The following is a 288358-nucleotide window of genomic DNA, read 5'->3' as shown; positions in this document are numbered from 1 at the left end:
ATTTTAGATATGAGGCCTTCGGCTGTTGTATGGCCAGTAAAGATCTTCTCCCAGTCTGTGGGCTTTCTATTTATTTTCCAAGCTATGTCCTTTGCCATACAGAAGCGCTGCAGTTTGATGCAATCCTATTTGTCCAACCTTTCTTTGATTTGCTGTGTTTCTGGACCTTTATTTAGAAAGTTTCTACCTTTACCAAGGAGCCCAGGGGTTTCTCCTATTCTTTTCTGCAATGTTTTCAGGGTATCTGATTTTACCTCAAGGTTTTTGATGCATTTGGAATTGATTCTGGTGCTGGGTGATATATAGGATCTATCTTTAGTTTGTTACAGGTGTTTAACCAATTTTGACAGCACCATTTGCTTAAGGGGATATCTTCTTTCCATCTTATGTTTTTTAACTCCTTTATCAAAGACTAGGTAGCCATAGGTCTGAGGGTTCATTTCTGGATTTTCAGTTCTATTATATTGGTCCTCGGGTCTATTCTTGTGCCAAAACCACACTGTTTTTATTACTATCTTTGTAATAGAATTTGAAGTTTGGTATATTAATGACAATTTTTGATGCTGGTGCTATTCATTATGACTAAGAGTGAGTGGGTCAGAAAAAAATTTAAATTGTCAAATTTCAAATGACTAGAAGAAACAACCACAGTCAGGATAAATATTAAAGGAATCATTATGATGCAAATGTACTGTTGTTGTCATTGTTTAGTTTAAATCTTGGATTTCAATTTATTTATTAAACAAGAGATAACCAAAAACATCGCTATGTGGTCATTGGTTGTTGTATTTTAAAATTCCAAGTACATCAAGCCTAGCTTCTGACATACTATTAGTGGATGAGAAATAAAGCAGTAATTCAAACCACAAAGATATTAAGAGAACATAGAAATAGTTTTTGTTGAGCTATCTAATCTTTCCAACCTCAGTATTTTAAGGATAATAAAGATGGGTAGATCATGGTAAACGTTAGTGTGTTTCCACATAAGTTCCCACTTCTGTGCACTGACAAATTAAACTTGTAATTCTCTGCCTTCTTAGAAATTAGATACGGGCATATGATTAGATTAGGCTAATGAAATGTGTCATTAGTAAGAAGGATGATAGGAGAAACAATGGAAAATTCTGTCTATATTTGTCCTTATTGCTATTGTCTAAGTCTCCGTAAAGATGGCTGCCTCTTTGAGTCTAGGTCCCTGAATATGTGTAACTCCTGCCCTGCCAAACAAAGTTGAGTAAGCAATACAAAGAATACATATCTTCATGATTGAGTAACTGAGGTTCAAATGTTGTTTATTTATAAGGATAAAATCAGATATAAAAAATCAGATATTGGTATACTATTCAGGACACACATTTAAAAAACATAGATGGGGCTTGGGAATGTGTCTTAGCAGTAGAGTACTTGCCTAGCATGCACAAAGCCCTGTGTTAAATTCCTCAGCACCAAATAAACAGAAAAAGCTGGAAGTGGTGCTGTGGCTCAAGAGGTAGAGTGCTAGATTTGAACAAAAAGAAGCCAGGGACAGTGCTCAGGCCCTGAGCCCAAGTCCCAGGACAGGCAAAAAAAAAAAAAAAAAAAAAAAAAAAGCAATAGATATGTATTATCTTTACTCTAGCTAGATCTACGGAATCACGTACCAAAACTTTATTTTACCATCTGTGAAAATGAAACAAGAATATTCATATCCCCTAATTTCAAGTGCACTAGGATGTGATTTAAATGTTACTTTTCACATAGAGACCATAAAATGGAAAGGGTTACCTTTTTGGACAGTTTTGTGCTTTTACAATTTGATTATTTCCATGAATTTGTCTGTCTTCATATTCTCTTCACCCTAAAATTTTCAGGACCAGATATACTTACTGAAAAATATTCTCTTAAGCATATGTTCGAAAACATGTGAGCTTCTTGATTTATTAAAAATTACTGACGATGTAAATAAATCACCAATTATAAGTTGGTAGCTTCTCAGGTACTGGAATGAAGCTCCATTTCCCTGGTAGATGGCATTTATCATGAAAGTAAGTCTCTACCAGTATGGCTGCCAAAAACAAGTTAAAAGGATGTAAAACGTGTAAGAAAAATAATTTATCCAGAGACAGTAGGTTTGTAACTAACAAGGAGTTGAACTAAAAGCAACTTATTCAAAGATACCAGATCCTTTGGATAAGTCATACTTTTCTAAAATCCAGGCTACATTTATTATGTGAACAATTCATATTTTTGAACCCTATTATTCCCCCTCCCTCAGCCCTTGTTTTAATATTATTGTTTCAGCTTATAGCCTTAACTTGTAAGCAATGCATTGAGCTTTTAAGATTGAATTTCTTGGCATATAAATATAATGTATTGGTAAGTACAATGTTCTTTTCTATATACAGAACTGTTGTCATCAAGAGAGGGAGCATGGAAGTTGAGAGAGTGATTTCCTAACAAGTTGGCCAGCAACAATGGTTCAGAGGATCTACTGGAATTCAAAGTAATGTTTAGTACTAGAGTTTCCCCAGTGGCAGAATGTCTTCATGTGGATTTATCTCATATTAAGTTTCTCCTATTGTAGTCAATGTAACATTAGTTTATGTTTGATGGCTACGCTTTAGGCTCCCATTCCAACATAGTTGTCCTGCATCATCTCACTGAAATTTACTGTTTCCAGGAACACAAAAAAGTTCTTTGAAATAAGAAACATTAATAATAATACAATGTAAAATACCGAAGTATGTATGCCTAGCAGCACCTGGTTGCCACACACCATTTATTCCATAAAGAAACTGTAATTCAAGACCCTTCTGAACAGCAAGCATAACTCTAAATGGTGAAAAACTAAAGCCATTCCTTTAAAATCAGGAACAAGACAAGGATGTCCACTCTCTCAGCTTCTCTTCAACATAGTACTAGAATTCCTAGCCAGAGCAGTCAGAAGAGCAGAAGAAAATATAAAAGGGATCCAAATAGGAAAAGATGAAGTTAAACTTTCTCTCTTTGCAGATGACATGATCTTATACCTAAAGAATCCCATAGACTCTACCTCCAAGCTACTAGAGCTGATCCAAAACTTTGGCACAGTTGCAGGATATAAAATAAACCCTCAAAAGTCAACAGCTTTTCTCTATGCTAATGACCAGAAGACCGAGGCTGAAATCAGGAAAGTAACTCCTTTTGCAATAGCCACAAAAAAACATAAAATAGCTAGGAATAACCTTAACCAAAGAAGTGAAAGACCTCTATGATGAGAACTTTAAAAACATGAAAAATGAAATTAAGGCAGAACTAAGGAAATGGAAAAACCTCCCATGCTCCTGGATTGGGAAGATTAATATAATCAAAATGGCAATATTGCCAAAGGTGATCTGCAAATTCAATGCAATACCCATTAATATCCCAACACCATTTTTCAATGAAATAGAGGAAGCAATCCTGAAATTCATATGGAACAATAAAAGACTTAGAATAGCAAAAACAATCCTAAGCAGAAAGAACAGGGCTGGAGGAATTACAATACCCAACTTCAAGCTGCATTATAAAGCTATAGTAATAAAAACAGCTTGGTATTGGCACCGGAACAGGCCTGAAGACCAATGGAACAGAATTGAAGACCCAGAAATGAAGCCACAGAACTATGCCTACTTAATCTTTGATAAAGGAGCTAAAACAATAGCTTGGAAGAAAGATAGCCTCTTTAACAAATGGTACTGGCAAAACAGGTTCAACACCTGCAACAAACTAAAACTAGATCCTTATATATCACCCTGCACTGAAATCAATTCCAAATGGATCAAAGACCTCAAAATCAAAACAGACACCCTGAAAACACTAAAGGAAGGAGTAGGAGAAACACTTGGGCTTCTTCGCACAGGACGGAACTTCCTTAACAAAGACCCAGAAAGGCTACAAATCAAAGAAAGATTGGAAAAATGGGACTGCATGAAACTGCAGAGCTTCTGTAGGGCAAAGAACATAGCTCGCAAGATAAACAGAAAGCCCACAGATTGGGAAAAGATCTTTACCAGCCATTCAACGGACAAAGGCCTCATATCTAGAATATATGCAGAAAAAAGAAGCCAGGGACAGTGCTCAGGCCCTAAGTCCAAGCCCCAGGACTGGCCAAAAAAAAAAACAGAAAAAAAAACATTTGAGCAGTGGAGATACGCAGGAAAACACAAAGGAGTAAAAAAGAAGAGCCGAAAACCTACATGGAGTCAGAGAATCTCCAGGGCACCCTCCCCTCACCAGCCGACCCTGGCCCAAACAGGGCCAGGCAGGGAAAGGAGAACCCAGCGATCGGCAGACAGGCTCCCGGAGCACAGAATCCAGACAGCGGGAGACCCCACGGTCACTAGGGAGGGTGCGGACCAAGACAAACGACGGCAGTGACAAGAAGTTTGGGTCCACACCGGGAACAAACATAAGTGGCTGGGGAACCCAGGGTGGCAGAAGGGGGGAACCGGCGACCCCACCATGACACTTCTCCACCCCCTGAAGGACCAAAGGCTGCGCGGGACACACACACAATCCAGGATCAGTAAGTCCCCCATTACCCCCTCCCCCAACGGGAGACCAGCTATCAGAGACCCAAACCCTACAAAGAAGCTAGATCTCCCTCCCTCCCCCTCCCCACCCCATGGGAACAAAGAACCCCCAAATCAGGTAGGAAGCTCCCATCAGGAGCTGGGAAGTCAGTTTAGCAGGGGAAGGGCGGAGCAGCCGCAAGACCACACATGATCCTGATCTGGCTGAATCGGCCCTGTCCCCTTCCCAACAGGGGCCGGGGGACAGCAGTGCAAGCCCCACCTGAGGCGCCTGGACCTCACAGACTCTTACAACTAAAATCACAGGCACTGGTGGGCAATACCAGCACAGCAGGGACACCGGGGCCTGATCACGCCCCCCCCTCGCAGCGGAGGTGAGGTCTGAGGGCACTAACCCGCACCCAGACAGTTGATCCCACTGGACCCCACACATACCGCCCCCCACAACGGAATCGTGGGAGGGCACAAACACAACCCAACAACTCAGGGCTCACTCTGGGAGGCATACCCAGCTAAAGTGGACTGGGCCACAGCACACAGGTGGGCGGGGCCCCCGGCAACAGCAACCACTCTGGTAGGCATACCCCGTACAGGTGGGCTGGGCCACAGCAGCAGCACCTGCTCTGGTAGACGCGCCTACACAGGAGGGAGGGCAGAGCTATAAACCAAACCTGAGAAGCCATCCACAGATCTCCAGATGTGTAAATCACAAAGAAACATAACACAGTTCATCAAAGAGCAAGCCAACTCGCCAGCTCCAAAAAGCAGCACCACTGAAGAGGAGATGGAGAATAAAAAAGCAAATGAGGCCATGTTAACAGGAATGTTGGAAAGCATCAGAAATGAAATCAGAAAACAATTCCAGGAGTTTACAGTGGAAATCTTGAAGGACACCCAGGAAGCCAAGAAAGAAATGGAAGCAAAAATGGATACAATGCAAGCCTCCTTTAAAGAAAATCTTAACATCCTGAGAATTTAAATGCATGAAAAAAATAGATTTAAAATACAACTCTTTAAAGGAAGAAATTTCCACGATCAGAGCTGATCTGACAACCATAAATAGCTCTCTGACATCCATAAACTCCGCAATTGAAACCATAACACAAAGAGTTGACCATATGGAATCCAGCATCTCTCACCTGGATGATGAAGCAGCCGACAACAACCAGAAAATGACCACACTCCAAGAAACGGTGAAGCTACAGGGCAGATTAATCCAGGAACTAATGGACAAGGACAAGAGATATAATCAGTGCATAACTGGAATAGAAGAAGGAGCCAAATACCAGAGTAGAGGGCTTAAACATGTTCTCAATAAAGTTATTGCAGAAAACTTCCCCAATCTCACAGGGGACCCCATCCAGGTAACCGAAGCCTATAGGACACCTGGCAGGCCAGACCCAGAAAAGCCACCCTAAGGCACATAGTATTCAAGACTTCAGACCTCAAGATTAAAGAGCAAATTCTGAATTCAACCAAAGCGAAGAAAGAAATTTTCTACAATGGGAAGAGGATTCGAATAACAGCTGACATATCCACACAAACTTACCAAGCACGAAGTGAGTTGAAGAACACCAGCCAAGTACTTCAGGCTAAAAATATGCAACCTTGGATCACATATCCAGCGAAATTGGAGTTCACATTCGAAGCGAAAACCAGATCTTTCCACACCAAAGAGGAGCTAAATGAGTATGTGAATAAAAAAAGAGCCCTACAGCGAATTCTAAGAGGGGAGCCCCACCCAACAGAAATTGTACAGGACACACAGACAGAAACAGAAAGAAACTACAAGAGCCAAAGTCAAGCAGAAAGAACAGCTCACTAAAGACCAGAAAAAAAAAAAAAGAGGAAAAAACAGCCCAACAAGAAAATGGAAGGAGAAAAAACAACCTTATTCTTAATCTCTTTAAATATAAATGGTTTAAAATCTCAGATAAAGAGGAGCAGACTGGCAGGATGGATCCGCAAACAAAAAGGTGACATCTTCAGCCTACAAGAGAACCACCTTACAGCAAGAGACAAAAACAGGCTCCAAATGAAACGATGGAGCAAGATCTACCAAGCAAACACACCAACCAAAATGGCAGATGTAGTCATCCTGATCTCAGACAAGCTGGACTTTTCATTAAAATCAACTCAAAAAGACAAAGAAGGACACTACATATTAATACAAGGAAAAATCCAAAATCAAGACATCACGGTGATAAATGTATACTCACCGAACAAAAGAGGCCCTACATATGTCAAGCAAATTCTCACAGAATTACAGAACAAGATAGACGCAAACACAATCACAGTGGGTGACCTTAATACCCCACTCTCTCCAAGAGACAGATCCAACACCCAGAGGATTAGCAAGGGAGCTGAGGACCTAAGTAACACCATATCCCAAATGGATCTGACAGACCTATACAGAATCTTCCACCCTACAGAGACCCAATACACCTTCTTCTCAGCAGCCCATGGATCATATTCCAAAATAGACCACGTCATAGCCCACACAAAGAATCTCAGCAAATACAAAATTATTGATGTCATCCCATGTATTATATCTGATCACAGTGGATTAAAGGTAACCCTCAACAACAAAGGATACCACAGAGGATATACACACTCTTGGAGGCTAAACCCCACACTGCTATCCAACACTTGGACCACAGACCAAATTAAAGATGAAATCAATGAATTCATAAGCCACAATGACAATGAAAACACATCACAAAGAAACCTATGGGACACAGATAAGGCAGTACTGAGGGGCAAGATCATTGCCCTCAGCACTCACATTTAAAGAATAGAAACAGAGCAGGTGAATAACCTCACGATGAAACTAAAACAACTGGAGAAACAAGAAATGACAGAATCTAAAACGACTAGGAGGAGAGAGATCACAAAGATTAAAGAAGAGATAAATCTGATTGAAAATAGAAAGAACATTCAACAAATAAATAAGACTAAAAGCTGGTTCTTTGAGAAAATAAATAAAATTGAAAAACCCCTCGCAAGACTTACAAAAAAAGAAGAGAAGAGGCTCATATACGTAAAATCAAGGACTCCACCAGAAAAATTACAAGTACACACGATATTCAAACAATCATAAGGAGCTATTTCCAAAACCTCTACTCAGCAAAAAACAATAATATTACAGAAATGGATCAATTATTAAAGAAGTACAAACTGCCCAAACTGAACCAAGAAGAAATAAATAAACTAAATAAACCAATAACTTACAGTGAGATACAGGAGGTAATCAAGAACCTCCCAACAAAGAAAAGCCCAGGCCCAGATGGATTCACCAACGATTTCTAGAAAACCTTTAGTGAGGAGCTAATACCAATACTCCTCAAACTCTTCCACGAAATAGAAACAGAGGGAGAAATCCCAAACTCATTCTATGAAGCTAATATCATACTCATTCCCAAACCAGGCAAAGATGCAACAAAAAAAGAGAACTACAGACCAATATCACTAATGAACACAGATGCAAAGCTCCTCAATAAAATATTAGCTAACAGGATCCAGAAACTCATCAAGAAAATCATACATCATGACCAAGTAGGCTTCATCCCACAGTCACAAGGATGGTTCAACATCCGTAAATCAATCAATGTAATTCACCACATAAACAGATCTAAAATTAAGAATTACATTGTTATCTAAGTTGATGCCAAAAAGCCTTTGACAAAATACAACATCCATACCTATTATAAGATATGGAGAGAACAGGAATAGATGGAACATTCCTCAAAACAATAAAAGCCATATACAACAGACCAACTGATGATATATTAAATGGAGAGAAATTAAAATCATTCCCCCTAAACTCAGGAAAAAGACAAGGATGCCCACTCTCCCCATTTCTTTTCAACATAGTGCTGGAATCCCTAGCCATAGCAATAAGGCAAGAGGAGGACATCAAAGGGATCCACATCGGCAAGGAAGAAATAAAGTTATCCCTATTTGCAGATGACATGATCTTATATCTGAAGGACCAAAAAAACTCAGTACCCAAACTCCTACACCTAATAAACCAATTTGGCAAAGTAGCAGGATACAAAATCAATCCACAAAAGTCAGCAGCTTTTCTGTACACCAGCAATATACAAACAGAAAAGGAAATTATGGAAACAATTCCATTTACAGTAGCCAAAAAAAGAATAACTTACCTAGGGATCAACTTAATCAAGGACATGACGGACTATTTAATGAAAACTATAAAAATGTAATAAGGGAAATCAAAGAAGACACAAGGAGATGGAAAGACCGCCCATGCTCATGGGTAGGCAGAATCAATATAGTGAAAATTGCCATATTGCCCAAATTGTTATACAAATTCAATGCAATCCCCATCAAGATCCCAGCTACCTTCTTCACTGAAATAGAGAAAGCAAGCCATAAATTCATATGGAACAGCAAAAAAACCTAGAATAGCCAAAGCAATTCTAGGCAAAAAAAAGCAGTGCAGGAGGTATCACAATACCAGACTTCAAGCTCTACTACAAGGCCATCATAAAAAAAACAGCATGATTTTGGTATAAAAGCAGATTGGAAGACCAATGGATTAGAATTGAAGATCCAGAAATAAAACCGCACTCTTACAGCCAGCTGATATTCGACAAAGGACCTAAAGACATACAATGGAATAAACATAGCCTCTTCAACTACTGGTGCTGGGAGAACTGGGCAGCCATATGCAGAAAACTCAAAGTAGACCCAAGCCTATCACCAAGCACCAAGATCAACTCAAAATGGATCAAGGACCTCAACATCAGACCTGAATCCTTGAAACTACTGAAGGACAGATTAGGAAAGACGCTAGAACTTATAGGCACAGGAAGGAACTTCCTTAATATAATCCCAGGGGCACACCAAATAGGGGAAAGACTTGACCAATGGGACTACTACAAATTAAAAAGTTTCTGCACAGCTAAGGACATAGCCACCAAAATAGAAAGACAGCCAATGATATGGGAAAGGATATTTACCAGCAGAGACAAAGGCCTGATATCTGTCATCTAAAGAGAGCTCAAAAAACTAAGCCCCTCCAAGCCCAATGGGCAAAGGAGCTAAAGAGAGACTTCACAAGAGAAGAGATAAAAATGGCAAAGAAACACATGAGGAAATGCTCAACATCCCTGGTAGTAAAGGAAATGCAAATAAAAACAACCCTGAGATACCACCTCACCCCAGTTAGAATGGCCTATACTCTGAACTCAGGAAACAACAAATGCTAGAGGGGGTGCAGGAAAAGAGGAACCCTTCTCCATTGTTGGTGGGAGTGCAAATTAGTATAACCACTTTGGAGAACAGTATGGAGGTTTCTCACAAAGCTCAATATAGACCTACCCTATGATCCAGCCATACCACTCCTAGGCATCTATCCTAAACACCAAACCCCAAGATATCAAAAAGACATTTGTTCCATGTTTATCACGGCACAATTCACAATAGCCAAAATATGGAAACAACCCAGATGCCCCTCCACAGACAAATGGATCCAAAAAATGTTGTACTTATACACAATGGAATACTATATAGGATTAGGAATGGTGAAATATTGTTATTCGCAGGGAAATGGTCAGAACTCGAACAAATAATGTTGAGCAAGACAAGCCTAGAACACAGAAAACAAAGGGGCATGATCTCCCTGATATATGACTGTTAACAAAGGGAGACGGAGAGAAAGTAGAGACCAGGTCTGTGAAACCAAAAACTGCTTGTCAAATAGTATTCCCCACAGGATTGGGGCAGAGACCCAACAGTATGTAACTAAAACCAAACAATTACTCAACATATAAAGGTCAAAAATTGACCTCTCAGGGGAATACAATAGCTCAAAAGCCATGTATGTAAGTTCATATAAGACTACTGTCGACATATGGTCTGATATCGACATTACATTTAAAGCCCTAGGCGAACTTTTTTGGGCATGGCCACGTGGCTACTGTATATGTTCTTGATACATTGTATATTGTATATATGTCTACCTGACCTAGAGAAGGGATAGAAAAACAGGGCGTAAGATATCACAAGAAATGTACACACTGCCCTACTATGTAACTGTACCCTTTTTGTACAACACCTTGTCAAAAAACTTGTGTTCAATTAATAAATAAATTAAATTAAAAATAAATAAATAAAATATATGCAGAACTAAAAAAATTACCTTCATCCAAAACAAAACTGCATAGAACCAATAGCCCCCTCATCAAGTGGGCTAGCGACTTAAAAAGAGACTTCTCTGATGAGGAAATGAGAATGGCCAAGAGACATGAAAAAGTGCTCTACATAACTGGCCATAAAAGAAATGCAAATCAAAACAACATTGAGATTCCATCTCACCCCAGTAAGAATGTCATATATCAAGAAAACTAACAATAACAACTGTTGGAAGGGATGTGGCCAAAAAGGAACCCTACTTCATTGTTGGTGGGAATGTAAACTGGATCAGACACTCTGGCAAACGGTATGGAGGTTCCTCAGAAGGCTAAACATAAGAACTCCCCTATGACCCAGCAGCCCCACTTTTGGGCATCTATCCAAAAGACCACAAACAAGAACACACTAATGCCACCAGCACAACAATGTTTATCGCAGCACAATTTGTCATCGCTGGAATTTGGAACCAACCCAGATGCCCCTCAGTAGACAAATGGATCAGGAAAATGTGGTACATATACACAATGGAATTTTATGCCTCTATCAGAAAGAATGACATTGTCCCATTTGTAAGGAAATGGAAGGACTTGGAAAAAGTTATACTAAGTGAAATGAGCCATATCCAAAGAAACATGGACTCTATGGTCTCCCTTATAGGGAATAATTAATACAGGTTTAGGCAAGTCACAGCAGAGGATCATAGGAGCCCAATAGCTATACCCTTATGAACACATAAGATGATGCTAAGTGAAATGAACTCCATGTTATGAAAATGATTGTTATATCACAGTTGTAACTACTTTCAAGGTTCCATATGTAACTGTAGCCTCTATTATTGATGATATTCCTGTATTGCCTTCCTGTGATTGTATCTACACTATCTCTGTATCTCATCTGAGTATATTGGAAACCGGGTATACTGGTATTAGAACTAGAAAATTGGAAGGGAATACCAAAATTGAGAGACACGGGGTAAAAAAAGACAAACAACTACAAAAGCAATACTTACAAACTGTTTGGTGAAAATGAACTGAACAACTGAACAACTCCTGGGTTGGGGAGAAGGGAAAGGGGGCAGGGGGAGGGGGAAATGAGGGACGAGGTAACAAACAGTACAAGAAATGTATCCAATGCTTAATGTATGAAACTGTAATCTCTCTGTAATTCTTTTTGAAAATAAAAGTATATTAAAAATAGAAAAAAAGACCCTTCTGAACTAAATAGTATCATTTTTTTATCTTACATGGCTAAACTTGGGTTTTTTGCTGATAGTTTTTCTGAAACTTGACTTAAAAAGCTGGGCTAAGTCTCTCCCAGTAAACTACTGCTGGTGTCACTGTACTAAACTGTCTGCTAGTCAGCAAAGTTCAAAGGCATGTGTCCTTCAGGCTTGTTGTAGATTTTTCTTGTTTCTCATGGATTTAAGTACTTTTGCATCATTCTTGTGGGCACTGTGCTAGATAAACGAGTTGATTGCTGTTACTCACGAGTGAATTTCACAGCTCTTCATGCTGAGGCTTGCTGACTTCTTTCATGACATTCCTCATAATGAGAATGATATAGTTCAAAGAATCACAAAGAAAAAAGGAAATAATAGTTTCCACTCAAGGTGAGACAAAGTCATAGTGTTGTAGGGAATATGTTTACAAAGGCATAGCTCTATGAATGATTTTCAACCAGTCTTCAGTGTCAACTATTGGTATACTGAGATTACTAGTATTGTTTTAAAGGTATTTTACAACCTTTTTTCCACAAATGAAAGTATTTCACAATGTTTACTTCTTTAACTTTAAAAATTTAAACACATTTTGTGTCCCACAATGTGAAAAAGAAGGCAGAGAGCAGGCATACCATTTTTCACCAAAGTTAAACCACAAAAAAACACTATCTGGGCATAAACGCAGTGACTTTAAAGCAATCTCTGCAATTTTGAGTATAAAATGGGAGAAGAGGACCATAAACCACATTGTTGTCTAATCATCTCTTCACAAAGAACTCTGCTCTTGTAGAGAAATGGAAAATTAAGAGCAAATTGGCTTTTTCACCAAGTATAAACATATATAATTGTGACTAGGGAAATAGGGATCCAAATTGTGGCTTAATTCAGCTTCTCAAGGATTTTTTTTTTCATTTTCTCTATTTTTCCTTTGTATCATCCTTACATTCAAACTGTTTAAATGGCTGTCAAGGCCCATGCCCACATGCCTCACCATCCAGAAAGATAAGATTTGCTGGTTGCAGCGAGCTTTCTTAGAGAGATCAGGAGCTTCCCAAGTGTGATAGTTCACAACTCTAATCCCAGTACTCAGCCTAGATGAGGCAGGAGAATCATGACTTAGACAAACCTAGGCCACTATGTAATAAGCTCCTGTCTCAGAAAGAAATAAAAATAAGAATCCTTCTTTCCCCAATCACTAAACAAAATCTACTCGGGTTCCTTGAGTTCAGAATCAGGCCAATTCTTCAATACATTTCATTCACATAAAAATCAGGTCTAGGGATGAACTGTATCAGTCACTATGGCAAGAGAGAAGACATTATCCAAGGGGTCAATCAGGAAACACTTCTAGATAGGGTAAAATAACAATCCCTTCCCAGCGATGCTAACATAAGGTTGTAGATACTATACAAGGAAGACTGCTGGGAGGAGAATATGAGAAATCAGAGACATATCTTACCAGTCTCTAACGGATATCTCAATCTGTGGAAGCTTATCATGGGTCTTAGCTTTAGGAGAATTTGCCTTGCCTAGAGATGATGAAAACTTCACTTGTAACAATATGCTTTCAGAACTAAGGAAACAAACATATCTGCAAATTAGAGTGTTCTTAGAATACAATTGCAATTTATTAACTTAAAATATTTTATTTTCTTTAATGTACAACACCTCCAGAAAAAAACTTACAATTCTGAAATTCTCTTTGAAGAAGTTCTTGAGTAACTATTTGGGTGGAAATATAGATATAAAGTAAAAAAATGTTATCAACTCTATGATAAAAGGAGCTGTGGTCCTGGTACTCAAAAAATTACATCTATATATACATATATACACTTTAACCATCTTACAAATGTGGATATCATTTATAAAGAGAGTGGAGAAATATCCTATTCTTTCACCACTGTGATACAAAGTACATTCTTATTTCCATTTAAGGGTATCCTAGGCTGGATGCCAGTGGCTCATGCCTGTAACTGTAATCCTAGCTACTCAGAAGGCTGAGATCTGAGGATTCAGGCCCAAAGCTATCCTGAGCAAGAAAGTCTGTGAGACTCTTGTTTCCAATTAACCACCAGGCATCCAGAAATGGTGCTGTGGCTCAAGTGGTAGAAAGCTACCCCTGAGCTGAAGAGCTCAGAGACAACAACAAGGCCCAGAGTTCAAATCCTGTGACCAACCAAAAAAAAAAAAAGAGAGAGAATATCCTAGTAGCTATTATAAACCAATCTGATATAGATATTTCTTACTTGATACTAGATGCCTGTCTAGGTTGGCCTTTCTCTCTGTCGTTTAACAAAAAGCTACAACACCTTATCTCACACCATACCTAGATCTCAAATTTAATCCTAATCCTACCATTAAAGCTGGTAGTGAACACCTAATAGAGATCTGGTCAAAGATGGTTATGGCCTGGCTAATAGGCATATAGTTACATTAATATTTACACTTATATGATTATTAGAAAAGCAAGCAGTTAGGGAATTGTGACCTATAAAACTTGCAAATGACAAGATAAGATGATAAACTAAAATCCACCTGACAATGAAATGGGGGTAATGGTCTACAAAAGAATGAGAAAGTAAGAAGGACAAAGGATGAAGAAATAAGGACCAAATATGGAATACCAAGACCTTATAGGAAACAGGAAACTCATCAATCAGAAAGCTATCTTGAAGGACTCTGGTTCCCTCTGTTTAACTCAATGTCTGTAACTAAAAAGACAGTGAACAATGGATGTTATAGGCTACCGAGTCGTCCATACAATGTTGTCCATATTTGTATATATGTATATATTCCAAAGGGGTTTCAACTCAACATGTCAGTTTGTGAGTATAATATATCTTGATCAATGGCACCCCCTCACAATGTTTTTTACAGACAAAGTCAAACAAAGTTGAATATGACATGCAATGGCTGTCCCTTGAGACCCCAGTAATGGAGATTTGCTGTTAGGTGTTCATAGATACTTCAGCTATAGGTTATTATTTTCATTCAGTCATTTCAGATATCATTGGTTTCATGACTATTGTGTCTAATTTCATTCTCAGAGGGAATCCTTAATTCCAAGAGCTAAGTATTCCTAGCTGTTACCTCCTTGGTACTAACTACAATTTTCACGATAGGTGTCAAAGTCAAGATTTTAAAATATTGGTTCAGTATCACAACATGATATTAAATGGATATTGAATTCCTTTTGCTCTTTTAAATAATTTCCCACAGAGAGTGCCTGCTCTTGTAAGATTATGTTTTCTCTTTAGATGAAGTACGATAGCACATTTTTAAAACATAGAATTTCCATACATCATGCTCCATCTGACAGCCTTGACAATAAAACTACCGGTGTTGGGGAAGATCAGTGTGTGGAAATGACAAGTCAAACCTTGCTTGCCATCCTAAGTAAAGGCACTTGATAAATTACAAACATTCACATATGTTTATAAATTAAGTGGCTGTATAAAATACAGAAGGGGTTTTTATCTTTTTTCAAGACATTGGCATATCCAGCATTCACAATACTTAGAATAACAGTTGACATGCACAAGAAACTTAATAATTATTCTGAGCTAAATTAACTCTAAAAGTTGGAAAAGAGTAAAGAGCCACCAAATTCTCCAGATAAAGTATTTAGGTAACAAGGAAGTGGGGTTTTTTCCAACCTATCATAAATAAGTCAAAAAATATAGACAAGCAAAATAACAGCCGAGTCCTCCATTAGAGCAACTTCAGTTTATAGTTACTATTTAATGTGAAATCTTTTCAAAACTACACAAATTGAAACATTTTTCCTGTGGCTTCTTGGAAATCAAAGTCAATTTTTTTTTGCTTAAGGAATCTGAAATAACTAGAAAAAAATGGTGAGCACCAAATAATATATAGTTTCTTACTAAGAGAATTGAAATGAGGAATAAAAATAACATACTGCTAGCTGGGCACCAATGGCTTGTACCTGTAATCCTAGCTACTCAGTAGGTTGAGATCTGAGGATTGAAGTTCAAAGCAGCCTGGATAGGAAAGTCTATGAGCCTCTTATCTCCAATTTAATCACAGAAAAAGTTGGAAGTGTCACTATGGTTAAAGAGGCAGAGTGCTAGTCTTGAGCAAAAGGAGCTCAGAGACAGTGCCCAGGCCCAGAGTTCAAGCCTGGCTACATACAAACACAAAAAGATCACTCTGAGTGTGGATACCAACATTAAAGTCTCACAAAAAGTATCTGTTCATTCATACTTCTGACTTATTTAGCTGAAAGGTACAGGTTTAGAAAGTATATTTTGGTTTACATCTTTTAATTATACTCAAATAAGTGGAGGAAAAGAAACAAAGACTTATTCATTATTAGCTTTTCTATTTCATTTTCTTTAAAATTTGAACTACAAAATATTGAACTAGGCACTACATGTTTATAACATGTGACAAGTCTTTTGGGAATGGTACATGTTAATTGAGTGCTTATTAGACTCTCCCATCCTCACAAATACAGAAGACAGGCCTCGACTAGGAGCCCCCGTAACTGGCCTTGGTTTAAGTAATTTAGAAGACAACTTTCTTTCGCTTATAATTTCAGCTTGAATCAAGGCATCTACTACCCCAAGCATCAATGCTCTTCAATATCTAATTTCACAGTTTTCTTAACACGTATCGCATGTTATTTATTATAGTCAGATTCATCCCAACACCTTGTCTATCCTTGCTACCTTTTAAATGGTTTATCTGGCAAACCATCAATCACAAATCATGAAACATATTTTAACTTCAGTAAGATCACTTAGGAAAGAAAACAAAGCTTGTACAACCTAATTGGAAACATTACTCACATCAATAAGTGATAAATGCTTGTTCTAAATAGAAATATTTATTCCCACATCTGTAGGCTGTGTGTAATCTGCACAAGATTAAAATCTCCAGTCACCTTTTAACTTGGGGAAATAAAGATATTGACAAAAACAACCGAAAACTTTTGTGAAAAATAAAAGTCTAGCAACAACCCAATATCAGGTTCAGAATATTGCTGATATTACCAAAGAAGTGTCCATGTGTATTTCATTTATGACATTTCCTGATTAAAACCAAAGCTTGTATCAAGATATTGTGGTATATATACACAATGGAATTCTATGCTTCTATCAGAAAGAATGATATCACACCATTTGTAAGGAAATGGAAAGACTTGGAAAAAAATCATATTAACTGACATGAAGCAGACCTAAAGAAACATAGTCTTCATGGTTTCCCTCACTGGTAATAATTAGTATCTGTCTAGAATAGTCCTAGCAGGAGATCACAATAGTTCAATAGCTATGTACATCTATCATATAAGATGATGCTAAGCAAAACGAACTCCAAGATAAGGAAACAAGTGTTTTTCATTGTTGTTGTTATTTTTAATGCACTATGTGAAATTATTTCTTTTCTTTTCATTTTTCTTTCATATGGTTTATCCCCTGTTGTTACTGTATTTGATTTTTGTACCCTGGGTATTGTATATATGTTTATCGGAATTAGGGAAGGGAAGGGAAACATCAAAATGGTGAGACAAAATCAAAGGACAAACCAATTCAACAGTGATACTCACAAGACAATATGTTTGTTGGAAATTAACTCTACAACTGAGGAAGGGGATTAGAGAGGAGGGAAAGTGGGAGAAAAATGAGGGAGGAAGGAACAAGTTTGACAAGAAATGTACTTAATACCTTCCATATGTAACTTTAACCCTTCTATATAGCACCTTGGCCATAAAATTAAATTTAAAACAAAGCAAAGCTTATAAACAACTTGAACAGAATACTTTAAAAATTTATAAAGATAATTTAGAATATTTCAAAAGCTTAGATGAATTGTCTTAAGTTTATCCTGAATGTAATGTGCTGAAAGATTTTCTTGTTCTCTTATTTAATATTTGTATTATCCAAAAAACTATGAATAACAACAGTTGATTCAGAATATATTGATGTTACATATGCTGCTTTCTTATGTCTTCTGGAAGATGTTTCAAACATATTCAATTAACATATGCATTAAGCATATCCAAGTATACGTTAGTTTGTCAAATCTTAATTTAAAGACACAAATGTATTCTCTTGTTCCATGAAGCCAATTGCACTACCACAAGCCATTAACCTGGAGATGATCTTTCACTTTACAGGTAATTTATATAGCAGCATCACTGTCTCAGGGATGGTTCACACAAATAATTTAACTTAGGTAAACACCATTTTCCAGTAATGATAGGCCAAAATAAACTTTACTACCATTTATGAACAGTGACATCCCTCTCTCAGTACACATCTGCCAATCTATCTTTATTGTTTGCATGTGAATTAACTATGGTCTGAAAATCATTAGAGCCATCTGCTTTGATGGTAAAGAAGGACTTCTATGATGGTTTTATTATATGTTTAGAGACTAAGAAACTACTCAAAATATATTTATATCATTTACCCTGTTTGACATACTACCTAAGAAGTGAATAGTATTATCTGTACTCATTCAGGCTTTCTATAAATGCATTTACTTAGAAGCCAACATTGTATGAGTAATTTTCTGCTTTTAAAGGATATTAAACACGAGAAGTACCCATTTTTTCCTTTGTTAAAATTGGTTCATAGTAAATAAGATTTCCAATATATTTCTGCCTTTTAAGTAAGAACTGAAGAAGGAAAAAAATTAATTTAGCAAATGAGCTCCTTTTAGAGGGGAGTACTTGTGGACCATGCCTATAATCCTAACTCCTCAGAAAGCTGAGATTTAAGGATTGTGGCTTGAAGCCAGCCTGGGAAGGAAAGCCTTTGAAACTCATCTATCTTCACTTTCTTCTGAGTGTTTGATTCATCCATTGGCTTATAATATGATGGTGAGTATCTCTTTAGTAGATCTAAATGAAAAGGGAGATTGACACATAAATGCACACAAACACACACGTGCAAACACAAAAATACATGCACACACATAACATACACTTATTGCTGTGTCTCAGATATGTGCACTCCTCAAAACAAAGGACAAAGAATATGAAGAAGTGTAAGGGGGAAAAAAGAGAGAGATTTTATGTGATGTTCACCTCATAAGGAAATTTTCCAATAATCACAGAGCTTAAATACTATTTTATACACAAAATTAAAACACATGCTTTATCATAAAAATCTTTTTTTCTTCTTTTCTAGAATGGAGTTCCTAAAGACATCACTACTAGGGAGGATTTGCCACTTACGTGCATATATAAATTCAGAGGATATGTGGCAACTAAGTATAAGCTGGATGAAGATGTGCATGGTAAATGGCTACACATTAAACTCAATTGTATCCAAAGTTCAATGAAAAATAAAGGGAAAATTTTACTTTCACAATAAGCATAGTCCTTTCAAATTTATGCATGTGTCTTTTCCTATCTGAATTTACAGTTTAGGAAAGGACAAATGAATTAAGAGTCTGAATCTGTGGAGTGAACAATATACTAAATGTAGCTTCCCTATAACCCCATACAAGATTATCTTTATCAGTAGGATACTAAAGAGTTTGGCAGGTAGATTTTGCAAAAGTTTATTCAGTCTCAAATGGGAACAACAAAACTTCACATACGTTTACTTGAGGCAATGAACTTAGATCCTTAAAACCTTATTGTGAAGCTGTGTGCCAGTGGCTCATGCTCGTAATCCTAGCTACTCAGGAGGCTGAGATCTGAGGATCGTAATTCAAAGCCAGCCCAGGTGGGAAAGTCCATGAGACTCTTATCTCCAAGTAAGCACCAGAAAACTGGAAGGGGAGCTGTGGTTCAAGTGGTAGAGCATTACCCTTGAGCTGAAGAGCTCGGGACAGCACCCAGGTCCAGAGTTCAAGCCCCACAACCCACCAAAAAAAAAACACAAAAAACTTATGTCTGTTTGTTCAAAATGAAACCTACAATTCAGTTGCTAACTTTTTTCTTGCATTCATTAGAAAAATAGCATGATATACCAGGAAATATTTAAGTTATTGAAGCCCAAACTGGTCACAGAACTAGCCTTTCCCTCTGATTCAGAAAGGAATCTTATGTGAGAGAGGAAGAGAGAGCTCAAGATACAAGCTCTAACAACTATTTTTGTGTACTCTATTTAAAGTCATACATCATCACTTTATAAAGGTCACTAGAAACAAGTTCTTTATTTGAAGGTGTTTAAGCAAAGCTGCAAGCACCTAGAGATGGGAATCACCAAGAATCATCCCTGAAACCATCCACCACAGCTCCTTCAACCAACACCTTCCCCCTTCTTCAGTCCATATTGCTCTTCCTAAATCTCAACAATGACTTTTCAATTTAAACCTACTGTCAATTAATTTATCTATAGATAAATAATTCTTTCTTCCTTCACATAGATCCTACAGAAACTTCTCCCTACCCTACAAGGTATTAGATAGCAGCAATTAAGATAAGGAATGCCTGGCAATCACTGTGTTCCTATGGTAATATCATAGTCACTTTAGGGAAATCTTTCTCACATTTTATTGTCTTTTACTCTCACTGTAAATCCTCTGTCCTCTGGATCTTTAGTGTTCTGCACTATCAATCACCCCTATAAGTTATAAACAACTACAATCAAAACTTAAGCCTCTACTCTTTTCTTTATTCACACATTTATTTTCTTTGTCATCAAATATTCCTCATAACTTTCAACTTCTGTAGCTAACAAATCTAGTCCCTGAAGCTAAGTTTCTCCAGGCATAATTTCTGGATCCAGGTTCTAGTGTCCCCAGGGTTTCTGGCACTCTGGTTTTTCCCTCGCCCTTCCTGGTTCCTCTTGTTAAGATCAGCAAAGATCTACCCACTGTGCAAAAGGAAGGTTCTCCAAATGCAGTACCTATGCCAGCAGCATCAAGATCCCTTGGGATTCTGTTAGAAACCTACAATTTGAAAACCTAGTAGAGATCTACTGAAAATATGGGGCTGAGGTACAATAGTCTGTTACAACAAACTTCAAGGAGAATGGCGATACCTGAAAGTTGAGAAACGCTCTCTTAAGTCATCTTAAAAGAATCACTGTCCTGAATCAGTGGGTTTTCTTCGTTTCACTCCTTATCTGACTTTGTTGCCTTGGCCTTCCTGACTCCTTGAAAGACATGTGCCCAAAACATTATCTATGTCTACTTTTTTGTAATTCATGCTTTATCTTATTCTACCAGTCTCAAAAGATTAGAGTTATGTTCACTTCCCTTTCTTTATCTATATGTGATTTCTGTGAGGATTTTACCCACTCCACAAATTTACACATGAACCTGCTAATAAATATGAACATTTATCACTAGCCTCATTGAATTCCTTGGTAGAAGTTCATATTTCAGCATCCAAATTAACATTATCAAGTTATGTTCTCCATTAGTTCCACATCAACATTTTCAAATCAGGAATCATTTTCTGTCACGTAGCTTCAAGTGTCTTTCTACTTTTATCCTTAAAAAAAAATAGTAAAAATAAAGTGAGTGCTGGTGGCTTAGGCCTGTAATCATCTATGCTCAGGAGGCTGAGATCTGAGCAATGCAGTTCAAAGCCATGAGCCTTTTATCTCCAATTAAGCCAGTAGAAAACCTCAAATGGTACTATGGCTCAAAGGGCAGAGCACTAACCTTGATAGCTTCGGGACAATGCCCAGGCTCCGAGTTCAAGGCCCATGACCAACATAAACAAACAAACAAGCAAATAAAAAAATAGTTCATGTATATGGTCATTAAATTTTGAAAACTGACATTCTATATACTGTTAATCAGGGATTTCTCCAAATTTATCTTCCTATTTTTCACCAAAGACCTGCTCTGGATCTCAATTTTTATTCCTCTGTGATAACTGTTTTATTCTCAAAATACATTTATTATTAATGTATGCTAATAAAAATATTTATTATTCTCAGGCATCTTCAGAAGAGGAAACAACATTAAATAGGATTCAACACCTTACCCAAAAGATTCACAGCAATTCTCATCTAAGCCAAGTTTTAAATTTAAATAAGTAGTTCTTCACTGTATTGCTACAGAATGCTTTCATACATCCTAAAATTATTATGGACCCCAAATCCATTGCCCTATATATGTTATAATTCTATAACATTTTATGTTTCACATATGGAAGTTCTAAAATTACTTTAATTGTTTAATTTTCTCATTTAAAAGGATATCTCATAATCTGTCAATAATTTATTTTTTATAAAATATAAACTACATTTTCTAAAACAGAAATCTTCAATGAGTAAAGTGCTATTATTCCTAAACAAATGCTGGTGGCTCACATCTGCAATTAGCTACTCTGTAAACTGAGATCTGAAGAATGAGGTTCAACATCAGCCTGGGCAGAAATGTTTTAGGGACTCATCTCCCATGAATCATCAAAAAGCAACCTTGAAGTAGAGCTCTGATTCAGATGGTGAGCTCTAGCCCTGAGTGGAAAAACTAACCCAGGCCCTGAGTTCAAGCCCTAGTATTGCCAAAAAAAAAAAAAATGTGGTGTTAACTCAAATATATATTATATTCTAATGTGTGGCTTAATAAAATAGAATTAGATCCTTATTCTATGTTTGCATTTAATCTAATATCACATTTTTATTAGATGAATTACATTTAAAAAAACACTGCCTTATTCTGAAAAAATGATAGTATCATGTTTCCAAAAAAAATGTGAATATTCTTTATTGATGTCACAACAAAACATGAGTAATAGTTTCATTTCCTACTTGTTTCTGGTATCTTTAAGTAGTTGTACAATTTTGTAGTTTTCAATTCAACAAATCCCTTTATAAGTATAATACATCTTGATCAATGTTATCCTTCCATTATAATTAAAAACTATTTTTTTCTTCTTTATTGTCAAAGTGAAATACAGACTGGTTACAGTTTCATATGGAAGTCAGTGAGTACATTTTTTGTTCAACTTGTTACCTCCTTCCTCATTTTTTCCCTGCCTACTCCCTCCCCATTTTTCTCTACCCCCCATGAGTTGTACAGTTGGTTTACACCAAATGGTTTCCTAAGTATTGCTTTTGGAATGATTTGTCTTTTTACCCCTTGTCTCTTAATTTTGGTATTCCCAGATACAGTGATAGCAGGAAAAAAAAACCATGGGAAGGGAAGGATTCAAAAGGGTACTGATTCACATGGCATTTTGAAAATAACTACAACAATGATATACCACGTGTTTCTACAACTTATAGGCCATTTCACTTAGCATCATTTTATGTGTTCATACAGGCATAGCTGTTGGGCTATTGTGATCTTCTGGTATGACCATCCTAAACATGTAATAATTATTCTCTATGGTGGAAACCATAGAGTCTATGTTTGTTTGGGTCTGACTCACTTCACATAGTATTCTTATTTCAAGGTCTTTGCATTTCTTAATGAATGGGGCAATATCATTCTTTCTGATAGAGGCATAGAATTCCATTGTGTATAAAATTAGTTCCAATGTGTTATCTGAAATAACTATGAAGGAAGGATGGCAAAACACATAGAAATTAGTACAGGTTGCTATTACCACTGCTTTCATTTGTGCTAAGGCAACAGAAATGTTGTTCAACATTGATTTTTGTACCATGAATGAAAATTTCAACACAAAGTAGACTACTTCCAAATACTATGGTAGAACTCATTAGAAGGAACTTGAGGACCACAACTATTACCTTAGGAATTTCAAATGACTTTTTCAAGCAATGCTAAGTGGAGAGAGGATACTTGTAATCCCAACTATACAGGAGGCAGAGGTGGGAGGATCGCAGTTTGAGGCCAGTCCAGCCACTCTTCAAAATAGTAGTGAGACTTCTGGGAAGACAGCGGAGGAGCAGCCAAGCCCTAGCTGAGCTCCCTCCGACATCGCAGTTTTCTCACCCCATAGAAACTTTTTTTTTTTTTTTGGCCAGTCCTGGGCCTTGGACTCAGGGCCTGAGCACTGTCCCTGGCTTCTTCCCGCTCAAGGCTAGCACTCTGCCACTTGAGCAACAGCGCCGCTTCTGGCCGTTTTCTGTATATGTGGTGCTGGGGAATCGAAACTAGGGCCTCGTGTATCCGAGGCAGGCACTCTTGCCACTAGGCTATATCCCCAGCCCCCATAGACACTTTTACTCCTAGAAAGACAGCCAGAGTAAGTTCTAACAGTACAGGGATTCTGGCCAGGAAGGAAAAATCCACTTTGCTCGTCTGAAAAACACAGATTTGAGCTCCGGGCGGCGTCCCGCCACCGCACCAGTGCTGGCGCTGGCACAGCGCCCGGCACAGCAACCTGCACTCCGCGCAGTTAAAGCACACAGTGGAGACCAGGGAGAAATCCTCCAGATGGCGGCTGAGCACGGACGACCTGAAATCGCAGAGAAAGCAGGACGCCCAAGGCCTACCTGCAAGCTGTGCGAACCACAGAGACCCAGGATTGTACCAACAGGGGAGAAGGGTCAGAACAGATCCACCCCTTGCAAACTGAAATCAAGTCAAACCAGCCAATCAGGAAAATAGACTGCAGACCATTGCAAGGAAACCAGAGACTGGGGAAAGACTCTCCAAACAAAGAGGACTCCATTTTTTTTTTCTTTTCAAACATTTTTTAAACTTTAAAAAAAAAATTTTTCTTTTTAATTTTTTCACTTCTGAAACGTCATTGGTTTTTTGTTTGTTTGTTTGTTTTCCATTTTTACCGGTGTGTTTTATCAAGTTTTTTGTTTGTTTGTTTGTTTGGATTGTTCCTTTTCTGTTTTTTTTTCTTTTTATTTTTTTTTCATTTTTAAATAATTTTTCTTTGTTTTGTGCATCTGTCTTCCAGTATTTTTACTTTATTTCTCTCTTTGAGTTCTCTTTCTTTAAAAATTACTTTCCTATGAATAACACCTCCACTCTTTTCTGCTAACTCTCCATTGTCTATCATTTTAACCTTGTTTTTTCTACTGATTCTACTCTTCTCCACATTTCCACATCACTGAAACTAAACCAAAATCACCACCCCCCACCCAATACATTTTACTCTATTCTCTTTAATACCTCCAACTTACCCTCCTGACTTACTGCCTGGACCTCCAGGTTCCATTGACTCCTGGTTATTGGATAGAGGGTATCCCAGCTTAATCCGAGTGAATCAAAGGGGCTCATAGAGAAAGCCAGTCCTAAAATAACTTAATATAAAAACAAGAATTGCATATAGGGTTGTAAGAGTAAATAAGTAACTACTGAATACAGGGCCCAGGATCGGTTGTTATATTGAATTGTATTCTTTAGGAACACCAAATCTAATCTTAGACAGGTATAAAAGGTATCTGTATATAATTGTGAACTTGTAAGATTTACACAACAGTGCTTGGTAAGGGCTGCTTTGGGTCTTAAACGGTGCTCAAAGGTGCTAGTAGACTGGCATTCCCAATCCAAATGGGCAGAAGGAACACAAGAAAGATGGAAAACATTGAAGTCTTATCCCCTACTAAAACAGGCAGGAAGCAGAGCAGTCAATCAAAGACATAAAAGAGAACCCCCAAAATGCTCTACAAAGTCTACTGATAAACATGATAAATGAAAAGTTTGAATCTCTTCAGTCAATAATTATAGAGCGTGAGGAGGCAAAGCAAAAATTAATGGAGAATCTCATGGCATCCACAAATAGAAAGATAAATGAACTTCAAGAGTCAAATGAAAAGATAGCTACCCAGCTTAAAGATTTGAGAGACAACAATCAAAACCAAAGTAATGAAGTTAATGAAGTAAAGAAGTCCATACAAGACCTAAGAAATGGCATGGAAATCATCAGGAAAGACCAGTCAGAAGGAAAAGAGATTCGAAATCAAGTAGCTAGCCTACAGTCCTGACTAACTGAAGCAGAGGATCGAATCGCAGGAGCTGAAGATTCCTTAGATTCTATGGAGAAAGATCAAAAATCAATACAAATCCAGTCCAATCAACAAAACAGATCACTACAGGAGATTCAAGACACAATCAGGAAGCCCAATTTAAGGATAATAAGTATTGAGGAAAACTTGGAGAAAGAGGTTAATGGGATAGGCAATCTATTTAACAGAATATTAGCTGAGAACTTCCCAAATATCCAGAAGGAAAGGCCTATACAGATACAAGAAGCATTTAGAACCCCAAACCGACCAGACCAGAATAGGATATCCCACCAACACATTGTGATCAAAACAGGATCCGTAGAGTACAAGGAAAGAATCCTTAAAGCTAGCTGTAAGGGAGAAGAAAACAATCACATATAATGGAAAAGCAATCAGAATTACCCTAGACATCTCAGCAGAGACCATGAAAGCAAGGAGAGCCTGGAATGAGGTATACCAAACACTAAATAAAAATAATTACCAACCAAGAATACTGTACCCAACCAAACTCTCATTCATAGCCGAAGGTCAAATAAAAGTCTTCCACAGTAAGGAAAAACTGAAACAATATATCTCCACTAAACCAGCTTTACAGAAAATCCTCAAAGATGTACTATACAGGGAAAATAATCAAGATCCCAATACAGACAGAGAAATGAACCCTAAATAGTAAACATCAGATCAAGAAATGGGAAGACACAGCTTTAAACAGGATAGTGATAATGAAAGGAACAAATGATCATCTCTCAATCCTAACTCTCAACATTAATGAACTTAATTCTCCAATCAAACGACATAGGCTGGATCAAAAATCAAGATCCATCTTTCTGCTGCCTCCAAGAGACACATCTATCCAGCAAAAGTAAACATCTTCTAAAAGTGAAAGGCTGGAATCAAATCTATCAAGCAAATGGCCCCCATAAGCAGGCTGGAGTTGCAATCCTAGTTTCAGACAAAATTGACTTCAAATTAAAAAAAGGTAAGAAGAGACAAAGAAGGCTACTACATACTAGTAAAGGGATCTCTCCTACAGGAAGATATAACCATTCTAAATATCTACACACCAAATGCAGGAGTACCCAACTTCATCAAACAAACTCTACTGACTCTAAAAACACTCATAGACCCAAACACATTGATAGTTGGGGGCTTTAACACTCCACTATCACCTCTGGACAGATCAACTCGCCAAAAACTGAACAAAGAAACCACAGATCTTAATAATTGCATAGACCAACTGGACTTAACCGACATCTACAGAATATTCCACCCAGCAACAACAGAATACACATTCTTCTCTGCAGCACATGGAACATTCTCCAAAATAGATCACATCTTAGGGCACAAAGAAAATCTGTACAAATTCAGAAGTATCAAAACCATTCCCTGCATTCTCTCAGACCACAATGGAATAAAATTAGAGCTCAACTCATTCAGCCACCACAGAAAATCCCACAATTCATGGAGACTAAAGAACACACTGCTGAGCCATCAGTGGGTCATTGAAGAAATTAAAACGGAAATTCAAATGTTTATGGACTTCAACCAAGTTGAGGACACAAAGTACCAGCTCCTTTGGGACACAGCAAAGGCAGTACTCAGAGGAAAATTTATATCTGTGAGTACATACATCAACAAACTGGAGAAACAGCAACTCAGTAATTTAAGGAAGTACCTTAATTTTCTGGAGAGAGAACAGCAAGCCAAACCCCAAGTCAATAGACAGAAGCAAATAATTAAAATCAAATCAGAATTAAATCAATTAGAGACGAAAAAAACCATCGAAAGAATCAACAAAACAAAGAGTTGGTTCTTTGAAAAAATCAACAAGATAGACAGACCCCTGGCAAACCTGACCAAAAAACGAAGGCAGCACACTCAAATAAACAAGATAAGAGATGAAACAGATAACATCAGCACAGAAATAACCGAAATTCAGAAAATAATAAGGGACTATTTTGCAAACCTTTATGCCAACAAATTCAAGAACTTGGAAGAAATGGATGATTTCCTAGAAAAAATTCATATCCCCAAACTCAACCATGAAGATTTAAACCTTCTAAACAGACCCATATCCAGTATTGAAATAGGAAAGGCAATAAATGATCTCCCATCCAAGAAAAGCCCAGGTCCAGACAGATTCACTGCAGAATTCTACAAGGCCTTCAAAACAGAACTCACACCAATATTTCTCAACCCCTTCAATGAAATTGAAAGAGAATGTTCACTACCAGACTCATTCTATGAAGCCAGTATAACCCTCATCCCAAAACCAGGCAGAGACTCAACACGGAAAGAGGACTACAGACCGATCTCCCTGATGAACATAGACGCAAAAATTTTCAACAAAATTCTGGCCAATCGACTTCAACAGGTCATCAAAAAAAATCATAAACCACGATCAAACTGGATTCATCCCAGGGATGCAAAGTTGGTTTAATATACGCAAGTCAATTAATGTAATCCACCACATCAACCGGAGCAAGGTAAAGAACCACATGGTTTTATCTCTGGATGCGGAAAAAGCGTTCAATAAAATCCAGCACCCATTTATGCTTAAAGCCCTGGAAAACCTGGGATTCCACGGAACATTCCTGAATATAATCAAGGCAGTTTATGATAAACCAACAGCTAGTATAACTCTAAATGGTGAAAAACTAAAGCCATTCCCTTTAAAATCAGGAACAAGGCAGGGATGTCCACTCTCTCCCCTGCTCTTCAACATAGTACTAGAATTCCTAGCCAGAGCAATTAGGCAAGAAGAAAATATCAAGGGGATCCAAATAGGAAAAGATGAAGTTAAACTTTCTCTCTTCGCAGATGACATGATCCTATACCTAAAGAATCCCATAGACTCTACCCCCAAGCTACTAGAGCTAATCCAAAACTTTGGCAAAGTTGCAGGATATAAAATAAGCCTTCAAAAATCAACGGCCTTTCTCTATGCTAACGACCTGAAGACCGAACCTTAACCAAAGAAGTGAAAGACCTCTTTGATGAGAACTTTAAAAGCTTGAAAAACGAAATTAAGTCAGAACTAAGGAAATGGAAAAACCCCCCATGCTTCTGGATTGGGAGGATTAATATAATCAAAATGGCAATACTGCCAAAGGCTACCTACAAATTCAATGCAATACCCATTAATATCCCGACACCATTTTTTAATGAAATAGAGGAAGCAATCCAGAAATTCATATGGAACAATAAATGACCTAGAATGGCAAAAACACTCCTAAGCAGAAAGAACAGTGCTGGAGGAATTACAATACCCAACTTCAAGCTGTATTATAAAGCTATAGTAATAAAAACAGCTTGGTATTGGCACCGGAACAGGCCTTAAGACCAATGGAACAGAATTGAAGACCCAGAAATGAACCCACAGAACTACGCCTACTTAATCTTTGATAAAGGAGCTAAAAAATAGCCTGGAAGAAAGATAGCATCTTTAAGAAATGGTGCTGGCAAAACTGGTTCAACACATGCAACAAACTAAAACTAGATCCTTATATATCACCCTGCACCAAAATCAATTTAAAATGGATTAAAGACCTTGAAATCAAAACAGACACCCTGAAAACACTAAAGGAAGGAGTAGGAGAAACACTTGGGCTCCTTGGCACAGGACAGAACTTCCTTAACAAAGACCCAGAAATGCTACAAATCAAAGAAAGGTTGGACAAATGGGACTGCATCAAACTGCAGAGCTTCTGCACGGCAAAGGACATAGCTCGCAAGATAAACAGAAAGCCCACAGACTGGGAGAAGATCTTTACCGGACATTCAACAGACAAAGGCCTCATATCTAAAATATATGCAGAACTAAAAAAATTACCTTCTTCCAAAACAAAACCATATAGAACCAATAGCCCCCTCATCAAGTGGGCTAAAGACTTACAAAGAGACTTCTCTGATGAGGAAATGAGAATGGCCAAGAGACATATGAAAAAATGCTCTACATCACTTGCCATAAAAGAAATGCAAACCAAAACAACATTGAGATTCCATCTCACCCCAGTAAGAATGTCATATAGCAAGAAAACTAACAATAACAATTGTTGGAGGGGATGTGGCCAAAAGGGAACCCTACTTCATTGTTGGTGGGAATGTAAACTGGTTCAGCCACTCTGGCAAGTAGTATGGAGATTCCTCAGAAGGGTAAATATAGAACTCCCCTATGACCCAGCAGCCCCACTTTTGGGTATCTATCCACTTTTGGGTATCTATCCAAAAGACCACAAACAAAATCACAGTAATGCCACCAGCACAACAATGTTCATCGCAGCACAATTTGTAATAGCGAGAATCTGGAACCAACCCAGATGCCCCTCAGTAGACGAATGGATCAGGAAAATGTGGTACATATACACAATGGAATTTTATGCCTCTATCAGAAAGAATGACATTGTCCCATTTGTAAGGAAATGGAAGGACTTGGAAAAAGTTATACTAAGTGAAGTGAGCCAGGCCCAAAGAAACATGGACTCTATGGTCTCCCTTATTGGGAATAATTAGTACAGGTTTAGACAAGTCATAGCAGAGCATCACAAGGCCCAGTAGCTATACCCTTATGAACACATAAGATGATGCTAAGTGAAATGAACTCCATGTTATGGAAACAATTGTTATATCACAGTTGTAACTAGTTTCAATGTCCCATGTGTATATGTAGCTTCTATTATTGATGATGTTCTTGTATCATCTTCCTGTGGTTGTACCTACACTATCTCTGTAATCTTATCTGAGTATATTGGAAACCGTGTATACTGGTATTGGATGTAGGAAATTGAAAGGGAATACTAAATTTGAGAGACACAGGGTAAAAAAAGACAAACAACTACAAAAGTAATACTTGCAAAACTGTTTGGTGGAAGTGAACTGAACACCTCCGGTGGGCAGGGAGGGAAGGGGGGAGGTGGGAGGGGGGTATGAAGGACAAGGGAACAAACAGTACAAGAAATGTATCCAATGCCTAACGTATGAAACTGTAACCTCTCTGTACATCAGTTTGATAATAAAAGTTTGGAAAAAGAAATAGTAGTGAGACTACTTTAAAAAGCTAAGATGAATATAATCATTCTTGCCTATAATTCCAGCACGCTTGGAGGCATAGGTATGAAGAGTATAGTCTCAGGCCAACCCCAGTGAGAAGAAGATCCTTATACACTGATGAAAGCTAAATTACAAGGAGCTGGATACATGACATAAGGAGTAGAGTGTATGGTAAGAACACAGCCCTGAACTCTGCTACAAGTATTACTTTAAAAATAATAACCAAAAACCTGCTAGGATGGGGTGATTAAAACTAGACATTTAAAAAAAATTCATAAAGGGCTTCAGTCACTTCATCATACTTCATTTGAGATAAGACAGATGTTCTAGTTGAAGAACCCACAAACCATTGCTCGGAAGCACATGCTTCTCATTTTACACTGATTGCCCTGTCCTCCCACTATTTGGAAAATAGACTTTGGTAAGTAGATTGTTGAGTTATTTGGGTCATAGAGTTATTGAATATGACATAGTGCTTGTGTAATCTAGGCAAAAAAGTTTAGCACTGGTTATTATTCCAGATAAAGAAACTGCAGTTGAATAAACTTATAAAATAGGATTTGAATTAAGGATTGTCTGATAACATTTATTCTTTTATGCGATACCCATAATTGGATTCTTTCTCATTCTCTCAGCTTGCTCTAGGCTCATTTTACCCCCATGCAGCCATACTCCAGCACCCTGAGTACTAAACTACTTGTGTCTTGTCACTCACATATTATCCAACCATATATCTCTCATCTCCATGACCTATGCATCCTCTCTTCTTGGTCTCTCCATCTCCAACTTGAACCACAGGACAGAAGTGCTATACATTTTTACAATGTTTTTGTCCTCTTCAATGTCAATATAGCTGTTTTCCCTTTCTCATGAAGAAGACAGATTTTTACAGAGAAATGAGTAAAATAGCTATTGTTTGGGTAACTTTCAGATATTCTAGAATGAAACACAGGCTTAGTTTGGAAAACATAAATGTATATTAAAGTATAGCTGGCTTTCAAAACAATTAAGATTGTTCTTATATAGGGTTGGAAATTTTCTCTTACCCAGGGATTAAATAACAACTGGCTGAAAGAACAATATCTAAAGCTATCAAAGAGTAAGCTTTATTACTACATATAAATTAAGATGCACTAATTGGAAAAGGAAAGGTGAGTGAAGGGACCTCAATGGAAAGATGAAGCTGCTCTAGAACTGACAAGAGCCACCCTATAAAGGATTAAGAAAATATATTATAATGTGAAAATAGAAAAGTAGATCTGATTGTTTCACTCAAGCAAGCAAGTGCCCAAAGTTTTCCAATGCAATATGCTCTTTCTCCATCTACTTAAGTAGACTTTGTTCTATCCAGAGGTCTCCTTTACTTCCCTATCAGCTGGAAAGTCCTTGTATCCTCAATGTAACTCTTCTGTCAGCCTCCCAAATTCCATATTTCCCTTTTTGCCTCCATGTATGTCTCATAGCAATTGTAACTGGTTATGAATTTGTTTTTCCCATTTGGTGATTATAACTTCATGAACATATAAACTGTGCTTTATCTCCCTGGTGACCAAAACAAAGCCAGCAGTCACCAATCAGACAACTAGTATTATGAGTTCCTTTTTTTTTTTTCAAATTTTTATTATCAAACTGATGTACAGAGAGGTTACAGTTTCATACGTTAGGCATTAGATACATTTCTTGTACTGTTTGTTACCTTGTCCCTCATACCCCCCTCCCCACTCCCCCTTACCCTTTCCCCCCCTGAGGTTGTCAGTTCACTTACACCAAACAGTTTTGCAAGTATTGCTTTTGTAGTTGTTTGTCTTTTTTTACCCTGTGTCTCTCAATTTTGGTATTCCCTTTCAATTTCCTAGTTCCAATACATTTTGTATTTATGAAAAAATGGATCAATTTCTTTTTCTCCAGCTTGGTACAGAAAAGGAAATTTGCAGCTGGATGTGGTTTGTGTGTATATGTATGTGTATATGTGTCTGTTTGTGTGTGTGTGTGTGTGTGTGTGTGTGTGTGTGAAATATGGATTGCTTTTCCCCTTGAGTTATAAAAGTATTTGCAGGCATAGAGTTGACAAGAACACCTCCTACAAGGTGAGTATTTTAGCTTTCCTTCACTTCTGTGAAATTTTTACTGTTTGGCAAAGATGATAAAATCCTTAACCCAGGACAAAGTTCTTGGAACACCACATAGTGCAGGAAAAAGGACAGAATAGTTCATATTTTTCTAAGTATAGTCAGTGTGTACAAGAATTTTCAGAAAGGTGAAATTTTTCCTGCCTTTTGTTAGTTTAACAGCCAATGAAAAATCATGATGTTTAACTCACAGCTTGACTTTGGTTTTGATTTTTGATAACATAAAGTCACAGACACTACAGCATAAATTTATTTCTTTATACATACCCAGGTATTAGTAATCTAACCAAATGAAATCACTCTTTTCTAAAGAATGGGGCTTGTGGGATATTTTCTAGGTAGTTGCTCTAACATTTGAGCCATGGCTCCAGTAACTTAAATGTTATTTATATTTGAGGTAGAGTCTTACATTTGCCTATGCTTGTCTATAGTGTTACTCATCTCTTTATGCTTCCTGACACACCTGGGATGACAGGCACATGACAATATGTAGGTTTTTGATGATGAGATAAAGTAATTCTCCTGCCCTCAGTCTCACAAATATTTAAGCCACCACATTTGGCTCTGGGACTTGTGTTTTTAAGATTACTTTTAGTATTAGATAATTACCTCTTTTTCATTAACAGAATAAGCTCTTTTTTAAAATCATTTTTAATCTCTTAAGCCTTATATTTCTTTTAGGACATGCTGTCTCTCTTTCTCTCTTTCTGATTTCTCCATAGTACTAGGGTTTGAACTCTGGGCCTTATGCTCCTTAGGCAGATGCTCTACCACTTGATTTGTGCCCCCAGCCTCAGTAAGATTTTGAATGACAGACTCTTTCTTTTCTTTATGATTCCCTTCAAAGACAAGCACAGGACCAAACGAGTCCCTACTTGATCCTTGAATTGAACTGAACCAATGTTAACATTGCCCTCCAGTGTGTTTATTTTCCACATGTGCTAATATAGGTTACGTACTAGGTGCTCCACTCTCTCTCAAATATGTAGTATTTTCAGCTGCAAGCCCATACTTCTTTTTCATTCTGGAAAGTTATAAAAATAATCAGTCTGCCATCACTTTCTAATTTACAAAATGGCTTGGTCTTTTGCTTTCTAATTCCTCTCATTTCTCCTTTATAGGCTTGCCAATAGCCCTAGCCTTCACTGACCTTATATATTTAATCAGAATAACCAGTGCTGAGAATTTTTTGCAGGGAGTTAAATTTGATTTGTTTAGAAAGGTTTATTTATAACACATGGCATTTAAAGCAACTGGATTCTTTTTGTGTTGGAATGAGTTTGCAGAAATTAGATTTGAAATTTTGGGAAAAATGTACCGGAATTTTGTAGGAAACTTACTGGGCAAAAAAAAATGAACCATACATTCATACATATCCTCATCTAAGTCAAATCACAAAGATGATTTTTGCTAAAGTTGGAGTCACCAACTGTGACTGAGTTTCTTCCATCCCGGCACAGAACTTGATGGTTCCCTTGAAGGGACACTGGCTTTCCTCTTCGTTGTGTTGTGATATGGTTCCCAGAATTTAACCAACATGAGCAGAAGACACTCGCTCATAGCTCCAGGGTAAGAGATAGAAAAGATAAAAGGCCTAAATAATTCTGTCCTCACTTTCTCAGGTCCAGGTAGTGAAGGATCAAGCCTCAGACCTGGCCTTGTCCCAGTGATTAGTTAAAAGGCTGAGCTGAAATTTAATTTTTTCAGTCAGTACAGAATAGTACTTTTCTTAAGTGGATACAGATAAAAGCTCTATTTTTCTAAATGCTACAGTTATAGGCAGCATCCTGACTGTACCACTGAGATTCTCTGACAATGACAAGCAAATGAAAAACTTGAGACACACAGGGCCCAAACTCTATCATCAAACATGGCCTAAATTCTAGTACCTGTGAACCAAATACTGCCCTGTGTATTTAAGCTAATGTGAGGAATATTTTGTGCTATTTGGTTACATTACCCGAAAATAGCCTGATATATAGTTGGGATGCAAAACAGTCCACAATAATAATAATGATATCTTTATCAGTTCTCCTACTGGAACCAATACAGTATGGCTCCCATGTTGACACTTTTCTGTTGAAGTTAGATTGTCCTTCAGTTTCTAACCATTGTTACCAGACTGTGCTGGGAATATCACTGCTTCTATTGCATGTTACAAAGTTGATGGTCATAAACATTTCAAACCAGTTGAGCACATCACTGCTGCTCCCCTTCTCTCTTGGTCAAGAGATGTAAGTCATGTTCCCAATTAAGCCAGGAACAGATACTCTAACGTTTGATTATTTGGTAAGCACAGTGGTGAGCTTCCAGTGAGCTGGAAGCAATCACCATTTATTGGGCCTCCACATACAAGAAATGCAAATAGATTTCCTATGCAGGAATATGGGCTTGTGGCTTGACTCCGTCGCTTCATAGACTTGCAGGTGGGGAGAGTTGGGGGGGGGGGGGAGAGTCGGGGGAAGGAAGTTAAACCACAAGCTTAATCCTTGACTAAATCTTGAGGCATTTTCAACCACAAATTAGCAAATTGAAACCAAAAGCTGTTCTGCCATTCCAAAACCCAAGAGCTAAGCTCTTATTTCAGAGTCTGACAAACCCATTACTCTGGAAAATTTTACTTGATTCTTACCCACTGGTATACATTTACTGGCTTACCTCTCACCACTCAAAGGCAGAGCTTTGAAACCATGAATCACAGTTATGGGACCAGAAAGTGGGTGGCAATTAGATTTGAGAACATACCAAGAGCATCAAGTCATATGCAACATCAGCCCTTCCTATCCATGGCCGTACATGCTTAGATTCAATTAACCCCTTAGATGAGAATATTTTGAAAATATATAAGTCAATAGATAAACAAAACTGTACTGACCACATAAGGTTTTTTCTTCTCATTATTCCCTAAACAAATCAGTATAACAAGTAATTACAAAGCATTTACACAGAGTTGATTATTCTAAGTAATTTAGAGATAGTTTAATGACTATAGAAAGTATCCACAGATTAAGTACAATGACTGCACCATTTTATACAAAGGATTTGAACATCTGGGGATTTTTTGAGACCTGTAGCAATCTTGGAATTTATTCCTGATGAATACTGAGGGAAAATTGTACTTGCTCAATTTCTGAGCTAATTAATTATAAACGTAAGGGTAGTTGTATCACAAAAGTAGAAAATAGGTAGAGAAGAGGAACTACTGAGTTCTCACACAATAATTGTTGATAGCAATGATGCACTTACTTTAGAAAAGCAAGAGAATTAATAGATCCTGACAGTAGCTTACAAGTATCTGATCTTATTCTACATTTGATTAAAATAGAACTTGTTAAGAAAACTGCAGAAAATTTAGCTACTGTTAAAGTAAAATTCTTTGTATTAGAAAAATAATCCTGAAAATACAGGTTGTTTATGGTCTAAAATAAATGATTTGAGCCAAGCACTAATAATGTATACCTCTAATCCTAAACTGCTTACGAGGCTGAAACTTGAGGATCGTGGTTCAAAGCCAGCCATGACAGGAAAGTCTACGAGAATTTCATTTCAAAAAATTTAAGAAGGGCTGGGGATATAGCCTAGTGGCAAGAGTGCCTGCCTCGGATACACGGGGCCCTAGGTTCGATTCCCCAGCACCACATATACAGAAAACGGCCAGAAGCGGCGCTGTGGCTCAAGTGGCAGAGTGCTAGCCTTGAGCGGGAAGAAGCCAGGGACAGTGCTCAGGCCCTGAGTCCAAGGCCCAGGACTGGCCAAAAAAAAAAAATTTAAGAAAATATCAAAATGTGCGAAGTGGTGCTGTGGCTCAAGTGATAGAGTACTAGCCTTGAGCACAAAGAGGCTCAGGGACAGTGTCCAGATCCTGAGTTCAAGCTCCAGGACTGGCACGAGCACTTGCGCGCACACACACACACACACGAATGATTTGAAAATAATTGGGTAGAAAAAGAGCAATTAGTTTTTAGAATCTTTAATCTAGAAGTTGCTTCCCAAAGTGTCACAATAAAAAAATCAAACTTCCTAATATCTCAGACTTTTAGCTCTGAAATGTATTAATTTATATTCTTCTAAAGATTCTGAAGTGTTTCAGTGGCAGAGTTTAAAGCAGTAAGTATTCATGCCTTTCATTAACCCATTCAATTAATGCTTAATAGGTACTAATGTGTTTGTGAAATATATGAGCTACTCGGCTACAAAAGTTAATGAAATGGAACAGGAAATTCTGTCTTCATGAATCTGAAGCTGTGAGCCAGCAGGAGGACATCATAGAACTGGGTACATCTCTTTAGTAGTTGGAATACAAATTGTGTGTCCCACTTGTCAAATGTGTAATTTGATTTTTTCCTACTTAAAACTAATAAGTTGACCTGTTTGTGCTTTATTCGTGTGGGCAGGAGACAGGAAATTCTTGTTTAGGGACAACAAAATTCATTAATCATGCATGGCATTGCAGGCTGCATGTTTGTTCTTCTTGCTACCCTGAAGCCTAGACCGATGGGATGATATGAAGTAATAGTACCTAGATATATGACTATAGTTTAGAGGACTGAGGTACAGGGGAGAAATACTGAATGAAAACTACCACTTATGGGGTAAGGAATAAGCTGGCCTAGTTCTTCTCATAGAAAAAAAAATACCTAACCCATAAGGTTGTTTTCCTTTTTGTTTTCTTTTTGCCAGTCCTGGGGCTTGAACTCAGGGCCTGAGCACTGTCCTGGCTTCTTTCTGCTCAAGGCTAGCACTCTACTAAAGCCACAGCACCACTTCTGGCTTTTTCCATATTTGTGGTGATGAAGAATCGAACCCAGGACTTTATGTATGCAAGGCCAGCACTCTACCACTAGGGCACATTGTCAGACCCATAAGACTGTTTTCTCTAAGCACAACTATGGGATATAACTCCTCAAAGGAGTAGTTAGTGCTTTGCATTCTTAGGATGTTGACAAGACAAATAGGACAGCAAGCAAATGGACTGATGAAGTTCATTCACATAGCACCATTTAGGATATAGACTGCAATGCTGGAAATGTCCTATGTTGCATGGAACAGGCAATTAATCCACCGCCTTTCAATATACCACTATCTTCTTTTGATATATCTAGGGATTTATATGTTCTTACGTGGGCTTCCTTCCTACAGCAAGGGAAAGTCTAGTTTGCCATTGGCACAGCTCAGGGTGCTGGTGGTAAAGTAGGGTGCTATAGGTACAAACAAAAAGAGCAAATACAATACACCTCTAGCACAAATCACAGTAGCTAAGGCCCATTTCTGTGTTCTCAGGTTAAGACAGATTAGCTCCTGTGGTCATAGATCCCAATCAGGTGTTCTCAGGGTTAAATCTACATTGAGTGTCTCACCTGGCACTACATATGGAAGTAACCTACTTGATAAATGATGAGGAGATTGACTATAGGCTGGGAGAAAGCAAGGTCCTGGAGTCAATAGGCTTTATTACTTCAATGGAATGTTTTCATTTTAATGGTTAAAGTCCAGTTAAGAAAAACAAAAGCTATTGCATGCAATGTAAAGCAGAAGAGTTTCAGTGCAGGACACTAGAGGCTCATATAATCATTGAGAAGGTTGAGGAGCTAAATTGGGTAAACTGCTATCTCCAGTCTGAAACTACGCCTCCCAGGGTGCGCCTCAAAACTCTCCTGAGTGGCAATTCACTTTATATGTCTCTGAAATGTGCTCAGTTTATATCCTCAAAGTTCAGAGATTAAATATCTAACCCCCAATGTGACATTTGTTATTTACTGGTGGAGGCTTTGGTAGATGATTAGGTTTAAATGAGGATGTAGTATTCATGATGAGAATAGTGCTGTAATATGACAGAACTTTCTCCCTCTTTGCAATGTAAAAGCAAGTAGGAAGATGGCCATCTCTGAGTTAGGAAGAGGACCCTCACCAGATCCTAACAATCCTGGCACCCTAATTTTGAGCTTCTCAGCTTCCTGAACTATGAGAAATACATTTACATTGTTTAAGCCCCCTTCGGATTATGGCACATTCTATTTTGAACAGTCAGAGTAGACAAAGATAATCAAGCTACAGCTGCAAGGCAAATCACTTCTGCTCACATGTCTAACTTTTACTGGAGGAGAATAGTACCTACTTTACTTTACATTTGAAATTGCATGCAAGTATGTCAAGTTGACAAACTCTGATTAGGAGCCTTACAGATAAACTAACTTTATTATCCCTCCTTGTCTCCTTAATAAAGGGAGATGCAGTAATGCTGTGTCGATAACAGACAATCCAACCCAGTTAATTATTCAACTAACAAGCAAATGATAATAAATGCCATCCTGATGCTGTTATGGAATAAGTTATATGAAAGTGATGGTGACATAGTCAAGGTACTTCTGATGCACCTGAGAATTGGCTGAGCTTTGATGTCCTGGAGATCTGCACATAGTTCAAATGGTGGCTGACACTACTCTGAACTCAATGCATCAGGACAGCACCTTAGGCAGAGCTAGTAAGTACAGCAGAACTGAAGAGATGAGAAACCCTGTTAGGGGACACCCAGAGACACTAAGAGATAAAGGGGAAAACTTGGGTCAGTCACTGACAGATGTTGGCAAGCAACACCAAAGCATTCATTGATTTAAGGATACATCTAATGGAATACATCTATATAAAAGGTTGGGGGTGAAAAGAAAACCAAACAGCTACAAAGGAAAGAGTAGCTCGGAAGAGGAAAGTAACAGGCACTTGCATACATGCTGCTTCACAAATTCCTTGTATATACAACTCTGATTTCCATACGTGTATTGAGCATTTCACATTAATCAGGGGAAAAAAAACCCAATAGCATGTTTTTGAATCAACATCTCTACAAACCTTTCAAAGTATTTCCATATTAGAATGTCTGTTATTTGGAGCCAATAATAATTAAACTATTGCAGAGGAGAGAAAATATTATTTTCCTATTAGTATTGTTTGGTAGTGTCTAAATATATTCCATTTGCAATGAAAAGCCATATGAAACATACTATTTTTGTGGGACACAATATAACCAACTACAATTGCTGATACTGAGAAGTAACTTAGGACTTGAAATAGTTGACGTCTTTTTCCATGAAAAACTGTGGCCTTGTCAATTTATTTCATTTCTTATGGATACTCTTTATTTCATTCTAGGATAGGAATCGTGATAATACCTCAGAATTTTTAGACATAAATAAAATAATACACTAAGATGAAAAGCTCAGAGCCAAGCATACAACAAATAGTCAGTAGGGAACTTAAAATAGTATGAGATGCAAAGGAGTTAGTGCTTTAGCTGTTACCTACTGCAGTGCAGAAATTTACAGCAATGTGTACTAAAACAAAGATGAGAAACTAGAAAGACTCCTGCATGAATTGAGAAGCTCTGGGGTGGAAACTTGCCTCAAAACAAGAACTCTCAATGACCAATTTGATTCCACACTACTATTCTAGATTCAGAAAGGAAAAGTAAGTTTGTGCAAGCTCTTTTTTTAATAAACTTTTTTCTTTATTGTCAAAGTGTTATACAGAGGGGTTACAGATTCATATGTAAGGCAGTGAGTACACTTCTTCTTCAACTTGTTACCTACTCCCTTGTTTTCTCCCCCTCTCCCCTCCCCCTTTCCCTCCCCCACCCACCAAGAGTTGTGCATTTGATTTACACCAAATGGTTTTGTAAGTATTGCTTTTGGTATGGTTTGTCTTTTTGTCCTTTGTCTCTCAATTTTGATATTCCTTCTCCCTTCCCCAGTTCTAATACCTGTATAAACAGGGTCCATGGTATTTGGATGAGTAATTTTGAATACAGTTTCATGTCAAACGATCACTGCTTCAGCCCATGGACTTCTACACGCCTTGTAAAAGAGAGAGGGAGAGAAAAACCTGAGTTAAAAACCACTAGAGCAATGTCAATAGAAAACTATAAGACTAGAGCACAACTCACACTATTTTTATGTTTCAGACAAGTTTTAAAATAAGCACATGCATAACTCACCGCATCCTACTCTAAAAATATAATAAATATCTGTGAATCTTGCTCCTTTAGGGGCCATGGCTAGAGTCTGGTGACCACAGAAGTGTCCAGTGAATTGTGATGCGAGGGACAGACACTGCAGAAGTTCCTGGAGACCACGCCATGGAAGCAAATAACAAGTAGCAAGGATGTCAACAGTAGGAACCCTAAAGCTCCGACTACTTAGACTGTTTAATTTGTACTAGTATCAACCTTACTTGAGAGATATTATTATATTCGAAGGAAACTATGAGTTGAATGAACACTGATAAATGTGGAGCTCAAGACCGCAGATAATAGATAGAAGGAAAAAAATTCTTACCTAAAGTAATAGGAGGACAGGAGTGGATAACTTTCCACAACTCATGTTAGAAGCTTTCTGGAGCAAAGCTCAATGATATTTCTCTGTGAAAGGCCAGTCAGTAAAATTTTCCAGTTTTGGGTACCATATGGCCTCTTTCATGACTACCTCATTTTGTTATTGTGGTTCAAAAAAACTATTGACATCTGTATACAAATGGGCCAGTCTGTGATACAGCCAAAGCTTATTTCCAAAATCAGAAGTCAGCTAGATTTGGCCCACAGGGCACAGTTGGCTGAACCTACCTCCTTTTAGCTGCCATGGCAAAAGATTAGTTCAGTTGTGGCTTATCAAAACAGCACTTAAGCCCTGCCTTGCCTGTTCGTCTTCCATCACTATCAAACACTCACAAAGTGCTAGATGTGAGTCATCAGCTCTGGCTCCATTTAGTAAGACCAGTTGCCTTTGGTAACAGAGTCAGAAGCAGAACCTGGGTGTGAATTTTCCATAACAGATCATGGGATTGTGCCTTGCTTCTTTGCACCTGTTCACTACCTGCTGGATACTCTCTTACATTTACCATCCTCTTTTCCTACACCTGCACTAACCTGTCTCTTCTTTTCCATTTTCTCTTTAGCTTCTTCCTCATTATTTTTTCTAAAATTTTCCTTGATTTCTGAACTTTTGCTTTTTCTTTCTTAACCTATGACTTTTGCTATGTTTTCTTTATACAGCTGTGATTACAACACATTCATTTATACTTGTTGCATCTGAGGCTGTATACATACCACATAAATTCTGTGAGCACTTTGGATGATTAGGGAGTTAGTGTTGAGTAGGTAAACTCTTTGAGTTTAATTTTATTTAAAGGTTTAGTTCCACTAATGTAGCATAAAACACTGGGGGAATAAAAAGAGATGAAATTACAAATATTCTAAAATAAAAGTAAACTGACCAGATTCCATAAAGAGCTGCTCACTAGAGCTGCAAGAAACATAACTACCAATACATTCGCAACTTCCTTTCACTACAAATGCTGAAATCGGGAAGTCTACAGTGATTTTCCCTAATTGGTTCTATTGTTCTCTGCAGTGTTGATTTAGGAATCCTACTCTGCTAATTTGCTATGTAAGGTTCTTTCTATTTCATGAGACCTGAGTATATGTAGAAAGGAAGAAAAGTAGTCTAAAATGCTTTTTCTTTTCATTGATCTACCACATTGCATCCTTATTCCTGATTCTGATTTTGCAAGCAGAGATGACTGTTTTGTCTTCTCATTTGCATCTTTCTCCTCTCCTTCTCCATCTCTGTGCTTTACAAAATGAAGGTAAGAGTTATGTTTATGGAAAAATTTAGCTTTAAATAATGCAGTTAGAGCAATAGTTTTCGTTCCTTTTTGCTAACTTTCAGATCAATAGGTTCATATGGTCACTTATGTCTTTCCTGGGTCAGTTTTCTTCATGTGGAATAAGTGATAAGTTGATTTGTCATTGATGTACAAAAAGTATGAAAACTTGTATGCAATTCTTTTTTGTAAAATTTGACATATAGTCCCTATCTTGTATGATTCAGCTGAATGTTGCTTACATTAATATATGCAACCTCCTAAACAATGATAGCTGGTATTGGTATCATATTGGTTTGTTAGTTACTACAACAACAACAGACTTATTTAAAAGGCTGCTGAGATTTCCAAAGACTTGTCAGATTTTAACATGATTGTAGGTCACAAAGAATCCTCCATAAGGAGTAAAAAAAAACTTTGTAAGCATGTTTTTAATGATGAGAAAGAAATGATGAGAAAGAACACTTTGTATTCACTAAAGGAAACAGTGAGCCTGGTCAGTATTGGTCAAGGGGAACAGAGAGAAATTGTTATCAGATAAAACTGCAGATCCAATACTGACTATTTTAAGCCATGCTACACAATTAGCCAGAAAAACCATTTTCAGATATCAAAGACAATACAAATACTATTAATATCATCATTCACCCTTCAAATTAGTGACCTTTACTTTGGCCTAGTTTCTTTGGCAAGGAAGTTTGGCATGAAGCTACTAAAATAACATGAACTGGTAAAAAAAAAAAATCTTTTCTAGTGTCTATGACATCTTTGTGACAATTTAACAAAACAACTCATTTCAGGCTCAGAAGTAAAATGCTTCAACAAACCACCTGAGATTCCCAAGTAGCATATTAATCAAAATGAGTTAAAGTCACCTTCTGAGTAATTGCTGTGGAGGTGTTTGCACACAGTGGAGAGGCAAATTTTCTGTGGGTTTTTGCGATTGATCACTAAGTTCTAGTAACAGGTGCATCTTGCTCTGGGGCCTTGAAACATGACAGCAGGTAGAAAGACTATTAAAATTGCTTTGCTAACAAAGAAAAATCAATTGTTCTCCACAAGGAGGTGCCCTCAGGCAAAATCAATATACAATAGGACAATGCTGGGTTGTGAACACATTCATGCTTTTGATGAGATAAAAGGTGGAGAGAGAGAGAGAGATGTTTTTCATCTCTCTGATGGACTCAGTCTTATTTTGCTCTAAGTTGCATCTGGTTTTCATCAGTAGATCCACTTGTTAGGAAGAATAGTTTTATTTTTCTTTTGAATGTAATCCTTTGTAAAGTTATTGTTTTACCTGTTTTCAGGTTAGAGTACATGTTAGCAAGTTGGAGTTGATCAGGGTCTACTGAGGAGACTAGTTCAAGCATCAAAGTGCAACAACATAAAGGAACAGTAACCCATCTATTGCATTGTTAAGAGGTCTGGATGAAAAATACATAATATTTGTAATTTTTCTACTAACAATATGACATATACGAATGAAGATGTCAGTAAGGTCTTGGTTTTTTGTGCATTTTTCTATGACAAATCAATAATGATCTGTCATTTGCAGAGATGTTTCAAAGGCAAAAATGACATCCTTATGGCCTTTACAACCTCCCTCTATTTTCATAAAGCTTTGCTTGCATGCCAACAATGTTGAAAGCAGGAACAAGATCTGAAATAAACCTCAGTTCTAGCTGCTCAGACAGAGGAAGGGCAACTCTCATGGTAACAAAGAGCTTTATGCTGAAAACAGAAAGATCTGTCTCACTCAAAGAAATGTTAGAACTAAATAATGTTGGTAAAACCCACCAGACAATTGTCAATGACTTTCCACACTTAACCACATTGTGTGTGTCTATTCATGTGAACAGACTTGAATTCAATGTTAAAACATGCTAAATAATTTGATTTTATAGAAAGTATCAATATAATTCAAGATTTTCATAGAAAAGTACTTACATACATTGACTGGGTATAAAAATTATAGTTTGTGATTTGCATGAATTAGTGGAATATCCACCAGTTAGGAGGTCATTTGTGTTCAATACCATTAACTCCCAAGCACTGATGACTAAAATTTCCTATCTGTGTTTTTTACCTTAACTAGATTAATCTTGTTGCTATGAGATTGTTTTGACCATAGAGGAGTCAAGAAAACTGCCAGATATAAAGCAGTTTAATTCTTAGTCCATATATCCAAAATAGAGTTCTAGAAGTTTAAACAGAAATGTTAGGAACTAAAGCCCAAACTAGGAAAAAGCAGAGCTCTATAGTTTCACAAGCCAATGGAGACCTATAAGAATATTTTTTCCAATAGATGCTTACATACTGAGCCTACTCTTCAAATATTACAGCTAGAAACAGCTCTCATTTGATTTGTATTGCCAGAAAAGGACTGTATTTATTACGGATTGGACACTCTCATAGTCCACACATTTTCTCAAAGAACTATTCATAGGAGATCTTCTGGTAGATGAAATTGACAGAAAAGAAAAGGAAGGAGCTGATAGAAAAATAATGGACGACAGAAAGGGAGCAGGCATAGGAAAAACTAAATTGATGTGGTACTGTCAAATACCAAAAATACAAAAGTAATAGATGTTTCAGATTTCATATACAGTTTTAAGCTCATTATATTGTCTAGAAAATAGTAAAGTATTAAGTATTACTTTATACTCGATTAGCAATTTTAATTGTGAAAGGAGGAAATGAATGTTTAATAATGGATGTGGAGTTTAATAATGAGCCAAAACAAAGTGTTTAGTAGAAAAACCCTGGTACCAAGACCAAAAGGAAGAAATCAAAATAGTCAAATCATAGATCTACACATGAATGTATAAATATTTAATCACAGCAAATATTAATAAACAGAGATTACAATTTAATTTCCAGGTACATGTGGGAGGCAGAGATGAAAGGATTTTAATCTGAGGCCTGTGCCAGAAAGAGATGAAAGACCCTATGGAAAGTAAACCAAAGTAAAATTTCTAAAGTTAGCTATAACAAAGGAGACAAGGGTTTGAAGGCACACCAGTGTCAGAGAAGAAAGTAAAGTAACATGGACTATAACAAGTCAAAGAAGCATTTTAAAAATGACTTCTAAAAAGTAAAAGCATAGGAAAATATTATAAGGGTTCTAAATTTACATACACCTAATAGGGTAGCTTCAAAATATATAATGCATAATTTCAGGAGAAATAGTTTTATAATTATATTCAGGGATTTACAGCTTAACAATAACCCACAGCCTTCGGACCAACTTAGAGGGATTTAAAATTAACTCTCAGTAACTAATAAGGCAGGCAGAAAAATAAGTAAGGTTACAGAAGAAGTGAACAGCATTATTTGATGAATTTTCCACACTCAAAAACTGCATAATTCAAATTAATTATAGCTGAAAGTGAGAGTAACATGCTTGAATTATTAAAACTTACAGTAGAGGGGAAGTCTGGGCTCAGACATTATGGTACCCATGCATTTGAAATTACCATATGGGATATGAATGTGTTTAATTAATTTTTATTAATTTTGTATATTTGATCTCATCACCTGTGTGAACAAACTGTTATTGTGATATTTAGATATATAGACCAAGAAAGACTGATTTTATATCATTCTAACATTGTAACTCCAAAGGCAAAAGAGAGACATTCATGGTAGCACTTGCAAATGAGATTTAGAAAGCAGGCTGAGGGATATGGTGTTCATTTCACAATGACCAATGCGTTAAAGGTTGAGAACATGAAGACTGGTCAGGTTCCTTACTTGTAAACAATTACCTTGCTCACTAAAATCACAGGAAATTAGAGAGGAGACAGGAACCTTCCGAGTAAAGATCCACTGGCTCAGCTAATCAAAGAGGGAATTGGCAAATGAAAGTGAATGAAATTCAGAAGTTTCTGCATGGCAAATGATATAGATAATAAACTATTATTTAATAAGACAGTTTTCAGAATGGGAAAAGATTTTTGCCAGGTATACATCAGACAATATCCCAATATCCAAAATATAAAAAGAACTGAAGAAACTAAACTTTCAAAGAATCAACACCCCAATTAACAAATGGGCAAAAAAGGTACAGACTTCTCAGAAAAAGAAGTAAAAATGATCAATAGACTCATGAATAAATGGTCAAAATATGGTCAAAATATTTGAGGCATAACCTATGAAATTAATAAAATATGTGAGAGGGGTTATGTTGGAAAGGATGAGGGAGAATGATGAAAGGCATGAAATCCATCAAGATGCATTGTACTTATAAACTGACTTGTAACTCCTTTGTATAACTACTTAAAGACAATAATAAATAACAATAATAAAAGAAGAAAATTGAAAAGTAAAAACAGGAAAGAAAGGAAATAAGTCGGGTTTAACAATTAATTTTATAAGAAGTCCTAAAGGTACATCTTTCAGGGCTATAAACTCAAAGGAAGTCTTTCATACTGAATGATAACAGAAAATTACAATAAGGTTTATGATTGGTCCATTTTGGACCACAATTTACTCTGAATAGCTTTAGGAAAAAGAAAGCATTTCTCTATTTTTTAATTTAAAAATATATTTATTGTGCCACAAAGATTGTAATATTACAAGAAACTCCCTTATTTTCTCCACTGAAATTCCCTAGCTATTAACATGTAGGCACATTTGTTTTTATCTATGTGTATATGATCTATGTGTGCATATTTGTAGTTTGCTCATGCCATGTGTTTCCTACCATCTTGAAGTAGGAATAGTGCAATCAGCATGGCCTTTTACCCAATTTAGCATTTATTTCTCTAATTACAGTGACTTACAGAAAAAAGGGAATGATAACATGGTCAAAATAATAAAATTAAATACCAGTGTAATACTATCATACAGTTACAATGGTGTTTAAATTCCATCCATTATTCTACAGAGTAAACTTTTTTAAAATTTGGTTTGTCATCCAGGATGTAATCCCAGACCACTATATGTAACATTAGTGATGATGACAGTTTGGATTAGCATTTATGCTTCAGCACAATGAAAAGGGTAGGCCAATGATTACCTGTGGGGTGGTGGGGGGAGATGCGCATGTGCACATACCAATACTAGGCTTGAACTCATGGCTTGACACCCTCATTTTTCAATCAAGGTTAGAGCTATATTGCTGAGACACACCTCCATAAATCTATTAGACCACGAAGATTGCAATAATATTACAACAAACTCCTTTACTTTCTTCACTGAAATTCTCTAGCCATTAACATTTAGGCACATTTGTTTTTATGGCTTTTTACTGGCCAGTTCAAAATAATTGAAAGGGAATATCAAATTTGAGAAACACAGGGTAAGAAAAGACAAACAACTACAAAAGCAATACTTGCAAAACTGTATGGTGTAAGTGAACTGAACACCTCCGGGGTGGGGGGGGGAAGGGAAAGAGGGAGGAGGGAGGGGGGTATGAGGGACAAGGTAACAAACAGTACAAGAAATGTATCCATTGCCTAACGTATGAAACTGTAACCTCTCTGTACATCAGTTTGATAATAAAAATTTGAAGAAAAAAAAAGAGTCTCTCCAATTTGTCTGACCAAGCTGGCTTTGAAACCCTGAAGCTCAGATCTCAGCCTCCTGAGTAGATAGAATTAAAGGTGTGAGGAACTGGTGCTCAAAGTCAAGTCATTTTTAAAAGGCTTCCTTGAATATATTTGTTCTATTGTCATTGTTTGATATAGGCTTTGCATTCTGGGAAGGAGCACTACAGAATGAAGATGCATCCTTCTTACAACATTCCAGTAAGAAGAGCCTGACACAAGCGTTATCATTTTTCTTAAATGGAATCTACATTACATTTTCCTACTTTTGCCTTTATTATATCATATGTAGAGAAGTACTTCAAAACTATGTAACAGTCTCATTCTTCATTCAAATTTCTTTCTCTAATTGCAGCATCATTGATACATTTTGCCTGAAACATCTGTGGCTCTGTGAAAGTTGCAAAATCTGAGATATTCTCATTTGACACAGATTTCAAAATTGAGGTATTATTGCCAATGATTGTCCTACACTTACTACAGAGACTTGAGTGACATACACCCCCCAAAAATAAAATTACCTGGGTTTATGTCCATAATCCTGGATCATCAGGACACTGAGGTCTGAGAATGTCTTTTGGAAGCCAGCCCAGACACACAAATTAATAACATTTGGTTCCAGTTAATTAGAAAAAAAAAAAAACAAGAGCCAAAAGTGGGAGATGAGTTTAAACCTTGACAGAAATATTCAAGTAAGAACTTGAAAAGTCCTGAGTCCAAGCCCCATTATCAGCACAAAAATAGAAAAAAAAGAAAATAAGATTATAGACAGAATGGGAAAAGACATCATGGAAACAGCAGATCAAAGGACGACCAATACAACAATGATTCTCACTAAACACTAGGTTGGATATCAACCTTAGAACTTGTGTGCAAGAGGAATAGAGAGGGGTAAGCATGAGACAATGAAGGAAGGGCTAACACTGTTTAAAAACGAATGTAATCATTACCTTACTCCTGTAACCATAACCATCTGCTCATCACCTTTTCAATAAAGATAAAATTAATTTAAAAAAAGAATTAAGACTTCAAAATCTTGAAGTACTAGTTTAGAATTCCATATTTTAGCAATGACAAATTTTGCTGCGATAAGCATAGTTGTGCTGGTGGCTTTAGTGTGGTCTTGCTTGTAATCTTTTGGGTGGATGCCCAAAAGTGGGGCTGCTGGGTCATAGGGGATGTCTATGTTTAGCCTTCTAAGGAATCTCCATATGCTTTCCAGAGTGGTTGAACAATTTTACGCTCCCAGCAGCAATGTAGGGTTCCCTTTTAGCCACATCCCCTCCAGCATTTGTTATTATTAGTTTTCCTGATAATGGCCATTCTTGCTGGGGTAAGGTGGAATCTCAGTGTTGTTTTGATTTGCATTTCTTTTATGGCCAGTGATGTAGAGGGCTTCTTCATGTGTCTCTTGATCATCCTCATTTCCTCTTCAGAAAAGTCTCTTTTTAGGCTTTCAGGGTATCTGACTTTACCTCAAGGTCTTTGATCTACTTGGAATTGAGTTTTGTGCAGGGTGATATATAAGGATCTAGTTTTAGTTTGTTACATGAGCTGAACCAGTTTTACCAGCACCATTTGTTGAAGGAGCTTTCTTCCATCCTATTTTTTAGCTCCTTTATTAAAGATGAAGTAGACATAGGTCTGCAGGTTTATTTCTGGGTCTTCAGTTCTAATCCATTGGTCCTCAGGCCTGTTCTTGTGCCAATACCAAGCTGTTTTTATTACTATCGTTTTGCACTACAGCTTGAAATTTGATATTGAAATTTCTCCAGCACTGTTCTTTCTGCTTAGGATAATTGGTTCTGAGAAATAGACATCACAGATTCTGTAAAAGAAATCTTGTTTTATAAATCATACAAATATATCTGGAGTGCTGTACACTTACATTAATTAATCAAATCTTCTAAAGTTTTAAAGCAAGTATTATAATTTATTTTAAAATATTTAAAATATTGAGGGGGGAAAATCCCAACATTAAAATTTACCTAAACAAAAACAACAGCACCAAAATGAATATGATTCCATGGAACCAAAGAATCCCAAGGAACCAACAAAGTGCTATCTTTCTCTCTGTGACTGCAATTCACATGAAGCATTACTTTTCAGTACATTATTATTTCAAACAGTCAAAGCCCTCCTTCATAAAAGAGAAGGGAACATTGAACTCTCAGTTCTTAAGAGGAAGAATGTCAAGGAAATCTGCTGTTGGCAGTGTTAAATTGCCATAATTGACCAAAGATTCTGACCCTCAGATCTATACTGGGTCATAAATTCTACTTTATAACTTATTCCACCTGTATCAGATGACACTGTTAGATATTAATCTCTAGTATCTCCATAGTGTCTAAGTAGAAATGTGGTTGGAGTACATAATGTGCTTGATAGTCAACATATACATCCACTAGTTCATTATGGATTGAAATAAAGTGACATCAAATGAAGTCATTCTTTTTTTAGTACGTAAAATATTTTATAAGGCTAAATATTTTCTCTTCAATCAGTACAAAATGATTATTTTTATTAAATATATTTCAAAATAATGAGTTGTTACTGCAATGGTGTGTGTGTGTGTGTGTGTGTGTGTGTGTGTGTGTGTGTATGTGTGCGCGAGCGCGCGCGCGCATGCACTTATCCTAGGACTTGAGTTCATGGCCTGGGCATTGTTCCTTAGCTTTTTCCTCTCAAAGTTAGCATTATACCACTTTGAGCTACAGCTGCATTTTTAGTTTTTTGGGGTTTTTTTTTTTGTTGTTGTTAATTGGAATCCCATGTACTTTCCACCCCTGGCTGGCTTTCAACTATGATTTTCAGATTTCAGCTTCCTAAGTAGCTAGGATTAGCATCCAGACACAATGTTTATTAATAGTGACAATTTTTTTAATTTTATGTTTTATTTTTTTCCTTTCAATCTCCCTTGTTTTTATTTATAGCCCAAAGAGCTCATGAATACACACATTTATACTTAACTGATTTACCAAAAAGAAGCAAAAATATCTGATAAGAGAGAATAATCCTTTCTACAAATTGTACAGGGTAAATGGTCTCCACTTTAAAACTTGAACTCCTGCCCTGCCATATAGGAATTAACTCACTCAAATTGGATTAAAGTTGTTAATGTAAAAGGGAAAATGATAAAAGTCAGAAGAATACATTGGGACAGATGTTTGTGACTAAACATAGGATACTAATATATAATAGAAAGGCACACATAATGAAGAAAATACACATAAAATTTAGAACTTTTATATTTGACATGACCAGGCAAATAAAAAGCAACCCACAGGATGAATATGTATATATATATATATATAATATATAAGCAATATTATATATAATATAATATATAATATGTACATAACTCATATATCACATAAGGAACCTGTATCCTGAATATACAATGAACTCTTACAACTTAATAACAGAAAAAAACCACTTTAAAAAGGACCTAGAGGGCTGGGGATATGGCCTAGTGGCAAGGGTGCTTGCCTTGAATACATGAAGCTCTGGGTTCAATTCCCCAGCACCGCATATACAGAAAACGGCCAGAAGTGGCGCTGTGGCTCAAGTGGCAGAGTGCTAGCCTTGAGCTAAAAGAAGCCAGGGACAGTGCTCAGGCCCTGAGTCCAAGGCCCAGGACTGGCAAAGAAAAAAAAAAAGACCTAGAGATTTGAACATTAAGAAAGAAATACAATTAATCAATGAGCACTTGTAAATATGCTCAGTATTGTTAATGATTAGAGAAATACAAAGCAAGCCCCAAACCCCTCTACCCATGAGGATGACTGATATTAATGCTAGATGATAACAAGCAATGCCAAAATTGTGGAGAAATTGAAGCATCACACATGATCAATGGAAATAAAAATGATGAAGATTCTTTGGAAAACATTCTGGTATTTAATCAAATGTTTGAATATGAGAATATCATATAGCCCAGCTATTCCTTTTTTATTTATATACCTTCAGGAAATTAAAATATATGCTCACACAAAAACTTTTCCATCCACGTTTATGACATTCATAAAGGTGACATATCCACGTAATGAACACAACTGCACTCAACACATGGATGGAACTTGAACACAATGCGGTAAGTAGAAAAAGCCAGTCACAATGGACCACAATTATGTGAATATGTGGAGTGTGAAAAGCAAGGAATTCTCTTGAGACAGAAGTTAGATCTAACAATCATGGAGGGATGGAGGCAGTGGAGGGATAAGGAAGATGGTTTCTTCTGTCGTGATAACTGAAATCTATTGATATAAAATCTATAAATATAAAAATATTTAACTGTATACTTCAAGTAAATTGTATATGTGAATTGCTGTCAATAGACCCTTTAAATAAATTTACTTATGAATACTAGACATGGTGCTTTATGTTATAACTACAGCTATTTGGGAGGCCGAAGTCAAGAGGATAGGTACTAACGGCCACACTGGGCAAAAGTTAGTAAGATCCCCATCAACCTCCCCTTTCTCCTGCCCCCATCCCATCTCAGTCACTTAAAGCTGGGCTTGGTGGTTCATGTCTATCATATCAGCGCTGCAGTAGCCATAATACGTAGCAGGATTTCAGTCCAAAGGATATATCTCAGGAAAAAAAAGAGAACATAAGCCCCTAACTACTCAAGCAGGAGAAAAACACTTGCCTAGCAAATAGTATGTCCTGCGTTCAAACTCCAATACTGACAAGAAATTAAAAATTAACTCATTGCTTCAAACACATTATTACTGATGCTACTCAAATTGTTCCAAACTTGGACAACAAGAAAAACTTCAAATTATTTCTTAAGTTTCAACAGCATAGCCTGTCTTTGATAGTGTTCTTGATATTTATTATGTGACTATTTTTGTAGACTTATATTTTGCATAGCCTGCAAAGATCTGGCCTCTGGTTCCTTTAAATAGAAAATAGTCATGGTTATCAGTTCTTAGTTATGAAGGATGTCTTTGCTCTTAGAGAGTTTTTACAGACAATACTAAATTTTTGTTTTAAGATAAAGTCAACTTGTAGATGAAGACTTCAGGCTTTTATCCATTTCTGTCTTTATTTGAATGTCCTTTCTCACATGATGAAAATCTTAAGTCATCAAGGATATTAGGGACAACATACTATCACAAGTACTTGTTTGCTTTACCTACTATTACATACATATTATTCTCAAAAGAGCAGTAACAATGCTATCACCAACATTATTTCCAAAAATTTTTCTTTTTAAGCTTAGATTATATTGCATGATGAATCCATGGTCTAATCAAATGCTTTTAAAGTCACATTTCAGTGGTCATATGCATAGCTCTCAGACAGAATACTTGATAGCATCAATTATACCCTGGATTTGATCTCCAGAACCATATACACTCTAATTTCCTTTGGTTAAAATGCAATTTATATAATAATAATAATAATAACAAATATATAATTTTATTCCATTGATTTAGTTCAAAATATATGTTTAAAGATTTAAATTTATTTATATAATTATGTGACATATTTAAAACTTTCCAAAATCAACTATAACTCTGGTTCCCATGAAGTTGTAGAAAACTAAATCAGAATATTATATTCACTACAGGAAGAAAGCGTCCAGATAAAGAAGCAACAATAACAACAACATAATTTCTTAGCTTGTAAGAGGGCTAAGACCGAAAGATAACCAGATGAACTAAGTTCCACAGAAAGACAAGTCCTTGCCCTAATGAGGAAGCGATAGACAACCAAAGAGGAATATAAGTGAAAACTAAAACATTCATGAATTCTTTAAGTAAAAGCTTAAAATATCAGAAGCCTCAGATTTGAGAAGGTTGTCTCCCTCCTGGTCATTCTTTTCCATTTTGGTCTCCACCAGATACTTGACTGGCAGCAAGACAAGCAATGTTCCACAATGAACTTAGCCACCTACAGATGTGGAAATTTTACCCATTTCTTTCTATTTTCAATGAGACTCTACACTCTTTACACCACTGTCCATGGCACTTGACTACTTTCTGTATCTTCTTTGGGCAATGCGTGCTCATGTTGCCCACTGCCTTTCCTCTCTCTCATATTTCTCCACTGGGCTCCTATGCTTGTGTCTAAATACACAGTTGGAGTGCTTCATTGGTCTTGCTATAGCTGCTACACTGTGTTTAGCTCCCTTTGACACCAACAACTACACTTAGGTCAGTAACTACTTCTGGATTCTAGGATTCTCTGTGCATAATATGTTATTCAGTCTAAGTACAAAAAAAAATTCTGTAGAAGTAAACAAAAGGCAATGTTCTCAGGCTTCACCAACGTCTCTACTAAGCCTACTGTATATTTACATCTCCCTCTAGCTAGAAAGAAGTCAATTACTCTAATATTCAATAAACCTCCCTGAACTTCTCCAGTCACTTACTTTAACAGAAAAGGTTGCATTGATTTGTTTTTGCATGGTTACCTTTTATGCAAGGATTGAGCTTTGTTATTTTCTCCAAAATGACCTTGGCATGGTTTGCCTACTAGTTGATTAAACTTCGCTAAAAGTTAAATGAAAGTGACCAGCACTTTCATTTCTAAGAATTTAAATTAAATAGCTATAAAAGTACAAACGTAACTCAGCTTAGTGCTTATGATGACATAAATAAATAAGAAAAACAAAATTAGAAGCAATGAAACATTTAACATTTGAAAATGGGCATAATACATTTCAGAACATATATATAATTAAGTATGATATTACCTTTATGAGTTAAAAGTACAAGAAGAGGGCTAGGAATATGGCTTAGTGGACAAGAGTGCTTGACTCATATACATGGAGCCCTGGGTTCAATTCCTCAGCACAACATATATACAAAATGGCAAGAAGTGGCACTGTGGCTCAAGTGGCAGAGTGTTAGCCTTGAGCAAAAAGAAGCCAGGGGCAGTGCTCAGGCCCTGAGTTCAAGGCCTAGGACTGGCAAAAAATAAAATAAAAAGTACAAGAAGACTTGGAAACACTAAAAGTTTTCTGAGTCAATTAATCTTGTTATCAGTAGTTCCAGAGATACTTTTAGGGCTGTGGAACAGAGTCTCAGCTGCCTACCTCTTAATGATGCATTACAGGGGTATCCTACAGTTCTTTTTCAGAACTATAAGTAGGAAACAGAAGACGGTCAGTGCAAGGGTACCTAGAGCTCTGTCCTGCTAGCACCATCTATAAATAATGGTGATTTAATTTGACTTACTTCTTTGTAAAAGTAGATCTATTCTTTTATCTTGTTAACTTCTCTGCTGATGGTATTTATAACTCATATACAGACTCATGATTACAAATAAAATTAATATCAATAGCCCATCTGGTAACTCTGGGTAGTCTTTAAAATTGTGGAAACTCTGATACTAGCTCCAGAGAGAAAAAAAACAATACCTGAGTTCTCAACATATTTTGTAAATGCATCTATCATAGGTTACTGCTCTAAAATTTTTATATCTAAATACACCAACTTCGCATGGCCCACCTAAGTTATTTAATTTCCTAGGAAATGAGCCCATTTTATTTCACATCTCCCTGTTTCTTTATTTTATTATGATTTTAAGAAAATCTGGAGTTCGAACTAAGAACCTTGCCCTTTGTCAGACAGGTATTCTGCCAACGCCACATATTCAGCTTTTCATACTCTTGTTACTTGCCCAATAAGGTGTATTATTTGTCTTTTTTGCCATCTGGTGATCTAATATGCATTTCCTGTGTAGCAAGGATTTTTGGCTCACATGATAACATTTAGCTTTTTAGTAGGTAAGATGTCCCATAATATTTTTTCCCTAGGATAGCCTTGAACTGTGATCTTCCTGACCTCAGCTTCTGAGTATCTACAATTACACGTGTGAGGCACTGCTCTGCAAGGTGACTTAGACCTCTGTGGTTTTAATCATGCCTTTTTTTTCCCCTTCTCAGAATGGAGTTTCTATTCATGACTCCATGGCCAGCCTGTTGATTCTTCCTCCTCCTGTGGATACAAAGTTATTCACATCGTTTTACTTTTTATTGATATCTTCATTATTCAGTCAGTTTGTTCTCTGCAATTTGGAGAATCCCTAATTTGGAGACCTACTTCGTATTTCCAGTCCATGGAGAGGTAGATTGAAAAAGGATCTGGACTGATATTCTCAGAATTATTGTGAACTTGATGAATGTGAATATTAATTCCACGTTAACCTACCATGCTAGACTTCTGTCTTCATTCTACATTGCAAGGTTTCCCCCTTCCATTGGCACAGAGTGAGTTCTGAATAAATATTTGATAAGAAAGTTAATGTGGCTAACCAGGAGACATCTCATGGCTGTGCACTGATAAAAGATAACATAGAGAGAGCCAGTTAGGGTTTAACAAGGATGTGATATGCATTCTACTCATTCATGTGAGAGCTCAAAATTCAATGAAAGATGCTCAGTATATCTTTCTTCTACATCCAAAGTTCTGAGTGTTAAACAAGAAGTCTTAGCACACAATTGACATAGTTGTTGATGGCTGGTACCAGAAAGAAGACAGTTATGCAAGAATTTCTTCTAGAAACAATGTTTAGGTTTCTAGGCAATGAGCCATAAAACTAAAGTGTAAGTAGGGAAAAGAAAAATATCAGCAGTGTGTATTGCCATATATACGTGTGTGTGAGTGTGTGTATGTGTGATGGGTTTCTTAATTGTTTTTAATTTTATTTAATATTTTTCATTTAGTAGTTATGCAAAGGAGTTATCATTCAACAAACAGTATATGAGTACAGTGAATTTTAATTGATGTAACTCCTTTCAACATTCTCCCTTCTCCTTCCCAACCACACTTCTTCCTTCAATATTCTTAATTTTGTATAATATGCACTGAACTTTATTACTGTATTCCCCCTTCCTCTCTTTAATATATACTTTTTATTGCCAGTCTTGGTACTTGAACTCTGGCCTAGGTTCTGTCTCTGAGCTTCTTTTGCTCAAGGCAAGTGCTTTACCACTTGAGCTACTTCTGGCTTTTCTGAGTAATTTATTAAAGAGAAAAGTCCCATGGACTTTCCTGCCTGGGCTGGTTTTGAACTGCCATCCTCAGATCTCAGCCTTCTGCCACCTAAGATTATAGGCATGAGCCCCTGGTGCTTAGCTTTGATATATACTTTTAAAAATGAGAAAGAACTACAAAGTAATTTTCTTAGGAAGAATGAGGATCAAAGAAGCAACACTTATGACTTATTTCACAATTTAAAAATGGAAAATATTTATTATAAATAAATTATCATGGATATTGATGTGAAGTATTGATGGTAACTGATATGTCTATTTGGAATGTAGCAAGTATGTTTGATGCCTTTTTCAGAATTAGTAAATCTGGAACACATGTTTATTGAGAAGAATAAAGGAGATAGCCCAAGGAAGTCATTGGTTAAGGACACAAGCATGCACAGATTGCTGCTCTTGCAAATACCACAGTATATTACTGACTCCTCAGAAAGACAATTGTATGGGTTGTCCTTTCAGAACACATAATGGTATCAGTAAGGAGTGAAATATAGCAGTGATAGGGAAACTTTAACAAGCTACATAATTTAATCAGCAGAAATGAGCCATCTGCTAAATTAAGAGCGCATAGAACAGCCCTGTTCATTTCTTTTTAACCTAGGAAAGTCTTGTTCAGTAGCTAGAGAAAGCAAGAAAGCAACACAACTCTGAATTTAATTAGAGCAGTAGTAATAGTAGCAAGCATTATTGTTGGTTGGCTTCTTGCTGCCTAGAAGGAACTCTGCTAATTCCATTTTACAATTTTTCCTTTACTACGCTTCATGTTCTCTTTCAAAACAGGCAGCTGTCAATTGTATTTTACAGATTAGGAAATGAAAGCTCAAAAAAAATGGACTAATGTAGGTAGGTTTACACAGAGCTTTGGAGCCAGACTCTGATCCCAGATGTGCCTCACCTGAAGTCTGGATCATTCACTATTATCCTTGATGGAACAAGAATAAAGGTGTCTAGTAGTGTAAAAATATAAGAAACATTTCAAAAACATTGATGTTATTATCTTGGAATGTTCTGGCCTAGGGGACACAATAAATATGTCCTTCAATGTAGAAATTCTTATTTGGAAGATGGAACGAGAAAAGAAGCAAAATCACTCAATAGACATGATCTATAGCATATCTAAATTTGGAGCTAGTAGGTGGCTCCTCTAATAGGAATAAACATACTTTAAAATAGCACAGGTCCATCTCAAGTAAATAGTCAAGTAATCACAATTTTAATTTCTAAATAAAGTGGGAGATATTACACTTAACTACACTGCAAGCACCATAGAGCCTACCTTCCTCAAAGGTTTTACAGAAAATTGACTTAATAAGAACTAACAATTATTAGTTCCAAGAAGGGAAAATACTTGGTAAAAATAAGTTCTCGCATATGCAAGTCAATCATAGTAGAGTATATTACCCAGGTCTGTCTATCCATGGGAAGCCACGGATTCTTACTTGGAGAATTTGAAAGGAATGAAGAGCTCTTTTTCCTCTGAAGAGTTCAGTGTATCACTGAGAGACCCTGAATACTGGTAGCCATTTTGCCATCATGAGAGAAGTCAACTCAAAGCTGACACAGACAAAGGCAGAGCAGGAAGAACTACAGAACAAGTATTCAAAACAGAGTCATGCTCAAGTGATGCACTTCTTATTAACTTTTTCAGTTACCTGTACAATAAAGGAGCTTTATTTAAATCAGTTAATATTACTCTTTTGTTGTTGTTGTTGTTAAATAGCCCCAAATCACCAGTCTACAATGTAATTAAATCAAGCTTAACACCATTCTACCAAGAATAAATCAAGTTTATGTCCCACAATGCCAATTCCAAAGCTCCCTTAATACTGATGTTCCTCTGTGAGCTTTTAACTAGGAAATGACCAATCACTTTCCATTATCCAAAATGTGTACTGTTTCCATCTATTTAATCAAACATTTGACTCAAGAGCATGTTTTAATCCATTTGATGTATAGAGGATTTCACCAAATCGGATATATAAAACTAAATTCCTTTTCTTCATGTGCTGCTACTGTCCCCATTCCTCAAGCTAGTTATACTGGCCACTTACTGATTTTGAACAACGTCTTACTGTCTTCCCATGGATGGCTGATTTCCTTTATCTAGAAGTCTTACCTCCTTCATGGCTGCCTGGGAACTCACACTCTTGCTTTCCATATTTTCTCAGATGTCACTTTTTCCAGGAGACTAATTCTAATCCCAATAATTAATATTTTATTTTGCACGTGCACGTGAGCATTCACACTCACATGCACATACAAACACAGGCTTTGGAAGCCCATTTCTTTCCTCAAGGGACTCAAAATATTCTAACCATGCATACATTTTATATGTGATCTTTTCTGCATACTTTCTATCTCTCCATCAGCATGCACGACTTATGAGTCATGAATCTCTTGTTTCACTGATATATTTCAAATGCTAGAACATGCCCAATAAATGAATAAATCTTTCTTGAATGAAGGAGTGAGTCACTCTGTCCTCAGCAATCTGGCAGTCAACCAGTCCTAAGAAGTGTTGGGTACAACAAGCTTTCAGTTAAAGATCTTTCTACTTACACTGATTTGTGATGTCTTTCTATAAAAATTGGACAAGATATAAAGACAATCAACTTAGATCTACAAACTCCAAAATTATGTAGGCAGACACACTGCTTCAGTTGACTGAGTGACACTCGTAGATGGTCCCTGACGGCAAGCTACCTCATAAATCCATTTTCTCTGATTCTCATGTGCTCCATGTTCATTTTGGATTTGCTCTACAAAGCACTTGTAGATCCACAGAATTTGTATCATTAGTTGTGCTAGTACTCAATGAACATTGAGTTTTTTTCTTTTTTTTCCAAATTTTTATTATCAAACTGATGTACAGAGAGGATACAGTTTCATACGTTAGACATTGGATACATTTCTTGTACTGTTAGTTACCTCGTCCCTCATTCCTCTCTCCCTCCTCCCCTTTCCCTTTCCCCCCATGAGGTGTTAAGTTCACTTACACCAAACAGTTTTGCAAGTATTGCTTTTGTAGTTGTTTGTCTTTTTTTACCCTGTGTCTCTCGATTTTGGTATTCCCTTCCAATTTCCTAGTTCTAATACCAATATACATGGTTTCTAATATATTCAGATAAGATTACAGAGATAGTGTAGATACGACCACAGGAAGGTGATAAAAGAACATCATCAATAATAAAAGCTATAGATACACATGGGACGTTGAAAATAGTTACATCTGTGATATAACAATCGTTTCCATAACATGGAGTTCATTTCACTTAGCATCATCTTATGTGATCATAAGGGTATAGCTATTGGGCTCTTGTGATCCTCTACTGTGACTTGCCTAAACCTGTGCTAATTATTCCCAATATGGGAGACCATAGAGTCCATGTTTCTTTGGGTCTGGCTCACTTCACTTAGTATAATTTTTTCCAAGTGCTTCCATTTCCTTACAAATGGGGCAATGTCATTCTTTCTAATAGAGGCATAAAATTCCATTGTGTATATGTACCACATTTTCCTGATCCATTCATCTACTGAGGGGCCTCTGGGTTAGTTCCAGATTCTAGCTATGACAAATTGTGCTGTGATGAACATCGTTGTGCTGGTGGTTTACTGTGATTTTGTTTGTGGTCTTTTGGATAGATACCCAAAATTGGGGCTGCTGGGTCATAGAGGAGCTCTATATTTAGCCTTCTGAGGAATTTCCATACTGTTTGCCAGAGTGGCTGAACCAGTTAACATTCCCACCAACAATGAAGTAGGGTTCCCTTTTGGCCACATCCCCTCCAGAAATTGTTATTGTTAATTTTCTTGATATAGGACATTCTTACTGGGGTGAGATGGAATCTCAATGTTGTTTCGATTTGCATTTCTTTTATGGGCAGTAATGTAGAGCACTTCTTCATATGTCTCTTGGCCATTCTCATTTCCTCATCAGAGAAGTCTCTTTTTAAGTCTCTAGCCCACTTGATGAGGGGGCTATTGGTTCTTTGCGGTTTTGTTTTGGAGGAAGGTAATTTTTTTAGTTGTGCATATATTTTAGATATGAGGCCTTTGTCCATTGAATGGCCGGTAAAGATCTTCTCCCAGTCTGTGGGCTTTCTGTTTATCTTGCGAGCTATGTCCTTTGCCATGCAGAAGCTCTGCAGTTTGATGCAGTCCCATTTGTCCAGCCTTTCTTTGATTTGTAGCCTTTCTGGGTCTTTGTTAAGGAAGTTCTGTCCTGTGCCAAGGAGCCCAAGTGTTTCTCCTACTCCTTCCTTTAGTGTTTTCAGGGTGTCTGTTTTGATTTCAAGGTCTTTAATCCATTTTAAATTGATTTTGGTGCAGGGTGATATATAAGGATCTAGTTTTAGTTTGTTGCACGTGTTGAACCAGTTTTGGAAGCACCATTTCTTAAAGATGCTATCTTTCTTCCAGACTATTTTTTAGCTCCTTTATCAAAGATTAAGTAGGCGCAGTTCTGTGGGTTCATTTCTGGGTCTTCAATTCTGTTCCATTGGTCTTCAGGCCTTGAACATTGAGTTTTAAAGAGATTGGTCTGACCTTTGATGATGCCAACCATGGAAAGATTGTTTTAAACACTGGAGTAGTAAGATTAAGAGCCCATTTTAGAAAAATCTTGGGAGGAAATTATAGAGATCAGACAATAGGGAAACAAACCTGCTGCCAGCAAAGGCAGCAGTGTGCATGTGCTGTCAGAGAATAAGATATCAACCTTACCTAAACCAACAGCAGTAGAAAGGGCAATGAAGGATTGTTTTGCAAATTAAGTCTCAGTAACCAACAAAATGACAAAACATGAGTTGTTCTAAAATATCACCCAGAATTCTGGATCTTGAAAGGGCTGATGGGCTACCGAGAGAAAAGTGAAGGTAAAATAAGGTAAAGAACCATCATAGTAGCAAACAAAATGCATTAGAAAACAGTTATTGGTTCCTAAAAAGAAAACAAACTTGCTTAAGGACTAAAGTAATTACCCAAAACTTGAGTCTTGTTAAAGACAGAGAACATGTTATGAACATTGTGTATCTCTCCCTAGATCCCACACTAGTCATTCAAGAGCTGAAACTTCAATAATTGCTGGAACTGTTTTCACCACTATCTACCCCTGTCTATGTGGACAAGAGGTTACTTTCTTTGTTTGGAAATATCTGATTTGTTGGCAAAAACATCCTGGTTTTCCTTTGTGTACCTTGCCTATCTTTGTTGACCCTGGCTTTCATCACATTTTAGGTTCCATTCTGATCTTTCCTGTTTCACTGGTTCCATCATCTTGCTGATGGAGCCTGGACTGCTCTTCCTCTCTGACACTTCATATGCTGTCCAACTCTCATCTACTTCTGTACATGCTTGGATGACACAGATTAGAGTTCACTACTTCTCTGATTTTGTTGAATTCTTGAGGTAGACCATTTTTTAGGTACCTGACTATTTATTGCAGCCCACATTTCTGCTGAACAATTACAAGTGTATTTTTATATGAAAGGAATTTTGAGAAATTGTGTTCCAAATGTACAATTCTTATGCTATAATGTTCCTAATAACCACTTGAAAGTTCCTCTTGATGAGTTCCAACTGCAAAGATTCAATTTCAGATTGTAGTCCTTATGAAACATTGGCCCATAGACTACACTCCCTTTCTTTAACTTGATAGTGAAAGATGTTCAAAGTCTTCTTGAAGCCTTAATCCCAGATTTTTTTCTTTCTTATTTATTGTGAAAATGATGTACAGAGAGATTACAGTTTCATATGTTAGACATTGGATACATTTCTTGTACTGTTTGTTACCTCCTCCCTCAAGTCTCATCAGTGAGAACAATTGGTCAGATGTGTGGAATTATGTAAGATTTCAATCTACAGATTTCATGTGAAAGTCATCAACTCTCTCACAAATCTTTTTCATGCTAAAACCCCAAGTGACTAATGTTAGAACCCAGGTCCAATAGCTCACAAACATGCATGTAAAAGTATGCACACAGGGGAATCGTACATTGGCATCACCTTAGAAATAATTGGAATTAGCATACTCAGCTAATCTTTCTAATGTCATTGGGGTTAGGAGATTAGCTATTGAGGAAAATTCCTAGAAGGACTCAGTAATCTTAGAGGTTCTCTCTCTCTCTCTCTCTCTCTCTCTCTCTCTCTCTCTCTCTCTCTCTCTCTCTCTTTCTGCGATCCACCAGTTCTCATCACCCACCTGAAATTGTCCATCAAATTTATAAGGCATAAATTTGATATATTTCAGTTATATATCAGCTCATCTATAAAGATGTCTCCATATCCACATTCAAGCAAGATTAACTGCTCTCATAACTGTACTCAGATACTTATGAGATACTTATAATACCAAATGTCCTATGTGTGAATTATAGTCAAAGGCCTCTGTGTCTTTCTTACCTGCTAGATTACATGTTCCACAGGAGAAGGTATCTTTATCATTTATTTGTTTATTTATTTATTATTTTTGAGATATTCTTATCTTATATCAAGGCAGCTTTGACCTTTCCATCTTCCAGCTTCATCGTCTAGTGTGAGTTAACTTTTCTACAATGGTGCTTGTTCAATAAAATAGATTGAAATAATTTGGAATTAGTTATTTTATAAACACAGTAAAACAACTTTCCCCATAAGAATAATAGGGAAGCAAGCCAGACACTTTCCGGTATTGCAGCTTAGATCCTCATTTCCAGAAAACTCTATAAATAAATATGGGCTAGTTCAATCTGGATTTTTTTAAATGAGTGTTACTATAGTGGCCATCATCTCATTTAAAAAGGTTGTCTCCATTAGCAGAAACAGTGAACACCAACATTATTTTCCATGGAACTCAAAAGGATTATTAAGAGCCAAAGGAAAATTCTTTCCACATATTAAATACTTCCTATTAAAAAAAAACAGGGCTGGGGATATGGCCTAGTGGCAAGAGTGCTTGCCTTGTATACATGAAGCCCTGGGTTCAATTCCCCAGCACCACATATACAGAAAATGGCCCGAAATGGCACTGTGGCTCAAGTGGCAGAGTGCTAGCCTTGAGCAAAAAGAAGCCAGGGACAGTGCTCAGGCCCTGAGTCCAAGGCCCAGGACTGGCCAGAAAAAAAATAAATTACATATTTTCATTCACTATAATTCAAGCAGAGCCTGTGATGTTTTATGGCCAATCACTATGAACAAATAGTTGAGATCAGAAGCCAGTAATTGGTACCATCTATCCTGTCACAAGACTTAGTCTTCTGGCCTGAGATTCAACCATGAGAACAAAGGCAGAAACAGGACTGAAATTGATTAATGATGGGCGTTTACACAAAGAACAAAATAACCTTTGTTTTTCAAGCAATTTGGCATAGTTGGTATAGCCTCACTGATAAAAGACTGTAACTTTGGTCCCTGGAACAACCATAGGTATAGCTATCTGTACCCCTATAACAATGAACCTGAACTTAGACACTTTAAGTTCTGGGATTCTAATGGTGAATGTGTTTAAAAATTTTTTTGAATTCTGCTCAGAGTATAGAGCTCTTAGAGGCACTCTAAATGTACCCACATAACACCCAGGGTCTACAGGTGCTGCATGTTTTACTTTGTGAGAGAGAATCTTGTTCAACAAGCATCATTCAATTCATTGCTCTAGTGGACAGGTACTAACTCACATAAATTAGTGACAAAATAAACCAATTCACCAATTCAACTCTGTGGTACATAGTGAATTTATGAAATGTGTCACTGGAATTTGAGTATTTTTTCAACTAAATTATTTAACTCATCAGTTTGTCAAAAATATCCTCATGTTCTTAGCAAAGCCTTGTTCAGAAATTCAATGCATTTCTACTTTTTTTTTTTTTTTTTTTTTGGCCAGTCCTGGGCCTTGGACTCAGGGCCTGAGCAAGGTTCCCTGGCTTCTTCCGGCTCAAGGCTAGCACTCTGCCACCTGAGCCACAGCGCCCCTTCTGGCCGTTTTCCATATATGTGGTGCTGGGGAATCGAACCGAGAGCTTCATGTGTAGGAGGAAAGCGCTCTTGCCACTAGGCCATATTCCCAGCCCCGCATTTCTACTTTTATGACACATTCCCAAGACAATTCTTTAATCAAAGAGTGATATTTGAAGATTATGTTTTAGAAATACAGTGCTTTCTCCCTCACTAAGATTTCAGTTGTGATTAATGTGGACATAAATTTATTTGTTCCCAATTTTTCTAATTGTACGTTTTCTCCTGTTTTAGAAAATATGGGTGTTCTTTTTTTTTACAGTAGTTAACTACCTATTTTATATATATCTTATATCTATCTTATATCTTATATCTATCTATATATTATATCTTATATATATCTTATATCTATCTATTTCTATCTATGTATCTATCTATGTATCTATGTATCTATGTATCTATCTATCTATCTATCTATCTATCTATCTATGGTAAACAAGAGGTAACAGCGGCTTCTACAAACTGGTTTTCTTCAACGTCCTGTGTGGTAGGCACCTGAAATACTGTAGAAAAGTGTTTTGTGTGGTGACCTCATCTCCCTGCTGCTAGTTGGGTTGTTTTGCATGACCTGGAATGGTGCTGGAGACCCAGGGGCCCGGGGCAGGGGATGGAGGGGGGGCTGCCCCAGGTCCCTACTTTCTGTCCCCACTTGTGCTCCTATCTGATCAGGCTAGAGCCAACAAAAAGATATATAGTAAAAACAAAACAAAACTATATATATATATATATATATATATATATATACACACACATTTCTATAGAATTTCCATTTCTCTCTCCTGCCTTTCCTCTGCAAAGTATTTACTATTTTTGTTACTGATTTTTGCTGTGATAAACCCTATTTCAATCACAGCAAGAAACAAAAGCCCAAACAAACAGGAAGCCCCTCTAAAAAGAGTAGCGAACAAAAGGGTTGACCCCCCCCCCAAAAAAAAAAGAGGAGGAAGCGGGGCGGGGGGGCTTGGGCTTGGTGTTGCTTTTTTTTGTTTTGTTTTTGTTTTGTTTTGCCAGTCCTGGGCCTTGGACTCAGGGCCTGAGCACTGTCCCTGGCTTCTTCCCGCTCAAGGCTAGCACTCTGCCACTTGAGCCACAGCGCCGCTTCGGGCCGTTTTCTGTATATGTGGTGCTGGGGAATCGAACCTAGGGCCTCGTGTATCCGAGGCAGGCACTCTTGCCACTAGGCTATATCCCCAGCCCCGGTGTTGCTTTTTAAATAGTACTGCAGATTAACATTGAAAAATCAAGAGATGATGTCCAACCCTTTTCACAATGCAAAACCCTCTGGTATTTCCGCCTCTTGTAGTTTTTGTTTTAAGTTCCTTTTTCTCTTCTGGGTGCTGATACTTCTCTCCATCCTCACATTCTTGGTGTTTTATGTTAATATGGGTGTTCTTTTGCTACTTACCCTAACAGATGTTACACATCTGCAAACTGACTGTATAGTTCTATTCCTTTGTGTAACAATACCATACTTATTTTGATCTTCCATGATAAGTCAGTGCTGACACTTTGTCGGGGCTCTCGTCCTGCGTGCTTCCCCTGACATGCGGGAGAGGCGTGAGGGTGTGCCCCTAGGGGCAAGCCAAGAAAAAGTATGTGAGTCGACAGAACACCCACCCAGCCCCCCTTTAGGTTTAAAGGACTCAGGATACACAGACAACTTGGGGCAAAGTCATGCAAACATCCAATGCTTTAATTCCCGGGTGGGGTTTATATAGCAATGATGACCAGCAGGAAGGGGAGGGATTTGGAGTGGCTAGCTAGCCATGGTGATAGGCTGATCAGGCTGTCCTTCACAGGTGACATCACAGGATTTCCCCTAAGGGTGAAGATCACAGCCCCCAGGATAGCCTCTGGGTTCATCACCCGCCGCCATCTTGGCGCACATCTTGGCGTGAGGCGGGGCTGGTTAGAGCTGCCTTTCGGTTCTGGACCAGAGAAGGCAAGGGGGGCTAGCAGCCATGCAGCCCCAGGGCTGGAGAAGAGACTGGCCTATTAGGACCGCCTCTTAAAGCTGCAAGCCAGTGCCCCATAACACCTGATAATCATCCTTGTTACTATGCTATGATCTGCCTCTGAACTTTATTGTTAAGTCAGGAAGAAATGCTTTAAAAAAGAATTGTTTCTTCCAGAAATAAACTTCAGTAATATATTCAAAAATTGATTAATTGTGTTCAACCATATCTAATAGATCAAACATTATATCTCTTGAGTGATTACTGAGATCCTAAACACATCAGTAAGTTTAGTTTTGAATCAAGTCATAGAATCGTCTGGCATTACTCCTGCATTGCTTTCCATCCAAGATATTCTTATGTTTTACATTTAATCTACGTATTTCTCACTTGTGTCAGGGTATTGCTATAATGTCACTGACCTCCTTGCTTTTAGCAGCACCTACTAATTTAGAATCAACTGTGAATTTCACTGGAATATGTCTACTATTTATTTAATTAGGTCTCATATTTAGCTTACACCTTGAGAATGGTAACACGAAGTATATACATCCTATAACATCGAAGAACACAATTCCCAACACTAAAAAGCCAGGAGGCCAAGAGGACCTACATTCTCTTCTCTATCTCATTTGGTAGCTTAAAGAAGTGTCTTGTCCTGAGACTCACAAATAGACCATACAGATACATACATAAGAGAAAGACTATGAAGCCAGTTAAATGCTCTAGTGGTACAAGTAACTGTTTTCAAAATCAGCAAGTATCTATAAACCCAAATATGCTTTCTCCTTTCTCTAATATGGATTGGTTATACACATTGTCTGAAGTAAAGGAGTACATTCTTAGTAGCATATTCAATTTTTAACCCAAACTAATGAAAGCTACATGTATGTTACTATGTAGTAAATGAATCTTTAGATCACTGACGAACATAATACTGATCTGCTTACAAATTCCCGTACCACATCTGATTATGATTTTTTTGTCTTGATAATCTTTTATTTAATATCCATTCTTTTCACTGATGTTAATATGCCTGGCTATTCAAATTTATCTTAGAGTTCATGAGATTCCATATCAAATTTTTTATTAAAAAGTAAAGGTATTATATCGCCTACATTGCATACATCTGTTAATCTTATAAGTTAATAAAAAAAAAGCCATCACATTTGGTTGGCATGACTTGTTCTGTGTAAACTCATGTTACTTATTGCTCAATGATGATTAAATGCTAAGTAGTACTCAATACAAATTTCATCATCCAACTTCTTATTTTAGCTTGTTGTTGTTGTTCATAGATTTTTTTGTTCCTGGCACGTAACTAGTTTCTATGTCCTAACACCAAGAGAACAGCAAAGTAGCTTTATGGCAGTTCCATTGTTTTTTTTTTGCTTTTATATCACTCCTTTGTCAATTATTATCCCAATATTTTCTTAATGAATTTATCTTTTGTGTAAACCTTTATTCAAATTTTCCTATAGCATTTTAGGAAAAGTGTTTATTAATGAAGCTATATGAAGACTGAAAATGGATTTTATCTCAAGCATCTGTTTTACAAGGCAATAGATATATGCAGTCCTTGCCAATCACTATTTTTCTGCATATGTACCACATCAGTTGGTTTTCAGATTTTATAGAAATCAAAACACTCACAAAGGAAATGGAAGGATGAAAAAGATGTGCTATATTCATTAGCTTTTCAGTTCTCAAAATGTATGATGAAATTATTTGTAGTGTCTTTGAGAAAGAGTGGACATTCAGTAAATAGTGGTACTTAATTTATAGTTGTTAGTTACATTGAGAAATGACTTCTTTTTATTAGTGCAAGAGCTTGATAAAACTGTAAGGAATGTCTGTATATCTTTTTACAGACCACAGGTGTGGAAAGAAAGCCAGAGTAATTTCTTAGGTTCTCTCCCATGGTCTCTGAATTTTTGGCAAAATTACATAAAAATGGAAAGACAAGCTGCAATCAGTAGATGGCTAATTATTTTCTGCAAGTAGATTATTTTGCTGTTGTTTGTAGAAGTCCTGGATCCTGAACTCAGGGCCTCAGAACAACGTTGAGCTATTTTGCCAAGGCTAGCATTTTATCATTTCAGCAACAGCTTCACTTCCAGCCTTGTGGTACTTCACTGGAGATTAGAATCTCATAGATTTTCTGCCCAAGGTTGGTTTGAAACTGTGACCTTCAGATCACAGCCTCCTGAATAAATAGGATTACACCCAGCTTAAGTATATTTTTAAAAGATAATATTCACTTCATTTCTGCCAATTGAGTCACATACTGTCATTTGGCTTCTTTTCCTACTTAAAATGATCAGAATAGTTCTGAATTTGACCAACTCCAAATCGACAATTCTTAACACCATTTCAAACAGACAAACTCAGATGCAAATGTCTTTAGTTCCTATCTGTTTCTACCATTTCTTGACTGATGATAATATAAAAAGCAAAATTCGTGGTAACTGTCAAAGGCCATCATATTTAGACAAAGGATGGAAGATTAATCTTACCAGGTCTAGGAAAGATTTTCTGTCTTGGAATTGGCACTGGAACAGGCCTGAAGACCAACTGAACAGAATTGAAGACCCAGAAATGAGTCCACAGAACTATGCCTACTTAATCTTTGATAAAGAAGCTAAAAAAAATAGGATGGAAGAAAGATGGCCTCTTTAACAAATAGTGCTGGAAAAACTGGCTCAACGCATGAAACAAACTAAAACTAGACCCTTATATATCACCCGGCACCAAAATAAACTCCAAATGGATCAAAGACATTGAAATTGAAACAGATACCCTGAAAACACTAAAAAAAAGAGTAGGAGAAACACTTGGGCTCCTTGGCACAGGACAGAACTTCCTTAACAAAGACCCAGAAATGCTAGAAATCAAAGAAAGGATGGACAAATGGAACTGCATCAAATTGCAGAGCTTCTGCAGGGAAAAGGACATAGCTCACAAGATAAACAGAAAGTCCACAGATTGGGAGAAGATCTTTACTGGCCATACAATGGACAAAGGCCTCATATCTAAAATTTATGCAGAACTAAAAAAAAACTAAATTCCTCCAAAACAAAACCACAAAAAACCAATAGCCCTCTCATCAAGTGGGCTAGAGACTTAAAAAGAGACTTCTCTGATGAGGAAATGAGCATGACCAAGAGACATATGAAAAAGTGCTCTACATTACTGCCCATAAAAGAAATGCAAATCAAAACAACACTGAGATTCCATCTCACCCCAGTAAGAATGTCCTTTATCAAGAAAACTAACAATAATAAATGTTGGAGGGGATGTGGCCAAAAGGGAACCCTACTTCATTGTTGGTGGGAATGTAAATTGGTTCAGCCACTCTGGAAAGCGGTATGGCAATTCCTCAGAAGGCTAAACATAGAGCTTCCCTATGACCCAGCAGCCCCACTTTTGGGTATCTACCTAAAAGACCACAAACAAGAACACACTAAAGCCACCAGTACAACAATGTTCATCGCAGCACAATTTGTCATTGCTAAAATATGGAACCAACCCAGATGCCCCTCAGTAGACAAATGGATCAGGAAAACGTGGTACATATAGACACGGAATTTTATGCCTCTATCAGAAAGAATGGCATTGCCCCATTCATAAGGAAATGGAAGGACTTGGAAAAAATTATACTAAGTGAAATGAGCCAGACCCAAAGAAACATGGACTCTATGGTCTCCCTCATAGGGAATAATTAGCACAGGTTTAGGCTAGTCACAGCAGAGGATCACAAGAACCCAATAGCCCTTATGAACACATAAGATGATGCTAAGTAAAATGAACTCCATGTTATGGAAACAACTGTTATATCATTGTTGTAATTACTTTCAACATGCCATGTGAAACCGTAGCTTCTATTATTGATGATCCTCTTGTATCTCCTTCCTGTGGTTGTACCTGCACTATCACTGTGTCTTATCTGAGTACATTGGAAACTGTATATACTGGTATTAGAAGTAGGGAAGTGATAGGGAATATCAAAATCAAGAGACAAAGGATAAAAAGACAAATGACTCCAAAAGCAGTACTTGCAAAACCATTTGATGTAAATCAACTGAACAACTCATGGGGGGAGAGGTAAAGGGGAGGGGGGAGGGGAGAATGAGGGAGGAGGTAACAAACAGTACAAGAAATGTACCCAAGGCCTAATAACATATGATACTATAACCTCTCTGTATATCACTTTGACAATAAATAAAAAAATAAATATATATAAACAAATTTAATTTTAAATAAAGCAAAGAATGGTATAAAGTAAAAAAAAATTGTCATGGCTGGGGATAAGGCCTAGTGGCAAGAGTGCTTGCCTCGTATACATGAAGCCCTGGGTTTACTTCCTTGGCACCACATATATAGAAAAGGCTAGAAATGGCACCATGGCTCAAATGGCAGAGTGCTAGCTTTGAGCAAAAAGAAGCCAGGGACAGTGCTCAGGCCCTGAGGCCAAGCTCTAGGAGTGGTTAAAAAGAAAAGAAAAAGAAATTTGTCTTAGGAGGACAATATATTGAGTCTGTGTAAATGTTCTCTACAGATAACTCAAGAATATTTTATTAATCAACTTTTTTACCTCTACTGTAGGTGAGGAATTAATTTAATTTTCAAATATTGAGTGTAAAAGTGGGCACTATTAATAATATTCTTAGTTAACGGGTATATATGGAGCATGAACAAGTTCAACTGAAACACTCTCAGACTGGAGTGCTTTGGAAAATAACTGCTATAAAATATTCACTCTAGTGGACAAGGAGATCTACAGCTGGATTTCTTCAGTGTCAGGAGAATCCTGTTACAAATATTTCTGTCTCTTTTCAAGCATCAGCAGTAGGAACAGGGTGGGAGGCTAGTTGTTAGGTCTGTACCAAAAGTACCCACAGCATTGATAAAATGTGGCTACTGTTGCTTGGCAACACCAGCTGCTACAATGATGCCCTTACAACCTAGTGAGGAGTTAGTTTTATTTAGTATCAGAACACAGATCAATTTTAACAAATCTATTTTATCTTCCGCAGAATCTACTTTCCATGGGCAACATTTCATTTGGACTCAGAAAATACACAAGCAGCCGACTATATAGCATTTTTTAATATGAATCGTTATATTTAAAATTGAGAATGTTAAGCATTTGAATAAATGGATTTCTCAACATAAAACAGATTAAAATGAGTATTCCAAACTTATTATAATGAGTGGGTTAATATCCAGTCAGTGAATGAATCAATGCCCAACTTTTTTTCTTCTTTATGAATCTAAATTCTCTAAATATTTATTTTCATATTTCTCTTTGTTTTGGTTGCAGAAATGCTGCCTTGGGGTTACTCCATAGTCACATATTTTGTGAAAAATATGTAAACTGAAAATTGTGTGAAGCCTTTTATTTTTCATTTTATTTTCTCCCTATCCCCTTTCTCTTTTACTTTCCTTCTGGAGATTGAACTCAGGACTTCAACCTTGGCCACCATTTTTTAGATATTTCATTTGTTTTAAGATTAGATCTCCTATTTTAACTTTGCCCAACAAGAGTGGCCAGATATAGGGATCCTCCTGTCTCTACCTCCTGAACTGTTGGAATGGTATCTGTACAACCAAACCCAGTATTCATAATTTTCTTCTTTTGGGCTTTTAAAAAATTATCTTTAAGTAGTCAGTCATACAAAGCAGTTTAACAAAGCAATTTATGAATACAATACACTAAATTTCAGAGGCAACCATGTAAATTCATTTGGATGGCAACTTTTAGATTTGTAATATTTACTACTAACACTTCAAAACAAGCTCTACATGAAACAAATAAGCCAAAAAGAAAGAATAAAGTGGAATGCATCATATCTGGGCCTAGCGTTACAGATTTAGGGAAAAAATTAAACAATCTTATGTCCTTAAATCTACCCTTTCACTAATAATCCTAAAAGTTAGTGCATGCTGAATACTTTTGAATAAAGCACCTTATTCTACCACAATATAATATTTACAGGAACTTATTTATAAAGGAATCTTTAAAGTGGAGCTGTAGCTCAAGTGGTAGAGTGCTAATCTTGAATCAAGCCCCATGACTGACCAAAAAATAAATCTTTAAGATATTTGGAAAGTTAAAAAAAAATGTGTTTTTTTTCTATTTTACTTTAAGAAGTACTCAGGATTTAAACAGAATTTATGGTAAAGGAATGGTAGAGAAAGGCCCGCTATATCTTCGTAGTCTAATTTCATATTCACCAAATATATAACTATGGCAGCACATGTTTCTTTTTTTCTGAATAATTACTTATATATTGTCAAAGTGATGTACAGAGGGGTTACAATTTCATACCTAAAGCAGTGGGTACATTCTTGTACAATTTGTTACTTCCTCCCTCAGAGGGAGCATATGTTTCTTTTTGGTTTTTTTTTTCATACAAAAATGTTATCTAAGATTGTCCCTGTGTTAAAAATGTTTAATCATAATCTATAGCTTCAATGTAGTGTGTGCATAATAGCAAATAAAACCTGCCAACTTAAAGTAAAAAAGAAAGAAAACTAGTTATTTAAATGTACTTTTTTCTCTAGCCACAATTCTCAGGCTATGAAGCAGTGGTTATATAGAAGTCTTTAATATGAATCCTTATATTTAAAATTGACAATGTTAAGCAGTTTAATGTTAAGAGTTTAGCTTGTTTTCTTAATGAAGCTTTACTCTACAGACAAAAGTGAAGCCAATCTGTAAATATATACACTACAATAAAATTAAATTATTTTAAACAAAATGGTACTTTGTTTACATTTCTGATTCTGATATGTAACAGTTTCCTAGAGTATTTTAAATGATATTTTAATTAAAAAAATGAGTCTTACCATTTTGGAAATAAGCAGTGATGGGTGCACAAAACTATGAACATAATTGATGCCTTGTCACTGAATGATTTAGAAAACTTCATATTACATACTTCTGATTAAAAGATTTTTCACAAAGAATAGATAATGTAAGTTAAAACAATTTAATTTCTAAGGCTATTTATTCTTGCCAGTCCTAGAGCTTGAACTCAGGGCCTGAGCACTGTCCCTGACTTCTTTTTGCTCAAGCCTAGAACTCTACCTCTTGAGCCACAACACCACTTTTGGTTCTTTCTGTTTATGGTGCTGAGTAATCAAACCCAGGGTTTCATGCATGCAAGGCAAGTACTCTATCCCTAACCCACATTCCCAATCCTCTAAGGCTATTTTTAAGAAAAACGAAAATGTGTCTCTGGTTCATCAGAAATAAGAATATTTCGGGCTGGAATGTGGCTTAGTGGTAGAGTGCTCACCTAGCATGCATGAAGCCCTGGGTTCAATTCCTCAGTACCACATTAACAGAAAAGGCCGGAGTGGCTCTGTGACTGAAGTGGTAGAGTTCTAGCCTTGAGCAAAAGAAGCTCAGGGACAGTGCACAGGCCCTGAGTTCAAGCCCCAGGAGAGAGAGAGAGAGAGAGAGAGAGAGAGAGAGAGAGAGAGAGAGAGAGAGAGAGAGAGAGAGAGAGAGAGAGAGAGAGAGAGAGAGAGAGAGAGGAGAGAGAGAGAAAGAGAGAATATTTTGCAGTTACATGCATGATAGCACTTTCAATCCCCATTTCTCCCAGCTACATTCTCATTTTAACTTTATAATTACTTGTGACAATAAACTATATATAAGTATACTAGTAACTAGTGATGATAAACTATACATAATAATGCTGTTGTTACCTGCGATGATGTAAGTGCTGTTGTTGGCAGAGATATGGCATTAAAAGTCAAGATATAAGTTTCTGTTTTCAATTGCACCTTTTAAAGCATTGTTTTTCTTACCTCTAAGACACATTACTTTGAAAATTCTGTGCATCAAAAGATTTCTGAGAACTTCAACATTTGCAAGAAGCCATGACTTACATTATAATTCATAGGGTAGCCTGGATAGCTCTCTGGAGTGGATGAGTGTAGCTGTACCCTCCTCTAAAAGAAAACACCAAAGTGATGCATGTTAATTTGATTTCTAAAGGTTTGTTGCTGCTGTTTATTTTGCTATTTATAGACTTTTCTGTAAATAGTGCTCAACTTGTGAAAAAAATTAAAAACATTTCTGCCAAACATGAGTCACTGTGAGAGATGTTTTTGTTATAGGAGATAAATCAAGAGAAGCTGGGAGTTCCAAGTTATGTATTTTCCTGTGATGGTGACATGTCACAATGATCTTTTGCATTTGCAATGAGATTCAGTTTCTTATTAGACATACCATGATAGAATGGAAGTAATAATATGTCATGTACTCATGGTGCCTGGTTTATGGGAGATGTGAAAATAATTTAGGTTATTTCCTTCCTAAGACTTCTTCCTGACTTATTTACTAAAAGGAATTAAGAAGTTGGGTGTTCATGGTCCGTGCCTTAATCCTAGCTACTCAGGAGGCTGAGATCTGAGGGTCAAGGTTGAAAACCAGACTGTGAAGCAAAATCCATGAGACTCATCTCCAATTAACTACTAAGAAAGCCAGAAGTAGAGCTGTGGCTCAAGTGGTAGAACACTAACTTTCAGCAAAAAAAAAAAAAAAAAAAAAAAAAAAAGGTAAGGGAGAGTGCCCAGGCCCTGAGTTCAAGCCACAGGACTGGCACAAAAATTAATAAATAAATAAGTAAGTAAATGAAATAAAATAATAGTTAAGAGAGCAAGCAAAGAACCAGAAAAAAATTATTAAATGTTCTTGCTCAGTTATCCAGAAAATGAATGAACAAGGAAATGAAGGTAGTAGAAAGATGTTACCTGAGTGATTAAGTCATAAATTATTAAAGTGACTAAGATGATTAAATGTCAGTCAACAATTTAGATGATATTCCTTTCAGATGTGTCACTATTCGGAGTGTGACCCAGTGTTTTGAATTAGTGGATTTTCATTTTAGAGTTAAATATTGAGTATATTAATATGCTATTATCACATGAATTTCATATCATGTTTTCTCAAATCATAAGTATAATTTTAATACAACCAATTGAATCAAAGTAATTGTCACAGAAACATAAATATATTTTTAGAATGGAATTAAATAATAATGGACTCTATGCAAAAAGAAAAGCTACCTAGTATATGAATAAACTGTAACTATTATATATACACACTTTTAAATTAACATTCTAAAATCATCCATGAAGGCATGCACTAGTCTAATTGAATTCTCCTGTTAAACTATTCTTCTCCATAAACCATTTTTAAATGCACCATTTAAAAAATAACAATAATCCAGCCTTGAAAGCACTAGCAGAGTTCTCAATAAATTAATTTAGGACTCCAAGAACCCCAGGAAGCAGCCATATGGACACCACTATATGAGCAGGGCTCCAAGGATGAAGTTCTTCAGTGTTACATACAATGCAAATGCTTCTGTGTGTGTGTGTGTGTGTGTGTGTGTGTATGCACGTGTGTGTGTGAGAGTGAGCATGCGTACCAGTCTTGGGGCTAGAACCTAGGGTTCAGGCTAGCACACTACCACTTGAAACATTTCAGGCTTTCTCATGGACTTTCCTGCCAAGGCTGGCTTCTAACCTTGATCCTCAGTTATTTGCCTCTTCAGAAGCTAGGATTATAGGCATGAGTGACTGGACACCAGCCGTAACCTGGCTTTTATGCAGTTCTTAATCACAGTTATGAAATATGTACATTTGCCTTCTAATTTTTCTATCACAATTTCTACAACACTTTTATTTTTTACTCCATTTCTTTTCTATACCACATTGCAGTTGGACAAAAAAATAACTTACTCATTCTCATATTTTACTTTGTTCACTTAATTTTTGGTGATACCGGGGTTTGAACTCAACAGCCTTGAGCTTGCTAGTCAGGTATTCTACCACTTGAGCCATGTCTTTAGCCATTGTTTAGTTTTAAATTTTAGTTATTTCTCTTTTTTATTTCCAAGAAAGAAACATCTGTACTGTTTTGTCATTATAAGCTCTAAACTGGCTTGCATGATAGACAAAGTGGCTCATTTTAGAACTTCCTATGATCTATCCAAATATGTAACATTAGACAATAAATTTATCACACAACAATGAATAGGACTTATTTGTATTGTTTCTTTAATTATCCAGAGACATATTGCATATATCGATCTTACTGTACAAGCAGTAAAATTTGGAAAGGTTATGATCATAAAGTAACAACTCATATTAACACTAAAAGATTAATTTCAAAATATAATCTGGTGTGGACAACAGATTTGAATATATTATCATGGTATTATCTCATCTTACTTCCCTCCCCCCTTTTTATTCTATAGTGCCTTTCTGAGGAAAAAAGAGGAGGATTTAACTCATGTTAAAGCTTGATATGACAACAGAAAAACTAATGGAATAGATGAACTGTAATATAACAAGTGTTCAAATTTCTTTACACAAATTAAGGAGGGGGCTGTATTAATAGTAAATAAAAAAAATTCTTCTTAGCTCCCACAATTATTTTTCCTCCAGAAAGTATGAATTGATCTTGTTTTGCTATATTGGGTACTCATGCATGGGGGTAAATAGCCACCCATACAGGCTGAATAACAGCTCCCCCAATCCCAGGCTCATATCCACATACTAATCCAAGAAACTTCCTAATTCTAGAAACCAGTTTGTATTTTACCTAGAAAAACAGAATTGGCCTAGGTGAATAACAATCTCATTGGGAAGATTATCCTGGGTTTTCTGGGTAGGCTCAAAATACAATCACGTGTTCTTACAGAAAGATAGTAGAAACTGCAGTAGAGATGAAGAGGGGACTAGGGAAGCAGAGACACACATGATCTAAATAGAAATGAAGGCATGTTAGCTGTTCTGGATGGGAAAGAAGCAAGGTTTTTTCCTTGTACTTTCAGAAGGGACCAACTCTAGTGACATCTTTGTTTCGCTCCTTAATGCTCAATTTAGAATTATATTCTCCACAATTATAATGGGATAAATTCATATTGAGTTACTTAAGTTGCAGTTTGTTATAATACCTATAGAAAACTAGACCTTTAAGATCTTTCTATGAAATAAGTAATTATTCAGAACAAAAAGATCCTTCTATGATTTGAGAAAGATGCTCTACACTGTCATCTTTGTGGATTTTTTTTTTATTTAGAACCATTTGCTTAATAGGCATTTCTTACTAAAAATCATTTTTCATTAGTTATTTGGGATATAATACTCTTGATTATAATCAATTTGTCAGATAGTAACATGTCATCAATAAGAGGCAGCAAGCAATCGTGAGATAATAGTTTAAGTTACTTTTACTAAGTCAAAGGAAACACTATTTTTACTGATCAAGTTCTATGTTTGATAAGCCAATTGAATTCAAAATTCAAAGACAGGAATCTTGCAGAAATCAGCTGCCAGATTTATTAATCTACCTGAAAATTTAAAAAAAAAACATAAAAACACAACCAAACAAAAAGTAGAATAAAGAAAAACTTTAACAATAAAATGTAGATACATTTCTCAAAAAATTATAATGCAATATTTTGAAACTTTCTCTATTGGAAATACACTTAATGCTGGCCAATTACTTGTTTTGTTCAGTGAGTTGCTACAGCAATATACATATAGTTTTTCCTTAAATATGAAATAATTAATATCATTTCTTCCTTTGATCCCTTAAGATAACTCATAGCCCGATTCTTTCTCACTGACCAACTAGACTATGATATAAAAAAGAAAGAGAGAACAAGAAAAAGGAAAACAAAGAATACCCACTAAGATTTTATTTTAGAATGTATTTTAAAGACCCACTTAAAATCTGTCCTTCAATTTCACCAAATAACCCAATCATATATTTTGTTTCTCTTTCCAATAAAAAATTTTCACTGACTATTTTTGAATCTGTTTTTATTCCAAGTGCTATAAATGGCCACATAAGTAGTATGTTTGAGATGGGGAGAGACAAGGAGAGTTCTGATTTTAAGGCATACTCATTAGCCGCAGTGGGCCAAATGATGAGTGATATGTGTGTGTATGTGTGTGTATACACATATAAGTGTGTATATATACATATAAGTGTTTGTATATGTAGAACAGTTATTGAAATCACAAGTTACACACATAGTTGGAATTAGAAATAATTTGAAGAAATGAATGTGAATTGTACTGATTTTCATAGGTAGGTTTCCCAATAACTGTTCAATTTAGAGGAACAGTTATGATCTGTCATGTAGGAAAATCAACCGTTGAGGAATTCTCTTTAAACAAACACTATAGGCATCATGAAATGCACTCAGAGGTTGTTTTAGTTTTGTGTTTAAGGATATTTTTAATCACTTTGCTATAGATTAAAATAAGCTGTTCCTCTACAATGGACTGAACAAAATTCATGTTGTTTGCTTGAGTCTTTGAAGATACTCAGTGGTACTGTCACATCATTCACATGTTGTTGTTGTTTATTTCACAGTGAATGCAACAACTCCTGCTTTCAATATTTTCCCCGAATGGAAAACAAAAACAAAGAAAGAAATCTTTGAAACTCCAGATCTTTACATCTTCTCTCAAACAACACAATCGCATTTACAGGAATGTCCCAAATGAGATGACAGATCATGGTCAGTGTCAACACTATGGCACATAGCAACTTGCTCATGTCCTTGAACACTTTGTAAAGAATTTTCTATTTTGCCAACATCAAAAACTTTTCCACAGTTTCCCTTAGCAAGCTGAAGCTTACTCTTCATTCGTCAATGTGCAGAAAAGCTGCTTTATAGCATAGCACAGCATAAGCTATTTTTTTAAGCAATAAATGGTTTGAGTCATCTATTTTGTCTTGAAATGCTATCTGTAGTTATATCTGCATTGCTTATAAACGGTCATAGTAAATTCAGCATGGAAGAGAATATTACAGAAAAGACAGCAGCAGAAGCATTAGCATTATCTAATATTTATATATGTTATCAACATAACACAGTAGTAAAACGTTTAAATGCATATCAATGGGTACCATGTCTAAAAATTACTATAGTACCTATTTAGTGTAGTGGATATTTTTCTTAAAGAGTGCTTGCTGTAAGGAGAACAGCATAATAGGTGATTTAGTACAGTTAATTCTTATTGGTTAAGTAATGTATGTATGCACTGAAGAAACTGAAAGGAGACAGGGGTTTTTTTTTCTTCATTGTGATTCCAGATTTCACATTTAACTCAAGATTACAAAGGACCATGACATATAGTACTTAACTGAAATGGGTTGCAAAATATCTAAAAGACAATATGATTTGTACATAAACAGTAAGGTGGCATTAGATCATTGTAATGCTAATATTGGCCTGTGACTCAGAAGCCACAGTCCAACTTTGTGTTGGGTCTCCCCTCATGTACAATCATGGTAAATATGCAACTTCAAAGAGAAATGAGCCATTTTAACGATTATCTTCTGCAAGTCATAGAGAAAGCAATCAAAACAAAATAAAAATGACAAATGCAGTCACTAAATACCTTTTTTTTTTTACAAGAGGTGCAAAAACAGTCATTTCTAACAATTAAACTGTCATTTACAGTAGATTTTTTTTGTACACCTGCAGAGACTCATTAATGATGGGAGAAAGAATGCCCAAGGCAAATAGTCTCCAAGTGGATATTTACATATGTGATAATTAGCTGTACCATAGGTACCCAGAGAAAATGAACATTATCTTATGTTATTATGAAATCAAATAGACATGATAGAGCTTCATCATACTTAAAACCTGTAGGACCCCCATCCCCAGCCTAAGTAAAAAGAATCACCACATCCCCTACCTATTCACCCATTGTCTTCCTGTTACCCAGAATAAATGTTTAGAATCCTCCCACCCACCCACAAATAAAGTGCGCAGTCCATAACAGACCATAGAATAATGTAACAGGAAAAGCCCCTTTTCTGTATTATTATTTTAAAAAATAAAATACAAACGACAAAAATAAAACAGAGATTAAAGAGAATTCAGTGATTCTCTGCATCTTGCAGACAGAGGAAAAGCACGAGGAGGGCCGCCCTGCTCGACTGTCACTTGTGCTAGTACACATAGCCTTCATTGTAGGGGTGCGGGTTGCAACAGCCCCCCTCCGGCATGTATGCCATGCTCTCATCAAAGTGAGACAGAGGCACGGTATCCTCCTCATTGATGTGACGTTCCATGTCTGTCTTCAGCAGTGGGCGCTGGTTATCTGGAAAGGCCATGGAGAACAGGGCTTCTGGATCACACACAAATTTGTAGACATATCTCTCTCCAGCCACCTAAGGCATAACATGGAAGAGAAAAACCCATCCTCACCATCCCCACCATGAGGAGGGACAGGGGATAGGGGTGGAAAGCACATTAAATATACCAGAAAAGATCGATCACAAAATAAAAAGTATATGCTGATACACTTACCAAAACAACTCAACAAATAAAAATTAGCTAGTCTAGTGCCAGTGGCTCACTGTCATTCTAACTACTCAGGAGTCTGAGATCTAAGGATGGCAGTTCACCATGCAAAGCCAATGAGAGGAGGAAAGTCTGTCAGATTCTTATCTCCAATTAATCACAAAAAAGCCAGAATTGAAGCTGTGGCTCAAAAGGTAGAACATAAGCCTAAAGTGAAAAGCTAAGAGACAGCACTTAGGCTCAGAATTCAAACCCCAGTACTGGTACAAAAGCAAAAATAAAACAACCAAATCAAATCTCAAGGGAAACACAAAATGTTGACCTTGAGTAATAATTTATTTATTCCTGATATATCTATAAAAGAGCTGTTTGCTTCTTTTGACATCAAGATGAACTTCGGTGTTAACTTTTTTTGGGGGAGGGGAGTGGTAGATTGATGGTTTTAATGTAATTATTCACTTAAGAAATTGTTCTTCACATTGGAAAATGTTCTTTGTTTTGAGGGCAATATCTGTATTTATAAAAATCTGTATCTTTAAGGTATGGTATTTCTCTCTTTACATTGATTACAGAGTATAAAAATCACAATATTTTTAAACTATAGAAAGAAAACATGTGTTGTTTTTTTTCCTGAAAGGACTAGACAAATGATTCAATGATTCTCAAAGTAAAATTGTTTGTCTTCCTTTTATACTTTGTACTGTGTATTTTCATATTTAAAAAAAAAGAATAGAGGTATAGCCCTATTTAAATGAAAGATAGGTCAAGAAGATAGCATTATTCCAGGAATATCACTTTAAAAAGTGAAGGCAAGAAAGATGGAACTTAAGTATGTGTATAAAGTGTCAAATTGAAGTAAGAGGTGTAAAAATAGTGAAAGAAATCTAAAATACACACTGAAAGGAAGGAAATGAGCAAAAAAAAAATGTGACAAGTGTCTGAAATAAAGGACATGTTGTGTAATTTGTAGGGAAAGACATACTCCAAATTTAAATTTTGAAGTGTAATGCTTCCATAGAAAATTAGAAAGAATCGGATGACATAAACATATCTCCCATTAATGTATAATGCTGAGAGGCTCAAAAGTCCTAGGAGAGGCAGTAGTGGACAAATAACAGTTCTTTGCATTAATTTTGGCAGAAAATTTTTTCCTCCCTCTTTTTTTCTCTCCCTCCCACCATACTCGCAGCTTCTTTCCCCCTCCTTTACTCCCTCCTCTGCCGTGTGCACGTGTGCGAGCACACACACCTTGAGATTTCAAAAACCTCAACAAAATCTGTTGTTGTAGACTCAGATTTAATACAATCTTTTGCCCTGAATTTAAGTAAAAGAAACTACCCCAGCAAGTTCAAGTAAACTGAATATTCCCAGTAGTATTCAGTGACTAATAGTGTTTATGACATGAGACATCTTTCTTAAACTAGCCCTCACTTCCCTATCTTATGAAATGGAAAGAGAAAGCTTCTCAGAAGGCAAGTTAGGAGACTGGGAAGTTTCTAGAAGAAAGTGTGGTAAACAGAGGACCCTAGCCATAATTCATTTACTTTGGCTACCTGATTCAAAGCAAATTAATTCTTAAAGGTCGGCTGCTGGAAATACAATGAGCAACATAGAGACTAAAAGGAGGAATAAACCTTACTTTCCCCCTTTTTATTCATTGTTTAAGATGAAATAAATAAATGATCTGACCATTTTATCATATTCTGTAACATACATTGTTTACTTTGGGGCTTTAGATACTGGACTTTTTTGACCAGACAGGACTACAATTAGAGTTGATTGATGTGATAAATGAACAACTATTCAGCCTGGTGAATTTAAATGCATAACATGTGATCCACATTATACAGCCTTAGGCTGGTGGTGGTGGCTCACATCTGTAATCCTAGCTACTCAGGTGGCTGAGATCTGAGAAATTTGGCTAAAAGCCTGTTTTGACAGATAAATCCACAAAATTCTTATCTCCAACCAATTAGCAAAATGTCAGGAGTAGAGGTTTGGCTCAAGTCATAATACACCAGCCTTGAGTGTAAAAAACCAAGCAAGGCCCTGAGGTCAAGCACCAGTACTAGCAAGGGAAAAACAAACATTCTCTTAAAACTGCCTTTACTCACTGGATTACCTTGTTTCTCCTTTGTATATATGCTTTTATGTATAGTTTTATATACACACAGAATATAAACTGTATTTTTTAGATTGTACAAAAATTATTTCTTTAGAGTAAGACAGTCATGCAAACAATGGGAGAAATGATGTCTTCCATTTTTATTAATGTAGCATAATGTGTAAAAGGCTATATATTAAGCATATCCAAATTGCAATAATGTCATTGAAATGTTAGGAATTTTGTGAGAATCAGATGTGAACAAGAAGATAAAAGGTTGTGGCTTTAAGAAGTAGGTATTTAAGCCATGCTTTAATTTCTAAAATTTTAAAATAACTCGAGAATATTGGCTGCTAAATTAGAAATGACCAATTAGGCAAAAAGAATAATGATAGATAATTATATCATTCGAAATGTAACCACTGTTAAAATATTGGTTTCTATCTTTTAGTTTATTTTGGGGGGTTTAATTTTTTGAGCTCTAAGTATATTTTAGATATAAGGCCCTTGTCTGATGCATCGCTCGTCAAAATCTGCTCCCATTCTGTGGGTTTTCTATTTATCTAGTTAGCTATGTCCTTTGCCATGAAGAAACTCTTCAGTTTGGTGCAATTCCATGTACCAGTTTTTTTTATTTGTTGTGATTATTGATCTTCACTTAGGAAGTTTCAGGTTGTACCTAAGAGCCCTATGTGTTCTTGTAGTGTCTGCATGGTATCTGGCCTTGCACTGGAGGGTCTTTGATCCATTTTGAATTGATTCTGGTGTAGGGTGACATACAAGCATCTTAAATTTTGGAACAGAAGCATGCACCTATTGTCTACAAGGTACAACCGGATCATCTCACTCTCCTTTAGGAGCAGTAATTGAGATTTTAAGAATGCTTCACATGTTTAGATTAAATTGATTTTTTTTTACTCTTTAGTTTTATATTTGATTGTTTTTTAATATACATTGCCTATTCCCACATGCAGTTTTAACTCAAAGACCAAATATGGTCATATGAATTTCTCCTTATGCAGTGAAATATGTAATTTTTCTACATTTTTAATGGCAGTGTGTTCCTCTTACTGACTTCTAGAATTTATCTTTCAGAATGCTTCATATATTGACAACTGGTATGAGAAGGTTTGGGCATTCGCCATACTGGGAGAATCTCAAGTATGTATTGAACCAGCATGGATGTTCACTGTGCATGTCAGGAGGGAAAATACATAAGGCTGCCAAAATTATAAGAGGCTCTGGTGGTTTTACTGGCTACAGGTAGACTTAAAACTTTGCATTTAAGCCTACTAAACAATCTATCCTTCCTTATGTCATAAAGTGACAACCCCAAAAGATCTGTCAGGCACAGCACTAATGCTCTAATTACATTGACTGGATAAATCATACATAGACAAGAAAGTATGTATCAACACTTTTGTTATGTCTCTCAAGGCTGAGCCATATTATGTCTCTCAGGACTGAGATCCATAGTAACAAACATAAAGATGTTATATTTTTATTTGTTTTTCAGCTCCTTCAAATATGTTGTGTCATTTATTCATTTATTCTACTCTTCTTTTTTATTTAAGAAAAAGGAACTTTCAAATGTGTAAAGGAAACTCATATAAAATAAAATGCATTCAATTTGTTCTACCAACTAGGGTTAAATATTTATTTTAAATGAGTGCTTTAGGATATTAAACTATGAAGTGATAAAATCAGGCAACATATAAAACAAGAAAGATTGTTTCTCCTAATAAGAGCAAGAGATGTCTGAATATTTTATAAATCCTAAGAACCAAAAAGGGGGAGGATTCCACTAATCTGTTTCTTTATTTGCATCAGATTCTTTAAATAAAAGCATTTCAAGTAAAAGCATTTCAAAATTAGGTGCAGTAGAATATTAAGTTTTCCTGGAGATGCATAAGCAACATCAAGACCAAAACAATATTTAAAAAAAACAACACCACCCCATGTGTTACATAATGGAAAGACTACTAACTTGTGTATAAAATGATTACACACTTGTCTATAATGCTCACGGATTTCTAAAAAAAAAAAAAGGCTTAGATTACCAGAATCAAGTACTCAGTATTTATTTAAATGAGTGCAAACATTGCTGCAACATTATCATAATAGGTGTCTTTTAAAGCATAGTGAACAGATTAATATGCAACATTTCAATGAATTTTAACACTAGATTAGTTGCTCACCTTTTGCATGATTCCCTTTTCATAATAATAGCGAAGTGAACGGCTAAGTTTATCATAGTTCATAGCTGGCCTGTTTTTCTGAATGCCCCAACGCCTGGCCACCTGCCACCAAAACAGAATTGCATTGTAGTGTTAGATATTAACTTTAACTTGGCATATTCCACAGAAATTAGTGCATTTATAAACTACCTCAGCCCCACCAAAACAAGTCCAACTCAAAGATAGAAATTAGGAAAACAATCATGATCTAGGTTTCCTCTGCCCTGGTTTAAAGCAGGCAGACAGTGCTTATCACAATAGAATTCTTTGTCACAATTGTTTTGGATTTAAAAAAAAAATGGAAATAAGGAGTGTGTTTACAATGGAAGTAAACAGGCTGATATTGACCAAAATGAGGCAAGTTTTCCATTCTGAGTTACATTACTTTTTCTTTCTTTGTTTTTTAGACAAAAATCTATAGATTAAGAACAGCTTAATGATGTCTTTGTAAAGGTGCTTTATTGAAGTATTGCTTAACAAAGAAAAGAGACCCTGCTCAGTACTGTGTAAGAGAATGGGGAGGAAGTGTGATTAGGAGAGCGAAAACAGTATACATATTAACAAAATGAACCACAAATGATTTCTATTGCCTAAAGCAAAATACAAATGATTTTTTTTTTCCAGCACCAGACTGGTGAATTAAGCATTTATATTGGGGACTCCAGTTGAATGCTAAAATAAGAAGGAAGTGGAAAAGGTCACTGTGGATATAAGCCCATGGACAAAAACTTTGAAAGTAGAATGTCCACTTTTGTTGTTCCGCAAAAATCCTCTGAACATATTTACTATGTGCCTTTGGTGAAGTGATGTGTCTGGCTAAGGCAAAGCTCTTTAGCAAAGCTTTAAAGACACAACTTGCTCTTCAACATATGAATCTCATTCACTCATCCCCATACTGGGCTAGGAAAGCACTGAACACAGGGTACTGCTGCCCGCTTTGGCTAAACCAGCTGGATTTATGCATTCCTTCCTTTCTACTTCTTGTTAGGCTGAACAAAAATCTCAACTATTGTGCAAATCAAGGCAAGCCCAAGACATTATCAAGTAGGATTAGTGTCTGCTCATTCACTTCTCAGAAACTCTGAGTTGTTTTACTAACAAGTTTTCCTTTTTTTAAATTTTCTTTTTTTTTTAAGTGTGTTTTTTTTTTTTTTTGGTTGGGTTTTTTTAGGGTGGTACTGGGATTTGAAGTCACAGCCTCACACTTGCTTCAATAGCAACTCTATTATTTAAGCCATATCCCATTCTCCATAAAATAGCTCTCAGAGGTCATTCTATCTCTCTCTTTATTACCAATAACCTTTCTCTAGGGTTTTCTTTTTCTTTAAATAACATAGTGTTTCTATTTTTCTCATTAATTTGAAGTGGGCTAACTGAAGCTATAATGTCCTCTAATCACATTTATCAATATACTTTCTTATGAGATAGAATGAAATAGGAAGATTTTATATCAGAGCTAATAATAACAGTGCAGACACATCTTTATCTACCAAATACACAGTTCTATTTTATTATAAATGTTCCGAGTCAAAGAAAAAAGTGGCAAGAAGAAATAAAATCTTTCAAAAATGTAGTATCAGACATCTGTGAAAAGTTTACTAGACAAAGCAACTGAAACTGCATGGAAACCTTGAAAAGATATAAAATTTAATTATTAGTGTCTCTTAAATAATAGCAATCCTGAATTCTTATTCATTAACAAATGATTATTTCTTAGAAACTCACTGGGATTCACCTAGAAAATAAAATACTCATAATAACTTTTAAAGTGATTACTGTAGTTGTCTCTGAAGAAGGAAGTATAATTTTTAAAATAACTGAAGAAAGGTAATCCTCACAGAATTTGATTGCCAATTATTATGCCAGCTTAATTTTCAATCCCATGAGTATTATTCTGTATTTAAGAAAAATAAAGTAGGTAGATAAATGAGGAAAGAAGAAACTTAAAATTAATAAATACTAAAACGGCAAGACTCAGTTATTAAAACCAAGAGTTAAAACATGAATAAAACACCAATTAGCTCACTCCTACCACACCTACTTTTAGATATTAAATTTTAAGACCAGAAAATGGAAATAGACTGTCTAAATCTTTCCTGTCCTTTGAGATGTTAAAAAAATCTATAAACATTTTAAATAAGGTGATGAGACAGAGAATTGGAAGGTATGCTTATCAAAGAAAAGTCCTAAAGTCACAGGTATTCTCTTTGTTTTGTGTAGTCTTACATCGATGCCATGTGCTAAATGGTAAACAGGACTCATAGAAAGACATTGTTTGAGGGTTTGGGAGTTTCCAGACAACAGGACCAGCTTAGGGATTATATAGGCCATGACAAAAGCCATCATTTTGAATCATTATTCCCATTTCGTATGAGGAAAACATGAAATATTTCTCCCTCCTTTTAAACTTTTTTTCTCCCTACTTTGACTTGTTATACTAAAATAAATCCTTCTTTTCTGTTTTTGTTTGCCAGTCCTGGACTCAGGGCCTGAGCACTGTCCCTGGCTTCTTTTTGCTCAAGGCTAGCACTCTGTCACTTGAGCCACAGCGCCACTTCTGGCCGTTTTCTGTATATGCAGTGCTGGGAATTTGAACCCAGGGCTTCATGTATTTGACGCAAGCACTTTTTGCCACTAGGCCATATCCCCAGCCCATAAATCCTTTTTTGAAGTTAAATTTTATAGAACACTATGCCTATGTCCATATGAAGTTTCACAATAAATGCTCACTTCCTCACCTTTTCCTTATTCTTTTGAAAGCATGCATGGTTAAAAGACAAGCACTGAATTACCATGAAAACAATATCTTCCAATATCAATGACATTTCTCCTATTCCTTAAAAATAAAATTAACTGAACACATTTACATGGTGTAAAAACTAAATTAAAATCAATCCTTTAAAAAAATTCTAAAAAAGCCAATAAAATACATGAATAACTATATCCTGGAACAATTCCCTAAAGTTATTGATTAATTTGAAAATAACTCATCATCTCACACGTCTCAACAAAGAAGGATGTTAAAGATGATACATTTGCTGAGGTTATTCAGACATACTAAGCACATAATTAGTACTGTTCTGGTGTGTCACTGAATAACATTTTAAAACTGTAAGGTGAGATACAAAGAAATGAAACCCATGAGTAAACCCAGCCAGATGGATTTACAGACTTCTTGATGGGTTGTGCTGCTATACACACCTTAAGATCAAGTCAAGGGTTGATGGGGACCAGGGGACACACAGGCTAGAAGATTTCACAAACTCTTTCCAAAGAAGAAATTTTAACAAGATATCACAGTCATTGTTTGAATGACATTGTCATTGTCCAAATGACATCACCATTGTCTGAATTTCTGATTGAAGCAATTGCCACAGGGAGCAACGCAGCCATGAGAAACGGGATGCTTCGTTTTGAACAAAAGCCTTAGGAGACATTCATGCACAGTTCCTACTGAGTTAGTTACTATTTGGAAATAGTCTGCTAGCTCCGAATTACCCACTCTTCTATTACTGTATGAGTCTGTTACTGAAAAATAGTTGAAATGTCGATTTATTGTATAGAGCAGTTGCAATTGTGGTTCTTCATTGTGTTTAAAAATAACAGAAACTCAGAATTTGATGGAATTTAATGGTCATCTGGGTTAAATCTACTTATTTGATCTAAAATAATTAGATGCTATATAAGTAACTTAATTGCTTGCATAGCAAAGACAATTCAGTAATGTCCCCCTTCTTGATAAACATACAACAAAAATTTTTAAAGTCTGTTTCTGGCCAGGTGGAGGGAAATAACTGTTTAATTGATACAAATCCCAGTTGAATATACTAAGTTCCGGTTTTTCAATGATTATTAACATCTTCCATGAGGTGAAGAGCTTACATTCCTATCATGGTAAAGGGCTTTGAAATTAATCTGTGAAGTATTTTGTTAGTGCTTCACATTTTTGTGGTTCTTGCTCTTACATCATTTAAGTATATCTACAGAAAAGCCATTTTTCATTGACAGACAAATGGAACTCTAAGCACAATGCAAAACTTAATTATCCATTGAGCCCTCTGTGTGTGTGTGTGTGTGTGTATGTGTGTGTGTGTGTGGGTGTGTGTGTGTGTGTGTGTAGGTAAGGGTAAACTAAAAAGCAATTTTTTGGTACAATTAAAGCACTGATGCAAAGTGGATGAGCAAAATTGCACTAATTGGTTCTTGTTAAATATATTAAGGCAGATCTGTCTCTTTATTTTCCTTTTCCTATCTCTCTCTCTTCCTCCTCTCCTTTCTTGTATTAGGGACCAATTGCTCTGCAATTGAGGATACGTCTTGTACTGAAGCAGACAATCTCTTTGAAATTAAGAAATTATATAATTTAGAGCACATTAACAAATTATGTTAAATATATTGATTAATGAACACATGGGATTTAAGATGTGTATCCAATACATATGAAGCCAATTACTTTGAGTTAAAAAAAATTCTGCTATTTTTTTAAACATTGCTGAAGTATTTAGATCCAATAGTCAATGCAACCAGTCATAGGCATGTTAGCTAAAAAAATTCCACTGGTTTCTTGGCTAATACAACAAGAGGTAAATTTTGGAATAGCAACAGAAGAAACTTCTTTAACAAGATATAAACATTTCATAGAACTATCACCTTTACAAGAGGTCTGAAGACCATGGATGTGTCATTCTACAGTAACAATCATAGCCTTAAATATAAACCAAATCTTGGGGAGACTGAAAATTCAACAAGGACATTTTTCATGAAAATCCTCCTTCATAGAAACATTCCATTTTTGTGTGGATTGCTGGGCAATGGAGTGAGGTTAAGGTGATGTTTGTACAGTTGGTCAAAAGTATGCCCTTACATACCCTAATCTACTACAGCTATTCTTCCCTAGACCCTCTTGTACATGACATTGGTCCCTACATATTCTTCTCCAACACTGTTGGTAAAGTAAGATTGTCAAAATAATGAATGATAATTCAAAAGAACAATATCTACATTCAAAAATTATTTAGGCTAAAGCAGACATCTCTCTTCTCCCCGTTAAGGACCATAACATCCACCATTAAAGTCTTCTCTAGCCCAGAATAGCCCTTCTGAATAAGGGCATGTGTTTTATGTTAATGTTGTGCTGGTTGATTTCCTCCCACATCAACTCTGTAGTATGACATTCAACTAAAAAGCTAACACAATACACCAGTAACTTTAAAGGTAAGAAGTGTTCCTTTTAAGCCTTCTTGGTGTGTGTATGTGTGTGTGTGTGTGTGTGTGTGTGTGTGTGTGTGTGTATGTGTATGTGTGTGCCAGTCCTCTGGCTTGAATTCAAGGCCTGAGCACTGTCATTTAGCTTCTTTTGCTCAAGCTAGTGCTCTACCACTTGAACCACAAGTCCACTTCTGGCATTTTGGTAGTTTAGTGGAGATAAGACTCCTACAGACCTTCCTGCTTAAGCTGCCCTCAAACCACTTAGTAGCTATGATTGATTATAGGTGTCAGCCACTAGGGTATAGCTTAGCTTTTTTTTTGTAATTTAAAATACATTCCTGTCTTTTAAAAATAAAGAAAAACATTTTGTATATGAATTAAATTTATCAGATTCTTATAGTTAGGTATCTTATTTTCCTAACTAAATTCTATTAAACCAACCTCTTCAGGCTCAATCAACTTAAATTCCATGCCACGACCAGTCCAGGCAATGAAATGAGAATTTGAAGGGTCATCCAGAAGAGCTACCAAAAACTGCCAGAGCTGAAGTGACCCCCGTCGCTGGTATGTGGGTCCTTCTCGATACATTCCTGGCTCTTGTTTGATGTCTCCTAAATTTAAAAAAGTGTCTATTATTAACAGCACTATTATACTATTTATATAAAATCAATTTATGCAACAAATATATACATCAATCATGGCAATGGTCAAAGACAATCTCATTACAGGCTGCCATGAAATGTAACGTTATCATTAAACAGATTTAAAATAATTAAATGAATGTAAGCCAGAAATCTGTACAATGTTAACAGCCAAATATACATAATATATTCAAGCAATACAAATGCACATCAGTGTAGAATAAATTCATAAATGTCATTTACTTACAAAAAATGTACAATTATGTTTCCTTCATTGATTTTTCTTAAGCCATAGTGCATAATCATATTTGATGCTGTTATTGTTAATGACATTACCCACTACTCTTAGCAACACAAAAGAGAGAATAATTAATTCTAAGCTCTGGGCATTTTATTTGTACAAATTAAATTTTGCAAACTATAATTTACTCTCATTTTTCTTTATCTCTTGTTTGTATTTTCCAAACAACAGTCAACTGAATTGACTTGTTCTTTTTTTTTCTTCAAATTTTTATTATCAAACTGATGTACAGAGAGGTTACAGTTTTGACTTGTTCTTTTATTGAAAGTCCAGTTTAGGAATATATACATAGGGGAGAATGATGATAAGGGTGACTTTCATCAATATGCATTGGACCCATAAACTGATATGATAAACTGAAACCGCTTCGTACAAATACTTAAAAAGTATTTTAAAAAATATATTCATGGCATTCCCAGTTTATAACATCTATGTTTTATTAGTGGTACATTTATTTGGTGATCATAGAAAAATGACAGGGTGATGAAGGAGCTAGCACTTAATACTTCTACTAACAATCTGATCATGTCAGTTATACAAAATAACATAATGTTGTGATTGCTGACTATTTATTTCCATAACCAACCAACAATCTCAAAAATATGTAGAATTGGTAACATTGTCTAGGACCATGCAAATATATGGTTGTTAATCCATGAAGCTATTCAAAGAAAGCATATTGAAACAATTCTGTTCACACTAAGTGTAAATTATTAAACACAGACACTTAATTCACAGGCTTATCAAATTTGTTAGCTCCTCCCTCATTTTTTCCCATTTTCCTTCATCCCCTGTCCCTCCTTCCCCAGTTGTATAGTACTTATGCAGCATATTGTCTTGTACGTATTGCTGTTGCATTGTTTTGCACTTTATACTTTGTCTCTCCATTTTGATGTCCCCCTTCCCTTCCATAGTTCCAATAAACGTATATACAATACCCAAGGTACCAATATCAGTTACAGTGATATCAGGAGTAAAACCATGGGGAAGGAAAACAAAAGAAGAAAAGTGTAATTTCACATGGTACATTGAAAATAACAACAACGATAAACCACTTATTTCCATAACTTGGAGTTCATTTCGCTTAGCATCATTTTATTTGAGTGTGTATCAGCTATTGAGCTATTGTGATCTTCTGCTATCCTAGACATGTACTAATTATTGGAAATGGAAAGACTTGGGAAAAACCATACTATGCGAAGTGAGCCAGAATCAAAGACTCATGGTTTTCTCATTTGTAAAAAAATAAATAAATAAATTTTAAAAAGAAATATACCTTTTTGAAGAATTACAGGAGGAACAGTACTTTAAAAATTAAGCTAAATTACAAAATGTTCTGTAGATAGCTGCTAAAAATCATTATGTCATTTAGTTCTTAACTAGCTAACACAGGAATGCATGCTCATATAGATTTCAAAGACAGTTTTATTTATCTCAGTTCTTCCTTCTGAGATTTACAAAAAAAATTTTCATGGAGGTAACTGAGCAATTATGCAGACAGAGTGAAACACTTAAATTTTATAGTTTCTACAGTGCTTTCTGCCTTTAAATGTGACAGATTTGCACTGGCCATATGCAATAAAAAGTATCCTCCTGTTTTTCTTTCTTCTAGTTTTCCATTACTTATAATAAAATGCAAAACAAATGTGTCTTTCAAAAACATGTTTTCTCAGTAAAACTTGAAGAGTATTTCACTTAGGGAATAGTAATCAAGGCTGCTAGTTCCCTTAACTTTTATATAACTTTGGCCTGTAGATTATAACATAATCGTGCCCACAGCTTCCATGTCTTTATCTATTTTAATGTTGCTAAACAATGTGAAGCTCACTATAGGTCAATGTGACTGATGAAAAAGCCATTAGAAGAAGTGGAAGTTTTGTCTCAGGAGAAAAGGCTGGGTTCTGAGTATTCTGATGCTCTACTAATTGTTCTTAACAGCACAGTTCACACCTCTGAAACAAGGATGAAAGCCTGAATTGTAGAATAAAGCCAAAAGTGACCCCCGCTGGAACCTTGGATAAATTTAGCATTGTTAATGGGGTCTAAGGAAACATTTTCCTGAGAGTTACCATCTTTTATGGAAAGTATCAGCATATTAAGAGTAGCAAAAAGCTTAGGAACATAGAAGAGTTTTCAAGAAACTAATTAGAGATTGAAAAGCAATCGGAGCATCTACTTTGCTGTTTAAATAATGACAATTAAAACCTCTGAGAGCTCCCAAGTCATTACAGCCATGATCCCTAAAGTTTGTGCAATCAGCTAATCAGAGGGCCCCTGCTCGTTTCCTGTTTAACAATCAAAGCAGGAAATATAGAGACCACTTTGAAGAACCACTAAATGAATTAACTGTTCATATTTTACCCAAGCTTCTTCATAAATGCTAACTTTTGCCACCCTTGTCAAGAAACAAGATTATATCTAATGTGATACACTTTTCAAATATCTGGGACTTTTTCTTCACAACAGTGATGCATGTTTTTTTTTAAAAAATGTAAAGTTTCTTAACTTCCTTTTAAGCAAAGACAAGGTAATGTTACATTAGTAATGTACATCTTGCGGGGGAGGGGCTTAACAATCACTACATCACTAAGTAAACCAGCAGTCATGTTCTATGCACCATAATGCATCTTTTCATGAACAATGAAAGAAAAGACTGCATTAGTCATCAGTGCATCCACAGCAACATTCACTCTGCTCTGCTTTGATAATTACAAGATCAGCTTTCAATAAATCTCCAATAACAAGCTGAAATGCGCTCAGCAAGGCAATGAAAAGACCCCCTTCCCTTATTCTCCACAAAGCTCAGCAAGAATGATGCTCTTTGGCTGTCTCTTCAAAATTGGACTCTCACAGAGAACAATGTCTAAGGGTGCTTAATGCGGAAATAGTTCTAAGTCTAGCTTAACTAAAATTGATAAATGATGTGCATAGAAATATTTATGTAGGGATGGCAACTGTTGTCAGAAACACAAAGGGTCATGTCTCTATTGTCTTACAAAAACCAAAGCTTGAAATACAATGAGAAACCTACCATCGAATTTCTCTGGGACAATACAGGTGTCATCATAAAACTGCCTGGGTCCCTTTTCAAACATACAGCCTGTGGAAGGGGGGATGGATACGTTTATTCGTGACAGAATATGAAACAAGGTTCATTAACACTTTCAATGTAACAACAATACAAAATTGTGGTAGAAAACAATTCTTGCAGTGTTCAACGCTCTGACCCTAGACACATTTGGGTAAGGTATGGAATGGTATAGAGTAACATCACCTGCTAATTCTTGTGAGAATTAAGTTAGTTCATGTGCTGGAGTATAGAATAGTATCTATCATACATTCACAGATCAGCAATACTTGTTTACAATATTATTGGCCCAGGCATAGACCTCATATGTATCGGTAAGCCTTTGTTTTATATTGCATCATCTTCTTTTCCAGTTTCATCTTAGTTTCGTTATTCACATAAGATGAAAAAACTCTTCTCTTCAGAAGAGAGGGGAATCAAAGTGAATTATTGGTACCTCCTGAATTATGCCTAAATGGTTTGCAAGTATTTACTCCCTTACTTCTTTGTGGAAATATCTAGGTAGGCTAACCTCATCATCAATAACAAAGACACTGGGAAAAATAAAGAGAAGAAAAGAAAAGGGAGAGGACAAAATAGATGGGGAATGGAAGCAAACAAAACTTTTCCCTTTTTTCTTTTTTTTGGAATAATAGGTCCACAGAAAAAGTGGGAAAATTGATATCTTTTCAAATCATTTTCTATCTCAAATATATTTCACTATGCCTTAATAAAATTGTCATCTCTCATTACCAGGAAGAAATTTCCTTCAGCTTAAAGTTTGGTCATTTTTGTTGCTGTTTTGTTTTGGCGGGGGTGGGTCTGGTCCTTGAGCTTAAACTCCACTTAGGAAATTTGCCTAAGCTTTTTTGCTCAGGGCTAGTGCTCTACCACCTGAACTATATTCTACTTCCATTTGTCGGGGAGCGGGGGGTGGGGTGGGGTGCAATGGTTTATTGGGGATAATTGGGGATAAAAATCTTGAAGAGTTTCCTGCCAAAGCTGGCTTCAAACAGTGATCCTCCATCTCAGCTTTCTGAGCAGCTAGGATTACAGGCACCCAGCTAGCTAAGTTATTTTATTTCCCAGATTTATTTGTCTCTACAGTGGTTATGTAATATTAATACTAACAGCATCAACCCCAATTATTATAATGCATTTGTACAAACATTTAGGTATCACATATTTTGGACCTATCGTTTTATATTTAACCAATATTAGTCATAATTTAAAAGGATGCATCTAAGTGAGTTTTACTGAAAAAAAGCAGAGTGTTTAGGTCAAGAATAATATATATATATATATATATTCAAAGTAGGTCATTTTTGATGATTACATTGAAGATGTCAAAGTCTCTTAGAGAATGTTTTCCCACCACAGTTACCACAAACATATCTGAAGCATCTTCTACAAAATGCCATTCTAAAATACTGATTTTTCAAAACTGTAGAATCCAACACACTTAAAAATAAAAACATTTAAATCTATGTTTTACTTCAAAATCAGGACTTAGGTTTATTAGAGGAAACCTGAAAACTCCTTGAAGATACATTTTAATAGAATGCAATAAGGCGAACTAATCTAGAAAGCACATGTTCTAGTTTAAAGGAGAGCAGTTATTGCCAAAAATTACACAGAAATCTACACTTGCCTGTTTCACTCATACAACAACCAAACACAAGCTCTTGGGACATGAAAGATTTCCTACAACTTTAAAACATGAACTTTTTCAAAGACTAATTTGTGAGGAAGGAATGGTTATTTATAAGGAATTTAGAAAAAGAGGACTTAACTTCTGTTCTGCTGGGATGAGCCAGGAAGCCTTCTTGCCTCATATAAATTGAGTGGCAGCTAGGCACTTCTGAAAGAAGAAATGACATCGGTCAGAAAACTGTGCCACAGGAAAAGCACCATTACGCATGGATAGATAGCAGGTAGGTAGAAAAGTTACAGAAATGGCATCTGTGGTTGGCATTTCAGGCAGGAACCACCTTTGAAATGGAAGAGTTTATGGTGGTAAGCACTGAGTCTCCTGACTAATCATGAGAACTCAAAGTTTTCCCAAATCAACGTGGTGAAAGTTCAGCTCTTTCTACTATACCACACAGATGTCACATTGTCCTCAAACAGTATCATGAGTCATAAATATATTTCAGGACATTTTTTGAATAAATTTATATATCTCATAGCATTCAATGTACAAAGCAAAAGAAGAAGAAGGAAGAGGAAGAGGAAGTGGAGGAGGAGAAGGGAGGAGGAGGAGGAGAAGGAGGAGGAGGAGGAGGAAGAGGAGGAGGAGGAGGAGGAGGGGGAGGAGGAGAAGGAGGGGGAGGAGGAGGGAGAGGAGGAGGAGGAGGAGGAGGGGCAGGAGAAGGAGGGGGAGAGGAGAAGAAGGGAGAGAGGAGGAGGAGTGGGAGGAGGAGGAGGAATAGGAAGAAGAAAGCCACAGAAGAATGCCTATTTGTGGTTTATTTCTTGAAGACTAAACAAATTGTGGAACCAAAAAATAACTATATTTCTAAAATTACTTTAGCCTTTTAAAGTATTGCTATGTTTTTCTCAGTTGAAAGATAACTAGTTTTCATTTTGTTACGAACGTAAGTCATATTCTGAACCAATGAAGGTATAAAACAGATATAGAACAATTTCATATGAGTTATCACCCTCAAAGTTGCTTACATGATTGAAGGGTTTCATCACTGACAAAACAAGTATGGTTAATGCCTAAACCTGAGACACTGATAACTTACATATGAATGTCTTTAATAGCTTAGATATGGAAAATAAACATGGATTAGAACAAAAAAGTAGTAAAATTCTAATTAAGCTAAATAAAATATCTTATGGAAAATCCACTAGGTGTCTGTATTTCTATGAAAAAGAAGGGTGAGTCAGATAGTTCTTCAATTTCCTTGATTCTTAATGTGGAGGTTCACTCATATAACCAGAGGTATAAGCCAGGTGCCAGTTGCTCCCATCTGTAATCCTAGCTCCTAGCTATCAGGAGACTTGGATCTGAGAATTCCAGTTCCAAGTCAACAAACAAACAAACAAATGTGAGACTATTATCTCCAAATAACCAGCAAAAGGCTGGTAGTGAAGAAGTGACTCGATTGTCAGAATATCGGCCTTGAGAGAAATGCTAAGCAAGGCTCTGTGTTCAAAACCGAGTACCAGCACAAAGAAACATACAAACAAACAATATAGTCAGAGATATATTCATTAAAAAGCCAATTAAATTTGAACCTCTGGATCCCAACTTCTTAATTTTTTTTAAATTTCGTTTTTACTTTTATTATCAAGGTGATGTACAGAGGGGGTTACAGTTTCATACATAAGGCAGTGAGTACATTTCTTGTCCAACTTGTTACCTCCTCCCTCGTTTTTCTCCCACCTTTCCTCCCTCTCCCCTCCAGTCCCCCCCTCCGGGCCAGTTGTACAGTTGGTTTACAATGTATTGTCTTGTAAATATTCCTGTTGTATTGGTTGGCCTTTTAAGAGTCCTTTCTGAAGCGTTATACCAAACTTTGTAATTACTTAAATAATTTTCTTTTAAAATATTGCACAAATTGAAATTTCCAGGTCTTATATCACCACACCCCATATATACAAGACTACAAGACTAGATAAGTATGTATCATCAACTTATTCTGTTATCTGTACAGACGACAAAGATCTTATTAGTATTAAATTAAACTTAAGTTAAATTTATTAAGTTCAATTGGAAAATGAATGTGATAAGGATACTACTGAAAACAAAAAAAGTCCCCCTTCTCATCATTTACAGCAAACACATGACCCCAAATAATTAATAAGTACTAAATAAACTGGCTGTAAATACCCTTTGCCTTCATCATTACCCATGTGCACATGCCTCAGTTACAACATACAGTGTGCCTGTATATTTCACTCAGAAAAAAGTTCTTCCTTTTTCTAGAATTGTCTATCCTTAATGTCGTTATGATTTTTTTTAATTTTTACTTAAGATGAATGTTTACTTTTCCTTTTTTGGTTCTATGATGAATATCAACTACACTATGAGGGGCTTTTGGCTTTTTTTTTTTTTTTTTTTTGTCTTTTCTTTTTTGGTACTGGGGATCTAAACCCAGAATATTGCACTTGCTAGGCAATCGCTTTCCCACTGAGCTACATCCCAGCCCTGAGGGGCTTTTTAATACCAGAAAAGGTTAATTTATGTGGGTTTAAGTTTAAATTTTAATGATGAGCCATAACATTAACAATACTTAAAGTATAATCTCTAGGGGGTTGGGTATAGCTCAGTGGTAGAATGACTGTCTCAAACATGTGTAAGTCCTTAGGTTCAGTCCCTAGCATTTGGCAGATTTAAAATGAAAGTATAGGTTAGAAAGTGAAAAATCCTGTAGGATTTATTATCAGACATTTTATTATACTACAAGATATCATTTTGTGTAAGTATTGTGTAACATAAGAATTCTGGCTTTACAAAAGGCAATGGACTGCTGATATCAACATGTATAAATCAAAATTCATAGTTGCTTAGTTATCATTGAGTTGTCAAATAGCAACCCACTTTATCCCAACTTTTTTTTAAACTATTGACCTTCAAATTTATCTTAGCATTATTCTGCTTTATTGCAAGGCACATAGCCCTCAAAGTCACTGGGTCTGGAAGGGACAGTGATAAGGACTGCCATCAGCTTAGCAGCTGCTTGGAGGCCAATATTTTGTTGCCACAATGCTGACACCCAGCCACAAAATACTTTCACTGACTGCTGCACACCTGGAAAACGGCTGTGAAAACAACTGGCTGACTCCAGAGGCAGCTTGAGGAAAACTTACAGCTAAACTCTATTACATAGAAATGTGACTAAATGCAGTCTTTCCTTTCCCAAGGGGAGAAAAATAAGAAGAGAAGCAATGCAAAACACTCTGAGAAACCCATGATTCAGTCCAGAAGGAACATCTTACAAAAGAAGTCTAACCATACAAAATCAGCCTCATCTTAGAAAACTACAGATAAAATATCACAGATTGCATACATGAATTTCACTATCATTCATGTAATCTTTGAAATAGCTGGTTTGTTCATTACTGTACTTATAATGTAATGTTTTTCAAAAATTCTAGCGATTTATTTGTGATATTTAAAATATACTGGGCTTGGAATGTGGCTTAATGGTAGAGTGCTTGCCTAGCATGCATGAAGCCCTGGGTTTGATTCATCAATACCACATAACCAGGAAAACCTGGAAGTGGCTCTGTGGCTCAAGTGGTAGAGTGCTAGCCTTGAGCAAAAGAAGCTCAGGGACAGTGGCCAAGCCCTGACCAAGTTCAGTCCCACGACTGGAAAAAAAAAAGTTTTTAAAATTAAAATAGAATGATTTTAAGATTCACAATAAATTAATGACATGTCTAACAACTAATGGTAGAAATGCTATATTTCCAAAGGCTCAAGTTGTGATCAATACTCCTAAAATAACAACAAAAAAGAAATAAAGGATAATTTAGAAAAGGTTTCATATATGAGAGTGTAGCTGTGTTTTGTCAAATCCTACTACTATTTATTATACTCTGGGGTAAATAAAATTAATATGTAGAACTTAAAACTTGAGACACTACTTGTCTACTAGCATTTACCTAAATCTAGTCTCTCCTTAACATTGGTCTTTTATACAGTCTAGAGAAAAAATATAGCCAAGAGGTTTATTCCCATAAAGTAACTAAAGTCATGTTATCCTAAAGTGATATCAGTTAATTTATGAGTATCAGAGTGGGTCAGACTCTAATCAAATTGTAGAAACATTTCCAAAGTGATTATTCAATCAAATGACTAACAGGGTTAATTAGGAGCCATAAACATTGCTCTGAAGTTCATCAAAGTAATGACTTGCCCAGAAAAATTACTGCTAATTAAATTGCCTGCTGCTTTCATTTCTACCTTATCTAATAAAAAAGAATCCAACCTATGAAGTTTGACATTACATTTTAACTTTTGCTAAATGGTCAAAGATCCATACTAGCTAAGTGGTGACTTCAAAGGAAATGTTTTGTGGCAGAGAATGGAAGCATTACATATATATCCTCTGCTGCTTCGTCATGGACTAAAACTTATAAAATTCAACAACTGAAACTTTACCTGTACTTCCCTATCATGCATCCCTAGTTATAATTTTCAAACAGATAATATTGCACAGTGTTTACAAACAAGCAACATGTCCTTTCGTAGACCTGATTTTGAGTTTCTGGCATTTCACTGATGTAGGACATTATGTTAGTTATTTAATAAGCCTAAGTCTCAGACTCCTGTAAAATCAAAGCAATGTTAATATCTTTACAGGACTGTGAGAGAGACCAAATGAAACAAACTATGTGCAATGAATTCCACAGAATCTGACAAATGGTACTTATTACTAAGAGAATATTTGTTAAGTGATTCTCACATGTGTTTAAACAGAGTGAATCATGGTACTTGAAACTAGGAATAATTACATATTGAAACAAGTTTCTCCTATATCTTAATTTGCTTCTTAAATTACATCAAATGGCTGATCTGTTGTTTATTGTTGTGCATATTCTAGAATATCTTTCACCAACCTATGGATCTGTGGTATAAAATACACTGAATTAGTATTCACTCTCTATTTGTGATTTACAACATTTAACCCAGAATCTTCATTGCAATTATTTTTTGAGCATTTTAGGGTACATCACTTAAGATTTTTTTATCTTCTAATAGTGATGTCCTATTGTTTATTCTTAAATAACATGGCCTTTAATTTTTTTAATTCCATCTATAAAGTAACTTAGGTGAATTTAATTTAAGAACAGAGGATTTTTATTCATTTAGAAACTTATGGATCAAAGAGCTCTATAACATCCTATTAGTACTGACCAAATCAACTTGCAGAAAATACACCAACTCTAATTTGTTGCAGAGGAATTGGGGGTGATGAAAGCTGACCTAATACACTGCAAAAATTCAAAGCAGCAATACACTTCTGTCATTTGAGTGCCCTAGTCAACAGTGATGGAGTTATCAAGAACTAGAATAAACTGACACTATAAACTCCCCAATTTGACAGATTTTTGCTTTAGGTAATAAGAAAGTCCTCTTCAAGTTAAGACATTCAGAAGAGACACCTCTGAGAGGGAAATCTATTTGTCTTGGTTTCTTGACTAGTACTTTAAATCTATGCTGGGAATTTGGGAATCTCTACCCAAGGACCTGACCACAAAGTGCAGCTTTGAATTTGCACATGTAATTCTTCTAGGCACTCTTTTGCATTTGCATAGTTGCTGTCCCATAGTACAGCATGAAAATTTTCTCTTGGCCATCATTTGCCTAAATTTCTAAAAGCTACACCAGACTCTCCCTCCTTCCTTTTCTCTCCTTTTCTATTTATTCTCACAGGGTTTTACTATGTAGAAGGGCCTCTATATTCCTGCCTCAGCCTTCTGGGTGCTTGTATTATGGGCATAGACCATTACACCAAGTTAAATTTAAAGGTTTTCTTGTAACACAAGCATTCAAAGGATTTCATAAGTAACATAAACCTTATAAAGATGCATTTAAACAAAAATCACTCAAAGTACCTTTATATTATGCTTTTACATTTAACATATGAATAGATTTGGCATAGCAAATCAAGAAAACTGTACTGGATAGTGTTTTACAAGAACATCCTGAAGGATATTAATAAGAAGAAAATGCTTCATCCATAATGTCATCCTATTGTGCAACAGACTTAAAAATTACTAACTTCAAAATAGTTCTCAGAAGCAGTATGTATAATCCCCATAAGAAAGAAAGAAGGAAAACATGAAGGCGAAACCAGTTTTAATGAGACCACCTCATTGTCAATTACAACCTTTCAAATATAACATCTTAATTACAGCACAACCATTGAGAAGAAGGGAGAAGAGCTAGAGTTCGATTATCTCTTAAGAAGAGAGTGACGTAACTACTGTTTCCATAACATGGAGCTCATTTTATCACTTTGTAATTACTTTCAACATGCCCTGTGAACCCATTGCTTCTATTGATGATGATCCTCTTGTATGCCCTTTCTGTGGTTGTACCCGCACTATCACTGTATCTCATCTGAATACAGTGGATACTGTATATACTGGTATTAGAACTAGGGAAGTGAAAGGGAATATCAAAATCAAAACACAAAGGATAAAAAGACAAACGACTCCAAAAGCAATACTTGCAAAACCATTTGGTGTAAACCAAGTAAACAACTCATGGGGGGAGAGGGAAAGGGGGAGACAAAGGGGAAATGAGGGAGGAGGTAACAAACAGTACAAGAAATGTACCCAAGTCCTAACATATAAAACTGTAACATCTCTGTACACCACTTTGACAACAAATAAGAAAGAAAAAAAAAAAAGAAGAGAGTGATGGATTTACTGAGAACTCATTCATACTTCGATGTTATCTTTGTCTTTAAAGCTAGAATCTGGAACCAACCCATATGCCCCTCAGTAGATGAATGGATCAGGAAAATGTGGTACATATACACAATGGAATTTTATGCCTCTATCAGAAAGAATGACATTGCCCCATTTGTAAGGAAATGGAAGCACTTGGAAAAAATTATACTAAGTGAAGTGAGCCAGACCCAAAGAAACATGGACTCTATGGTCTCCCTCATAGGGAATAATTAGCACAGGTTTAGGCTAGTCACAGCAGAGGATCACAAGAGCCCAATAGCTATACCCTTATGAACACATAAGATGATGCTGAGTGAAATGAGCTCCATGTTATGGAAACGATTGTTATATCACTGTTGTAACTACTTTCAATGTGTTATGTGTAACTGTAGCTTCTATTATTGATGATCCTCTTGTATCCCCTTCCTGTGGTTGTACCTACACTATCTCTGTATCTTATCTGAGTATATTGTAAACTATGTATGCTGGTAAACAGTGGTATATACGGTAAAAAAAAAAATACAAACAACTACAAAAGCAATAATTGCAAAACTGGTGTAAATGAACTGAACAACTCATGGGGGGAAAGGGAAAGGGGGAGAGGGGAAGGGGGAATGAGAGACGAGGTAACAAACAGTACAAGAAATGTATCCAATGCCTAACGTATGAAACTGTAACCTCTCTGTACATCAGTTTGATAATAAAAATTTGAAAAAAATAAAGCAATCAGTAATCTGTGAGTGAATATAATAATGTAAAATCTACAGAAATATTTCTTCCATTCAAGTCTAGTACTAATTCTATAGACAGATTTGAGTATGGAGGGAATACCATATTAGACTTTTTATAGCTATCATAGTGTTTGCAAATCATGAAAGAAAGAAAGGAAGGAAGAGGGAATGAAATAAAGTAGGAAGAAAGGTGGAGGCGGAGGAAGGGATATATGTAAGTGAATTAAAATAGTTTTAAAACGTAAAAGCTCCACACTGTCAAATAATAGTATAAAGTATTTTCTATGAAACAGTATCTCACACACACACAAATAAGCAAATCCAAACAATATTAGCTTATATGGTCTTTTAGCATGAGTTTTGCACAGATTTTACAAACCTATGATAATTTTACTAAACTGCGATTAAAAGTTTAAAAAGTTGAAGTGATGGAAGCCCAAATGTAATTGTGACTTGAATATTGCAAACTTGCACAGTTAACAATGGGTTAAAAGAAAATACATGAAAGAATGTATTGATGAGCTGCTACAACAGAAACAACAAAATTCTGTAGTGGAGAATTTTATGCTATGCTTCAACTCTGAATTGTTCAGTGCTAGTCTCCATATGATTTTGAAATGAACATATTACGGAGAGCTTTATCTTGCTTTCATTCTCCTTGATTATATTTTCTACCTGCTCTGAACATGAATACCAGAAATTTCATCATGATTTTCCCTGTCAAAAACAGCAACAGTACAGATTGTTTTACTAGATTTACATACTCTGATTTCATTAGAATAAGAATGTCTCTTACTACATCTTATTCTCTTAGTCCTAAACAGCATTTTTAATTACAAAAATAATATTGACATCTTATTAATGGATTAATATTTTTGAAGAAATACGTCAAGATAAAAGCATTCTGCCCCAAATCATTTATTATTATCTGAGGCTTCAACGTATTCCAGATATTGTATTAGGAAGTTTACAAATCATATTTAACAATCGTATTTCTCCTTACCAAAGCATTAAGAAATGGGTATGACTAGCCCCCTTTTCTAAACTAAAGAAACTGACAACCAAATTAGTTATAAAACTTACTCCATATGACATAGAATTTGACTCTAGATTTAGTATATTTCCAGTTTCATACATAGTGGATGCTTTTATTTTTTAATGCTAAGAGTAAACAAAACACATATCATGTAGATAAAGCCAGGAGCTGGAGGGACCCATGCACTAAAAGGAAGTCATCAGAATAAAGAGTTCAAAATAATACCTAAGTTAATAAGGACAAAGAAATAAGTCCCCAAGGATACACATGTCAGTTTTAAAGCTCTGCTTTGCTATATGATTCCTGTCCTCTTTATCATTGTAAAAATTCCCACACTATATTAGAAACATAGAAATAACTAGATAGAAACTTCACACACACCTCGAAAATAATAAGCATCTATTTTTCCTGAGATAAATTGCTGGGAAATCATTTCAAGTTATTCGGATCCTAAGTGAAAACATTTTATGAAATAAAATAGTATTCCCTTCCTCTTACTTAAGCAAAAAATACTTGAAGTATAAAAAATTCATAATCAGCTGGGTGCTGGTGACTCAAGCCTGTAATTCTAGCTACTCAGGAGGATGAGATCTGATGATCAAGGTTTGAAACCAGCCCAGGCAGAAAAGTCTGAGAGACTTTTTTTTTTTTTTTGCAATATATATATTTTAATTCAAAGTGAATCAACAGTAATACACAGTAAATTCTTATTTTGACACTCACCAAAATAGTCACCTGGAAAACTTGCTTTTTGTGACAAAGTACAGAAGGCTTGGTCACATTTAAGTCAATATTGCAAACTGTAATAGACATTACATCCATAAAAATTTTCCCAGTCTTTATTGTAATATTACACAGTGCAGTTGCTACATGGCAAACTAGTGTAGCATAAAAGTAAAAGCAAAAACAAACAAATCAAAGAAAGCCACAAGTCTAAAATTGTTAAACAGCTAACAGTTCAAACTTAGTAATCAAATCTATATCACTGGGTTCATTAATACAAATCTGAGACTCTTATCTCCAATAAACTAGTCAGAAAAATCCAGAAGTGACACTGTGGCTCAAGTGGTACAGTGCTAGCTTTGAACACAGAGTCTCAGGGATAGTGCATAGCTCCTATTTCAAGCCCAAGTACCATCAAAAAATAAAATAAAAATTAATCTTCTGACCCCAAAAGCTCAAATTCATATTTGTTTTTAAAAAGAAAGTTATAATTCTTTCCATCTTTTATTCAGATTCATGAACCACCTATACAAATATATGTCACTTTTATACTGTTTCATTTAATTCCAAATCTCAGTTCCACTTTTAAAAACACTCCTATTTTCATTTCCCTCACTGGTAGTAAGGAACTCCAGGCCTGAGAGTCCTGATTATTTTGTTTCAAAAGAAACTATAAATTGCCCCTTATAAAAGTGTACTCCACCCCTTTCTAATTCCCTTTTTCCATGGTTGAACAACTGACAGTAGATTACCCTTCTCTTCCCCCTTTCCTGCCTGGAAAATCCAAATTAGACCAACACAGAGGGGCAAAATGACATATTTGAATGGAATTTAGGCCCTTCAGTTCCTGTTTATGTTTCTGATTTGAGAATGCTGTCTTCTCATTCCCCATACATTAGGAACACTGCAAAGCCATAAATAGTCTCGAGTTACACACAAGCAGGACCAATGAGCATTAATCATTACTTCTAGTCAACTGGCAAAGGCAGCAGCTCATGGAACACTACACCCTTCAGCTCTGCATAAATGGACATTCCAGTGAGTGTGTGTGCGTGTGTGTGTGTGTGTGTGTGTGTGTGTGAATGCATGTGTGTTTCCTTTCAGTCTCCATTTTATGAATGAAACTCCAGGCTCTATAGAGCCCATTCATGTAAGAGAAATGATTACAGGGCCCTGCCCATAGGGATCAATCAGTCATGGGTAAACCTGATATGATTGGTTTAAGACAGCCTTCAGCCTTCCATTATGGACTTAAAATGCAGTCCCTGTCCATTTGACCTGTGTTAATGCATAAAGAGTAAATCCAGACTGTAGTCTCAATTCTCAAATCAAATCACTCGCCAATCCCACTTACTGTAACTGTAGATTTAGAGCATACTGAAGCATTTCTTAGAAAAACTGATATTGTGGAACCAGAGTAATGGTTTGGGAGATGTGTTATTTTTAACTTAGAAATGAATGAGGAAAACTCACATGCCACATACTAAGCAAAAAGTGAAGTCAATTGGTGAGTCTAATCCATGACCTCTATTATAATAACATCAATTAGGAAGACATCACTGTCACTTTTCACAATTGGAGCAAAATGAGATCTACTAATCCACAAATCACTAGCTGAGTAAAAGGAAACTATCTTTGGATGCTAGAGAAGCAGATAAGATTGCTAACATTTTCTAAAGGATCGATAGATCATTCTTTAAAATTCCAAAGTGATCCTCCACTTGAATTTCTTTAAGCAATAGTTTAATAGTTAAGAGGAAGAAAATGAACTGCCATGTTGCAAATAGGAAAATGAGGCCTAAACAAATGATGCTTTGTATTAAAATAGAGCCAAGCCCAGTTCTGAGTATATTAGGTATAAAAACAGCTGAAGCTTGTAGAACGATAATCATTACTACCCTAAAAATTACTAAAGATGGTAATGTTGAAAAATATGTAGCCCACGCACATACATATAATCCTAGCTATTCAGAAGGCTGAGATCTAAAGATCACAATTCACAACCAGCCCAGGCAGAAAACGCTTTGAGAGACTCTTATGTCCAATTAGATCACAGAAAAAGCCAGAGTGGTGCCGTGGCTCAAGTGGTAGAGTGCTAGTCTTGAGCAAAAGGAGCTCAGTGCCCAGACCCAGAGTTCAAGCCTCAAGACTAGCCCCCCAAAAAATCTAGAGCCAGGTGCCTGTAACCCAAACTATACAGAAATCTGAGAGCTGAAGATGCAGTTCAAAGCCAACCTGTGCAAGAAATTCTATAGGACTCTCATCTCCAAATAAGCATCAAAAAGCCAGAAGTGGAGGTGTGCCACTGTCACTGGCCATTTACATCATTGAATTATGATTCATGAAACTATAACTATAACCCTAGTGGAGATAGGTGGAAACAGTCCAGTCTCCAGTTCTAAATCTATGAAGGACTATTTAATGTGGTATTAAAATTTAATATTTGGGGTGTGTGTGTTTGTGTGTATATGTGTGTGTGTGTGTGTGTGTGTGTGTGTGTATTAGCACTGGAGGTTGAACTCAAGGCCTGTGCTCTACTTTAGCATTTTTGCTCAAGGTGATGCTCTACCACTTGAGCCACAGCTTCACTTCCAGCTTTTTCATAGTTAATTGAAAATAAGTGTCTTTGATTTATCTCCTCATGCTGGGATTGAAATGTGATCCTGAGATCTCAGCCTCCTCAGTAGCTAGGATTATAGTCATGAGCCACCACTATTGGCCTAATATTTTAATTTTTTGTAGCATTTTTATTGTCAAAGTAATGTACAGAGAGGTTATAGTTACATACATACGGTAGTGAGTACATTTCTTATCAAACCTCCTCCTTCATTTTCCCCCAACTTCCTCCCTCCCCGATCCCTCTCCATCCTCCCACGAGTTGTACAGTTAGTTTACAGCACATTGTCTTGTAAGTGTTGCTGTTGCATTGTTTCACCTTTTACCCTTTGTCTCTCCATTTTGGTGTTCCCCTTCCCTAGTTCCAATAAATGTACATACAATACCCAGTGTAACAAAGTCAGTTGCAGTGACATCAGGGGTAAACCATGGGGAAGAAAGAGAAAATAAAAAGGCATAATTTCACATGGTAAGTTGGAAATAACAACAACAAAGATAAACCACTTATTTCCAAATCTTGTAGTTCATTTTGCTTAGGATCATTTTATGAGATCATATGTACATTGCTATTGAGCTATTGTGCTCCTCTGTTAGGACTATCCTAGACATGTACTGTTTCTAATGAGTGAAACCATAGAGTTTGTCTCTTTGGGTCTGGCTCACTTCACTTAGTATGATTGTTTTTTTCCAAATCTTTCCATTTCCAATTCACTCCAAATAGATGTGTAGAATTCTACTGTGTATATGTACCACATTCTTGCTCTATTAATCTACTGATGGGCATCTGAGTTGGTTCTATATTTTAGTGATGGTAAATTGTGCTGTGATGAACATAGTTGTGCTGGTAACTTTAGTGTGGTCTTGTTTGTAATCTTTTGGGTAAATGCCCAAAATCAGAGTTGCTGGGACATAGGGGAGCTCTGTGTTTAGCCTTTTGAGGAACCTCGATACTGCTTTCCAGAGTGGTTGAACAAGTTTACACTCGCACAGTATAGTAGGGTTCCCTTTTGGCCACATCCTGGCCAACATCTGTTGTTAGTTTTCTTGATAATGGCCATTCTTACTGAGGTCAGGTGGAATCTCAATGTTGTTTTGATTTGCATTTCTTTTATGGCCAGGAATGCTGAGCCTTCTTCATATGCCTTTTGGCCATTTTCATTTCCTCATCAGAGAAGTCTCTCTTTAAGTCTTCAGCCCATGTATTGAGGGGGCAGTTATTTCTTTCAGAATTTGGTTTTTTTAAGGGGGTGGCATATAGATCATTATCCAACACCTTTGTCCACTTTGACAATCTAAATAGGACCCAATATGTTATTTAATTTCTTAAAAAATATCAAAATGTCATTAAAGTATGAGCTCAGTCTCACATAAATATCAAATCATTTCTACTAGCTGTAAATTAAACATAATCTAGTTTTAACATATTTAAAATGAGGTAAATATTTTTAGTATCTATTTTATCATTTCTCTGCCTATACATAATTTTCTTCAAGTTAAAACAAAAGTAAAAGTTTCTCTACTGCCTTTCTTAAAGCTCTGAGGTGGTAAAATAGTTAACAGTAAGCTTGGAAACAGTTTCTGAGATACATTTAACTATGAATTTTAAGTTTTCTTTGTATCTATTTTATTTGGGGAGGTTTTCTTTTGTTTTTGTTTTTTGTATAAATGCTATATTTATTACTTTTTATTTAATGAGAAAACTGCTCTCACTTCTCTTTTATATTCTGCAGTACCTCATAAGCTTTCTTGTGAAAAGTGGAAACTGTGGACAAATGTTTGAAACCTATTAGAAGTATTGTGTTACGAAAGGCTGTAAAATTCAAGTAAGAAGCCTCAAACTCAGAAGTTTACCTATGGGTTATTGACTTGAGTCTGTCATCTTTATTATGCAGCCATTTGTAGAACTGCTTTAAAAGGCTCCTTCTTTGAACAGCTCAATTCTTAGAGGTGTTTGTGGTATCTTTTCATTCCTTTGAAAGGGTTTCATGTTACTGGGAATTGAACTCAGGACCTCCCTTTTGTGAGGTAAATCACACCCTAGTCCTTTTGGGTTTAGTTTTGCAGGTAAGGTCTTGTACTTCTGCTCAGGTTCACCTGATATCTTAATCCTTCTAACTCAGATTTTTGCGTAGCTAGGATTGTAGGTAGCCACTATATATAATATGCCCAGTGACAGGTATATTTAAAAAAAAAAAAAGAAATAACTCATTTTAATCATTCATACTGTTTGAGATTTTCTATTTTCCCACTTCACAACAGTGAACCTAAGAAGGATTGTATCTCTGTAATATATTATATGTTCCTCACCAAATTAGGACAAAGCACAGTTTCCAATTCTTAAAGCAGGTGACCTATCCTCCAGATCATTTCAGATAGCCTTTTAAAAACATACAAAACTAGTTCATCTATTCGGTCATGACAATGAATGCCTATAAACATTTAGAAAGGCAAGGGAGAAGAAATAAGAGTTGGATCCCAGCTTAGGCTATCTAGTAAGAACCTGTTTCAAAGGAAAACAGAACACATAACAAATTTCATCCAGATTAAGATAAATGATCAATAATGTACATAACAAAGTGTTTCTCTTTAAAAACAAGATTGGGGGCTGGGAATATGGACTAGTGGCAAGAGTGCTTGCTTCATATACATGAAGCCCTGGGTTCAATTCCCTAGCACCACATGAAAACGGCCAAAAGTGGCACTGTGGCTCAAGTGGCAGAGTGCTAGCCTTGAGCAAAAAGAAGCCAGGGACAGTGCTCAGGCCGCGAGTTCAAGGCCCAGGACTGGCAAAAAACAAAAACAAACAACCAAGATTGTTTGATTTTTAGTTTAATCCACAGTTAATGTTTTTTCTTTAAAGATCAGAGAATCTTGATTTTAGTGGGATTGGCCTGCTACAATGACTGTGTAACTGCTGGAAGTTACTTAACTTAGATGATCTTCCATGATGAATCTCTAAAACTTGGTTATGAAGAAAGAACATATAATAGGTGATCTCTAAGAGCTTCATGTGTTTAAAGATGCATAATTCTGTCAAAAATTTGTTTATGTCAATTTTCCAATTTAAAACAGAACTAACATTTACCTGCCACCAGGTAAATGTTACATGCTTCTATGTAGAAAGAAAGCCTCTTTAGTAAGATCAGAAGTGGCCCTAAAATATACTATTTAAAAATGAAAAATGGTTCTCTTAAGCAAATCTTATTCAGTGTTTCCCCAGTCCTCTGCTTCTACTTCCTCCTCTATCTACACTCAATGTAGGTGTTATTAGAAGAGAATTGTGAGTGGCTGAAGTGCTAGAGTGCCAGCCATGGCTGGCACTAAAAGATAATACCATGGCCCTGAGTTAAAGCTAAGCAACACTAACCCCATGTTCTGATTCCAGCAATCCTCCTCTTGCTCCTGAAGGTACTTTCCTTATTTATTCTTATGAACTCTCCCTCTCTGTGTCTCTCTCCTTCTCCTCCTCTTCCTCCCCCACTCTGTTTGTGTGTGACCCAAATATTCACTAGGCTTTTCACACTCTTTTTATTTTCGGGTAAATTTCTGACAGTGAAATTGCCTGAACAAAGTATATGAACATTGGTGATATTCTCTTTAGTGAACTTCTGATAACAATGCACCCAATAATCCCCTGAAAATACTATCCTAAAATTAAAAAAATATATAGCATAATAACAACCTATACGTACAATTCTAGTGAAATATATTGATACAAATATCTTAATACAACTTCCTCACCTGCATTTTGAACCTAAAAACCACATATACGGGCACAAAAATAAGCAAATAGCCATAAGCCTGTGGAAACTGGATATTATATAAGGGTCTCTGAATAATAAAGACTCTACACAACATAGTGGAAACATAATTGACTCTTTTATGTGATCACTTGGCCATAAGATAAGAAATACAACATATTTTGTATTGGAGAAAACCAACCAACAAAGGAAGAAAAAACAATCTGTATACTGTTGAATGAAGCCGTTTTAGGATACAGATGAATAACACTAGGGAAATAATGCATTTCACTTTCCAGCAAAGCCCAATAGCATTATTATCATACTGTACTCCTTTACCACATTGGCTCTTTGAATGCCTACTATGTATCTCCTCTCTGCCTTCTGATCCAAGTGTTCACTCAACTCTTGAATAAATCTTTCTACTTTGCTAAGATAATATTTTGAACTTTTTTATCTTAAATATTCGGCAGATGAAATTGCATTCCTGTAATTATAATTATCACTAATAGAGCTTCCATTTCCCATGTCATAATTAATGTCAGGCTTTATTAGCGCACAATCATGCTGCCTTTCCTCTTATAAGACATCTTTTATTGTCACAACATTTATGATACACTGAATTAAATGATAAAGAGACCCATAGGCCTTGTGGAAGGATAACCTTTGGATCAAACATGCTGGATTATGTGACTTCAAAAGTGGAGGGTTTATTTTTCTTATTGTTTCTAAAACACATAGAAAATAGTTCCTAATGTGATTTGTTCAAAATCAATAGGTAAAGAAACAAATCAAGATTCAGTGATGAATATGTTGGATTTCCTAAAAGGTTTTTTAATATGTTTTCAGCAAGAATGAAAGAACTAATGATACAAATTAAGTATCTAGGAATCATACTTATTAGTTGTAATATATGACAGACACAGAGGTGTCTACTTCACAACAGCAATCTGTTGGCCAGAAATATATATTTTGATGTTCATAGATTAATTTTTATAGGACCCTGTTAGACTTTCTTACATTTCTTTAAAATCATATCCCAAAACCACATCTGTAGCATTTAACTATTCAAATAAGGCAAACCTGTATTGTACTGGCAATAATGAAATTATTAATTCAAAGGTAGTGTACAACATTCATAATTTAAAATATAATTAGATGGGGCTAGGAATGTGGCCTAATGGTAGAGTGCTTGCCTAGCACGCATGAAGCCCTGGAAAAATTATACTAAGTGAAGTGAGCCAGACCCAAAGAAACACAGACTGTATGATTTTTCTCATTGGTAATAATTAGTAGACATCTAGGATAGTCATAGCAGAAGATCACAATAGCTCAATAGCTATGTGATAGCTTATGATCACATAAGATGATGCTAAGTGAAATGAACTCCAAGTTATGGAAAACAGTGGTTTACCATTGTCATTATTTTCAATGTACCTTCTGAAATTATGCCACTTTCTTTTGTCTTTTCCCCAAGGTTTTACCCCTGATGTCACTGTTACTGATTTTGGTACCCTGGGTATTGTATATATGTCTATTGGAAATGGGGAAGGGAAGAAGAACATCAAAATGGAGAGACAAAGGCTAAAAGGTGAACCAATGCAACAGCAATACTTAGAAAACTATATGCCACAATCCAACTGTACAACTTATGGGGAGGAGAGGGAATTGGGGAGGGGGAAGGAGGAAGAAAAATGAAAAAATATATATATACACACACACACATGTATACACACACATACACACAGAGACAGAGACAGGGACAGAGACAGTGGCAAAGTAGCAAAGATCAATAGCTTCTCAAATATCGAATAGTACGTCATGAATGAGTATAAGATACGTAACATACGTAGGAAGATAGGCTACAACATAACTTTAAAATAGAATGCTGAACCATGTTTTTGAAGCTTATGAATGACACAGCTGTGCTTTTGAGGGTCACACAGTCACTAGGTAAGAGTCCATGATGAATGTAGTCCACAAATAATGCATTTAACTCTTTCAGAGCCAGCTCCCATACTTTGGCTGTCACTGGAATCCTTAAATGTCACCCTTATTTTGTCAACATATTCTAAATACATGCTCAATATCGTAGTACACATGAATAAAACACAAGCATAATGATAAGATATATATGCAACAAATTACAGAATCAATAAAGTGTTAACGTCAAATATATAAAAATATTTTAGAAAGATTTCAAAATGCCGTTTTACACAATATTACTAGGACTAATTTATATGATGTCCTTACATGGGTTTTTGAAATAACTAAATCCGAAAACTTTAGCAAATTGTATATATTGTATATAAAATAAAAATATCAGTTATTGAGATTTTAAATTTACAGAGAAGAAGGCATGCTATTTATAATAAAGGTATTTTACATAAAGTGTATAAAATTGTAGCATTACTAATTATGGACATCATTGGACAGACTTTTTGAAGTTCTGAATGGAAACCAATATGAGTCCTTTAAAGATAATCACCAAATTACAGGCCTTGAGGCAACAATTCAAATACAGGAATTCATAGCATTGTTTTAAATATTTAAATGAAAACCAGTGGCATTGACTCTCACTTGTAATCTAGCTACTCAGGAGAGGGAGATATAAGGGTCAATATTTGAAGCCAGCCCAGGATGAAGAGTCTGTAAGATTATTATCTCCAATTAACTAGCAAAAAGAGCAAGAATTGGAGGTGTGGCACACATGATAGAGTGCCAGCCTTTAGTGAAAATGCTGAGAGCTCATCTTAATCCTGAGTCCAAGCCCCAGTACCAGCAAAATATATATATAATAATTTATCTTAATTTAAATTAAATTTAAATTATAAATCAGCCCAAGTATATCTTATCAGAAAATAAGTCATGGGATGATATCCCAGAAGTCCCACATTCATCATTTAAGAAAATTTCTCAGGATTGATCCTGAAGTAGGATCCAACCCAACTCAGTGCCACACTGAAGAGGCCTCAATGCCAAGGTCGGAGACACATCCAGACTCTGCCCTCACATCCTCTCATTAAGCTGCCCCCTTGGCTACTATCTTATACTTAAGGTGGTACACGGGAGCTGTGTACTCTGTTATCAGAAAATAAGGCCTAAGTTGAACCAACTCAGGCTCTCGTTGTGTACTCACAGTTTGATAAGAAATCCATGGGTCATGGGGAGTTGGGGAGCTCTCTAAGAGTTGAGGCATGCTTTAAACTACTTAGCCCACCAAATTTGCCTAGTGAGGAAGGGTGCATCCAAAGGATGGTCAGAGGGCAACTCTCAGTCTCAGAGTTCCCTCTGGTCAAGCTTTAGAAAGAAGTTCATAACAAAGTAGGTATTTTTATTTGAAGCTGGAAACTCAGGGTATGAAACAGTTTATTTTTCCTCAAGCAAAGTTGATATAAAACCTGAACAATTATTATGAAGGAAATCCTTTCATACAAAAATAAAAAATGTCCTTACCTTTGCATCTAGACAAAAGGAAATTATAATTTTTCTGAAAAATTCTCATTCTATGACTACCTATTGGCCACAGATACAACAATGCTAGCAATAATATTTTATAAGTGCATAGTGACCTTAAACATTAACTTTTATTGAGTGAATCTTTTCGAAATGTGTAAAAACAAATGTGTAAAAACAAATAAATATATGCCCTGCTTTCCCATATCATCAAGAGTTAAGTATTTCTTATAAAGTCTTAATTTTTAATGTTCTTATTCTCAGAAAAGTCTTTCTCTCTCTCAACATACAGTATCTTACAGTCCTTTATAGCTCACTGAGCCAAAGCTAAGCTATATGAATGAGCCACACATTGCTATTCCAGTCCTGTTGTATCAGTTCTTGTGTATGAGCTCTTGGAATCTTTGGCATTGATATATTTTAAAGTTATATACAAGAAATGTCCAATATTGAAGAATATTGTTTTATGTAAGCATTGTTTTCAAACAGGACTTAAATAGAAAAATAGAAGGAAAGAAAAAAAAAAGAAAGGAAGGAGTGATAGAAGGAAGAAAAGAGGATAAAAGGAAAAAAAGAAGGGAGCAAGGGAAAAAAAAAAGAAAACAGCAGCTATGCAGCCTATTATGGGCCTATAATTCCAGCTACTCGAGAGATAGTGACAGGAGGATTGTGAATTCCAGGCTAGCCTGAACAAAAAGATAGTATGTGGTTCAATTGGTAGAGCACCAATTTAATGAGAGAGATGCTGAGAGTTCAATCCCAAAATAAAGGAGGGGGGGGGGATTAAAGGAAGAAAGAAAAGAGAGAGAGATAAGAAAAGAAAGCTAAATAGGAAGAAGGAAGGAAGGAGGGAAGGAAGGAAGGAAGGAAGGAAGGAAGGAAGGAAGGAAGGAAGGAAGGAAGGAAGGAAGGAAGGAAGGGATGAGATGCTAAATTGCCATGTACCCTTTTGAGCTGAAAATACATAATTTTATAATTTTCACTTCTCTTTGAAATGATTTTATTTCTAGACACTATTTTGATTATCAGTATATGCCAAAATGGTTTGATAGTTCAATTTTTCACTTGTAGAGAAAGTTTCAAATACAGGATCAAATCAGAAAGACCTCACTTTATGAATGATCATGAGTCAACCAGTCTGACAATACTATCCAAATTGACAAGGGAGGTGAAATATACTTTCCATGCAATTGCATGGAAGTATAGGCCTACCTGAATCATATGCAAAATCTCTGGGTTCCTGTTTAATCATCAGAGGAGGGGGAAAGCTTTGGCTGGACGCACCGCCAACCATGGTGTTATGTTCATATACTGGGTCGTGGTACTCCTGCTTAAAGCCTTGTGGTGGGAAGGGAATGTTTGGCTCAGACATCTGGCGTTGGTACATAGGACGTCCTTCCCTTGGCATTGTCGGCAAAGGAGGAAAGGAGTTACAAGGTTCAGAAAGCTGGCGGCGAAATCTGGGGGATAAGAGAATATGTTTCAGGCAGATAGTAAACTCAGACTATTCTTTTAAATTACACCAATAACTTTTAAGTGCTGGTAAACAAAACAGTGAAAACAATATTTTGAAAACAAAATATTGAAACAATATGGTATTTCTTTTCCTTAGGTTAGTAGCATTATGATTTTTGTTTTGTTTTTGTTGTTGGTTGTGGGGCTTGCACTCAGACCCTGGGCGCTGCCCCTGAGCTCTTGCGCTCAAGGCTAGCATTCTACCACTTTGAGTCACAGCACCACTTCCAGTTTTCTGATAGGTAATTAGAGATAAGAGTCTCACAGACTTCCCTGCCCAAGGTGGCTTTGAACTGCAATCCTCAGATCTTAACCACCTGAATAGCCAGGATTATAGGTGTGAGCCACCAGTGTTTGGCTGCATTATGATTTTTAATCATATGGTGACATGTTTCTCTTCTAATCTATCCCTTACCATTATTTCAGTACAATACATAAATTAAAGGTATGTTTGGATTAGAGATAGGAGAGTAATAAACTACTTTGAGTAAAAATTAACCTTAATAGCTAATAAGTACAATTCTAAGCCAACTAGTTTATATATGTAACTTCTACATGAAAATATTCTGAAATAACTACTTAAAAGGAAAGAAATCAGACCTCCAACTTCATCCTTTCCTTTAATTCTGTTACCATACTTATCAGCAAACAAAACTCTCCTTATATTATTTTTCCCCATAACCATCAGTTATGAATGAAATAATAAAGCAGTAACTCTTTTGTCAAACCAGAAGAACTTTTAGTTCTTCAAAAATGCCCCAATTAATATCAGGTTCAAGTAAGAAATAGAATTTAGTATTATGGGGATTTAAATTTAAGCTTTGTGTTGATTTTTTTAAGGCTTCAATATACAGCAACCCACAGAAGGAAGATAAAAGGAATTGCATAGATTTGAGGCAAGGCTGTTGAGAGGTCAGAAGCAAGTTCTTAGGCTTCAGCAGAAGGCTAAAGGTGAGTCCTGTGTTCCTTCATTCTTCTTTTCCTTCTCAGTTTCTCATCCATAATATTATTGACCCACCACAAAGATATGGATTAATTAAAGATTCAAAAGTGCTCTAAAAATGCCCCAAGAGTAGTTAAAAATAACCTATAAAACATCTATAAGCAAAAATTAGCCTATTAGCCACCACTACACACACACTAACAGCATTCTGAGACTTTAATTTAGGAAAGATACCATTTAATTTTGGTAATGTCAAATAAAAATAAGGTAGAAGCTAAACAATGGCAAGGCAATTGCTTTAGCATTTCTAAGAGGACTCCATCCTGTGATTTAACTCTAGGCTAAGTGGTTGCTGTGGAAAGCACTGAAATTCTACCTACACCTGCAGAAAATAAACTTAGAACCTCGGATATTGAAAAAAAAAAAAAAAGAAAGAAAGAAACAGGCTGACTGGCACTGCATTCATTTCCCTTCTCTTGCTTATTTCATTAGCCAAAAAAAGAAACAGAAATTATCATTAAGAACTGTCAAGGAGTGAATCAGAAAATTGTAACTTGAAGATAAAATAAGAAACTAGCTCACTTGTGAAGCCTTAAAAGGAAGTTAATAATGCTTGTGCAGAAAGCTTTGTAGGGAATCAAACCATTTGTTTTTACAAAGTCGACCCAATACCAGTTGGGTTCTTGCTGGGGACATACACACATCAAACACATGCTCCACAGGAGAACACGGGGTGGCATTCTTGTCTGCCACTGACCAGTAGTAAAGAGAGAGTGGCTAAAGAAGCTTCTGGAAGAAAATTGATGGGTAAGAAAGGCATCCTGGTGAAATCAAGGGTAAAGAAGTGCAAGGTGGAGGGGACAGACAGACAGACAGGGAGGGGGTGTGGGGGAGAGAGAGACAGGGAGGGGGAGAGAGACAGGGAGAGGGAGAGAGAGAGACAGGGAAGGGGAGAGAGAGAGACAGGGAAGGGGAGAGAGAGGGAGGAAGGGGGGGAGAGAGAGAGAGAGAGTGAGAGAGTGAGAGAGAGAGAGAGAGAGAGAGAGAGAGAGAGCGCAAGAGAGAGAGCTCCTTTTGCTCAGTAGGTTCAGAAAGGAGTGCCAAAGGGCTGGCCTGAGGCTGAGAAAAGGAAGCAGAGCACAGGCCAATTGGCCACAGAGTGTTCCCAGAGTGAGGCAGGGTGCCTGGGCTAGATGGGGTTATCTGGGAAAAGAATCTGTTCCCCAGAGCAATTTTGCCATTTGTAACTGAGCGACTGTCATTTGTTTGGCTAGAGCCCTCTAAGAAATCCTCAGCAGAAACATAAGGCTTGGGAGATTTTCCTGTGATTGACCAGCTGGTACTGTCCTCAAAACGCAGTTGGGGGACAGTGGGAAAAGACCCTGAGCTTCCATCTTGTAGTTCCGGGCCGGCTGTTCTGAGTCTCACATATTTGACTTCAAGTTGAGAAACTAAAATGGATTTGGCTAAAGCAATTCCAGTTAGGTCATCTAAAAACAGACACACTGCTTATTCGGCAATCACCTTCCCAAAGAAATAACTAGTCTGCATAGATGGAACCTGTGATTTTTGGCAGCCATTTGAAACATGAGAGGTTGGGTTATGAAGCTCTGGGAAATCACCAGAAGTGGACAAAATAAAACTTGATTCTATTTTTGTGCTCTTTTTTTCCTTTTAGCCCCACACAATGCACATCTGTTTAATGGCCCACCCAGCAATACATTCTTTCTTCTGTTTACAAAGCTGTTTACACAGATGCACATACCACTTCACTCTTCTAAAGTCTCAGGACTAAGGGGTAAAAAGGGAAAGATAATAGGACCCATTTTTAAAGCACAAGAGGACCAGAGGATAGAAACAAATGTAGAAGATGTGGCTCAGTCTCACACTGGGAAAAAAGTGCCTTGGTATTATTTCTCCATACCCAAGAGTTTTGGAATGTGAAATTGTGCCCATCAAATAAGCCCTAAAGAGGAGGTCTGAGTGTTGCTTTTGAATTTAGAAAGTTGCCTGCACTAGCTCTCCTGCTTTCCTAGGCTTATCTGGAAGGTTCCTTTAGCTGAGTTACTTTTACAATGGTGTCACAGTCAGACAGCTTTCTGGCTTATGGATATAGTATTCATAAATTCTGGTTGCTAGTTGTTAAACAGTATTAAGAATTGCAACCGTGTCATTTGAGGAGATGAGTGAGATTGGGAGAGAAAGAGCTGACAAGGAAGGGTTGACATTGACCAAGATTCATTATACTCATAAACTGACATGGTGATTTGAAACCTCTTTGTACAACTATGTAAATTTTTAAAAAAAGAATCACATTGCATAACTTCACCAATAAAATATATTAAAAAGGCAACAGAAACCCAAAATTTGCTTCTTTCTAATTTTACTACATTTCACTACTTGATATGCTCATAGGGTTATGCCTACTGCATCTGTAAGAATACAATACTAAATAATTATTTTTCCAGCTAGCATTCAGAGTTGTAGCATACCCAATAAATTCTACACATATAATCTTTATTCTGACAGTGGTTATATACAAGTGCAAAGTAGAAAGAAGGAAGATGGAAATCTGTTGTATATTTTAAGTTATGTATTTAGGCAATTTTCCAATATTTTATTTCGATGTCTTTGTCAAGAATTTTCCACCAGAGCCTTCTGACTAGTTTAGTGTTTGAGTGCTTGCCTTTCCCCTTTCTCACACTAATTCAGTCTCTGTCTCTTTAATTCAGTGCTCTTCAATGTCCATGGTCATGGATCTATTGATATTAAAATTCACCCTTTGACAAGGATGGCAAACACTTTTAATGAAATAAATTATATTATGTACAACTATGTATAGCTAAATCATTCAATCTAAGGTAAAGAACCTAATTCCATAAGCCACCTGCTAAAATTAGCCTCTTAACTTTAGAGAAGAACAGACATATACTCATAGAATTGGGATGATCTGATTTAAAGTTTAAGTAAAGCAATATAATTCAAGCAGAGTGAAAGGAAAATGTTCAAATGTCAGAATATAGATTGTTTTCCATTTTAGCTACCAATTTAAATGTTTATAAAAGGCATGTTATAAATGACCTTCTCTACAAATTACATTTAAACATATAGTGAGCAAGGTCTTTCAAATACTATGTACCCATGTGCAAAATGAATATGCTAACCTTTAAACTTAGATAGGTCTTCAGAATTAGTCATAAGAATCCTCTCTGAGAAAGAAAGTACAGTTCTAGTAATGAATGGCCTTGTGCAGTTTTACCTGTGGTCCATGGGGTAGCTGCTGTCTGGAATAGACTGCGATGGAGGGAGGTGAGCTGGAAAGGCCCGGTCAGGTTTCGGAGTGTGTGTTGAGTTTGGAGATGCATGATGTAGGGGGGACACTGGAGTACTGGATGGTGTTGGGGGGTTGGAGGGCCTCATTCCCACTTGTGGCTTCTGATCATAGGCACTATCCAGGGCACATGAGGAAAAGAGAACATTTGTTGCTTTAAGCAATATATATTTTTTAAGTTCCTAGTCCTGAAGAAAAAGTTTTAGACTTAAATCATAAGGGAGCTAAAATCTTTTCAAAACCACCATCCCTTTAAACAGAAAATGGAATAATTTTTATGAAGCCTTATAATGATGTCATATATAAAATGTATATGTTTTGTATATACACAGTTTGTAAAAGGAAAATCTTTCAATGGAAAAATGGTATTTTTTCTATCTATTCTTTTCTTTTAATTGTTTTTTTGTGGTTTTTTTTTTTTAACAAGTACTGAGGCTTGAACTGAGACTGAGCACTGTTTTTGAGCTTTTTCATTCAAGGTTGGCACTCTACCAATTGAGTCACACTTCCACTACAGGTTTTTTGGTGAATAATTGGAGATAAGTATCTCAGGGATTTTCCTGTCCAGGATAGCTTTGAAATGAGATCCTCAGATCTCAGCCTCCTGAGTAGCTAGGAGTCTATCTATGCATCCTTTTGAGTGAATGTGATGGAGCTCTCCTATGTTATTACATAATTCTTATAACAATTCATCATCTATATTGCATTTTCAAACAAGAACAAACATTACCTTAATAAGATGGAGGCTATGTTGGTTTTGCCTTTATCTTTGTGGTTGAATTTTAAGACAATATTTTTGCCTTTTTCAATGTTTTTGTACATTAAACGAATGATGGTTGGATTAACTTTCTCACATAGGATAATAAAGATTAATGAGAAAAAATAAAGTGTCTGATGTAGTTAAACTTTCTTAGAGCATGAGAATGAGTATAAAATAATATTATTAAGAATAAAATTCTATTACGATAGCCTAACTTCCACTCACAATTACAGCAGAATAAAATGAGCAAGCTTGATCTTAGGTTATAAATGTAAATCACTTTCTTATGTGTGGCTTTGGGGAATATGATTTCACTAATTACTGTAATCTATAAAATGTTTTGTTAATGGCTGATTTTACTGAACAAGAAGATATTTCCAGTTTGAATCACTATATTTTCTTTCGAAATAAAAAAATCAAATAGTTTTTTTCTTTAAAAGGAAATGTTCTAATTGACATATTTAATAATTTATTATCATTCCATCGATACAATTGAATTATATCCAACAGCAAAAATACTTTACAGAAAGGTAGTATATGCTGTGTAGATCCACTTATAAAGATAACGATACTCAAATAAAGAACCAGTTGTTTGATTCTACCTAGGGTCTTTATTTGAATTTCTAAATGAAAACCTGTTTCTTTTGAAATGTGGCTCATCTGACTCATTTCCATGAAAGAAGAAACAAACGACTTATTCTCTATCCTAAAATATTACTTTTTCCCTATGATCTGTTACATTAAATATTATCTGTAGAGAGATAGAAGTACCAAAATTCATTTCACATGTTATATATCACTGAGAATTATTGGTCCTAAAAAAGGCTTTCAAATATTCAAGCAATTCCTCTACTGTTAATTTATGGATGTGAGATATGTTATATAGAACACAAGTGATTTCAGTCACAGTTCTGATCAATGCTGAGCAGCAGTGATAATTCTTTATCTCACTGCTTCGTTGATAGCAAATTCCTCAATATATTAAATAACTATGTTGTGGATATTCAGCATCTTACAGGGAAAATGCAAGAAATAAAACTAAACAATGAATACATTCTAACATGAACTCAGTATGCTTTCATATTTAGCTTCTATAAGAGAATTTTTTTATATGAAAGCTTTGCAGTTTCAACTGAGCTGGCTCATAATTTCAGGCTCTAGTGAACCTCTTAGAAAAGCAGATATAAAAGATAAGTTTTTGAGGACAAATAGTAATAAAATGCCATAATAGTAAGCCAGGGGCAAGTGGCTCACACCTGTAATCCTAGCTACTCAGAAGTATGAGATCTGACGGTCACAGTTGGTTCAAAGCCCAGGCAGAATAGTCAGTGAGACTCTTTGTCGGAGAGTCAGTGAGACACAAAAACTATAGCTCAAGTAAGTAGTAGAGTGGCAACCTTGGGTGAAAAAGCTAGGTGACTGCTCCCAGCACCAGTACCTGTAACCAAAAACAAAAACAAAACAAACAAAAAACCTAGCATTGGCTAGGAACTATGAGAGACCAACAAAAGTTTCTTGAATCTTAGATGCTTTAGATAAGAGGATATATAGCAAACATGAAGAAAAAAGGAACCTTTTAAATCATAATGGATGAGCCTGACCTATCATAACTTATAAAACCATATAAGTATTTGGAACCATTTTAAGAAGTTTCCAAACTACTCCTCTCAACAAGTAAGTTTCTACTGCAATTGCGGTAGTATTCAGAAGTCAGAGCCAACCTGTACTTTATACAATTAGAGGCTAATATGAAAAGTAAAAGCATGCAATTCACTATTAGGACTTTTCAATGAACATATATGTTATCAAAATTTCTACCAAATGAACAATGTACTTTTATGGCACCACTCTTTATTATCATTAGAAGAACAACTGGCTTTTTAATAGATAATAACCTCTTCCAAGCCTTACAAACTTCTAGTTTTATTGCAAGTGTCCGTGAATGTACCAGATATATCATCTGCAGTGCCTGTCAGATAACTAATGTACTGCTTAGACTTGCCAAATGTTTCTTCTTCTTTTTTTTTCTATAAACTCTCTATCTAAAGTGCATAATGCATTCATGCTAATGGGAACCTTCACAAGCTGCTGTGCCAAACATGACCCTCTCTTCCACCCCAAGATGCATCACTACAGTAGAAAAATAACTAATGATTGAAATGAAAATAATTCCTTTAAAATGATTACAAAAGTGTCTGAGTGTAGGGTAAATGGTTCTTGAAAAGTTCTGCTAAATGTATTACCTGATTAGCTTGTTATATAAATGAAGACAACTCATGAAATTGACTTGAGATTTTATATTTTTCCAAATTATTTGTTTCCATAAGAACCACCACACTAGATGCATGCACTGGGTTGCTTTACCTGACATTGTACAGGCACTTTTCTCCATAGCTGAATTTAAAGGGCTGCTCTTGACTGCAGGCAGAGCTGAGTTCTGAACACGGACTGTGGGGTTCTTTCTTGATTTTCAGTGGCAGGCCATGAAAAGCCACTAAAATAAAATAATTTTAAAAACTCATAAAAATTAAATACATTTTAAAATTAAGTCTACAAATATTTGACTTCTCTTCTTTAAAATATCGTTAACATTTCATAATAAATCTATATACATATATAATATAAAGACTGAAGAATCTCTATATAATTCTTTCTTTTGTGTGGCCAATAAACATGCTTGAATTTTCAATTCTCTCCCTTTACTTAAACTAAATCAAATCACTAGTAATTTGCTTAACAAATATTAACAATTCCAGAAGCTCAGTTTCAGTAGGGAAGCTTTGAAAACATTTCAGAACAATTTCCAATGACTAAAACTGAAAATAACACAAGGGATTGGCCCAGAATCAACTGAAGCCTCAAATATAATTTTAAGCACCATTGAAATGAAAATATCTCAAGTGCATCAATAGTAATGGCTTAATGGAATGACAACTAAAATATGACAAAGGAAATCCATGGGTGGGTCACAGGAAATAAAAACGATACTTTAGGCAACATTTCAACATCTTTAAGAACAATGGTTATTTACAAAGTAGAGATGAAAAATATCTGCTTACAGAATTATAATACTTACATACCAGAATTGTCTATATGTCACAAATAACAAAATAATTCTTCTATACCATGATATATTATGCTATTTATATTACTTAATAGATGGCTATTATGTTTTACCTATGTTTGTAGTTAATGTATATTCACTAATACTGAAAATAATAATGATAAAAATGTAAAAAACGGAATGATAGACAGGTAAGGGTTCATTACATTCTGTTTACATTTTTTCTTAGACAAAGTTTTCTTTCCTTGACAAATTTGTTTCCTAGTATATTTCTAATAATTTAAGTATAACTAATATTTGTTGCAATTGTGCACACATATGAATCCAGTGTTTTCACATAAACTTCTATGAAGATTTGTGACACATTCATATTATTACAAAAGAAAATCTCCCATGTACATGATGTATTTGTATATATGTGGGTACAATAGTTCTTCAAATAGCAAATACTATATGATAAAGCAAAATACGTAGTTTTTACACTTTAGATTAAGTATTGGGTTTCCCATTTTTCCCAGAAAAGAGAGTAGCAGTGTATAACTAGGCATGTGGGCTCTCAAAGAAGTGACAAAAATATTATTATAGAGCCAGGGGCTGTGGCTCACACATGTAATCCTAGCTACTCAGGAAGCTGAGATCTGAGGATCAAAATTTGAAGCCAGTCTGGACAGGAGAGTTTTTGAGACTCTTATCTCTAATAAATTACTCAGAAAAATGCCCAAAGTGGCACTGTTGCACTAGCCTTAAGCCAAAGAAGCTCAGGAACTGTGCCCTGCTTCTCAGTTCAAGCTCCAAAACTGACAAAAAAATATATATAATAACAATAGCAATGTTCTACTTGAAAACTCAGACCTATTTAGATTAATAAAACATGATAAGACCTAACAAATACATTAGTAAGATATAATGTTTATAAAAGGATATTGGCAGGTATAACCAATACTGCTATATTTTCTTGTACTCTATTTCATGTTCTTAATTTATTTGGCAATATTGGGTTTGAACACAGGAATTCTTGCTTGTTAGGTAGTTACTCAACCACTTGGGCCATGCCCCAGCTCTTATTTACTCTAGTGATTTTTAAGACTATATCATATTCACCCAAAATAAAAAATAACAAAGGATAAGTTACCTACTAATGAAATCAAAAACATAAGCGATGTCAGAAAAAGGAAGTTAAAGAAACCAAGCACAGAAGAATATACAATAGATTACTTCAGTAACACAAAAAACTAATTGAGAGTGGTTGTGTGTGACTTTGTTTGGAAGACTAATTAAAATGAAGTCATTGGATACAGATACCAGTGACTCATGCCTGTGACCCTCTCTATTCAGGAAGCTGACATGTCAGCCTGGGTGGACAAATCAAAGGGATTCTTATCTTTGAATAACCAAAAAAATGCACAAATGGTAGCATGTCTTGAAATAAAAAGCCAAGTAGGAACAAGAGGGCCTGAGTTCAAGGCCCAGTATTGAAATGTGTGTGCACATGGGCATACACACAAAGACACACACACACACACACACACACACACACACACACACGATGAAGTCAGTTGATGAGTGAATTCTCATACAACTAGTGTCCTATAAAGGAGAAATTTAGACACAGAAACAAGAACACAAGGATAACATTATGTGAAGAAAAGATAAATCAATTTGACATTTCTATATGCTAAGGGATATGAACGATTCCAGCAATTGCAGAAACTGGGGAAGAGGCATAGGGCAGTCTCTCTCCTGTCCCTGAAATCTCCATCTAGGATTTCTGGCCTGGAGAATTCTGAGGCCATCCCTTTCCACTTTTTAAGCTACCCAGTGTGTGCTTTACTCTGTCATGGAAGCACTAGCATACTAATCTACCACTCACAGAAGCTCTGGTTCATTAAACTAGGTATATCATGATTTTGTATATTATCAAAGCTATTACTATACAGGGGACAAATTTGAAGTATGCATGTATGCAAATCTCATAATAAAACTCTATTGTATAATTCATACATACTAATTTAAAAATAGGATTAAAGGTTCTAGGTGATTCTTAAAATTTTGTTGTGTGTGCTTGTACTGGGGCTTGAACTCAAGGCCTGGACACTGTCACTTAGCTTTTTATACTCAAGGCTGGTGCTGAACCACTTGAACCACACCTGCACCTATGGTTTTTTGCTAGTTAATCGGAGATAAAAATCTCATGGATTTTCCTGTCTACACTGGCTTGAAACCATACTCCTCAGATCTCAGCCTGCTGAATATCTAAGATGACAGGTGTGAGCCACCAGCACCCAGCAAAATTGGGTACATTTTTTTAAAACTGGGAGGCCTAATGGCCACATTTAGACCCAGTGTAAGCTGCATTCCAATAGGTTTAGCACTTGAAAATGATTTTTTTTTTTTTTTTTTTGGCCAGTCCTGGGCCTTGGACTCAGGGCCGGAGCACTGTTCCTGGCCTCTTCTTGCTCAAGGCGAGCTCTCTGCCACTTGAGCCACAGCGCCCCCTCTGGCCGTTTTCCAAATATGTGGTGCTGGGGAATCGAACCGAGAGCTTCATGTGTAGGAGGCAAGCACTCTTGCCACTAGGCCATACTCCCAGCGAAAATGATTTTTTTTTAAGTCTTAGTATATCTTGCTTTTCTTCAGATGCCAATAGTCAAGTATGCTTAGACATTGTCCAACTCCTCTAGCTGAGGGATCCTGCATCCTCCCAGTACATCTGATGTGTGGGGATATTTTTAATTGTTGCATGTGAAGAAAGAACAGGAAGCCACACTGAAAGCCTTTAATGTTACACAAGGAACCTTGGGCTATTTTATTTTTCTTATCGGTATTTCCTTGTTTTCCTAAAGATTCTCTCTCACAAAAGCAACTTCTCTTATTCATCCTGGCATAAGGGTAGCATGGACTCCACTGCACAGGGCTGAATTGGAAACGTTTTGGGTATTTCATCATAGGGCTGAGAGTTTGAACGTCTGCTAACAGGCGGTTTTCCAGCTCATTGGCATGAGCACAAGAGAAAGCAGTACATTCATTTTGTGCAATTTGCTTTACCTTCCCACATGGAGTTGGTGCATGTAAAAGGCTGTTAAGTACTAAATTATTCCTTATCAAATCCCCATCATCTGGAGTCATGATCAACACTAATTAAATTACTTACACTGAACACGGCTCCAGCCTGCTGCTGAGGCTTCCTTAGGTACATTTCATTTCGCTTTCAGTCCTGTCCTTACTTGGGTCTGAAACAGACAGAGCTACAAGCATCTGCATTGTGTGTAGTTTTAATTAAAGTGAATCTTGCCTTCTTCAAGTGTGTCAGATCAAAGTGAGTTAACTCCCTCATTTCATTTGTGAAGGAATGATGATTTTTAAAATGATATTATATCTTTATCTCTGACTTCAGCAGTTTAGATCATTTGATCTAGGAAATCTACAGTCTTGGGAGGGGTATTTTTTAAAGACCTTTTCCAGGCAAAATTATTTATGATCCACAATTCCTCCAGACAATCACAGAGCTGAGAGGAGAAGTGAACTCCAGAGATAAGTCCTTGCATTTGTTTTCTTTGATGGACGCTTGACCTATAAGACCACATCTTAGGGCTGATTAACAATGACTGACTTCTTCTAATGGCTAAATGTAAGAGTTCCAAAATACCAGGACTTAAAAAACATGTACTTCCAAAATAAACTTAACCACTTCTTAATTCAAGGGTTAACTTGGGGTCATGGCATTTATCATTGAGGGTTCTGTTAAAATTTGCAATTGTTTTCATTTAGAACTCTGAACTAATCTTGCTTCTTTTTATTTTCCTATCTCCTTTTTTGTTAGGCACAAATTTTGTCCTGGTTCCACTGGAACACAGAAATACCCTTGTCTTTCCAAGAGCAACTAAGCTAGGATACAAATACATATTTGGTTAAACATAGATGTAATAGAAAATCACATTTGACCATGAGACATATAGATGAAGAGAATGAATTTAAATATGTTCATACCAGAATTCCCTAAACAATCATGACAGTAGAACATTCTTTTGTATCCTTACATTGAAAATAGACCCTGTTTGTTTTAACTGTCCAGTGAATGGCCACTCTGGAGACCAAACAGAATAAAGTTCTGTGTATTTTTCTACAGAAAGTTCATGGTACCTCATACCTTTAGGAAATAACAATATTTTAAAGTATCAGTTTAGTACTAATTGAAAACTATAGCCAGAAAATGCTTTGAAATGTTCAAGACTTCAGGTCTCAAGAATAAAGAGCAAATTCTGAATGAAGCTAAAGAGAAGAAAGGAATTTTCTACAATAGGAAGAGGATCCGAATAACAGCAGACCTCTCCACACAAACATAACAAACGCGAAATGAGTGGAAGAACACCATCCAACAGGCCGACAATATACAACCTAGGATTAAATATCCAGCGAAATTGGAGTTCACATTTCAAGGGAAAACCAGATCTTTCCATAGCAAAGAGGATCCAAAGGAGTATGTGAATAAAAAACCAGCCCTACAGCAAAATCTAAGAGGGGAGTCCTACCCAACAGAGATCATACAGGGCACACAGACAGAAACAGAAAGAAACTACAATAGCCGGAGCCCAACAGAAAGAGCAGCTCACTAAAGAAAAGAAGAAAAGAAAAAAAAAAAAAAAAACAGAGGAAAAAACAGCCCAACAAGAAAATGGAAGGAGAAAAAACACTCTTATCCTTGATCTCTTTGAATATAAATGGTATAAACTCTCCGATAAAGAGGAGCAGACTGGCAGAATGGATCCACAAACAAAAAGTTGGCATCTGTTGTCTACAAGAGACCCATCTTACAGCAAGGGACAAAAACAGGCTCCAAATGAAACGATGGAGCAAGATCTTCCAAGCAAACGCACCTACCAAAACGGCAGGTGTAGCCATTCTGATCTCAGACAAGCTGGACTTTTCATTAAAATCAACTCAAAAAGACAAAGAAGGACACTACATTTTAATACAAAGAAAAATCCAGAATCAAGATATCACGGTGATAAATGTATACTCACCGAACAAAAGAGGCCCTACATATGTCAAGCAAATTCTCTCAGAATTACAGAACAAGATAGACCCAAACACAATCATAGTGGGAGACTTTAATACCCCACTCTCTCCAAGAGACAGATCCAACACCCAGAGGATCAGGAAGGGAGCTGAGGACCTAAGTAACACCATATCCCAAATGGATCTGACAGATCTATACAGAATCTTCCACCCTACAGAGACCCAATACACCTTCTTCTCAGCAGCCCATGGATCATACTCCAAAATAGACCATGTCATAGCCCACACAAAGAACCTCAGCAAATACAAAAGTATTGACATCATCCCATGTATTATATCTAATATCAGTGGATTAAAGGTAACCCTCAATAACAACGGTTACCACAGAGGCTATAAACATTCTTGGAGGCTAAACCCCAACACTTGGGCCACAGACCAAATTAAAGATGAAATCAATGAATTCATAAGCCACAATGACAATGAAAATGCATCACAAAGAAACTTATGGGACACAGCTAAGGCAGTACTGAGGGGCAAGATCATTGCCCTCAGCACTCATATTAAAAGAATGGAAGCAGAGCAGGTAAATAACCTCACGATGAAACTAAAACAACTGGAGAAACAAGAAAAGACAGAATCTAAAATGACTAGGAGGAGAGAGATCACAAAGATTAAAGAAGAGATAAATCTGATTGAAAATAGAAAGACCATTCAAGAAATAAATAAGACTAAAAGCTGGTTCTTTGAGAAAATAAATAAAATTGACAGACCCCTCACAAGACTTACAAAAAAAAAAAAAAGAAGAGACTCATATACATAAAATCAGGTACTCCACCTGAAAAACTACAACAAGAACGCACGATATTCAAACAATCATAAGGAGCTATTTCCAGAACCTCTATTCAGTAAAAAACAATAATTTTACAGAAATGGATCAATTCTTAGAGAAGTATAAACTGCCAAAACTGAACCAAGAAGAAATAAATCAACTAAGTAAGCCAATAACTTAGAGTGAGATACAGGAGGTAATCAAGAACTTCCCAACAAAGAAAAGCCCAGGCCCAGATGGATTCACCAACGAATTCTACAAAACCTTTAGTGAGGAGCTAATACCAATACTCCTCAAACTCTTCCGCGAAATAGAAACAGGGAGAAATCCCAATATCACTAATGAACTAATGAACTAATGAACTAATGAACACAGATGCAAAGCTTCTCAATAAAATATTAGCTAACAGGATCCAGAAACTGATCAAGAAAATTATACATCATGACAAAGTAGGCTTCATCCCACAGCCACAAGGATGGTTCAACATCCATAAATCAATCAAGGTAATTCACCACATAAACAGAACTAAAATCAAGAATCACATTGTTGGGGGCTGGGAATATGGCCTAGTGGCAAGGGTGCTTGCCTCATATACATGAAGCCCTGGGTTCGATTCCCACCACCACATATATAGAAAATGGCCAGAAGTGGCACTGTGGCTCAAGTGGCAGAGTGCTAGCCTTGAGCAAAAAGAAGCCAGGGACCCTGCTCAGACCCTGAGTCCAAGGCCCAGGACTGGCAAATAAATAAATAAATAAATAAATAAATAAATAAATAAATTTATTTCATGCATTTAAAAAAAAAAAAAGAATCACATTGTTATCTCAGTCAATGCCCAAAAAGCCTTTGGCAAAATACAACATCCATACTTATTAAAAGCTTTGGAGAGTAGGGCTGGGGATATGGCCTAGTGGCAAGAGTGCCTGCCTCGGATACACGAGGCCCAAGATTCGATTCCCCAGCACCACATATACAGAAAACTGCCAGAAGCGGCGCTGTGGCTCAAGCAGCAGAGTGCTAGCCTTGAGCGAGAAGAAGCCAGGGACAGTGCTCAGGCCCTGAGTCCAAGGCCCAGGACTGGCAAAAAAAAAAAAAAAAAAAAAAAAAAAGCTTTGGAGAGAACAGGAATAGATGGAACCTTCCCCAAACCAAAAAAAGCCATATTCAACATACCAACTGCTAATATATTAAATGGAGAGAAACTTAAATCATTCTCCCTAAACTCAGGAACAAGACAAAGATGCCCACTCTCCCCCCTTCTTTTCAACATAGTGCTGGAATCCCTAGCCATAGCAATAAGGCAAGAGGAGGACATCAAAGGGATCCACATCGGCAAGGAAGAAATAAAGTTATCCCTATTCGCAGGCAACATGATCTTACATCTGAAGGACCCAAGAAACTCAGTCCCCAAACTCCTACACCTAATAAACCATTTTGGCAAAGTAGCAGGATACAAAATCAATCCACAAAAGTCAGCAGCTTTTCTGTACACCAGCAATATACAAACAGAAAAGGAAATTATGGAAACAATTCCATTTACAGTAGCCAAAAAAAGAATAAAGTACCTAGGGATCAACTTAACTAAGGACGTGACGGAACTATTTAATGAAAACTATAAAAATCTATATAAGAGAAATCAAAGAAGACACAAGGAGATGGAAAGACCTCCCATGCTCATGGGTAAGCAGTATCAATATAGTGAAAATGGCCATATTGCCCAAATTGTTATACAAATTCAATGCAATCCCTATCAAAATCCCAGTCACATTCTTCACTGAAATAGAGAAAGTAATCCATAAATTCATATAGAACAGCAAAAGACCTAGAATAGCCAAAGCAATTCTAGGCAAAAAAAGCAGTGTAGGAGGTATCACAATACTAGACGTCAAGCTCTACTACAGGGCCATCATAACGAAAACAGTCTGGTACTGGTATAAAAACAGATCAGAAGACCAATGGATTAGAATTGAAGATCCAGAAATAAAACGGCACTCTTACAGTCAGCTGATATTCGACAAAGGAGCTAAAGACATACAATGGAATAAACATAGCCTCTTCAACTACTGGTGCTGGGAGAACTGGGCAGCTATATGCAGAAAACTCAAAGTAGACCCAAGCCTATCACCATGCACCAAGAGCAACTCAAAATGGATCAAGGACCTCAATATCAGACCTGAATCCTTGAAACTACTGAAGGACAGATTAGGAAAGACGCTAGAACTTATAGGCACAGGAAGGAACTTCCTGAATATAGTCCCAGGGGCACAACAAATAGGGGAGAGAATCGACAAATGGGACTACTACAAATTAAAAAAATTTCTGTACAGCTAAGGACATAGCCACCAAAACAGAAAGACAGCCAACCATATGGGAAAGGATCTTTACCAGCACAGCAACAGACAAAGGCCTAATATCTGTCATCTACAGAGAACTCAAAAAACTAAGCCCCTCCAAGCCCAATAAACCTATTAGGAAATGGGCAAAGGAGCTAAAGAGAGACTTCACAAGAGAAGAAATAAAAATGGCAAAGAAACATATGAGGAAATGTTCAACATCCCTGGTAGTAAAGGAAATGCAAATAAAAACAACCCTGAGATACCACCTCACTCCAGTTAGAATGGCCTATACCCTGAACTCAGGCAACAACAAATGCTGGAGGGGCTGTGGGGAAAGAGGAACCCTTCTCCATTGTTGGTGGAAGTGCAAATTAGTACAACCACTTTGGAGAACAGTATGGAGGTTTCTCAAAAAGCTCAATATACACTTACCCTATGACCCAGCCATACCACTCCCAGGCATCTATCCTAAACAGGAAGTCCCAAGATATCAAAAAAACATTTGTACTTCCATGTTTATCATGGCACAATTCACAATAGCCTAAATATGGAAACAACCCAGATGCCCCTCCACAGACGAATGGATCCAAAAAATATGGTACCTATACACAATGGAATACTACATAGCGATTAGGAATGGTAAAATATTGGTATTCGCAGGGAAATGGTCAGAACTTGAACAAATAATGTTGAGTGAGAAAAGCCTAGAACACAGAAAACAAAGGGGCATGATCTCCCTGATATATGACTGTTAAGAAAGGGAGATGGAGAGACAGTAGAGACCAGGTCTGTGAAACCAAAAACTGCTTGTCAAATGGTATTTCCCACAGGATTGGGGCAGCGACCCAACAGTATGTAACTAAAACCATACAACTACTCAACATATAAATGTCAAAAATTGACCTCTCAGTGGAATACAATAGCTCAAAAGCTATGTATGTACGTTCATATAAGACTACTGTCGACATATTGTCTAATAACGACATTACATATAAAACCCTAGGGGAGGGGCTGGGGATTTGGCCTAGTGGCAAGAGTGCTTGCCTCGTATACATGAGGCCCTGGGTTCGATTCCCCAGCACCACATATACAGAAAATGGCCGGAAGGGGCGCTGTGGCTCAAGTGGCAGAGTATACTGTATATGTTCTTGATACACTGTATATTGTATATATGTCTACCTGAAGTAGAGAAGGGAAAGAAAAACAGGGTGTAAGATATCACAAGAAATGTACACACTGCCCTACTATGTAACTGTACCCTTTTTGGACAACACCTTGTCAAAAAATTTGTGTTCAATTAATAAATAAATTAAATTAATAAAAAAAAGAAAATGCTTTGAAAAAGAACAATGCAAATTTGCATAGTATTTTATAATTTTCAAAGAACTGTCACATTGTCTATATCTAATTCCCATTATTCAAATCAGAGACATTGAGTAACATTTGCATTTTATAGACCTGCCTCCCTTCCCTTCCCTTCCCTTCCCTTCCCTTCCCTTCCCTTCCCTTCCCTTCCCTTCCCTTCCCTTCCCTTCCCTTCCCCTCCCTTCCCTTCCCCTCCCTTCTCCTCCCCTCCCCTCCCCTCCCTTACCCTCCCTTCCTTCCTTCCTTTCTCTCTTCCTTCCTTCTTTTTTTTCCATTCTGGGGGTTTGAACTGAAGGTCTATCTCTTTTATTATTGGCTGAAACTTGCCACACTATCACTTTAGTCACTCTTACACTTCCAACATTTTGGTGGTTAATTGTAAAAATAAACTCATACATAGGCTTTCCTTCTCCAGCTAGCTTTAAACCATGATCCTCAAATATCAGTCTCCTGAGTAGCTAGGATTATGTAGGTCTGAACCACTCTGAATAAACGTGTTTTGTTTTGTTTTGTTTTTTAAGGCCTTGCTCCTTAATGTCCTCCAAATGCATTCAAAGCTTAGTTCCCCTGTTTGTGAAAAGTGATTAGTTTCTAGGAGGGAGAGCCTAGTGGAAGGAAGTTATTGAGATTATGTTCTTGAAGGAGATAGTGGGACCTTGGCCTCTCCAATTCCTATCTCTTGCTTCTCAGCTGGCTTGACATGAATAGTCTCCTTCATTAGGAGATGCTCAGCAGCACAGGCCCAAAGCAACAGGGGCAAGCAACCAGGAGCTGCAACCTTGAGATTTTAAGTTGATTTTCTCAGGTATTTTTTTCACACTAATGAAAAACTTGCTAATATGTGCATAAAGAAGCAAAGTCTAAATTTTAACAGATTAACAGAGCACTGGGGTTTTGGCTGCAACACAAATTTATTTTTATTTATACATACATTTACAATTTCTCTCATGCCTGAACACCACTAAGAAATTTTATGAGTTGTTTATCCATTCATTTCTTTAGTAATTAATTAATTCAGCTACTATGGCTCAGATACTATGCTAGGTGTTTGTGAATGGGGAATGAGTGTGTCACTGTAGACTGGAAATGAAGTGTAGGACACTCTCCATACCATCAAGAATTTTATTTAGGCTTTAAAAACAATGTTGTTGCTTTTTTCCCCCCTAATAAAGATACTAGCTAGCACTATCTTCTTTATGTTTAATTAATTCATGTCTGTGAGCTACAATATAGCTATACACATGACCTTACTAATATATTCCTGGCACTTGTAGCTAAATGCAAACACTTCTGAGAGCCTTCGTGCTTGCTTTTAGGCATTCTGCCTTCTTTCAATTTATTACTGTGACCAGAGGCATTTAAAATTTCATACTACTCATATTCCAATGAAGGAAAAAATGTTGCTATCCAGCATCATAAGATTCTGCTATTTCCTGATAACCTAAATGTCATAAGCGACACAGAGGTCTCTTTCTATATGTGGACAGTGAACGTAAACACAGTATTAAGTAGTCTTGGCTCTAACCTTTCACTTTGTTTTCCTTCTTAACTCTCATCCTGAGAGAAAAACAGAATACAGATTATCTGAATACAAAACAATTACCCTAGGGGGAAAAAAAAAGCCTCATATGTTCTATGTGTACCTGTAATAGACTTGAACTCAGAGCCTTAAGCTAATAGCTTATGCCCTATCTTTTGAGCCATGCTTGCAATCTGGCACTTTTTTTGGTTAATTGGAGACAGAGCCAGATGGACTTTTCTATCACTGCTGGCTTTAAATTATGATCCTCCAGGCCTCAGTTTACTGAGAAGTTGTAATTAGTCATGAGCCAGTGATACTTAACTAATATCATTTTTTTTCTCAAATTTTTATTATCAAACTGATGTACAGAGAGGTTACAGTATCATACATTGGGCATTGGATACTTTTCTTGTACTGTTTGTTGCCTTGTCCCTCATGCCCCCCTCCCTCCCCCCCTTTCCCCCCCCCCCAGGTGTTCAGTTCACTTACACCAAACAGTTTTGCAAGTATTGCTTTTGTAGTTATTTCTCTTTTTTTATCGCAGCACAATTTGTCATAGCGAGAATCTGGAACCAACCCAGATGCCCCTCCATAGATGAATGGATCAGGAAAATGTGATACATATACACAATGGAATTTTATGCCTCTATCAGAAAGAATGACATTGTTCCATTTGTAAGGAAATGGAAGGACTTGGAAAAAGTTATACTAAGTGAAGTGAGCCAGACCCAAAGAAACATGGACTCTATGGCCTCCCTTATTGGGAATAATTAGTACAGGTTTAGGCAAGCCATAGCAGAGCATCACAAGGCCCAATAGCTATACCCTTAGGAACACATAAGATGATGCTAAGTGAAATGAACTCCATGTTATGGAAACAATTGATATATCACAGTTGTAACTACTTTCAACGTCCTATGTGTATGTGTAGTTTCTATTATTGATGATGTTCTTGTATCACCTTCCTATGGTTGTACCTACACTATCTCTGTAATCTTATCTGAGTATATTGGAAACCGTGTTTACTGGTATTGGAAGTAGGAAATTCAAAGGGAATACTAATATCATATTTTTAATTATTCTCTTGACAGAGCAAAATCATTGAATCAAATCTATAGTTTTTGCAGGAAATCTAGCTAGGATAAGAGACTTGATGACAGTTTCCTTAATTTGATATTGCAATTTCAGTTGTGTTAAGGAAAAACAAACTACCATTTTTAGAACTGTGCATGGTAGGACATATCTGTAATCCTGGCTAGATAGGAGGAAGGAGGAAGATTGTAAAGATTTCATTCCCAGGTCAGCATGACAATAAGGTATGAAGACCTTATCTGAAAAGAATAACTAGAGCAAGCTGGTGACCGTGGCTTATGCCTGCAATCCTTGGTACTCAGGAGGGTGAGATCTGAAGAAAGAAAGAAAGAAAGAAAGAAAGAAAGAAAGAGAAGAAAGAAAGAAAGAAAGAAAGAAAGAAAGAAAGAAAGAAAGAAAGAAAGAAAGAAAGAAAGAAGAGAAGAGAGAGAGAGAGAAAGAAAGAGAGAGAGAAAGAAAGAAAGAAAGGAAGGAAGGAAGGAAGGAAGGAAGGAAGGAAGGAAGGAAGGAAGGAAGGAAGGAAGGAAGGAGACAGAGAAAAAGAGAAAGAGAGACAAAGAGAGAGAAAGAAAGAAAGAAAAAAGAAAGAAAGGAAGGAAGGAAAGAGAGAAAGAATGAAGGAAAGAAAGAGAAGGAGGAAGAAAGAAAAAAGAAAAGAAAGAAAGAAAGGGAGGAAGAAAGAAAGAAAAGACTGAAGTGGAGTTCTGGCTTAAGTAGTAGAGTACTTGTTAGCAAATGCAAGGCCCTGAGTCCAAACCCCAGAATCACAGTAAGTTAATTAATTAATTGATTAAAAATTTTAAAAGGTGGGCTGGGGATATGGCCTAGTGGCAAGATTGCCTGCCTCGGATACACGAGGCCCTAGGTTCGATTCCCCAGCACCACATATACAGAAAACGGCCAGAAGTGGCGCTGTGGCTCAAGTGGCAGAGTGCTAGCCTTGAGCGGGAAGAAGCCAGGGACAGTGCTCAGGCCCTGAGTCCAAGGCCCAGGACTGGCAAAAAAAAAAAAATTAAAAAAATAAAAAAAAAATTTTTAAAGATCTATTCTAAAATAGTCTACCATATGGTGTTTAGAAGAGAGTTTGTCCAAATTACAGCCAATGGGTCTCCTTCAGCCTTTCACAAAATATAAGAATAGTCTCATAAACCATTTACTAGTACAGTCTAAGGGTACTCGGGGCTACAAGGACTGAGTAGCATAGTCGTGACCTGCAAAGCCTAAGATACTTTTCATTTGTCTCTTCACAGAGAACAGTTGGCTGATCCTTATTCCTCAGTGTGGTACATAGGAAAAAAAGGAGAAAAAGATATGAAAAAGGCTGGAACACTGGCATCTACTCATGCTAGGTTACTAGCCAACCACGGACCTCTAATCTTCATTTACTAACTGCTTATAAGCAATGCCCCAAATCTGCATCCTTCTGTAGAGTTAATCCACAGGGATATATCTAAACTGACTGATGAAAAATGACCCCAAATGGAGACTCTAAAACACTGCAAATTTATGAGCTGTAAGAAATTTCAAGCATTTATTTAGACCAAAGTGACACAGAACGTGGATAAGTTCTTAACACCCCCCCACTCTCTCTCTCTCTATATATATGTAATATATAATATATGTATATATCAAAAATAAATCATTCTTTAGACACCAAAGTACTTAGGAAAGAAAGAGAAAGATTTCACTTGGCTATAGCAAGGTCTAAAAAAAAAGAAACAAAAAAATTTGTATAAAGAAAAAGTAAATGGTATCCATAAATTATATTATTTAAGATCAGACACAAGCATGGCATGAAAAATGCATACAGCCTTTGATATAAATATATGTTGTTAGTATTACTCTCCATAAATGAAAAGCATTTGCTTTCAGTTAATATCACTTCAATTTCAGGTGATAAATGCATGGCACCCACCTCAATTAGTGCTTAGTGAAATGCAAGGAACGAAGGGGAAGGTTGTGGACAAATAAAGACAACAGTGTCACACTCCTTATGAATCCATCTTCTATGGCACAGGGAAATGCAGGCCCTTAAGCTGCATCTGAGTCCGGCTCAGGTACTTTATCAGTACACTTACCCCTGGAAAGCCCTCGATGCCCCCCCCCCCCCCCCCGCCCATGTACACACCCTAACATCCATTACTGAAGAGCCTAATCTCAGCTATCAGCAGAGTGCCTTTATGGGGCCATTAAACCATTTCTCTTGTTTACAGTGCCTGAAGAAAGATGTGAATTATGTCTGTGACAAAACAAGCGATAACATTTCTAAACTGCTATCAAAATGCAAACTGAAACACATTTAAGGACAGGGACCCTCATTCGAGGTTTCATTTCTTCCATTATTCGCAGCATCTGGAAATACAGTCACCTCTATTTCAGAGAGAGGAATTTAGACCATAGCACAGCAAATTGATACCATTTTTTTTTCTTCAATAAGATTATCTAAGTAGGACAGCAATAGGAAAGAGAACACAAAGTTTTTAAAGGAATTTTTTAAGCACATGGTGATCCCATATCTACTTTGCCCCTTCTTTGTTTTAGTTTTAGAGCCACAGCTCTACTTCTGGGTTTTTTTCTGGTTAAATGGGAATAAGATTCTCACAGACTTTGTGCCCAACCTGGTTTCTACAGGCATTAGCCCCTCATCCTCTTTTGCAAATATAAAATATGTTGTTCAGTACTAGTGTCAAGGACCAAGTTGGGTCAATACTTACCTACTGTTATGGAGCTCATGATTTTTTAAATGGCATATTAGGTTCAATTGAATTGTAAAGATTGAGTCAGATTAAGCTTCAGATACTTTGTACTAAGGAATTCTCAGAGCAAAGATGAGGTATAAAACAGGTCAAAATGAAGATATAGATGTTTTGTCACCAAGATGTCCCTAGCTTGCTCCGTGGTTGATTCTTAGCACACTACAGTAACTTCCTGAGAGGTTTCCAAACCATTACAATTCTCAATGAAACTGTATATTTCCTTTATTTTTTTAATACTAATCACCTATGAGTTATGGTGCCTGCACTAAAAATTCCTCAAACTCTTCAGAGGAGCACACCTGAATGAAGAAGACCTCATACCCCCTTCAGCATCAAGTGTCTAGGATTTGTCAACTGAAGATAAAGCAGGAATAGAAGCCAGAATTCCTCATAATCTATAGAATGGACCTAAACCATGAGCCTCACGAGCCAATTATTTCTCAAAAGTTCACTTAATAATTCAACTTTCTCTACATTACAGAGTACCGTTGTAGCATCTTAACAGTCAGTCATAAGAACTGTAGGCTTAGATCCATCCTTCATCTTTTCAAAGAGCAACAGAGATGCCAACAGGCGGCTGACTCTAATCCTCAGAAAATGTCTCATCATTTCTGATGATGACCTCAATCAGAGTTTGCAAATGCTTCGGATTGCTTCGGACTAGGTTCAAAATTGATTAGTTGTGACTGCTTAAGTATCTATTTTAAAAGGGTGAATATGGTCCAATTACTTTATGTACCTGCCTGAAAATGGAATAGTGAAACTTGCTGAGTCCCTGTGGGATGTGGGAAGGGGAAAGGGGATAATGAAAGGAGTGAAGACTCAGATTAAGATGCATTGTATATGATGGGGGTTGGGGGTGGTTCGGGTGACATTGATAAAATATGCATTGTACTCATAACCTGACATGTTGAATCAAAACCCTTTTGTACAACTACTTAAAGATAAAAGAAACAATGAATCATATACAAAAGATGTGTTGTGTACATAAGTGGACATATTATAATGAAACCTTGTTCAACCAACTGATGATAATAAAAATAAAAGCATATTTCAATTTTGCTGGTTTAAAATTCTAAGCTTCTTCAAATAATAATAATAATACTCAGCAACACCAATCCACTTTTCTCCTTGAAAAATAGTTGACTGAGCCCTTATCAGCTGCATCTTTGGCCAAGACATGTGTGTATTTTCCACATTGCTCTCTGTCCCCAACAGTTAGTCCTCTCTTGTTTTCCCTTTCTTTCTTTTCTTTCTCTCTTTCTTTCTTTTTTCTTTCTTTCTTTCGTTTTTCTTTCTTTCAGTTTTTCTTTTCTTTCTTTCGTTTTTTTTTCTTTCTCTCTTTCTCTCTTTCTATCCTTCCTTCCTCTTTCTCGCTCTCTCTTTTTCTCTCTCTCTTTCCTCCTCCTCCTCCTCCTTCTCCTCCACCTCTTCTTCTTCTTTGCTCTTACTGGGGCTTGAACTTAGAGCTATGTATTTGCACTTGGCTTTTTTGCCCAAGGCTGGTAATCTACTTCTTGAGCCACACCTCCACTTTGCACTTTTTTGCTGGTAATTGGAGATAAGAGTCCTGGTTTGTGTGCATTCAGGATTACAGACTGAGCTATCAGTGCCAGGCTCTTACCCCTATTTAACATAACTATTTAACATAACTAAGTATGCAATGGATATGTGTGTCTACATGTAAACATGTATGTACATTCACTGGCACATATGCATACATGAGCACATACACACACCATCCATAATAAATATTATAAAAATCCTGATACACTTTCCTCCACTCTCAAATCAATAATAATAAAGACCCTGCCTCATGGAGTGACTGACAGGATTAAATGAGATACTGTGCATACAGAGTGAGCCTTTAATAATGTTCAATGTTAGAGTTGTTACTTTTCAAACCCAGAACCTTAGACATAATTGTTAGGTATGAAGATGTAATTCACCCAGAAGCATAAAAGCAGAGTGGTTAAGACTGTAGAGATCAAGTCTTGGCTTTGCTATTCACTACCTAGAAGTCCTCTGGAATGCAAGGTGAGCTCTGTGTGACTCAGTTTCTCCTCTTAGTGACAATCAGCCCTTTCTCATGGAGCATAGGAGAGAATATAACAAGGTAACACACAGGGGAACTCAGAATAGCACTGGACCCACAGGAAGCAAATGTTTAATACTAGAGTCATGAATCTGAGCACTTTCTTATGAGAAGCCTGAGACTTAAAGAACTACAGAGATTTTTAACAGAAGCAGAGCTTCTGGACATCAGATTGTTACTTCATTATCTTTTCTATTCCTAATGAACAACAACAAAAAAAAAGCATTAGACCAAGTGAACTTTGCTAGTAGGCCTCGAATTCAGATTCTCTGTGAAAAGTACATACTGGCCAATGAAATAGATAGCAAGAATGTACTGCAAGAATTCTGGGGACACAAAATTCACATTCATTTTTGGTCAAAAGGGCCCAGAGTTGTCTATGCCTCACTAATCATTGAGAACATGTTGCAATATTGAAAGGGTAGTAACTAACATTCATAATGATGACCCTGAAGTACCATGAAAATGAAAAACGAGGTGCAAACACTGAATTTAAGAAAGGAGGGCACATAATGTACATTAGAAAGATCTGCAGGCAGGATAGTTGACATTTTAAAATAACTTGAGGCTTTAAAAGGTATTCCGAGTCTCCTTTGAATTTTTTTACATAGACCACCTACTTTCCGGTGGATGTTAGAAAGATAGTATTGTGTCAATAAGACAAAAAGCAGCACCCAAAGACAGAAAGCCATATTCCTAATTTTAAAAGCAACATTAATTGAAAAATCACGGAGCAACTACACAATGTGTTGAATGTTTCTCCTAAATTTTAAAGCCCAAGCTTAATAGAGTGACACTTCAGCAGTAGTGGTCCTAAATGCTCCCATCTTCTTCCGCTAATTGTCAGAGGAAAAAAGCATCCTGGGAGGAAACTGGTTCTTCCATCTGGAAAAAGGTAAGAACAGGAAAAAAGCCTAATGTATGAACAATCCAAATCTAATCAGTTTTTCACTCTGCATTGGCTTCAAATCAGATCTTCCTGCCCCTACCGGTCCAGTAGATGGAAAGCAGCATGACATGATTTTTTTTTTTTGGAAACAAATTCTGTACAGTGAGCCCAAACATACAGTACTTCATATCCAACTGGCAGGGGTGAAACTGAACAACCTGCAGCTATATCTGAAAGGCAGAGCTAATAAATTGAAATGAAATCCCTGAATTGAGATGCCCATACAAATCCATACTTTGCAATATCACTTTACTCAATAAATAACTTAGGACCCCTTGGTAACTTGAAAAGTATCTGTCGCACTGAAATTGTCCCTTTTTGAATACTGAGAGTTTCTCAAAGTAACTATAATTTCACTGATTGGTCATGCTATGCTTTCTTTCAAATAAAAGTTAAGTAGGTATTTGGAAAGGGCTGGGCAGTCTCTGTTATTATTCCAGGCTGGTAGAGGCTACAAGATCCTAATACCTCCTGGTATCTTTCAGTCCAGTAGGAAGATGTCTTGAGGAATGCTGTGGTAGACTGACCTACAGAATAGCCACACCTCAAGAATGCTTTGTAGTGGCTACTGAGTGGTCGTGAGTCCTGAAGCTCCTACAGGAAGAACATGTGAAAAGATGGGCTTCTCTCCGTTCTGCACCTTCATCTCTCCCAACGTCTCAGAACAATTCCTAGGGTGTTACCCACTATCAATAAACAGTAGTGATCTCACAAATAATTCAGGAAAAAAGTAAGTATGTCATTTTATATGTCATCTTTTAAAATTCAGCACTACAAAAAAAACAGGTAATAAACAAGACTATAAGCAGGAAACGCTAACATCCAAAAATATCTTACTGAAAAGTAATACATGATAAGTAGCATCTTCCATTTTCCCTTTTTAATTAACTCAGTCTCAGAAGCTCCAACCTAAATTTAAGATAATACTGCAGACACACACACACACACACACACACACACACACACACACACACACACACAGCCTGTCATCACTGTGGAGTAAACAGTACTAAAAAGCAGTTTCTGCAATTTATAAGTTTCTTTCCAACTAAATGAATAATATTTTATAAAGTAAACTATAACCATTTTCTTTAGCAGTATTTAAATGACAATAAATAGTGACATAAATACTTACTTCAATAAATGAATTCCTGTGGTCATCAGAACAATGGTAGTATAATTCTAATTTTAGAAATACTTCATATGAGAATCAATTAGCATGACCAGGAAAGTATTTTTTATGAGCCCAGAGGTAAGAGATTGAGACACGGCCCATAGAGAGAAAACTCCTACCAAAAAAATGAAATCTCCAAATCTATATATCACTCTCATGATAGTAGCAAAATTCTATTCTTGTGTCATTTCTCCAAAAATCTTTGCACTAATTATTTCAATATTAACCCTCTGGAAAAGATCATCCAATTTCATGATCCTTTACTGCTTGAAAATTTCCATTTTCTTCTGAGACATTGAATCCTTACTGTCCAATCATAATCTCACCTACTATTTTGAATGTGTGTGAAAGGACCAAGGCTTGAACTCATGATCTGTGCACTATCCTTTAGCTTTCTTTCAAGACAAGTACTGCTACTTGAGCCACAGCTCTACTTCCAGCTTATTGGTGGTTACTTGGAAGTGCTGAGGCTCATAAACTTTCCTGGCTTGGAACTGTGATCCTTAGATCTCAGCCTCTTGAAAAGCTAGGATTGCAGTTGTGAGTCCAGCTTCACCAACATTTTTTTCACTACTTTGCATGTAAAAAAAAAAAAAGAGCTGTCAATTTGCATAGATTTAAACTGACCATGTTTGTTTGCACCAAAGTGATGAACAGATTAGTTATGAAATAACCCTCAAAGCTCTGAGTCACAGGTACTGCACTCAGCATCCTCCCACCCCCCTACTCCCAAGACAGAATTCAGATCCATTCAGACATTATTAGTCACTTGGCTTCTCCTTAAAAAGTAAATAAAAAGACCCTATCAGTCAACAGTCAAAGCCGAAAATATGTGCTTAGTACTAGAGCTAAGAAAGTTTGCCTGAAAAAAAAAACAAAAAGAAAAAGAAAGCCTTCTGGGAAAGGCCAAAAAAAGGGGGGTAGGGGTACCTTTCAGTAAATGCCAATAAAACTTTACAGGCTGCCAAAACAACAAAGATGGAGTAATTACAAAGGGAATTTCACAACTTCCCTGACAATAAACACCTAAAAAGAATCAATCTCTCACCTGTTCTCAATTGTTACAGCTAAAAGCAATTCTACCTGGAGTAGATCTTGTAAGCATAGTTTATTTAAAACAAGTAATAATTACAAAACTTTTATCATTTACATCCACAAATAATTTGGGGGAAATGTTCTTTTTAAATGCCTTATAATAGTTAATTCAATATATTATTACAGCCATTTGCAAGAGAAATCACTCATGCAAAGAGTTTTATTCCAAAATATTTTGCCTTTATAACAATTATTCTCTGAAATTTATTAGATTAAGAATTGCCCAACAGAAGCTGGTTGTGGTACTCTATGCCAAAAAAATCCCTCAGGAGGTCAGGTGATTGAGGCTAGCTTGAGCTACTTAGCTAAACCTTGTCTTAAAAATTAAAAATTAAATTAAATCCTTTTATTGTGTATTAAGCACAAACATTAATACCTATAGCATATAAGCAACACCAGAAAAATAAACTACTAAATCTGTACTGGTAAACCCAACATTATCAATAAGCCAAGAGAGGAAAGCAGGCCAAAGGCTGAAAAAGAAGATACTTAACTAAAATGATGAAATCAACAGTCACCATATAAGATAGTTACACAATGAAACACTTTAACTTTGAAAGCATTGTAACATTCTACTAATGTAAATAGTCAGTGAACACATGGATCACGTTTCCACAGATAAAGGACGTAATCCCAAGAAAATTGACTTTGTAATGAAAACTTGTGTTAACATTTTGTATGTAATTTTTGTGATTTGACACACTCCTCCTGTTTTGTTTCTATAAGAACACATCTCTAATTTTCCGCTGGAATCCACTAGAGAGTTACAAATCACAAGTGAACTAGGATGTATCACAACATTTCATAAGATGTTTAAGAGATTACATAGTCCACCTCCACAGAATGAACAATAATTGAGTAGTATTCTAACCATAAATATATATCTTGCTAAATACGATTTCAATACCCTGTCATTTATAATAAGACATATTTATACAAAGTTGTAATTATATTTGACTTAGCTGATAGTGTCTAGTGTCATACAATTGTACAGAATAGCTGAAAATATGCAATCAAGTACTATAAAGCTATTCACAAATTATTTACAATTATAACTTAAGAATATCCTTTATTTACTCTATTTACAGTAGTACAGAAGGGCTTCTAAAATGTGTAGAAAATTATCCTTCAATTTTTGTCACACTTTGGAAAGTTGTTGATATGACTTCCTAGTTGATGGTTCAAATCCCTGCTCCTATCTCTCTCTCTCTCTCTCTCTCTCTCTCTCTCTCTCTCTGTTTTCTAGAGCCTCTGTTCTGCATCCCACAAGTCTCCCTTTGAGGCTGAGTAACAGGACAAGTCCATGTATTCTGGCCAGGAGCTTATGGCTCATGCTTGTAATCCTAGTTACTCAAGAGGATGAAATTTAAAGATCAAAGTTCAAAGCCAGTAGAGAAGAAAAATCTCCTAGACTCTTACTTCCAATTAACCAGAAAAGAGCTGAAGGTAGAGATTTGGCTCCAGTGAAGCTAGAGGACAATGCCCATGTCCTGAGTTCAAGCCCCAGAACTGAAACATGTGCGCTCCGCGCGCGCGCGCGCACACACACACACACACACACACACATATATTTCTGACATTCTGATCCTCAGGCATCAAGCTTTGCCTGATGGGAATCACCTGCTACTAAATTTAACTGCACAGCAATAGTATCATGGCAATAGTCCAATGTATATTTTTATTCTAACTTGCTAACTGCAAAGAAGAAATTAGATTAGCACATTAGATATAAAATGTAAGGCATAACCAGGCAGCAGTGATGCACAGGTGTTATCAGAAATAGAAACTTGCAGCATAGATGCAATAATATTTGAACATTACAAATCTTTTTATTTCTGTCTTGGGCAAAGAGCTTTGAGCTAACATCAAAATTACATATCATCTCATAGTGATCCTGGCAATGTGCAACTTCTAATGCCATTCTTTTTTTGTTTGTTTGTTTTTGCCAGTCCTGGGCGCTGAACTCAGGGCCTGAGCACTGTCCCTGGCTTCCTTTTGCTCAAGGCTAGCACTCTACCACTGGAGCCACTGTGCCACTTCTGGCTTTTTCTATACATGTGTTGCTGGGGAATCGAACCCAGGGCTTCATGTATATGAGGCAAGCTCTCTTGCCACTAGGTCATATTCCCAGCCCCATCTAATGCCATTCTTAATGCAAAGTGGCACTAATTGGAAAGTAGCTTCTGTATTTGATTTGATTATAAGTTTCACTTAATATTAGTGACAAATCCTTGTTATATTTCTTAAATTTTAAGATGTAGTTATGATGTAAAGTCTACATAATTGGATCTCTCTTTTTAAATGAAACAGTGTTATCCAAACACTGCTTAACTCAATTCCTTAAAAAAAAATATTGGCTTAAACTGATACAATGCTACATGTTAGTTTATGAGTACAATGTATTTTGATCAATGTCATCTCTCCCACTGGTCTCTCACATCTTCCCTAACCGCACCCATCCCCTCAAGCTACCTAGTTCCTTTTTCACATATGTACAGGGTCAAATACATTCTCAAATTCTCAAAATTCTATGTAATGTTACATTGGTCTACTTAAATTTAGTGTTTTTAGAATGTTGAATATTAGTTTTCTTCCATGAAAAGGTATTATCCTGCCTGTTTGAGATCATAAATTAGTTAGAGGTAATTGTAATTTGTTTATCAAAGAGAATGATAAGACAATAATTACAAACACCACTGTGGCTTACCAATATGATGCAATGTTTAATAAGACTCATCCAAGCCCGTCAACAATGGCTCACCCTTGCAATCCTAGCTACTCAGGAGGCAGAGATCTGAGGATCACGCACTAAAGCCAACCCACGTAGGAAAGTGTATGACAGTCTTATCTCCACTAAAACTACTAAAAATCTACAAGTGGAGCTGTGGCTCAAGTGGTAGATTGCTGGCTTTGAGCAAAAGGAACTCAGCGACAACACCCAGGCCCAGAGCTTCAATGAAAGCCTACAACTGGTACATACACACACACATACATACACACACACACACACACAAACTTATCTGTAGAGAACTTTTTTCTTTTTTCTTTTATTTCTCACACTATAGTCTAATTCTTTAGAGTGAGAGTCTCCCAGTCCACCTACAATCACTCCCCAGATGTATGGTGGCTGTCAAGCATGTCAAATACTGTAGCCAGCTGTTAATGTGGCAGCTTACATGAGCAATTATACACACAAAGTAGATTTATATAGCTCTTTGTAATTTATAGTTCCAAGAAACTAAAAAATATGAAGATGAAAGGATGTTCAACTCTCCTTCCAAATATTACAAAAACAATAACAACTTTGGAGAAGCACATGGAAGCCACCTGCAAAACAACTGCATGATCCCAAACATTAGCAGCCTGAAGTAAATTCTCCTCCTCACCCCTTTGAAGTAAATAGGAGCTTTGTAAATTGAGGGTCAGCATTTGGGATGAAAGGGAAGTCACAGAAAGCCTGGTTTCCCTCTTCCCCTATCATGCTTGCAAAAATTCCTAGCCAGTGAATATTTCCTTGAACTATCACTTCAGGTTCCACTGACAAAAAATTATAACTCCCTCACAGACATTCATTATTTAGTATATATTCATTTGAAGACTACTAAGTACAAGTGTGCCTATATGCTAAAATTGTATCTATCAAGCACATGTGATAAATGTTTACAACATGGGTTAAAATCCTTACATTTCCTGTCCCTACTTTTGCTTCCTAGATATCTTTTTGTCCTAAGAACTTTCCAGGATGGCTCATTTGTTCTTTGGAGAGCCCAAAATTGTATTGATTTCTTTTGCTAATCTTCAGAATTTGGCATACTTTGAGCTATGAAGTATTCACACACTATCCAATGAACATCTGGGTATTCAGTCACTATTCACAGTCTCTCTGAAAGAGGAAAATTAATCATTGGTCTTCATCCAGTGCAACAGAACATGTCTTAATCACTGAAATGTCAACTATGTGCAGTAAGCACAAATACATTGAAAATTAGGTACCAAGGAGGATTCCCTTGCACGCCAGTCACTTTTAGGACACGATTTATCACATTGGGAAGAGTGTCCTTGACAACTTAATCTTGGGACAGGCTCTATCTTGCAAAATTGTGTAGCAAAGTAGATAATAATACAACTCCACAAGGGGGTCTCCACCAATGCCTGTGAGTCCTACATTTAACTACTTAAGTCAGTTTTTTTTTTTACCTAGACATCTTTCTTACCTGAGCATCATAATAATCTTAAGAAATAGGGTTTTTGTGAAAACTGGATGCTTAAGGAATATGCTGAAGAGTATCTAATCTACAGAGCACTGGACAAGTGTTAATTATTATCATCCACCTTACACAGAAATAATGGGTTTATAATCTCTAAACTCATGCCATTTATAAAACTTCATGATTCTGGATTTCTAATTGCAGTCATACTTTATTTTTTGTGAGGCATTTCCCAACTATTCAATCTGTATTGATCACTTACAAAAAAATACCTATAGATGGTCAAATTGTAGTTTTGTGGTGAATATATCAATAATTGTGTTGATAGTGATGTGTTCTGAATTACTTTCTCCTCAGTATATCCTTATTCTTCCAAACCTCTTGGAAAGTTGGGGGGAGGGGAGAGGAAAGCATCAGGAAGTGAAAGTGACCTATTAAGGGAGAAAGTAGTAGATGGGGTATAGAACTAAACACAGAGAATTCCTGAGTCTCAGCCCTAACCACTGCCAACATTTCCTACCAACTGTGTATGCACTACCCTCAGCAGATAGGTCCCAAACCCTCTCAAACTTTTATTCTTGGTTTCTAGAGTTTGAAGTAAATGCCTTGCCTAGTTAGGCAGATGCTCTATCATTTGAGTCATGCCCCCAACCTTTTTCCTCAGTGAGATTCTACACAGGTCCTCACATTTTTGTTCAGACTTAGACTTGGGTCATGATCCTTCAATTTACACCTCTCAAATAGCTTAGACCATGGGCATGAACCCCCATACTTATTTGTTGAGATTCAATCTTACTAACTTTCTGCCTGGGATAATCTTAAACCACAATCCTGTCCTCCATCTGCTCAGTAACTAGGATTACATACGCATGCCACTCATCCTTTCCAGTATGTTTTCTTCTGAAGGCAGAATCATGGTTTGTTTGTTTGTTTGTTTTTTTACTTAACCTATTTTGACGTCAAAGAACTATGTCTCATAAGTAAGTATTAAATATTTAGTTATGCTTTTCTTTACACTATAACTATGCAATCAATGCATATAACTTCTAAAATAGATTAACTCTAAATGAAAAGCTAGCTTACAAGTGGCTTGCTGTTTAGAACCATTTTTTTTCACTCCATTGGGAGCCACAAACATGATACTTAAAGAAAATATTAAACTCACTGTGCTTACAGAACCAACCACACCAAATAAGGGAAAAAAACCAATCGCTTTCATAAATTTCTAACATATATGTTCCTACTTATGTAGTATTTGCTCCTTTCAAGTGGGTAATGAATCCAGGTGCCAATGGCTCATCCCTGTAATCCTATCTACTCATAATGCTGAAATCGGAAGATCATGGTTCAAAGTCAGTCAAGAAGGAAAGTCTGTGGGACTCTAATTTTCATCAATAAGTGAAGCAGTTGAGTGCCATTGTTAAGTAAGAAAAATAAGTACTGAAACAATAATACTAGTAATAATAATTTTTAAAACAGTGAATAGTGGAGCTTAATGAAAAGGAGGATGATACACAATTATATGATTCTATTTGTATAGGTAAGATAACTATATGGTAGCAAGATAACATCACAAACTAACATTTTTCATTCCTAGATCAAATACAATCATATTATATTTTGTTCAGCTGCAATGTTTTTATTACTATTCTGAATCATTACTACTACTACTACTACTACTACTACTACTACTGTGGTAGCTTTTCTGGCCTGAAAACATTCCATAAGTTATGTGTATATTGGTAGTGAATTATCCAATACTCTATTTGCTAAAAATCTTTACAAGGAAATAACTGCTTCACTTTTCACTCAACCTTTTTACTTTTATCCATAAAACTAGAAGGAATTAGCTCAAAAATCACAAATATAGTTAAAAGAAGATTGGAATGTGGGTATGCTAGACCCCAACACTCACACATTGCCTTTTAGACTAATAGTTAGTTCAATGAAATCTTAATGTTAAATAATATCCTGATGCTAGTTATCCCATTCTGAGGGAAGAAAAATAAATTTAGTTTGCTTAAATTCAGCATGCAGAATCACTTGCTGAACCTTTTATTCTAAATTGCTTTTTTTTTCACTGTTAAGAATCTGTTTAAGAGTGATCGTACTAACTCTTGAGGTAAATACCTTGGGTCAAACACCTCTGGTCCTATAGAAGTAAAGTGATTTTTAATAACATTCATTGGACAAGTAGCTGTTTTATAAGGATAATCTGTGGTCATCTACAATTTAAGCAGCCAATTCTTTCTAAATGGGCTTCTAGAAGACCACATCTAAAGCTGAATACCACTTTACTGTAAGGAGTATTACAGAGTCCTGTAGGATTTTTTATTATTTAAATAGGGGTGATCATAAAATTAGCACCCTTCTAATGTAGTTCTCATCTTGATTATTGCTATTGAAGGAGTAAAATTTTTTCTTCAGGCTGAGTGAACACTGTAATTATTATTGCATTGCATTGTAAAGGTTACATCTTAATTGAAAAATCAACACTTTTTTCCCTTTCAATGAATATATCAACTTCAAAATCAACAAAAACATTGAAGATGCAAGCAGTTTTGCCAGACTCACAAATTAGAGTGTGCTTGATCAAGCAGAATCCATAACCCATAATCTTAAACATAAGATGCTAACTGATCCCATACACTAGGCTAATACTACAAGTATCAGAAGATTTTTTTTTTGCCAGTCCTGGGCCTTAGACTCAAGGCCTGAGCACTGTCCCTGGCTTCTGTTTTTACTCAAGGCTAGCACTCTGCCACTTGAGCCACAGCACCACTTCTTGCCTTTTTCTATATATGTGGTACTCGGGAATTGTTGAACCCAGGGCTTTATGTATACCATACAAGCACACTTGCCACTAGGCCATATTCCCAGCCCAAGTATCAGAAGATTTTCAGGTGAACTTTCTTATGAATTCCTATAATCAAAGCATCAATAGGCTTGAACTAACACTTACGAGTTCTTTCTGACAATATTAGTACAGATATGCATCAACATACTTAACACGATCCACAGAAAATGGTCCCATCCTCACAAACATTTTACACTAAGCATAGATACAGTCTATCGGATGGTCCATATTAAGTTTAATTCCTGAACATGATAAAAACAACATAGTGCAAAAAAGTAATTTGATCCAAAATGAATGCATTTGTAATATAGTATGCATGGTATATTTGATATATTTCATATATTATATTTTCATAAGAAATAAAAAGCTTACACAGTGTTTTTATGTGCCAATGATATACTTATAGATTTAATATAAAGAAATGTGTTATACTAACACACATAATGCAGATTTATTTACCCAAATCAATGACGATAAGGTAATATGAGTTTTTTCTTTTCATAAAGGAGGAAATTGAGTCCAAATGATCTTAAGTTGCTTGCACAAAGTCACACATCTAGTGACAAACTGAATGAAATGTAAGTGGCCAAAGTTCTTCTTTCATATAGTCTCCTAGGTGAATCTCATTATGTTTATATTAAATGGCTTTAGTGTCTACAACATTAATGCTACGAAAAAGCATAAAAGTATTCTTACAAAGTATTACCAGAAAAAAAAATGCAATGCCAAAAGGTCATGGTCAACTAATTTGAGCAAACATAAGCAGATGTTTTTGGCCTAATTATGACTTGGCCAAAGATAAACAGTGTTCAAACCAAAATTTAAAAATTCTCATTTGGGAGCATCATTGTTTTGTTAAACAAACATTTTATATTCCTGGAGCTGAATACCTATGTATACATAGGATTTAACCACCTTCCTACAATTCAAAACACAAGGGTCAACATTTTCATAGAGAAATAAGGAACTTGGGATACTGTCTGTGTATACTCTAACCCTGCCTCTCACTTTATAAATTAGAAGAATTCTGTAAATAAGGAATATCTTATAAAATTTCCATGCTTCCTTTATTGCATTCTACAAGTATACAAAGTGTATGACACAGCAATTTAATGAACAACAAACTAAACCGTCTGGTAGAAAGTAGCCAACAGAAAATGTCCCCAGGTTTTGGTGGTACTGCCATGCACTATCTATAAGACTTAGGGCGACACACTAGATTTGGACGAGCCTTGTCAATGCTGCCTACATGTCAGGCTTGTTTTGTGAGAAGCAAATGCGATGTAGAATGTCCATGAGCCATAAAATGCTTAACAGATATAAGAGATTAATGCTATTGCTGGTCTTTGGTATTTTATCTTTTTTTTCCCAGTCTCTTATAATTATTCATTGGTTTAACTTATTTCTTATTGTAAAAAAGCTATAGTAGGAAAGAAATTAAAAGGACAAGAAGGGTTTTGCCAAAGTAAAGCTGCTAAATTTTATTAACACTCTATTCACTGAGCTACACAATTAATATGAAATAAAATATTTTCCAATGTCTGTATACATTTTACTGGTTTTTTTTTTGGGGGGGGGTTTGTTGTTTTTTCTTTTTTTGGCCAGTCCTGGGCCTTGGACTCAGGGCCTGAGCACTGTCCCTGGCTTCCTTTTGCTCAAGGCTAGCACTCTGCCACTTGAGCCACAGCGCCACTTCTGGCCATTTTCTGTATATGTGGTGCTGGGGAATCGAACCCAGGGCCTCATGTATACGAGGCAAGCTCTCTTGCCACTAGGCCATATCCCCAGCCCCTACATTTTACTGTTATATTACTGAATTTTTACATCAAAGGTTTAAGACACCAGTTTTAACAATATATGTATATGTGTGTGTATGTGAGGGGGGGGAGAGTTACTATTGATTAAATTTAACAAGAAAATTTAAGGAAAGCAAAGATACAATATTCTACACAAAATTAAGATAGAGGCATTTGTATATGCAATTTGCTTATATGTAATCACACACACACACACACACACACACACACACACACACGCACTAATTCTTATGAATGTAAGAGGCGTCCGTATATGCATAAGCACATTCTCCAGACACTCTGAAATCTGCCATTAAAAGCCAAGGACCTAAACTTCCACTTTGATCAATGAGATAGCTTTATCATAAAATGGCATGATTGAGGCTTATTGACTAGCTGATAACCTTCTAATGGACAGGCCTTTAATCTGCAATAAAACTGTGAATGAGAGTAGAGCTTTCAGAAAGGAAAAGAGGGTTTGATTATCCTAGGATCAGAAAGAAAGAAAGAAAGAAAGAAAGAAAGAAAGAAAGAAAGAAAGAAAGAAAGAAAGAAAGAAAGAAAGAAAGAAAGAAAGAAAGAAAGAAAGAAAGAAAGAAAGAAAGAAAGAAAGAAAGAAAGAAAGAAAGAAAAAGACAAAGGGGGAAAGTCTTAGGAAGGCAAAAACATTCAGAAAAAATAGAGCAGCAAAACCCAGGGCACTGGCTTTTCCTTCAGGACAGAGTAGAGGCACCAGCATCACCTGACAGTCTGGCCCCATTGCCAAAGACGAGAGTCAAATCAAATCAACATAATAAGGCTGTTGTGTCCATGAGGATGGAGAAAAACAACCTCAAACAGCGGTAAAAGTTCACTTCACAGCATGACTGACATTTCAAAGGGAAAGCTAACACTACTGAGAGGTTGACTTCAGTACACTCTATACATCTTGCTGGGAGTGAACCATTTTTAACCAAGCCTGTTGTCCTAATGGAGTCTGACACAACTTTCACTGGCTCTGTACCACTGCAGTGAATTCTAAATGCAACTTATTCTCAAGGATGAAATGTGAGTGTTGAAATGTTAAGAATGAACAATGGGAAAAGAATTGAGTATTAAAAAATATATTGTGATCATTATGCATGGATGATAGATGATGATTGTAATGTGAATGCCAGAATAACAGTAAACTAAGAGCAACACACAGGTACACTAAAATACAAAACAAACAAAAGAGGGCCTAAAAATACATTGAGGTAAAATAATCCTTTCATTCAACAAATAGGTTTTTGTGATCATGAATCTCAAGTTGAAAAACGTCTCCTTTAACAAGAAAATGGGCGACAACTATGTCTTTTTTCCCACAGCACGAATAAAGAATTTATAATAAAGAAAAAATGAATATGTTAAAGTGTCTTTTTTTAATTTTTTAAAATTTTCACAGCACCCAATTAAGAACATCCAATCTAGATTTTATTGTGTGTGTGTTTTAAACCAAATAGTCCAATCACTTTGTTCGGATTTCAGTATTTCACCTTTACATTTCCTATATTGATTTGGGGGAGTACTTGCATAGCAAGGTTGATATCATATGTCTAATCCCCAGGACAGGATAGATAGATAGATAGATAGATAGATAGATAGATAGATATAGAAAAATAGGTCTATAGACAGACAGATGTAATATACATTTAATCTTCATACCATTAAATTAGAATAGCTCTCACAATTACCACCTAACATTCCCATGAATATTTACTACTATCTTTGGGACTCAGTAAAGACTACCGATACTACTACTAGCAGTATTTCTAATATGTCTGCTGCTTCAATGCCCAAATAGTTAGTTCTTCTTCCCTGGGAGAAAAATATGCTGTGCCTGAAATATTTCAGGAATCAAAGACTGTGCATAAACAACATGTGGTATCATCACAAATATCTCTCAAATTCTGAATAATGAAGAGAAAAATCTTTGAGAAAGAGAAATGCAAGCAGAGTTGCCCAGATGACAACTGGAAAAGTCTCCAAAGCACAGTTCCACCCGTCGTGTTTCATTAGAGATTTTTAGCCCAAGAGGTCACATGTCATGTTTCCTATGAAAAAAATCCTATTGCCAGATAGGATTCTCTTGGTATCTCTGTTGTGCTTTAATGAGACTTTGTTTTTCAAATCTCATCCATAGCTGTGTGAAGGACATTCTTTACTAATCACATATGTTAGCTGTTCTTTTCCTTTTTGTTTTTGGGAGTGGTGCTGGAAATTGAACTCAGAACCTCAGGTATGCTAGGCAAGCTCTGTAACACACAGCAACATGACCAGCTTTAACCATTTACTTTTGTTTTTGTTTTATTTTTTCAGAGTGGAAACAGTTATGAAATTGTGTAATTGGTCTAATTACTGGTTGTCTTAAAAGGAAAAAGATCTCCGCAGACCAAGGAACTGTGAGCTGGAGAGCTGAGCTGTGTAACTTCATTCATCACATGCTTTAGTGATTTGATTATTTTGTGCCCTGGATTTTTCTTTATAGAAAATGTGAACAATATAGAGTTCTCTCAGAGTATTTGTGTTAAAACAGAAACTGCTGAGAAATGTATTGTGAGATCAGAGTATCAAATAACATTTATTAGAGAGCTCTAATCTGATCACAGAGGTCTAGATCTAATGTTACCTAAATGCAAACAGCTTTCCATTATCTTTCAAAAAAAAATAAAATAGAGGGAAATAAACGTAGATATTTGCATTAGATTTCAAACAATGGAAGCCACCTGCATGTGAGTATGTTAAAAATAAAATAAAGATTGTAAATAACCAAGAAGCTCGTCATTCAATTCAATTCAATTCTATATCCAGCAAATAAGTCAAACATTTCAATCAAAGATAAACAGGACATGTACCATCCTTGTAGAAGCCAATCAAAAGAAGACCAAAATTTGGATACATAAAGCATTTTTGCCACATGGGAGTTAATCATTCTTATTAAGATACTCAAAGTATAAATGAAATTAGAACTGAATGTTAAAGGAATAAATATATTTGGTGTGAAGCAACAATTGATGTTGTAGTACACAGGACTGGGGCTGTAGCTCAATGCTAAAGCATCTTCTTTAGAAAAGAACATGGTTTAGAAAACCTACACAGACCAAGTTCCAGACATGAGCAAAAAATTCAAGAAAGAGCATGTGGTGCAGAGCTCAAGTTCTGATACTAAAACATACATAGGAGCATGCGTACACGGCACATGCGCACAGGCACTGCAAGCAAGAAAGGAAGATTGAAGCATATGTTGTGTAGAGTCTAATAGGAGGAACAGAATCTGAGTACTCAATCACTGAGCACAGATGCTGCTTTCCTCCCCCATGGGTAATTTCACATCACTGGGCATGGGATGACTTACATCATACTGAAATTATGTTCAAATTAAGCTCCAACCACAGTAGAAATGGTGTGTGTGTGTGTGTGTGTGTGTGTGTGTGTGTGTGTGTATGTATTTTTTTTTCTGGTTGATTCAACCATGTGCCATCACTTCCTTGCCTAGAATAGAGCTGAGCTCAAAATGTATTTTGTTTTACCAATCAACCTACAAGGGCATCAGTGTAGACGACAACCGTGTAGACATATGTACTCAGTAATACATTAAACTAAAATCTCACAAGTGACATGAGAATTTCTCACTGTTTACTTTCATACACATCATAAAATCAACAGATGAGTCTTATTTGTAAGAACACAGTCTTGCGATGTTGACTACAGAAATGTGGACAAAAATGGCACCTCAAGTTCCTGGGCTTGATCCTAGAAAACAAACAACACACACACACACACACACACAGAGTCAATACAAGACACACACACACACACAGAGTCAATACACGATTGGGCTCAATAAGAGTTAAAAAAGGAATCATCGAGATTCAAAAACCTTTTCTACAGGATATCAAAATCCCTCCTCATAAGACTAAAACACCAGTAACTATGAGTAACTGTGAAACAAATTTCTGAGTGGTCTTATTGCAGAAATTACAGGAAAAAATGGAATATCTTTGCGAAACCCTAATTTTTAAGAATATTCAAAAACTTGCATATAAAACCATTTACCAAAGTAATTTTTTTCCAATTTAAAGGCTAATCAGCCATTTTACTTTTTAATTTATCCATCCTTGATATATTATCAGTAATTGGGTTCCTGAGTCCCCATCACTCTAAGCTACTGTCAGAAAGAAGCAATGCTTGTTAGAATATAATTCATTAGATTTAAGGAAGCAACAACATCAAACTAACGTTTTTACAACCCAGATGCCCCTCCACAGACGAATGGATCCAAAAAATATGGTACTTATACACAATGGAATACTACATAGCGATTAGGAATGGTGAAATATTGTTGTTTGCATGGAAATGGTCAGAACTCGAACAAATAATGTTGAGCGAGACAAGCCTAGAACACAGAAAACAAAGGGGCATGATCTCCCTGATATATGACTGTTAACAAAGGGAGGCGGAGAGACAGTAGAGACCAAGTCTGTGAAACCAAAAACTGCTTGTCAAATAGTATTCCCCACAGGATTGGGGCAGCGACCCAACAGTATGTAACTAAAACCAAACAATTACTCAACATATAAAGGTCAAAAATTGACCTCTCAGGGGAATACAATAGCTCAAAAGCTAGGTATGTACGTTCATATAAGACTACCGTCGACATATGGTCTAATATTGACATTACATTTAAAGCCTAGGCGAACTTTCTTGGGCATGGCCACCTGGCTACTGTATATGTTCTTGATACATTATATATTGTATATATGTCTACCTGACCTAGAGAAGAGATAGAAAAACAGGACGTAAGATATCACAAGAAATGTACACACTGCCCTACTATGTAACTGTACCCTTTTTGCACAACACCTTGTCAAAAATTTGTGTTCAATTAATAAACAATAAATTAAAAAAAAAACCTAACGTTTTTACTTACTGAGATACTGCCCAAACTCTTATTAGATGAAAATTCAATAACAGACAAAAGCACATATACATTTGGAATCTTAAGCACGTATTTTTTATATGAGGGACAATGGGGAAAAAAGTCATAGCCCTTTATAAAATCTGACCATATGGTTATGACATAAAGTTTCACATGACTAATTTGTCTAATAATATTTCTTCTTTATATGTTTACATGAAGTTCATATATTCTATAAAACAGTAGCAGAGAAATATATTAATCATTGCTTTGGCCTTATTTTCAACTGCCAAGCACTGCTTCTGAATCAGATGAGATGGGGCATGTTGTAGGTGGTATTATTGCAGAATGACCACTGGCTGGCTACTTTGGTTTGAAAAATGCATTCCTTGTGAAAACATAAACCCATCACCAAAATAAATTTCTGCCTTGCTGAAATGGCACCAACCAATGGAAGAAGAAACGATCTTCTGACTAAAAGAACTTGGCACAGGGTAGGGACATCAGTGCTTTGGTTCTCTCAAATCAGCACTGGGAATATTTACAATTTACTAATTATGCATCTAAATTAGAAATGATTTTTGTATGACAGATGACTGTAATCGACAAGGACTCTCAAAGCAAAAAGGGAAAAAGAAAACATAAAAATGTCTTCAGAATTGGAAAGTATGCAAAGCTCAAGTAAAAAGACTAAAGATAAAAAATTATCTTAAAATTATCACTTTTCTAGAGACTATCTTCCGAGTCATTACTATGTTTAAACAATAAAGAGACTACATCACTTACATAAATATTTTTCAGAAACATATAATAACTTGTAGGCTATGGTGAATACCAGGGTCCATCGGCTTAATTGTAAAAGACTGATATCTCTGTCCTTGTTTTACAGTTAAATCACTGGCAGGGTAAGCAAAATATTTAATCTTATGTTTCATGAAAGGCTGCATCAGAATCACATGACTCCTAAGAGATTTGGGGTCAGAATTTCAGCTCAATAATGTGAACTCTCACAGGTTAAGAAATGTGATGCTAAATATGAGCAAAAGTCCCAAAGATTTATATTCATATCCAGGTAAGTAAGATTACTGGAATCAGGTAAAACTGTACCGCTCAATACTGTCAGTAAAATAATTAAAACCTATCAAAATGCATATCAGTTTTAAGAGAGCAAGATGTCAAATCCAATTTGATAAATCAAGATGTCACAGTGCCAGCATATTATTGAGAATATGATATAATATGATATTTTAAAAATAACAACTTTGTCTCCAGAAAAGACTAGGGGATGTGGAGCTGTAAACAAAGGGAGAAAGAAGGAGGAGGAGGTGGAGGAGGAGGAGGAGGAAGAGGAGGAGGGGAGGAAGAAGAAGAAGAAGCAGAAGAAGAAGAAGAAGCAGAGGAGGAGGAGGAGGAGGAAGAGGAGCACTAGGAGAGTATGTATGTATATATGTATGTATGTATGTATGTGTATGTGTGTGTGTGTGTGTGTGTGTGTGTGTGGAGAGAGAGAGAGATGGACAGATGGAGGGAAGGAGGGAAGGAGCGAGGGAGGAAGAGAAGAAGGGAGAATAGCATACAAAGGAAACAGACTAGATCTTAGCCATTGCCTCAATGAGGAGTGTGGTACTGTTCAACCTTGAAACAGACAGGCTAAGTCTAACTACAGGGATATGTCTAATTATGCCTTAGAACCTTATGTATTTTTTTTAAAAAAAGCAAAACTCATGGTAGCAAGTCTCAGTAGTAAGAAGTATATGTAGAAAGTAACAAAATGTATAAAACTACAAATTAGTCAAAAGACAAAGAAATCATTTTCTATTTTTTTCATATTATCTATTTGTTTTAGGTGGTTACTAGTATATAGTCAAGGTCTCATGCTTCCTAGGCAAGAACTCTACAACTTCAGTCATTCTGCTAGCCCTGTATGCTTTGATTATTTTTATCTTTCAAGTAGGATCTCATGCTTTTGCCTGATGTAGACCCCAGATGCAAATCCTCCTGTATCTTCCTGATGAGTAACTGGGATGAAAAACATGTATCTCTCCTCCACAGCTAGACTTATTATTTCAGATAGACTCAATAACTTTATTGTATTTCTTTCATTTTCTTTTGCTAAACTGGCCACAAATGTCAATCATCCTATCTCCACTTTCTAAGTAGCTAGGATTACAAGTATGGACTACTATACCATGCCTAAGAAATACAAATCTTAAATAGCTTCAATTCTGACCAAGTACATGTCATTAAAATAGAAATTGTACTCAGACCCTACATAGATCTTTCTGACTTCAATTAAAAACAAAGTAAAACAGATCTGAAAGACTTGGAGTATACTTTGGTGTTCAGTGAGAGCTTACCATATGTATGACCATGGCTCAGTTACCAGCAGCTCTCCCAAAAAAAGACAAAAGCAGATTTGCAACAATGGATTGACATTTATTTCTTTTTGTATCTCATTGCAAGAAGACAGAGACAGAGAGAAAGAGAAAGAAGAAAGGTCAAAATAATTTTTAGAGAGCCTGGGCACTGTCCCTGAACTTTTTTTTCTTTTTTTTTGAACTTTGTTCTAAATGATAACACTCTTAACAGTTGAGCCACAGCTCTACTTCAGGCTTTTGGGTGGATAATTGGAGGTAAGCCTCTATGGGACTTCCCTGCCCAGGCTCTTCAAACAGTGATCCTCCTATCTCAGCCCCCTGAGTAGTTAGGATTATAGGCGTAAGCCACCACTGGTTCCAAGCAAAATATTATCCTTTAAGATACATGCCCAAGAAAAATAAAGTATAGCTATGTCTTTCATCTGCATGAAGAAGGTATCATCATGTAATAATGATTTTTCATAGTTGAATCTTCACACAGTGTTTTGGCTTATTTTGAGACAATCCAACAGTATCACAACAGAAATATCAGGTAAATAGAGAAAGTACAGAGTATTTACTTTGATAAACATATTAGAGAGCTATGGTTAGCATTCCTTTCATGCCTTCATTCTAACTGACTTGCACCTCAATGTGTTGTTTTGAGAAAAGAATGAGCTACAGAATCCATGCTGTTGGGGACTGGGCCTACCTGAATCGTACCTGCCAGCATTCTGGGAGAGTAAGAAATGTAAATTTGAACATTAAGTATCATATGAATCACTATAGGGGACAGATTGAGATTTACTAATGTAACTAAATGTTAACAAACAATAAAAAATGCATAACTTTCTAATCAACAAAACATAGGTTTGCAAATATGAGTGACAAAATAAATTTAAAATATATGACTTAGAGAATGATTAATGATGCAATTAAAATTTAAATATATTATTTATAAAAGTTCAGCTTGGTCAGGTGCCAGTGGCTCACGCCTGTAATCTTAGCTACTCAAGAGGCTGAGATCTGAAGATTGTTCTTCAAAGATAGCCCAGGCAGGAAAGTCCATGAGACTCTTATCTTCAATTAAACACCAGAGAATCACAAGTGGTGCTGTGGCTCAAGTGGCAGACCACTAGCCTTGAGCTGAAGAGGTCAGGGATAGTGCCCAGGCCTAGAGTTCAAGCAAAAAAGTTCAGTATATTGCTAATTTGTAGATGCTTCAGAAAGACAAGGTCATCTGTGTTTTAAAGGTTCTGAATTCTTCTATGAAGGGATGTATTTTCATTTCTTCCAGCCCAAGCATATCTTGAGGTAAAACTATATTTCAGTAAAGTGTTTTAAGTTATTAAAAATATATTCATAAAAAATAAACAATTTATTGAAACCATTTGTTTCCTGGCATACATTTGTAAAAATTGTTTGTTTTTGTTGTTTGTAATGTCCAAACTTGCTTCAAAATTTAGCATTTTCAAAAGTTAGCAAGTAATAGTGTTGGATTGCAGATTTCTAATTGAAATATTTTGTCAATAAAAAATAAGAAACACTAAGGAAAGTTTTTAGAAAATTTCCAAATGTTATGATTTTATCTTCCTGTGTCATTTTTGAATACTTTGCTCTTCAGTCTTCCATACATATTCAAACATGTTCTAGTCAAATATATGTTATATTTTTTGATCCAGTGCTGAACAAAATTTTGCTATTCATTCAGCTAACTTTGGTTAACACCAAAGGACTAAAACAATAAAAGCAAAAATAGAAGCATCTTATTCCGCAGAGGTATGTAAGGAAATCTGATTATTCACATTTGAGAAAGTAATCCTGTATTATTTATAAACAGGCTGCATAGGAAGATGGAATTTCTTTCTTTGTCTAGATTTAGAAACCTTCTACCAAAGAAGACAAACAACACTGAAAAATTTATAAAAGGCATTTTGAAAACCATATCTTTTCAGTTCCAATATCTGATAACCTCCATCCCAAAACCTACCTATAATTGAAATTAGATGGGCTTCTCTTTCTTTTAAATCAATTCCCTTTTGCCCTCCTTTTAGTACAGTGATATTAGCTGATCAGCACTGCTAAGCAATAGTTTAATAACATCAACAAAAACTTGAAATACATATTTCATCTTTCCTTTTATTGGGCTATGCCAGATTGCTTAACCTTTGTTTATACTTTTCTCCCTCAGATACTAGGGCTTAAGTCCAGGCCTTTGAGATCCTGCTTGTTTTTTTGTTGTTGTTATTTTTGTTTTGGTTTGGTTTGGTTTTCTACACAAGGCTCGTGTATACCATTTGAGCCACACTCACACTTACGTCTTTCTGCTGGTTAATTGATAAGAATCTCCTGGGCTTTTCTGCCCAGGCTGGCTTTGCATCAGGATCCTCAGATCTCAGCCTCCTGAGTAGCTAGGATTATAGGAATGAACCATCAGCACCCAGCTTTACATTTCTTTCATAATAAAATGTCTCACTCACAATACACAAAACATATCTGTTAAATTATCAGTGGACACAAATTAAGTAAAATAATAACTTCTTTGGCCTAAAAACATGTACTTAAATACTCATTGTTTCAGCATGTTTTTCTCAGTTAATATTACATATGTTGTAACACAATCACTTCTCTATCTTAAAAAAGATCCATAATTCTAAAATATTTAAAATATTCTAATATGTAAAATATTCTAAAATAATTCTAAAACAATTAGAAGCTGACTATGATTATGATAATAATTTTCCTTGTTCTAGAACATTTCCTTGCTTCTAGAACATTCCAGACATGTTAAATGTACCACCTGAATCAAGTAGTTCACAGTCTTGCCAGATAGATATGTGCATCCAAACTATTCTAGAGTCCAGCTAGGGTTGAACTCTAAAGGTAGCATGAAAAGCCTGAGAAAGACTTGAGTGAAGACTAAGCTAAATATGAAAAGCAAATGGGAAATCTTACAAAGTAAAGCTAAGTCATAAACTTTGATATGCTTGAAGAATTGAAAAGGTTAGAAGAAGTGAAAATGCAGAGACTCAGAAGGGACTGGGTGCTGAAGTAGCAAGAGTTAAAACTTCAGAGGTTCCTGGTTATAGAACAATTTCCTGAACAACTCAAGAATTAGGACTTTGTCCTGTAAGAGGTTTAAGAAGAAAATTAACAAGGCCAGATGGCCGTGTGTGTGTGATGGTCATTGCAAATAGTAGATTATAAGAAAGGAAAAGAAAAGACAAGATGAAAAGAAAAGGCAAAGAAAGCAAGTAAAGACTGATTCAGCTCAGACAAGGCAGCATGTGGGTATGAATTAACACACTAGAATAAGGACAGAGTGGAGGCCAGGAAATGAAGATAAGTTTTGAAAAAGAAGAATCAACAACTTGATTTGTGATTTTAAATCATAGATTTCCTTGTGGATAGCAATACTATTAATTTAGCAAACAAACAACAAAGAATTAGAAGAGAAATTTTGTTTATGAAAAAGTGGACTTGCTGAGTGTAAGCAGACTATAGAGTACCACGTGGAAGGTTAGGGCTGGTGTTTAAAGAGTGTTTTACACTAACAACCAACTGAAGGTTGAGGAGATGAGTCTAGAGATGTCGCTTTGTTTTTCTGGCTTGCAAAGGGATAACCAAGCTGGAGGTGAGAATACAGAAAACAACTCTTCATGATTACACTGAGCAGTATAGTAACCATTATCTGCATATATTCAAAGTTAAAGTACTCAAGATTAACTAAAATTAAAAGGTCATTTCTGTAGTTCACAAGGCACATTTTGTGTGTTTAATGGTCCGTGTGACTAGAGTTTATTCCACTGGTTCACAGAAATGTTGGCCATTTCCACAAACACAGAGAGTTCTATTGGTGAGCATGGACTTAGGGCATGTATAATACAAAGGAGGATTTAGGGACCTAGCCCCAAGAAAGGAGAAATACACAAAGAAAAGGGAAGAACAATAAAATTGACTGAGGAGGACTAATCAAAGGTGGAAAAAGAGAAAAGAAAAAAATCACATCGCTGTAACTAATACAGAAAATTTCAAGCAGACAAATATTGAAGAATAAGAAAAGTTGGCAAGATATCAAATAAGAAAAGGTATAAACTGATATATAAACTGGTGCCTCAAAGTGACTTATTTTTCCCCAGCATTTGATATTGCATTGGAGATAGTAGTGCAACAATGTGAATGTGCAAAAAGCCACTGAAGACTACATTAAAAATGATCAATTCTTGTGTTAGATATGTAGAGATATATAGATAGATACAGATCTGTAGTCAGTCAAGTTGAATTAAAAGTGGGAACATAGAGCCAGGAGACAGGAGCTAACACCTATAATCCTAACTACTCATGAAGCTGAGTTCCAGAGGGTCATGCTTCAAAACTAGCCCAGGCAGAAAGGTCAGTGAGACTCTGTATCCAAAATAATCAGCAAAAAAGCCACAACGGTGGTATGGTTCAAATACTAGAGTACAGCCATGCAAGCCAACCAGAGTGAGGCTCTGAGTTCTGACTCCAGAAAGATATAAACAAACAAACAAATAAATAAATAAAAATATAAGGGTTAGGAAGAGAATGTGGCTTAGTAATAGAGTACTTGCCTAGCATGCCTGAAGCCCTGGGTTCAATTCCTTAGTACCACATAAAGAGAAAAACCTGGAAGTGGCACTGTGACTCAAGTGGAGTGCAGAGGCAGTGTCCAGGACCTGAGTTCAAGCCCCAGAACAGGAAAAAAAAAGATAAAGATAAAAAGATGTACCCTACAAAGAAAATCTACAAGAAACCTCACAACTTCTATACCACTGGGAAATTGAACATAGCAAATAAAAATGTAAAACATTTCCAGCACATATCTTCTACCTGAAGTAATGTAAGTATTGGTGACATTAAGGTAAGCAAGGTGTAAAATATGGGTTTTACACATTGTAAGGTAGCACAGATCTCTGCTGTTGGTTCGGCTTTATCTGAGAATATCAATGGCCTGGTATGCAGCACCAATAGAATAAACCACCCTCTTTATTATACCCAGTGTCACTTTCTAGTTTCAGTTCTCAGCTTTCTATCAATCTCAGTCCAAAATTATTAAATAGAAAAGTCCAGAAATGAGTTATGATATTTAAATAATGTTTATAAAGTACATTGTCATAATTGTTTTATTCTTGTTGTGTGTGTGTGTGTGCTGTACTAGTATTTGAACTCAGAGCCTCAGAGTCTCCTTTGGCTCTTTTAAGTAGGCGGGCATTCTACCACTTGAGCTTCACCTCCAGTTCTACTTTTTGCTAGTTAATTAGGCGTAAGAGTCTTACTGTATTGCTGTTCTAGATGGTTTTGAGCCTCAATTCTTAGAACACAGTCTTCTGAGTAGTGAAGATTAATACTGTGAGCTACCAGCTTCAGGTTCTTCTATTTTATTATTAATTATTTTAATAATCAGTTATTTGTACCTGATTTATAAACTAAGGATAAGAAAAAAAAAACATAGTATATGCAGTACAATGTTCTGAGCTATGCACAGATTGACACATCCACAGAATTTCTTGAATATAACCCTGCAGAGATGGCAGTACAACTGTAGCTTCTTTCTCTTCCTCTTTCTCAGGTCAGTAGCTACAGTTAGCTGGGTGACTGGCAAAATATAAATATCAGCAGTAAACCCTGGGGCAAGTATGTTTGTGCTCACTCGGCAATTAAGGGAAGGCAAGTATCCCATGAATCACTCCTCATGTATTTTCTGACAGCAAGGCTGTCATGTATACTCAGGAGCAAGGTCAGAGAAAGAACACATGAAGGACCCTGAAACAGGCCAATGGCTGCTTCCATTTGTGTTCTCACAACCTGGAAGCAGAAAATTTCATGCTAAAGATGAAATTAAAAGAGGTTACATAAAATAGTACCTTAATCCAATGAATGGTTGGTTCAGAAGCTTTTCCAAATTCTACAAAAACAAATCTCATACAAATTTTAATGCTGTCTCCCACCAGCATCCAGACTTTTCCTTGTGAATGAACTGGCAAAATGGAAGTAAACACTTTCACATTCATGGATCACACCCTGGTCTGTCTCCAAGGATATGTACCAAATATGGAGAACAGAAGAAGCATGTTAAACAACTTGGTTTTCCTTGCCTGCTTCTGGAAGCTTTGTTCAGATCGTACAGCGACTCTGCTCATGTAAGAAGCTGAAAACTAAAACTGCTTCATGACGACAAGCTAAAAAAGACACTGCCTCAATGTCCGAAGTGGAAACCAACCAAAGAGAAAGAAGGAAAGAAGAGAGAACAGTAAAAAGTAAGGAAAATACCAAGAGGCGAATCACATTACATATACTTACAACTTTCAGCTTGATAGTCTGGCACAAACTGCTCATCGTTGTCAGGTACCTGAGCTGAAGAAAGAAAAAAAAATTAAATTAAGAGAGGAACTGCCAAGGCATAAGGAATGTCAAATCAGATCTGTCAAGCAAGGTCTTTTTAAGCTGAGATCAAACCTATGATTACTTGCCAATAAGCTCCTATTTAAAATGGCCTTGACAGTCAGAACTACTTAGGAGGGAAAACAGAAGGGCCCATTGATGTCAACTAGAAAACATAAATATGTCACAAATATGGTGGCAGGTGTAGTCCCTATCAATTTCTCTTGCCAGATAGAAATAAAAGAGACACAAAATAAAAGAAGCTACAGGATTTCTATTTCCTGCAGGGTTTTATTTTTCAAGAGTTGAGCCAAAGGTATTTCAATTCACCACTGCCAGAGCTTAAGCAGCCCATCTAAATGAACAACATGATTCTTTTCAGTCATGTGCAGCTTGCACACACATCCCTTTGCATTTTTAGAAATGATGACTTTTGATATGTTCCATTCCTGGCAAACTCAACTACTATTATTTCAAAACATTTGCTCTAACTTTAACCATGGAATGATACAACTTTTAAAAATGAAAAGACCTGCCAGTAATTTGGGTCATATATGGCAAAGTAATATACTGCAATGATTATTATCATCAAAATAAAAATAACAATAAAACAAATGCCATATTTTCGTGCAAATTATTTTCCTGGCTACTCTTCCACACTAGCAAAAAGAATATCCCTAGTTCATCAGTTTTGTCAAATGACTTCCATATTTTTAGTAAAGGAAAAACACTGGATAGCATGGACCTAAGGCATTTGACAACAACCAAAACACAAGTCTACTTTTTCACTTCTAAAATGTTTTCATCACAGTTGATTTGGACACAGAAATTACCCACTCCAAACTACATTAGAAAAATGAATTTGGACAAATATACATACAAATATACAAATTACATAAAAGGGAAGTTAGGTTAGTTTGAACTTGGAAAAAATAATTATCATCTTAGTTAACTGTAAGTATGATTTAATTAGCTAGTATTACTTGACTTGTATTGTATAATTACTTTATTAGCACTGAAACTTTTTAATGCAATCAAGTTACATTAAAACAAGCATCAAACAATTTATTTAAAGTAGCCTATTCTGTATGTAAAGTGCTTTTTAGAAACAGAAATATTTGACAGAGTAAAAATTTAGGTTACATTATTAAAACGTAACTATCCAATGGTAGTCTTGTCTGTTATTAAAATATAAGCATTTTGACACTCGGTTGTTTTCTCGCAACTTCCTTCTGAACAAGTACACTTAACTTTATAGAGAAACACTATTTCCTCCAGTACATGAAGCTAAATGAAGAATAATTTCAAGATATAAGGGACACTGATTTGATCAGCATACACGGAAGAATTTTTTCTCTTCATGTGTCACTGTATCTGATCTGTGATTTGCCATCTATGTAACTTTGGGTAAGTTATTGAAACACACTAGTTTAATAGTGATACTAAAAGGTTGTGTTTTGCATTTTGGTTTTGGTAAAGATTCCATAAAACATTTCAACAAGGTAACAGATGCGTTAATATTCCTTTTCTACAGTTACAAACAGAAAAGTGTTTTAATTACATAGTTTACTATCCCAACTTCTAATGACTTATACTGAAGGCAGGAATCTAATGAATTATACCAGAGACAAGAAAAGACCTAACAGACTATCTTTTGACATTAAATAAGCTTGATTATTCCCATAGATTCATAAGTTATCAGGGAATAATATAAGCACCAAAAATAATGTAAATGTTTTTACATATAATTAGTAAATATTGGCAAGTAAGCAATCAAATTCTACTCTGTCCCAACTATATCCAGATGTTTCCGTGTCCTCTCAAAATTAAGATTTAAACATACAACCATTGAGGTGTTAAATTATCAACTATGATAATTATGGTGCTTTTAAAGAAATCAAACATTAAGTATTTCATTTGCAGGAATAATTAAAAAGAGTCAATGAGGAGGAAAAGTGTATTTGTAATTGAAAATTTTAGTATGAATAGACTAAAGGCTAGATATTTTTTCTCTTTATGTACTGAAACAAAGTTCCAACTCCATAGTTGCAAGTACAGCCTAGAAGTCCCTGATGATGGGTATGTATTGGCAAAATGGGGTGGGGGGAGATGGCTAAGGGACAGAACCTAGAAACTATGTCTCAGAGATACAGTGAAAATAGTTGCAAATTGCTAACAATTTGTCAAGAAAGAGAGAAAAAAAGAAAGAAAGAAAGAAAGAAAGAAAGAAAGAAAGAAAGAAAGAAAGAAAGAAAGAGGATTACTGTTTTAGTACAAAATCCTTTCCCTAACATACTGAATAAATACTTCACACTTACGCTTGAACATATTACAGAATTTTAACAAAAAACATATGACTCACATTTTCACAGAAGCTGATCTTAAGAAACTGAATAGACCAAATGAAGCAGTATGCTACTTAAATAGACAAAGGCTTAAGTATACCTCTAATTTCAAGCTGGAGTAAAAGGAAAGCATTTTAACTGAAAACACAAGTTGGATCTGGGCAAGGAAAATATGAAAAAGTATTGCCACACTTGTATCATTCATTTCCTTTTTTTTTTTTAACTCCCTCCCCTTTAATTCATGAGAATTTTGTGAAGAAGCAAACTACAGCTCCCTGAAAATTTGTGGTGAGCCCGACCAACTCCAAAGTTGAAAATTATCAATACAGGCCAGCCTTTAAAAAATTTTTTTTTCTGCAATTATCTATTATAAGCTATGCTTAAATGATCACCTTTGGGGAATAAAAATGTTTCTCTACCTGAGGTAATTAGAGGAAGGAAAAGAGAAGACGAGAAGAAAATTACATACCAAAAGACCAATAAAAGGCTTTCAAGAAGATTAAGCATGTAGATTGTATTGGTAATAGCTGAAGCTGCTCTATCAGTTCATTGTACATTAATAGACAAGTTGCCATCAAGTCTCAGGATCTCAGCTTTAAAAGGATAGTATCTGCATGCTCAGCTATTTGCTTTACCTAGCTTAGTATCCAAGTTGTTCTTTTTTTCCTCTATTTTTTTACTGCATAGCAATACATACTAGGGGGAAAAATCATAAAAATACTAACCCTGACCTAAATGTAACAGAAACATCAACTCTCATTTTTAACTTAAATATCCTTTTCTTAAGTAATCTTGCCTCAGGGATGGACAATTTTAAATACAGCTTGCCTTTATTTTCACTTATTTTTAACTTTTAAGTAAAACCACACTAAGAAAAAGAAACTGGCTAAAAAATTTTCAAGGTTACCTACAAGTAAATAAAAATCCTCTCTTTTCTACAAAATAACCCTTAGGTTTTCTTTTAAAACTAGGAACAAGGCAGGGAAATTAGAAATAAAACAAATGTCAAGTAGAAAAGGGGTTAATATTTAATTAAAACCAGTTCTATCCACTGTAACAATGACCTGGAGCCAAACAAGGCGGAAGATGTATGAGTCATTCTTTCTACCAGTGAATGAGACAGCTGATCTCCTCAGCCATTCCTCAAGACAGGCAGGCAGAACTGGAGTTCTGCCTCCATTCACAAAAACACTGTCCAGCCTGAGCCATGTGGCCCAACCACAATCTTTTCATGTCACACCCTTCCAGAGAACTAACACAAGTAAACTTGAACTTGCAATATAAACACAGTTTTATTGCTGAGCCTCAAATAGAGCTCAGATCCATTCTGAAACATACTTAAATAAATGGAAGTTTATATACATATATTCATACATATCCATATGCATGTGCATTTGCTCTCACACACATTTAACCCTTCATGCTATTTATTGAGTAACTTGCTACAGAAATTTGAATGTACAGAATAATAAAAGGAAAGCAGAAAATAGGAAAATGAAAGAAGGAAGGAAGGAAGGAAGGAAGGAAGGGAGGGAGGGAGGGAGAGAGGGAGGGAGGGAGGGAGGGAGGAAGGAAGGAAGGAAGGAAGGAAGGAAGGAAGGAAGGAAGGAAGGAAGGAAGGAAGGAAGGAAGGAAGGAAGGAAGGGAGTTGGGGCACAACTATGTAGAAGATCATTAGTTTAGGATAAAAGAGGACTTCAGTTTGACCGTCAGCACTACAAAGAAAAAAATTAAAACAATGTCTTGCTTTTCTTGCTTATTATTACAAGCTTCTATCATAAGAAGATAATGAAAAACTATGGAGCTCTGTAGCATTTCACTCCGAATCAAAGGGCTAGAGACAAACTTTTCTAAAGACATAAAAGTTTTATTTTTTAAGTAAAAGAATAAGAAAATTAATCTTTGCACAGTGGTACTTAATTCTAAAATAAACCTCAGACTATGGAACAAAATAATCAGGAGTCCACTAAGCCTAGTTTTATAGCATATCCGGTTTTAACATGAAAATGACTGTATCCATGTAAAAGCATTAATTAATGCCCAAGTATAAACAAATATAAGCAGACAAAAAAGGGAGAAGGGGCATTTCCCATGACAAAGACACCTTTAATACTTTGTAAGTAGTTTGGACATGCTGTAAAAGAAAGAAACCATGAGGTTTTAATTGTCTTGAGTCTCAAATCAGCTTCAATTTCTAACTAAATTGACCTATGCTGGCTTGAAAACTGAAGGGAAACTCAGAGACAACTAGCTGTTGTTTGTAGCCAACTACTCTCAGTAATGCTACATGTCTGACTATTATTAATAACAACTGCAAGACTGTGTGAAAGTCAAAGAAATAAAGTTAAACTCTGAAATGCAAGAAATTACACATTTCCTGTTACTGAACTAGAAAAATCTTAGGAACATTTATTTGACGTTTTTAGGATCTTCTAGAAAAACTACACTATACTGCACCAAATCTAGTTTTTCCATTCAAAAAGAAAATTTACTAATTTGTAAAACAAACTTAGATGAAAAAATTCATATTTTAAATATTTAGAAAGAAAACATATTCATTCTGTTAATTCTAAGTCCAAATAAGAAGTCTTTAATATTTTACAATGTTTCCTGATATACTATACAACAGTATACACTCAACATGAATGAACTCTTGCTCAAGCCTAAGAATATTTATGGGCTTCTGAATTTAATGCTGAATTCTCACTTCCTGTTTTGTGTAACACACACAATTTACATTTTAGTTCTTATTCTTTACTTCACTTTATGTGCCAAAAAGAATGTAAAAGACACAGGAGCCCATATGCAATGTCATGTTCTATGGAGAAAAGAAACAGAATTTGTGAACAATAAAAATAAGTGCCTGGTGACTGCTCTGTATTGTGGATGTCACACACTGAGTGACAGCAGCATACATGGTTTAAGAAATCTTGTTACAATGATCTTGAATATGAATTTAGCATCAGTCTTTGAACTTGATCATCATTTGAAGGTTACATAAAAACAAAAGGGAAAAATGCAGTAATAATACAGTTGGTATAGGAAGATAGTTCTCGGAGATAGAAGTTAGGGTACTTCCCTGTATATAATACTAGCAAATATTTCGCTCTGATGGCAGCAAATCAAGGGCTAACTTTTTCCTTAAAAAATTAAGATCTAGACCTGTAGCAAAATAACACTCAAAAGTAAAAGCTGTGTATTTGCATTAGCTGTATGCTTGAATTTATTATTTCTCTTTAAGCTCTGTGTAAGGAGTCAGTTTGGAGAATCAAGTTCAGAAGAATGTAATCCTTTTCTTAACTCTGTTTTTCACATCCTTCTATTTCTGTCCCTGATGTTAAAGGTTATGTTTTAACTATGACATTTTAGGATGTCAGTCACCAAAAGTGCTAAAAAGCTGATTTAGAACCAGAAGTTACTATGGTGTTGCTAGAATTAGGTTTGAACTTATTCCATGGGATCAAATAATTCCAATTGTCTTTCTGTCAGTAGGAATCTATTTCAAAAGTCAAAGGATCAATAAAGAATTGTACACAATAAAACAGTAATATATAAAGTAGCCATGTTAAAATTTATAATAGGAAGATTCTCTCATTTAAAAAAATCTACTTCCATAATCTTTAAAACATTATGTTTTCCATTTTCTTCAGAATAAAGTGATTATTTTAAGCATTGGTATGTTTGGTTAAAACTTTCAAATTACAAAGTTAGTGCTTGGAAAGTGAAATTAATGTAAAGTTATATTCTTTACAAACACATTTTAATTCCCTGTGTAGAAATGAATTTGGGAGGGGAGGCCAATGAAATGTGTTTTTCAGAGGACTTCACTGAATCAAAAAATACTAGTTCTGGTTCCAACCTCAACTCAAATAGCCATGTCTTATCTATCTCAACTTCCCCTTAGAGATAAATCCATAATATAATCTACTTATGACTAACACATATGTCACCATACAAATTGTAAAAGTTCTTTCAGAAAAAAAAAATAAAAATGCTAAGATGTAGCATTTTTAACTATTTAGGGACTCTGATTATTTTTTTAAACATGACTATCAACACAACTAACTTGAGTCTCCTGTCTAATAAGATTTTTAGACCTGTTTAACCTCCCAGTGAGATTCTAACTCATGAGAGAACTTGGTTAATTGCCAATGATCTTTTTTTTTTTTTTAAAGGTCAAGATGCCTTAGATTCCATGGTCATTTGCTTGACTTCTGAAGATTATGAAAAGAAATATATATATGGTTCATAGTGTGCCAATTTAGCAATGTTTTAGTTTCTGGATATCCAGAAGGACAAATTTAGCTACAAATAAACTAGGGAAATGGGGATCCCTCCTTAGCCAATATTGATCAAGGAATGGGATAAGTTAAGTTAAAATAGCCGGCAAAAAATAATTATACTTAATTGCTAAAAAGAAAAATGAATGTGGAGCCCATTAGCAGTAAGAAAACATTATTAAATTAAACTTATTTTGCTTATATCATGATTTGATAAATTAATGTAAACTACTTTGAAGATGTTTAAATTATTCTAAAATGCAATCTTATTCACAGTTTGTAAATAGTTGCACACCTGGGTATTCAATAAAACACTCAAGATTAATTTCTGAATTTAATTAAGCTTATGAATTATTTTCTAAGTAAATGCCTATGTTTCTCCAAGTACAGTAGTCATTTTCTAAGCTCATTTCATATAAATATACATTTCCAGATTTATTTACAGTCATGTTCATAATGACAGATAAGAATATTCCATATAATTTTCAAAGACAAATTCAGATTAATTATTCAAATCATTTGTCTAAGGCTACAAGATACAAAACAAGTCTAAAGTTTAAAAAAGATGTACTAAAACTGATTATAAAATAGAAACTCTGCCACAGATTCCTCAGTTTAAAATTCCAGAAACAGAGTTGCTATGCATATTCAAATCTTCTATAAAGTGCACTGACTTGGAATCAATCAGAATTAAACATCTTAAGAACAAACAAACCTTCACAATAACGAAAACAGGCATTTTAAGTTATTTTGAGTGAGTAAATTCTCCCATAAATATAAGTCCTCTCAACATGAACTTTTGCAAAATTAAGAAATAAAAGTTAATAAAACAACATCTGCAAGTTTTCCATAAAAGTTATGTTCAAATATATGGCTCATGTTCCGATATAAGTAATCTATTGCAATAAGTTGCATTTATAGACAAGCAAAAATGACCTTTAAGAATACCCAAAACTTTCATTAATACTTACCTTTCATTAACATACAAGTATAATCACACTTTCAAAAGACTATCAAGCAAGCTATTTAACTTAATGGTTCATAAAGAGTATAAAAAGCTTTTTGGAGAGCTAGAATGTCATCAACACAAAGAAACTTACTTTACATGCTAAAAGCAACCTGTGCAACTGTATTCAAGACCACCAGATAAAACGGATAAAATGCTTCAGTCAGCTTAAAGTAGCTCCACAACACTTGAATTAAATTCAGAGACCCTCTCTCTACTTTTAGCCATCTTCAAATCAGTTCCAAAAACCCGGTTTCTCATAGAATGTGAAAACACAAACACAATTACACTTAATGTTTAAACATCTATAACTGTCTCTTTCTGTTCCTCACACATCAAATCATAAAACTAATGCATCCTTTAACATATCAAGTCCAAAAAGAGATTCAAATTATAAGGACCAACCAAAAAAAATTCCTCAAATGCAGGCATTTTTTGAAAATGTACAAAGCTTTAACTGAAGCAGGGTTATTCTTCCTACATATATAAAGTTGCACAAAATAAAATTCCATCAAAAATAATTCCAAGTTCTTTTCAACATCTCCTTGACATATTAAATAAATCCTAATAAAAGTGACAAAATAGTAAAAGTCAATTTCAATAAACATCACATGAATAGTAATACATGATAGACATTTTTTAATCCTCAAATCCCCTCAAGATTTACTTTAAACCCATAGATTTCCTAAGTATTGAATACACACCTAATGTTCTGTGTTGTGAGCAGGGCGGAAAGAAGACACTTGCACTTAAATCTTGAAGCATCCCGTCCTGATGAACCCAGAGAAACTAATTTCTGCCATCAGCAAAGTCCTCCACCAGAACACCAAATAATGACATGCGCTGCTCTAAAGGAAACAGCAAGCCAGCCGGGCTCTGGCTCTAGGAGGTCTCTCGAGGTACAATAATATAAACCTGATCAATTGCAATTAAAATCTGAACAGAGACTTAGAACTTGAAGTCTTGGTGCATTAGTTCTTGCCAAAAGCAGATGTGATTGTGAGCTGGAAGCAATTTCTCCTGGTAATTTGTGATGACACTGGGTAGTACAGCCCCAGAGTCCCCAAAGACAAACTCATCAGAGGCTCTAATGTATGCATGACACATGAGGTGGCTCTTTTAGAGCTCAATTAATTGGGCTGAACATTAAGACAGCAAGTTTAGGGTTTCTTTTTTCTTTTTCTTTTTTTTTTTTTCCATTTCTAGAGTTGCTTCTTCCCTCCTCCCTTTTTTTGCCTTACCTTCTGCAAGCCATGTTTCCTGTAATTGACTTAGATCTTGAAACAGTTCTGAAAAAATAAAATAAAAGTCAAAGACATAAACATAAGATTTTCAGAACTTTGGGCTTCATTAAATGCAAATGTGTTTGTCATGAAATTGTCATCAAGTATTAATTTGAGGACAGGGAGTTGATGGAAAAGAAAATAGGATTCTTATTCAAACATCTCAACAATCCTACCAACTTTTCATGCCTATTAGGGTACCCTTTAAGAAATTCTCCAGGCAAGTAATAGTCATTTATCTTCCCTTTTTATTTTCCTCCTTAACAAACAACTTAAGCTCAGAAATATCAACACACACACACAAACACACACACACATACACACACACACAACATATGCAATAAAAGTCACAGAAAGGCTGAAGTAAAAGGTGGTCTGTTAGCAGAAACCTATTTTAAATATAATCAACTCTTGCTAAAGTAAAAGAGTAGGGAAAAGATTAGGAAGATTGTAGAAGCTTTATTTCTATCTTTTGAATCTAGTACAAGACGTTAATAGGACTTGGGTTCTCAGGAAATATGTTTTCAGATCTAATGCTTCAAAGCTAAAGGGGACAACTTCAAATACAAGTTCTTAAAGCAAAAGTTTTACATTAATGAAATTTTGAAAGCCAAAGATAGATAAGCCTTTAGCTTCTGTATATAGTCAAGTCCAAAACGTGTATCTTGCCATATAGAAGAGAAAGAGAGGTATCCAACTAAAGTATGAAGATTTGGGGAAGTTTCTGAATTCAGTATACATAAATTTAAATTTCAAACTGAACTTTAATTTCGAAAAAATCAAGAGTATCTTCATGTCATCATGAATGCCCCCATATAGTCGAAATAACTTAATATACAGATCTCTTACCAACAATTCATAAGAAATCTGCCACCTAATTCCCAAAAAGTGTAATTAATAATTATGCCTTAAGTATGACTCAGTGAACACTTTAAGGCCTATTAACAAGATGTTATGACTTTACAATGTAGTCATCAAACTCACTCATAAAAAAATCTGATAACAACATGACTTCACTATAAAGTAAAGGAAAAACCAATCATTTATGCTATTTAACTTGTAATAATATTGAAAGAGATAAGCAATGTACCTGACTGCTTATTTTGTCCTACTGTGTTGGATATTTAACAATTGTTATCTTAATGTAGGAGATTCGTTATAAGCCATATGGACAAGAATAAATATAAAAGGATGATTGAAGAAGAATGTCACTGTTAAGTTTTTATTTCCTCCTTTGTGGCAGGAACATAAAATATTCACCAGTGCAAATTGACCCATTATGTAAATTGCTCCAAGTAAAAGTCTCAGTTAAATTCAGTAATTTCAAAGTTGCTTAATTTTACGATAATACTGAAGTGTTCCCCTTGCTTCTAAGAGTAGAAAGTGTGTAGATAAAGGGCAGTGTGGGGGGGGCGGGGGGGGGGTTCTGCTCAAAAATCAAACCTCACCTTCTGAGTCATGAGCCAGATCTCTGTTAATGAATTTTCTTTTCCTGACATTTGTTGGTTTCTCGTTACAATTTCTCCCACGCTGACTCTACAAAAGGGAAAGATAAAAATCCTTTAATAGAATCCTTTAAGATAAAAATCCTTTAAAGCACACACACACACACACACACACACACACACATGCATATATAACATAAGCCTACTGATCCTCTCTCTAAATAGAAGTTGATAAGATCACTTCTAATATTCATTTTCTGCCTTCATTTTCCTGTAAGGCTGGAAATTCAGCAGCAAGTGAGTGGTTTCCCAATGCTGATCTTAACACTACTGTTTATCAGTCATATATATTCATGGCATCTCAGCATCCAAACATTAAGCTCTAACACTTAGTCTTTTCTCTCTTTTTTTGGTTGGATGAACACTAGATTAAAATGCCATGGATTTTATTCTCTCTCAGCACCTCTCCCAAAAGAACTATCAACAGTGGAGAAAAAGAAAGCGAGAGAGAAAAAGAGAGAGAGAAAAAAAAGAGAGGGGGAAAAAGTAACAAAATCCAAAATCACCCCATGTAAACAAAAAGTGTCAGCGTTTGTCTCAACTTCATTCTTTTCCATGTGGCAGAGAAACCCAGCCACAAACTTTGAGGCCAGCAGCTGCTGCCCTCCCTCTCTGCTTCCACGCATGAAGGGAACTTTAATCTGGAAAAGGGGGGGGGGGGGTATTAAAAAAAACAACTATGCCTTATCCAAACCACTGAAAGGTAAGCTCATTTTGAAGATGGGACTGCTAGAGGCAGAGTCGCCCTACAGTGGCAACAAAGCAGATAAAGTATCTGCAGTCCCAACCCCCTGCCCCCTCCCTTTCCTTTCTCCCCACCCCACCCCGGTCGGAGTCAAGTTTATAAACAGCAACTTTCAAACGGAGCACTCACAGGGGTGACCACGTAAGGCACTTGCTGGTCATAAAATCCATCCATTCTGCTGCTCTTCGCAAATATTAGCTCAGTGTTTTATATTTTGAGCATTTAGCTGGAGATTTCCTCGGGATCTGGACTTCTAGCAACCTGGAGGGGAACAAGATGGCTTTTAGGCTTTTTTTTTAAATCATGAATGAAGCTCTTAAATTTGCATAGCTAATTACCCTCTGACAGTCCCATTCACAAAAATAACCCTCCCTACACCGCCTCCTTCACCTGGGTCCAAAAAGAGCTAACAGAGTTCTCAATTCACATATTTTTTGTTAGTAGTAAAAATCCGAACAAGAGGCTATGTATTTATTTACATTCTCGATGTTTCCCTGGGCGGTCGGTGTACCCCGGGCAGCTCAGCTCCGCAAACGTGTGCAAAACTAGCAATGGCGATCAAGGAAGACTTGCTTTGCACCTAACGGGACTAAAAGAGACGGAGACACCTCTTTTCTATGGATAGTTTTTGCAACCCACAACCATGCAATTATCTGGAGAGACATGAAAAGTTGCTGGAAAAACCCACCTGAAGGCCACGCTAGGAGAACGGCTGCAAAAAATTCCCTCCAAATTTAATAAAAACATTAATTATTGCCCAGCACTTCCCCTTGGAAGCCGAAAGCGCCTCTGACAGAGCTCAATTCGGTGGTTTTTCCTCTACTTCTCCTCCAGGGGCCTCCAATCCAAACTGATGGATCGCTGCCTCCCATTGGCTCCACGTCTCTTTCACAGTATCAGATTTCGGGCTGTCAATCAGGCGGCTGGCTGCCCCTTCCCTCGGGTCTCCTGCGCCCCTCGACCACAGCCAGGGCTCTCCCTGCAGCGCAAGGTCTGAGCCCTGGAAAGACACGGAGAAAATCGACTTCCTTCCTAACTCGCAGCTTATTGTTAAGGCTCCGGGGACTGAGGAAACCATGTCTACCGAGGGGCCAGATCTCTTTACTTGGTGTGTTTGGTCCACTATTGGGCTGATTTCCTTAAAAGCATTGTTCTACGGTTCAGGTGTAGAATCAGAGGCGGGATCCACGAAGCCCGAGTCTTCCCAACCCCACCCCATCTCCAGCCTCTCTACTCTTGGGCTGACAAGGAGTCCACCCTCGCTCCCACTAACCTTTGGGCCACGTTTTTCCTTTCATTTTCCAACACTAATCGTTACCGTTGCTTATCAAAACATTTTTTTTCCTCCTTAAAAACCCATCCTCGATTAAAACCAACTAATGGGACAGGAAAACGATCTGTGTTGGGAGTATCTGTAGGAAGAGGCATTTATTAGGAGAGGTTGTATCGGGAGAAGTACAGAGACTAGGCGAGGAAAGTATAAACAGCCCGGTCTTCCCTACGTATCCAAAGGGGAAAAGGTACTTTCAGTCCGCGGCGGAGGAGGAGGGGAGGAGAGCGGAGGCTCGGGTGTCCTAAGGACCTGCACGTTTCCTGAGCTTTTGTTATGTATACACGAAGGCGGAGGGTGTCGCTTTACTGTACCAGACGCGTTCACTTCCTCTGGAGCTTTGAAACAGCCAGAGCCCAGAGTTTGGAGGCTAGCGGTCAGAAAGCTCGAGTTACAAGGACAATAACCCAGGACGTCTAAGAACTGAGAACTTCAAGTCTAAAGCCACTTGCCAACGGGGTTCGGGAGCCTCCAAATCGTTCCCGAGCCAGCTAGAATCCAACAGGGGATGAGAGGCCTCCGTTGGAAGCACTAGGGGGTTCCACGGGGTTGAAATTCACTGATGATCCTGATGGCGACCAGAGCCCGGGACCGGAGGAGGTTTCCGGCAGCTGTTCAGCTGGTTGGAAACGTGCTACAGTTCTCAATTTCTGTTTCAAAGTTTCTTTCCTTAAATGGAGCTTTGTGCAGACACATTAAAATGGAGTGTGAGCGCACCACTCAATTCGGGACCCAGGGAGGAGGGGCAACATCTCGATTGTCAATTGTTTTTTGTTGTTGTTGCTTTTTAAGATCAGCGCTTGTTCATTAGGAAAATAATAATCGAACAGCAAGAACAGACACTTTGCATACCCTGAAACTACTAGTTCAATTCAGCGCGCGCATCTTAACAAGCACTTTGAGCGGGAACTCTTATTTTAACCCTGGCAAAGGACTCCCGGCGGTGCCCGGGGCCTCCAGGCCAGAGTAGTGGAGCTCTCGGGTACTGTACTTTGTGCAGTGCAGCCAGGATCGGAGCAGTAACGGGGGTGTCCCGCCACAGGGTATTCCCAGGATAACTAACTCAACTCCTGTAATCCCAGCAAGTTTAAAAAAAAGAAAAGAAAATGAACGTTCCTGGCGGCCGGAGCCTGACTGGTATCCAGGGCAACTGGGAGAGGGTGGAACTCTTGGTTAGGCTCTGGGGAGGTTCTCTCCACAGCCAATAACAAACCGTAAATTCCCAGCCCATTGTTGTTTATAGCTGACCCCGCAGCGCTCCGCTAGGTGATTGGCCGCATAAGAAAGGGGCGGGGCTCGTCCCGCCCCCGCAGCAACCTTTCGGCTCCATTCACAAAAATCTCGGCCTTTCCGAGTCACAACGGGGGGGGGGGGGGGGGGAGGGGGGAACGAGGCGGGGCAGGGGAAATGACACAACAAGGCCCAAGCCCTCGAAACCATAAAACTTTTTATACCTCGCTCTCTCCTTTTTGCTAGATAAAGGAGTTTTGGGTCTGGGAGTAATAACGAGAGAGAGGTGGGGAGGAGAGAGAGGGAAGGAGGGGGGAGAGAGAGAGAGACAGGGAGAGGAAGAGAGAGGGAGGGAAGGGAGAGAGAGAGACAGGGAGAGGGAGAGAGAGAGACAGGGAGAGGGAGAGAGAGACAAGGAGAGGGAGAGAGAGACAAGGAGAGGGAGAGAGAGACAGGGAGAGAGAGACAGGGAGAGGGAGAGAGAGACAGGGAGAGGGAAGGGGAGAGAGAGGGAGAGAGAGACAGGGAGAGGGAGGGAGAGACAGGAAGGGGGAGAGAGAAGGGGGGGAGAGAGGAGACTCACTGGGAGCTAATTTAATTAATTTAATTCCAAAGCTGCCCTGAGGACAAGGAAGAGGAGTGAGGGCTGAGAGAGAGGTTTTAGGAAGCACTGAGAATTTTGCTTGCTGATTCTTCCAGTCAGTTTTAAAAGTTCAAAGAGTTCAACTGTAGAAAGCTCTTCGTTTTCTCTGCATTGCTACCTCTGATTTTATCTCACGAGGTCATTTTATTTTTTTAAGTCTTTCGGGATATTCTATGTGTTTTGCTCACTGAATGCCACCCCACCCCTCAGCTTCCATGCCCTCTCTCCTGTGTAGGTTGGAGCTGAGTAGTGAACCTCTCATTTTCCTATCTATTGCTGGAACTTTGTACTAACCTTCTAAGTTCTTTTAAAGGACCCCTATCTAGTAACTATATGAACTTCACTTCAACAGTAGCTGAAAATGATCCTCTAATGTGAAGAAGCAGTTACTTTTGCTGCAGCTCTGTTTTTAAACAGCACAAAATGTTGAGGTAAATGTTCTCTTCTTGACAAGGGGGTGTTTGAGAACAGTACTCAGGTCTTCTAGTTTCTCTGCCTTGATATGTCTGAAATATTTCATTTCTGGTCTTTCTTTGACTTGAGACTTTAGAAACCTTAGCTTTGAGCTTGGTGCCTAATTATCTTTTAGGCCTGGTTCTGGGGAAAAACCTAGGGACCCAGCGGGTGAAGACATTGGAAGGGCTGACTGAATGCGTATTTTTAAGAAAATGTTGGAGTGGTGGAAAATGTCTACAGAGACTGCTAGCTGTTCTAGCCACAAGAACAGAAAGTCAAAAGTTGCCCAAAGTTTCCACTCTTTTGGAGAATGTCTTTTAAAAAAAAAAATCAGTTTTATAAATGGCAGTCCTTCTTGAATGGAAAATTTCTTTTTGGCAGGATGTCAGGCATAGAGTGGCAGAGCAGAGGCCAGACGCTTTGACATTTATTTACTTGTATTTGAAACCCCATTTGGGCTCTGAAATAAGACCTCTTGAGAGAAAGAATCCCCCTACTCCAACAAAGTCCATTTCTGAATATGGAAAGTTTTTAACTTGCATAGAAAGCTGTTTAAATCTTTATAGCTCCTTTGCTGCTATTTTATAAAGTAAAGGTAATATTCATTAGTGGCTCTTCTGCAGTTAAGTTATGGTAGTACACTGAAAATGTACTTAAATGAATGTAAATAAGTGAATTTCTTTATTTTCTTTTCTTGTTTTATTATTTTTGTAAGTCATGGGGCTTGAACTCTGGACCTGGACACTGTCCCTGAGCTCTTCAGCTCAAGGCTAGCACTCTACCACTTGAACCACAGTGCCACTTTCGGTTTTCTCATAGTGAATTGGAGATAAGAATCTCATGAACTTTCCTGCTTGAACTGGCTTTGAATTGTAATCCCCAGATCTCAGCCTCCTAAATAGCTAGGATTACAGGCAGGATCCACCTGCCCTCAGCAATAAGTGAATTTCTAAAAGCCTTTCAAGGAAACAAAGTTTTAGTATAGTACTGCTTGTTTATAATGGCTAAGAAAATGAAAATCAAGTGATAATGGCTTCCTATTAACTACGGTAGTAATGTTTATAATTTGTCTTATTAAAATGCTATGTAACATAAATATTGTTGGGCTACTTTGCATAGAGCTTTATCAAGTAGCTAGCTATAGGCCATTAAGTAGCTGTAATATTGTTGGGCTCCAGTGTTTCACACCTATAGTCTTAGCTAGTCAGAAGGCCGAGACCTGAGCATTCATGGTTAAAGTTTGAACAGGAAAGATAAATCTGAGAAGTTCTTATCTAATTAATCAGCAAAAAAAAATGGAAGTGGAAGCTGAACCTAAGTAGTAGAGAGTCAGCCTTGAGCAAAGAAACCAACTAAGAAGAGTAAGAAAAATCCTGATGACAAGCCATGGTACCAATGCAAAAAACCAAACCAAAACAAACAATACAGTATTAGCAATGGAAATAAACAAGTCAAAAGTATTTCCAGAGGAAATCAATTCTGAGATATTGTTGTCTCAGTGGAAAAGGAAGCAAAAATTCTGCACCCAGCAAAAAGGTAAAAGAAAATATTCCCTCTCCTATCATTGTACACTGCTATTATGCACTGCTGAAAAATCTGCAAACTCTTGTCAAAAGAGCTTATGAATATGTAGTTTAATTAATTTATTTATTAATTAGGTCATGGGGCTTGAGTTTTGGGCTTGGGTGCAGTCCCTGAGCTCATCAGCTCAAGGCTAGTGCTCTATTACTTGAGTCACAGCACCACTTCCAGTTTTCTGGTGGTAAATTGGAGATAATTGACTCATGAATTTTCCTGTCTCCCTTGCTTTGAACTGTGATCCTCAGATCTCAGCATCCTGAGTAGCTAGAATTACAGGCGTGAGCCACTGCTGCTGGGCTAAAGATTTTTTAATGATGCTAGAAGTCAGGTTGGGAGACATAAAAATAATATATTTAATCTATCAAGTTGGAAAGAAGTTTCAAATCTGCAGAAATTTGGGTCAGATTTACTAAATGTAACCCTGTGCAACCTTTTAAAAGTTAGGGTACAGTAGCTATTATACCCTAAAAAGTAAAATATCCCTCAAACTTTAAAATTAAATCCAGTAATCCTAATTTAGAACCTCTATCCTACAAAATTCAGAAGTGGCTGTGAGTAAGGAGGTATATGGGTTTATAAAAGGAGGAGCAACTCAATAGAAGCAACTCAATATCTATCAATGAAGGAACAGTTTTAACAGAGTACAATACTTTCATCTCTTGGAACTTAGTTATGATTATAGGCCTGTTAAAGAGCAGGCTAAGAAACTCCTTATCAAAAATCCACTTCCTGGATATCACCATAGTTTCGGATTCAGTATGCTTGAGACTGAGATGAGGTGCAAAAAGTGGTGTAATTCTACTGCAGATTTTGTTGCATTGTTTCTCGAATGAGAAACCGTTGAACTTCCATCAAAAGTGCACAGGTGGCTTGCCCTGTGTGCTAGTCAGATAGGCTTTAGATGATCCCCATATTATGTAGACCATCATGAGGAATTTGCTGACATTCCAGTGTCAAATTCATATAAAAATCGAGGGTTCCTGTATTGCCAGAAAGAAATCTAGGAAAATGGTAACACCAGGGTCGGCTTTCCACATGACAAATCCTGTTGCAAAACACCAGGAAAGGGGTGAACTTTGAAGGCAACCAAGAGCAAGTGATGTTATGTCTCGCTCACAGGGGTTCGTCAACAAATGTTACCATGGACAACACTTCCAACCTGTGTTCTTTTTGCTTTTGTTAACTATCTGAGCTCTATCATAATTTGCATATGCGATCTAGGATTTTTGTGTGACTTAGTAGATGAAATGGAAACAGAACATGTGGTAACAGGTATCTTGCTGTGAAAAAGTAAAGGAGATGTAGATATAGTTACACACATGACACGCATGCTCATAGGATTTTATTTCACTTTCATTCTCTAAAATATTGTATTAGACATTTATTGTATTCCTAGCTGACTTCCTATCATTACATTTTAACAATAATGTGTAACTTTTTGATCCCATAGTCCTTTGGAGAGTCACAGGAGATATTGTTGTATTGCCTGAAAAGATCCATCCATCAAGACCTAGTTCTCAACATTTGGGAGCAATAGCATCCATAGCCACTAAGAATGATATGTGCTTAACACTTGATTTCTTTGCATAGATTCTATATTTACATAGGAATATCAGTGTTTGTATAATCGAAAAGAATGGCATCTTGTCTGAGGGATGGAGGGTTGAAAAGTGGGGGAAGGCAAACAATTGGAAAGAGGAATAGTGGATGAATTCAGTCATCATACTCAATGCACATATGTGAAAATGGAATGACAAAACTTAAGGGGGTGAGCTGGTTTGGGATAGATGGGAGAGGAGTGATGGAGGGGTAATGCTAATCAAGATGCACTGTACTCATAAATTCACATGTTAAAACCTCTTTGTACAACTATTTTAAAATTTTTTTTAGAAAAGAAAAAAATGAAAATCTAAAAAGAAAGTTAAAGAATGACATGGACAAATATTACTTCTTGTAGGTCTGACAGGATGCAACAAATAAATGTTATAGGGAGAAAAGCTGACTCCATCTTGACTAGGGAAACATAGTAGGAAATGTTGGGGGGAGTAGATTAGGTCAACCTGACCCCCAAATTCTACTTCTGTAAACAGTTTGCTTAACTTGTTTGTTGCTTGCTCTACCCCCTGTGACAACCCCTACATCTGCTTTGCTTTTTCCTTTATAAATCCCAATTTGAGGATTGCTCGGAGTCACAGTGTCAGCACCCAAGTCTGCACTGTTTACCTGGCCAGTCAGCCCGCTCTTTTTTATAGTCACAGTTTCAGTCTGTGCTGCGCCCATGGCAGGTCAGTTCACTTTTTGCTTCCCCAATAAATCCATCTTTTTGCTTGAGACTGTCTCTGAGTGGTGGACTCTTGGAGAGACATGCAATCCTCGAACCCTGCAACATAAAAAATTATTTTTTCTTCTAGTATTTGAAATGATATGCTACAACATGCATATTTCATAGCCATCATTTTTTTAAAATTTTAAATGGCAGGACAATTATTGGGTTAGAGCTAATTTTACAAGACAGTAGAATTTTTTGTTTTTGTTAGTCATGGGGCTTGAACTTCGAGCCTGAGGTATTGTCCTATAGCATGTGCTCCAGGCTACTTTTGTTCTTACAGTTATTGGTCTACCACATTGAGCTGAACTTTGCTTCCAGGATGACTTTTTGTTATTCTTGTTTGTTTCATTGAAGGTAAGAGTCTCAGGAAAATTCCTTTCCCTGGGCTGTTTTTAAACCATGATCCTCAGATCTCAGCCTCCTGAGTAGCTAGAATTACAGGCGTGAGCCACCAGCACCCAGCCAGGCAGAAGAATTTTTATGTATGGAAGATCCATATATATTCAGGTGGTCATGGGGTGTAAGTGATACGTAAAGTTTGAAATAACTAATAAGAAATGTCTTGGTAAAATGAATCATTTCTTTTAGAATTGAATCTATTTGGGGGAACTATAAAACAAATAAGGTATCAACAGACTTCCTCCATCTCCTCTTCTTGTTTGGTGGACCCAGGTGTGATTACTCTGCTGTGTTCAGATTAAAAGTCAGCATAGTTCTGGGCACTGTTCTATCATACCTGTAATCCTAACTACTCAGGAGGCTGAAAGCTGAGGCAGGAAAAGCTCAGACTCTTATCTCCAATTAAAAGCACAAATTTGAAAGTGGAGCTCTGGCTCAAATGGTAGGATACCAGTCTTGAACAGAGAAACCTAAAGAACAGCTCCTAGGCCCTGAAATCAAGCCCCAATATTAGCACAAACAAACAAATGTCAGGTTAATAGCAAGACAAAAAGTTTCAAAGAGTTAGTTGTAAAAACAGAATTAATTTTGAATGATTTTAAATGCTAACAATTCAGTTTGTGTTTTGCATGTACTAAATATTAGGAGTGTAACATTTCCAATCTGACATTCCAAAGCATCTCCTCCATAAATTATTTCTGCAATGAAGTCTCCAAACCCAAAAGCAGCATTAAGGAAAACTCTTTTTTGTCATCTCTCAAAGCTGATGTTAATCTGTGGTTCTATGTTCTGTGACAATGTTCATCTTTTAATAAATTCCTTAGGACCCTGTGTTTATTCACCGCCACACAGAAGGTGTTTATGCATCTTGTCAGACAAATGAATTAATGAATAGGTAGCATATTTCTGAACGGTCTCTCTCCAAATTATAAGCAAGTTCCAAATATTAATCTAAGCAATATGTGGGCGAAGACTGTTCTGAAAACAAATAAACAAACAAAACACAAATGAGAACTGAAAGGCCAAACTATCTGCATCTAATTAATTTAAGATGAACAGTTTTTTTTTTTCTTGCCTGGCCCTGTGGTATGTGTGAGCTGGATAAAGTCAGAGGGGCTTTTGAGAGCAGCCTGGCCAATATAATGAGACCCATCTATTGGAGAGCAAAACTACCCCCCTATACACACACTAATAACAACAATAATATATTCAAGTTCTGGAGAATAGATTTCAAGTGCTTTCCCCCAACTTCAAAACACACACACACACACACACACACACACACACACACACACGAACATACTCATATACACATACAGTAACAAAATGATAATACAAAAGGTATTAGATAATGTTCATTTGATTGTAGCAACCATTTTAGATTGTGCAAACATATTGACACATATCATATGCATTGAATGAATATTGTTCTTATTTGTCAATCATACCTCAATAAACCTAGAAAATGAAGAGAAAAATGTTTGCTTTTAAACTTATCATTGAAAAACTGTTAAAATTTCACTGAGCTAAATATATTTTTCTTTTTCTTTTTCTTTTTTGGCCAGTCCTGGGGCTTGGACTCAGGGCCTGAGCACTGCCCCTGGCTTCTTTTTGCTCAAGGCTAGCACTCTGCCACTTGAGCCACAGCTCCACTTCTGGCCATTTTCTGTATATGTGGTGCTGGGGAATCGAACCAAGGGCCTCATGTGTACGAGGCAGGCACTCTTGCCACTAGGCCATATCCCCAGCCCTAAATATATTTTTCTAATGTGTAGGTTTGTTTCTTTTTCTGTTTTTGACACAGAAACATATTCTTTGTGATCTCTGAGGACGTGTTGTTTATGTGACCAACAGCAAAAGTAGCTGAAGTATAGAATTCAGAATTTTCCTTTCTGTTGGTTGGTCTTTTATTTATCATATGAAGGACTTATATTCTAGAAATTGCTTATAAAATAAAACTTCTTTGATTTTCTTTGTCCACCCGCCTTTTTTTTTCTTTTGCTGGTACTTGAGTTTGAACTCAAGACCTCACACTGTCATTCAGCCTGCTTGCCACCCCAGCTCTCTGTCTGCCACTTGAGCCATACCACCACCTTGCTTTTAGGTGGTTGGTTATTTTGGAAGTAGGAGTCTCACAGACTTGTTTTGTGCCCAGCTGCCCATGTCCCAGTCTTGTGAGTAATACTGCTATGATTATAGTCATGAGCTACCAATAACAGGCTGGTTTTCTTACCAATGGCTGTGTTAGACACACTTGGGGCTTGGGGGAAGTGTAAAGGAAAGAAAGTTTGGCATGGGACAGTCATGGATTTCAATTTTGGATCCAACATGGGTGAGATTTCTTCATCTCCTTGAGTGTCAGTTTTCCCATCTGTGTAGTGGACCAAAGCCTAATTCCCCAAATTTCTCCAAAGAGGAACTAAGTAGACCTATATTGACTACCTAGCTGAATTGGTGTTCCATAAAAGTTGGTATTCTTGTACAATTAGATCTTTTCTCTACTATGTGAAAACAATTTTCTCCTGCAGGCAAGCCTTCTTTGGCTAACTGCCATGGAGATCTGTCCATATGATTTTCTGGCTGGCTTTTAGGTATGTGCTTGACACAGAGAACAGCCTAACTTCCTGTTCCTGATGAAAACAAAATTCTGGTTTTCTATCCATGATTCCTGGCCTCCAATACAGACAAGAGACTGTCTGCTTGCTCAGACAGGGAATTAACACATCAGAGCCTTGTCCCCAGTTCCTGGTGGTCAGCTGATTTGAAGCATTTCGCAGCATAGCATTATCTTAGAGTTTAAGATCTTCTCACTGAGTTCAAAAGTCTAGCACATCAGGAGACTTACTCTCAAGAAAGTAAAATATAATGGTTCCCAAACCAAGCAGTTTCTAAAAGGGGCGAAATAATGGTCTTGTGTCCATCACTTCCCTAAACCCTAGAAAGCCTCCCCTGAATAAGGGTCACCAATGATATTTAAGTCACCTTCTTGGTATTTGAAGAACAATGTGCCTTTGAACTTTGTAATAGTGATTTCACTTCTTTCTGATCTTCCTGAATTCCCTTTTATATTTAAAATGTTCCCTTTGTCCTGAATTTCTTCTCAAGCTTAAAAATAACCGTTTGACTACAGGCATTTCATGTGAGCACATCAAAGACAGCTACAAATCTTTTTTGTGTCTGTGTGACATACTCTAAATAAAACCCAGGAGTTTGTTCTTGGTTCCCTTTTAGATTGTGAGTTGAAATTACTCCCTGCTTCAATTGTGTCAAGTAACATCAATGTTCATTGGCTTGTCAACTATATTTGGGAACAACCTGGAGCACCCAGAAATAAGTTATTTATGAATGGAAGACTTACCTTTTTTTAAGGAAAGATTCTCATGTACTGCTTTTGATATCATTGGGGTAAAAAGGAAGGTGGCACAAGGGCATTGAGGAAGAGGAACTGAATTGCTTCAGGTGTGTGAAGGGGTGGGACTTTAAAATAGTTTGTTGGTGGTAAGTCAAAACATACCAGTCTCAGCTGCTCTTACTGAAATCTACACTGAATTCTTAAAATAGTGTTAGTTGTTAAAATAGAAGAAAGGCCATGACATTTATTATAAATAGCTCTTGTTATCTGACTCATTCCTGCTATAATAGGGGATCTGAGTGCTTGGATGCTGATAACTTGATTTTAGAAGAGGAAGAGGCATTTACAGCTCTCTTGGTCTGTTATCAATGTTATCTGTGTTGGGTGTCAGTGGCATACTTGTAATTGTAGCTACTCAGAAGGCTGAAATAGAAAGATCTATGTTGGAAGCTAGGCCAGGTTAAAAAAAAATCTGAGAGATTCTTATCTTTAAATAACTAACAAGATGGTGGACTGTAGGTATGGCTCATGTGGTAAAACACCAATCATGAGAAAGCTAATGGAGACCGTGAGGCCCTGAAATCAAGCCCTGGTATTGGCACAATAAGTAAGTAAATATGTAATTAATCTTATCTCCATATCTGATCACTAATCAGTAAAATTCAAAGTTATTTTTCCTACCTTTTATTTTGTGTGTGACAGTCTTGGGACTTTAAGGGCCTGGGCACTCTCCCTAAGCTTTTCTGCTCAAGGATAGTACTCTACCACTTAAGACACAATTCCACTTACAGCTTTTTAAAAGGTGTTTAGCTGCAGAACAAGTGGCATAGTCTTTGCTGCTCGGGTTGACTTTGAACCCCAGTAATCAGATTTCAACCTCTGGAGTAGCTAAGATTACAGATATGAACCTCCAGTACCCAGTTCATTTTTTGTTCTTGATATCCATGAATGTTGGACACAAAAAGCGGCCCAAAAGTCTGAGGACTACCTCGGGTGACTAGGAAATTGGGGAAGCTTTGGGTGCCTCAGTCTAGCAGGACTATAATGACAGGTCCATATCTAAATCCACTTCCCCTTAAAGGTAGATAGTGACAGCCACAGAAAACTTCACCAACTCCTTGAAGCTTCATAGATGTCCCATGTACTCAGCCATACTCCTCCAAGTTCCTTCAAACTTTGGAGTTTGAAAGGATGTGGGAAATAAATGGCTGATCAACAGGGACCTTGTCGACCACTAGTCCCTTTCCAGTCAGGTGAACTTACTTTGTTTTTCTGTGTTTCTGGCCTTTACATCTTTCTGATTTTCTCTTCTTCTCTCTTCATCCTCCAGCATCAACTTTCAATAAACTGAGGCTTTTGAAAACAAAAGCAGGAAAGTGTTTTATCTGCAAGAAAGAAAAGAATCATGAATTCTGCCAAAAAGATAAGAATAAAAATATTATGTTAGTCCTTTCAGAGCAATGAAAATAAAAGACAAATTACTACCTCAAGCAACTTTTCTTTCCTATGCATCACAGATATAATCCATACTTTACTCATGGCGAATGTTGATACATTAAAATAATGGACAACATCTAATCTTTGATAAGGGAGCCAAAAACATCAGATGGAAGAAAGATAGGCTCTTCAACAAATGGTGCTGACAGAACTGGCTAAACACATGTAGAAAACAGAAATTAGATCCTTATATTGTAATGGGGAGGCCAGATCTGCCCAGTGCCTTTAATAGCTGTGGAGGGACTTCAGATTGACTCCAGCTCAGATTAGAGCAGAAGCTAACTCCATCTCCACTAAGCCCTCCCCCACCCTATTCAGGGAAGCTCCCTTTACTATGTAGATTGACTACCTGAGGCCTGGGAGCTTCAAGGGAACCTGTGTCCTCCTCTTTATTATGATAAATTATGTAGATTAACCACCTGAGGCCTGGGAGCTTCAAGGGAACAGGCTGTGAGTAGGCATATCTGCCTGCATCATGTGAGCCCCGCCAAATCCATGCGTCAATTCTAACTAGAATGATAGGTTAGTTCAAATAAATATTATGAGACAGACTGTAACTCTATTGGCCACCTGCGTGCGGCCTAGCATGCTCTGTAAGTGTTGTATCTTCATTGGTCACCTGCGTGTGACAAGTTTGTCTGTGATGTTTGCCTTATAACCAGGCTGGAAGGCCACACGGGGGCGGGTCCCAGCTCCCGAGTCTGGGCTCCACACGTGGTCGGCAGTTTCAGCTCCCGAGTCCGGGCTGCGACCAAGGCCGGTCGGTTCACTTTTTGTTCACTTTTTACTTCCCCAATAAAACTGTCTTTTTGTCACCTTGTAGCTGGAGACTGTGTGGTGGACTCTTGGGGGAACCAGGAATCCCCTCCCTTGGGGGGAACCCTGTTTCATTGTAGCGAACCCCCACTCTACTTCAATATGTCTTCCGGAACCAGAATCAATTCCAAATGAATGAAAGGCCTTGAGGTGAGAGCAGATTCCCTGAAAATATTACAAGAAAGAACAGATGAAATACCAGGGCTCCTTGGCACAGGTCAAAACTTCCTAAATAAAGGTCCAGAAACAAAACAAATCAAAGAAAGTATGGATAAATGGAATTGCATTAAACTACAGAACTTCTGCATGGCAAAGGACATAGCTAGCAAGATAAATAAAAAGTCCACAGACTGGGAGAGGATCTTCACTAGCCATACAACAGATAAGGGCCTCGTGTCAAAAACATACTTAGAGCTCAAAAAAGTAAACCCTCTAAAAAATCCTCAAAGAAACAACCACCCCATTAATAAATGGGCTTAAGAATTAGAGTCTTCTCTGGAGAGGAAATAAAAATGACCAATAGAGACATGAAGAAATCTTCAACATCCCTGGCCATAAATGAAATGTAAATCAATACTACATTGAGATTCCACTTCACTCCAGTTAGAATGGTCATTATCAAGGAAACAAATAATAACAGATGTTAGTAAGTGTGTGGCCAAAGGAGAACACTACTACACTGTCAGGTGGGAATGTAAACTTGTTCCATCACTGTGGAAAGCAGTATGAAGGTTCGTCAAATGATTAAACATAGAGGTCCCCTGTGAGCCAGCAACTCCACTTCTGTGCATTCACCAAATGATCACAAACAAGGCCACAGGAAAGCTACCAGCACAAGTATGTTCATTGCAGCATTATTTACCATAGCTAAGATATGGAATCAACCCACACACCTCAGTAGAGGAATGGATCAAGAAAATGTGGTATATATACACAATGGAATTCTATGCTTCCATCAGTAAGAATAGCATCACTTCATTCATAAGGAAATGGAAAGACTTGGAAAAAATCATATTAAATGAAGTATGTCAGACCCAAAGAAATATATGCCCCATGCTTTCTGTCATTTGTAGGATGCCTAGGATAGTTCTAGCAGAGGTTTACAACAGCCTAATGACTATGTACATATGACCACATAAAATGATGCTAATCGAAATAATCTCCATGATATGGAAACAAGAGGGTATTTTTATAGTTATTTTGTTTTTCTTATTTAGTGTACTGTTTGGAGTTCTTTTTTTTCCCCTCCTCTTGCTTATTCCCTTTGGTCATTGTTTCTGATTTTGGTACACTTTGTCTTCTATATAAGTGTACCTGATTCTTAGAAAGGAAGAAGAATCACAGAAATGGTAGGACAAAGGGAGAACCAATGCAATAGCAAAACTCACTAGACACTATGTTGCAAATGAACTTTACAATTTGGGGTAGGAGGGGATCTGGGGATAGCAGGAGAAAACTAAGGAGGGGATAACACTATTGGAAAACTTTCATTTAAATGGAAGTTAGTTCTTTTCATTTATCTTACTGTATAACTGTAACCCCTCTGTACATCACCTTTACAATACAATTTTTAAAAAATGTCCAAGTATGTGTCTCCATTACACCAGTATGTAGCATCAAAACATCAGATGGGACACTAGAGAGTATACAGTGTGGGTTCTTCATCTTTGGGTAAACCAGAATAATGTAGCCTTCTTATACCTTTTGTTACCTGAAGAAAATAATATTATCATAATTGTATCCTCATACATGTTATTGTCTGAAGAAAATGTACACAATCTTTTGTTCAGAACCAGCAGTTCTTTAACTATATAAGAACTGTAAAAGAAAAATGATTAAGCTAATTTGATATAAAATTTACTATAAAACTAGACTAAGGATTTTTTTTCCCTGAATAAATGAAATCGTACTTGATCCCGGCTCAGATATACTTATGCCATTGCTTTCTTTTTTCTTTTCTTTTTTTTTTTTTTTGCCAGTCCTGGGGCTTACACTCAGGGCCTGAGCACTGTCCCTGCTTCCTTTTGCTCAAGGCTAGCACTCTATGTCTTGAGCCACAGCTCCACTTATGGCTGTTTGGTAGTTTTTATTGGAGATAGTATCACTGACTTTCCTGCTCAGGCTATCTTTGAACCCCATCCTCAGACCTATGCATCGAGTAGCTTAGAATTATATACATGGGCCACCAGTGCCCAGGTGGATGAAGTTTGTTTTCTTTTTCTTTTGTTTTTGCCAGTCCTTCTGGCTTTTTCTGTGTCTGTGTTATCAAGGGATTGAACCCAAAGTCAGGCACACTAAGCAAACACTCTGCCATTAAGCCACATTCCCAGCCCCTGGACTGAGGATTTTTTTTTTTTTTTTTTTTTGGCCAGTCCTGGGCCTTGGACTCAGGGCCTGAGCACTGTCCCTGGCTTCTTTCTGCTCAAGGCTAGCACTCTGCCACTTGAACCACAGCGCCCCTTCTGGCCGTTTTCTATATATGTGGTGCTGGGGAATTGAACCCAGGGCCTCATGTATACGAGGCAAGCACTCTTGCCACTAGGCCATATCCCCAGCCCCTGGACTGAGGATTTTTGATAGTCAATCCAAAAATAATATCAGAATCAGAGAGAATTCAATATTTAATTTTTAAATGTTGCTGTAACCAGGCACCCTACCACTTGAGCCACATCTTCAGCCCAGCAATACATTTTAAATAATCCTTTAACTGGAATTTACAGCCTGAAGTACTTAGGTATGAATCTTGCGTGGTAGTTATTAGTTTTATGTTAATCTCTGCCAAAAAACATAAAACAACTTTAAATTCCCTTTATTACTGTAACCGTTCTGACTCCATACTATGTTTTGTGAAAATGGGGCTTGAAAGAAATATAAGGACTTAAGTATTCTAAAAGTATTAGTAAAAAGTATGGCTAAGCATACAGTTACAGATTTTATTAAGTTTTATGACAGAGTATTAAGGTTTGTGAAAAAAGGTTACAGAATACAGCCAAAAAGTGTTTTTATATAAATTTGCTGAGATAATAGGCCATCCTACAGAGAAGCAATGGTTTGATACAATTATTAAAGATGGCTATTTTTTAATGCCAGGTCAATTTAGATGTGAGAAATATTCTTTAATGCATTGCTTGTTTGTTTCTTAGGCTACTTGTGGGGCTTGAGCTCAGGGCCTAGGTACTGTCCTTGAGCTTTTATACTCAAGGCTTACAGAACCTGTAATCTGCGGTACCACATATCAGAATCAAGCAAGGTAACACTTAAAATTCATACTTCCAGCAATTTTGTCATGAATTTCCTCACTGGAATCTAAAAATTTCATCTTTTTACTCTTTCATTTGGATCAAATAGGAAATAAAACCTAAATCTGATCATATGTTTAAACAGGATTTTGTTCATTTAAATTGCATGTATGAGTGAATTATTGTAACTTTTCACATTAGTAGAGAGTAATTATAATGTAATCAGACATATAACCATTTTATCAAGAATGAAGTTAGAATTTTTTAATAACTATTTTTCTAGTTTCCTAATAGGGCCATAGGAAGTAAATGCCTATCTGATTATTTTTCACACAGTTTTATTTTCAAGATGGAAGGTCTACAGTTTTACCTCTAGAAATGATGTTAGAATATGATATACATTTTAGATAATAAACATAAATGTGTGTATAGTATAAAGGAATGATACAGAAACATGTGGAATGTAAATAATTGTCCAAGTCTCCACCATTTTCCATGTGAATTTGGATTTAATTTCAATAGAAACTACTATAGCTCTTCTATGGGTCAGGCAGATTATTTCATTTGGTCAATGGAATACAGACACAATAATAATATCACATTTAAGTGATTTTCGGTTTATATGTTTGATTTTTGGTAGTATGCCAAGAAAATGAAACAAGCCCCAGGAAGTTGCCTAGCCTCTAGTTTTGCTTCCAGAAAGTCAAAACCTTTACACAAAGCTACCATCATGCCTGTGATCTCAAAACTAGGATGGCTAAAGCAGGAGATCTGGAGTTCAGGGCTAGCCTAAGCTACAAAGTAAGATTCTGTCATTTGTTCAGAGAATTCATCTGAAGTATTTCTGATCTCATTGTCATTGTTAGCAACTGTATGTTGGACAATAAAATACATGATTTGAACAATACACAATTTTGTGCTTTTCATATTTTTCATGTGCAAGAATAATGCTAAATGGGTCAGTTTTATGACAGATATATCCAGTAAAGCAAAAATGACTTTTCATTTCAAAATCAAATAAAAGTGCCAAAAGATAAGAAATTTGAAAGTCAAGTGACTTGAGAAATAGTATAATTTTCAGGTTACTATCATTTCTCCAGTTAGTGGTTAGTGTATAATAGCCATCCAGAATATGGAATGATACTAAGTACCATAAGTGTTTGTAAAGCAAAGAGATGATATACATTTTTCTTGTATAAATTAAAAGCCTAAGATAAGGAATACCAAAACCAACAAAGAAAACGTTAAGAGTTTATGAGAGTGTTACAACCTAAGAGTTTTGAAATGATTGTCTTTTCCAGCTATAGAGATTAGGAAAAGTTTTGGGGAAGAGATGTCATTTGAGCTGAAACTTAATGAACAAGTTTTCAATAGGATGGAATTTAAGGCCATTGTCAGTGGGAGAAAAAGAATACATTTATAGAGCAGAACAGGTACTTGAAATGGTCAGTTTTTCTCTTTCAATAGACTATTCTTTGTAATCGACAGGATAAAGGAAGGACTGAAAAGTGAAGCATGTACCATGTGTCTTGAGGAATTTGATTGCTATGTTGTTCAGGAGCTCACTTTTTTTTTTCTGGAGACAATGATTAACTGCTACAAGATTCTATGTACATATGATCATATAAGATGACGCTAAGCAAAATAAATTCCAAGGTATGGAAACAAGAGGTTTTTTCATTGTTCTTGTTATTTTTTTATGTACTATATAAAATTATTTCTTTCAGTTTTCTTTCCTATTGTTTATGCTCTGCTGTCACTGTATTTGATTTTGTTACCCTGGGTATTGCATATATGTTTATATGAGTTAGGGAAGGGAGGGGAATATCAAAATGGTAGGACAAAGGACAAAGGGCAAACCAATGCAGTTGTGATACTCACAAGCCAATATGTTGGAAATTAACTGTATAAATTGGTGGGGTTGGGGGAAACAAAAATGAGAGAAAAATGAGGGAGGAGGAGTGAGTTTGACAAGAAATGTATTCACTTCCTTCCCTATGTAACTGTAACCCCACTGTACATCACCTTGACACTAAAGTTAAATTTAAAAAAAGATTCTAAAGAATATTAAAAAAATCAAACTGAGTCCTTCCATTTCCTCACTAATGGGGAAATGCCATTCTTTCTGACAGAGACATAGAATTCCATTGTGTATATGCACCACATTTTCCTGGAAGGACTTGGAAAAAATTATACTAAGTGAAGGGAGCCAGACCCAAAGAAACATGGACTCTATGGTTTCCCTCATAGGGAATAATTAGTACAGGTTTAGGCTAGTCATAGCAGAAGATCACAATAGCCCAATAACTATGCCCTTAAGAACACATAAGATGATGCTATGTGAAATGAACTCCATGTTATGGAAACAAGGGGTATATCATTGTTGTAATTATTTTCAGCATGCCATGTGAGACCGTAGCATTTTTGTTGTTGTTGTTTCTCTTGTATTTGCTTCCTGTGGTTGTACCCCGCTATTACTATATCTCATCTGAGTACCCTGAATACTGTATATACATGTATTAGAACTGGGGAAGGGAAAGGGAATATCAAAATCGAGAGACAAAGGATAAAAAGCCAAACACTTCCAAACTTAATACTTACAAAACCATTTGGTGTAAATGAACTGTACAACTCAAGGGGAGGAGAGGGAAAGGGACACGGGGATAGCAGAGGAAAATGAGGGAGGAGATAACAAGTTGAACAAGAAATGTACTCACTGCCTAATGTATGAAACTGTGACCCCTCTGTACATCACTCTGACAATAAATAAGTAAATATAAAAAAATGTCATTGTAAAAAAATCAAACTGATAACAAGCAGGAAAAAGGAGAAGATTCCAGAACAGAGAATTCTACAAGGACGTGTGCTCAGATGGAAATGACAGAGGATTTAAAAATAAAGCCTTTCATTGGCCTCCAGGAAGACAGCTTATTTATAAGAAAACATAATGTAATATCTGAAAGTAGGCATGCTACTACTGTTAGCTGAAAAATTCAATATTCTAAAAATGAAATTCAAATGTTAGGGCATGGATATTTTAATGTGAATAAGAATGAGTTAAGAAAATACAGATTTCTGAGATTGAACTCCAGAAATCTTGACATAGTACTATGAGCAACATAAGAATATGAATTTTACTCAACACCCTATAAACTAAAAGCAGGTCTTCTGCAGATTTCTTTGACACTGATTGGGAACATGATAATGACAATAATGACAAAAGAACATGATAAAACTGGGTGCTGATGGCTCACAACTGTAAGCTTAGCTATTTTAGAAGGCTGAAATATGTGTATGGTGGTTAAAGCCAGCTCTGGCAGGAAAGTCTGTGAATCTCTAAGGCCCAGAGTTCAAGCCCTAGTATTAGCACAAGTGTACCTTACACACAACACACACACATGCACGCACACACACGCAGGCATCCATGCATGCACACACAGACACAAAAAGTTACATTATTGTCCACTTCTCCTTGGCTAAGTAGATACATAGTTGCATTGTCTCATTTCACCCCCAGAGTAAGCCCAAACTGTGGTTATTTATATTATTTTCTAACTTGCTGTTAACTGAGAATTGGAGGCATTCAGAAACACTATGAAATCACAGTATGGGACAAAATTCAGTATATAAACCAAATATCATCTAACTTCAGAACTCACATTGGAGAAATTAATGATATTACACAACATGGCTTTGTCTATCTTCTTATTCTTGCTGTTTTCAAAAGTTTCCACTGATTGGGATTAGTGCCACATTTAACAAGATTGTCTGATTAAATTTACTCTAGTAAAAAATCTCACTCCTAAGTAGAGAAAGACCAGCTGGAACATAACCAGTCATCATAGTGGGATGCCCTAGATATGAAGATGCCCACTCTACTGAGAATAATACATATGCACATAGCAGTAATTCCAAAATAAATATAGAAAATTTCTGCAGCATGTGTTATTATAACCATTTAAGCAAAAAACATAAGAACTTTAAAGTGGGGCATGATCATTGCCTTGAAGATATTTTTTTCTCCCTGTCTTAAAATAAATTCATGATCTTGAAGCCTAAGTATTATCTAAAGGAATAGCTCATAATCACACACCATGTAAGTCAATGTTAACTTTATTCTTTTTCTACTGCCTCTGGGTTCACGTTAATATATCTTTTTAGATAAAAGAGCTACAAATTTGCCTATATTTGTGATTCGAAGCATCACTACCTTTTCTTTCCTGAAAAAAACAAAGCAGTATTCAAAGGCACCTTCAAAGTTCAGTCAACCCATGGTAGATACACTCCTACTTTCAGAAGTAGGCTTAGAGAACAATTATTGAATATTTTTTCCAAAAACTTATGAAAAAAATATATAAAGTTTCCATGTGTTGGAATCACAATTAATATCTGTCACTAGTAATTTTCCTGTTTCAAATCTAGTAACTATTCATTGTGATTTCATTTTTTCCTGAAATAATAACTAAGAAAGCAAAGCTAGCAATATGTTGATAATTTAATTGATGATACATCTTTATTTGCTTTCTTAAAAGCAATGTTCTTTTCTGTAGTAGCATTTTTCCTTTTCATCTAGAAGTGAGATGGTGGTCTTAGACGTAGCCATGAAAGTGGATTTGTTTAAGTTCTTCTTATTTTAAGTGTCTTGGGGCAGCCTTTTGTTAAAGTTAAATAAAATCAACTATTTCCCATACACGATGGTAAATCATACAGAAAGAATTATGAACATTGACTTCTCTGATTTCTTTTTCATTTGTATGAGCTTGCTGTGTATCTGCCATTTTCAAGGAACTTATTAACTCAGCATTAGAACATAAAACACCTACTCAATTCCATGAGTCGATTATTTGCTAGATAACATAAATATATGATACAGAATAAAGAATAGTCAATTGTAAACTGTATTGTATGCTAGTGTTGTAAATTTTTTTAAGTCCTTTAAAATAATTATTTAGCCCAACTGCTAGAATTTTGTATTGACAGAGGATACACTGGCTAGCCTTCATGTATCATTCCACAAATGCCTTCCGATCTATACTTCACAGTACAATTTTCCATGGCTTGATAATTTATTTGAAGACAGATGAGAAGCTTTTCACAGAAATAGAAGACTAGGCATAGAAGGCCAAAAAGATTATCTACTTAAATTTGACAATTGAGAAACTCAAGATAATCCATTAAAGCAAATTAAAACTACTGTATAAATATACAAAAGTATAGAAAAATAAATACATCTGAGTCAATAAGGCTTTCACAAGTAGTAAAAGTAGTCTGAATATTAAAGTATAAAATGGGTATATATGAAAAGGTGATAACAAACCTATTTCTAAAAGAAAATTCAAGAAAAAGTTTAAAAAGCAGTGGAGACAGGAAAGATCGAAAAGAGTAATACAGGACCATGAATATAATCTAAGTACATGATAAGCATTTATGGAAATACTAGGTAAATCACCTCACTTTATACAACTATTATATACACAATAATGTTTAAATCTATAAGATCATATTCCCAGTAAAAACAACTATATAGAATAGACTTGAGGCTGGGAATGTGGCTTAGTGGTACCTAGCATGCATGAAGCCCTGGTTTCGATTCCTCAGTACCTCATACACAGAAAAACCAGAAGTGGCACTGTGCTCAAGTGGTAGATTGCTATCCTTAAGCAAAAAGAGCCCAAGAACAGTGCCCAGGCCTGAGTTCAAGCCCCAGGTATGGCAAAAAAAAAAAAAAAAAGGACTCTATCAATTTTTGCCTGCACAAAGGCAACTCCAGCAGTGCTTCCCCCTCATGTATCACCCTGTATCAATCTTTCCCCTCTAGAGGATCTATCACTCTAACATGCAGGCATGCAATTACAACTACCATGTTTAAAAAAAAAAAAAGTGGGCAGTGGTGGCTCATACCTGTAATCCTAGCTACTCAGAGGGCTGAATTCTGAGGACAGATGTTCAAAGCCAGCCTGGGCAGGAAAGTCCATGAGACTTCCTCCTCTCTCCACTTAACCAAAAAAAAGCTGGAAGTGGAGGTGTGGCTCAAGTGATAAGAGTGCCAGCCATTTGCAAAAAATCCAAGCAAGAGCAAAGGCCCCGAGTCTGTGTTCAGGTCCATGCAGGCACACACACAAAAACAAACAGTGAAAAAAAATCTGTAAGAATTTGTCATATTTTTGTTTTGCTTTGTTTTTTGCTAGTTGGGGCTTGAACTCAGGGCCTGAGCACTGTCCCTGGTTTCTTTATGCTCAAGGCTAGCACTCTACCACTTGAGCCACAGCACCACTTCTGGCTTTTTTTTTTCTGTGTATGTGGTGCTGAGGAATCAAACCCACGGCTTCATGCATACGAGGCAAGCACTTTACCACTAGACCAAATTCCCAGCCCCAGAATATGTCATATTTTTGAATAGAAAAAATTGAACTATTTATATAGTTTATCTAGTAGAGGGTTTATTTGATGGATTATGTTACAATTGTAAGGTGGAATATTATGCAAGCACTGAGAATGCCAATTGGTACACTTATATAATCTTATTTATTTAATGTACCTATATTGTTGAATATGTATAAATATAATTTCAATAGGTGTATAAATATCTGTACCTTGAAGGAAATACATAGAAATTTAAATACTGTTTATCTCATGGTTGTAAATAATTTTCTTTAAAAAAAAATCCACTTAAAGCTCTCCATGACGGTACATGCTTGTTTGCTACCTGGGGATATTGAAGCTTAAGAATTGTGAATTCAGGGCCAGCCTGGGCTACATGGCAAAACTCTCTCAAAAAAAAAGAAGAATAAAACCCCCAAAACCTCAGACTATACCAAACCAAACCATGCTTAAAAACTATGAATTTTTTAAAATACAAGTGTGATATTCTTTAAAAATTAAAAGGGAATAAGAAATATTCCTTTTTGCCTCTATCTTGGAAAATGACCCAGATGAAAATTTAAGAAAATAAATTCACTTCTAAGGCAAGCCAAAATTCTACTGCTTCTTTAATAAATTTGCCTACATATCAGTTAGTCTTGTGGGATTGAATTGTCACAATAGGTAACGACTCCTCCTAGAATTAGGAAGATGGGTTAGCATCAAGGAGAAACATAGATAAGGTCAGGCCATTTGATTGGAAAGATCTTAGGAAATTCTGTTAGCTATCATATTTATTTTGCCATAAGCCTAAGGCGATCATCACTGCAGTCATTTAATGAGTTCAAATCGTAAGAAGACGTACTTCCCAACCACACCCCAAATATGTTACCAGAAGTTTAGGGCAACTAAATAACCTCAGCCCTTGAGTGTAGCAAGAGAAGAATTCAGGAAAGACATGTGCATATGTGAAGATGATAGAAAGGTTTATTAGAGAACTGTAACATGTTAAGGTAAAACATAAAATAGAACACTTTAGTCCAAGTCAGCCTTATTCCTCAATCTTTCGGGTTACAAAGCTTGGCCTTGCATTAAATATTGAGAATTGAGTGATTTTCTTATTGGTAAGTTTTCTTTTCATTACCCTTGAGACTGTTTGAGGCCAAAGATTTACTGTCTCATTCCTATTTAATCATTTCTTAGTTCTTTCTTTATCATGCCCCCATTTCATTGCCAGGCAGGTTTTGCTTTATCTGCTTATCGTGCCGTCCGCAAACTGTATAGATTGGAATTCCCTGCCTGTTCCTCTATTAACCTCTTTACACCTTTACACAGACACAGGGACTAGTCACAAAAACTTCAAAAATCTCAATATGCAATAACATTTCACACCCCTTCCAAATTTTCTCACATCATAATACACAGAACAAAAGAGCAATTACACGGGCTGGGAATACGGCCTAGGGGTAAAGTGCTCTCCTCTGATACATGAAGCCCTGGGTTCGATTCCTCAGCACCACATAAACAGAAAAAGTGGAAAGTGGCGCTGTGGCTCAAGTTGTAGGGTGCTAGCCTTGAGCAAAAAGAAGCCAAGGACAGTGCTCAGGCCCTGAGTTCAAGCCCCAGGACTGACAAAAAAAAAATAAAGCAAAAATAAAAAAAATTTAAAAAAAAAGCAAGTAGAAATTTTTCTGATTTTTTTTCACATCACAGTCCCTTCCTTCCTTCCTTTTTTTTTTTTTTTTTTCATTTTTACTGAGGAATTCAGTTTGGTAAAATAGGATAAAGCAAATAGACAGGACAAACAGGAGAAACATTTTGTGCTCTCTTGTGTTTTGTTTTTTGCCAGTCCTGGAGCTTGAACTCTGGGCCTGAGCACTGTCTCTGGCTTCTTTTTGCTCAAGGCTAGCACTCTACCACTTGAGCCACAGCACCACTTCTGTTTTTTTCTATATATGTGGTGCTGAGGAATCGAACCCAGGGCTTCATGTATAGGAGGCGAGCACGCTACCACTAGGCCATATTCCCAGCCCCACATTTCGTGCTCTCAACACAGGAAATGTGAGTACTAAGTTGGCTCTTGTCTGTGGCCTGGATATTTTCCGAGCAGGGAGAATACACTGCGTCATGTTGTTGGGAAAGAGGAACTATTAGGTAGATGGACTTAAACATGGCAGATAACATGTATCCCATCATGGTGTTCGTTTTTCAAAGTGCCTTGAGCTCCTGCTTAAATGCTTCTTCCAGTCCAAACTCTTCTTCCTATATAAATTCCTTGGTGCCAGCTCAACCAATGGAAAGAGCCAGGGCAGCATGAACAAGCAAGCCATCAAGCAATCAGTGCAAAATCCAGGGGAGGAGATATCAGGGGAGCCTTGTACTAGAAAACTCTCCTCTGAGAGAACTTTACTGTACTCTAGTTCTTTCTGTAGATGGGAAGTTTTTCTACTTTCTTTCATGGTTTTTCTTTCACTTTCAAATAAACTTGCCCTTTATTTGAATTTTTGCCATTGCTGGCTTTATCTCTATACTGTTCTAGAGAACAAAGACCCACATGCTAACATCACTGTAGTTCAAGCAGCAATTCATCCTCAGACAATCGTTTGGGGTGGCTAAAATGAGAATTATTCTAGACCAGAGAGATGTGATCTAAGTTTACTGAAATTCTTGGACAATAGCTAAGATTTGCCTTCAATTAGTAGAAGACTTTTAACAAAAGAAGGCAAACTAGGTAGTTAGTATCCTTCCATTTGCTTCTACTTTAACTCTGAAAGTTGATAGCAGGGAGCGAACTGCTCTGGGCTTCTTTTTAAATTAGTTTTCAATTTACTTTCTGGTTTTCATGTTTTCAAATAACCCCTTTAATATTTATTAATTATAATGTACCCTTATCCTAATCTATCCTGTTTCACATTTTCCCTAAACAACTTTAGTCCCTGTGAAGTTTAAAAGAGGTTGATAATTTTTTTCTGTGGATGCTTTGAGCTGTGACATACCTTTTAAGATCTTCCTTCCCTTCTCTCCCTTCCACCCGCCCTCCCTTCCTTCCTTCTTCCCATACTTCCATTATTCTAGAGATCTGACCCAGAGTTTTTTGCAGGCTCAACCTGTGTCCTACCACTCAGCCATACCCTGTTAATCCTGTCCTGCTGGCAACATAGAGAAATGATCATATAAAAGAACTCTGCGCCTAGGGTAATTCAATTCGGATTCTGGCTTCTCTTCCTAAGCAGTTTTACAGTACTGAGTGCTCTGTCCACTCCATTTTGCAGACAGAAAACAGGATTTTATATGATTTTATAACCCATGAACTGTTAGCTCATTTCCTCAGTAAACACTGTACTGTGAACACGCACATGCACACCCATGCACACACACACCCATGCACACACACCCATACACACACACACACACTAAGGAGTCTGGTCCAAAGTCCTCCACTGCATTGACTCCTTGGGGCTTTTCAGAGTGGCCTTAAGATTATTTAGTTTTCTATAAAATATCTACTTTAATCTGATCCTGTCAATCTATTTATTCAAACTTTACTGTGCAGCCAGTTCATGCTTTTATACACATATCCATCTGAATTCCATCCCAACTTTGACCCCTTTCTAAACAACTTTTTTCCTGTTGATCTCAGGCACCATCTTCCCCAGGAAGAGTTCCCAAATTTTACCTTCAAATGAAACTGCATTTTCTTCCTCAAATTTTCCAGACAGTCTCGTTACTCTAGTGTATCACCTAACATATCATACATACTACAGTTATGTATTTGTCTTTCTACAATAAACTAAAACTTTGTGTCTTGTGTTCTGAGTTTATTTCATAGTATCTCCCATTGAGTAGGTGTCATTTCATACCTACCAATGCTGCATAAGCTCACACTTGAATATTTATTTCAAACATATCTTAAGTGTAGGTTCTTTTCTCTACCTAACTTTTATTACTGTAACTTAAATGCCCAATACTTGTTTCTTGGTTGTACCACTTCTTCAAGGCCAACTACTTGCCCCCTCCTCATATTATGTATCTGTGAAGCATATAAACCACAATAGACTAAATTTTTTATAATGACCAGTTTGTTTTTTATGTTTGCCTCCATATCTTTGTGATAGGCTGATGGATGGTACATGCAAAATCTGAAGTGCTTGCCTGCCTTCCTTCCTTCCTTTCTTCCTTCCTTCCTTCCTTCCTTCCTTCCTTCCTTCCTTCCTTCCTTCCTTCCTTCCTTCCTTCCTTCCTTCCTTCCTTCCTTCCTTCCTTCCTTCCTCCCTCCCTCCTTCTTCTTATTTCTTTTTGTTCTTCTCTTCTTGTTTTTTTATGTCAGTCAAGGGGTATGAACTCAGGGCTTGTGCATGCTGTCCCTGAGCTTTTATGCTCAAGGCTAGCACTCTACTACTCAACCCATAGTTCCACTTGCAGATTTGAGGGTAGTTATTTGAAGATAAGAGTCTTATTGACTTTCCTTTCTGGGCTGACTTGAAATTATGATCCTGGGATTTCAGCTAGGATTATAGGCATGATCCACTAGTGCAGGTCTAATGTTACTTTTTGATGAATCTAAGTCAGAAAAAATATAAAAAGACATTCTAATCCCTCAATTCCCAACCAATGTATAACATATGTTACCAGAATGTGTAGCAGTTAAAGGATGTCCTTGAGTGTGGTCAAAGAAAAATTTGAACAAATGGAAACAAAGTAACGATGATAGGAAAGTTTAATAGAAAAGAAATACAGCAGAGGAAGGCAGTACCTGTCATAGATATGCCAGGATAAGACAGCACTTCAGCCCATCTCAACCATCTTGCACTGTCTTCCAAGTTACAGAGGTTGGCCTTTGGTTAAGTAGAGAGAATTAGAACCTTTTAAATCAGCTGTCTGGTGGATGTCCTTTCTGTTTTCTCTAAGGTTACGGGTAACAAAGATTTAGTGTCTTTACTTTCTCATTTATTGTCTTAATTCATAACTCATTTGTATCTTCCTTCCCCTTCCCTATTTCATTGTCTGGCAGGTTGGGCTTATCATCTTATCCTGCCATCTGCAAGTTTCACAGCTATAAATTCGATGACTTCCTGTTTTTGTTTTTCCTGACACACACCAAAGGTTCAAAGGAATCTAGCAACTAGGTACATTTTACTGAATATATGAGAATTAGCTACATCTACTAAAGCTCTTCCTTTTATAAGCAAACATATTGTCATAGCTTTTTTTAAGCACTATCATTAAGGAATAAATAAAGACCCATAAATAAATTCTTGAATCTTAGTTAAAACTTAACATTGTTTTTTGGAGGGGGGACTTATTCACAAGAGATATGGAATGAGTCAAAGAAAGAATGAACTAACACATAAAGTAGTTTTGTACTTTTTTCCAGTAGCATAGGGTAAGTCTTGAGAAGAGGAAACTTTCTTCAGTTGGGGGACAGTCTGTTACAGGCAGGCTGTCTGACATTGTCCATGTTCTCACATACGTAGAGCAATAGGTCTAACTCCATGATGACTTTCTACCCATTCACCCAAACAATCTAAGCAGAATCAACTGGACACAGTTATACAAGATGCAAATACCTCAGCACTGTCTCAAACCTACCAAATCATTTTCGGGAGACTCTGAGTGTGAATTAGTACTTTTCTACTAGCTAGGTAGGTGATTCTTCCCCACACTAGAAGCTCACTTCCACGGAGGGGAAAAATACTACTTAGTGCCACATGTTGTGAAAAAATCACAGAAAATCAAAAATATATATATATATATATCTGGTCCACACAATACCAATTAGGAACACTCATTCTCTTTTTTCACAACAATAAACAATCACAAATACTTGTTCCTAGATTTTAAACTACAGAGTGGAGAGAGATAGTGCATGTGTATGAGAGAGAGAAAGAACAGAGAACTCTTATATGAAAAGATTTATTGCTTCCTCATTGTACTACTTTTATATGTACTTTTGTCTAACTTGATACTTAGGATAGAGTTAAAAAAATCTGTTCTTGTAGCTTAAAAAATTATGACAGACTAGTTTCTTCCTTGAAATTAGTGCATTTTTTTTTCTTGAAATGACTTCCTACTTCCAACTTTTGCTTCATTTTCTGGCAACTATTTATATACTTTAAATGAATTATCAGCATGTAAGCCTCCTGTTATTTTTTTCACTTTATAAAAATCTTTCTCTGCCTCACTTTTTCCTCAAGCTAGCACTCAGTTCTTCTTCTCTTTATAGAAAGATTGTTTCAAATATTTGTTCATATTTAGTTTATATATTTTGTTTCTCTGTTGTTGTCCCATGTACCCTAACCACAGGGCCTCTCTCTAATCAAGGCCCTGATGATATCCATGTTGTTAAAATGGATAATCCATCCTCAACCCTTATTTGCATGACTGGTGGACAGATGTGACTAGACCCACAGATTTCTAGAACACATTTTTCCTAGTCTTCTTCAGAGTCTCCACTCCCAACATCCTATTTATGAATACTCCTCAGCACCCTGAACTTGGAATTCTGGTTGTGATTCTTGTTTGAGTCTTGATTCTGCTTTAAACAGTATTCAATGGCCTTTCCCAGACTAGAAGCTTTCTATGCCATCTCTATTCTGAATATTCCTAGACTTGAATTTGCAACTTGGACCTCTCCTCAGATAGGTCGACTAATATAATTAATAATTAATATAATTAACTGGTTCTTTGAAGTTTCACTTAGAGATCTAACATGAATATTAAGTGGAACAGACATACACTGAGCCACCACATCTACTTTACTCATAGTTCTCCCCATCTCTGGAAATGGTAGATATTTCTGATCAGATATTCTGGAGACATTTTTTACTTTTCCTTCTTTTTCATGCCTTACCCTTGCTCCTTTAGCAAATCCTCTTGGCTTTCTTCAGTAAGCCAAGGCTGACCACTTCTCACTACTTCCATTGCCATTTGCCCTGTGGCAGCATCCATTATTTTTCATTTGCACTAAGATAGTGGTTTCTTAACTCTTCTTCATTATTCTGCCATTTTTCTCTCATAAAACTATGCCCACTGTGACAGGAAGAGTAATCTTTATTTCTTTCCTTTCTTTTTCTTTATCTTCTTCTTTCTTCTCATCCCCCCCCCCACCCCCTGCCTTTTTGAGAAAGTATCCCCCTATACATTCCAGGTTGGACCACAATTTTCTGTATGTATGTAGATATATCCCAATTTTACTATATTCCTGCCTCAACCTCTGAGTGCTAGAATCACAAACATGTGCAAACATGCTTGGCAAGCTGATTAAAATGCAAGCCATGACTCATCTTCCCAAACTCTTCTCACAGTTTTATATTTCATAATGATTAAAGACTAGTCATCATGGTGATGTTTAAGATCTAAAATGCTGTGTCAGTCATTTATAGTCCCATAACAACCCACAACAAAATCTTGCCATTTTAAACAAGAAATGTTTGGATAACATAGTTTTTCTTAGTCAGAAATCTGGATGCATCTTATCTTGATACTCAAGGGATTCTATAGGATGTTCATAAGGGCCCCAATTGTGGAAGATCCACTTCCAATGTTCCTCATGAGGCTGTTGGAAAGTTCTAGTTGCCTGTTAGTTATTGGTTGGAGGCCTCCTGTAGTTCCTGCTATGGACTTCTTAGATCAGTTTATAATATGGCAGCTAGCTCCTATCAGAGAGAATAGCAAAAAAAGAAGAGAAAGTAAGCAAAATTGAATCTAGTCCTTTTTTTTTTTTGTAATGTAGTTCAGTTCATTTGAAGGAAATCTCTAAGTCTATCCCACACTAAAAAGAGTAGATGTTAAACAGGAGCTTGAATACCAGGAGTCAGGCAACTATACAAGCCAACTTAAAAACTTCCCACCACAAATAACAAATTGCACATTTCCCATTACTTATCTCACTTTATCTCCTGCAACTTTTCCTTTGATCACTGTGCTTCAGTTACACCGACTTCTTTATTATTTCATGTGAGTCATACCCTTTCATGGTACTTAGGCTAGACTTGTGAAGAGATATTTTTTAAGGTTGCATTCAAGCCCTAAGAATTTATATGAAACAATTATGGTACTGGTCTCCTAGGAACAAAAGATTATGGAGTTGGTAACATGTTTTGAGTCTTGCTGTGAGTGGCTATGTAAAATGTTACTATGAACCTATAATATTGTGCACGATAGAACTATCTCAGAAGTCCATAGGTCTATAAAATTCTTTTTTTCCAGTTATAATTGCTTTAGCAAGTGGAAAATGAATCTCGATTACCCCACAGGTTGTTCATTGGCTAAGATAAGGATCTCATGATGGCGGTAATGCTTAGATTGATCATAGGAGAAATATTTTATAAAGCATCAGAGCAAGTCCGGGGCTGAGGGGCTCATGCTTGTAATCCAGGCTACTTAGGAGGCTGAGATCTGAGGGTCTTAGTTTGAAGCCAGTCAGGATAAACACACCCCCAAATTCTGATCACCAACTAACTAACAAAAAGTTGGAAATTTAGTTGTGACTCAAGTGGCAAAGTAACCTTCAGCCCAAAAAGCTAAGCAAAACACTACTCCAGCACACACATACACACACACACACACACACACACACACACACACAGTACTAATTCACATAGAAAGTAGAAAACACATGGTTAAACATCTGGAAAGAGTGGAAAACTGAACTACTACAAAAATTAGTCAGACTGAGATTCACAGGAATGTGAAGTAAAGACAACAGATAACGAGGAAGGCTTTATAAATAAAGTACCAAACTCTTTATGCTAGGGTATGTGTAAAATATTATAAAAGAAGAAAGATTAGAGATATGACTCCAACTTGTGGTGGTAAAAAAGGGTATATCTATAAAATAATCTCTGTCTTCATTGTGATGATGCTGGTGGGTTGAACTCAGGACCTCACACTATAGCTTGGCCTTTTCAGTCAGAACTGGAACTCTACTTCTTGAAGCACACCTCCAACTTTCAGCTTTTTGCTGGTTAACTGAAGGGAGGCATCTCATGGATTTATCTGTTCCAAATGGTTTTGAGCATCAATCCTACTAGTGCCTGATCTGGATGGGCCAGTTACGTTTCTAGGATTTTTCATTAGAATCTCTTTGTAAAGGTTTGTTGTATTAGCAGAAACACTTCAGATAAGGATCAGGCTTTGGGTTCAAGTGAACCTACACAGATGCTTCATGAATGCTAAATAATGGATTTCAACACATCAATGATCAGATCTTCCACTAATGCGCTACACTTTTCCAGACATCACCTTTCATACAGGTAGATGCATTTTATGAAAGATTGGAGGGGATGGGAATGTGGCTTCACAGTAGAGTGCTTGCCTAGCATGCATGAAGCCCTGAGTTCAATTGCTCAGCACCACATAAACAGAAAAAGCTCGAAGTGGCACTGTGACTCAAGGTAGAGTGCTGTCCTTGAGCAAAAAGAAACCAGGGACAGTGTTCAGGCCCTGAGTCCAAGTCACAGAACTGAACACACAGAGAGAGAGAGAGAGAGAGAGAGAGAGACAGAGACAGAGACAGAGACAGAGACAGAGACAGAGACAGAGACAGAGAGACAGACAGAGAGACAGAGAGACAGAGAGACAGAGAGAGAGACTGGATAGCCAGGAGCCAGGAGCTGACACCTATAATCCTTGGTACTCAAGAGGCTGAGATCTGAGGATGGTCATTCAAACCCATCCTGGGCAGAAAAGTTCCCATGAGACTCTTATTTCCAATTAATCACCAGAAAACCAGACATGGAACTGTGGCTCAAAGTGGTAGAGCAATAGCCTTGAGTGAAAAAGTTCAGAGACAGTGCCAAGGTCCTGAGGTCAAGCCCCACGACTGACAAAATGAAGGACAGATTGGATAATGTATTTATTTAAAGTAATTTTTTCACTACCTTATTATCTTATATATGTGTGTATGTATATATATAGCTTATTTAATAAGTCAAAGTTTTCTAGTGAAATGTGAGCATACTTTTCAGTACTTTAATTATCAGTATAAGTAATGCTAAGAAAGGGTATTTAAGTCATTTTTTCTGTAGTATTAAAAGGTCTAGACCTTTAAAAATTCTGATTCTGAAAAAAATATTTCTGTAAGTGAGATTATTAAGGCAAACATTTCCAACTGCTACATGGTACATAAATAGTAAGCATTTCAATGCTATATATTAGTGCTAGGAATCATAGTATTGCTTAAATGTGTCTAATACTAGTCATATCTTCACTTCTCTTTACCCAACATTGTTTAACTGTCATTCAAAAATTAAATGGAAAGAAATGCACCTAAATCTGTGCTACACATTTGAAACTGATAGTTTATATTTGGTATAAAAGGGATAAAATTTATAGTCCTAGGTGACAATTTTATGTAACAAGGCATGAGAATGTAAAATTCCATTCAAATTCCTTTCTTATCACTATTCATGAAAACAGCATTTCTCAGCTAAGAAAGCTAACAGTGATATTACATGGTGACATTATTTCAGAAGAGTTGACTACGATGCAGAATATCTAATTTTCTTCACACATGAGTAAGTACTATGCAAAATTTAGCATTTAATTTGCATTCTATATGCAGTGTTTTAAAGGGCAAGGTTAAGTTTTTTTGCAGTATTATAAGAATCTAAAATTACTTTAAAAATAAGATTTTAGTATTTACACATCTCTCTTTTTCCAAGTCTTCCCAAATAGCTTTGCCGAGATGCATAGTATATCTTGATAGACCAAAGATACAAACACTATTATTGCTGCTTTAGTAAAAAGGAAACTAGAGCATGGAATTGCATAAATGATTTTTCTAAAGCAATCCAAATAAAAATAGAAGCATAGGAATCATGATAGTCTCAGTATTTCTCAGTTTAGTGCTTGATTCTTTTAAATATTAAAACTATTACAATAGCTTAATAACTTTGTGTACAAGGGACAAATTGTTACCTGTATTGTCTTCATAACAGTATAAAGTTGAACTCAATGCAAGGTTATGCAGCTTCATCCTCTGACTTAAGTCGAAAGGTAAAAGTGACCTGCCTGTGGCTGTGGAGTATGTTAATTGCGTGGACTAAAACCCAAACCATAGTGCTGGGAATATGGCCTAGTGGCAAGAGTGCCTGTCTCCTATACATGAAGCCCTGAGTTCGATTCCCCAGCACCACATAAACAGAAAAAGGCCAGGAGTGGTGCTGTGGCTCAAGTGGTAGAGTGGTAGCCTTGAGCAAAAAGAAGCCAGGGACAGTGCCTCAGGCCCTGAGTCCAAGGTCCAGGACTGGCCAAAAAATCCAAAAAACAAAAAACCCCAAACCATGTGTCCATCATTTCTTGTACCATGCTGTGTCTTCCATAATGAAAGGAAATTCATTACAGATCTGTGGATTACTTATGCAATTTGATTAATGATACAAAATTTTTTGATTCAAAAAAAACCATTCTTACTTAACATGCCTCAAATAGAATCCACCCATCATGGGTTGTTTTTATTCATCTTACATACTTAGGAGGCAACTGCAATTTAAACATGTTTTTTCCTTAACACAAGAAGATAAAAAATGTTCACTTATCACTATTTATCTCTTATCTTATTGATTGATTGGTTGATGAAACTACCAGCTCTTACATTCCTGAAGCTTGATTGTCTATAGCCATAATCCACAACATTTTCTGTAAAGCACCAGATAGTAAATATTTTTGAAACTTTGAGTTCTGGTGTAAATTCTAATGTTGGTAAAACAAACCAGCCTTAGAGATAAGGTGAATGGATGGAAATTACAATATCCCAACATAAGTCCCTTACAAACACAGACGATTGTTTCTGGGGCTTTGTGACCTTGCTGTGAAGGGCAGTGGTTGCAGATGGAGAACTAAAAGGAAGAGGTTCACGATGAGTCAGTGCAGGAGAATCTTAGTACTAAAATAAAATCACCATCAAAATCTGGAACTACATTTGTTCTGTGATGTCTACACACCTCCTGAATTGGCATACCTTTTTAAAAATAAGCTCTTCTTTATCATCTCAGAGATTTACAAAAAAAGTTATCTTTAGCATTATCACTGGCATCATTCTTTATAGAAGATAAAACCAAAGATCCAGACAATACAAAAGATTTAAATAACATATTTTTAAATTTAAACAAAAGTATTTCCAAACCTCAGACGCACACTTTCATTTATCTTCTCTCTCTTTTTTGCCTCTGGAGAATCCCAACAAAATATCAACTGACATTATTTACAAAAACATATAAAGCCACATGTTTGCAGAGAGCAGGGAAGAGATTGTTTGCCAGAATTCTTGGCATAATTTTTGAAGGTGTGAAAGAGGAGTGGCTGTGACTCAGAGCAGTGGAGGAGTTTTTCTTCAATGTTTTATCCTCCTATCTCTACTTCTTTCTGACCCCCTGCCTACAATTCCTGTCAGCTTTCCAGTACCTTAGTATTACAAGTGACATTCATATTACTAGTTATGAGATACATCAGTTAGTATCAGGAAGTCTCTCCCATAAAGGAAAATATAAAAATTGAAAACAAAAAACAACCCCCACCCCAGAAAAAAGACAGGAACACAGAGGAAATAGTCTCATTTCATGGTATAGATGAAAATACTTATTATAGCTCTGAAATGGGAATGGAATTCTATGGTATGAGGGATCCATGACAAGACAGAGACTTTTCTTAAAACTAAAAATACTAGAATGATTATATAGTAAGACTAAAAAGATTTTTTTTTTTTTTTTTTTGGCCAGTCCTGGGCCTTGGACTCAGGGCCTGAGCACTGTCCCTGGCTTCTTCCTGCTCAAGGCTAGCACTCTGCCACTTGAGCCACAGCGCCGCTTCTGGCCGTCTAAAAAGATATTTTTAAAGAGAAAATCTTATAAATTAGGACAAGACTAAAAGGAAGAGAAATGTATTTAGAAGCTTGATCTTATTAGTCTCTTTGCTTATTTCTGAGACACTGTCTCATGAAGTAGACCAGACTAGCTTCAAGTTCTTGATCCTCCTGCCTCAGCCTTACATGTTATGATTCCAAGTGTGCTACCTCTGGAAAGAGAAACAAAATAAGAGAAGCAAAGAAGCAATACATGGTTTTGAAAAAAAAAATCTTCCTTAAACTCATTAAAATTATCTGAAACTATCACAGTATTTTTCTAATGTGTAATATTTTAGACACAGAGAATGGTTACAGTATATACCAGACAATATGCTTTATAATATTTAGAGTATGTTAAAAAATTTTGGCTGTGGAAGCAAAATATGGTTTATATAGGAGAAGATAATTTTTAACTATTTGTTTTAGTCATGTTATAGGTGAGCATACTGTATTCTGTGCTAGGCATTATATGTCCAAAAGGACAGATACCCTAAGGGATGAGAGTAATAGATAATGGGAAATTCTTTGTATCAGTGCATCTTCACTGAGTAACCATCACACCCAAATCTGCAGCTTCAAAGAACAGTCTTTTCATTTGCTCTCAGTTCTGAAGATCAGCAAGTTGAGCTAAGTAAGCTATTTGCCAGCCTTTTCTGTGGACATTTGAGCAACTTCAGTGAGATAAAAGTAGGCTAAGAAGTCAACTCAGATTCAAAGTCATGGTGCAACTATTAGCTATATTCCCTTTCCTAGAACACATTGCATCTCTCACTATTATATTGAAATGTATTCATTTATTTCAAACCAAGTCACATAAAGAGTACACGAGAGTTTAGGCTAGATTAGTGTGCAGTAATACATAACTAACACAGCTCTTTTTGGATATTTCAAAGGATATAATAATGTAGATTCTCCTAGTCACACAAAACATGAAGATGAAAGTCTCAAAGAGATAATTTATGCCCCATGCAAAGAATAACTCCTTAAAAAATTGTGCAATGTACATGGAACCACACTTTGTATAAGAGTGTGATGAAAAACTTTGAGACAGCTAGCTACCTGACTTTTATTGTCTCTTTTAATCCTGGATCTACATGGTCTTTCAGAAGTTGTAGGGAGGAGAGGTCAGTGACCAGGACTAATATCCCCCAGAATAAATGACTCTTCTCAATTGGGAGTTTGTAAAGAAAGAGACAAATAAAAAAGAAGACAAGCAGTGGCCTGTAGGACTTTGATATTCCAGGGCAGGAAGAAGTAATTAGTAAGAAAGTAGAAACAGGGGAAGGAAAACAAATCAGGATCCCAGATTCTACATCATATGTCAACTCAGCATTTATGTATCTCTGCATGCAAAATTTTGCATTGCGTTCAGAATATCAATGTCACCTTATTCGTTTCTAATACATGCAGCCTTTTGCATCTGAACATCCTCTTTGTGATATTAATACTTCATTTTAGAGGTATTTAGGTTCAAATGGCTCCCTCCCCTTAGAATTTTCCATTTATAATAGCATCCTAACTAGTGTATCTTTCCTGGGAGGATAAATTAGTACAGCTGTGGGTTAAAAATCTATGCTTACCTTTCAGCCTCCTGCATTTTTAACTGAGTTTATATTCAGGCTCTTCAGAGAGAATATGACTAAACAACGAGGAGAATGTTGCATTACCTAATCCAATTGTACATTAGTGGCAGGATAAAGAAAAGCTCTAGGCCCCATAAACAAGGTAGACCATTTCCTGGAGACTCTTGTGTCTCTGTCTTTTCGGTTTAGCTTTTACCTGGGACTGGCTCCACTTTGATAATGGTGAAAGTTCCTGATTAAAGAGCCATGCACATTTATCTGAATCCCTCTCTCGTGAGTAGCAACAATATCTCTGGATTGTAAATTTAGGAGATGGAAGAGCATAAGAAGAATAAAATCAAAGTCATCAATAAAAGTTAATGATTAGAAAGCATTTTCAAATGGAGTCAAATTGATTTAAAACAGGAAAGTTTTAAAACTAGATACAAGTTGAATATGAGTTTGTTTAACTGAGATAGGTTAAGTGAGGAGCTGGTCAGGGCTGGTGTTTGGGGACGTGCTTGGCTTAGTACTGTGCATTCCTTTGGCTTTGCTAAACTAGAACTTAGCCATGTGCACAGATGCCTGTTTTTCTACCTAGAAATTTCCTGGCTGGCATAACTGGCATTTATTTACTTGAGGAATTTCTATTAATGTCAGTGTTCATTCTAATTTATTTGTTATCCACATTTCTCCATTTTCTCAAGAATGATTAAGGAAGTCACATTCTCACAAATTCCTCTAGGTTTTTTATGATCATATTTCAATGGAACTAATGATATAATAGACTTTTTTTTCCTACAACTTAAAAAGTTTTGAAAAAACTCACACCAGGTCTTTTAGTATTATTTTTGTGTAGTTCCTTTTCTGGCTGCTGTGAGCTTTGGTGTTTATTCTGATTCACCAATCATCAGAATGCCCAGAGTTCTATTTATACTCAGAGAAGTCACACATTTCAATAACTAGTGTATGTATCTTTTAAGTACCCAATTTGTGTATCTTTTAAGTATTTAATCTGTATGTCTTTTCACATACTTCAGTTATCCATGTTTAAATACATATTACACATTCTTTGACATCAGCAAGAACAACTTATCTGATATATCACAAGTGATTGTTTTGTTCCATATTTTTGTCTTATGGGTTACGGACAGTGATCCATCTTTACAACAAAATTTGGGGAAATGTGTGAAGTATTCCTTCTATCTGCCTCTAACTCCAAGCCTTTAAGATATTCAACATTAACTGCATTAGCTAGCATGAGAATGAGCCATATATGTGACAGTGAAACAACTCATATGCAACACAGTGCTGACCTTTGCTTGTTTGTGCAGCATATAAACATGGAATCCTCCTGCTCATATTTTTGTGTGCTTTGTCCCTCTACCCCTTTGATGCTGGGGATGGAACCCAGAGCTTGGTGCATTCTCAGTGTGCTTCAACACTGAGCTACAACCCTGTACCATGTACTCTTCACTTAACAGTGCATTTCTCAGATGTGATCTACATGAATATTTGCAGCTGTAGTTTATTTTTCCACTAGTTTCTCTCATGTTCAGAAAGCTCGCTATTTCTGCTATTGTTGTAGAGACAATGCATATTTTTACTGGGTTTACTATGTAGTTAAACAACACATTTCAAGTAATGACTATTTCATTTCTTCGAACTCATCAACCAACTCATTTATCTCTTTTTTTTTTCTTATGAAATCACTAGCTCTCTATTCAAAGCAACACTTACCCATTGATCTTCCCATAACTACCCCTGACTGGGTATATGGTAATTTTCCATAATCTAAATATTTCCATAATTTACAAAATATGGAAATAGGCTCATAGAATTATTTAGTTTTTTCTGTCACCTTGAAATAGCAGGATGAGAATGGTAGGGCAGGGACATGATTCTTCAGAATGCTGTATATTTAAATCAGCACTTAATTTATGTTTGTCTTTCTTCCATAGGGAAGACACAAGGTAAAAATCTGTTGTAGATTTGGGGAAACCAATGCCTAATGGACTCCCTTTAAGCTTATATGAGCAGTGCCCACAGGTTATCAGCTCACAGGCACTCTAGTTTAGATCTGACGTGATTATTGAATCACACGCGATGTGTGATTTAAAACAATTTACAAAAAATTTATTATAGATACCCTTGATAGGTGAATAGATTCTCATCTATTTCATGTTTTCTAAGTTTTCATCTTGGTTTTGAAATGTTCTAGTAGTTTTAATGTACCTAGTAAGATGACCTTTTTGTAAATTTCTTTTTTTCTTCCTCTTGACAATAAAATACTACATATTGAAGTATTAGTTATTGATAATAACTAATTGATAGATTTCAAACATTTAACCTTTTATGTGTCTGAATCTTTTGGGTCTCGAATCCTTTCTACTTCCACCTTAGATCTTGGTAACTATTCTACACTTTGCTTCTAAGAATTTAACTTCTTTAGCATATAAATGAGATCATGTGGTTCTGGTCTTCCTATGCCTGTCTTATCACTTTGTATAATGTTCTTCAGGCTGAATCCATAACTTAGCTAATGTGAACAGTGTTAAAGTATGCATGGGTATAGATGTGTCTTCAGTATCGTGATCTCTCCTCATTGGATAAATACTAATCCTATTGGTTATTTGTATGAGATCCCCCTTGGAAATAAGTTTTCTCAGGTCCTTTGCTCAGTGTGTGTGTGCACACACATGCACACACACACACACTAGTACTCGGGCTTGAACTCAGAATATCAAACTCTTGCTTGGTTTCTTTATTTATGATTGGTACTCTACCACTTGATCCATGCTCCCATTTTCTGCTTTTTGCTGGTTAATTGCAGATAAGATGCTCACAGACTTTTCTGCCTGGGCTAACTTCAAACCTGTTCCTCAGATCTTAGCCTTCTGAATACCTAGGTCTTGTGATTGAGTTGTTCCAGTTCCTTATTTATTTTGGAGATATAAGATAGATTTGTATGACACTTTAAAACATATTGAAACCTAGTGGTAAAGGAAGTAGAGAGAATTAATTTCACTAGGATGTTAAACAGTATGATACTTTAAAGAATTTTTTTGTTTGCTTGCTTATTTTTGTGCTGGTCTTGGGGATTGAACTCTGAGCCTGAGTACTGCTCCTGAGATTTTGTGCTGAAGGCTAGCACTCTACCACGTCAGCCACAGCTATACTTTCAGCTTATGTTATTGTTGTTGTAATTTAGAAAATAGAGCCATGGTCTAAAAATCTGAACATCATTCTGCCTATCTATGAAGAGAGAACAATCATTTTAATTTCTGAAAAGAGAGGCCAATAAATAATCATGTATTGATTAATTGAGTAATTTAGGAATAAATTAAAATTGACAAAAATTATATTGTTAAGGCTTGGTCAAAGTCCAGTTTTCCCCTGATTTGTTTTGAATAGGTGATTGCTAGATTGCATGTTCATGAACAACAACAATCAAATTCTTGCCACTTTTTAATCCTTGAAACTTGTGGCAAAACAGCCAATGTCTGTGTATTTCATGGAAGTAAAGTGGCCCTGGGAGGAAGGAGAAATGGAATTACAATGCAAATTACACTTGAGAGGAAACTAGTAAAACTATAATGGTGAAGGTGAGCTGCTACAGACAAGGAGGCAGAGGTGTGTGCAGGTGAATCAGAAGAGATAGAGGTCAAACCTAGGCAGGTTGAGAAGAAGGAAAACACAACAGTCTTAGTGTGCCATCAACTCTGCTATCCAAGCAACTGTCCATCTTTTTTGTGTTTATGCCAGCCTGTCACTCCTCCCGATTCTCTCAAGCCATGCAAATTTTACAAGACTACAAAGAACATTTCTCTTTTATAGCTTTGAATCTTTAAATCATTTTGGGTTGATATTTGACATGCTTGTTGACAGCCTAAATGGATTTTTTAATAGTGTAGCTTAGATAAATCCTTCTTATATTGTAGGGGAGCCAAAAATGTTTTTATGGCTAACTCTAGCTGAACAGGAAGACAGTTCTCTCAGGTTTTTTACCCTCCCTGAAATGTAACAATTTAATTTTTAATAAGGATTGTTTCATTTTGGTAATTAAAAACATTTTGTTGATCTGCCAACATATTCATTAAAATAATATAGGGTTCTGTATGTCAGACATTTAAACAAGGGTTGTTGTTGTTGTTAGTGGTGGTGGTGGTGGTGTGTGTGCATGTGTGCTGTTCCTGGGGCTCGAACTCAAGGCTTGGAAACTGGTCCTTTTTTTTTTTTTAATTCTTTTATTCCAGGCTAGTGCTATACCACTTGAGCCATAACTCCATGTTGGTTGATTGGAGATAGGAGTCTCACAGACTCTTTCCTAGTCTGGCTTTCAATTGTGCTTCTCAGATCTCAGCTTTCTGAGTAGCTAGAGTTCAAATCTTGAGCCACTAGCTACCAACCTTAAGCATCTTTTAAACCCTTCTGTAATGGAGTCATGAAATAAGCATACATAGTTGTAAGTAGTCTTTTATTATGCATATTTTATGTAGATCAGAGGACTTACACAGTTTTGCAAGGATCATATCCCCTTTTAATAGATTCCAGTTTCCTTGGGATACCTAGATGTCCTAATAGTAACAGTTAGCAGCATTATGCAAAGAAAACATCTCCTTGGTTACACAGGTTTGGAAGTTGTTAGGTTTTATTGTTGTTGTTGTTGTTTGCTTTTTAATTCCAGCCAATTTTAATCAATGACCATCCACATCTCTGTTTCTCCTTGGTAGTAGTGCTAATCTGCTCTTCTAAATTAAGATTACAATGTATCAAATTACCTTTCTAAAAGCGAAGTTTTCTTTCTGGGTACTAGAGCTAGAAACTCTTTGTAATAGTCAGAGACTATTATAAAAGGGCCCAAGATAAGTTGTTCTCTTCCTCCTCCTCCCCCTCCTCCCCCTCCTCCCCCTCCTCCCCCTCCTCCCCTCCCCCCCTCCTCCTCCTCCTCCTCCTCCCCCTCCTCCCCCTCCTCCCCCCTCCCCCTCCTCCCCCTCCTCCCCCTCCCCTTCTTCTTCTTCTTCTTCTTCTTCTTCTTCTTCTTCTTCTTCTTCTTCTTCTTCTTCTTCTTCTTCTTCTTCTTCTTCTTCTTCTTCTTCTGTGTGTGTGTGTGTGTGTGTGCCTAGAATATGATGAATATAGTAAATTCTCAGACATACAAATTTCTAATACACTCAAGAGCATTAAAATAGTCATGCTGTCTTCCTTTTAATGCAGTATCTTCTGGCATCTCATTCACTACTATTATTTTTATACTGCCAGAAGTATGCCAGAATTTCTTTTAGCATCTAGCTATTTTGTCAGTAAAACAGAAAACAAATACTGGTTATTTTACATTGGTTTTAATAAAAGTCAACATGTTAACATTCTTATGTTAATATTGAACATTATATGTCTTAATCTTTACTAATACCTTATTAATTTTCTAGTACCAAACGCTATCATCTCATCCTGAAAGATCTTTTGGCTTAATCAAAGCCTTAGACTGTTAGGATATTAAAAATGATCTGACATTTTCTCACTATGTCAATCACACTTTTTCAGAAGATTGAGCTGAGTCCATTATAAGATCCCTAATTCTGAACTTCACTTAACGCAGTAAGCAAAGCTAGTTTAATACTATTAAATGATGACCATCGATTAAGTGATGTGCTTCCATTGTACTTAGTTTAACAAACTGAACTCAAAGCATATTCTCTTTGCTCAAAGACAATGCAGCTTCATTCATTTTCAGAGACCCTAATAGATCCAAACACTGGTAGTTTGGCTTTGTTACAGTTAAAAGTTTTAAGCACTTTGAAATAATGTGAAAATGAATCTGGAGATGGAGTTTGGCCTGCAACTTGAACTGTCCTATAGGTCTGTCTACTTCCTCCTGATTGTTAGTTTCTCCACATTATTTTTGCAGGACTATGAAAGTGAAGATCACTAGACTCTCATTTTCTTTATGTTGATGGAGCCAATGAAAGCTCCAAACCACCACAAAGTCAGGAAATGCAGAATGTGGTCACTTTCCACAACCTATTATGAAAGAAAGTTGCTTGATATTCTTGCCTTATGTGAGGTTTCAGTTATTGATCTGGATATACATCATCAACAAACAAATAAATGAATGTGGCTCTCTTCCCTTCTCATTTTCTATAGAGAGCTAGTATGGTATTAGAGTCAACCACAAGCTTTCTTCTGAGCCCCTAAAGACAAGTATAGGCATGTACAAAAAGCAATAACTTATGTATAACTCTAGTTCTGTGTTGGGAAGTATAAAAATTAACATAAAGAAACAGTTCTAACTGGGCACTGGTAGGTTATGCCTGGAATCCTAGCTACTTAGGAGATTGAGATCTGAAGATTATGGTTTGGAGCCAGATGTGGCAGAAAAGTCTGTGAGACACTTACCTCCAATTAACCAACAAAAAAAAAGCGCCAGAAATTGAGGTGTTTGAAGTGATAGAGCACCAGATTCAAGAGAAAAATGTTAAGTTGAGAGTATGAGGCCACAAGTTTACCTTGAGTTTAAGCATGGCACTGACTTGGTGATGTTTTGAGAAAGAGACAATTTTATAGATGCCACTGGCCTGAAATATCTTTCAATCTTTTTACTGACTGAAAGGTAAGATGAAACTTACAGTTTGAAAATAAATGTGCTTTTGAAGTAAAAATGTATAGACCATGATGAACTTCCATTTAAATTCATTTTCTCTGTAAGACACTTTGATATTTTTTCTAGAAAAATGTTTATCAGTGTTCTCTATCTTGATTTTTCTCTTTTGTGTTTTTGAATCAGATGGATGGGAGACATTTGGAAATACTTTACAGTTTTTCTAAGACCTCTCAGTGTCTATGATATGAAAGATGGTAGAGTTTGTGCCATTTTTTGCATCACTCCAACTCTCTCTATCTCTCTCTGTATATATATGAAACAAAAGTCAAAAATAAAGGACTAAATCTTATTACCCTTCCCCACAAATTAGGCAAGTACAATGTAGTTATTAGACATACAGTATTTGGAGAAATTAGGTTTGACTCTCAGTTTTTTTTATGTTACTGTGGATAAAACAGTTTTTCTATGTTTAACTTCATATATGCAATGAAAATGTGACCTTATGAGATTCTTGCAATTATTCTTTTTAAAAAAATTATCTCTAAGCAGTTTTTTTAAGTTCCCATTAATTGTGTCATTTTATCATCATCATAGACCTTGCTCACTGTATCCTATCCATCATTCTCCCCTATCTTGCTTAACCCCTATGATCCTCTCAGTTTACCTGGCTTCATTCTCACATACGTACATTGAATAGCATTTCCCCACCTTTCCTCCTTTCATTTATCTGTCTGCAATTATGCTTTGATACAAGATACTTAACAAAGCACCCTGCACATAGAAGATAATAATTATCAGACAAATGCTTGTTAACTCTCACCTTGACCTACTGTTATAGACTGCACTGGGTCTCTGCAAGAGACACATATTGAAGCCTTAATCCTAAGTATCTCAAATGTGAAGTAAGTAGGGCACACTGATGCCCTACAGGTAAGTACTAATCCAGTGGGGCTGGTGTCTGTAAGAAGAATTTTTGTCATTGATGCACATACTAGTACTGTAGGAACATAGCAAAATGGCAGCCAGCTATCTCCAAGGCAAAGATAGAGACCTCAGAAAAAAGTTAAACTTGCCAACATGTTGATTGAACCTCTAGCCTGCAAAACCACAAGAAAATATATTTCTGTTGTTTAAAACCTCTCAGTCTGTGGATATTTTGTTAGAATAATCCTAGCAAATGATCTATCTGCCCAGGACAGCAGTCTTCTCTCAGCTTGGAAATGTATTTCGGACATTAAACCAAAAACTTGAGCTAATGGCCATATTAAACTATGGTCATCACACCTACCATAGACATAGTCATTGGCTCAGGTTTCAGACAGGGTTAATCAGAGAACTTTTGTGGGTCATTTTGACAGAAGCATCTGGAACTGTTTTGCAATTCATTACTTGAGATAGTTATCCTAAAGCAATTGCCTAGTGATGCAGAGATAAGCTTGGAAGAATATGACTGGACCAAGAAAGAAGCAAAGGAGAGAGGCAGCAAAAAAGAGGAGTAGTGATGCTTTGAATCCCAGCAGTTCTCTACTTGTGTCCATTTCTCCATAAAGCTTTCACTTTTATGTTGGGCTACTTTTAGCTAAAAGAATCCTGGCTATCATTTTGCTTGTTAAAAACTGAACATACAGTTTCATGAGAAAAAAACTCCTGTACCAATAAGTTGCTATGATAGAGCTTAAACTGTGTGCTTCTCTCTGTTGACATCCACCAAAAGATATGTGGAAATCTTCATATTCGGTGTCTTAAAGTATGACTTCATTAGAATCTAGTGCATATTTCCATCATGGCATCATATAACTGGTCTCCAGGGTCAGACTCTGTGGCTCAGACTGATATATTTCTAGCTCCTTTGGAGGTAGAGATTGTGAAGAATGAAGATCAAGGCCAGTCTGGATAAAAATTCATGAGCTATTACAATGGCCAATGAAACTTGGCATAGTGATGTGTTCCTGTTGTATCAGCAATGTGGAAATTGTAAATAGGACCATAGTGGGTCAGACTGGGCATAAACATGAGACCCTATTTGAACATGAAAACAAAAACAAAACACTAAAGTAAACAGGGAAGGAGCATGCATGGCTCAGGTAGTAGAGTATTTGTTTTATGAACATAGGGCTCTTAGCTTAAACTCCAGGACTGCCAAAAAACTGAATTATTTTCATGTACCATTCCCTCGTTTAATATTTTTCTCTGCTCTCTTATGTTCTTCTAAGTAATAAGATTTAGGTGCTGTTTATTCTAGCATGATGTGTTGCAATTTGTTGTGTTTTGAAATGTGTCCCCTTACTACTCAGCTATTGATGACTTGATCCTTGTTCCATGGAATTAGTGGTAGGGGGTTGAACTTAGAAGAGATGGGTCGTTGGGTCACTGGAAGAATGTTCTTGAAGGAACTGGTATCCTATCCCTTGTCTCTTCTTTTCTACTTCCTAACTGTGGGGCTTTTGTGTTAAATGGTTTTTGTGTTAGATAGCTTTCTGTCTTTGTGATAAGTGCCTGAGAACTATCATTTTACAAGGAGGAGAGTTTTATTTTGACTCATGGCTTCAGGAGTTTGAATTCATTTTGGATGGCTCTGTTACTTTTATGCCTGTGGAAAGGCAGGATATCATGAATATCGTGGCAGGAGCATGTGGCAGAGGAGGCTGCTCACCTCATGGCAAACAAATTGGTCTGGCTATTGACAACTGAGCTCATTATTAATTCAGGACTTTTGATCTGTTGCTCCTTTAGTCTTCATTCTATCAACAGATGGATTTTAAGCATCTCATTTAAGTCTCAACTAAAGTGTCATTCTCATAGGTGAGTCCAAACTTAATTGATCTAAAATAACACCTCACGTTGTTAGTTTGTGTGTGTATGTGTGTATGTGTCTCTGCATTTATTCCATCCTGAGGTTTGAATTCAAGACCTGAGGATTTTTGTTCATTTGAGCAATATCTCTACTTCTGCTGTTTTGTGGGGTAATTGGACATAAGACTCTCATGGACTTTTCCTGCCTGGCCTGGCTTTGAACCTCCATTCTCAAATTTCAGCCTCCTGAGTAGCTAGGCTCATAGGCATTATGTTATTCATAATAGCACTGACCAAATATCTATCATTGTATGTTTAATATCTGTTAATTGTTTGCCTCTGCAACTGGGATAAGAAGTTTTTGTTTGTTGCTATATTCCCAACATTAAGAAGAATTTCAGAGTAGATACCCTGCAGTTACTGGTAAATGAACAAATTATCATTCCCAAGCTTTTTAATGACAGATATTTCAAACTTCATTGTTAGATATACCAATCATCTGTCACCCAGACATCAGAATTTTAAAAAATGGTTTCTTGACATTACTTTCATATGAAGGTCTTAATTCCATGAGTATTGGGAGTCTAAAATAGGTCCTTTGAAACTTTTGGTCACAGAGCATCTATCCTTTGAAATGTTGATTCAGAATTTAGAGAGTTTTTTCCTCTGCTCTTGTTTTATCTCACTCTCTTTTTCACATTGAGTTTTCAATTTTCAACATACTATAACCGAGTTGCATGACAGGTTCACAAGAGTGAGCACCTTTGCTACTTCATCTGCATTCAACTAGTATAAATAGTTCTTTGTCTTTTGTTAGAATGTCCTAAAAGAGTTGTAAACTTCCATTTTCTTCATAGAGAACAGGGAATATTTCTCGCTTTGTTTCAATTTCTTCTTATTTTATTCTGCTGTTCTGAAAAAAATCCTGGTTAATACTTAAAAAAAAGTGTGGTAGGAGAGGGAAGATGGCGCCGCCACAGTAGCGAAGCACCCCAACTCGCTCCAACTGAATAGCGAGCTGGGAACTCCAGCACCCAATATCCCATCAAGAACCCAGCAAAACCAGCAGCCAGAAGCAGTGGAGAAATGCACAAAAACAAAAAGGAGCAAAAAAGAAGAGCTGAAAACCTACACGGAGCCAGAGAATCTATGGGGCACCCTCCCCCCACCAGCCAACCCTGGCCCGAACAGGGCCAGGCTGGGAAAGGGGACCCGGCAATCGGCAGACCGACTGCCGGGAGCTCAGAGTCCAGACAGCAGGACTTCACCGGCACCAGGGAGAGTGCGGACCAAGACACACAGCGACGGTGGCAACGGGAAGTTCGGGTCCACACCAGGAACGAACATAAGTGGCTGGGGAACCCAGCGGTGCAGAAGAGGAGAGCTGGTGATGCCACCACGACCTTTCGCCACACCTGAAGGACCAATGGGGGCGCGGGACACACACACAATCCAGGACCAGTGAGTCTCCCATTACCCCCTCCCCCAAAGGGAGACCAGCTATCAGAGACCCAAACCCTACAAAGAAGCTAGATATCCCTCCCTCCCCCTCCCCACCCTGAGGGAACAAAGAACCCCCAAATCAGGCGGGAAGCTCCCATCAGGCGCTGGGAAGTCACAGGAGTTTAGCAGGGGAAGGGCGGAGCAGCCCCAAGGCCGCCTAGGAGCCTGAACTGGCCGCACCGGCCCTGCCCCCTTCCCAACAGGGGCCGGGGGACGGCCGGCAGTGCAAGCCCCACCCGAGGCGCCTGGACCTCGAGGACCTTTACAACTAAAATCACAGGCACTAGGCAATACCAGCACTGCAGGGACACCTGGGCCTGATTACGCACCCCCCTCGCAGCAGAGATGCAGTCTGAGGGCGCTAACCTGCGCCTGGACAGTTGATCCCACTGGGCCCCACACATACTGCCCCCCACAGTGGATTTGTGGGAGGGTGCAAGCACAACCCAACAACCCAGGGCTCGCTCTGGTAGGCGTACCCCGCTCAGGTGGGCGGGGCCACAGCGTCAGCGCCTGCTCTGGTAGGCACACCTACACAGGAGGGCAGAGCTCTCCATCGGCCCGTGCCCACTCAGTTTGGCGCATTTCACACAAGTGGGTGGGCCGCCCCTCAACAACACCGGCCCCGGAGCAGTCCACACAGGAAGGTGAACTGCCTGAGAGGTGAACTTCTCTGACCAGGATACAGAGTGGAAAAAAGAACCAAAGAAGAGATAAGCCTCCACGCCACGCTGAATCAGCGACCAGCAAACCCCCAACAGGGGCATGCTAGGGTCAGCACAGCACAGTGGCAGGACACTGTCCTGCAGATAAAGACACAGAACCCACTGGCCCCCAAGTGCAGGGAGAGTGACCACCTCAGCAACAACCGAGAAGGTCACGCTCACCCATTGGGAAGCAAGGTGCAACAGCCAAACCCAAACCCAGAGCCAGGACACCAGGACACAAGGCTCCCACTGATGGACCAGCACAAAAACAAACCAGGGAAGCTACCCACAGATCTCCAGATGTGAAAATCACAAAGAAATATAACACAGTTCATCAAAGGGCAAGCCAACTCGCCAGCTCCAAAAATCATCACGGCTGAAGAGGAGATGGAGAATAAAAAAGCAAATGAGGCCATTTTAACTGAAATGATGGAAAGCATCAGAAACAAAATCAGAAAACAATTCCAGGAGTTTAGAGTGGAAGTCTTGAAGGACATCCAGGAAGCCAAGAAAGAAATGGAAGCAAAAATGGATACAATGCAAACCTCCGTTAAAGAAGACCTTAATATCTTGAGAAGTGAAATGCATGAAAAAATAGATTTAAAATACAACTCTTTAAAGGAAGAAATTTACACCATCAGAACTGATCTGGCAACCATAAATAGCTCTCTGACATCCATAATCTCCGCAATTGAATCCACAGCACAAAGAATTGACCATATGGAATCCAGAATCTCTCGCTTGGACGATGAAAAGCAGACAACAACCAGAAAATTACCACACTCCAAGAAACGGTGAAGCTTCAGGGCAGACTAATACAGGTACTAATGGACAAAGACAAGAGATATAATCTGCGCATAATTGGAATAGAAGAAGGAGCCCAATACCAGAGCAGAGGGCTTCATCATATTTTCAATAAAGTTATTGCAGAAAACTTCCCCAATCTCACAAGGGACCCAGGGACCCTATCCAGGTAACCGAAGCCTATAGGACACTTGGCAGGCCAGACCCCCGAAAAGCCACCCCAAGGCACATAATATTCAAGACTTCAGATCTCAAGAATAGAGAGAAAATTCTAAATGCAGCCAAAATGAAGAAAGAAATTTTCTACAATGGGAAGAGGATCTGAATAACAGCAGGCCTCTCCACACAAACCTACCAAGCGCTCAGTGAGTGGAAGAACACCATCCAAGTACTACAGGCCAACACTATGCAAGCTAGGATTAAATATCCAGCGAAATTGGAGTTCACTTTCGAAGGGAAAACCAGATCTTTCCATAGCAAAGAGGATCTAAAGGAGTATGTGAATAAAAAACCAGCCCTACAGCGAATTCTAAGAGGGGATTCCCAAGCAACAGAGATGGTACAGGACACACATACAGAAACAGAAACAGAAAGAGCAATTCACTAAAGACAAGAAAAAAAAAAGATGAAAAAACAGCCCAACAAGAAAATGGAAGGAGAAAAGACACTCTTTTTTTTTTTTTTTTTTTTGCCAGTCCTGGGCCTTGGACTCAGGGCCTGAGAACTGTCCCTGGCTTCTTCCCGCTCAAGGCTAGCACTCTGCCACTTGAGCCACAGCGCCGCTTCTGGCCGTTTTCTGTATATGTGGTGCTGGGGAATCGAACCTAGGGCCTCGTGTATATGAGGCAGGCACTCTTGCCACTAGGCTATATTCCCAGCCCGAAAAGACACTCTTATCCTTGATCTCTTTGAATATAAATGGTATAAACTCTCTGATAAAGAGGAGCAGACTGGCAGAATGGATCCGCAAACAAAAAGTTGGCATCTGTTGTCTACAAGAGACCCACCTTACAGCAAGGGACAAAAACAGGCTCCAAATGAAAGGATGGAGCAAGATCTTCCAAGCAAACACACCTACCAAAACGGCAGGTGTAGCCATTCTGATCTCAGACGAACTGGACTTTTCATTAAAATCAACTCAAAAAGACAAAGAAGGACACTACATTTTAATACAAGGAATTATACAGAATCAAGACATCACGATGAGAAATGTATACTCACTGAACAAAAGAGTCCCCACATATGTCAAGCAAATTCTCACAGAATTACAGAACAAGATAGATGCAAACACAATCATAGTGGGAGACCTAAATACCCCACTCTCCCCAAGAGACAGATCCAACACCCAGATGATCAGCAAGGGAGCTGAGGACCTAAGTAACACCATATCCAAAATGGACCTGACAGATCTATACAGAATCTTCCACCCTAAGAGACCCAATACACCATCTTCTCAGCAGCACATGGATCATACTCCAAAATATACCATGTCATAGCCCACACAAAGAACCTCAGCAAATACAAAAGTATTGACGTCATCCCATGTATTATATCTGATCACAGTGGATTAAAGGTAACCCGCAATAACAACGGTTACCACAGAAGCTATACACATTCTTGGAAGCTAAACCCCACACTGTTATCCAACACATGGGCCACAGACCAAATTAAAGATGAAATCAACGAATTCATAAGCCACAATGACAATGAAAATACATCACAAAGAAACTTATGGGACACAGCAAAGGCAGTACTGAGGGGCAAGATCATTGTCCTCAGCACCCACATTAAAAGAATGGAAGCAGAGCAGGTGAATAACCTCACGATGAAACTAAAACAACTGGAGAAACAAGAAATGACAGAATCTAAAACGACGAGGAGAGAGATCACAAAGATTAAAGAAGAGATAAATCTGATTGAAAATAGAAAGACCATTCAACAAATTAATAAGACTAAAAGCTGGTTCTTTGAGAAAATAAATAAAATTGACAGACCCCTCACAAGACTTACAAAAAAAAGAAGAGATTCATACACGTAAAATCAGGGAATCCACTGGAAAAATTACAGCAAGTACACACGATATTCAAACAATCATAAGGAGCTATTTCCAGAACCTCTATTCAGTAAAAAACAATAATTTTACAGAAATGGATCAATTCTTAGAAAAGTATAAACTGCCCAAACTGAACCAAGAAGAAATAAATCAACTAAGTAAGCCAATAACTTAGAGTGAGATACAGGAGGTAATCAAGAACCTCCCAACAAAGAAAAGCCCAGGCCCAGATGGATTCACCAATGAATTCTACAAAACCTTTAGTGAGGAGCTAATACCAATACTCCTCAAACTCTTCCGCGAAGTAGAAACAGAGGGAAAAATCCCAAACTCATTCTATGAAGCTAATATCATACTCATTTCCAAACCAGGCAAAGACCCCACAAAAAAGAGAACTACAGACCAATATCATTAATGAACACAGACGCAAAGCTCCTCAATAAAATATTAGCTAACAGGATCCAGAAACTGGACAAGAAAATTATACATCATGACCAAGTAGGCTTCATCCCACAGTCACAAGGATGGTTCAACATCCGTAAATCAATGAACGTAATTCACCACATCAACAGAACTAAAATCAAGAATCACATTGTTATCTCAGTCGATGCCCAAAAAGCCTTTGACAAAATACAACATCCATGCTTATTAAAAGCTTTGGAGAGGGGCTGGGAATATGGCCTAGTGGCAAGAGCACTTGCCTCCTACACATGAAGTTCTCGGTTCAATTCCCCAGCACCACATATATGGAAAATGGCCATCAGGAGCGCTGTGGCTCAGGTGGCAGAGTGCTAGCCTTGAGTGGGAAGAAGCCAGGGACAATGCTCAGGCCCTGAGACCAATGCCCAGGACTGGCCAAAAAAAAAAAAAAAATTTAAATGAATTAGTAAAGGCAATGTTAAAAAAAAAAAAAAAAAGCTTTGGAGAGAACAGGAATAGATGGAACATTCCTCAAAACAATAAAATCCATATACAACAGACTGCTAACATCATATTAAATGGAAAGAAACTTAAATCATTCCCCCTAAACTCAGGAACAAGACAAGGATGCCCACTCTCCCTACTTCTTTTCAACATTGTGCTGGAATCCCTAGCCATAGCAATAAGGCAAGAGGAGGACATCAAAGGGATCCACATCGGCAAGGAAGAAATCAAGTTATCCCCGTTCGCAGACAACACGATCTTATATCTGAAGGAACAAAAAACTCAGTACCCAAACTCCTACCCCTAATAAACATTTTGGCAAAGTAGCAGGATACAAAATCAATCCACAAAAGTCAGCAGCTTTTCTGTACACCAGCAATATACAAACAGAAAAGAAAATTATGGAAACAATTCCATTTACAGTAGCCAAAAAAAGAATAAAGTACCTAGGGATCAACTTAACCAAGGATGTGACGGACCTATTTAATGAAAACTATAAAAATCTAATAAGGGAAATCAAAGAAGACACAAGGAGATGGAAAGACCTCCCATGCTCATGGGTAAGCAGAATCAATATAGTGAAAATGGCCATATTGCCCAAATTGTTATACAAATTCAATGCAATCCCTATCAAAATCCCAGTCACATTCTTCACTGAAATAGAGAAAGCAACCCATAAATTCATATAGAACAGCAAAAGACCTAGAATAGCCAAAGCAATTCTAGGCAAAAAAAGCAGTGTAGGAGGTATCACAATACTAGACTTCAAGCTCTCCTACAGGGCCATCATAACAAAAACAGCCTTGTATTGGTATAAAAACAGACTGGAAGACCAATGGATTAGAATTGAAGATCCAGAAATAAAACTGCACTCTTACAGTCAGCTGATATTCGACAAAGGAGCTAAAGACATACAATGGAATAAACATAGCCTCTTCAACTACTGGTGCTGGGAGAACTGGGCAGCTATATGCAGAAAACTCAAAGTTGACCCAAGTCTATCACCATGCACCAAGAGCAACTCAAAATGGATCAAGGACCTCAATATCAGACCTGAATCCTTGAAACTACTAAAGGACAGATTAGGAAAGACGCTAGAATTTATAGGCACAGGAAGGAACTTCCTGAATATAGTCCCAGGGGCACAACAAATAGGGGAGAGACTCGACAAATGGGACTACTACAAATTAAAAAATTTCTGTACAGCTAAGGACATAGCCACCAAAACAGAAAGACAGCCAACCATATGGGAAAGGATCTTTACCAGCACAGCAACAGACAAAGGCCTAATATCTGTCATCTACAGTGAACTCAAAAGACTAAGCCCCTCCAAGCCCAATAAACCAATTAGGGAATGGGCAAAGGAGCTAAAGAGAGACTTCACAAGAGAAGAAATAAAAATGGCAAAGAAACATATGAGGAAATGTTCAACATCCCTGGTAGTAAAGGAAATGCAAATAAAAACAACCCTGAGATACCACCTCACTCCAGTTAGAATGGCCTATACCCTGAACTCAGGCAACAACAAATGCTGGAGGGGCTGTGGGGAAAGAGGAACCCTTCTCCATTGTTGGTGGAAGTGCAAATTAATACAACCACTTTGGAGAACAGTATGGAGGTTTCTCACAAAGCTCAATATAGACCTACCCTATGACCCAGCCATACCACTCCTAGGCATCTATCCTAAACAGCAAGTCCCAAGACATCAAAAAGACATTTGTACTTTCATGTTTATTGCGGCACAATTCACAATAGCTAAAATATGGAAACAACCCAGATGCCCCTCCACAGATGAATGGATCCAAAAAAATGTAGTACCTATACACAATGTAATACTACATAGCGATTAGTAATGGTGAAATATTGTTACTCGCAGGGAAATGGTCAGAACTCGAACAAATAATGTTGAGCGAGACAAGCCTAGAACACAGAAGACAAAGGGGCATGATCTCCCTGATATATGACTGTTAACAAAGGGAGACGGAAAGACAGTAGAGACCAGGTCTGTGAAACCAAAAACTGCTTGTCAAATGGTATTTCTCACAGGATTGGGGCAGCGACCCAACAGTACGTAACTAAAACCAAACAACTACTCAACATATAAAAGTCAAAACTTGACCTCTCAGTGGAATACAGTAGCTCAAAAGCTATGTATGTACATTCATATAAGTCTACTCTCTACATATTGTCTAATGTCCACATTACATTTAAAGCCCTAGCGTAATTTTCTTGGGCGTAGGCCACGTGGCTACTGTATATGTTCTTGTTACATTGTGTATTGTATATATGTCTACCTGACCTAGTGAAGGGAAAGAAAAACAGGGTGTAAGATATCACAAGAAATGTACACACTACCCTACTATGTAACTGTACCCTTTTTGCACAACACCTTGTCAAAAATTTTGTGTTTAATTAATAAATAAATTACAAGAAAAGTGTGGTAGATTAAATTACATACAACCAAAGAATGGTTTAGAGTCTCTTATGGAGTAATTTTCGTTAATCATGGTAACTTTGCTCCATCTGGACAAATGTAAATCAGAATAGACAAGGATGACCCAGCAGCCCCACTTTTGGGCATCTACCCAAAAGACCACAAACAAGAACACACTAAAGCCACCAGCAAAACAATGTTCATCTTAGCACAATTTGTCATTGCTAAAATATAGAACCAATCCAGATGCCGCTCAGTAGACGAATGGATCAGGAAAATGTGGTAAATATACACAACGGAATTTTATGCCTCTATCTGAAAGAATGCCATTTCCCCATTCATAAGGAAATGGAAGAACTTGGAAAAATTATGCTAAGTGGAGTGGGCCAGACCTAAAGAAACATGGACACTATGGTTTCCTTCGTAGGGAATAATTAGCACAGGTTTAGGCTAGTCACAGCAGAGGATCACAAGAGCCTAATAGCTATGCCCCTATGAACGCATAAGATGATGCTAAGTGAAATGAACTCCATGTTATGGAAATGAGTGTTATATCACTGTTGTAATTACTTTCAAGACACCATGTGAAACCGTAGCTTCTTTTGTTGATGATCCTCTTGTATCCCTTCCTGTGGTTGTACTCGCGCTATCACTGTATCTCCTCTGAATATACTGGATACAGCATATACTGATATTAGGACTAGGGAAGTGAAAGGGAATATCAAAATCGACAGACAAAGGATAAAAAGACTAATGACTCCAAAAGCAATATTTGCAAACCCATTTGGTGTAAACCAACTGAACAACTCATGGAGGGAGAGGTAAAGGGGAAGGAGGGAGGGAGGAATGAGGGAGGAGGTAACAAATAGTACAAGAAATGTACCTAAGGCCTAACGTATGAAACTGTAACTTCTCTGTACATCAATTTGACAATAAAATAATATTTTTTTTAAAGATGACAAATAATGATCCCAGAAGAAAAAAATATGTTGTTTTACTTGTTACTGAAGTGTTCCAGTTTTCATGTTTCTTGAATTTTGGAATATGTATATATCCATAATTATATATCTTGGGACTGGATCAATTCTGAACATGACCTTCATTTATGTTTCATATATACCTTGTACATACAATGTGGAAAGAATTTATACAGCATTTTTAGTGCCTCTTTGTTTTGATTGCAACCTGTCACATGAAGTCAGATGTGAAATTTTCCATTTATAGAGTCATATCAGTGCTCAAAAAAGTTTCAGACTTTGTAACATTTTTCAATTTAAATATTGGGGTGAGATATATTCAACTTGTATGTTATTAGTAGACTAGAAAACGGATTTTAAATTCACAGTTTAAATCCTGGCTAAAACAACAACAATAAAAGTGTCTTAGTAAGTAAATTATCTATAATAAAGAGTTGAAGTAGCTTCTCACAAAGTAATTTCAGTTAATCCTTATAATAGTTTTTAATGGAAAGATGGATCATAATAAATTAGGCTTTTTATTATTTTATTGACAAGGTATTGTGCAAAGGGTGTACAGTTACATAATAAGGCAGTGAATACATTTCTTGTGATATCTTATACCCTCAGTTTTTAGGCTTTTGACATCCTTTATATGAAAAACAGTAATCAGATGAAAAAGTAAAAGAAAAATGTGTTATTTCACTACAATTTACCCTATGTGTTGGGGAAACATGTAAATCTTTTATACAATATAACTCTCCCTGAATTGAATAAAAAATGTAAGTAAATATAATTATGATTTACATTAAAGGACTTAAAATGAATGTAAGAGGCATTTCATCTTTTTTATGTATTATTTTCAAAGTAGTTTGGAGAAACATAAAATGTATCCTCTCTCTCTCTCTCTCTCTCTCTCTCTCCCTCTCTCTTTTTCTCTCTCTGTGGTACTGGTACAGAGGCTTGGTTTCAGGGCCTCATACTCTTGCTTAGCATTTTTGTTCAACTCTGGGGCTCTACTGTTTGAATGACAGCTCTATTTATGGCTTTTCGTTGATGAATTGGAAATAAAAATTTCATGGACTTTTCTGCCGTGGCTAGCTTTGAACTAGGACCCTCCTGTATAGTTAGAATAGAATATAATGTGGGCCAATGGTGTCAGTTCCATCTCTTCTTTGAACAAGGTCTTCTTTGAGTACGGTCTCCTTCATGCTATACTTGTAGGTAAGAGCTCAGCCCTTTCTTTAAGAGCACAAAACTATTGCACAGACAGTCCAGGGACATTATAGAAGTTCACAAAATATAAACTTAAGTAGACATGAAAAAATAGTCATGATCTAACAAAAATTTAAAAAAGTCTAAAACAAAAAAGGCCTGGGAATGTGGCCAACATGGCAGAGAAGGTCATGTGTTCAAACTCCAGTGCCACAGGGGGAAAAAGGGATTATTAAAAAGACAATAAATTTGTATCTTATAAAATGAGACGAAAATAACTGTTTCACAATAATGGTTTCACAGTAACTGTTTCATAATAACTGAAGAAACTAATTGTCTACAGAACTGCCATGCAATTTTGATTAACAAATTGCAGAAGTGCTTTCTGAGCTTGCATACCTCAGCTTCTATGGGATAGATAAGATAGCAGGCTCTTGTGATCTTCATGTTGCTGATGAAAATCTAAGATTTTCAACAGTAACTTCTGTATTATTTACAAATTTCTTCCAAGAAATTTCTTTGGTAATCTCGTTTATGTGACAGGAATAAAACAACAATAGTAAAAACAAAAATAACTCCAATTATTTTTAGAAATCAGAGAAATCTTAAAATCCAACTGTAGGTTTGAGATTCTTGCAAATATAGTATCTATGGTGATAGTACTTATCTCTATTTTTTCAAAATATAATTCAAAATTTTTCATTTTTTTCTTGCTTCCTGAGGAATCATTGGCATACTGTTTTGATTATTGCTATTTTTATTTAATGGAAGTAAAAGTAAACATTTGACAAAGCTTTACAGAACATTGACCAATCAGCAGATACTCTGTAAATCAAAGGAAAATGTTGATGAATAGGACTGTTGATAGCAGCAATGAGTGTTTATGCCTGTAATCCTCTGGAGGCGGAGATCTGGGCAGTCAAATGCATGAGGTATGCTTTAAGTGATAGAGCAGAAAGAAGCCTTGAGTGAAAAAACCAAGAGAAAGGGAAAGGCTCCGAGTTCAAGCCCCAGTACTTAGTGCACATGTGCATGTGTACACACATGCGCACACGCATGCGCATGCATGCATCCGCACATACACAGACACAGTAATAACAAAGAGGATTGATAAGTAAAAAAATCGTTCACCTAATTCTGAAAGCATAGTTGCCTTAAAAACATGCTAGATTGCCATTATTTATTTAGAAAAGCCATAGTCAATTTCTTTTAGGTCATTTAGTGTTGGTTATGATTTGATCATGAAGGTGATTAAAAAAATTTTCTCCTGTCTCTTTCTGTTTTTTGAATTTAGAGGTAGCTAGAGGCATGAGGAAAGGAAAGGAACACTACAATGATCTATTTAAAAAGGTTACTTTACTTTTGTCTGAAATTTTTATGGCAAGATAGATGCCATTTTTCTTCAACCACAATCTGTGGCCAAAATAGATGTTATCACGCCCTAGAATCTTCCCAGGGGGATTTTTAAAGGTGCATTTTATAAGAGCTTAAACTAAAAATAGCATGCCATTTTTAACAGAAACATTTGTAAATTATGAAACATTTGTAAGTTATGAAACTAAAGCCACATTTATTAAATAACCTTCCCATTTTAGTTTATTCTTCCACTTTGACAGTGTATGGATCACAAGCTGACAGTAAAATATTTAGAGTTTACTAAAATTAACAATTTTATCCCATTGTGACCCATTGTTATCTTTGCCTGTTCTCTGTGAAAACAATTCCACATTCTGCAGTTAGGGGTTGACTCTTTAACCATATCTTTGTGCCATGCAAAAAAAAATATTCTTAATATCAAACTATACTTACTTGTCTAAAATTACTCATTCATAACTTAGAAGATTTTTTAAAAGGGTATTTGTTCTTAGCTGATATGAAAAAACATATGTGAATACTAGCTGTGAATACTATCAGTGTCCTGTATAATGTTTCATAGATTGATGCAAAGTGTTTCTGTCCAACTGGACATATTTATGCCCAATTTAGAAATGGTCCCTAGCAGAGATCAGCTGTGTGAACAGTGCTGCCCTGGGACCAAGTTGCCCCTCTCAATAGCTGTTTTTTAAGGAATCATTCTTGTATTTATATATTAAGTAATATAAACTTATAATTACAGAATCAATTCCTTTTAAAATTTTTGGTCAGAGATTGAGACTTGAATTTGGTTCCCGATACTTTTTCACTTATTGGCTAGCACTGTACCAAATGAACCATGTTTCCAAAAGGAAGACATGGAGCCAGATATACTGTATTCACAAACTGCTTTGTTAAATGGTACCTCCTTTGTGAAGCTACTCAAAGGTAATAATAATAAGAAAAGCATAATTACATAAACTATATTTAAAACAACAGTAGTAAATACTCCAGATTCCTCATTTCCTAATTACATGAAATGCAAATTGGGGCTTTTAACCCTCTGCTAAGTAGCTCTTAGTAGCTTAACTTTACTAATGGACAATCTAAATGTTAAAGAGCACAAGAGATAAACTGATTCTACATACTAGGGAATAGAGGTCAATTGTACTCCATTGTACATTTCTCTCTTGTACTCTTTCTCTCTCATCGTTCTTTCTTCAACACTTTCACAACATAGTTAAATAATGAGAACCCATCATATGAGAGTCATTATAATTGAAAGTATATCTCCTTCTTTGTCCTCTGTCTCAGGGGATTATCTTGATTTCTACTAAAAATGCCAACACAGTCCCAAGGCATGAGACCATATGTGATCAACCTACTTCCACATATCTGTTTTTCTTCTTAGGTGATTTATTAGCATATTTGGGCAATGTGGAATATTCTTTCAAACATTCACCTCTCAGGCTCCCAGATATCATTGGAGGATGGTTTTCTTCTTTATCTTTCTTACTGTATTGTCCCATTTGCTTTCCTTTTCATTGTATGGATCATTGACTAGGAGATTTTACCACTTCTTGTGGTTTTATAATCTATTGTCCTGATATCTATCTATCTATCTATCTATCTATCTATCTATCTATCTACCTACCTACCTACCATCTATCTACTTGATTTATTTCCTCCTTATTCCATAAAGTTCACAACCATTCAACCTCTCTCTACTGCCTGTAGTAGTCTACATTTCTGCTCAGAGGCTGAATAAGCATCTCAAGTTTTAAAGCTTATCACTCAGCTATGTGTATGTGCCCTCTACCTGACTCTAGAGTAGCTCCTCCTCCTGTGTTTCATTTCAATACTCCAATTTTGACCCTTTTCTTCTGTTCACACCTCATTTAACCACATGCAAATTGTTTCAATTGTCTTAAAAAATCTATATATAATTTGATTGCTTCTCAAGACTTTCCTTGCTACTATACTGGTTTAAAATGTCCATTCAACTTAGACCTGTCTTACTGCCACAACCTTCCTTTTATTTTCTTTCTTTCCTCTAAAGTTGGTACAAACACAATAACCAGTACGACCCAATTAAACACTTCTTCTGTTTATGGTCTTATAATGGCAACCCATTAGACTCAGAGAAGAGCTTGTCATGTTGGGGAGGTGCCTTGTCCTCTTATTCATAACACCTGCCCCCACCACTGCCCACACTGTCTCATATCCTACTATTCTTACTTTTCCCCATTCTGCTTTTCTTTGAACGCTCTTGGCACTTTCCCAGAACAGAGCCTCTATATTGGTTTTGCCTCCTATTTTCTTCAGGGCTTTACTCCATTAAAACTTCAGTAAGGCCTCTGGCCACTTCATCTAAAATTCAGCCTTCTATCCTTCCTGCAGTATTTTATGTATACTTTTTGGCCTATTTCCTTTTTCCTCTTAGCATTATCACCATCTTATAAATTACTTAACTCAGTTTTCTTCTTTATAGTTTATCTTTGTTCTATAATGTAACTTTTAGAAAAGAATCGTGTCTTTATCTTTTCTGTTACAATCTCCTACCCTAAATGAAAAACATTTCTTAGTGTGTAGTGATTGCTAAGATAAATATCTGTTGAATGAGAGATGAAATGATAAGGCAAAAACATGGCAGGTAGATCAATGAGCTATCTAGTTATGTTTATTTTAGGATAAAAATAGAAACTCAGCTGAACTTAACCCAGTTTGATGAAATGATTATGAGATTAAGGTTTACAGACCCAGGAAGTCAGGATATTTTGAGATTTACTTTGTGGTCAATCCAAGTCAATTCATGAGACACTTAGCATTAAGACTCTGTGAATCCTTAAACTAACAATGAGCCATTAACTCAATTCAGCAACTCTGGGGAGGTCTTGTTCTTCTTCCTCCTGTTCAGGCACACACCATGAACAGTATACCTGTTCTAAATTGCTAGGCTCTGTGCTCTCATTCTTTGTCTTGAATGTAGTGCCCCACCCCCACCTGTTAGCTCACATTCCCCACCCTGACTTTATGTTCTAAGGATTTTCCGCTTCAAATCTCACATGTGGAGTTTACTTATGGAACTAACAGATTCCTGTGTGGAAATGAAAAGAGAGCACATTTTCTTTAGCAGACATTTTTTACAATTAGGATACTGATATTGGGTAGTTTGAGAGTTGTCTGTGTTTCGACGTCCTTCCATCCACTGCAACAATGCCAGTAGTGTCTTATATGTGACATACTGGTTCCTAACCAATTGTTTCTTAGTAGAGGCCAAGGCATGACTATTACAAAAGCATCATGGGCAAATTATGGCATCAAAATAGATTTATCAAACAAAACATAATGATATAAAGAATATCACAATGCGTGCTAGGGTGGGCAGTCATTCAATATATATTTATAAAGCAACATTTCTCTCTGTACAATGCCATGGTACAGAACAAATAAACAGGGTCATTGTTTGTATAACACTTAACACTAGAATATAAGGCAACAAATGAATAAAAGAAATACAGATAGCATTACATGTTGTATAGAGAACTAAAATAAGATGGGAAGTGCTATTTTAGTAAGAAAAAATAGTTTCACTGAGATGGGTATTTAGCTGAAATGTGTATGACACAATGTTCCCAAGTATGGGAGGATAGCATTACAGGTAGGTGTGGTAGCTTGGTAAAATTGGAAAAACAGTAGGGCTATAGCACACTGGTACAAAGTTGTATGCTCTAGATTCCAGAAACTCTAACGTGAGAATCTTGGGTTATAATCCAGGTAGGATTGGCACCTACAGGAACTACTCACCAAGGGAAATAGAATGATCTTCATTATACTTTAAAATCTCACTTTGACTTTGTTTGCATTTCTTTCCCCTTTTTTTCTTGGGCTGTTACTGGGGCTTCAACTCAGAGCTTCTTTCTTGCTCTTGGCTTTTTCATTCAAGGCTGGCACACTATGACTTGAACCACAATGCCACTTCCTAAATTTTTCTGATTAATTAGTAGTAAGAGTTTCTTAGATTGGTCTTTCTGGACTAGTTCTAAACTAGGATCCTCAAATCTCAGTTTTGTGAGTAGTTAGGATTCCAGGTGTGAGCCATCTGTGACCAGCTGTATGCATTGCTTGTTAAAGAGGCAAGATTGGAAGATAATTAATAGACTGTTATAAACAGCAGTTACCTAGGGGAGAACAAATGGAGGGCTATATAAGGGTGGAGTCAGGAAGAAGATGGCAAAATATGGAAGACCAGGTAGTTTTAGGCGGCTTTAAAGAAAACTATCGTGTCATACATAGGGTGTGAATTTCTAGGGTATGAATTACATAGGCAAGAAAGAAAATCAGTGATCTATCATAGAATTTTGCTGAAGAGCAATGCTTCCTATCACGTAAGGAAACTTGGAGAGAAAGTTTGAACATATCTAAATATTATTTGTAGATTCTCAAAATTGTCTTTACCCTTTTAAATTGCCCTCTATCATTGCAATGGCTGAAGACATGGAATCTCCCTTTCCCAGATTCACTAGTCACTCACTGAGGTTTTGTCAGTGAGACCAGGGAGTTGAGCAAGAAGATGAAGGTATTATTCTTTGAAAGAAGTCTGTCTGGCTATGGGCAATGGCAGACATGTGAGAATCCCTAGTGGCTTCCAGATGTCTTCCTGAGAGTCATACATCTGAGCACTGTGAGTAGCTGGAGGTATTCACAAGGCTTTCCACATCTGTTGCATAGTCTGACATGTCTAATTATGGCTTTCTTTTGACTGGCAATGGCCGTCTGATTCTTTTTTCTTGGTATATTCACTATAACAAACATTGGATTTCATGTATAATTCTTATCTTCCTGAGTTAAGTCATTTTCTGAAAGAGATGCTCAGAATTTGTTAGAAGTAACTCAGGATTTTGGGGTGTCACACAGCAATCAAGACACTAATTGGAAAGGAATTTGGTAAAGCCAAGTTTACTTCTGCCGAAGGGTGTACCATCAGCCAAAAATCTGGCAAGAAAGAACACAGAGCAGGCAGGCTGCTCCCTTTTTATCTCTAACCCCCACTCTTCTGCTCATATTGGCTGAGCTCAGGTTTACAATTTGCAAAAGGATGTGGTTTTATTAACTGGATGTAATTAAAATTCAGTGAACTTCTAAAGTGATGTCTTAATTCAAATGCTCAAGAAAAGGATGTATGTAACTAAAATGTAATTAACAAGAGCCAAACTACCTGGTCAAAGCAGGAAGAGGTTCAGAAAAACAATTCTCTCAAGATTGAAAAGCAAGCAAGCAAACTACATTGATAGAAAAGACACTTTTCTCATAATATCTTTCTAAAGAAACTCACCCTATATAGGTAGAATAATCTATGTTCTAATTTCTGGAATTCAAGAAAGAGATAAGAGGGCTGGGAATATGGCCTAGTGGCAAGAGTGCTTGCCTCATATACATGAAGCCCTGGGTTCGATTCCCCAGCACCACATATATAGAATATGGCCAGAAGTGGCACTGTGGCTCAAGTGGCAGAGTGCTAGCCTTGAGCAAAAAGAAACCAGGGACAGTGCTTAGGCCCTGAGTCCAAAGCCCAGGACTGGCAAAAAAAAAAAAAAAAAAAGGGAGACATAAGAGTTGGAAACATAGACTGTTGGAATACTTGGTGTTTAAATAATATAAAATGGAACACAATGAAATTGTTTTAGATAAGAGAAATAGGGAAAAGAGAAACCTAGAGATTCAGACCTTATTTTCATTACTGGAATTTGAAATCAGGACCTCATCTTGTTCAGCTTGCTTGTCAAGCTAGCAAGCAAACTCAACAATGGTTGAGCATGGCTTTGAGCCATGCCTCTAGCCTTACTTCCTGGTGGTTAATTTTGGAGATGGAGTTGCTCTGGCAACTCCAGGCTGGCTTTGAGCAGCAACTTTTTAGATATCAGCCTCCTAAGGAGATAGAATTATACATATGAGCCACTGGCAACTGGCTGGAGTTCAAAACTGTTTAAGTTAAATAAAGGTGTCAAAAGAGAATGCCTATGAAGTAGGAAAGACCAGTAAGTTAAAAGATGTCCAGGTGGGTATGAGATTATAAATATGAAGGAGAGAAAGCATTTCAAAGATGAGGAAGGTGGGCTGGGATATGGCTTAGTGGTAGAGTGTTTTCCTATCTTGCACAAATCCTTGGATTTGATTCCTCAGTACCACATAAACAGAAAAAGCCAGAAGTAGCACTGAGGCTCAAGTGGGAAAGTGCTAGCCTTGAGCAAAAGAAGCTCAGGGACAGCACCCAGGCTCTGAATTCAACCCTAGGACTGGCCACAAAATAAATAAATAAAAAAGAGAAAGAAAGAAAGAAAGAAAGAAAGAAAAAGAAAGAAAGAAAGAAAGAAAGAAAGAAAGAAAGAAAGAAAGAAAGAAAGAGAGAGAGAAAGAGAGAGAGGGAGGAAGGAAGGAAGGAAGGAGGGAGGGAGGGAGGAAGGAAGGAAGGAAGGAAGGAAGGAAGGAAGGAAGGAAGGAAGGAAGGAGAAAGAAAGTGATTGAAGACAAGGTAGGTTTTGCCAAAGAAAAGTTATCTTGGATTTTATATTAGAAAGGAACAACTGGCTATTTACTGAAGTTATCAAGATGGGTTTGAACTTGCCACCAGAAGTGCTAATGTGAAGGAGGGCCTTTGATAGAACGATTTAAAAAAGTGAGCATAGGGGCTGGGGATATAGCCTAGTGGCAAGAGTGCCTGCCTCGGATACACGAGGCCCTAGGTTCGATTCCCCAGCACCACATATACAGAAAACGGCCAGAAGCGGCGCTGTGGCTCAAGTGGCAGAGTGCTAGCCTTGAGCAGGAAAAAGCCAGGGACAGTGCTCAGGCCCTGAGTCCAAGGCCCAGGACTGGCAAAAAAAAAAAAAGTGAGCATAAAACTAACATTTAGCAAGGCAAAAATGTCCAATCAGATGTGAAAGCTCGTGAAAAGTTTCGATTTAGTTCTTTATTACATAATGAAAATCATTAGAGGTTTCTGAGTTGTTAAAAATGGCAAGTGGAGAGGTTCAAGCAAAAAATAGGATAAGATGGGTATGATGGGTGTACACCTGCAATCCCAGTACATGGGAAGAGGTGTCCGGAGGATTGTGAATTCAAGGCCACTCTTCTATCTTGATGATGATGTTTACGATGTATAATAAACAAAAGGCATTTTGATGGGATGCATATAGTAATGCTAAATAACTTATTAAATATTGACATCAAATACATTGCTTTTAACTGTTTTAGTTTGAACTGGTAAGAAATAGAATAATGCTTTCGACAAAAGGGGAAGTCAGGAGAGAATACTGATATTGCCTTTTCTCTTCTGTAGAGGTGGTATTTATTAGCAAAATTATAGTCCCTCAATAGCATTGAGTATTCAGTCATTGTATATATTATTTGCAAATTATTTTTTCTTTCTCTTGCTTTCTTACTATTATGGAAATTTCAAACATATACCATAGCAGAAAGAATACCATGATAGCTATTTATTTCTCATACTCACTTCAACATTAATCAGCATAGTTTTGTTTTCCCATACCTCACCTATTCCCAAAACTGGGAGACAGAAGAAAATCAGTATAATTCTCTCAAATTATAGCACATGAGGAGGTTTATATATAATTTAATCCAGGCATTTGATTTCTATACATATGACAAAACTAGACAGTTGAGACTGATGACTGATATTCTCTCCACTTGAAAGTTACCTCTTAACTGAAAAGAATCATATGACTGAAGTTTATTATATACCCAGAAAGGATAAAATATAAAACTGCATATTTACAGTTTATTTTTTCTATGAAAATATTTTGTCAGATTTATTCTCTGAGTTCATTTGGGTCACTTATAAAAATATCATAAACTATAGAATTTATAATAAACACAGATTTATTTCCACAGTCCTGGAGGCAGAGAAGATCAAGGAAAAAAGGGTCTGATGAGATTTTTTAATATAGCATCATTTCAATCCATGCTTAGCTATGGTAATTGTCTATTGCCACTCAATCCCAAAGCCATGCTTCAACACCTGCACTGCAATAGTAGACTGGAATTCTAGCATTTCCCCCATGTTTTGGACACAAATTAAATAATGTCTGTAGTTAGGTTAGGGAAATATGTTAAAATAAAGCAATTACTTGTTTGTATTCTATGCACCTGCCAGAATCTCAGCTCATCTGTGTCATTAGAAGAAATATTTCCGGTGACCCTTTCCCTTGGACATTGCATCCCTTGTACACCCTTGCTTGTAACTTAGGCTTCTTAGTATCTCATTTTCTGTTTGCCTAGCCACTGTAGAATAGATCAGACCTCAGTGAGCCAGCAAACTTTCCAGAAAGTTACAACTATGCCCTTTCCAGAAAGATCTAAACCCTCACCCATTTCTAATCCTGCTTCTATCTAGTCTTTTTGTTTCATTTTATGGTTTGACACAGCCGAGGGCATTCTTTCTGTCCTTACAGATAACCCTTATCATAGTTTCATAATTTTCTTGTTTAAATTGCTGTGGCTTCTTTCCCTTTATTGGGTTTATGTAGTTACACCTTTATAATAGCAAGTTCCATTTCTCATACACTAATTACCATGAATATCTTTTTTTTTGTTAAGCCCAACCTGGCTTTAATCAGGCAGGGCACAGCAATTAAATATTGTTTGTTTGTTATTTGGGTTCTTGTGCTTTTGTCCTTTGACTCCAGAGAATTCCATGAAATGACCTCAAGGCCTACAAACTGACTGTACATGCCAAGATGCAGAACATTTAGAACAGTTTTGATGAACACAAGGTTTGACGTATTTGTCAATAGTCCCAGGAATAGTTTTGCATGCTATAATATTTAACAGCCATAGGAGAAGGGCAAACAAATATAATTAAAGTTATGGGTACATGGAAGACCTGAGTCAGAGAAACTTAATGTGTTCCTATTTCTATTTTGACTCTGTTCAAGTTCATGGATCAATAAACTAGGGCAAAATTATGTTTAAAAATGAACAAATTTCCAAATATATTTTGCTAGAGTTTTCCCTAATGAACTGTTATTCATGCAAGCAATTCATCCACTTGGAAAGCATGTAATTTTTCTGATGTACAACGTATGATCTGGAACTGTAATCCACTTTCTTTCATTTAAGAAAAAAGATCACAAAAGAACGTTAGTGGTTATTCAGTGATTGAATTCATTAGGATGTGCACTTGACAATTGATGCAGAATTCTAGCTGTAAATATTAGTCCATTCTGTTATGGAAACTTTAAAATAAGGAAAGCAAGTGTGGAGATCTTATAATCCTTCAGTTTTCCTTTTCTTTGTTCTTTTTGTTATTTTGTGCTGGTACTGGAGCTTGAACTCTGGGCTTGGGTGCTGACCCTTAGTTCTTTTATGTGAGACTGGTGCTCTACCACTTGAGCCACAGCTTCACTTTCAACTTTTGCTGGCTAATTGGTGATAAGAGTCTCATGGATATTCATGTGCAGACTGACTTTGAACTACTTCTAAGGTCTCAGCCATCTGTCTAGCTAGGATTACAGGCATGAACTACAGTGTGAGACTACCTCTCACCTTTTCTACATTTAAAGGTGCTTAGTCATTATATGTAGCAGTAACATGCCGAATATATGTTGTATATGTCTGAATTTTTTTTTCCTAATCTATCACATAAAATGTAGAATTATAAAAAAACAATGGATATAATGCAATTCCTATAAGGGCCTTTACTGTAATAGAAATTTTGTAAAGTAACACAATTACATTTCCAATGTAATGGAGCTTACTTAACAAAAGAGAATAAAAGTAATCTTTCAGTCAATAATTATACAATAATAGTGGGAAAAGCAAAGTCCAATGATTTTTCAGTATAGCTGACACTTCACAAATAAATGCGTTGGAGAACATGAGAAGATGAACAACTTCTCTACTTAGGAAAGCTGATTAAACATTACTATATGAAATAAAAACAGTGTTTGCAGAGCATCAGAACTGGTACGTAAATATTACCCTCCTCAAAGGAAAGTATGGCCATGCTCATTAGCAAATGACATGAGACTAACAAGAATGTCTTTCTGAATAATTAAAAAGATTATATTATAAATGACATGATATAAGAAAATTGTTTAAAATGTATTTTGAAATCACATGCATACTCTATGAAATGAGGTCCAAGAAAAGGAAACAAGAGACAATTTTAGTTGTTATTGTTGCTTTTTTTGTTTTCCTTTTGTCTTGTTTGTTTTTATTTGGGAGGGTATATAATGACACAGAAAAGGTAGAATAAAGGGTGAACAAATAAATATAACACTATGTGAAAAATGAACTGGATATCCTGTGGGTGGGGAAGGGAGAAATCAATGGAAGGGGAAATGTGATTCAAAGAATTGTACTCATTACTCATGGCTTGATTTATGTAACTGTAACTCCTCTGTATATCATCTCTACACTAACGATAAATTCTAAAAAAGAAAAAAATAGCATAAAATTTGAGATTAGGCATGAGTGTTTTACTTCCCAGGGAGAAATGGAGAAATAGTTTGTACTCCTAGAGAATTTCTCCTGTAATATGTAATAACTAACATTTTAATTTGTACTTAACATGGAACAATATTTTTTTTTTCTCTGCACCAGTTTCGACCTCAAGATCTCACACTCTCAATGTTTACCTCACTGCTAGTGGTATACTATTTAAACCACACCTCTAGTATGGGTATTTTGCTGTTTATTAGATTATTTTGCCCTGGATGACATCAAACCTCAATCCATCCTACAAAATTGTTCAAGTGATCCATAAAGAAAGGAGGGGTAAAGAAATAGAGAAAAGAAAATTAAAAATGAGCTAGATGCTATGACTTATGCCAGTGACTCAGAAGCCTCAGATTCAGATAATAATGCTTCAAAGCTAGCCTGGGCAGACAAGCCCATTGGACTCCAATTTCTAATTAATTAACAAAAAGTTAGGATAAAGGAATGATTCAAGTGGTAGAATGCCAGCTGTAATCAAGAAAGCCAAATAAAAGTGCTAAGTACTGAGCTCAAGCCTTGGTGTATGTGTGTACGCCCAGACCTACCAGTGTTACAGTGCTAGGACAAAAAGCTCAGGGATAGCACCCAAGCCCTGAGCTCAAGATACAGAATTGGCACTCAGATAAGAACATAATCACAATATTTGCTGGGCATTGGTGGCTTACTTATTCCTGGCTACTCAGAAAACTGAGATCAGAGGATCACTTTTTGAAGCTAGCACAGTAAAAACAAAAAGCAAAAAAGTTTGTGAGGTTCTTACCTCCAATTAAATACCAAAAAAAGATGAAGTAGAGTTGTGGCTCAAGTGATAGTATAAGTGAGCATTTAAGCTCAGGGATATTACCAGGACCCTGAGTTCAAGTCCCAAGACTGGTACAAAAATGAAAAATCAAAAAACAAACTCATAACAAAATGGAAACTTAACTCCTACCATATGAATAATTGTTATAAATGTGAGCAATTATCTTACGTTTTGATCAACAGGCAGAAGCTATCAGAATTATTAAAGTTACTAAACTATATGTTATGACAAACTCACTTCAAATGTAATGACATCATAGGGTAAAACTAGAACATTGAAGAGAATGCACCATTTAAATGTTAAATTAAAAAGAAACTTAACCAACAGTGGCTATAAAAGTATCCAGTAATACAGATGTCAGAACAAAGAAAACCTGCAAGCACCAGGCAACAACCAGGAAGTTGTATAGTCTATGTATGTAAGCATCCAAACCATAACCTTCAAAATATAGAAAGCAGAAACTCACACAGTTAAAATCTACATTAATGTGTAATGAAACACACCTGCCGTTTTAGTTACATGGAAGCCTAAATAGGAGGATTACAGTCCAGGTCTGCATAGGAAGATTGAAGTTCGAAGCCAGCGTGGGGAAGAAAAGTTCCCCATGAGACTCTTATATCCAATTAACCACTCAAGAAGGTGGCTCTGTGGCTCAAGGGGTAGAGCACTAGCCTTGGTCACGGAGAGAAGCTCAGGGACTGCACCCAGGCCCTGAGTTCAAGCCCCAGGGCTGGAAAAAAGAAAAAAGAAAAAGAAAAGAGATGTGATGGAGAAGCTCCCTAGATAGTATATTTCCCTTCTGCTAAAGTGGGGAATAAATGCAGCAACAAAAGATTATCAATAGGGCACAGAGAAAGCTCTTAAGACAGAGTCTATTCATTGTTTACCATAGCTAAAATACGGAACCAATCTAGATGCCCCTCAGTAGATGAATGGATCAAGAAAATATGGTACATATACACAATGGAATTCTACGCTTCCACCAGAAAGAATGACATTGCCCCCCATTTGTAAGGAAATTGAAAGACTTGGGAAAAATCATGTTAAGTGAAGTGAGCCAGACTCAAAGAAACATGGACTCGGGGCTGGGGATATAGCCTAGTGGCAAGAGTGCCTGCCTCGGATACACGAGGCCCTAGGTTCGATTCCCCAGCACCACATATACAGAAAACGGCCAGAAGCGGCGCTGTGGCTCAAGTGGCAGAGTGCTGCCTTGAGCGGGAAGAAGCCAGGGACAGTGCTCAGGCCCTGAGTCCAAGGCCCAGGACTGGCCAAAAAAAAAAAAAAAAAAAAAAAAAAAAAAAGAAACATGGACTCTATGGTTTCCCTCATAGTGAATAATTACTACAGATTTAGGCTAGTCATAACAGAAGATCCCAAAAGCCCAATAGCTATGCTCTTATGAACACATATGATGCTAAGTGAAATGAACTCCATATTATGCAAACAAGAGGCTTCTCATTGTTATTTTTTAATGTATTATGTGAAATGATTTCATTTCTCTTTTATTTTTCTTTCCTGTGGTTTATCCCCTATTATCACTGCATTTGATTTTGGTACCCTGACTAGTGTGTATGTATGTATGTATGTATGTATGTATGTATGTATGTATGTATATAATGTGTATTTATATATATACATATATACCTATATATGTATATACATTTATTTGAATTAGGGAAGGGAAGAAGAATATCAAAAGCTGAGACAAAGGACAAAGGGTGAACCAATGCAACAGGATACTCACAAGACAATATGTTGGAAATTTTTTAACTATAGAACTGGGGGGTGAGTGGGTAGGAAGGAAGGTAGGAAAAAATGAGGAGGTAACAGGTTTGACAAGAAATGTATTCACTACCTTACGTATGTAACTGTAACAACTCTACATCACCTTGACAATAAAATTAAAGAAAAACAGTCTTTTGAAAACTTGGTTGAACTGGGAGAAGTTTCACTTCTTTATAAATGATAAATTATAAGGTATTTTGTTATAGCAGAAGGAACTCAATTAAAAGGTGGCATTATAATTTTTGTTTCAAAGAGTGAATATAAATTTCAAAATGCATGAAGATGGGTTCTTCCCAATGTTTATTGTTGTTGTTGGTGGTGGTGGTGGTGGTGGTGGTGGCCGTGGTGTTTAGTCCCAATGTTCCAAGAGTTGTTTTTGTTTTCTTTTGTCATTTCCTCTCTGTTTGTGGACTTCTTTTCTGCTTGTATCAGTCCTGGGGGTTGAATAAGGGCCTAAGCACAGTCCTTGAGCTTTAGGGTTCAAAGCTAGTGCATTCCTACTTGAAGGACTTTTTAAAGACATTCTTTAATTGTTCTGCTTGTGGAAAATGTTGCTTGTTTCTTATCTGAGAGTAACTTTCTTTCCTTTCATTTTCTAAAGGCTAATTTATGTACATCTACAGTTGAGAGTTGCTTTCTTTCACAACATGAAAAATATAGTGCCACTTATTCTAGCCTTCAATTCATTTAAGTTACTATTCCTCTGCAGATAATGTGTTCTATTTCTCTGGATTTTTTTCAGAAATTAATTATGCTATGACTGTGTGGAATTGTTTTTGTTTTTGATTTGGGAGACACACTTGACTTCTTCGATCTGAAGGTTTGTGTTATTAGTCAAGTTTGGATGTAACCAATTCTCTGCAATCTCTCTTAGCACATTGTTTTCCTCTTCTTGTTCTGGGACTCCATCAGTATGAATATTGTGTAGTTATGTCTACAGGTCCTTGGGTTTCTGCTTACTTTCCCTCCCTATATTCCATCTGCTATTCAGATTTGGTAAATCATACTGAGTGTTCTTAAATTTACTGGTGCTATCCTCTGTCATCTCCAGTTTAATACCTAGTCATTCAGCAAAATATATCCAGATACTGTGTATCTGTCATGGAAATTTTCAATTAGATTTTTTTTGTTTCCACTAGTTCCTTTTACAATTTCAATTCTATTTCACTTCTATTTATTTCCAGAGTTGTCAGTTTGTATTTATAAGAAGGGAATTTGTAATTGGAAGTGTTTTTTTTTTGATGACTGATTTAAAATTGATGTAAAATAATAACAACATTGCTTCTTCTCAATGTTGGCATTAACTGTCTTTTCACATTCACATTTTATGTCATGAATTCCTTATACTGATAGATATTTTTATTGTCTTCTGTAGATTGTATCTACTTTTCAGGAATTCTGTTCTGAATTGAAATTTTATTTTTGTTAACATTATTGGGCTTTAGCATGAAAGTCCTATCCTTTTGTGGGCTGTTATTCCAATAATGGACTATTTTTTTTTTTTTTTGCCTTTTTTCAAGCCTACTTGGATTTCCTTATGTTCTGTTTGGTTTATCGGGTGCTTCTGGGCCTCCTGCTGCTTTGTATTAACTCTGATTGAGAGGATGGCAAGGAGACCTTTCCCTGGAAGTGTCCAGTGGGAAATCCTGGAATCAATTAGGAGCCATGCTCTTGAAAGGGATTATTGTCTCTGACTTCCTGTCTGGCAATGTGACCGCTGCTTCCACACAAGTACCCACAATCACAATCCATCATGTGATGAAGCAGCCAAGGAGAAACCCTCACCAGAACCTGTCCCACCAGAGCAACTTGAATTTTTTTGTCCAACTTACTACTGTGAGTCAAATTGCTTTACTTTAGATGTTAGAATGTCTCAGGTATTTAATTATGGTATTGAAAAGCTGACTCATACAGATGACTAAAAACAAAGTATTCTTTCTGTTTATCTCACAACGAGAATAATATCAATGTGACTTTCTTGACTTTCACAGAAATCACATCCCTTATTTTGGGATACTATTATCATAGTCCTTAAAATACCTTCTTTTCTTTTATTTCTGTTTTGTTTTTGTTGGTCAAGGGATTGACTTTGACTCAGGCCTGGACACAGTCCCTGAGGTTTTTTTGCTCAAGGTTAGTACTCTATCACTTTGAGCCACATCTCCACTTTTGGTTTTCTGTTGGTAAACTGGAGATAAGAGTCTTGTGTATTTTCCTTTCTGGGCTGGCTTTGAACTACAATCCTCTGATCTTAGTCTTCTGAATAGCTAGGATTATAGGTATGAGCCACCAGCTTCCAGCTTTTAAAATAATTTTTGAAAGTCATATTTAACTGATAGTTGAATGAAAAACAAGTCTTAAAACCAAAGAAGACTTTAATAAGCTATTCTGTTTTGACAGCATGGTCTCCTGTGGAGGCCATGTTCAACTGACAGAAATATTAGCCAGTTATAGTGGCATCTTTTCATAAGGCCTATGACCACCCCTAGTTAATTATGGCCCTGGACTTTTAGACCATAAAATTACCAGATGCTGCTCTTGCCTTTGCCTGGATTATAATTGTATACTTATTCAGTTCAAAAAAGTGAATAGTATAATACTGTACGAAAACCCAAAATTTCCATCACCATGGTCAATTTCAAAAAAAAATTCCAACATCAAGTGCAATAGAAAAAATAGATGACATAAAATGGCTTCTATAATTGCATTCTACCAGAGAATTTACAGGAAATTGTACTGCTCAGTAAGTATCTCCCCTCTTCTTCTAACCCACTAGAAAGGTGCCAAACGATTTACTTGCTACTTTTTGCTAAATACACATCATTCTGAGCAGTTGCTCAATAGTATTAAGTAATTCCCTGGTTCACAGACCAGAATTGCAGAAGAAGCTACCCATAAATAGTATAATATTCATGGAAAAATGAATTACAATATATGTTTCTTGTAATGATATAACTGGAAGCAACTGTCTTAGTATTTGATTCTATGGTGAACCTTGGACTTTCAATTTATTTTGGAAAACAAATCATCATGAATCATAAAGTAACTCCTATAAGAATGAAAATCTCTCTAGAAATACTGAGAGAAAAGTTAAAGGCTTGGTGATGCTCACCAAGCAAGCTTATGTCATCATCTAAGATGACTGCACTTAAGTTGATGACCGAATTGGATCTGACTTACGTCTGTGAAAGTACATAGAGCAATTCAAATCATTCAAATGATCAACCAAATGACAAGATACAATTATAGTATAAAGAATTGATATTGTACTTGTATTACAAATAATATAATAAATAATATGTAATGTACAATTTTTTCAACCTTTTCTTTACTATCATGAAAGACCCGAAACAGGTTAATTGTGAAGGAATTTCTTTAATTCACAAAGTTAGAAGTCAAAGTTTAGATTAAGCACTCCTATTACTAGATGGTAGACAGAGTTATATCATGGCAGAAATGCAAAAAGAACAAGCCTTTACAACTTGAACCAGAAATCCAAAAGAAATACTGTGAATCCATAATTCTTTTCAAGGATGCACCCCAGGTTATCCAAGGTCCTCCAATCTCTTAAACATTCTTCCAAAAGTGCCACCTTGGGACCAAGCTCCCATTATAGTGTGTGTGCATGTGTGTGTGTGTGTGTGTGTGTGTGTGTGTGTGTGACTTAAGTTAAAATTATTTCAATCTTTTAAAACAAACAACAAAAAACTCCACAAACTGATATATATATATGTATATATATATATATATACACCAAATTTGTCTTTCTTGGATTTCTTTAGTTTTATTCATTCCCTCTAGTTCTTCAGATAAAGACCATATAGTCAGGAGAAACTATTCCAACTCCCTCTAAGCTGTGAAGTGCCTTCTTGAATAGACCTGTTATAGATTCACCATTTTGTTTCAGTTTTGAGAGTTAAACACTGACAATATCACTGATATCTTAAAATAAATTTTATGTCATGGAAGAATTTATTCAAACCCAGTCTTAAAAAAAAACCAAAACCTTAGGGGCTGGGGATATGGCCTAGTGGCAAGAGTGCTTGCCTTGCATACATGAGGCCTTGGGTTCGATTCCCCAGCACCACAGATACAGAAAATGGCCAGAAGTGGCGCTGTGGCTCAAGTGGCAGAGTGCTAGCCTTGAGCAAGAAGAAGCCAGGGACAGTGCTCAGGCCCTGAGTCCAAGCCCCAGGACTGGCCAAAAACAAAACAAAACAAAAAACACCTTAATTTGAAAAACAGATGAAAGTCAATATTTCCTACAACTTCAGTTTGTCTTCATCAAATCTCCATCCTCTCCAGTGGGGCTTCCAATTGGTAGGAATTCATTTAACACATTGTGAAAAGCTGTGGTATTAATTATTTGTCAAGATTTCACTCACTGACATAAATTTCTTTCTTTTTTAGAACATTTACTAGTATTTTTAAAGTAATTTTATTTTGATCTTTCAAGTAGTTTACAAAGGAATTGCCACTAAAGAAAGTATTATGTGAATTTATATACAAATTTCTAAATAGAAAACTTAGAGCACTTTTAAATAATTCACCTAAAATCAGCGCAGTCATCTGGAGAATTTCTAATTAACCATTTAAAGAAATTATATAAAATATCATGTGTATTTTGTCTTTGCTAGGCTTCAAGACAAAGCAAATTAAAAATAAAGCAATATGTTATGCTATATTTCTGTACTAAGAGAGCCAAAATTTTAGATAGAATATCCTAGAGACTCATAAATTAGACTCCTTGCTGTGTGACAGCCAAAAGGAGGGACGAGCTGCTGAAATCATTTGATTTGTTTCAAGTGAAAACAAGACTAGATTCACAAAAGAAGTATTTCATTTTATTAAAATTCAGAATTCTCCCTAAAAATATCACCATAAAGCTCCATCAAAGCATTTAAATTTAAGTCAGTTTTGAAAGCATCTAAATAAAGTTGGTGTCAGTAACAATTAATATTATGGAATTTATAACATGTGCATGCACACGCTCGTGTGCACGCATGCGCGCGCACACACACACACACACACAATCAGTTTCTCACCAAGTAAAACAAATGAAGCAGAGTACAGAGATGCTCTGGGAAACTCTACCCTGAGTATTTTGAGGCTGACTTCATTTCTGTTTCATTAGATGCAGATGGTGCAGTTTCTCAACATACCTAGGAGAAAGGCAACAGGCAAGACATTCTCAAACTAACAGACTTGCAGTGATGAAAATGTGACTGTTAATTGCAAGGTTTTATTTCCAGATGTTTAGATAGCTGAGTGCTTTTCAGAATACTTTGCAGAATAGCTCCAAGAAATAAAGTAAGATACAAGAGCATGAAACTATTTACATTTGAAAAATGCAGAGTTACTATAAAGGAAGGGACATTCAAAAATTCTTAGAGGTCAGAAAATGTGGGGAAATATATAGAAGTTTCATTAGGAGCCTGAGCAAGCTTTAAGGTTCTTTATGAAAGATCACGCTCATGATGAGTTGAGTATTTTGGATAGAAATATACTATTCCAGTGGCTTTTACACTCATGGGTGGCACACTACCAGTTGACCCATGCTTCCAGTCTAGCATTTGGCTGGTTAATTTGATATAGTTTTGATGCCAGACTGTCTTTAAATCACGATTCTCAGATCTCATTCTCCTTAGTAGGTAGCATTATAGCTGTGAGCCACTAGTGAATAATATGTGGAAATATGTTTTTAAGTGAACATACAATTAAAGTATTTTCTAATAGGAGAGTTTTGTCACCAGAAATTGCATGCTAAGAAATATGAAACAAAAAAGTAAAAAAAAAATGATCAAGGATGGAAGGACAATATTTTAAAAGAAGAGAAACGTTTTTAATCTGATAGATGTAGTACAAATAGAAAACAATTTCCCATTTCAACTTACTTGTGTCTGTGCATGTGTTTATATGTAAGATATACCATAGGAAATGGAACTTCCTAGTTTAACATAAATTATAATAATTTAAGGAAAATTAAGAACTACAGAGAAATCATAAGTGCCATGGCATAAAATTATGAAACTACAAAGCTAAAAAGTAAGAGAAACATTACGTCAAATAAACATTGGTAGGACTGACGACATTTCTCCTGAATTCCACTGTGTCACATTGGTGTCCATATTTGTTCTTATGGCTTCATTTTCAGAAATTGCTGGTTTAAAGACCCTGTGTTTGAAATTAAAACAAATTAAACATTTGTACCTCATTAAATGGTCTTTTGAAGAATTTCCTTTTTTGATAATATTTAGGAAGTGAATGAATTATTTTACAAATTAAAAAGATTAAAATCTCAAAGGTAAATTGCTAGTTTACATTTCAATAATATTCTTTTTTTTTTTTTTCTTTTTTGCCAGTCCTGGGCCTTGGAGTCAGGCCCTGAGCACTGTCCCTGTTCTTTTTGCTCAAGGCTAGCACTCTACCACTTGAGCCACAGTGCCACTTCTGGCCGTTTTCTGTATACGTGGTGCTGGGAAATCGAACCCAGGGCTTCATGTATACAAGGCAAGCACTCTTGCCGCTAGGCCATATCCCCATTCCCACATTTCAATAATATTCTGTTGTAGTATTTGTGACTATTACATTTTATATAGAAGATTTATTTTTATGAAATTATTGTTAGTTTCTGTTGCATAGAGCAAATAAAAATATGGATAATTTTTGATTATGTGTAAGAAATACCCTCTGTGACATTTACAAGCTAGTTTCAATGTAAAATTATTGAGTCATCTATGATTCTTTTCTTTTCTTTTTGACCAGTCCTGGGGCTTAGACTCAGGGCCTGAGCACTGTCCATGGCTTCTTTTTGCTCAAGGCTGGCACTCTGCCACTTGAGCCACAGCGCCACTTCTGGCCGTTTTTTCTGTGTATGTGGTGCTGGGGAATTGAACCCAGGGCCTCATGTATATGAGGCAAGCACTCTTGCCACTAGGCCATATCCCCAGCCCTATGATTCTTTTCTTAATACCACTAATTTACAAATTAATTTTTATGCATGACTCTTTTGTACTAAGTTGTTTGCAGTAAGCATTGTTAAAAATTTAAAGTTGCATTTAAAGTTCTAGGTGAATTTCCCTTGGCGTACCCTTCGTGGTTACTGTATATGATTTTGGTACACTGGATATTGTATATATGCCTACCTTATCTAGGGAAGGGAAAGAAAAATGAGGGTATAAGATATCACAAGAAATGTACTTGCTGCCTTATTATGTAACTGTACCCCTTTTGCACAACACCTGGTCAACAAACCTTAATTAATAAAATAAAAAAAACTTGGAAATGCAATCTCTTGTTATGTTGTAACAATTTGAATAATATTTGTAGAAATATTTATTAATCATAAATATTTTCTTGAGAAATATTTCAATTGATCTGATTGGGTCCTGATCTCCTGAATGTGTTGGTGCTTCATACAGATCAAGGAACAACTGAAATGTAAGGTAGAGTAAACTGAATTCCAGCTCCGTTTTGAATGTGTTTCCTAAGTTCCTGTGTTGGAAATTTAGTTCCCAAATCCCCAGATTTTACTGGCATCTGAAGGAAGGACCAGGACGTAATTAGAATTAGGTGAGGTTCTAAGGGTGGGAATCCTATAGTGTTAGTGGCTTCCCAATAAAGGAGAGACACTTGAGCTTGGCATCTTGCTCAGTTTCTCTGCATGATTCCATATGCCTGTTAAGATGTAGCAAGAAAGCCTAACCAGATGCTGATTCTGTGTTTTGGGACTGTTAGCTAAATAAATCTAAGCATCTAAAACAGCCATCTACTGTGCTATGCTTGTCATATTGCCTCTAATTCTCTAGTATTTATATCACTTGTATTAGACACTTAGACCCATTTAATGCACTGTGTTAGATCTCTCAGGCTTCCTTGCTTCCAGTCTCACCTGACATGCCCCACTGTTCAACCCTCGTGTTAGCCTTCATGGTTTCCCAGTGATGGTTTGAGACAACTATTTCCAAGCATGAAATCTGAAGTTTGGTGGTGATTAATTCCACACACAACTAATGGAACAAAGGAGTCAGTGGATAAATATTCCATTTTCTTCTCAGAACTTTTTAGAACTAGAACTTTTCAAATAAAGTTAATTGTCAAAGCAATCAGTTGTCCTGGACACCAACATCAAGTGGCCAGCTCAGCAATTCAAATTTGTGTTGGCTCTTTCTTCCCTACCTCATCCCCACTTCTCTTTGATCACACGATTAAACAATGTAGTAACTTTTGCTCGAGCTCTGCTTCTTTGAGTATCTAGAATTACACCACTTAATCCCGTCCCCTCTTTTAACTATAATACATTAGATAAGATCTTAGATATTAAAAAATTGATAAAGATTGAATATATATTTGAAAATATTTCTTTTTTTTGGCTTAATTGTTCTATTTATTTTTCTTGGTCCTTCTCTTTCCTGCTGTTTATGTGTTGTAATGACAGATATGTTTTAATCATTTGTTTATCTTTGCTTGAGCAATAAATGGATTTCTTGACTTTTGTAAATGGAATGCGCAGGCATGCTGAAGCAAGACCTCCTTCCACTGCTAATCTCTGTTTTCTTAGATATTTCTTTTACTTTCAAGAGCAAAGATGGACTCTGACATTTGAGGCAAATGTAACACCATCTAGAACCTTTCAAATAAAAGCTTCACTGTTGAAATTTGCAGCATCTACTTCAAGAAATAATCTAGTTAGCTTGATTTAGATTGCATACCAATAGTCCATTTTAAAGGAATTGTTAAAGAAATACACAGTAATCATAACACAATTCAATCTGAAATCAACCAGAATATTCTTTAAAAAACAACCCTTTCACTCTCATTTTAAACTATGAAATAGAATACTTTTAAAGTCTTGGGTTATATAAAGTCAATCATTTCTTTCCCATTAAACATTTTAAAAAGTAGATTGAATACTTGATTTAACCTGCTGCCTTTTTAAATTGCTGTCATTCTTTTCCATGTAACTCAAGCCTTTACTTATTTTTCTTTCTTTTCCTTCTTTTTACATTTTAGTAAGTGATTTAAACTCAGCACCTGGAGGTCCCACTTGGCTTTCTTATTCACAGCTGGTGTTTTACCACTTGAGAGACACCTCCAGTCAAGCTTTTTGCTGGTTAATTGCAGATGGAGTCTTATGTATTTTCTTCTCAGGCTAGATTTGAAATATGATCCTTCAGGTCTCAGGTTCTACAGCAGTTGGGATTATAGGTTTGAGCCACCAGTGGCCAGCTTAAAATTCTGCCCTGTGACATATTAAGTTTATCATAAGGAATATTTTTCATTCTATTAGAAAAAAATTGCGAAGAATTAGTTCTTTTGTAGAACACAAATAAAATTGAAAATACAAAATATAATCATTATTTACTATATATTAGTATATTTTGTATTTGAACATATATTAGTAGAGCAAAATATGACTATAAGATATAAGAAACAATTTTTTACTATGATTGCCTCATAACTCATATTTAGAATATACTTTAGCTTGAGTCCTACAAAAAAGCTTTTCTATAAGTTGTACTCTTAAAAAAGGAATTTTTCATGATTTAATTCCTCTGGCCCCCAAATCTATAGATTATATGCATTAAAAAAATCCTGAAACACCAGTACAGAATCAGTTGTATTGATATGGGATAGGAGGACTCGCCTATTGGAAAGGGAATATTTTTAGCACAAAGAGATTACTACTACCAGTATGAAGTAGAAGAAAAGAATGGACGATATCAGCCTGAACCTGGACAATTGCATAAGGAGCTAAGAGAAGAGTTCTGTCGTGACAGACACAAAATGTGTTTTAGAACAAGATCAAAGCCCTGATGACACAGAGGAAACCTGCAAAGAACAAATTTTCAGAAGAGATCATAGAGATAAGCTCTCACCTCTTGGAATGAACTTGCTAAAAATTTGAGGACCATTCAAAAAATGTTTCAAATACAGCACTGAAAGGGCTTCTTCAGATGAGACTATCTAATAGCTAAAAGGTGTCTAGTTGAAAGAGGGAGAAGAAAGGGTTTTGTTATGTAATGTTCTATATTTGCTTTGGGAACCGTTGCAGGTACTAAAATGTCTATGGTGTACTTCTATAGATTAAAATAAAAGTTGTAGAAGGACATAGCCTACATGACTAAACTTTATGCTAATTCGTGGGAAAGTGCCTCATTCTGAGTTTTAGCCTAGATAATAAGTACAATAGGATATAGGACAGTTGATAAATTAGAATTAACATACTGCTTTATTCTGAGAGTCCATTATTCTAGTGTGTGAGTGTGTGTGTGTGTGTGTGTGTGTGTTGGTTCCAGTACTGGGGATAGAACTCAGGGACTTGGTGCTGTCCCTTTGTTTTTTACTTAAGACTGGCCTTCTACCAGTTTGGCTATGCCCTCACTTCTGGTTTTTTGCTGGTTAAGTGGAAATAGGAATCTCATGGACTTTCCTGACTGGGCTGGCTTTGAAACTTGATCCCTAAAATCTCAACCTCTTGAGTAGCTAGGATTATGGGGGTGAGATACTGGTACCTAGCAGTAAATTTGCTAATCATGAGTTTGAATGTCACCTAGCACAAGACTGGAGTATACAAATGCGTGCCAGCTGGTAAGTGAAGTGGTCACAAAGCTCTGCCATTCCATTGTGGCTTTGTGTCCTTGTCTTCCATTTACAGTATTTGAAATTCCAGCAGAGTTCTGAAGAATTTTGTTTCTCTATGGAAAAATGACTTGAGGAACAAATCCAGTTGAGACTGCTGGAGAATCATTCAAGTTATTAATGGTTTTAACCAGAAAGTAACGTTTTTTCAATAAATTAAAAATGGATTGTCAAATTATATGGCAGCTTGAAAATTGAAAGTTGTCAAGCCCACTATAAGCTTTATGTAGAAACAAGAAAATGTGATTTGTGAAGCTGATTCAGCATATGTTCTAAATAGTCCAAAATTTGCTCACATTGTGAAAGATAAAACTTTAGTAAAATCTGAAAAAGCAATTAACTGGTAATGTGAAATGTAACTTTAGAAGGAAATGTGCTTTTGGAGACATTTATTTTAATAGCTGCATAAATAAACTATGGTCTATTATTATATAGACACATTGGAAGTTTGAAGGTATCATTAACAGTTAAGCATTTCAGTTAAGCATTATGGCATTTGAAGAAACAAAATTCATGGTTTTAGAACTTGAAAAGGTCTCAAAAAGCACTGTACCAAAATTTTAAGGGCCTACTATAATTCATTTACAATCACTAGGAAGAATTCATGATGTGGTGGGGATAAATATTTTGCTATAGGATGATTTTGCTCATCCTGTTTGAGCTTTCCAGGATTTGGACATTGTGTCTTAGAAAAATAATAATAATGATTTTTTTTTTTTTTGCCAGTCCGGGGGCTTGGACTCGGGGCCTGAGCATTGTCCCTGGCTTCTTTTTGCTCCAGGCTAACAGTCTCCCACTTGAGCCACAGCTCCACTTCTAGCCTTTTCTGGTTATGTGGTGCTGAGGAATTGAACCCAGGGCTTTGTGCATACAAGGTAAGCACTCTACTGCTAAGCCATATTCCCAGCCCCATAATTATTAGTTTTAATTTTATGCTAGTCCTGAGGCTTGAACTTCAGGCCTGAACATTGTTCCTTAGCTTTATTCACTTAAGGCTGGTGCTCTACTACTTGAGTTAGCCATCCACTCTTGACTTTTTATGGGTGATTAATTGGAGATGAATTTTATGGACTTTCCTGCCTTTGCCCTGGACTGGCTTCAAATGGTCATCCTCAATTTCCTGAGCAGCTAGGATTACAGTTGTGAGCCATTGTAGGGATGAAGTAGTAAACCCAGGTATATCTTTTCTAACTCTAATTTCTTGTCCATTCCTGTAATTTTTGGACATGAAAGAAGATGAATATCAGCTACTTCCACTGCTTCTCTCTTCACATTTTGGCATCGCTGCAAGTCAAAAAAAGACTTTGTACCATTAGATGAGTAAGAATTTAAGATTTCTTCCATCCGCCCTTAGGAATGAGTGGGAGGCAACTGCCAAGCCAACTTTGACAAAACTGTGGATTTGAATATGAGCCAAACATACAGGAAAAGTGAAATGCTGTTACAACTGCCTACGGTTCCATTTACCTTTCAACTAAGCATTCATTGATGGGATTCTGTCATTCAAGTACATTTTGGTATTCAAATATTTCTATAACCTCCCCCTCCCTTTATCCCTGATAGTGATATTTGTAGCATTTTACCAGTGTGGGAATTTAAACATGGGGAAATATGGATTACCCTAGACAGTGATGCTCTGTATTCTAGTGATGTTTGTTGAGGGTCTGCTGGAGAGCAATGCATCGAGTAGTATGCTTCCCATACCAACACTCAAAGATGCAAAATGCCTGGTAATCTAAAGTTCCAATACAGATTTAGTTTTCAAGTGCCAAGATGAAACCCACACTGATACCCCTGTCCCCCCAGAATGAGCTTATTTGAAAGTCAAAGGAGAAAGCCATGAAAGAAAGCAGCAAAACTCTCCATTAGGAGAGGGGACACAAAGGGAAATCCAATAAGTTCCTAGAGGAACTTATAGTAAGGAACTCCTCCTCTGGACCCTCGCCTGAGCTTTTCACTAATTGCTTGATGGCTCCTGCATGCCCTATCCTGGCTCTTTTCATTGGCTGAGTGGGCATCTAGGGCATTATAGGAAGAAAAAAAATGATCAATAGCCCAAAGCTCAAGTGCCAAGATATTTACACTATTCCTTTACAGCAAAGATGTTTAAGTATTGAAATGGGCTGTGCCTTTTAGCCAGAATTTAGGTGTCTATTTGAACATATCTCTCTGATTCCAGCTTCCCTTGCTGAGACTTTGCCTCTTCTATCCCTGTCCTCCTACACCATTCTACTCTGTGATTTCAAATACATTATCTAATGTACTCTATCTCTTACATATTTGCAGTTTGGTGATGCAGCCCTTAAGGACAGTTTTGTTCATTTTTTTTTTTTCTGACTGAAAAACTAAGATACCTGGTACACAGCAGGCACTTAAAGAATATATCTTGAAATAATTAATTTATGCATCCTACTTCCAAAAATCTAGTTCAGCCTCTGGAATTTCTTTGCCAGAAGATCTAAAACAGATGAAAGCTGAGTTTTGAACTAAAACTTTCCAAATTTTAACAGAAAAATTATTATTGAATCAGGTTGTTCATATTGAAAATAAAAAATGTGTTTTCTCTAATGTTTACTCTAGTTAACATGTAGATAGAACTTGTTTCATCACAGGCTGTGTCTTCAATCTTTATGTATGCTAGCTAATTTAGACTTTTCTCAACCACACATGACAAATATTATTATAAACCCTTCTCATAGATCAGAAAACAGAGGCACAAAAAATATTTATGTAACTTCATCATAGTCAAACAGACATCTGGCAGAATCAGGATTCATACCTTTTATCCCCAATATGCATGTTCTTACCTTCTAAGCTCCTCCAAACTGTGCTAATGTTATAGTTTGGATATAAAATGTCACTGAAGCTCATGTGCTGAAAGCTGGGCTTTCAACATACAGTGTTCAAAGATGAAGTCTTTGGAGGAGATTGGGTGATGAGAGCACTGATATCATGAAAGGAATATTTTTTTTTATTTTTTGAGGTTTGAACTGAACTCCTCGCCCAAGGGGTGGTGGGAAGGATTTTATTATGGTGATGGAGGCAGGAAGGCGGGGAGGGAAGGACTTGGCTAATTGGCTGAGCCGGGCTGTCTCGGCAAGGGTGGCATCCTGGGACTCCCCCGACAGGCTGATGTCACGCCCCAATAGGACCGCCCCTGGGCACTGGCGGCGCCATCTTGAAGGCATCCACGTGGACCCGAGATCCAGAAGGGAGGCAGGCTCCTCTGGTTCCTGACCCAGAAGGCGTAGGAGTGGCTTCCGGCCATATGGTCCCAGGGCAGGAGGAGGGGAGGGTCAATCGGGGACCGGCCCTCCACATATACAGCCAGCGTCCCCACATCTCCCCCTCTTTTATTTTTTAAATGGCAGGAGGAAAGGAATAATTTGTAACTGTCTTTATAACTTAATTGATAGTGGTGGAAACTTTGCAAGTTGGAGCTTCATTGGAGGAAGTAGGTCATTGGAATTGGACCTTTGAAACTTCCACATTTTTTGTGATCCTTTTCTCTATCTCTGCTTCTCTATCTCTGTCTCTCTGAAACTGGGAATCAAAATATACCTTTTTTTCTTTAAGTTGTCTAAATTAGGCAGTGATGGGAGGCTGACTAATATACTATGAAAAACTCAGACTTTATGATTATGATTATTATTGGCTTTAGGTAGTTATATAAAGGAATTGCCATTTAACAAAGCAGTTTATGGATATCTTGATCAATGTCACCCCTTTCAAACATTATCACTCATTCCTCTTCTACCCATCCCTTCCCTCACTCTTCTTAGTTTTGAAGGATATGCACTCAATTCTTGTATGCATTTTCCTTTTTTTTCTCCTCTTCATTCATCTACCTATCCCCTCTTCCTTTGATCCCACTCCACCCAATTTGAGTACCTGCTGTCTGGTGTTTCATTTTGCTGAACTTTGATCTTGCCTTTCTAAGGAATTAACACTATTTGAAAACTTCCTAAATCTACTGTATTTCAGTTAATGCATGTATATACACTTGTGCACAACCCAACATATTTACTTACATTGTAAGCTAAATCTAGCTTCCACACACAAGGGAAAACATGGATACTTTGTTTCTCAAGGCCTGACTTACTTAAATTTTTTCCAAGTCTTTCCATTTCTTTATCAATTATACAATATCATTCTTTTAAGTTGACAATTAAAAGTGCATTGTGTATATAGACACCATGTTTTCTGGATCCCTTCATCAACTGAAGGGAATCTGGGCTGATTCTATATGTTGGCTGTAGTGAGTAGTTGCACAATAAACATGTTTGTGCTTGTGGCTTTACTGTATTGGGTAAATGACTATTATTGGAATTGCTGGACTAATTTTTAAAGAACTTCCACACTGCTTTCTAGAGTGGTTGCACAAGTAAAACTATACTTATGTGAAGATGACATGATCCTGTACTTAAAGGATCCTATCCTATAGACTTCTCTCTTCCCAAGCTACAAGAGCTGATTCATGACTTGGACAAAGTAGCACAGTATAAAATCAATCCACAAAAATCAGTAACTCTTCTGTATGCCAGCAATGAGCTTGAGACTGAAATTGGGAAAGAAGTTCCTTTTGCAATATCCTCAGGGGGAAAAATACTTAGGAATTAACTTAATCAAAGATGTGAAGGAATTCTATAGTGAAAACCTTAAACCTTAACTTAAAGAAGGACATTGAATAAGTCTTCAGGAAATGGAAAGACCTTCTACGCTCCTGGATTAGAATAATTAAAATCGTGAAAATGGCAATGGTGACCAAAGCAACCTAACGATTTAATGTAATACCCATCAAACTCCCAACTTCATTCTTTAGTGAAATAGAGAAAGCAATCAAAAAAATTCATATGGAACAGCAGAAGACCACCGACAGCAAAAATAATCATTAAAAATTAGAATAGTGCAGGAGGGATAGCAGTACCAAACTTCAAGCTCGCAGTACCAAACTTCAAGCTCTGTTACAGAGCCATAGTAATGAAAACAGGTTGGTCCTGGCACAAAAACAGGCCTCAAAACCAATTGAGCAGAACAGAAGACTCAGAAATAAACACATAGACCTATGGCCATTTAATATTAGACACTTGTTCTGATGATGCAGTCCTGAAGCTTTCTCATCTAAGACACATAGTAACCTCGTTGTTTTCTTTCCACAGGCTGCTCTTTCCACGGTTGCTTCTTTTTTTTTTTTGCAGTTCTGAGAATCTTTAAAGTTCATACTGTGTCTGGAGCAGAGGGGAAAGTGTTTAAGGTATGATTAAGTCATGTCATTACTTTTCTCTGTTCACTAAAGAGCCAGTGAAAATGTCCTCTTATTTTCTTTTTTTTTTTTTTGGCCAGTCCTGGGGCTTGGACTCAGGGTCTGAGCACCGTCCCTGGCTTCTTTTTTGCTCAAGGCTAGCACTCTGCCACTTGAGCCACAGCACCACTTCTGGCCATTTTCTGTATATGTGGTGCTGAGGAATCGAACCCAGGGCCTCATGTATACGAGGCAAGCACTCTTGCCCCTAGGCCATATTCCCAGCTGTCCTCTTATTTTCTGACAAGCAGTAATTGCTCTTAGAGGCTGAGATGAATCTCAATCATAAGTATTGGTCCTTACATTGCAGGGTCCTATTAGAGGCAGGCATCATACTTGTTCTATCTTCATTTTCCTCAGCCTGTTAAAGATAAACTATGCTAGTGTATGTCATTACTCAACAAATGATACTGATATGCCAGACCTTTTCCTTTCCTAGTTTTGGAGAAAGATTTAAAATTCTGCCTTCCAAATTTACAATCTATTCAAGCTGAAGAGCATCATACATTTTACCCATTTTCTCAATACATGTATTTATAATTTGTATGCATCTATCTCCCTATTTACTATATCTATCTATCTATCTATCTATCTATCTATCTATCTATCTATCTATCTATTTATCTATCTATCTATATCTATCTGTCTATCTATCCATCTCTCTATCTTTTCTATGTAATAGAACCTTGATGTCTAAGAGGAAAGGGTTTTTCTATATCTCTAAAATACAAAACCCAATTAAAGAGAAATAAAATAAAGCAAGAAAAAAACCCAAAACTGTTGCTTTCATTATAGTCAATTTGTTTCTACTGAACTGAAATCCAGATCTTTTTAAAAAAATTTTATTGTGTGGGGGGGTCACAGTTACATAAGTAAGGGAGTGAGTACATTTCTTTTTGAACACTTACTCCCTCTGTTGTTTTTCGCCACTTTCCCTTCCCTCCTCTCGTGCCCCCCCTCCTGACCCCCAAAATCAAAATCTTAAGGAAAGTTGTTGCTTATATATCCCAGCCTTGTTGAATCATCTTATAATATGTCACTCAATTTTTTCCCCCATCTGTAGCTAGTACTTGAGGATAGTTCTGTGTAACTCAGTCTCCGCCACTTGCATTTTTATGGTTCTTTTCTGTTCAGGACACTCTAGGGATTGTTGACATCATTCCTCTTTTATCAAGCACTCTTCTCAAAATGTTCCTGTCTTTCACCCTTGATTCTCTCCTTCACCTGTGTCTTCACTTTGAGTAGTTTCTTTGCTCCCCTTCCTATGCTATTACTCTCTCTCTGACCTGTCCTTTAGCTCAAAGAGAGAAGCTTTCAGCTTGCCTTTGACCTACATCTTCTTTGGTACTTCTTGAATACCAATATCAAGCAGCTTTGCCATTTTTCTATCCTTCTAAAATGGCACAAAGTTTTACAAGGTAACCCTTTCCTGCCCACTTCTCTATGGGCCACATTGATATATTCTAGGGTGCCAAATTATAAAATGCTTTTAGTTAGAAATTATATTCATAAGGGAAATCTTTCTTTATCTTGACTGACTTTTGTTTATGAAAAATAAAATGACAGTGTGTAATTCATTCTTACTTAGAGTGACAAAACTCAGGTAGAGAGTCTGTTGTCTTATACTTTTTAGGTGTTAGAAAAATATTGAGGAGAAAAAGGCAATGGATCTTTCATTTTTCTGTTAGAATAATTTTCTGTGTGATAAGATACCATTTAATTCAGGTATTATTTCTTCCAGGGAATATCACACTATCTAGAACTTGCCTTCTGGAAAGTTCTTAAGGTTACATTCAGTGGTATATTTTCAACCATCTGTTTTAGTCCAATAATATGAAAGATTTATATTTAATTCTTTAGAAATACCTCTTGCTTAATGTCTCCACAGTTCCCCGGATGATTCCAGAAATCAATAATTAATTGGTAATATATTTTTCCTAAAACTCTAAGCTATTGCATTAAATTATCTTATATTGAAATATATGCACAGACCTGAACTATGAAGTCTTTACAGCATCGATGTGCACAGCAGGTTCTTATTTTTGTAAATTGCACTAGAAAACATTGAAGATAACATTCCATTTTAGCAATTGAGACTGCAGTTATTTTTCATAGGTAGCTGAACTATTTTCTTCAAGTGCATGTTAGAATGAAAATATCTGCTTCAAAATTAAACTTTGAGAAAATTACTCAGCTGTCTGGATAAACATTATAAACAGGTAGTCTCAGGGAGTGTTGTTGTTACTTTCTTATTCTTTTAACACTCTTTTTAACATTTCTGACTTTCAATGTCAGAGAAAATTCTCTTAGTGCCAGTCTTTGATCAATGGCTCTGTAATTCAGTTGGAAAGTATAGCGGAAATCTACCTTGAGATGGGCAAAGGCATTTACGTATCTGGAAATTTTTTCTAGCCTTGATGAAACAAATTAGATTTTAAAATGAATTTATAAGAAATTAAAAAGCATATATAGTAAACATGTGCACATTACAAGGCAGTCTACATTTTACTACATTTTTACATGTTGGTTATTTTGACTCTATCGTGTCATCTTCCATATGAAGCACTATCTTTTTTTATATATTGTATGCTTTGTCTTAGATAGAGAATGACATTCCCAACGCGTCTCTGCCCACAGCTAACTCTACCCCTTATGTAAGCAAACCACGGCATGACATCATCTCTCATCATAAAAAACAATATATTCTTCTGTTGGAGAGCAATTCAAAATGCTAGTCTCACAAAATGTGGTTCTGGTTTTTCTAATATAGCAGATGCAAAGCCCTGTATTAGGGCAGAGTCACATCTCCATACTGCAGATAAAAAAATGAGAGAACTGGAATTTGCTGTGCTAAACTGCTGAGATCACCATCATGCATTATTAATTAAAATAAATAAGAAATAAAAGAAAAAAATGACTTTTGCTCCTGCAATTTGAAAGGTCTGTAGTGCATTATTTAGTCACCAATTCAATTTCTTTTACCACATCACTCACCAAACTTCTACTATGTGGCTGACAAAATTCTCTTGATGACCTTGTCACTTTAACTTTTCATAAATTTCCCCCTCTTCAGTATCTAGCTGATATTCATCACATACTCACTTCCTTGAATCTTATAGTCACAATCACAAAGCCTCACAATAACAGCCAAGCTGCTGTCAGTGATGAGTTATTTCAAAATAACTAAAACCAATATGAGTGAATCTGTCACATGGAAAACAGACTGAAGCCCTCCTCTTGATAAATGACCTTGGAAGGAACACTTAGACAACATTCCACAAAATTTCCGAACAGCAGACTGAGTTTTTCAATTGAGTCAAACAGCAGAGTTTAGAAGGAAAAAAAAGAGGAGGAAAGATGAGGAGGTAGAGGAGATAAAGAACAGAAAAAGAAAACAGAGAAAATTACACATCTATTCACTGTATCTATATCTCTATTTGTTCTCATACTGGGACTTAAATTGAGAGCCTCATGTTCTTACATTTTTCAGCACAAGCCGGGTGGCTCTATCACTTTAGCCACACCTTCACTTGTGGCTTTTTATCAGTTAATTGGAGATCAAAGTCTCTCAGATTTATCTGCTTGGGTTGACTTCAAATTGCTATTCTGAGATCTCAGATTAATAGTTAGGATTACAGGAAATGAGCCACTGGCACCACATTCAAAAATGTGTAATGAAACTAGTAGACCCTGGACTAGTACAATCAGTTACCTACATTAACAAACAAACAACACAACAGCAACAACAAACAGAGCATAACTACCTTACTATGTCTGCTGATGACCAAAAATATCCCTCAAATCAATTGCCATTCTGTTCTTTGAAAGAAATGAGTTCTAGTTTCTCAACCTAGCAGTGTGGGCTGGACTTTTGATCCACTTTTAACAAAAAGAATAAAAGTCTGGCAACATGGTTAGGTCTTTTTGACTGTCTCTAGGTTTTTAAATCATATTTAGAGGAAACATGAGGCCGTATTGGGAGGATGTTTAACTTATTTCGGTTTTGTTTGTTTGTTTGTTAATTTTTGGTGCCAGTCTGGATCTTTGAACTCAAGGCCTATGCACTGTCTTTGGGCTTAAAGCTCAAGGCTAGGGCTCTACCACTTGAGCTGCAGATCCACTTCTGGCATTTTTGGTGGCTAATTGAAGACTCTCATGGACTTTCCTGCCTGGGTTGGCTTCTAACAGTGATCCTCAGAGCACCCACCTGAATGAAAAAGCCATGTGAATTCAAAGAAAAGAGAAAAGACAGACAGAGGGGGGGGATGGGGCGAGAGAGAGAGAGAGAGAGAGAGAGAGAGAGAAGGAAGGAAGGAAGGAAGGAAGGAAGGAAGGAAGGAAGGAAGGAAGGAAGGAAGGAAAGAAAGAAAAGAAGTGGGAGAAGAAGACACTTAAACCCTTCTAGTTGCTTATGCCAGGAACCTTTGCATCCCCCTATTTCTCTAGCACTCTGATGTAATCTGTCAGTACACTATTTTGGCTGTACAGCTATGTCCATATGAACACATAAGATGATACTAAGTGAAATGAACTCCAAGTTATGGAAACAAGTGGTTTATCATTGCTGCTGTTATTTTCAACATACCGTGTGACATTATGCCCTTTTTCTTTTGTCTTTCTTTCTTATTGCTTTATCCCTGATATCACTGTAACTGATTTTGGTACCTTGGATATTGTATATACGTGTATTGGAAAGAGGGAAAGGAAAGGGAATATCAAAATCGAGAGACAAAGGATAAAAAGACAAACTAATTCAACAGCAATACTTATAAAACTATATGCTATAAACCAACTGTATGACTTATGGGGGGGGAAGAGGGAAATGGGCTGTGGGGAGGTGGGGGGAAATGAGGGAGAAGGTAACAAGTTGGATAAGAAATGTACTCACTGCCTTATGTATGAAACTGTAACCCCCCCCCCCCCCCGTACAGCACTTTGACAATCCAGAAATGAAAAAATAAATGCATCCAAAATCTGACCATTTCTTACCACCTCTTCTTTGACAACACTGTTACAATATACCTCCATTGTTCTTTGAAATTAATGTTCAAGCCTCCGCATGGTTGGTGGCATCTGCCAATCGCCCCTTTAATCTATCTTTATTACAACTGTCAGGCTATCTCCTATGAAACATACATCAGATCAGATAAACCCTCTGCTCATGATTCTTTAGTGTTTTTTCATCTCACTCAAAATACAAGCCAAGATATTAGAATAGATCTGAACTCTTGCTAAACTCTCTAGCCTTATCTATTATAGTTTCTCTCTTGCTCAGATTGCTTCAGACACATGGATCTAACTCTTCCTCAAATAAGTTAAACATGCTCCCACATGAGGGACTTTGCATTGGCCGTGCCTTCTGCTCTCAATTGCTCTTCCTTTGGAAACAACGATGGTATTTTTTTAACCTCAATTGTCATCTTTACCATATACTTTCTGACAGCACACACACACACACACACACACACACACACACACACACACACACACACGGCTTATATGTACCCTGTAATCTTCCTCTTATTTTTTCTTTATTGAACTATTTTTTTGTAATTTCCATAATTTTAATCCCAAGTATTCACTCATAGTAGGTGCTAGTACCATCTATTACAATGGTCATTTCACAGTTTATATGTAGCTTGTATCCTCTCATTAGTAAACTAAAATAGTGAAAGCAGGGTTTGATTTTTATTTGCTGTTTTATCCCAACACTTAAGAGTCGTTCCTGAAACTGAGTATAGTTATGAATGGTTTCTGTTATAATTATGTTGACAAAGTAATATATATTAGTCATAAATATCTGAATGGTAAAATGTTGTATTTTATATTTATGAAGTTATGAGCAACAGATGCTGGAGTGTTCCTTTTCATCTTTGGGGGATATTTGACTATGAGTGGTATATTGCCTTGTGCACAGAGATAAGCTCCTTCTTAAATGGAAAGACATGACATGCCACCCTGAAAATAGTTAGAGGTGAAACACAGGAACGATTGTCATAGGAAAGAAAACATGTCATTTGTGTCACTTTTGAATTAAGTTGAGGTTGAGACAATTTTATGAGCTACATATATGTATGATATTTCAGAGTAAGAAAACTTGAAAGGATTTTATGGAAAGATAACAAGTATATAAAGAGAAGGCTTCTTTTTTCTTTAAATTAGATGCAATAGACCACTAATTACAGGCATGATCAAGCGGCATCCACTATTTTCAAACACGTTTTCACATGGATTCCCTTATTTACCCTTACAACACTTGCACAGAGGCAAACATGTATTTCAGATTTATTAAAATTAAGGTTACAAGTCATGTGCCATATCTTCAGATAAGTGCAACTAGGGTTTCCTGAGTTCAAATCATTTCCCTTTGCAACATCTCAGGTGATAATACAGACACATGAATAGGACTGAATCTACACATAGAAGGAGACTTCACCTACATTACACAAAATTGTTAACTGAGTCTTTGGGTGAAGGACATTTATAAAAAAATCCAAGGAGTATTTAGTGTTGATAGAGCTTCACCAGTATTCAAAATCAAGTGTTGATGCTCTACTATTATGTCCACAATTATGTACTTCAAGTCTTAGTGGATAAACACAATAATACACATTCATCATCTCCCTGTTTGTAGGCTGATGCTTTTGGAGGCACAGTGAGAGGTTAGTTCTGGTGGACTATCTTTCATGAGGATACAGTTAAGATTCTGAAATCCCCTGAAGTCTTGGTGGAGGCTGGAGGACCTGCTTCTAAGTTCCATGTCTCATGTTGATGGCAAGTTGTTATTGGCTCTTGGGAAGAGGTCTCCCTTTTTTCTCTATACTACTTCTCTAGGAGGCTTCTTCAGCATTCTTCTTACAGATTAACTGAATGGTATGGGTATATGGTAGAAGTCTCAGTGGTTTTTATGACTTAATTTTAGATGTATTCATAATTTCTATAATATTTCATGCTAAAAAAGTCAGCCCTATTAAATGTACAGTGCAAGTATATGAGTATCAGGGGATGAGAAACACGAGGAGCCATTTTGAAGGCTTAATAAACACAGTTTCCCACAATGCACCTGTTTTCACATTTCTAGCAACAGTATTATAGTTTTGATAGAATTGGCATGAATGGTGAGGTTGGGATAAATGGACTTTTTAATGTGATAAAAATAGTTACTTTAGCATAATTGTTCATGTTGGAAAAATATATTCTAATTCATACTTCACTGTTAGCATTCAAAATATACTTCAGCATTCAATTCTTCAGGAAGCTATCCAAATCAATCAGTGGACAAGCAAAGATGGGATCTCTCAACTTACAAAGTAATAAAACATCTATTACTGGCACTCCAATGGTTGTAATGGTTGCATAATCCTCATTAATTTAACATTCAATATCCAGCAAAGATTACCTCATCATATAGGTCTTGTTGTTATAGCACTATCAATTTGAATGTTTTCTAATCAATTTAAATGTATTTTTGAGAGGAAATAGTGGTGGAACCCTAGCAATCTATAGATTTACAGTGTAAGTTTCAGTTTGGAGACAAAAGCAAGCCTGATCCAATTGAATGGGAATGATTACAGTTAAAATTTTTAATAAAGCTTCTATTATTTTTGTTAATAGAGTAAAAGAAATATGATTTTATCTAAGTAAATTTTCTCAAGATTTGTACTTGAAAATATGTGGCAATCATAATTTTAAGAAGTATATAATGTTTAAGATAATGTATTATAGCTTTTGAACCAATCATTTTCCACTCAAGATCTCTAATATATGAACATATTGATGAGTAGTCAGTAAAAGGTTTCTGTGATAGTCAGGATAGTAAAGATGCCAGGTACTTAAGTCACAGGTCTTAATAGAAACTGCTTCCGTTTTCCCTTTAGTGTGAAAATAGGCCAAGGCAAAACATAAATTGAGTATGACTATACCCCAACATAACCTTATCATACAACCAGGTATTGAACTGAATTCAATCTATGGGCTAAAGATTATCACCCCTAATCTAATTAATGGATCAGATGTTAGCAATCAGATGTTAGCAATGTTACTAGTTTGGCTTGACTGTTAGTTTATTTTACTGTTTGGAACTTCTATTCCTATTAAAAATAAAAATTTTTGATGGTGCATGTGTGTGTTTGTGCTTGTTTTTTTTTTTTTTTTTTTTTTTTTTTTTTTTTGTGCCAGTCCTGGGCTTTGGACTCAGGGCCTGAGCACTGTCCCTGGCCTCTTCTTGCTCAAGGCTACCACTCTGCCACTTGAGCCACAGCGCCACTTCTGGCCATTTTCTGTATATGTGGTGCTGGGGAATTGAACCCAGGGCCTCATGTATATGAGGCAGGCTCTCTTGCCACTAGGCCATATCCCCAGCCCGTGCTTGTTTTTTTTTTTTTTTTTGCCAGTCCTGGGGCTTGAACTCAGGGCCTGAGCACTGTCCCTGGCTTCTTTTTGCTCAAGGCTAGCACTTTACCACTTGAGCCACAGTGCAACTTCCAGCTTTTTCTGTTTATGTGGTGCTGAGGAGTCAAACCCAGGGCTTCATGCATGTGAGGCAAGCACTGGACTGCTAAGCCACATTCCCAGTCCCTAATTAGCAACATTACTTTTACAAGATAGGGCTTTATTGTGGTATTTCCATACATGTGCCTAATGTATAATGTCTCATCTTCCCCCAGCTTCCCATCACTATCTACCTTTTGCCCCTTTCTTAAAACAATTTCGACAGGTTTTATTGTTCTATTTTTATACATGCTAACTACATCTTCTGTATTCATCCTCATTTACTCCCCACCTTGTTGGGAGGGTACTCCTCCCATTCTTTACCTCTTGATATAGCCAGCTTTTGATTTTATTGAGTCTTATATATGTTAGAATAAAATGCAGTAAGCAAACACATTCTTGGGAATACAGTAGTCTTCTAATCTTAATCTTATATTAATTCAGTTTTCATACAGTTTGTTTTTTTATAGTTGTATGCAAATTTGAGACTTGCAAAGTCTTCTTTTTCTGGGATGTCAGCACCTCTCAAGCTGATTGAACATATTTAAATGAATTAACTCACCACATTCACTGTGCTCCCTTAGCACACCATATCACTTTGTCACATTCTTTAAATTTTAATTTTGTAGCTTCTCAGAAAGATAAGGTTTGAGGACTCAGATCCCAGGTGTCTTCTACCTTAGTTAGAACACTAATGCATTGCTTATGTATTTTTGTAGCTCAGCATTTAGTACATCTTGCGGTCTCACACAGAATAGCTACAATAAACACATATATATATATATGTGGTTCAGAAATTGGAAATAAATATATAATCAGAAACAAGAATATATATTTATATATGTGTGTATATACATATATATATATATATTCTGAATTAAACCAGAAAGATCCGTTTTAATTCCTTCCGTGGGACTCTTCTGCCACTGGGAGACTGATTTCTAATATTGCTTCCATGTCAAACTCATGATGCATTTTATAGGAAACTATCATGATACTACATTATCCTTTTCTTTCAGAGTAGTTAAATTCAGTTCTTTAATAATTCTTGCATAATACAGTTATTCAAATCCTCATCACTTTATATCATTCTTCAAGAGATGTTTCTAAATTTTTGACATCTCTCTTAAGATGCAGTGCTCCCATATCACAATGCTGTTTTACTAATCATTTACCACTGACTGTGTGCCTCTGCACTGGGCAAGACTAAAAACTACGGGGATTAAGAAATGGAGGCCCTTATTTTCTCTCATGTTTCAATCTCATTGTAAGTAAAATTGGACGTTAACCTATTGGTTATGCATAAGTATATTTCTGTATAATCTTCACTTTTTGACTTCAGTTGCTCTTCATCTTTTTATCAGATGTAATGTCAAGAACTCAGGGTCAGTTTTTTTTTTCCATACTGGCTGTTGCTATACCATTTAAGCCACATCTCCAGTTTCAGATATTTTTTTCTGATAATTGGACATAAAAGTCTCAAGGATTTGTTTGACCAGGCTGGCTTCAAACTGGAATCCTAACACATCAGCCTCCTGAGAAGAATGGATTATAGGTATGAGCCACCTGTCCCTAGTTTGAATATCTTGAATTAGATATAAATAGTATTTGGAATACTAAATGGTTTACCAGGATAGTTCAGGGGGAAAATCTTTATATTACATTTTGTACTGAAGAATAATAGCTACACCTTGAAATAGACTGTTGATAAAATGAAACAAATAAAATGTGCACAATATATAGAAAATGGGTCAGACTTTAGGAGTATACATCCTTTTATTATAAAATGAGCTATGTTTTATCAATTTTCTTGATGCCCAAAAAGAAAATCAAATAAAAATTTTATTTCATGACCTAAAATAAGGTACATTGTTCTCTTAAATAATGCAACTACAACCCTCACATCTCAGCCTTCTGTGTAGCCAGGATTACGGCATGAGCCACAGGTGCCCGGCTTCATGTTGAGTTGTTAAGTATGCTAAAATAAAGTGGAGTGTTTCCCCCCCCCCCCGCCCAAATTCTGAGTTCAGATTATTAGAAGAATTTCTTTTTTATAAGAGAAACTTTGGCTTCTGGTAGGGAATTTTTCAAATGATAGTGAAATTGTTGAATCTAAAGGAAAAGCAATGGATGGCATTCATGTTCAGAGAGTACATTAGGCTGTGGGATTGACAGCTTTTGATAAATTAGTTGAAGATCCCTCTGTATTTTGGTTAATCAGGAGCAAAACCTTTTCTGTAAAGTGATCATAACTGTCTGTTATACAGTTAGGTATGTAGGTGACATCATTTTATTTCAGGCTTGATATATTTGATATTACTTATAATTATTGCCAGGTAGGTTAGCAAAAGGTTGTGATTGTAAAAGTTTTATTCTGCCTGGCACCAGAGACTCAGGCCTGTAATCTTAGCTACTCAGGAGGCTGCGATCTGAGAGTTATGGTTTGAAACTAGACCAGAAGGAAAGTCCATGAGACTCTTATCTCCAGTTAATCACAGAAAAACTTAGAAGTGGCACTGTGGTTCAAGTGGTAGAACACTAGCATTGAGCATATAGGAACCTAGGGGCAGAGCCTAGGCCTAAAGTCCAAGCTCCATGATCAGCAAAAAAATTAAAAAGAAATATAAAAAATTATTTTTATAAGAACTGAGTGAAGATAAGAATCTCACAGACTTTCCTTTCTAGACTGGCTTTGAACCATTATTCTCAGACCTCAGTCTACCTGAGTAGCTAGGATTACACGTATGAGCCACCAGCACCTGGTCCAATTTTTATTCTTATGAAGTAAAAGTAAATGCATATCAAAGTTCAACTTATCCTTGGTTGGTTTAAGCCATTTTTTTTGCATTGAAAATCTTATATCTGTGATACACGGATGTTTATAAGTAGTGTAATTATAATTACAAACCTTGACAGTCAAAATTAAATTTATTGAGTTATTTTTGTTGTTTTGCTTTGAATGTAGATATTCATGCATAATCCACACACAACTTCTTTCTTTACTAGTGAATATCTCTTGCTCCTAAGTGAAGCAATACTTTTCTGGATCCTATTTTCTATTACCTCAAGCAGCTTGAATGCCAATAAGGTATAGCAGCCACTTCTTTGAACGGTGTGTTTCTTTGAACGGTGGTAAAATGTATGTCAGAGTACTCAGAGGAAAACTAATCAACAGTATTCTAGCTTTGTATGGATAGCTTTTTGAACTGTCAAATCATTAAATAAATTCACATAGAGAAAAGAGAGAGACGAGATGTTAATAAAAATCTTCTCTTCTAGACAAAGGAATTGGCACCTGAATGTAGATAGATGGAGACTAGACTTAAAGATGAAATAGGGAGAAGAGGGAGCTATATATGAGTCATTAGGGTAGTAACAAGAATATCAAATCTCTAATTTTAGTGATTTCCTGGTATTAAAGTCCTAAGAGTACAAAGGAGAAACCCAAATTCCTGTTGGATCTTTCACCTTAATGAAATAGGTTGGATTTGGTACAAACCAATAAGATTCCTTTTACCCCTTTATTATGAAGTGCACTCCATCTATGTGAAATCATACTCTATCTCCCTTTTCCTCCCTACTCCAATTTTAGGGTTGAAAATCTACTGTCTACTTTGTTGTTGAGAAATTAGGGACAATTTCATTCACAGGAAAAAATAAAGCACATCTCCGTGAATAGTCTATGTGCAGAGGCTTCCAATCCCACATGGGTCTGATAATCTTTTCAAAAGCAAAAGAAAGTCTATGTTCTCTGTGATGGAACAGAGACAGAAGGGAATATGGGGAAGGCACAAAGATATTTTTGTCTTTTACTCTGTCAAGTATAGCCCATAGCTCTTTATATACATTATCTTATCTTCACCAATGTAAGAATGATTATTGCATAGTAAAAAACAACCTAGGGCACTAAAAGCCAATAGAATCCAAGGTCAAACATCAAGGGAGTGAGGGAGATGGGGTTGGATGTTTGTGAAGGTACTGAAGGAGTGAGAATTATATTAAGCATTTTCCTCAACCAAACCTTTGCTGTCTAGACACCAACACAAATATAAAAGTCTAGGACTTGGAATGTGGCTTAGTGGTAGAGTGCTTGCCCAGCATGCATGAAACCCTGAGTTTGATTCCTCAGCACCACATAAACAGAAAAAGCCAGAAGAGGTCCTGTGGTTCAAGTGCAAGCCTTGAGCAAAAAGAAGCCAGGGACAGTACTCACGCCCCGAGTCCCAAGCCCCAGGATGGGCAAAAAACAAAACAAAACAATAACAGAAAAACAAATACAAGGTTCCGGATAGTGTAGAGACAACTGGAAAATTTCACACTAAGAGGGCAAATCTTAAATGCCATCACTGAAGCATTTACAACTTCAGGGTTCTATAATTTTATTCATTCTAATTATCCAATTTTTCTAGGTTCCCAAGGAGGGTTTCTTGGGAATAGTATCTATTGAGCTATATGTATTTACTGAGGTATTTCTGCAAACATTTAGCTTCTGTTTCATATCAGTGTCACAAAATCCATGTGTGCTCCCAGAATCATGCATAGCTAATTATCTAAAATGTCGATGCAATGCCCGTGCTGTTGAGTGACTGTCTTATGACTGACTTTGGATTTAATCTCTAAGAAGGGAGATATTTTTTAATCAACTTTGTTTTTACATTCATTTTACTGTCCTCGTGGTGAACTTGCTTTTTCCAAATACTCTCGAAGGACAAGAGAAATTAATAGTAATGAGCTCACTTGGAAAGAAACGGGCTCGTGATCATTTTGGCTTGGTGTACTCTGCAGTAATGGCTTCTCATTTTATTTTAAGGCATTTTGCTTAGGCAAGATGCTGAGTGCAGCAAGGTGGTTTTCACTAAAATAAACCTATTGAATTTTGGTGAGCCTCTGGGATAAAAAAAGAAAAGACAATTGTCTATAAAATGTGAAATTGTTATCTTTTGGTGAAGAGCAGTAGGTATATTCAGCTTCTCAGCGATAAACATGTACGTTTCTAACTTCACTTGTACACCTGCCAAATCTCTCCAGCAGCTGTCTTCATTACAGCCATCTGAGCACTAATAGCACAAGTCCAAAATTTCCTGAACCACATGCATCATAACTGAGTTTCAGAAAGGTTTTTATGTCATCAGTTGGGAAGTTTCTGCCAGTTTACTTAGCAAATGCTAGAATGTAAACCTTGTGAAGATTTTTATTCCTTTTGTTTTATGTAAACACTGTAATAAAGGTGATGAAGATGGTAACACAATTTCTTTCATGAAGCAAACAATATTTATTACTAACCAGAGATATAACTAGCAAGATTTTTCTCAATCTTTTAATCTTAAAGATATGATGATATCCTATTCTAGATTTTTATTTTTTGATATACACAGACTTGAGGAACTGATTCCATATTTTATTGTTGGGAAAACAGTCAAAAATACTGTGCAATCTGATGGATGAAGGTTCTCTAAGATGATGATCCTCAACTTACATCTGGCCGACACAGGACTCCATTGTTCTGATATAAACAGTATAAGAGACATCTTGGAAATAACCCTAATTATTATGTGTTGCTATCTTAAATCCTCTCTTGCTTTAGCAATTTGCCTTGCCTCTCAGACTTTACACATTTGAGAAGTAGGGATAAGGAATAGCATTAATTGCATAAATTTATTGTAGCTACTAAATAATATTATATATGCTAAGGATTTAATATATTATCTGGCACACACTGCTAAAGGAAGGCAATAATAAATTGTTCCATATAAAAGTTGAGGAAACATACCACGAGTTGATTTTCAACATCTAGAAATAATGGCCTTGTATGACAGGGCTTACAAAAGGCCTCAGAGGGAATCCTGTTGCTATCCCTAAAAACGAGTTTGATTGGTAGTCAAGCCATGTCTTACAAATATAGCTCTTACTATAGGAAGACATTTCTAGCCTCAAAAAAAAAAATAAGGAAGATGATTCCTGGTGTCTGTGCACATGTGTGCATTTATCTACAAATGTGTGGAGTATGTATGTTTGTGTGGAGGGGAATAGAGGGTATTTGAATGGAGTAAGAAAGCATAGTTACATCAAACAGGAATCATAGTTTTATGTCTTAAGTCATAGCTCACCATTTATTGCTGAGTAGAATCTGGAACAGTGTTTAAAAAGGATTTCCGCTCTATTGTTCATTGGTGTTGTGTTAGCCAAGGTTTGACAGAGGAATAATGCAAGAGGAATAATGTGTACATATATATGTATATATATATATACATACATATAGAAGACTTGTTATATTAGATATGATTAGAGATCTTATAGTTACCCAGTGTCTATCTTTAGGCTAGAGAGCTGTGGAAACCAGTAATGGCTTAGTTAAAAAATCTGGGAGTCACAGAATAAGGACAATGAAATCAACACAAAGACACCAGAGCATTCATGTTTATAGCAGTATGGTTTATAACATGTAAGCTGCAACCAGACTAACTGATTAGGGGATAGTGAAAAAAATGAATGTACACACAATGGAGTATTATTCAGCCACAAAGAAGAATGAAATAATTTTGTCAGCAGGAAAATAGGTAGAACTGGAGATTATCACATTGACTACAACAAAATAGACTTAAGCCTGGACTTGAGAGCTTAGTCCTATAATTCTCTAGTTACTGAACAGGTAGATCATAGTTCAAAACCAGTCTGGGTAGAAAATGCAGTGAGATTCTATCTCCAATTAACCAGTTGTGATAGACATGTGACTTAAGAGTTAGAGTACCAGTGATGAATGAAAAGGCCAAGCAAGGAGCTTGAGTCCCTAAGTTCTAACCCTAGTACTGGCACAAAAAGGAAAAATAAAAAAGAAAGGCTTGTCTCAGGAAGACAAATGGTGGATTCTTATTCTGATACACAGGGTCTGGGGGCTGTCCCTGAGCTTCTCTTGCTCCAGGCTAGCACTCTACCATTTGAGCCACAGCTCCTTTTTTTTTTTTTTAATTGTCATAGTGATGTTCAGAGGGGTTAAAGTTTCATGCATAAGGCAGTAAGTACATTTCTTACCAAACTTGTTACCTCCTCCCTCATTTTTCTCCCACTTCCCCCCTCCCCATTTCCTTCCTCCCCTTCCCATGAGTTGTACAGTTGGTTTACAGAATATAGTTTTGTAAGTATTGCTGTTACATTTGTTCATCTTTTATCCTTCTCTCCATTTTGATGTTCCCCTTCCCTTGTTTCAATACACATATATACAATATCCAGGGTACCAAAATCAGTAACAGTGACATCAGGGGTTAAACCATGGGGAAGAAAGACAAAAGAAAAAGGCATAATTTCACCTGGTATGTTGAAAATAACAATAATAATAAACCACAAACGGCTCTACTTTTTGGTCATTAATTGGAGATAACTCTCTCATGGATTTTTCTATTTCAACTGGCTTTACATCACCACCCTCTGATCTCACCCTTCTTATGTTTTGATTGCTCAAATCTGACTAAACATACTTATGTTTTCAAACCATATCCCTCTATGGTGAAAATATTTAAATCTTTTCTGTAAGGATATTTTATTATCTTTAAAGAGTAGTACAAAGGAGTTGCCATTCAATAAAGCAGTTTATGAATATAATGCATCTTGATTAGTGTCAGACAATGGTGAATTTAAATAGCTTCTAGATTATTTTGAATATCAAGTGAATACTATATAAAACACCTTATAACAACATTTGGCTTACTTTAGTACATGAGAGATAATTTCCTGAAAACCCTTGGTTACTCAATCTGAGCTTTCCAATGACCTAAGTTGCAAGAGAATTTGAAGAATTTTCTATATTTTAGTTTCAAGTAAGTACTGACAGGAAGTTACTTGTTGAAGGTACTATTTTTAGTAGTGATACCTTCATAGAGATATTAACACTGATACTTGGTATACATTTTTGAAAGGGCTGTGGAATTTCACAAATCTCCATTCATAAGAGTCAGAAGAGAGATTGCAGCTGTCCCCCAGAGTCCTGGGGTATTAATTCCAATCTCACTGTAAACTAATTTTGTAATTTGTGGAAAGGGTAAACATTTTCAACATCTCTTTTCTCAGTTATGAAAATAAGTGTATGGGCTAGATTTTCTGTTATAGGATAGTCTAAAATAGATTTAATATTACTTAAATAAAACCAACTAAAATACTTTGAAATGGCTGCTTTTTTGTGTAAGGTCATCACTGTAGTGATGGTTTGTACTTTATTGTTTCAATGTTTGCAGGTTGGTTATCTTGTCTCTGTGTCTATCAGTCTATTTTTCTTTCATCTATCACATGTATCTAATTCAAATTCTTTCACATTTCAGATGTCAATCTTTTAGTAAACATTGTTTTCATGTTCTAAATTGCACTAGCCATGTTTGTGTAGATTTTTTCTTTACTAACTATATGTAAATTTATCATTAGTAAAATACATAAAGCGTCCTCTAATTAATTCATATTATATGTTTACTTATACATTTGCTCATTTCTGGAAAAAAATACTCTAAGTTGCCGTGATAAGAAGACTTGTTTAAATGAGGGTGTAAGATATCACAAGAAATGTATTCACTGCCTTATTATGTTACTGTGTCCCCTTTGCACAATACCTTGTCAATAAAATTTAATTTGAAAAAAAGAAGACTTGTTTCAAGTTAGAGGACTAGTTGAGTTATTTCGGACTTTATTTGTATTAGGAAAATATTAACAAGTGAAACAAAAGTGATTTAGGCCTTTCTAGCATTAAGATTCAGGATTTACTTTGAACTCTAAATTATTATGACACAGAAAGAGTCACATAGTAAATAACAGGAAAAGCACAAAAATCAAATGTAGATTGCAGTCTTGGCTAATGTCAAACCTTAGGTAACAAAAACCAAAGTACAGTGATACTTTATTTATGTCTAATTAATTTTCAAAAATTATTCCAGTTCTGAAAAGAAAAATAATCCAGACTATTAGCAAGTGACTAAGTAAACATCACAAAGGAAATGAAAACAATCATTGTGATTTGATGTTTAAGTGAAATTTATAAAGCAGCCAAGAATCTAAAACTATTTTTCTTAAATCTTTTAAGTGCTTGATAAGTAACTAATCTTATTTAAATGCAAACTAATGATGACATCTACTTATGAATTGAAAATTTTTACCACTAGAGCTCTCAATAAACAAATATAGGACATTTGGAAAGCTAAATATGCTTACAGATGCACATATATGTAAATGTGTGTGTCTGTATATTTGAGAAAGCTTAAACAACACAAAAAAGTAGTGTTTGTATAAATTAGCACAAATTAATTGTGTCTTTTCCAAATCAAATTAGAGTTACAGAAAAACTGAGCTCTTGAATTCTCCAGTTTACATAATCCATTTCATTTTCCTCTATTTCTGCTTGTGGTTTCTACTTCTTGACACCAGAGGCTCAAATCCCAATGATTTGGCTGGACTCCTAATCCCCTGAAGGAAATAGCCAGAGGTGACGCTTCCTTCCTTTGAATTTAGTAGGAGAACTTCTCATTGGTGTCTGTTTCTTTTGACATTTGGTTTATTTATTATGTAGCAGATTTACTTTAAGGGAAAAAAAAGCGGCTTAAGTCAGCATACTTTTTTCCTCTGGAATTCTCTTTAAAGTTTGAAAATTCCATCTTCACTATTTATATTGCTCAAGTTCATGGCACATTGCCGTCAAATGTAAACACTGTGTCATTCACTTTAGTCTCCAGGTGGTACTGTCCAAATACAGCAAGAACTGTGTGCACAAGGAAGAGCTTTTACTTCTTTCCTCATTCATCACCACAGTCACTCTTTCCTTCTTTTCCTTCATAAGAATTTTCAGTTGGTCAGTACTTTACACTACAGCCTGGATTACTGCAAACAGTGAGATTTCTACTATCTTAGACTATTTCTTAAAGGAAACATATAAAATCAAAATATTAAATAACAAAAGAGCTGGCTATAAATGTTTCCCACAACAAGGCTAATATTACTAGTTACTTACCCCTGACTTGTTTCCATGGGAATGAAACACTGATAACTTTTCGTAGAATGTAGCCATCTATAGTTTGCATTGGCAGCAGACTCTGAAGAAGACTAAGAAAAACTAGTTTCCTCAGTTTGCAGCTTTGACCCAGAGCAAGTCAGGGTACCTATCTTTGTACTAAAGGGGTAATGGAACAGTCAGAATTTTTAAAATTTATTTTTAAGTGAATAGAGACACAAATTATGGAATGTGAATTCAGGGTAGCAGCTGAGGATAATGGAAAAGCTGTAAAAAGATATGATAGAATGGACCTCAGTAACTCCATTATGACATCACTTCCTAGAGGTTTTGCTCTTCCTTACTGGTGTCAGGAAATAAAAAGGAAAACAGGTACAGGACTGTGAGAGACTAGACAGGAGCTTGAACCCTTTGCATGATTTAAGGGTAAAATTATGATAGTTGAGGAGAATGTTCTGAAAACAAAAAACAACAACATAGTATCAGAGAAAGGAAGTGCTGGTTATCAAGAATTAGAAAAGAAGAAACAATTGTAATGATTTTCAACATGCCATGTGAACTCTTACTTTTTTTTCTTTTTCCTTGTCTGTTTGTTTGATTAGTTTGTTTAGTTTTGTTTCTCTTGTATTCCCTTCCTGTGGTTGTACTGCCCCCCCCCCACTTACTACTATATCTCATCTGAGTACCCTGGATACTGTTTATACGGGTATTAGAACTGGGGAAGGGAGAGGGAATACCAAAATCGAGAGACAAAGAACAAAAAGACAAACCATTCAAAAAGCAACACTTAAAAAACTATTTGGTGTAAATCAACTGCACAACTCTTGGGGGAAGAGAAGATGTAGGAGGGAGGAAGGAGGGAAATGAGGGAGAAGGTAACAAATTGAACAAGAAATGTACTCACTGCCTTTCATATGAATCTGTAACCCCTCTGTACCACACTTGGACCATAAAGAAAAAATAAAAAAAAATTAAGTGAGGTAATATATTTAAACATTAAAAAAATTGAAGTGAAATTCCAAATCTTTCTGAAATAAAACTCGTGACCAGGAAATTAATAACATTTGTAAAATGATGTGATGATTTTCATGAAATATTTTAATTAACGTAGGTACCAGTAGCTCACACTTGTAATCCTAACAATTTGAGACGCTGAGATCTTGAAGATTGAGATGTAAAGCCAATATAGGTAGAACAGTCCAGAAGGGTCCATCTCTAAAATAACTGAAAAAATAACCCCCCCAAAAACCAAAAATCAGGAAGCAGGGCTAGAGGCATGAATTTAGTAGCAGAGCACTAGCTGTGAGCAAGCAAGTTGAACAAATATGAGGTCTCAAGTTCAAATTCTAGTGTTGCCCTCCCCAAAAGAAAAGAAGAAAAGAAAGAAAGAAATAGAAATATTTTAGCTAGAAACCAATGGTAATGTTAATCATAGGGTACAAAGGTTTAGATAGCAAAAATGTGAGCTCTAATGTAATACATGATGGCTATGATTAATAACAATGTATTGAATATTTCAAAATTGCTTAAAGAATCGAGTTTAAAGGTTCTCACCATGAGGAAATGATAAGCACGTTAGGTGATAAATATGTTAATTAGTCTTCATGTATAATTATTCAATTTTATATGTGTTATAACATCATCCAATAATCACATACAACCATTTCTTGTCAATTATAAGATAGATGGGTGAAGCATGCTATAATACTAGTATGCTTGAGTCTGAGACTGAAAGACTAAGTACTTATGGCCAACCTGGGCTACATTCAAAACTTTTTCAACCTATCACTTAAAAGTAGAATAAAGGGCTGGGGGTATGGCCTAGTGGCAAGAGTGCCTGCCTCGGATTCACGAGGCCCTGGGTTCGATTCCCCAGCACCACATATACAGAAAACGGCCAGAAGCGGCGCTGTGGCTCAAGTGGCAGAGTGCTAGCCTTGAGCGGGAAGAAGCCAGGGACAGTGCTCAGGCCCTGAGTCCAAGGCCCAGGACTGCCCCCCCCCCAAAAAAAAAGTAGAATAAAAACAAGCCAACAAACAATGGAAGATTGAGGTCTAGGAAGGAATATTGATTTGATATGCTGTTGTTTCTATTTTTAAATTACTTTTACATCTCTCCAGTTGGGTTTTTAATTTTGGAGCATTTGTAAATTAATTGAATGACAAAAACTCAATTACAAGGTCAAAAACAAGAATGTAGTCTTCATTTTAGTAGCATACTGTACTCCAATAATCATGCGATGTAATGTATTTGACAAGAAGGAAAATTTATTTTAATCAGTCATTAATGCAATTTAATTTTAATACACTTTTAAGTTATAAAACATGTTTGTCAAAGGTTCAACCCTGAACATTCAGTTCCATGAATAAAATTGCACTACAGCTTTTGCCTGTGTGCTTTCTTACAGAAGAACACAGAGTATTTCCATAACACATAAATCTAAAATGCGTAAACCCAGTAACTAATATGCAATTTAATTCCTTGAAATAATTGTAGACCTTGTAACTAAATTTGATTCTGTTCTTAACTAAATTTATTTTGCCAATTTGTATGTGAATAAAGATATAAGCTTGTATCTTTTTCTAAACAAGTTCCTAAAAGGTAGAA

General features: G+C 36.5%; 1 protein-coding gene across 4 annotated transcripts; it reads right to left on the bottom strand.

Annotated features, from left to right (window-relative positions):
• Positions 1–79441: 79441 nt before the first annotated feature.
• Etv1 (ETS variant transcription factor 1) lies at positions 79442–180247 on the bottom strand. Of its 4 annotated transcripts, none has more exons than XM_048339756.1 (13): positions 179939–180247; positions 179380–179511; positions 178449–178536; positions 176959–177006; positions 168006–168059; positions 124602–124731; positions 121406–121594; positions 116901–117148; positions 96761–96829; positions 94933–95001; positions 91401–91570; positions 85713–85814; positions 79442–81277 (listed from the first exon to the last, which is right to left on the bottom strand). In XM_048339756.1, exons 2-13 carry the CDS (start codon positions 179422–179424, stop codon positions 81056–81058), a joined length of 1434 nt encoding a protein of 477 aa, XP_048195713.1. In that variant the 5' UTR covers positions 179425–179511; positions 179939–180247; the 3' UTR covers positions 79442–81055. The 4 variants fall into 4 exon arrangements, with proteins under 4 accessions (XP_048195713.1, XP_048195715.1, XP_048195714.1 ...); XM_048339758.1 differs by lacking the exon at positions 179939–180247 and adding an exon at positions 179730–179772; XM_048339757.1 differs by lacking the exon at positions 179939–180247 and adding an exon at positions 179641–179721.
• Positions 180248–288358: the final 108111 nt, after the last annotated feature.

The sequence above is a fragment of the Perognathus longimembris genome, chromosome 2 (genome assembly GCF_023159225.1).
Source record: "Perognathus longimembris pacificus isolate PPM17 chromosome 2, ASM2315922v1, whole genome shotgun sequence".
Lineage (NCBI taxonomy): Eukaryota > Metazoa > Chordata > Mammalia > Rodentia > Heteromyidae > Perognathus > Perognathus longimembris.
Note: the sequence above shows the minus strand (reverse complement) of the source record. Positions and strands in the feature narration are given on the sequence as shown.

Bases quoted from the DNA above. Each gene is read 5' to 3' on its own strand.
- Etv1 (XM_048339754.1), bottom strand. From the start codon at position 179,131: ATGCGTGGAAGCAGAGAGGGAGGGCAGCAGCTGCTGGCCTCAAAGTTT. The intron at 95,002-96,760 runs TTAAGTCCTCTT...CCCCTTCCACAG, and splicing joins TCATCCCAGCAGAACAGAAG to GCTGTATGTTTGAAAAGGGA. The intron at 81,278-85,712 runs GTGAGCAACTAA...GTTATGCCTTAG, and splicing joins AAAAGGGAATCATGCAAAAG to GTGGCTGGAGAGAGATATGT.